General features: G+C 39.3%; 10 protein-coding genes and 1 long non-coding RNA gene across 21 annotated transcripts in view; 3 read left to right on the forward strand and 8 right to left on the reverse strand.

Moving 5' to 3' along the window:
• The window catches only part of ints6 (integrator complex subunit 6), a 17,193-nt gene extending 5,402 nt beyond the window's left edge, over positions 1-11,791 (forward strand). Inside the window, exons 4-18 of the mRNA XM_057853218.1 lie at positions 63-152; positions 237-420; positions 488-613; positions 2,088-2,233; positions 2,308-2,460; positions 2,669-2,801; positions 2,884-2,978; positions 3,057-3,167; positions 3,242-3,457; positions 3,551-3,677; positions 5,018-5,160; positions 5,238-5,421; positions 5,514-5,858; positions 5,931-6,024; positions 10,807-11,791. Coding sequence (XP_057709201.1) covers positions 63-152; positions 237-420; positions 488-613; positions 2,088-2,233; positions 2,308-2,460; positions 2,669-2,801; positions 2,884-2,978; positions 3,057-3,167; positions 3,242-3,457; positions 3,551-3,677; positions 5,018-5,160; positions 5,238-5,421; positions 5,514-5,858; positions 5,931-6,024; positions 10,807-10,900 — 2,241 coding nt within the window. The 3' untranslated portion in view covers positions 10,901-11,791. The remainder of the gene's footprint in view (positions 1-62; positions 153-236; positions 421-487; positions 614-2,087; positions 2,234-2,307; positions 2,461-2,668; positions 2,802-2,883; positions 2,979-3,056; positions 3,168-3,241; positions 3,458-3,550; positions 3,678-5,017; positions 5,161-5,237; positions 5,422-5,513; positions 5,859-5,930; positions 6,025-10,806) is intronic.
• A 3,736-nt stretch (positions 11,792-15,527) lies between these two features.
• On the reverse strand, positions 15,528-19,494 carry serpine3 (serpin peptidase inhibitor, clade E (nexin, plasminogen activator inhibitor type 1), member 3). Its single transcript, XM_057853139.1, has 8 exons — positions 19,230-19,494; positions 18,360-18,575; positions 17,993-18,253; positions 16,384-16,582; positions 16,207-16,307; positions 16,049-16,135; positions 15,897-15,980; positions 15,528-15,655 (listed from the first exon to the last, which is right to left on the reverse strand). Exons 1-8 carry the CDS (start codon positions 19,492-19,494, stop codon positions 15,603-15,605), a joined length of 1,266 nt encoding a protein of 421 aa, XP_057709122.1. The 3' UTR covers positions 15,528-15,602.
• A 12,073-nt stretch (positions 19,495-31,567) lies between these two features.
• LOC130927243 (protein FAM124A) lies at positions 31,568-52,821 on the reverse strand. 3 transcript variants are annotated; one of them, XM_057852930.1, is made up of 5 exons: positions 52,621-52,813; positions 52,484-52,512; positions 49,382-49,413; positions 34,408-35,150; positions 31,568-32,641 (listed from the first exon to the last, which is right to left on the reverse strand). In XM_057852930.1, exons 4-5 carry the CDS (start codon positions 35,137-35,139, stop codon positions 32,123-32,125), a joined length of 1,251 nt encoding a protein of 416 aa, XP_057708913.1. In that variant the 5' UTR covers positions 35,140-35,150; positions 49,382-49,413; positions 52,484-52,512; positions 52,621-52,813; the 3' UTR covers positions 31,568-32,122. The 3 variants fall into 3 exon arrangements, with proteins under 3 accessions (XP_057708913.1, XP_057708912.1, XP_057708914.1); XM_057852931.1 differs by lacking the exon at positions 52,484-52,512 and having other exon boundaries at positions 32,190-32,438; positions 32,533-32,641; positions 52,621-52,821; XM_057852929.1 differs by lacking the exon at positions 52,484-52,512 and having other exon boundaries at positions 52,621-52,820.
• A 1,222-nt stretch (positions 52,822-54,043) lies between these two features.
• Positions 54,044-55,575, forward strand: trappc2 (trafficking protein particle complex subunit 2). The gene is made up of 5 exons (XM_057852933.1): positions 54,044-54,086; positions 54,330-54,445; positions 54,535-54,677; positions 54,770-54,857; positions 55,332-55,575. The coding sequence occupies exons 2-5, from the start codon at positions 54,353-54,355 to the stop codon at positions 55,428-55,430; spliced, it is 423 nt and encodes a 140-aa protein (XP_057708916.1). The 5' UTR covers positions 54,044-54,086; positions 54,330-54,352; the 3' UTR covers positions 55,431-55,575.
• rab9a (RAB9A, member RAS oncogene family) lies at positions 55,565-60,949 on the reverse strand. Its single transcript, XM_057852932.1, has 2 exons — positions 60,826-60,949; positions 55,565-56,836 (listed from the first exon to the last, which is right to left on the reverse strand). The coding sequence occupies exon 2, from the start codon at positions 56,798-56,800 to the stop codon at positions 56,192-56,194; it is 609 nt and encodes a 202-aa protein (XP_057708915.1). The 5' UTR covers positions 56,801-56,836; positions 60,826-60,949; the 3' UTR covers positions 55,565-56,191.
• A 4,302-nt stretch (positions 60,950-65,251) lies between these two features.
• Positions 65,252-121,628, reverse strand: LOC130926705 (epidermal growth factor-like protein 6). Of its 3 annotated transcripts, none has more exons than XM_057851800.1 (13): positions 121,513-121,628; positions 113,043-116,092; positions 78,214-78,320; positions 77,838-77,930; positions 77,649-77,768; positions 77,445-77,564; positions 75,690-75,824; positions 75,485-75,607; positions 67,485-67,721; positions 66,293-66,367; positions 65,985-66,080; positions 65,657-65,919; positions 65,252-65,569 (listed from the first exon to the last, which is right to left on the reverse strand). In XM_057851800.1, exons 1-13 carry the CDS (start codon positions 121,600-121,602, stop codon positions 65,462-65,464), a joined length of 4,617 nt encoding a protein of 1,538 aa, XP_057707783.1. In that variant the 5' UTR covers positions 121,603-121,628; the 3' UTR covers positions 65,252-65,461. The 3 variants fall into 3 exon arrangements, with proteins under 3 accessions (XP_057707783.1, XP_057707781.1, XP_057707782.1); XM_057851798.1 differs by lacking the exons at positions 113,043-116,092; positions 121,513-121,628 and adding exons at positions 75,087-75,149; positions 79,604-79,836; XM_057851799.1 differs by lacking the exons at positions 113,043-116,092; positions 121,513-121,628 and adding an exon at positions 79,604-79,836.
• Positions 72,096-74,647, reverse strand: LOC130926707 (uncharacterized). Its single transcript, XR_009066270.1, has 3 exons — positions 74,364-74,647; positions 72,947-72,998; positions 72,096-72,631 (listed from the first exon to the last, which is right to left on the reverse strand). It is a non-coding gene; the product is annotated as an uncharacterized LOC130926707 (long non-coding RNA).
• Positions 101,941-103,044, reverse strand: tmsb4x (thymosin beta 4 X-linked). The gene is made up of 3 exons (XM_057851801.1): positions 102,885-103,044; positions 102,352-102,462; positions 101,941-102,276 (listed from the first exon to the last, which is right to left on the reverse strand). The coding sequence occupies exons 2-3, from the start codon at positions 102,449-102,451 to the stop codon at positions 102,251-102,253; spliced, it is 126 nt and encodes a 41-aa protein (XP_057707784.1). The 5' UTR covers positions 102,452-102,462; positions 102,885-103,044; the 3' UTR covers positions 101,941-102,250.
• A 383-nt stretch (positions 121,629-122,011) lies between the features above and the next one.
• tlr7 (toll-like receptor 7) lies at positions 122,012-131,369 on the reverse strand. The gene is made up of 2 exons (XM_057851797.1): positions 130,862-131,369; positions 122,012-125,163 (listed from the first exon to the last, which is right to left on the reverse strand). Exons 1-2 carry the CDS (start codon positions 130,874-130,876, stop codon positions 122,032-122,034), a joined length of 3,147 nt encoding a protein of 1,048 aa, XP_057707780.1. The 5' UTR covers positions 130,877-131,369; the 3' UTR covers positions 122,012-122,031.
• A 191-nt stretch (positions 131,370-131,560) lies between these two features.
• frmpd4 (FERM and PDZ domain containing 4) lies at positions 131,561-229,800 on the reverse strand. 5 transcript variants are annotated; one of them, XM_057851790.1, is made up of 17 exons: positions 229,558-229,800; positions 164,188-164,304; positions 154,352-154,512; positions 154,068-154,170; positions 152,899-152,944; positions 147,779-147,883; positions 145,063-145,170; positions 144,796-144,927; positions 144,312-144,431; positions 144,039-144,175; positions 143,708-143,834; positions 143,497-143,586; positions 143,210-143,392; positions 142,969-143,101; positions 141,941-142,894; positions 139,834-140,997; positions 131,561-133,122 (listed from the first exon to the last, which is right to left on the reverse strand). In XM_057851790.1, the coding sequence occupies exons 1-17, from the start codon at positions 229,620-229,622 to the stop codon at positions 131,957-131,959; spliced, it is 4,911 nt and encodes a 1,636-aa protein (XP_057707773.1). In that variant the 5' UTR covers positions 229,623-229,800; the 3' UTR covers positions 131,561-131,956. The 5 variants fall into 5 exon arrangements, with proteins under 5 accessions (XP_057707773.1, XP_057707774.1, XP_057707775.1 ...); XM_057851791.1 differs by lacking the exon at positions 229,558-229,800 and adding an exon at positions 219,151-219,598; XM_057851792.1 differs by lacking the exon at positions 229,558-229,800 and adding an exon at positions 196,826-197,435.
• An 8,400-nt stretch (positions 229,801-238,200) lies between these two features.
• Positions 238,201-273,385, forward strand: LOC130927304 (rho GTPase-activating protein 6-like). 3 transcript variants are annotated; one of them, XM_057853016.1, is made up of 13 exons: positions 238,201-238,468; positions 257,356-257,515; positions 257,624-257,695; positions 259,794-260,059; positions 260,276-260,474; positions 261,314-261,369; positions 263,702-263,852; positions 263,938-264,086; positions 264,162-264,341; positions 268,521-268,618; positions 268,689-268,879; positions 269,117-269,194; positions 272,233-273,385. In XM_057853016.1, exons 1-13 carry the CDS (start codon positions 238,328-238,330, stop codon positions 272,634-272,636), a joined length of 2,145 nt encoding a protein of 714 aa, XP_057708999.1. In that variant the 5' UTR covers positions 238,201-238,327; the 3' UTR covers positions 272,637-273,385. The 3 variants fall into 3 exon arrangements, with proteins under 3 accessions (XP_057708999.1, XP_057709000.1, XP_057709001.1); XM_057853017.1 differs by lacking the exon at positions 238,201-238,468 and adding an exon at positions 240,421-246,332 and having other exon boundaries at positions 272,233-273,384; XM_057853018.1 differs by lacking the exon at positions 238,201-238,468 and adding an exon at positions 245,428-246,442 and having other exon boundaries at positions 272,233-273,384.
• The last annotated feature ends 14,973 nt before the right edge of the window (positions 273,386-288,358 follow it).

The raw sequence follows: 288,358 nt of genomic DNA on the forward strand, positions 1-288,358 counted from the left end.
TATTTATCTATATCCTCCCAGTAAAATAATAGTCTGCGAAACATTCGACTCTTTCTCGGTAGGGAAGAAACCCATTTTTCCTGGAGCCCGCTATCATCATCGCAATCACTGATGGAAACAAGTTAACCACTAGTGGTGGCGTCCAAGATGAGGTGAGTGCTGCCATTCTCTGTGAAAAAAGGCAGATTTTTCGTACACTGTGTCTGAATTGACAATAAATGAATAATATGTTGTAGCTCCATCTCCCATTAACGACGCCCCTGCCAGGCAGCGAGCTAACCAAGGAGCCCTTCCGTTGGGATCAACGTCTTTTTGCGCTAGTGCTGCGCATACCTGGCCATGCGTCAGTGGAGCCTGAGCCAGTTGGTGGCGTCCCGTCGGATGATTCGCCCATCACGCCCATGTGTGAGGTTACTGGAGGTAGGTAAACCTCAGACCTGGGGCTGGATGTGTAAGTTCCCTCAATTGTCAATGATTATTTTTCCAGGGCGCTCATACAGCGTGTTCTCTCAGCGCATGCTGAATCAGTGTCTGGAGTCTCTGGTCCAGAAGATCCAGAGTGGCGTAGTCATCAACTTTGAGAAGACTGGGCCTGACCCTCCCCCGCTGGATGGTGAGTCCTCCTATTTAGCTTTCGCACTGTAAATTCTGCACAATAGAGCAAACCTGACTACACCACCCAGAGTTAATAAATTTTAAGAAAAATATACACACATAAGCCTCAGATGTTCACCGATGTTCATCTAATATTTACATGGAAATATGTTACAAAAAAATTTGATTGATGAAAAATCTGAACCAAATTGAGATCATCAACACATTGAATTGCATCCACTTTTATACGCTGTGACTTCATTAATACGTAGACGCATGCCTGGGCAGCCAAACAGTGTATCAAGTTCCACTGGTGTGTTCATAGCCGATCTGAAACCACGAAAGCACTTCATTTTAACTATTGCGTTGCTACATTTACAAAGAAGAAAAAACACTTCATCTTCTTAACTTATAGTGGGTGGAGTCCTTAAACCTCCATAGAGCTTAATGAACTGCGAGCTGTCAATGCTGGTCTTGGCGCAGCAGCTTGGTTGTAGCACTCTGTATATGTACGGTATTTTTAAATCGGTCAAAGCACTCATGGTTAGCTTTAATGTGTTTTCTAATCAGACGGATAATTATTTGGAAAAAATATTGTTAGAGTATAAACCTGCATCCAATGGGGCCCTTTATACAATAGTTTGCACACCCTCACCTCTTCTCTTGACAATAAGTCTGCATTAACCAGTAAGTAAATTGTCTTCTCACCAATGTGGAGTTGGGAATGTTATCAGAAGGAAACTAAGATAAGGGTATATCAGACAAGGAACTGTGTTGATAAATTCGGTGTTGATGTAAAATAGAACACTTGTGCTAGCAGGTAGGGACTGAACACTCACAAAGTGGCAACATCAGCGCTCTGGCAGCTAAGCAAAATGAATTAATGAAGCAAGGAAGCATAATGCGAGTTAACATGTAAAGATCCATAAGTAAGCTGCAAACTATGACAGGAGAGAAAAAACGTATTTTTTGGACTATAAGTCGCACCGGCCATAAAATGCCCAACAAAAACATATAAGTCGCACCGGAGTATAAGTCACATTTTTGGGGGAAATTTACTTGATAAAATCCAACACATGGAGCAGATGTGTCAACTTGAAATAAAATTTAAAATAAAAATACAAAAGAGAACAACATAAATAATAATAATGAAATTGTGTACAGTATGACAATGTTACATAATGCATGAACAACAAAATGCGAACGTGGCCGGTATGTTAGCGTAACATAGCTATTAAGAGTTATTCAGATAACTGTAGCATAAAGAACATGCTAGCAAGTTCACCAAACCATCATTGTCACTCTAAAACACCAAAATAACATGTGAAATGATATAACGTGTTAATAATTTCACACATAAGTCGCTCTTGAGTATGTCGCATTCCCAGCCAAACTATAAAAAAAAAAAACAACTGAGACCTATAGTCCAAAAAATACCGTAGTGGCCACAAAGCACGCTATCTTAAGAACGCACATTTGTATTTTTGGTTTAGATGCACCACCTGAGAAGCCAGGCCCACAGCCTTGGCATTGTTGCCACAAGCTCATCTATGTCCGGCCCAATCCTAAAACGGGTGTCCCTATCGGACACTGGCCTGTACCTGAGGCCTTCTGGCCAGACCAGAACTCCCCTACGCTGGTAAGAAACATACAAAAATAATTAAATTTTGAATTTGAATTTACATTTTTTTTTTTTTTTTAAATGTTAATCAGCCCCCTCGTTCAGCGCACCCTCACGTTCGCTTCTCCTGCCTGGACGCAGAGCCCATGGTGATTGACAAGGTTCCCTTTGACAAGTACGAGCTGGAGCCCTCGCCGCTCACGCAGTACATCCTGGAGAGGAAGTCTCCTCACACCTGCTGGCAGGTACATGTCCGACAAACCTTTCAAAGGGGTTCAGTGATAAATAAAATAACTCTAGTTCGATTACAAGAAAAATATTGAAGCAAAGAACAAAAGACAAAGGTGTGACGCGTACCATTATTTTAACCAGTCCCAATAGTTGTGATGAATTTTGTGTCTCAAAGTATTACTGTTTTTTAATGATTGTTTTTTTTTTTTTTTTGCACTTCAGGTGTTTGTATGCAACAGTGCCAAGTACAGTGACCTGGGCCAGCCCTTTGGCTACCTAAAGGCCAGCACGGCACTAAACTGCGTCAACCTGTTTGTCATGCCCTACAACTACCCTGTACTTCTACCGCTTCTGGGTGAGCCTTTTACTCACACGTCAACCACAAAATCGGCTTGCTTGTCGAACGGGATGATGTTAAATTGTGTTGTTTACCTCAGACGACCTCATCAAAGTGCACAAATTCAAGCCCACCCTCAAATGGCGGCAGTCCTTTGAGAACTACCTTAAGACCATGCCTCCATACTACATTGGGGTACTCCAAAAACAAATTCGTGCTATTTAAAAGTTGAGCTTTCTTTGTCACCTGCTTAACTTTTTCTTGATTTTGCAGTCCTTGAGAAAGGCACTAAGGATCATGGGAGCTCCCAACCTATTAGCGGACAACATGGAGTATGGCTTGAGCTACAGTGTTGTTTCCTACCTTAAAAAGCTCAGCCAGCAGGTTCGATGCGAACCAAGCACATTTCTGCAGTTTTTTTTTTTTCAAGCCAGTCACATGACACTGTTTACTTCCAGACCAAAATGGAGTACGATCGCCTGATCGCTTCCATTGGGAAGAAGGCACCGCCTGAGACGGGCATCAAGGTACGGTGGAGGGGCGGAGGGATCTCGCTGGCCCAGCGCAGAGATTTCATCCAACAGCTTTTGAGTATCTCGAGTGACGCCCCAGCACCGCTATTGGAACTCAACCCCAAAGAGTTCCAAGGATTCCACCTGGCGCTCCTCAACAAGGTTGGGTCTGGTTTTGCTCCTCAGACAAACAATCGGTAGTCAAATTAGAGAGGTTAGGAATTGAGCATGTTTTCACGTTAATATCGTCACCAGAGCCTGAAACCTCAGACCTTCCGGAACCCTTACGACATACCCCGCAGTCACCTACTGGACCAGCTCAGCCGTATGAGGAGAAACCTACTCAACACAACAGTCTGCACCCTGCGAGGGTATGACACAGGTATGACACTGTTACATACGACCAATTTAAAGTGTGTGGACATTAAATTTGAAGTCAATATCAGATTTCATGTCACTGCACATTTGCGAACTAAGAATATTAAAGGTCTGCAAACAGCTGTCACTGAGTGCTATAAAAGCCAAACCAAGTATTGCATTAATGTTCATGCATCCTTGTTGGGCTTTTGTTTTAGGAATTGGTCCTCGTTAGGCATGGGCGTAAGTTTCTCACAGTATGATAATCTTGAGCGAAAATCTTGCGGTATCAAAATTAAAGGTCTTATTGGGTTAAAATAAACTTTATTCCCATTAAAAAAATGATGTAAGGAATGCTTGGTACAGTAACAAAACATTTTCTATACCAAGTTCAAATTAATATTAATGTTATTAAATCACAATTTGGCATCACTTGTTAGCTGATTTTAGAATGGAGGTAAATTACCTTTGCACTTCTTGGTGGTTACCTGATTCGTCAGGTTAGTTATGTATCAGGTTAGTTATGTATCCCCTACAGGGAAGAAAAACGCTCAACTAGAGGAGCAATTTGAGAGCGCAGCTTTCCGCCTAACCAGCCAAATTCAAAGCATTGACATAATTTTACTTCATGCCGCCCAACTGCAGTGCATATATGACCTCTTTTTACCTTTGCCCTTATGCCCCAAAATGTCATCATGTCTCGTACCCTGCAAATTTGAGTCAAATAGGCATGTTATGACAAAATTTATTTTTTGACCTTATCAATCCAAAATGTAATCCTCTTCATTTCCATGTTACAAATGTCCTACAAGTTTGACAATAATCTCTGTATTGTGTGTATATATAGTATATGTAATGTATATTGTACTCGGAGTTATCCTGAACACAAACGAACATAGACGTGCAGAACCGAACACATTACCTCGACGTTCCGAAGGTTTCACCTACTGACAGAGGTAACAACTAACAAACTATGAACAATTTAACATTAAAACAGGGTGAACAATCCATTTTTCAAGCTTTATATTATTGGACCCCCCCATCTATCTGTGACTCTGCTCACTAACTTTACAGGCGCACCGCTTGTTGAGTCTTGCTTGCAAGTGACCAATTGCATTGCAGAGTGCAGAATGCCCCCCTAAAAATCATTATGTATGGCGGGTTTCTGCGGTATCTGATACCATTTGACTTTTTAAAACCTTTGTATATCTTTAAACCAGCCCATACTTCACAGCACTTTGGCAGTACGATTCTTTGATAGTTGTGGCGGCAGATTTAACTAGGCTACCCAGAATGTAAATATATGCTATCTAGTTGAGGTGTTTAAACATGACATATAATGTGGATATGTTACCTTGTGCTCAGATCAAATCCACAGCGTTCCCATCGCCCAAATGGGAAACTACCAAGATTTCCTGAAAGCCGCTCCCCAACCCCTCCGAGACGCCGACCCCGAGCAGCCGAAGCGCCTGCACACCTTCGGCAACCCTTTCAAACTGGATAAGAAGGTTCTCTAATCGACTGTACCCACAAAATCTCCACTTTTATGTTCTTTAATTTATCTTTCTCTCTCCTCCTCCTCTAGGGCATGATGATTGACGAGGCTGACGAATTTGTGACGAGCCCTCAGAACAAAGGGAAAAGACCTGCGGACAACAACATGATGGGTGGTGGACCAAAGAGGAGGCGCTGCATGTCGCCCCTTCTGCGCCTGGGACGGGCCTACACGCCCCCCATAACCCCACCTGCTAGTCCACGACCCACCTCGGGTGAGAACCTGACAGATCTTGAACACACCAAACATGCTTGAGTTGTACAATGGAACTCTACAATGTTTCCCTTCATTTTAAAATGATCCCAGACGTGGACGATCATGACAGCGAACCAGAATTGATCATCAACCACCTCAATCAGAACCACTGCAGCAGCCCGGACCCGACCTCTGACCCAGACAGTTCGGGTACCGTCGATCCTCAGGAGAACCACTCGGACCCGCAGCACGTCTCGCACAGGGACAGTGAGGAGGAGAACGGCGAGGACTGTGAGGAAAGGGAAGAGAGCAGCGCAAACGTGATACTGGTGGGGGAACACCTTCCTCGGTATCTGTCTCCCACCGCTCTGAAAAAGCACATCCAGAACGAGACCACGAAAGTCAACAACGAGCTGAAGAGGCTCATCACTAAGGAGATTAGGAAGCCCGGCAGACGTAGGCAACTAAAGGATTTTTTTGTTTGTTTGTTTGTGAATTTCCTAATGAAGACCGAATTGTTCTTTCCAGACTATGAGAAGATCTTCTACTTCCTGAAGCAAATCCAAGGCACGCTGGACACTCGGCTTATCTTCCTCCAAAACATCATTAAAGAGGCGGCCAGGTACCATAAAGTTTTTTTTACTTCTTACAATCCAATTCAACTGACAAAGCTGGCACTGAATGATCATGTTTTAGTGAATATTATTCTCCAAAGGTATGTTATTACAGATGACGTAGATTTTTCTTTCTTTTAAATCTTTCCTGTTCAGCTGCATGGAGAATGCAGATCAGAATGCTTTTAAAGCTGGAACAGTTTTAATGTGACATCGGGGAGTTTGAAATACTTCCTTTGTAGTTAATTGTATTGTGGTGTTTATTAGGCCTGTCGCGATGACAAATTTTAGTGTGCGATAATTTATCTCATAAATTCTTGCGATATGCGATATTCTTGCACCCCCCCCCAATTTTTTTTTTAAACTAATTTACAATAACACAGTGAGAATACAGTATATATTAATAGATCAATTACACCCATTTAAACGCGATAAATATTTACTCTTAAATTCAAAAATACTTTTTAAGAAATCACAACTAAAAACAATAGACCATGCCTCTTATGTAAAAGACAACAATATTAATACCGCACAGAAACACAGGATAAATAAAATGTGTTTTTCAAGAAATTACACTTAATAACTTAAGGATTTAGGGAAATGAAAACTTTTCCCCTCATAGCTTCTGCAATGGTGTTCCATAGGGATGCAACGACACAGTTAAGTCACGGTTCATTACGAGTTTCGAGACGGGGGACACGACTTTCGATCCGATTCAATACATTTAATGCTCTGAAAAAAAATAACAATTATATTTTTTGTTTCGTTTTTTTTTGTTTGTTTGTTTGTTTGTTTGTTTTTTTGCTAATGAGCAAAAATTAAATTGCCTTCATATAAACATGCATTTTAGTGCATAATATTTATGTGCTTACGTCTTACTAATCTGAAAAAATTTTGTATAAAAGTGCTGAGAACAATCTTTACTGTTTGTAAAGTGAGGCGGGGCACACTGTTGATTGCTACAGCTCTCTTAGCAGCTAGGTTTAGTACATGAGCAAGACATCCTATTTGTGATCCGAATCCATCTGTGTCACGTACTGAATTAACAATATTTGCAACATCATCTATAGTCACTGGTATGGATTGATTTGGCCTTCTTAACTTCCATTCAGTCATGACAGTTTAGAATTCATCGATGTAGTATATGGACTACGTGTCCCGTAATCACTCCGGGCTCACGTAGCCAATGGCATGGGACGTAGCACATCTAATTTGCTATTTCATGATATCTAGTGTGTGCGCGCATTAAAAAGTTAGCAAACACCGCTGAAGTCACGACTGCTCATTACTGCACAACACCAACATATGACAATCAACTTTCATAAACAGGACGAGTTTGAAGCACATTGCTCTTAATTTGCCACTCAATGTTCATCATTTCCATTCAGCTGTCAGTTGTCAAAGCGAGGTTGTTCGTAGCAGCCAAGTCAGTAACAATGTTTTGGCGGACTTCATTGTAAATATCTGGCGTTGTGCCGAAAAATAGCCGCCCCGCGTGAAATGTCACTCCTGACGGGAGCGCCCACATGTCAACAACACCGGCGCGCCGGAGATGGTCCGCAGTCAATCCGGAGCACTGACGCGGCCGGTAAACGTTGAACAATAGGATATAATGGGAACGATTGGCTCTGGCGCCATTTTTTTTGCCGGACTTGGAACGAAGATGCATTTTGCGCAGTCGGTAACAAGGGATCCGAACTTTTAACAGCACGTCTGCCGCACGCGCGCACGCACGTGCACGCGAGGCGATAAATCGCAGCGCAAAAATTACCGCCTTCATTTTTATTTATCGTGCGATAAATTGAACTATTGCATATTGCGACAGGCTTAGTGTTTATTAAAAAATGCAACTGGGTAGAAAAGTGTTTAAGTCGATGGTCTCCAAACCGATCCTCTAGGGCCGGCGTGGGTCCTGGTCGCACAGACAGTTAAACCAATGAGGTTTCTGCTGAAACAACGTCTGACTGCAATCAACTGATTCCACTTTTAAAACACCTGATTGGTGAAAAGATGTGCTCTTGTTCTGCTGCCCTTTATGGAATAATTGGGACACACCTGTTCTAAAGGTTAATGAATTGTTGCGAGGTTGGTCGTGAAATTTTCCCCATGTTTGGAAATAGTGATTTTAAATGGTCTTAAGGTCTTTAAAAGTCTTAAATTTAAATTATTGCGGGGTTGCCATTTATCATTCAAGTCAAAAGGAATTTAATTCAGTTTTTAAAAATACTTGCCTTTTAAAATGTGAACACTTAACTGTGTTTAACATTTATATCAAACAAATTTTATTTAGTTAAATATGATCACTTTTAAAACATTTGTTCATTCACCCGTCCCAGTCAAAATGGATTAAAATGGATTAAGGCTGATTTATGCTTCTGCGTTGCGGTGACGGCGTAGCAACGGTGTAGACCCTACGTTGTCAATGAGCATTCAAAGTTCTACGTTAAGGGAAAGCGTTGCCAAGCCACTAGAGAGGTCTGCCATTGTGGTCGTAAAGTTTTGGCGGACTCTTGTCAAATTCCTTTAGTTTTCTTCCGGTCATTGACAGCAATGGCAACGGAGTTGAGTGTATTTGCAGCTGCAGCTAGTCAGTATTGAACAAAAAATGTTAAAACAAATGTTGAAGCGTAGGTGACACAGAAGACGTTTGCGAATGTTTGAAAGGGCAGTGTTGTTGTGCTAAACTGGAAACATTCTGAGCGGACCAATCACAGTCCTTCGAAGATCACGGCACACGCGTTGACGTGACGCGTAGTCAGAATTTTTTGGAGGAGCACGTCGGGCTGCGGCGTACGGTCGTGAATCAGGTCTGCGTTAGCGGCGTAGGTCCGCCGTCACCGCTACGCCGAAGCATGAATCAGCCTTTAGACGTCTAGCGCTGTCTATGGTACTAAAAGATAAGCATTCACTGCCAGTTCTCCCAGTTTAAATGAAGTGGAAGTCTATCGCTGTCAATGGAAGGCAATGAGTGAATGAAACCTGTAGGAACCCTGAAGGAGGAGAACAGGAAAGACTAGTGTATGATAGATGAGTTCCAAAAAGACTATTATTACATGCATTGCGATTCGACACGTGATGATTCGATTAATAAATAAATGAAAAAGCAGCTTAAGGGCAGCTTTTTGTTGTATGGGCATGTTTCCATCGTTCCTGTTGAATCATTAGGATATTTTAAATAAATAATGGACATACATTTGTTTGGCTACTGTGTTAAGTAGCAATGTACGATTATCGATAACTGTGATAATCGTGATAAGAGCGATCATCGTTTAGTAATCGGCTCGTAGCACCCTGAATCGTAATCGAAACGTGGGGTGACTAAGATGGCACACCCCTAGTGTATGACAGGTCAATGCTACTGATGAATGAAACAATATTCTCTAATTTTCAAACAATAAGGCATTTCCACAGTCAAATTAATAATGTTTCAAGAATAAAGTGGTATTGTTTTTAAAATTCACTTGACTTGAACACTGCCTTTCCTCTCAGCCAAAATGAATTGGATGTCTCTTATTGTTTTGAAATTATTGAAATTGTTTTTAAGCACACAAAGTTGACATTTTGAACAGATTTGTGTCTGGACTTTATATCCATTACATACATTTTGTCATTTCAACTCATTGGCTGTCATTGACAGTGGGAGAGGAATGAGACTTGATGTAAAAATGAACTGTATTAACATTGACCACTTAATAACTTTGGCATATATAATTTAACACACTGAAAAAGGAAATATTAAGAACCTTTCTACTGTTGTAATGTCGTTAATACTTCACAAATGAACTCATTGGCTGCCATTGACGGCGATGGACGTCCAATTCATTTTGACTAGGAGGATTGGCAGCGATCATTCGTTCGCTACCAGCCCCTCCCGGTCAAAATGGATTAGACTTCCATCACTTGCCACGTTTACATGGAGCCAAATATTCCAATTACAATCGGTTTAGATGTTCAAACCGAATAAATGTGTTCCATATAAACACCTCATTCGGAATGAACAGGCCCAAACCGAATGGAATTTCATTCCGATTCACAGGGGTGGAATATTCCTTTTCCCAAACCGATTAGAAGTAAAATTATATCATGTAAACAGGGAAGCGGAATGGTGTCTGGTTGCGGTCTTTCTGCACATGCTCCGTACTGACGTGGTGACGTCACTTGGTGACATAAGTAACGTCACTTGCAACATGGCTTCCAAGCACAGCGCACCTAATTGGAGTCCGGCGGAAAGATTGTATTTAATTCAAACTTTAAAAGAATTGAATATAATTGCTCGCTTAGACGGGCGTAAAACGAGGAACAGTGAACTATTTAAAAAAGTTCACGAGAGGTTACACGAAGCCGGAATAGACCGGAGCGTTGACCAGATTAGAAATGGTGGAAAAAGCTGACAACCGGCTATTACAAGGCAAAAGAGCAAAACGGCAGAAGCGGATACGACCCCACAAACACAACAAGTGGGTTATAGTTAAAACAGCAGCACTCTGACTATCGATCTCCATGTTTTGCAACGTGACGCTTTGTTTTGATTAATCTGCGTATGTCAGACGGCAGTTGTCAAACGTCCTTTCGGAATAAAGGCAGACACATGTAAACGCTGGATCGGAATAGATGAAGTGACATGTAAACAGCTGATCTGAAATTTCCATTCGGAATGATTTGAATCGGTATGAATAAAAGTCAGCGTGTAAACGTGGCTATTGTCGATAGCTGTGAAACATGATCATTCGATGTCATCCATCCTAGTTCTAATGTCAGTGAATGAATTAATGTGATCTTCCTACGTGAAGGTTCAAGAAGCGTGTTCTGATCGAGCAACTGGAGAACTTCCTCGAGGAGATCCATAACAGGTCCAACAACATCAACCACGTGGACGCACTCTGACCGCCGCCTTAAACTGAACTTTTAACCAACTAACAAGGACGACTTATTTCTTTTTGGACTCCGCACACGACAGATGTGTCGGTTTTCGGCCCGGATGACCTGAATACTTTCATCGTTCTACGATGACGAATGTGGTAACGTTTTGGACCTTTTTGGGAAAAAATGGCTTGTGGTTTCTGTGAAACCAATACGGACGTCATCCCTCCCCCGCCAATCCAAAACCTTACGGAGCGCTCAATGTTGATTTTTTTTTTTTTTTTTTTTTTTTTTGTGGCACTTTTGGTGAGGGTTTTTCATCTATATATTCGATGCTCCGCAGAAACAAGCACTCCTCGTTAATGGTCCAAAAATGAGATTGACTGGATGTGTGGCAAACAGTGGATGGGTAGGTTGCCCACTGATTGTCAACAGATTGGTCACCTAAAGATAGACGGATGACCGGCGGGCAACCAAAGAGCAAATGAGTAAGTGGTGACTTGGGGCTGAAGAGTGACTCATGAATGCCTTGATGCCAATTTGTGAATCCTGCTTGTTCAGCGAAAGACAGGCGACCAATTCGTGACTGAGTGGTGACCAAAGGGCAACCGGAGAAAAAAAATGACAAATACTGTGCGTATGTGTGTTACTTGGTGAGCGGTAACAAATGAGTCTATGTGATTGGTTGGCGGCATTGACAGGGACAAAAAGCTCAGGAAGTGACATTTTAGTTTTGAACTCACGTGCACATGTGTAAAATTGCAGATTTATTTTGTGTCGTTAAGACACAGTTCCTGGCCGTACAGGTGATTTTAAGTTTATTTTTTTGATGGCTTCGGAATCTCCAAACTACTCAAACAGATAATTGCTTTGCGATTTCTTTGGGCAGGTTCTAAAATCTCCAAACCACGCCAACATGAGCTGCTTTGTGATTTTTTTGTGTGGGTTCTGTGATCTCTAAAACAATGTCAAAAAACATGAATTGCTTTCTGAGTGGGACCAAAATTTGCCATAGGTGTGTTTATTTGTTTGTGAGCAGGCTACCAAAAGAGTATTTTGAATACACTGTAAAGCTGTACATAACTCTAGAGTAATATTTAAAAGATGTTGTGGTGGACAAAATAATATTTGCCTTTTTGTAAGTATTTCCATGAATAAAAGTCTCTATTTTACACTGTGATCGGCCACCGTCTTAATAAAGTCTTGCTAAAAATGTTTGAGCATTGCCGCCTCTTTTTGTTGGACTGGGGAGGGGGGTGACATGAATGAATTTTTTTTTTTTTACCTGCGTTGACTAAAATCAAATGAAAGCTTTAATAAGACACTTCGAATTAAGTTTGATCATAATGTGACAAAAAATACAATTTAAAACTTTTTACTAAAAGTATTGGAGTTGTGTTTAACTTAAAAATTAAGACTATAATTCAAAAACAAAATAATGAGATGATTTTAACATGTATTTTTAGAATAAAACCATTCAAATTGCAGTACCAATTTGGAAATCGGTATTGCTCATATTGTCAATTTACACATACACTAACATGAAAGATACTTTTGTACAAATCACTTCGTTACAACATATCCATTAACATGTAGCAATTATTTAAAAAGAACATATTTTGAAATGCTGAACTGTCCAGTTGAAATGTCCAACATCATTGTGTGACCAAAAGACAGCAAAAGAATTTGAAATATTACCATTCAATGTTGATATTTAATTAAGCTCTGTATGCATTTTATCTCTACATTGTCCTTAATGCCTTCTGATCACAGTATAGCACTGACCATTTGCATTCATGGAACAATAATTACATGAAGAATAAATGATTAAGAAATAATGAATTATAAACTCATTACATATAACTAATGTGTTACCAGAAAGACTGTTACTAAGAAAACTAGAAAACTAATAAAATACAAAAATTTGTGCAAACGCCCAGGCATTGGCATGTCCTGTCATTGCCTGCCTGTATTTGTAATGCTTTGGTTGCCCCCTATTGGCTCTTTGGGGTAACTACTGTAAATGTGATTTAATTGTGAATTATTCCTTTTATTTAAGTATGGACATTTTGGCTCATTTTTATATTATTTATATGTGGCATCTTCTGGTACGGGCTGTTTGGTCCTTGTACGACCGGGGTCAGAGTTTGGTCCGCATTGCCGGCAGTAAGTCGAATTCGTTCCCAGTGAGGGTTGGACTCCGCCAAGGCTGCCCTTTGTCACCGATTCTGTTCATTACTTTAATGGACAGAATTTCTAGGCGCAGCCGAAGCGTTGAGGGGGTCTGGTTTGGTGACCTCAGCATTGAATCTGCTTTTTGCAGATGATGTGGTGCTGTTGGCTTCATCAGGCAACCTCCAACCTCCAACTCTCACTGGAACGGTTCGCGGCCGAGTGTGAAGCGGTTGGGATGAAGATCAGCACCTCCAAATCCGAGACCATGGTCCTCAGTCGGAAAAGGGTGGAGTGCCCTCTCCAGGTCTGGGATGAGATCCTGCCCCAAGTGGAGGAGTTCAAGTATCTTGGTGTCTTGTTCACGAGTGAGGGTAGGCGGGAGCAAGAGTTCGACAGGCGGATCGGTGCAGCGTCTGCAGTAATGCGGACCGGTCTGTAGTGGTGAAGAAGGAGCTGAGCCGAAAGGCAAAGCTCTCGATTTACCAGTCGATCTACGTTCCTACTCTCACCTATGGTCACGAGCTGTGGGTTGTGACCGAAAGAACAAGATCCCGGATACAAGCGGCCGAGATGAGTTTCCTTCGCAGTGTGTCCAGGCTCTCCCTTAGAGATAGGGTGAGAAGCTCGGTCATCCGGGAGGGACTCGGCGTTGAGCCGCTACTCCTCCACGTTGAGAGGAGCCAGCTGAGGTGGCTCGGGCATCTGGTTCGGATGCCTCCTGGACGCCTCTCCGGAGAGGTGTTCCGGGCATGTCCCACCGGCGGGAGGCCCCGGGGACGACCCAGGACACGCTGGAGAGACTATGTCTCTTGGCTGGCCTGGGAACGCCTTGGGATCCCGCCGGAGTAGCTGGTTGAAGTGTCTGGCGAGAGGGAAGTCTGGGCTTCCCTGTTAAAGCTGTTGCCCCTGCGACCCGACCCCGCAAGCGGAAGATAATGGATGGATGGATCTTCTATAACTTCAGTTGAAGTTTTTCTCTTTTACATAATGTTTATTTGGAAAACCTTGCAGTTGTTGCATTTATCATTATTAAAGCATCCAGTGGGGCATCGCAATACGATTAGTAAGAACACGTTAAGTACACAACCGCTTATATCATTATCGGTTTGATATTGGTATCGGATTTTTGGAGTAGGATAATCTTGGGATATCGGTTAAACAGTCATAATTGGACGACTCTATACTGAAACACATATTTTTGTATTTAATTATACAGATTTGATAGTATTCTGAGAAAAATACTACTGATGCACCGATACCAGTATCGGCATGGGTGGACGATCCGGCACGAAATGGTGGTATCGGCGAGTACCAACAAACAGGGCGCCGATACAATTTACCGTTCCAGTATTAAAGCACTTGACCGGACCCTTTTTACCTCCTGACGCTCACTACACTCTGTGTTGTGTGATGACTACTAATCACTTTGCATGCCAAGCAACTATCGCTATTGGCCTGCTCCAGACCAATGAGAGTGGGCCAATATCTGCTCTTAACCAATGCCGGGGCAGCTTTTTCATATGGAAGAAAAACAAACCAATAGAAATGGCGGCGGTCTGGAAATATAGCATAGAAATTCCGTCGATTATAATCAATGGCTGCATGCAAGATTTGCGGCCTGAAAGTTTCGGGAGGTGGAGTTAAATCGGCCAGTTTCAATACCTCGAACCTGATAAAACATTTGAAGACGAAACGTGAATGAACACAAAGAGTTTGAGGCTGCAATAGCAGGACTGCTGTCCAGAGGAAAGGGCTGGACCGGAGCAACAATCCCAGGTCAGTTCACAGTCTACTTTACTTTTACTGTCTTTTACTGAAAGAAATTTCGCAGTAATTTGAGACCTGTTTCCAAACTAAGTGATGTAGAAATAAGCTAAGCTAAGTGGCTAAGTGTGTGTTGCTGCTGGTGCACAGAGAGGGAGTCTAATGAAGAGACAGGATTCTGTGGTCAATTATTATTACTTATAATTTCACAAAAGTTGCACTGTTTGGCCTATGGGAGCCAAAACTCAGGGTTTAAAAAAGTTTATTCAGTTCATTCATTGTATTTTTACTTTCTTACTGTTGAGCTAGTAAAATACGTGTTTTAATTTCACAATATTAGCACTATTTTGGCCTTTGAGAGCCAAAGGTTTTTTAACTATTGCCACCCATACCAGGTATGCAATAAAAAGTTTTATTTCAAACGAAGTGGTATCATTATGGTATCGGCCGATACTGCACAGCCAGGTATCGGTATCGAAAAATGGTATCGGTGCAACACACAAAAAAAATACACACTACTACACTTACCACAATATTAAAAATAAAATTTTGGGGGAAGTATTTTGTTAAAAAACAATTTGGGAAAAATGTAATTCCCACATTTTATTTCCTGAAAATATCTTTGGGATGTAAAGGGTATGTATAAAGAAACAAAAGACATAGTAAGTGTAAAAAAAGTATTAAAATTTTATTTACAAATTTACAAAAAAATGGTCCCTCTTCCACAAATACCTGCAAATAAATACTGTGTGTTTGTTTGTGTGTGTAGTCACATTTCCTAATCATTTCAAAGTGATTGGTCGGTGGGATTCATCAGTCGGCCCATAAACAAAATGGAGCCTGTTGAGAAAAAATACAAATTTGGCATAATGACTTAAATACATGCAAATATTACCTTTAATGTGTTAAAAGCTGTTTTCGGGACTACTTGACCCACAATCCTCAGTGGCAAAGACAAACACAAAAGCTTTTCTTTTGTTTATCAAATGTTTATCGCAGAGTACTATGGTAAGCTAATGTGAAGTAACGTAAGGTCCGTCTAAATACTGATAACAAGCTAACCACTAATAAAGTCTGTTACCTGTTTTTACATGTCTCACCAGGAACAAGAAAGGTCGGTCTGCTTTGAAGACAGGAGAGCGGGAACGCTTCAGTAGCATCATTGCTAAAACACGACATTCAATATTCACATTTTACTTTATTAAAAAAAACGAAATATTGATCATTTCTTACTCGTGGCTGCGGCCGCCTTGGTTCCTTCCTCCGTGACTTCGATGGTGACATCGTGGAAGGCGTCAGACACGTAAAGTGAGTCCTCTGCTGCGTGCACAAAAGTTACCAGTTAGCATTTCGGAAGGGCTAAGTTGTTCACGTAACCTTGGCACACTGACCCGACATCCCCGAAAAGTCTGCATCTGTCGGGTTGAAAGCATCTCCAATTCCCATGGTGGGAAGCGTGGACCTTAAGTTCAACTTGTTGTGCAACTTGAACCTGAACACACACAAATTATGATATGCAGGAACATCGTTTGTCCTGACTCCTGATAACCCCGCTGACAATTGGTCACCTTGGCAGGAAGACGTCCATCTTGGTTCTGCGTAGGCCGACGTCCCAGGAAGCCACGTGGCGGTAGCTAAGCTGGGCTTCTAGCGAGGACAGAGGTGTCTTACGGTCCCAAGGGAGGACCACCTGGAGGCTCAGGGACTGACCAGAGTAGGGAAGATCCAGGACCGAGTACCTTTGGGAGGATGGCATCTGAAACTGACCTGAACAACAACATAAAAGTTTTTACCTTTGCAAAAATAGCATTACAGCAGTTAGCATCAAACAGCTAGCAAGTACAATTTGCTAGTTAGCTTAGGGTGTCCAAACATCCTCTTTTGCCCGGACATGTCCTCTTATTACGTGCTCTCCGGAGGGTCCGGCCGGGTTTTATAAATTCATGAAAATGTCCGGTTTTTATGATTTTTCACGGGACCAATTTGAAGAGAATCCCTCCGGCCGTTGGGAGGCAGCGCCTGCCTGGGATGACGTGGCTCCGACTAGTAGGAGCGGGAGAAGGAGTAGATCTTGTTTTTTGTTGGCAGTTTACCCTTTGTTTCATGGGGAAATACCACCATCTAACGACGGTTGACAGTTTGGCAAGAGATCAGACTACAGTAAGGAGTTTTAAGACGTGGCTCCATACACCTTTCCGTAGGTTTCTCTCGTGTTAATGTCGACCATGTGTTTTCTGTTGTATATTGGGTTATATGTGTACACAGAGATGCAGTATATTGTATTAGTCTTGTATTAATTGTTCTGCATTCGTGTATTTGGTTGAATGTTAGTATTATATTTTAAGTAGGAGCGCCTGCCCAATTAAGAGTTTTTTTTAAACGATAAATACGTATATAGTGGCAACTGTTGACTTCTGTCGGAGATTTGTACTGGCGTATTCTGTAAAATCCCGTTTGGTGCCGCATCATTGCGCGGCCGATGAAACTTTAAACTGTAAACTTTTATTAGCAAAGTTTGATTTTGCCTCGCCCGGTATTCGCTAACAGGGTAGCAATCAGTGCGCTCAGCTGCGCTAGGCATTATGGGCAATGTAGTTTTGAACTGCTGTATTTGGAAACATACTGGTTGACTAGCTTGTCAGTTTATTTCAGTTATTGTTTGTCAAAGACAATTGTCGTGATAGTAATTTATAAAAATGTTGAGTTGGAACATCGTCTATTGTGTGTGAGTAGTGACTGGACTACATTTCCATGGGTTTGCATCATATATATATATATATATGTATATATATATATATATATATATATATTTTTTTTTTAAATCATTATTCGTTTTTTTTTTAATTATTTTTTTAGGAAGAATAGAGCCTGTTGAATAACCAGTTGAGTAAAAAATATTTCCATATAGTGTATAATATACTATATGGCAATAGGCCTATGTTTTTTTGTTTGTTTGTTTTTTTTTTAAATAAAACTGAATTTTTCTATCCAGGCGGAGGAGGCACACTTTAAATATATTAAATTTTAAAATTATAGCCATCTTTGAGTGGACTTTGAGTAAAATTCAAGTATCTCGAGGCCAGGTCGAGTGTCCTCTTTTTTGGAAATCAAAATATGGTCACCCTAGGTTAGCTACTAGTTACTACAGGCTAAGTCTGTCTTGTGTGGGTTCCTTACCAAACCGCACCTCGGCAGCCTGATGCATCATGGGTACTTTGACGGTAGTGCCGTCCAGGAGCAGAAAGTGAAGGTTGTGTGTGTTTATGGCATGAAACTGCTTTTGCCACACGCCCCTGAATGCCACCGTGCTCAGCAGAGCCATCTGCTGGCCAGGTGACCACAATGCTAACGACGCCGAAGCCTCGGCCTGTTGAACTTCACCAGATCCTGACAAGTCCCCGCTGCTACTTCCTGCTTGGATGGGGAGCCACACCTCGTCTGGACATGCGGAACCATTGATCATGCTCAGTACAAAGCATGTTACGATGACAACCAAAGAATGCTAGTTAGTAGCATGAGGATGCTACGTAAATGTTAGCTTTACCTCTGCGTGTGTTGTTGCTCTGCTGCTGGTTATCTCTCATCACGCTGACATCAGCCCAAGCTTCCACATTCTGCCTGAATCCAGCTGCTAGCTTGATGCCGCTCTGCACCAATAGAACGCACGTGTGTTGTAGCCCCGCCTCTTTCGACGCTTTTGGACTGCTGCTATTGTTCATCTCAGCCTGCCACTGCAGCAATAGCTCGCGAACTTGAACATCTATAGATAAAGTGAGGAAAATTCAGCTCCCTAAGTTAGTTTCACTTGGCAGTATGAAATTTGCTAAACATACAGTATATCTTATGAGGAGACTAAAAAGTCTCAAATAGCCAGGCATGAAAAGATACATGAAATGGGGCATTGTGCCTTGAAAGCGCCCATTTTAAGGTAACCATGTTCAATGGTCTGGAAAATTTCGCTCTCCATGCAAATTTGAACGGGTAACAACATTGAAATTTGGTGGACTTGCCTAAAATTAGCAGACCCCCATGAACGCCTGACTTTTTAAAATGTTTTTATCGGGATTGACTTCGACCTTTGAAAATCCCATATTGCACGATCTCTAGTTATAATTGTCAGTTTCAGGTAAATTGAAGGGACTAGAAAAGAATGACATTTATGTGTGAAATATTTGCTTTTTAATCATTGTGTCTGGTCAGATCATCGCATTGGACTTGGTTGACTGGCAGCTCTCATCCTGTTTGTAATTAACTGCGGTGACCTCTTGACCTGGCGGCCTCCAAGCAGGCATGCGCGTAATGAGATTAGCAACGCGGTGCGTGGAGGCGGATATCACAGCTCCGCCCGGCGGGCGAGCAACCGCGCCGCTGCACGCCGCCTGGCACCAATGGTGTTGACCGGTCTGTACCTTACCGTTGACGTCGTAGCCCAGGCCGGCCACCAGTTGGGCCCTGGTGTCGCCCCGGGCGCCAAGCTGCAGCAGGCCCAGGGCTGTGGCCGTGCCCGATGGCGACACTACCAGGTTGGCATTAGCGCGGGATGCGGCAATGGCGCGGTACAAGGCCACCGCGAAGCTGCCCTGCCGATGCCTCAGGCCGGCCTGCGGGCTGCTCGTGCTGTGGATCGGTGACGCCAGGCAGAGGAGAGCCACGATGGCCGCCACGGGCAGGCAACACATCTCAATAATTGAAAGTTCTGGGAAAAGACAAACAATGTTTTTTTGCTTTGAGTGGAGTCTGCTTTTTAATTTCTGCATTCAAGTACTGATTTCTACTTTAACTTATTTACGATCACTGACGACGCCAGACATCCAATCCATTTTGACCCCCAGTCAAGATGGATTGGATGTCTAGCATTAGCTCGCTAGCATTACATTAGCATTCACAGACAATCTTCCTGATTTAAATGAATAGGACGTCTATCGTTGCCAGTGGCATGCAATGAGTTAATACTATGAAAACCCCCCAAAAAACTTTAGCATGTTACTTGTGACCGTAACCATTTGTTTTTATTAGTTTGATTTCGTTTTTATTCAAATTGTACTTACTTGCAATTTTATTTGCAAGAAATAATATGTAAATATAATAGGGCTGCTGCTATCGATTATTTTAGTAATCGATTAATCTAGCAACTAGTTAGTTCGAATAATCGAGTAATCGGATTAGGAACATTTAATACGTTGCAGAATAAGTTTTAGGAGATAAAACAAAGGCTAAGATTGCACTTTCAAAAGAGCATTAAATGCAAAGACAAAATTCAGGAATGTTTCTTCAAACTATGCAGAATTGCACATTCATTTAAAAGTTTCATCTCAAAATATTTTTAAATAAATAAATAAATAAAAGGATCTAAGTACAACAAAAGAACAATTGGCTAACTTGCATAACAAAACTCCACAAGCTTAAATGCTATAAAATGCTAACTTAACAAAAAATGCTCTTAACAAATGGTTCAACGGCTAACTATACTTAAAAACAAAATAACGAATACATAAACAAATATTTAAGCTCAAACAAAAACTTACTTTTGTTGGCCTTAACAGGGAGCAGCTGTATTCAGCCACGTTAGACGAGTTATGGCCTATTCACTGTTTCCACTGGAGAGCAGTATATCCACCCAAATCAATAAAGCTACATGCAAACACTTTCAAAACAAACCATTGCAACGCCACTCTAATTCAACGAATCCTCGAAACAGCAAAATTTGATTTTAAGCTTTTTTCTAATTGAATTACTCGAGTTAAACGATTAATCGTTGCGGCACAAAAATATAATAATGATTAATAATTTTAAATGATAGTCAGTGATAATACTGTACTTAAGTTTTTAAATGACCAAAAATAGTCCCTTGTCCTAAAAGTTTTAAAGGTCATAAGTGTCAAAAAAAAAAAAAAAAGAAATTTTATAAATTACAAAAAATAGTCACTTTCTCTGTAAAGGGTTAAATATCTTAAATGTCAGCTTTTGTATAGATGTCCACTGCACACCTGTGGTCATAAGTTTTGAGACTTTCACCATTCTGTTGAATGTGTAAGAGGCTTAAAACTTTGACCAAGGGTGTGGTGACCATTGTCCCTGAAAGGGTTCAACTGTGAGGTAGTGATTTACAATCAAGATTTTTAAAAAATCATTGTCAAAACCAATACAAATATGTACTGTCACTAACAACAACAATGTATTGAATAGTAAGGTTGTAGTTTAAAATTAGACTGTTTATATCAAATTTGTATAATGAAGGCATGTACGGTATTTACAATTCAAAATATTCATGAATAATCATAATAATAATTATTTTTATTTTTTTTATAGGAGTAAACACTGCCCCCTACAGAATATATATGAATCTGATGGTGTGCAGTGTCATCAATGTTTTCTGCATGCAATATAAAAGACGTAAGCAAGCTATGATGTAATGAATGAAGTAAGTAGGCTACAGTACCTGAAAGTGTTGTGTTGCTTCGCTCCGCTCTCGCAGTCGTCCACTCTTTCCCGTCCTGAGTCATGAGACCACTTTAAAAGGGGGACCCTCGGCTCCCTACCGCTGCTGCCGCTGCTGCCGCCGGCGGTGGCGGCCGACTCTGCATGGCGGCGACGTCCGTACCACCGACTTCAGGTACCAGCCCACCCGCTGGCCCGGCCGGTATCCGCGGCCGCATGGATTCGCCGGGTGGGAGGAGCCCGACAAGAACACCGCCCTCCTGGTTCTGCCCACACGTCATCGCATTTTAGAAATTGTGAACAAAACATTAATGTCAAATTGTCAGCCCTAAAGACATCAAAGACACTTGTTCTCAGCAGAACTGAGTGTTTTCATTATCCCTTTCAAGGACAATGGTCATGACGCCCATGGTCATAAACTAATTTAGAAACATTTCACCCTTCAGGTGAATGGAAAAGTGTCTCAAAACCCTTGACCAAGGCTGTACAATGGACAGCTATTCAAAAGTTGTCACTTGATCATTTTTTGTCTTTAAGAACCAATATTAGCAATTATTCTAATTATGAATCTTTGTTGTATTTTCAGTTTTTCTTTTTGTTACTTTTTTGGGGCATGTGATACCTTAGTGATAATTCCAAAATGTATGATTTCCAGTTTGGATTTCTTTCCACATTTGCTGCCATTGACGGTGATAGATGTCCAATCTGGTATGACTATAGGCAGGCTGACAGCATATAAATAGATTGGACGTCTATCGCCGTCACTGGCAGCCAATGAGTCAATGACTCCAACTGAAATGTTTCGAAAAAAAAAATCAAACATACACAGGTTTGCTTTTGGTCAGGTTCAAGTGGCAGATGCACAGCGGTGGCCGACATGTGGGCGGATTAGGGGTGCCCGCGGGCCGGTGCACCGTCGCGATGTGCCAGGTACGCCATAAGGATTAGACGCGGCGAAGCTGCCCCACGCCGAGATGCGAGTGGGAAAAGGAGCATGGGAACCAGCGCTGACAAATCCTGAAGCAGGCGGGATTTGTGGATGTGGATTTAAGACGCGGAGCAGCGTTACCTTCCAAAAATCCAAGCGTTGTTTTCAGAAAAAGTACTTGAAAACCTTCTATTTTTACATTATTTGGGCTGTATTTGTAGCATTTTTATAACTGCTCAGCAGCTATGTACAGTCAAGTCCAGTGATTGAGCTATATTATCTCATTAATTTTACGGTACGTAATTTGAAACTACAGCTGCCACGATGAATCGAGTACCCCAGGGGTCTCCAACCTATTCAACAAAGGCCCGCTGTGTCTGCAGAATTTAATTCTAACCAAACAAGATGACCCCTTTTCAGCAATCAGGTGTATTGCAAGGGCAATCAGTTGACTGCAATCAGAGGCGTAGCAAGGGGCCCCAGGCAACAAGCAACATGGGGCCTTTCGAGCGTGTGCAAGTAAGGGGGACAGTTGGACTTGGAGCAATAGCATATTTAATAAAAGTATAATAATGCCTTGGTCTCATAGAGCGCTTTTTAGGACACTCAAAGTGCCCGGCTTCTACTACATTAGGACATAAAACTACAGTAACATAGTACACTCATTGCTGTCTTGCTTCCTTTTCTCCTCTTCTGCTTTTTTTTCTTTCTTTTGTCACTTCTAGAAGGATAACTTATCTTCATTTTGGATATACGCCAATTAAAAAAAGCCAAATCGCCGCTCACTCTCACTCTGAGTGACGTGAGGGAGGGGTTAGGGGTGTAGAGCGAGTGAAGGGGCCCCATCAGGGAACTCAGACACAAGGCTTTCACTTTCAAAGCTGAGTTTGCTAAATCTGTTGGCCCTCTGGGGGCCCCTGCTGACTGGGGGCCCTAGGCAATTGCCTGGTTTGCCAATGGGACGCGACGCCTCTGACTGCAATTGTTCAACTGTCTATAGTGGATCAGTTGGAACAAAAAACAGGACCAACAGCAGGCCTTCAGGACCGGGTTGGAGACCTCTGTTGAGAACTAATGATCAAATTCACCGGCAACTCTTTTGATAGGTAATCATTTCGGGATATTGCTGACCTCTTTTTTGTGACTCTTACAGTTTTTTTCAGTCGCTTTGGTACATTTCTCAGATCATAATTGAAATTCTCAAAATCTTAATTACATTGTGTCACTTGTGCACATCAAAAAAAGCAGTTCCTGGTTTCTTTGAACAGGTTGCAAATGCATTGGTGCATCCATGCAAAGAGTGTATCTGTTGCTCATGTCACATCATGTATTATCTCTATTGAATAATCTCCGCCCCCCCCCTCCCCCCCCCAAAAAAAATTAGGCATCACTTCATTACATAAGTCTTTTTACGCACAATGGCTGAACATGTTGTCATAGTATGTCACGCATATTTCTTGACATTTTCATGACTATTTTCTCAATCCGTCTTCAAATGGTAAAATGCTCCCAGATGAATCTTGAGTTTTATTTACTGAAGAGAAGCATTAGATCAACCACTGTATATCCATCAATCAACCATCTGGAAAAGCATGAATGTAGCAGGAAAAACAACAACAACAACAACAAAATAATATATTACATACACAGTATACATTTTTATACAGTATTTAGGTATCAAAAAATGATACAAAGGTTTGTGATTCACCTTCTCATTCGTGCGTTTTCTTTATTTTAATTACTATTTACATTGTAAATTCTCACTGAAGGTAATAAAACTATGAATGAACACATGTGGAATTATGTAGGCTATTTAGCAAAAGAAGTTGAAATAACTAAAAATATGTTCAGTATAATATTCAAGTATCTTTAAAGTAGCCATCCTTTGCTCTGATTACTTTTTTTGCACACCTTGCCATTCTCTTGATGAGCTTGATGTATGTATGTATGTATGTATGTATGTATGTATGTATGTATCTATCTATCTATCTATCTATCTATCTATCTATCTATCTATCTATCTATCTATCTATCTATCTATCTATCTATCTATCTATCTATCTATCTATCTATCTATCTATCTATCTATCTATCTATCTATCTATCTATCTATCTATCTATCTATCATCATTATTCTGCTCTCACTTCTTGAACTGTGCAGACACACAGTCTGAGCTCCTGAAGGGCACGCTACTATCTTGACTGATAAGCGCTCAGGGTCGGGACCAGCCTGAAAAATACGTCCCAAGTATGGCTCGGAAAGCTCTGAAACCTGAGGATCTGGATGAAGTCAAATCCTCCATGCGTAAAATAGAGGCCTCTTTAGCCTCTCTGAACAACCTGGAGGCGTCTCTGACCAACGTGATTCAAAGCCAGAATCTGGAAGTCATGAAAGAATTACAGCTGATGCGCGCTGAAAACGAGAAGCTCAAACAAGTGATTGAGGAGAAGGAGGCACGCATCATAAGGTTGGAAATTCTGGCTGATGATCTTGACCAAGCAAGACGCGCAAATGATCTCATCATCTCTGGATTGCAACTGACGCCCAGATCATAGGCTGAGGCCGCTGGCCCATCTGTGGCTCAACAGACAATTGACAAGCTACAAGAATTTGGAATAAAAGTGGACCCGCAGGAAATCCGTCACTGCTTTCTGCTCCCAGCTGGGGGGAGAGGACCGGTGACGGTGGTCGTGAAGTTGGCGGACCACAAGAGCAAGGTTGTCCTGCTTGACCAGCGCCACCGCCTGAAAGGAACGAAGATTTTTCTGAATGACAACCTGACTCGCCGAAATGCTCAAATAGCGAAAAAAGCACGTCAGCTCAAAAAAGAGGGGAAAATTGCCAGCACCTGGGTCTCTGATTGCAAAATCCTTGTCAAGTCGCAAGACATGAAGATAAGAGTCGTGAGAAGCCTGGAAGAGCTGACCTCATTCGCAAATTAATGATGACACCTATCACCACCTTTCTGGATGACCAGATTGATGAGTACCATGATGACCATGATGACCCAATTGATAATCTTGATCCTGACCTCAACTTTTACAATAACATGTCGAACAACTGTAAGTACTACACAACTGAACAGTACAACAATTCTATGGATGCGGACGGTAAGCTTAAACTAATCCACTTCAACGCCAGGAGTCTATACAAAAATTTTGAAAACATTGACGAATATCTACAGAGCTTCAATAACAAGTTTGATGTTATTGCCGTCTCTGAAACCTGGCTCAACGTCAACAAAGGAACTGACTTTAAATTGCACGGATAAAGCATTGCCCAAATGAATCGGACATCTAAGGGAGGAGGGGGTGTTGCCATATTTGTAAAAAATGTGTTTAAGTTTGATATCCTACATGACATGTCAACTACGATTGAAGATCTGATGGAATGTATCACAATCGAGTTAAGTATCCCATACTGCAAAAGCATTATCATTTGCTGTGTCTATCGTGCACCTGACTCAAACGTCCAGCTTTTTACTCAGCATATGGAAAAGATACTGTTTAAAACGAATAACAAACATGTTTTTTGCTGTGGGGACACAAATCTAGATATCTTGAACCCTAAAAAAAATCCGCATATAGATGACTTTGTTGCCTCCATGTATTCTCAAGGCCTACGGCCTCTGATTACGCAACCAACACGAATAACGACACACAGTGCAACACTCATTGATAATATATTTACAAACATTCTAAATCAGACTCATAGTGGCTTGCTAATCTGTGATATCACTGACCATCTGCCTATTTTTACAAACTACACTCTACGCAACTACTGTGTAAACCCAACAAGGGCAGTGTACAAAAGAATAAGAACTGATCAAAACATTGAAAGCATGAAAAAAGAACTCTCAACTCAAGACTGGAATGATGTTTACAATGCAACTAATGTGAATGCTGCTTATGGGTGCTTTATGAATACAATTCAACACATCTACGATAAACACTGCCCAATAAAATTGATTCCCACAAGGCAAAGAATGCAAAACAAACCTTGGATGACCAAAACGCTTATCAAAGCTTGCAGAAAGAAAACAACTCTGTATAAGGAGTTCATTTCCAAAAGGACAGGCTCCACTGAGGACAAATTTAAGAAATATAGAAATAAACTAAACTCCATTCTGCGAGCTTGTAAAATACAATACTATTGCAAATTACTGGAAGACAACAAAACCTACACGTGTAGACTGTGGAAAATACTAAACGGGATGATAAAAAAAAAAAACAGGAAGTCAGGGAAATCTTACCCGGAATTCTGTTATGGAGATAACAGTGAGCTGAGGAACAAAGAAGAGAATGCAAATAAATTTAATGAATTCTTTGTGACGATTGGGCCTAAACTAGCTGGGAACATTCCCTCTATAACTACTCATATGCGCCCTGACCCCATACTAAAATCCATGTTTTTGGACCCAATTCAGGCCGCCGAGGTTAAGAGTCTAATTATGCAGTGCGCCAACAAAGATTCCACTGACCAACACGAAATTGACATGAAGCTCATTAAAAACATTCATAATGAAATACTACTCCCCATAACTCATATTTTCAATACATCTTTTGAGACAGGAATCTTCCCTGATGAAATGAAAATTGCTAAAGTTATCCCAATCTTCAAAGGTGGGAACCCACATGAGTTCAACAACTATAGTCCTATCTCTATCCTGCCTCAACTATCAAAAATTCTCGAAAAACTCTTCAACAGCAAACTGGACAAATACATAACAAAACATCATTTATTACATGATAGCCAATACGGGTTTAGAAAAAACCACTCCACTGCGCAGGCCCTAGCAAAGTCTGTAGAACAAATCACAGATGCTATTGACCAAAAAGAATACTCAGTGAGCATTTTCCTGGACCTAAAAAAAGCCTTTGATACTGTTAACCACAATATCCTACTGGACAAACTAGAGAGACTTAGAATACGAGGCATCGTTCTAAACTGGGTAATTAGCTACCTGGAAAATCGTTCGCAATATGTAACATATGATGGGTGCAGATCGACTACACGTCAAATTACATGCGGCGTGCCCCAAGGCTCTGTCCTGGGACCGAAACTATTCATCCTATACATAAATGACTTACATAAAGCATCTAAACTACTTAAAATGGTACTTTTTGCGGACGACACCAACATCTTTTGTTCTGGAAAGGACCTAAACAGTCTATTTATACAAATAAACGCAGAACTAGCAAAATTGCAAGAATAGTTCGATGCAAATAAGTTATCCCTAAATCTCGAAAAAATCAAATATATGCTATTTGGCAGAAAAGGACTGAACGAGAACCTAAACATACAAATAAACAATGTTGCGATACAAAGAGTACAAAAGCACAAAGTCTTAGGTATTGTTCTAGATCACCGTCTAACTTGGAAGCCTCATGTGGAGCAGTTGCGCAACAAGCTTGCTAGGAGCATCTCCATTCTCTTCAGAGCTCAAAATATGCTAGATACGAGGGCTCTCCAAACCCTTTACTGCGCGCTCGTTCTGCCGCACCTCAGCTACTGCTTGGAGATCTGGGGACACACATATGCAACACATCTTTGTCCACTCTTTATCCTTCAAAAAAAAAAGCCATTAGAATTATTCATAAAGCCCTGTTCAGAGCACACGCAAATGAACTTTTCATCAAGTCCAAGCTATTAAAATTTCATGACTTGGTTAACTTCAAAACTGCTCAAATGATGTACAAGGCTCACGCAAACAGTCTCCCGACTAACCTACAAGCATTGTTCCAACTAAGGGAATCCTCCTACGACCTGAGAGGAAACAGATTGTTTTCCTATCAGACTATTAGGACAACATTGAAATCGTTCTCGATTACGAACACTGGGGCTCGCCTATGGAATACATGTGATGCCAGCAATTGAAATCTGGGCCAATGTTTATTCTTGAGTGTCCTTTTATCCTGGTAGCCTCCCTTTTTCTTTTATTTTTGTCTCCTCGGACAAAACGTTTTGTCTCTTATTGCTCTGCCATCTTCGCAGAATTCGTGCGAAAGCGTTGACATTGACTTACGTATTTATAATGAATGGGGAAAGGGGGAGGTGACGTATACCATAAAGCAGTCAGCGCATTTGTAGTTTTTTTGTGTGGCAGGTTTACTGCCACCCTCCTCAAAGTTGATTAGTGCCAGTGAAAGCGATACAAACCCAGTCAAGGTATAAAAGAGGTGTCATTCAATTAGTTGTCAGTTGACATATCATCACAATTGTTATGAAAATATTTTAGAAAGGTTGAAAAGTCACCTAGTGTTGCTTTAAGAAAAACTAATGGTATCATATCATGCATTTTAACGTACTCATTGTACTTAGTAATTATGTACTGGTTCAAATAATAAAATATAACTGCCAATATGGTGTGGGTTACGGTTCAAAATTAGGTTTTCAAACTAGGGTTAGGGCTCAAACTCGGATTTGGTTCCAAATGAGACTTTTAAACTAGGATTTCAAACTAGAGTTAGGGGTCTAGTGTATGGTTTCGAACTAGCGTTAGGGTTTTTAATTACGGTTTTAAACTCAAATAAGGATGTCAAATTTAAGTTTTGTACTATGATTAGAGTCTCAATTTAGGGTATGAAACTACAGTTGCAAGCTCGGGTTAGGGTTTTAAATTAGGGTTTCAAACTCGGGTCAGGGTTTCAAATGAAGGTTCCTAACCAGGGTGTTAACAGTTCCAGTGTAGGCTTTCAAAGATTTCAAATTAAGGTTAAAAATAGGGACACTCAAGTTAGGTTTGCAGTGTAGAATTTCAAACTAAAGAAAAGGTTCCAAATTAAGGAATCAAATTAGGATATCAATTTGTTTGGGTTCTAAGGTGGAGTTTCAAATTGGGCTTTGAAATACAAAAAAAAAGTTCCTTTGACATAGATAAAATTTCATGGAACTTCTTGAGACAAAAAGATGTTTTTGCTTTTCAGTTTCCTATTAAATGCTGCTTTGATTGGCAGCTGCCAGTCATAATGTGCACTCCACTTTCAGGGTAGATATTGTAGTGCATGCAGTAAATCCCTACTGACTGATAGCGGTATTCGAAAGTGCAATTATCAAAACAAACACACGAGGGCAGTATTGAATTTCCACACAGTATGTGACGTCAAAACCCACACACTGTCACTGGCCACTTTATCCACTTCATCAAATACACTTGCAGAATGAGGGTTCCCACTTTTGACTCACACGTACCGACTGAATTGCTCACTGAGTGTGGTCTGAAAATATATTATCTATTTTCTTTGCCATTACAGTATGTCCAGCTAGGTAGGCACTAGGAGTGGGAACCCCTTGGTACTTCACGATACGATACGATTTGTGTTACAAAGCTCACGATAATGATGATCTGTCGATATGGCGATACAACGATTATCGATACATTGGTCGGAAAATAATTCTAGGATATTCTACAAACAACTAATAAACAGAAAAAAACAAGGTTCTGCTGTGAATTGGAATGAGTTTATCACTATTGGACGTCGAATCCGTTTGAAGTGGGAGGGATGGCAGCGAATGAACGAATGCACCCTCCCAGTTCAAATGGATTAAACGTCAATGGCTGGAAGTGGCAGCCAATGCCAGGTAATTGTTAGGGTTGCGTGAGCAAGAGGGGATCCCAGAGCAGACACACAGGGGTGAGATGAGTAATCTTTTATTGGTGATCACAAGAATGTGGCGAGGGCTGATGACTTGGCTCGGGGTAGTTGAGCTGGCGTGAGGCGAGGGAACTCGGAGGGAGGCAGGCGTGGAATCCGACAAGGGGCGCGCAGAGAACAGGTCCTGGGGCGAGAGAAAAAACAAGTCGTGAGCCGGTGATCAGGAGAACGTATCAAAGTAATGCGAGAAACAACTGACGGTGGAACCAGACGAGTTGGAGGCGTCCACTGGCTTTTATGGATGGTTGATTGGCATTGCCAGCACCTGTGGTCGCTCCACCCGTCGTCGTCCAACCTGCAATCAGTAAAAACATGCACACCTGCCGGAGGTGGCTTAGGTCTCAGGAGGAAGGGGCAGAGGCCCTAACAGTAATAAGGTAATTTTGGACCATTTAAGGTCATTTACCTGTTGATTTTCAGTTACTTCCTGTTGATTTTGGGGTAGTTTATGGGTCACTTCCTGTTTATTTTGAGTTACAGAACAGGAAGTATTCTGAGAATCACCCAAATGAATAGGCAGTGACTCAAACTCAACAGGAAATGACCTGCAAATGCCCTAAAATGAACAACAAGTGACCTGTAAATGCCCTGAAAATCGGACAGAATGACTGAATGCTCTGGTTTCGAAAGAACGAACGTTCCCAGTCTAAATGGTTTGGGCGTTGAGCACCGTCAATGCGGCCTTAGAGTTAACTGCGACACTATTATGGTAGAAGATTTTGGTAGCAACTTGTTGGTTAATTTTTATGTATTTTTTTAGACATTGACACCTTTTTAAAACGATATCTCAATTCTTGGCAGGAGCATATTTATAACCTTTTGGGCAAGGGCGGTTGCTTGGTCTCAACATTGGTAGGGATGCTATAACAGCATGATCTGCATGTACACTTTTTGCTGGGGACGGGACATTAAGAAGACCAAACAGGTTGGGTACATTTCTCAAAAATAGCTGGTTCCTACGTAAAAATGAAAAAGTTAAAATTATTTTTTACGGGTGAAAGTCATTTTTCAAAATGCTTGCTTCATATAAAGGAAATTTACAGTGGTCGTGTTATTGTTATTATTTTTTAAACAATAACAAAAATAAATAATATATAAATAAAAAATGCATAGGCTGCAAATAAAAATATATTTTTTAAATAATGTAGAAAATATGTACATTTTAGTTAAGGAATGAATGCACAAAATGAACAGTTGAATTAACATTAAGAGTAGAAAACATACAGGAAGACACCTCTATAAGCAGCTTTCTATTCGAGGTTTACAGGTTAGCAAGTTCAAACAGTTTAATGTTAACTCTGATATAGATCTGACTTTCCGTAGCAAAATTAGTGGTGTGTTCCCCACCTCCACAACATTGACGTCTTTTTTTACATTACTTACAGTGGCTGCTGCTGCTGGCCGAAAAAAAAAAATCCCTCCTCTTCAAAGGGGGCGGAGGAGGCGGCATGTCGACATTTCTGTCGGGATTGTGTGAATGTCGGGGTTCTAGTCATCAGCCAATCAAACGTGCATTTGAGGGGAAAAAATGGACCGGCACATTCAGCAAGTGAAAAAGGGTAAATGTCTGAACATAATGAAAGTAATTCACTAATAATAGTAGGGTCAATTCTATACTTACAAGATATGGGAAGACAATCTAAATTACCTATAAAACTGAACCCATTATATAATGTAAATAATGTTGCTTAAAAGTTGGTGGGAATAATTTGAGCATCCCTAAAAGTTGGTGGTGTTATGTCCCTACCATCCCTATGCAAACCTACACCCTTGCTTTTGGGATACGAAGTATCACGATATATTACCATTTCGATATTTTGTCACACCCCTAGTAGGCACAATAGCTGAGTACTAGCACATCCGCATCACAGTTCTGAGATGAAAGGTTTAATCTTCAGGTACTCTGATTTTGTCCCACATTCCCCAGAAATGATATTGTATGCTGATTGTGTCTGTAGTGCCCGCGTGAATGGTTGTTTGCCTATGTGTGCCCTTCGATTGGCTGGCAACCAGTTTAGGCTGAACCTCGCCTCCAGAGCTGGGATAGGCCCCAGCAACCCCGCAACGTTCGTGAGGATAAACGGCGCAGAAGATGAATGACTGAATATGTCTGACTGTGTTTTTCTCTATCAGACCAAAGTAACAAAATGGAAAAAAAGTTCTGCTTTATTTTTTACATTAGCTGTAAACATGAAGATAATTAAAAAACCATTTACACAATGTAGCAACAGTCATGTTTCCCAGAATAGGGAATTGCGCCCCAAAAAGCAGCATGGTGTGATACATCAAATGTAAAATTCCTCTACAATTTCCTCTTTGTGTCCTTTTTCACGCTTGCCCCCATTGAGGGATTCCAGAGAGTCGTTCCCCTCTTCTGGATTGCGCGACACTGGCGTGCCTGCTTTGGGAACGTACGCCGACACTACGCTAAGGTCCACGCCGCCCGTTTGGAATGTGGTTCCCGTGTCCACGTCTGTTTCCTCAGCGCCTAATAGAGCATCCACGTTGAGGCGGAAGGGAGGGACGAGTGTGGCGCTCCGCTGAAGGGAGCGGCTACGACGGTCCCCACGAGGCGGGGTGGCTGGAGGTCCTGGGGAGGAGCTGAGGTTGGGAAGGGAGAAGAGAGAGTCAGATCGTCCACCCGTTCCCTGGCCCTCTGAAGATAGACACCATTCGGGATAGAAGTCTTCCTCACTGCATAGCGGGAGCGAGCGCAGTGATGCCTGATGACGGGGCACCGTGTGGCGAGGGGGCGCCCGATTAGGATAGTGATGATGGCGACGGCTCCACTGAGCATCTTGTACCTGAAAAGAAACAAAAGTGGTCTCAGATTCTGTGTTAAAGCCAACCTAATTTGTACTGTTCGAACGCAAAGTTGTCCCAGTTCGTTGAAAACCTTTCACGCTATTTGTTGAAACTGGTTTTGTCACATTGCGCTGTTCCGTCTAAAAGTTACATTCCAGATTTTCCAATTCCAAAGGTAGTCATTGATCAACAGGCTATGGTCTGAATTGGCACCAAATTGATTTTTGCAGTGTCAATCTTCAGGGTAGTCTGTATGAAAGGGACTTTGTCTAGATCGGGACTGAATTGGAATGTTCAGTGTAAACAGAAAATGGACATCACAATTGACTTTTCCCAGTTTTTTTTGTTCTATCTGAATGGGATTTTGAAATGTACTGATGAGTTTTCAGTTTTCCAGAGTATTTGCGAGAAAGGGGTCTGACCACCCAAATAAGACTAAGTTTATTTATGATTTTTTTTTTTCATTGCCTGCCTTCGACAAGGATAGAGGTCCAATCAATTTAAACTGGGTGGACTGCCTGTGAATGCTTATCTTTCAGTGCCAGAGAGTGTGCTAGATGTCCAATTCATCTTTATTGGGAGGGGTGGCAACGATCATTTGCCGCCAACCTCTCCCAATCAATACGAATTGAACTTCTAACGAGCTAAATGGGTGACCTATAAAGGGTTAAGAGCATCTGTCACTTGAGTGTGGTCGTCAGCACACATTAGCACATTGTTAGTCTAATGGTCTGATGCTTAATCTTACTGTGATTGCACTTTCCAAATTAATCTCCAACCACCTGGACCCCCAAAGTCCCCCCACACATTGAAACTGATAGTGACAGTTAGATTGTATGTGTGTGTAAGTTTATGCTAAGGGAAAAAAAAATCCAGAAAAACACATCCAGAACTAGCAGCCAACGAAATGCAATACGAGAAAAGATTCATGAATCAGAAGATTTGAGAACAGAGAAAATAGCAGAAAATCAGATAAGAAATGCAAACAAGACTAGCGGAGCAAAAAGAAGGCAAGAGATGATAATTGAAGATAAGATGGAAAGAAAAGAAGACTCGAGGAAAGAAGAGACAAGAATATAAGAGAAGACAAAACGAAAACAATGGAGGATAGGAGACCGGAGCAAATAAGAAAGAGAAGTCAAGATCAGAGATTACAAGAAGATAAAATGAGAACAGAAGACCAAAATCCAAAAATGAAACTAAAAAGAAAACCAGTGGAAAAAAGTTCACAGAAGAAAAGACCAGAATAAAAAGAGATGAGACAAAAGACAAGAACACTAGAGAAAAAAGGTCAGACAAGAGTAGACTGAAGCAAGACAAGGCAGGAGAAGAGGAGACAAGAGACTCTCGAGCAGAAAAGTAGATGAGACAAGAAATGAGAAGATGAGACGTAAAGACGAGAGACAAGAAGACAAGACAAAAGGTGAGATGGTAAGACAGCACAAGAGACAAGAAAACAAGACAAGAAAAAAAGAAGATAAGACGAAAGACGACTCGAGACGAGAAGGGTAGTTAGGACAAGACACGAGACAAGACGACACTACAAGACAGGTGACAGGAACACAAGATGACACCGGATGTCCAGAACAATGGATGAAAGAACAGAGGATATAAAGTACGGCGAGAGAAAACGAGAATACACACACTAAGACTAGAGACAAAAAGATCAGAAAACAGAAACAATCCAAGAAGGCCAGAGAAGAGAAAATTAAAATATTTCTAGTGATGACCACAGTAGACAAAAACTGAAGACCAGTGTTCTTACCTGAAGCAGTATTTTATTTCCGTCGTAGTCTTGTGTCTGCCACCTTATATCACTAATGGGCCTGCATACGTTGGGTAGGAGTGGCACCAGGGCTCCCACGTCTCGTACCCGCACCTCTACCACAGCTGAGTCCAGTGGCGCCGGGCGCCTCCCCCTGGGCAACCTTCGAAAGGCCATCTGGACCTCCAGGCGGGGGTTGGAGTACACAACCAGGAAGCAGAAGTCGTGTTTTTTGTGGGCTAGGCGGCGTCCAAGAAGGAGCTTGTACAAGCGCACTGTGTGGGCGTAGTTGTCATGGCAGCAGTACACCGTCAACCGTAGCGTCCCTTTACCGTAGCGCACCCTTCTCACGGCCCACACCGGGGTTCCTGACCCCAGGGTGAAAAAATCCTGCGTGGACACCGTCGCCTCGGACCTTTGTGTTCCGCTCACCTCCTCGCTGTGATGGTAGCGCCAAGGTGGGCGCCCCAGCTCTTCGCTACCGCCGCCACCCTCCTGGAGGAATAAAATGACCGCCAATGCCGGTTGAGGGGCGGCCCCCTGGTGTCCGTGGTGACGTTTGGGTCGGGTGCACTCGGCGAATACGGCGCGTTCGGACACCCTGAAGAGCTGCAGCTCGGGGTGAAGCCATGCTAGCATGCTATCTGCTGCCCGTTGGAGGACGCCTCCCTCGCCTGGGTCCGCGATCAGGTGCACACTCACCAGGAAGGGATCCCGCTGAAGGTCACCCATCCACACGTCGCCTATTCGAATGAAAATAAAATTGAATTTCCACTTAAAGTTTCCAAAACCACCTTAAGTTTCCCAGTGGTGTGAAACTATCAATGTAGTAATGATTTTCTGTGCAGAGCCTTAATGTCTGCCAGCTTAGCTGCCGCGATTAATCGACTTATCAAAAACTATTTGATTTTCATATAAACTGACTACTATTTGGATAGTCGATGAATTTGTTTGAGACATTGTTAATCTAAAAATTGTCCTTTTCTCAAGCAATTAATGCACTTTTTTGAGCCTCTAACAGCAAATATTTTCTTGGATATTTTTCATTTTTATATTTATTTTAACATTTAAAAAATTGGGTAAAAACTTTTAAACTTAATAACTTTCTCTTTTTATTTGTAATAAAAAATATATACATATATATACATATATACAGTATATATATATATATATAGTATTTGTGCTGCAACGATTAATTGATTAACTCGAGTAATTCAATTGGAAAAACGTTTTCGAATCAAATTTTGCTGCTTCTAGTATTCGTTTAATTAGACTGGCATTGTAATGTTTTTTTTTAAAGTGTTTGCATTTAGTTTTATGATTTGGGTGGATACACTGCCCTCTAAATCTGGCAGTGAATATGACGTAAGTCATTTAAAATGGCTGTATCCAGCTGCTCCCTGTTAATGCCAACATACAGTAAGGTAATATGTTTTTTTTCTGTTTTTTTTTTAATGTATTCGTAATTAAGTTAATAAGTATATTTAGCCGTTTTTTTGTAGGAATATGTGAACGATTTGTTAAGAGCATTGTTAAAAAAAAAAGTTAGCATTTTATAGCATTTACGCTAGTGGCTGTTTGCGATACAAGTAGGCCAATTTTTCTTTTGTTGTACTTAGATCTTCATTTATTTATTTTTTTGATATTGTTTGAGGCTAAGCTCAAGTATTTAAATTTTTTTTTAAATGAACATATATTTCTTCAAAGTTTGAAGAAACACTCGGGGAATTTTATTTTGTATTCGCATTTAATGCCCTTTGAAATTGCAATCTTAGCAAGCCTTTGTTTTACATCTCCTAAAATTTATTCAGCAATGCAGTAAATGTTCCTAATCTGATTCCGTAGTCCTCAATCTTTGATAGTTGCATTAGAAAATAAACCACAGGGTACAAAGCAGGGGAAAAAGGTAGCGACCTATTGCCCAAAAATTACTGTACATTTGCAGGCGTCATAAAATTACATGATGTGACGTATCTGCCCCTTGGGCTTGTGCTGTCGCCCCACATTATTTAAACTTTAGCCCAAAGAAATCTCAAGTCAAACCTTTATGGACTTTAGTCCAATATCTTTTCAGCTTTTGCCTAAATGATTTTTCAAACTTTTTTGCCCAAAAAGTCTCCAGAACACTTGTGTCTAAATTTGACTCACTTTTGGTTTTGGATCAGTTATGTAGACTGCACCCAAATAGATGATGGACCTGTTAAAAGTATCCCTTTTTTTCCGCGACTAAGAGCTTCTTTTGCCCTTATGCTATGCTGCAACTAAATGCAGACACAGTCCGAAATCAAGTTCATAGTTACAGTTTAAATTTTCAGACTGCATTTGCAAGTAAAGTCCCACGTTGGTGGAGGTTGGGTCTGGTGGTATGGAGTTCTCCCATGAGGAATCTCATTAGAGCCATTAGGAGTTTGTTAGTGCAGGAATGCTGCCCGCCATTTGGCTTTTTGACTTTGCAACACTTTTTTTACTTTCTTCGTGCTCAATGTTGGCACATCTCGTGATGATGTCATAGAAAAGAGCAGATTAAACAGAAAGTAAGCCAAGAAGACCAATGACTGTGTGTGAGAATAAATTTATGTGACTAAATGTATGTGTTGGCTCAATGAGTGTGTATATCCTATTGTGCACATAAAATATCAGTCTGTTAAGTATTTACAAATGTGTCTTTGCCAGACCAATCAAAACCTTCTTCCAAACGTAACCTTTTTTCTAACTTTTGGTAGGGGTGTAACGGTACACAAAAATCTCGGTTCGGTACGTACCTCGGTTTTGAGGTCACGGTTCGGTTCATTTTCGGTACAGTAAGAAAACAAAATGCAAAATTTAAATGTGCTAGTTGTTTATTACACACGTGTGCTTTCAACAATAGGAACATTAGCCTATAAAAAGCTAGAATTCTGCTCAAAAAGTAGCGGGTATTTAAAGATAATAATCCAACAACAATTTGCCTTTCAGACCCCGCGTATTGGTCAGCTTTGTTTCTGAAAGAAAGAAGAAAAAAAAAGTCCTGTGCTAAAGAGAAAAGCAATCCCAATGACAAAGATTTTAACATGTATTTTACAAATGAAATGCCTCAATGAATCATTTTTTTTTCTTAGGAACGGTTTTCAAAAGCTTTATTGGTGGATTTTCTCAAAGTGCCACACAGAAATTAATAAATTTAATTGTGTAAGCAGGATCTTACTATTTAATTACAGGTGTTTTTGCTCATTTCAATTAATTCTATTTAAATGGGCTATTATTTATTTTATTATGTGTTTATATTTTACAAATGTGATGTAGTATTCATTGATACAGTGTTTCCCACCAATGAAAGAGACTGTGGCGGCCCGCCACAGTCTCGTTTGGGCCCGCCACAGTCTCGTTTGCGCTCCCCCCCCCCCCCCGCCGAAAAAAAATAAAAAAGATACTAATCAGATGCGTCAGTCAGCCGATTACACAGCTGTAGCCCACTCCACTCTACTACCCGCGCGAGTGAGAGCAGCATTTTAGAGTAGTATTTTATTTATTTATTTATTTATTCATTTAAGAGACGCAAGGGGAACGAGTAGGAAGAATGGGAGAACGAGCGAGATAGCGAGAGATAGCGGTCGCATGTCGTAGCAGCCCGCTGTTATTTTGTTATTGTTTTTCTTTATTATTGTTACCACAATCAAGTGGGTAAGCAAATACAGACTTCTCTCCTTCTTCCCCATATCCGGGGCATTACAATAGTTTGGATCGGACTTTTCGGCGAAAGTGAGCGGTGGACGGCCGTCTTGGACGGAAAGCAAACTTTGATTGAACTTGCGCAGAGAGGCGGGGCCCAAAATAAAGCCTTGCTCTATTTTCAGAGCGTTGGTGACAGTAAAGTATTTATTAGTTCAAGCAGAGTAAAATGATACATATTCACGGTACAAGAACGTCGTTTCCGTGTCCATCGATTGGTAAGAAAAGGCTGTTTGTACGAGTGACGTGTGGGCGCTCCCGTCAGGGGGGACATTTCGCGTGGAGTGGCTATTTTTCGGCACAACACCGACGCGCCAACTTCAGACAATTACGGCTGACGAAAGTTGGATAAATGCGCCCCTCGCCCCCCCAATTTCGCGAGCTCTGGGACACTCGAAAAATGACTCTCATACCTCTCCTTGCTAAGTTAATGGTACCTCGATGTGCGTTTTTGTGGAAATTTAGTTCACGAACAACGGGGAAAAAACTATTCACCTTCTCACCGAATCAAGAAAAACTTTACACGGCCATTAGAATTCCCCCAGTCCTGTAAATGAGTCAGTTGACAGAAGGACTGTTATTGTTGTGGTAATGTAGTACTTATGAGGGTCAAATAAAAAGGAAAAAGGAGGGCTACGACGGCGGTCTGAAACCCGCGGCTCTTGGGCCGCATGCGGCTCTTTAGTGCTGCTTCGGAGCTTTTTTTTTTTTTTTTTTTTTTTTAAATGGAAAAAGATGGGGGAGGGAAATATATTTTTTGTTTTAATAGGATTTCTAGGAGGACAAACATGATACAAACATTCTTTCAATTCATTAATATTGTAATGAAGTTAAACTTGTGGTGTCATCGTACAACAGAGTAGTCATGGTAAATGGTGTTATACTTATATAGCGCTTTTCCACCTTTCAAGGCGCTCAAAGCGCTTTACACTATATTGCCATCTACCTACTGGTGACGCAGCACCAGGAGCAATGTGGGGTTCAGTATCTTGCTCAAGGATACTTAGGCAAATTCATCAGGGCGGAGAATTGAACCCACAACCTCTGGGTTGGGGGACAACTACTCTACCACTGAGCCACGCCATCCCCACGTGGTGTGTCACGTGGTGCGCTATAGGATCCACTGCAGGGAAAATAAACATTTAATCATGAAGGCTAATTATGTATTTCAAGCCAACTTATTCATTTTTATAGTAGGCTAATATAGCTAGTATTGATAATTATAAGGCTTGTACAAGGCTTTTAATTTTTTGCTGCTCCAGACATACTGTATCAGTTTTTTTTGGGGGGGGGGGGGGGGGGGGTCAAATATGGCTCTTTCAACAGTTTGGGTTGCCAACCCTGAGTCACTACGAGATGTAAGTCGTACTATTGCTACGAGAAAAAAAGTCGCATTATTACATAGGGTAACGTAGCTGTAATCAGCAACGCATTTTACATACATGTACCGTAGCTGAGAGCTATAACATTAGCCTAGCTAATGAAATATTTCAAATATATCTTTGTTATGGTTCTTCTTGGGGGGAAAAAATAATGAAAAAAAAAAAAAATTCGCCGTGGCACGACATGGTGTGGCTGTCAGACTCCGATGCAGCCCACCACCACAGTTTCGAAAAATCCTATGGTCAGAGAGCCTCCCACCACAGTCTCCTAAAATCCTGTGGGAAACACTGATTGATATATTTCATTTTATGTTGTATAACTTTAGTTCCTATGTGAATATTAGTTCCTACTTGTTTTGTTGTGGTGGGAGGGTTTTGTATTGCCCACAGGGCCGTGTTGGTTATTATTATAGCAGAGAAGACAGCAGTAAATCAACAAAGACAAGTCAACTGTGCCCCCATCTACCACTCAAGAGATCTGATGGACTCAAAAAAGTGACTTACGATTGCATATTAGTTTGAAAATCGACCGGATCCACCGTGTTTTTACACGAGTGACTTCCGGTCTGCCCGATGCTGGCTATGTACTGACGCAGGAGGGCCGCGTCTCGCGTCAAATAATAAACTGCGGTTATTTTCTTGTGCGCTGCGTTGAGCCGCTTCTGACACGCGGCCGCACTGCGACTGGTGTGCATTGGCTGATTGACTTCAACGGCCGCGTTTCACTGCGTTCTCGCGGCGGCTACGTTGTCGCGCCGTTGACGTTTCTTATACTGTCCTACCGTGTTGGTCCTCATTATAGTAGAGAAGACGGAGTAAATATAATCTACACAAAGAAACTGTAACCTGATCTACTCACAGCCTCGAAAAGTAAGGCTTACATTACGTTAGGAACTCGTTCGGTACGCCTCTGTTCCGAACCGACGACCCCGAACCGAAACGGTTCAATACAAATACATGTACCGTTACACCCTTAACATTTGGTCAAACATATGTATGAAAACATCTGCTGAAACTAATCTAAACTTTTGCCCAAACTTATCTAAAATATGTTTGCCATCTTTACTATGTTTACTTGAGCACTTTTGCTGAAGAATTTTGGTTTAAACTATTTATACCTCTGTAGTAACTACAAAAATATGTAATCATATTAATATAAATTGTGGTTTCACAAGGAACAAAATTCACCCTTAGGTTCATTTTGTTATTAATTGTATAATTAAAAGGAAAAAGTAAGTGGAACTTTTGACACCGGAAATGCTGCCGTCTGGCCTCGTCTTAGATGTGGACTTCCGCCCATATTTCAGACTGAATTTGGACAGCACGTGAGCAACATCGTGTCCTCGTTCCTCATGCACTTTTGTCTGTTCCACAGACTATTGTATTTGTTGTCTGGTACCATTTTTGGGACCCGTAACAAATTCTGGGGGCTCGTCCGGGATCTCGCTCCATCCAACACCGAGACGAGTGAGGTCCAGTGATAAAAGAACCACGAGGCCAACGCGAGAAGACGTGACTGCAGCCGTGACGACAGTTGGTGGGTGTCCAGCCGTGGAGATCGAATCCAGGAAAGGGATTTCGTCCATCCAAGGGAACTGCACTGCTGTACTTCAGACCTGCACGTGCCATGTCTTCTGCACGAAAACGGCTCGTTTGGGCCATAAAGAAGAACTTGTTTAAGCTTTCAGCAACAGAACTGCACGAACTAGCCAAAGACATTGCAGGAGATGGACAAGAGTCAACTCATCTGGAGTCTGCTGATGAAGAAAGTTGTGTTGAGTACATCCTTGCCTACATGCAATCTGATACTTTAATTAAGTCTGAAGATGAGGGAGTAAGTCATTTACTTGTGTTAGATGAGCAAGTTTGTACAATGATTGAAAATCACGATACAGTTGGTAGCCCAGCTAGGGTTACACCACAGCAAAAGACACTTAGGAACATTCCAACAGAACTCACAACACCAGCATATGCTCACCAAAGCACCCCAGCAGCAAATATAGCACTTCCCATAGATGCCACTAGGGGCTATCCTACACCCATTGTTGACAACCAAGACACTAACACTCATAGTGTAGACCAACTGCAAGCTATGCATGATGAGTTGGGCAGAAAGTTACAATATTATCAGAACAGCATGAACACACCACATAACATACAAACACCTGGTCACACACACCTTATGAATGGCACACCAACTGTAATCTCTCCCAAAGATTTACCTTATCTCCAGCGTAGGGATTTTAAGGTGTATGGGGGGCAGATTGGGGATCAAAATTCAGAAATTACATATAACAATATTTGTAAGCAAATTGATGAGGGCGCCAAAGAGGGTTTCACTGAGGCAGAAGTTATCCGTGGCGTTTTAAAGATCATTAAGCCAGGGGCGTTCAAAGACATGCTTACCAACAAAGACGAAATAACTCTCTGTGAGCTGAAGGGCTTCCTCAGATCTCATCTAGGTGAAAAGGCAAGTACAGAACTGTTCCAGGAATTAATGTGTGCAAAACAGAATGAACACGAACCCACCCAGCAGTTTATATATCGAATGATCGGGCTAAAACAGCGAATCCTCTTCCAGTCAAAGCAGGCCAACACAGATATTCGCTATGACCCCAAGACCATCCAAGAAGTTTTCTTACATACCATCTACCAGGGTCTTAGCTCCAAATATTCAGACATCAGGCAACAATTAAGACCACTTCTCTCAAATCAGCAAATCACTGATGAGGACATTGTTGGATGGGTGACAAAAATAATTAGTGATGAAAATGAACATCAGCGACGGCTTGGGTTATTCTCCAAACCAAAAGCAATGCATGCACACAGTGTCCAGGTGAACAGCAGAGACCAACATGTGGACAGTAGAGAAGATGACAAGATTCAAAACCTCAGCGCTCAAGTGGAGAGTCTGACGAAAATGGTAGCCGCTTTGATGGACCAACAAACAGCAGGAGCAGCACAAACAGCTCACTTCAAGGCTCACACTACTAAGCCAGTTGAACTGCCACAGACCCAACTCCATCCCATGGCCGCTTCCAGCAATGCCGCACATCTCCCACCAGGTCTGTCTTCTAGTCTGAGAAAGAGTAAGGTGCCCATCTGTAATGACTGTTTGCGCCATGGTTTAGAGAGCTGTGATCATTGCTTTGTGTGTGGTGATTTAGGACACCGAGCTATTGGCTGTTCCAAAAGAGGAAGGCAACAGGGAAACGGGAGTCGGCCTTTGCTGAGGGACAACCAGAGGCCGATTCACAGCTCCAGTCCCACTCAGTAACCTACACACGACGCTCAAAACAATCAACACAACAGCAGAAAGTTAATGAACCCCGCTTTCAAGACACAAGACAAACCCACAAAGTCACCCATAAAGTACCCCTGATTGGAAAGAAAAATCTGCTCAAATGTTTCATAAATGGCTACACAGCAACAGTATTATTTGATACTGGCTCCCAAGTAAGCATTATTGACAGGCCATGGAGGGAAAGGTTTATTCCTAATCATCCAGTGCGTCCTTTGGATGACCTTCTTGATGCAGGGGAAAGCTTTCGCCTATATGCTGCAAATGGGCAGGAAATCCCGTATGATGGTTGGGTGGAGCTGATGGTCAATCTGCCGGGTAACGACAACCCAGCTCTCACAGTACAGGTTCCTTTCTTAGTGAGTCAGCTTCACCTTCCACAGCCCATTATTGGATCAAATGTTCTTGATGAAATGGTTAATGGACCACAGTCTTCGGTCGAAACACAGTCGATGGTGATCAGTCTTCTTCAAGAGGCCCTCGGAGTTGAGGAAGAACAAGCAATAGCCATGGTGAATTTTACTCAGATCCAGAAAACTCCAAATGACATCATTGCCACGATTAGAGTGGGTAAAGATGTAAGCATCCCAGCTGGGAAAACTGTCAATGTACGTTGTAGAGTCCCACCTACACTCGATACGTCAGACCCTGTCGTGCTTTATGAACCACCAGAAGAGCCCACATGCTTAGAACAACTAAGCATTGGGGAAGGTCTTTTAGATATCAGTCAGAGCAGGTGGCCTCAAATTCACGTACCCATCTCCAACCACACAAAACACGAAATCGTACTTCCGAAGAGAACCGTGTTAGGCTCTATCCAGCACATCACCAAAGTAATTGAACTGGGAAAGATCACGTCACAGTCAGATGAGATGATGCCTGTTCAGGTTGTTGAGGCAGAAGTAAACGTCACCACCACAGTGCCACCTGCAACTGGCCTCTGGCAACCACCTGTCAACTTAAGCCATCTTGAACCAGAGCAACAACAGCTGGTAGAGGAAATGCTTCATGAAGAGTCTCTCGCATTTGCCCGTGACAACAGTGACATTGGGTGCATCCCCTCTCTACAGATGTCAATAAAGCTTCAGGATGACATTCCTGTACAGAAGTCCTATGTCTCGATCCCCAAGCCACTGTACAAGGAGGTAAAAGAGCATGTCCAAGAGTTGTTAGTCAAGGGGTGGATTGTCAAATCCAAGTCTCCATATTCTGCACCGATTGTATGTGTCAGGAAAAAAGACGGGTCGCTGCGCCTCTGTATTGATTATCGGTTGCTCAACAAAAAGACTGTACCCGACAGACATCCCCTTCCTCGCATTCAAGATTTGATCGATTCACTTGGAGGTTATAGCTGGTTTTCCATCTTAGATCAGGGCAAAGCCTATCATCAGGGCTTCATTGCTGAGGGTTCAAGGCACCTTACTGCTTTTATCACACCTTGGGGTTTATATGAGTGGGTAAGAATGCCATTTGGATTGACAAACGCACCAGCAGCCTTCCAAAGAAGCATGGAAGAAATGCTCGACACACTAAGGGATGAGTGTTGCATTCCCTATCTGGACGATGTCCTCTGCTTCTCTCAGTCTTTCCAAGAACATGTCAAAGTGTTGCGTCGCATTCTTCAAGCACTACAGAGCCATGGTGTAAAATTGAGGCCAGAAAAGTGTGAGTTATTTAAAAAAGAGGTCAGGTATGTTGGACGGCTAGTATCTGAAAATGGTGTGAGAGTGGACCCGAAGGATGTCGAGGCAGTACAGACTCTGAAAGACAAAACTCCAGCCACAGTCGGAGATGTCAGACGACTCCTAGGTTTTCTGAGCTACTACAGAGCATTTGTCAAAGATTTTTCATGCATTGCAAGACCCCTGTATGAGCTCCTCCAGGTAAAGTCCAGTCCATCACCACCCAAGCCGGCCAAGGGAAAAACAAAAGGCCCGCAACTGCCTTCTCGCACCCCGGTAGAGTGGACTAATGAACATCAGCAGATCCTGGAAGAACTCATAAATGTTCTGACCAACCCCCCAGTGCTAGCATACCCAGACTTTGACCAGCCCTTTGTACTACACACTGATGCTTCCCAGCAAGGCCTTGGAGCAGTCCTGTACCAAAATCAGGGTGGGAAAATGAGAGTAGTCGGCTATGGGTCCCGTACACTCACTCCAGCAGAAAAAAGCTACCATCTCCACAGTGGTAAGCTTGAGTTCTTAGCCTTGAAATGGGCGGTATGCGACAAATTTAGGGACTATTTGTTTTATGCTCCTCGTTTTGTTGTTTATACCGATAACAACCCTCTCACTTACGTGATGAGTACAGCTAAGCTTAACGCTGTAGGTCATCGCTGGGTAGGACAACTTGCAGACTTTAACTTCGAGATAAGATACAAACCTGGCAGATTGAATGTTGATGCAGACACGCTCTCGCGATATCCCTTCGACATCAATGCATATATGGGTCAGTGTAGTGAGAACTTGTCAAAAGAGGCAGTATGTGCAGCCTGGGAAGGTAGTAGAATTGCGCAGCAAGGAGAAGTAGCATGGGTGGCAGCTCTAACCATGGCCTCTCACCCCCCAACGCTAACAGACCCCTTTCCAGTGATTGCACACAGCGACCTAGTCAGTGAACAACAGAAAGACCCAGCCATTGGGAAAATCTTAGAATTGAAGAAAAACGCTGCAGTAATAACTGAAAACCAACGCAGGTCATTGGACAAACCCACCAGAAAACTCTCTAGGGAGTGGAACCGACTAGCTGTAGAGAACGGTCTTTTGTATAGAAAAACGCTGGGTCGCAAGCAGTTAGTCTTACCAGCCACTTATAGGCAAACAGCCCTTACATACCTGCACAATAACATGGGACATGTGGGTGTGGAAAGAGTTTTGAGCCTGGCCAGAGAGCGCTTTTATTGGCCCTTTATGAAAAATGATATTGAGCAATACATCACAAGAAAGTGTCAGTGTATACAACAGAAAAAGCCAGCTATGCATGACCGAGCAGCCATGGGAAGCCTAACATCAAGCTCACCCCTTGAACTCGTTTGCATTGACTTCCTCCATTTGGAAACCAGTCGCGGTGGATATGAATATATCCTGGTCGTCATGGATCACTTCACCAGGTTTGCGCAGGCGTATCCCACCAGAAATAAAGCAGGCAAAACAGCTGCAGACAAGATTTTTAATGATTTCGTCCCACGGTTTGGATATCCAACAAAGCTTCACCACGACCAAGGCAGGGAGTTCGAAAACGAATTGTTCCGAACCCTCAGACAGTTCTCTGGTGTGCAGCACTCCAGAACTTCGCCTTACCACCCACAAGGCAATCCTGTGGAGAGGTTAAACCGAACACTGTTACAAATGCTCCGCACACTTGGAGAAAAAGAACGAGAGAACTGGAAGGACCACCTCGCACACGTCATTCACGCTTACAACTGTACTAAACACGAGTCGACGGGCTTTTCCCCATATTACTTGTTGTATGGTCATCATCCTCGCCTTCCGATTGACCTCCTTTTTGGACTGTTAAGAGAGGGAGAAGCAACCACTGCTAGAGGATATGCAGAAAAGTGGAGAGAAAGAATGACTGAAGCCTATAAAATAGCTAACACCAACAGTCAACAATCAAGTGCTAAAGGCAAATTTTACTATGACAAGAGAAACAGAGGTGTGACTCTACAGATAGGAGACAGGGTCTTGGTCCGTAATGTCGTTGAAAGAGGTGGCCCATGCAAATTGAAGCCATACTGGGAGAAGACGATCTACGTGGTGAGGGAACAGGTTGGTGATAATCCTGTGTATAAAGTCAGTCCTGAGACAGGGAGTCGTCCCACCCGAACTCTCCACCGAAACATGTTATTCCAAGTTAATGACTTACCTGTAGAGCTGCAAGCAGAAAATCCACCTGTTTGGAAAAGAAACAAACCATCCAAGAAAGCAGAAAGGTCAATTGAGCGGACACAGAATCATGACACGAGTGAATCAGATGAAGAGGATGATGGCCCAAGTTACTGGCTGCGCATGCCAAGAATACCGACAAAGACTGATAGCGCTATGCCTCGACCGAGTTGTGAGGTATCAGAACACCACGAGCTGGCAGAAACAAACCCAGATGGCACTGGTCCCGTCGAGCCTTCATCTGCAAGTAACAATGGCTATGAGGAAAGACAAGAGCAGGACGAAAATGAGCTTGGTACTGAAGAGGAGCTGACCCATGACGAAAGAGTGTTGCCTCAGATTGAAAATCTTGGTAGAGAGAGCCCAGAGATACAGGCAGACACTCAGCCAACACTAAGAAGATCCACCAGAGACAGGCGTCCTGGCCAAGTGTTCACATACAGATCCCTGGGGAATCCAACCTATGTACAACGCCCTGTAGTCAGTACAATAACAGCTCAACCCACAGTTTATGCTCACCACTATCCACAGCCTTTCTTTCCGTCATACCAATTGACACCTGTCATAACACCCATACACCTGACATTCCCATATCCTATTCACTCTTATTAACCATTTATACACACTGTACATTTCACACATAGATACCTTAGTCTTATATTTGAAGTTCAATGCACCGTGACAGGTATAGCAATAAGAAAAGAGTATTAAGTTAAGTTGTTTGTTGCAAGTGTCGGGAGCCACTTTTGTTGTGGGGGAGTGTGTAGTAACTACAAAAATATGTAATCATATTAATATAAATTGTGGTTTCACAAGGAACAAAATTCACCCTTAGGTTCATTTTGTTATTAATTGTATAATTAAAAGGAAAAAGTAAGTGGAACTTTTGACACCGGAAATGCTGCCGTCTGGCCTCGTCTTAGATGTGGACTTCCGCCCATATTTCAGACTGAATTTGGACAGCACGTGAGCAACATCGTGTCCTCGTTCCTCATGCACTTTTGTCTGTTCCACAGACTATTGTATTTGTTGTCTGGTACCATTTTTGGGACCCGTAACACCTCTTTCACAAAGCAGTCTACAACTGTGTAGAAAAGGAAGAAAAACCTTTCCTTGAACCAATAAAAACTTGAACGGAAGCTAAACCTGTGCCCACATCAATTCAGCGCTTGCATCAGACCGATTCAAACCTTTGCTCAAACACATTTACAACTTTGCTCTAAAAGTTTGGTCGAAAATACAAACCTCTCTGCTCAAAACCTTCCTCACCAATCTAAATTCGTACAAGATAGGGATGTCCCGATTTGATCACGTGATCAGAAATCGGGCCGATTGCGCCATTTTTCAGAGGATCGGAATTGGGTGAAAAAAATATTTGTTCTTCATGCTCGTATAGCCGCTCACTCTCCCTCCAGCTGCTTTTATTGGTCATCAGTGCCCTGGAGTTAGCCATTTAAAGTTAACGATGATTGACAGTAGCTTTGATCTTTCTAGAGAAGCTTGGTACAGCTACCATCAAAGGCCCAAATGTGTCAATCATCGTTTAGCTTGGTAAACACTAGCGGTAATGTGCTGTGGCAACTCCTTGTGCAGTGAGAGGCTGTTCTCAGCAGAGTGAGTGGATTTGAGGGGAATCCCGCGATGAAGCATTTAATATAGACAAGCATTTTTCTATGTTATTCTTGTTTGAAAATAATTTTAGTTATGAAGGGGGCACGGTGGGACAGTAACATGTTTAAAAAAAATTTTTAAACAACACTTTATTTCCCCCCTGTATCGGATCAGGGCTCGGTATTGGCAGATTCTCAAAACCAGGTGACTATGACTCGGGTGCGAAAATATGCGATCGGGACATCCTTAGTACAAGCTCATCCCAAATTGCTTGCCCAAAAATATTGACACTTTTGCCCATACATTTTAGTGAAACCTAAAATCAGTCTAAACCTTTCTAGAAAACCTTTGCCCAAACTACTGAAGAAAAACAAACTTTTACCCAAGCTTAGTTCAGCTATTTTTTGGGGTTTTTTAATGAGGAAAGCACAGAAGCCGCCAAGTCTGCTTCACAATGCACCTCCACATGTTTTAACAGCACGCACAGTCATAAGTCTATCAGCGCATGTGTCACCCTTTCGTGTCTTGTAGTTACAAAAGCACGACCTATGTGCATGTCTCTGTCTCATTTTGACAAGTCTAACCTTTCAATTTATACAATCTACACCTAGCTAAACTTTTGCTCGAACATAGCGTACCTAAATTCCAGGACACACTAGGATGCTCCTACAACCATGGCAACGGTGAACCAGCCACAATATTATAACAAGCTGCCGCTTTAGCTAAATTGGCGTTAAATAACAATATTTTGCTTATTGGTTGCAGAACCTTGTGACGTGCGGCTCAAACACACGTCATGCAGGATTTCCTGATTGGCAGATTAACAAACTATTGACTCTAATCCTCATCATGACCCACAAAAATGTTTAACTACTGGACCTGCTCATATACTGGAAGCGAATGACCATGTTTCAGTTCCACTGACGCCGATACACATTTCGTGTGAGATAAATATGAGATAAATGTGAGATATCTGTTGCCGTCTTTGGAAGTGAATAAGTTAAAGGTCCACAATTAGTATTATTAATATATTTAAAAAAAAATCAAACCAAAACTTTTTGATTGATATTGTGTGTTGTACTTACAGTTAGTCGATGGCAAGGGACTGTAATCAGACCTGCATTGGATGAAAAAAATAAGACAATTTTTAAAAACATGGTTGTCAAAACAAGGGCCAATAAAAAAGAAATTTGTGTAAATACTTGGTCAAACCAACCAACAGTAACTTTGTTTTCCTTAACTAAATTTAAACTTATATGCCTAAAAACTTAAATTATTGTCCAAAGTAGTGCTGCAACGGTTAATCGATTAACTCGAGTCTTCGATTAGAAAAAAAGATTCAAATAAAATTTTGCTGCTTCAAGTATTTGTTTAATTAAAGTAGCGTTGTAATGGTTTATTTTGAAAGTGTTTGCATTCAGTTTTATTCATTTGGGTGGATATAGTGCCCTCTAGTCTGCCTCATTTCACATGGCTGAATCTAACTGCTCCATGTTAAGACCAACATAAGCCAAGTTTTTGTTTGCGCTAATGTTTTTTTTCATGCATTCGTAATTTATTTATAGGAACAGGTATATTTAGCTTTTTTTTGTGGGAATATGTGTCTGAACCACTTGTTAAGAGCATTGAAAAAAAAAGTTAGTGTTGTATAGCATTTAAGCTAGCAGACTTTTGCTATGTAATTTTAGCTGATTGTTCTTTTGTTGTACATAGATCCTTATTTATTTATCTATTTATTTTTATATCGTTTGAGGCTCAGCTCAGGTATTTTAATTTTTCGTGTTCATCATCCGATTACTCGATTATTCGAACTAACTAGTTCATCGATTAATCAACTACTAAAATAATCGAGAGCTGCAGCCCTAGTCCAAAGCTATTAAAAGTTGGCCCAAATATACCTTTAGCCAAAATCTTCACCCAAGTATTCTTTTGCCCAGACCATTGTAAACTTTTAGCCAGAGTTATTACCAAAACTGTGTATGAAGGAATGAATGAATGCAACTTGGAGGAAAACCTTTGAATAAGAATGTATTCTTTTTTTTCCACACCAAAATTAACATAACGTTTTTTTCCAAACCAGCCCAAGCTAACATAAATTTTCCCCGATTTATCTTAACGTTTACCCACATCAACTGAAGTTTTTGCCTCAACTTTTGTTCACACTGGTTTCAACATATCCCACAAAACTTTGCCAAATGTAACATTTTGTCTAAACCTTTAATATTTATCGTTAGCCCAAACCAACCCCAACGCTTACACAGATCACTGAGATCAATGTTTTGCCAGAAGCTAATTAAAACGTTTGCCTCATTTAATCCAAACTTTTGTCCAAACCAATTTAGAGTTTTGCTCATTGCCCAAATCAATGTAAAATTGTGGCCCAATACTATCTACAGTAAATCCTTTCCCCAAACATTTCGTTGATAGTATAAAACAACCTTCGAAATTTGCTGGCAGTATCAGAAAATACCACAATGTTAAAGCCTATACATGACTGTCGCTATCTAATTATCGGAACATATGACCGACATTCTTGTAAATGCAGTATCCAATGAAAACGCAAGCAGCAGGTTACACACTGGAAAGGTCGCCAGTCAGTGTCAAGGCCTAGCGTGATGCCTTTTTGGAGGCCTTTTCAGTCTAAATGATTTATACGCTCCTGTATGTAGACGCTGCTAACCCTAAAATGAATCACAGGAAGGATGCAAAAAGGAAAAAAATACAATCAAAAGTGACAATTTGGAGCAGACAGGAGCAACTTTGTACCCCGGTGGCTATGTCCAAAGACAATAATGGCCACTAGCAGAAAAGAAAACAACAAGCCACTCGAGTGTTGACTTCAATTTGACCCGACAGCTCTGGACTGACACCAAACTCCTCCACTTTTTGGAAGACAAACTGATGAATGAAAGGCCTTTAAAATTCAAAATATTCATATCCTGTGTGGTCTGGTCCATGGAATATCCCCTTGCCTGTCATTAAACTTTCATGCCGCTTTGTCAAAAATGCAAATAAAAAGATCAGAAAGACAGCATTCATGGTTGATCCGATTCCCACTTTGCCACTTTGGCTCCAAATTCGGCTGCCGGGACGACAATCAAAGTATGGAATAGACGCCGTCACTCGGTCGGGGAATTCCAGCATCGACGCCGTACTCCCATTCTGTTTCTTTAATTGTACTATTTGCTGTTAGCTTTGGGTAGTGTCAATTTACACAGAATGGCAACAAAGGAAAAAGACCTCTAAAGGCAGGAAAATTGTGGGGTCTACTTTGTTCCCTCATTTTGTAGATGTAGAAAAAGAACAGTTTGATGCGATTTAATCCAGACAATCGCCCTTAATCCCATTTTAGGGGGATCCCTAATTGAGAAGGACACCTCGTGGGTCAAGATTAGGGACGTGGCTTACTCGACGACAAACGAACGGGGACAAGCACACAAGTGGCTAATAGAAAAGTGAACATGTTAATGCTCAACGTCATCCGGATTATCGACAGCTAGTCTAATCCATCACAATATTAGGGATGCTCTTGTTATCTGATTCGATCCAACACAGCACAGAGAAAACAGGTCTTAAATTTGGAGTTACTACACTCAAAGCTATAATATTTACAAACATGTTTTAAAATTGGAAAAAAAACTTCATCTAATTAATTTCTTATTCTTATTACATTAACATTGAAATGGCTAAAAATATGACACAGTCGTATTTAAAACCATGTTAAATCAATCCATTATATTTTGATTCAAATATTATTTAACCAGTGTATTCATATTTTCCAAATTTTAAAATAGTCATTTATATTTTGAGGGATGTTAGTACCAGCAATGCTGAAATATTTTTCATGAATTGTGCAAATATGAATATTTTTTTCCCCTTCACCTCAAAATATACTATAATGATTGGAATATAATATATGATAAATATTTTTGGTGGATTTAGAGTTCATTATATTTCTACTGAGAATAATAAATAAAGTACCCTCGTTATTGAATCCCCCAAATATTAACTCACTGGCGGCCATTGATGGTGAAAGACGTGCAGTCAATGAAAGAAAAAAAGTGATGACTAAAATAAAAATAAAAGCCAATTTTAAAAGCCAATTTCTTGTGTTGGATCTCATGAGATTATTCCTTCTAGCTTGTTTGGGTTACTACACGACAATAACAACAACAACAACAACATACCACTCGCGAGGTCCATGTATGACTAATGTCTGAAAAACATTGAAATCACAACTCACGTGACTTCCAACATATATGTTCCTCTTAATGTGTAGTGGAGCATCTGGTAGTGATTTCTTGCCCCGTTTTTTGCTACTCACCCCGCAGTTTCTGCTCCCGAATCCACGCAGTCATCTTCTACGGAGTTCTTTTCCATCTCAAGAAGGCTTTTAATGGGTATAAAAGGTAGGGTGGCGCATTGCTTATTTGTTAATCCCACAAAACACGCACTAAAACGGGAATGTTGTGCTGAGTTGACTGACTGACTGACTGAGTTTGCGGCAACGTCACATGCAGCAACAGGCGACAGGAGTTAGACGGTGATGCCTTCACAGCATCCTGGGAAATTCAGGTACTTGCACGACGAGAATCTTTTAGTAGGAAACACCATTTACGACCCTAGTTTATGCACATTGTTAAATTAGAGTCGTTTAAAAAAGAAGAAATATGTTGAAGAGCCTCAGTGGTAGAGTAGTTGTCCCCCAACCCAGAGGTTGTGGGTTCAATTCTCCGCCCTGATGAACTCGTCTAAGTGTCCTTGAGCAAGACACTGAACCCCACGTTGCTCCTGGTGCTGCGTCACCAGTAGGTGGATGGCGAGATAGTGTAAAGCGCTTTGAGCGCCTTGAAAAGTGGAAAAGCGCTATATAAGTATAACACCATTTACCATTTAAAGTTGAAGGCCATTTATTAATGAAATGTTACAAAACCTCATGACGTCCCGGTTGTAGGTTATTGAAATTAATTCCAGGTTCGTTTATCTTCTCTGAGCCAAAAATGCACGTGTTGGCGTTTAACAACGTAAAAACAACAAAAATAGCCCTGAGGCGGTATTTAAAATACTAAGAAAACAGATTAGCTTGCTGCATGTGGGTACAATTAGTGCAAAGTGTGTTATTATTTGGGCGTGCAAAAATAATAATAGATTGATAAATTATAATACACCAACTACATGAAATCCGCATTGAAGTGTCGCTACTGTATTATTTAAAATGTGTCAATAAAATCTTTTGTCATTTTAACGAGAAAAAGGCAGGTAATTATCTGCTCATTACATACATGATTATAGCATACTTGATTATACAGTACGTTTGTTTTATATCGAGTTCTACTTGCGTACAACACTTGTTTTTAATGCGCTCTTTTTTTTTTTTTTTTTTTTAAATTTAATTAAACATTTTTTTTATTAACAACAACAACAACACGACAGAATAAACAACAATACAAACACAAAATAGACAGAAAATAATAATGGAAAGCAAAAAACAAAAGAATACAAACACAAATATGGTTTTAATGTGCTCTCTAAATCATGCGTTTATTTTCTGTGGCGTCATCTCAACGCGCCTGCGTTGGACGAAGAATAAAAAGTGCTGTTGTAAGTAAAATACACGTAATAATGCATTCATGTACTAATGTATTAATCGGCATACGTATAATTATATAACACCGCAAAAAATAGGTAAAAAAAAAAAACAAAAACAAAAAACATGAAAATAAATTCCAATATTTTTGTCGTCACATCTTTGCGACAGCCGTTGCCGCCTACCGGAAGTAGCAACAGCAGGTAAACAAACTTCTCGTACATTTAATAATAGGCTAGTTAAAAAAAAATAAAATAATTTTAAAAAAATTTGTGACAATATCTATACATTCATTTACCGGCGAATTTGACATACGTATCTGTTTTAACCTGAAACGTGAAGCGTGTTCAGGAAGTTGTGTCTATCGTTTATGCGCTAGAAATTACGCTAATACTTTAGACTAACTGTCATTTAATTGGATTTTTTACTTTGTTATGCCACTACAGGGACAAACATAGTACAGTAAATCATGTCTGGCAGTTTTTACTTTGTCATGGTTGGTCATCATGACAATCCGGTATTTGAGATGGAGTTTTTACCATCGGGGAAGCCTGAATGCAAAGTAAGGAGTACCTAATAAATTGTTTAACTTTAAGTCAAGGTACATATTTGTAATTTCACAGGTTTGTGTTCTTGTCGTTTTGACCACAGGATGACCATCGTCACTTAAATCAGTTTATTGCTCACGCAGCCTTAGATTTGGTGGATGAAAACATGTGGCTGTCTAACAACATGTACCTAAAGACTGTGGACAAGTTCAACGAGTGGTTTGTTTCTGCTTTTGTCACTGCAGGACATATCCTTTTCAATGTTAATGGGTTTCAAACTACTACTGTACGCTGATTGTTCATCCATGATGTTCTTATTTTCTTTAATGTCTTTCTATACATATAAGATTCATCATGCTACATGACATACGGCAAGAAGATGGAATCAAGAACTTTTTTAATGATGTGTATGATTTATACATTAAGGTCAGTTACCTGCCATTAGGACTGTAAGTTTGACACAAATGACTATTTTGATGGTTGATTATATGATGGTTGATTAATGACCATTTTTGTCATGACTTAAACGATTTAGATGCTCTGGGCTTTATATTTGAGCTGCAAATGTGCTGTGGAGCCAAAAAATATGTGCTGATAAAAGTTAGACAACCAATATAATACTTTGTAAAGCAAATATAGATGTTTACAAATACTGGATCTAGTTTTAATTTATGACGGATAATCATCTGCTTTCATCGAGGGCCACAGAAAGAGAATATTTAAATATTTAAAAAATGAAATACTAAAATTAAGCTAAAAAAGTAGATGTGGACGATTTTAAGGTCAACAATGTTGCTAAATGCTAACTATCAAAATAGTTAATTTCATAGTTGATTAATCGTGGCAACCCTATCTTCCATAACTGCAACTGCTTGTATTTCATTTCCCCTTGTATTTCAGTTCGCAATGAATCCATTCTATGAGACCAACGCGCCAATCCGCTCCACAGCTTTTGAGAGGAAAGTCCAGTTTCTTGGGAAAAAACATCTCCTGAATTAATAAGATCATCAGCAGTGATTTCCTTGCATTCCTTGCAACATATTTATGAAGGCAATTTTGTTGTTCTGATTATTATTTTTTTGTCTGTGGATTCTATAACAATGCTTCGCTGTTTCACGGCAAATAAAGCCATGACAGATTCCCAGATGCTTTATTTTTTTGTTTGGCACATGTATAACAAACGCAAATGAGCATTTGATTTCACCTTGAAAAATACCTTCAACTGTAAAGTGTATCAAAAAAAAAAAAAAAAAAAAAAATCACGCTAAACATCTTAAACAATCTACCCAAAATTCTCTGAATTTCTGGTATTAGGGCTTAAATAAAATACAAGTTTCCAGTTTTAATGTTTATCTCAATTCCGGTGCATCTGTGCCGTTAGCATAGCAATAATTAATCTACAAGGCAAAAACATTTGCAAACTGTCAAAAATCAATGTTGTTAGTAACATCTGGCTAAACGATAGGAATGAATGCAAATTTAAATATTAACAATATCATCACATAATTGCACTCATCTACAGATTGGTATATTTTGGGTACCCAGACAAAGCTACAATGAAATGGCATCCATTCTTAAAATGCGAACTGAGTGAAGGATTCAGTGCTTTTCGTGTTTATTTGCAGTAAGACACACTTAGTGCTTCCCCTAATTAACTGACCCCATCTGTAAGCAAACCCATACAGAACAAATCAAATATGTTAGAAGTTTGAACACATTGTTAATACAGCCTCATCACTTGAACAGCAATATTTATTATATTAAGAGCAGCAGGTGGCAGCAGAGCGAGGCTTTCTGTGAAGCTTGACCGTGTCCGTAGGGATGAGGTGCTCTGCCCGCTCGTCCATTGCCAAAACCCGGCGAACCGCCTCCTCGAAGGCCACCGCCACGTTGGTGGCATCCTTGGCGCTGGTCTCATAATATGGATGGTCGCCGTTCTCCTGGCACCACAGCCGGGCCTCCTCTGTGGTCACCTGTCTCTCGCTCACATCCAGTTTGTTGCCCAGCACCACAAAAGGGAACTTCTCCGGCTCCTTGACGTCTGCGTAGTATATGAACTCCTTCTTCCAGTTGCCCAGATTGAGGAAGCTCTGGTTGTCGTCGACGCTGAATGTGAGCAAACAGCAGTCGGAGCCTCGGTAGAAAGGAGTCCTTAGGCTGCGAAAGCGCTCCTGGCCGGCGGTGTCCCAAATTTGTAAGGTGACTTGGTGGCCATCCACTTCTAGGTCCTTGTTGAGAAACTCCACGCCGATAGTGTGGAAGAGGTGCGCATCGAATTTGTTGGTGACGTAGCGATTCATGATGGAGCTCTTTCCCACGCCGCCGTCACCCAGGAGGATCACTTTCAGCAGGGACGTTTTGGTCGACATGGCTGCTTGAGCTTCTCAATGTGATGAAGGGATGACCTGTTGGAAAGGATGCAACATATGACTGCTTTCTTTAGCAAACAACATTGAAAATGGTTTATGCTATGCACTAAACCAGGAGCGTCAAATAACTGCGACGGGCCACTTCATAGAATTGGTTTATTATGTCTGCCAACTAGGCCAGCCACAACTAATCGACAATTGATTAATGATTAAACGAAAGTACAACTCTTTCGATTAGGGATGTCCCCGATCCGATCATGTGATTGGAAATTGGGCTGTTCGGGCCATCTTTCAGAGGATTGGAATCAGGTGACAAGGCTCGGCTTTTTTATTTTCAGGGCTAAAAAGTAACAAAATGCTCCAGAAATACAATGACATTGCCAAAAGAAACAAAAAGATATACGTCTTATACTCCGCAAGACTCCCGGAAAAAGGGGAAGAGGACGTACTGGAACATGTTTGAAACTTTGGTTCAAAAAAAAAAAAATAGTATCGGATGGGGATTCGATATCGTCAGATTCTCAAAATCAGGTGACTTGGACGCAAAATATGCGCTAGAGACATCTCTAATTTCGATAGTCAATTTTTTAGAGACGTCCTCAAAATATTTTGAATCCTCATGTCAACAAATTAAATTATATATATATATATATATATATATATATATATATATATATATATATATCAATATTATGTTGTTATTCATGAGTAATTAATATTAATAAAATAGGATAAAACTACATTTTTTTTCTTCCAATTTTATTTGTTTATTAAGTATTTAATGAACAAAAACAAAATGGGATAAAACAGTACATTTTTAATTTATTATTATTATTTTAAATACAAAAATGCAGTACTCAAGGGAAAGACATAATAGTTTTAAATTTAAAATAAAAAAAATTGAATTGTTTAAAATTTTCTTTAAAAAAAAAAAAAAAAAAAAGGGGGAAAACTGTAAATATTGTCTGATGTCTGTAGTCCTGAATCTTGGAGGACAACATTTTATTTAAATTTTCCTTCAAGCAAAAAAAGACACGAAGTCCATGCACTTGATTTACTTTCGTAGGGCACACAAAATTATGCGGCAAGCCGGATCTGACACCTGCGCCTAAACAGACTCAGCATCGAGTTTAAGATAAGTTTTGGGTGCAGTATTGACATTTTAGAAACGCCGCCATTTGACGAAAGTGTGAAGCTGGCGCAACAGGAACGGGTTACTTCCCCTCATACACAATTGATGGAACTGTGGCCCCTTTGTCTGCTGTTTCAACACATTATTGATCAATTTGAATACCTTGGAAACAAACCTCTAGAATAGATAGACCTTAAAGGGACAGACAACACCTTGTACAAACAACCATTTGAAATATGGTTCTTCCAAGTATTTATGCAACAAGTGCAGTCATTTTGTGATGTCACTTATACCAAAACACATACAGTACACACTGATAGAATTGAACACAAGTCAAGGGACGATGGGTATTACTGAGGAAGGGCAAGCAAACTGAGACTCACCTTTGATTGGCTAAAATGATAAAATGTCTGCCCGCACTAAGTTCGATTTTTTTTCTCCAGTATTGCAAATCAGAAAATTAAATTCTGTTTATTGAATTCACTAAACAAGAGTCTTTCCGCTGTTGTCCCTTTACTGCAAGCCCATGTACACTGCTTTCCAAAAGTATTGGCACTCCTGCAATTCGGTCAGATAATGCTCAATTTCTCCCAGAAAATGATTGCAATTACAAATGCGTTGGTAGAAATATCTTCATTTATTTTGTGTTTTTTTTTTTTATTGCAAACAAAAGAGAATTGAAATTGTTTTTTAAATCATTATCATTTTACACAAAACTACAAAAATGGTCCGTACAAAAGTACTGGCATCCGTTGAGAAATCATGTGATGCTTCTCTAATTTGTGTAAATAACAGCACCTGTTACTTACCTGTGGCACATAACAGGTGGTGACAATAACTAAATCAAACTTGCAGCCAGTTAAAATGGATTAAAGTTGACTCAACCTCTGTCCTGTGTCCTTGTGTGTACCACATTGAGCATGGAGAAAAGAAGGAAGACCGAAGAACTGCCGTAAGACTTGAGAAGCAAAATTGCGAGGAAGCATGGGAAATCTCAAGGCTACAAGTCTATCTCCAAAGACCTGAATGTTCCTGTGTCCACCGTGTGCAGTGTCATCAATAAGTGTAAAGCTCATGGCACTGTGGCTAACCTCCCTATATGTGGACGAAAAAGACAAAAATGACGAGAGATTTCAACAAAAGATTGTGTCGATGTTGGATAAAGAAACTCGGCTAACATCCAAACAAGTTCAAGCTGACCTGCAGTCTGAGGGTACAACTGTGTCAACCCCTACTATCCGTCAGTGTCTGAATGAAAAGGGACTCTATGGTAGGATACCCAGGAAGACCCCACTTCTGACCCAGAGACATAAAAAAGCCAGGCTGGAGTTTGCCAAAACTTGCCTGAGAAAGCCAAAAACGTTTTGGAAGAATGTTCTCTGGTCAGATGGGACAAAAGTAGAGCTTTTTGGGAAAAGGCATCACCATAGAGTTTACAGGAAAAAAACGAGGCATTCAAAGAAAACAACACAGTCTGCATAGGCAAACATAGTGGAGGTTCCCTGATGTTTTGGGGTTTCTTTGCTACCTCTGGCACTGGACTGCTTGACCGTGTGCATGGCATTACGAAGTCTGAAGACTACCAACAAATTTTGTAGCATAATTTAGGGCCCAGTGTGAGAAAGCTGGGTCTCCCTCAGAGGTCACCAATGAGTCCAGACCTGAATCCCATAGAACACCTGTAGAGAGATCTAAAATTGGCAGTTTGGATGAGGCACCCTTCAAATCTCAGAGACCTGGAGCAGTTAGCGAAAGAAGCGGTTGTTCGCAGTTATTTTGTCTAAATAACTCACCTCAGTACCAAGCTGTGGAATTCACTTCCACCCGACCTCAGGGACACAGATTCCCTCCCCCTTTTTTCAATCAAAACTCACCTGTTTAGACTAGCCTATCCAGAATAATCACTAAGTTCTGGTGTTTTTAACTGCCCTTATATCTCTTAGTATTTTAAATTTCCTTAAACGTTCTATGCTTTCATTTTCTTACTTTTAATATGTTTAAATGTTTTAAAAGATTGTACGGTGACCTTGAGTGCCAGAAAGGTGCATTCAAATAAAATGTATTACAGCATTATTACTATTATTTTTATAAAGGTTGTGCTACCAAGTATTAGGCTGAGAGTGCCAATACTTTTTTCCGGCCCATTTTTGGAGTTTTGTGTAAAATGATAATGATTCCCCCCCCATTCTCTTTTGTGGTTTTTCATTGCAAGCAAAATAAATGAAGATATTACTACAACAACATTTGTAATTGCAATCGTTTTCTGGCAGAATTGCAGTGTTGCCAATACCTTTGGCGTGCAGTATACTCGTAAAATATCCTTAGTATGTGTTGTGGTAGTTAGTAAAGGAAGAAAATTTATATTAAAACACACATTTAGGCAATAAATGTCAATTTTGGCATGAAATCACCCGGTCAAAATGGATGTCCATCGCCACCAATGGCAGCCGTGTATTATATACACATGGCTTTGAAAGGTTATATGTTTGCTGTTAGATTGTGGCCAACGGCTATTTAGACGTTGTGTCACTTGCTCGAGAAGCTTGTTTGTTCGAGGGCTTAATAGCTATCGGCAAGAATTCCTTTCAAACTTGTTTAATATTTGCAAATCCTCATATGTGTTGTCAGCAGTTGTCTTTGCTATTCTATGCAAATTAGTATAGAAGGCTGTCCATCCATTTTAATTTACATTATGAATCCACATAATTAATACAGAGAATGATATAAAAACAGATACTATTTTAGGACTTGAGCTGACATGGTGTTTAACGAACTACAGTGCTCTATAACAGACATTTATTGACACATGAATATTTGTTGTCAGAATATCAGAAGCAAATGAAATTCCTACCAAAACACAATCACGGGATGTGATGGCTGGTTGGAGACTCACCACTGATTGATTTAGGCTTCCTCCACTGGTCCAGATCATGTGGTGCAGACCCTTGCCTCTCAGTCACATGCTCGTTTGTTCAGTGTTTGTATGGACGGCCATGTAAGCTCCACTTGCAATGCCTGCAACACAGCGTTTTGCTTGTGAATGCTTGGCAAGAGACAGCTATTTCATCTGGGAAGCTCCCAATGGACGTGTAAAATGCTACCAATGTGTATTTGTAAAAATCCCCAACATAGCTTTGATGTGAAATGCATGAATCGTAATCCAGATGGCGATAACATACAACTATAGTGGATAATATTAAACTTGCTGGCTCGATATGGCAAATCATGAAAATAAAAATATATAAACAGCACAGCTGGAGGTAAAAAGCGCATCTTCATTAGCTGTGTGACGTTAGCAAAGTTGACTTCACAACGAGAAACGTTATATTGCACTTCGATCTATGAAGCGAGCTCGCCGGTTTTAACGCGAGAAGAATGACCGACGTGTTGTGAATGTGTTGGACATCTTGCCTTTTTACGTGGCCCGAGATGACCACTGCCAAGTCGTTTCCTGGAGACTTCGAAGGTTCGATGCTAGCGTGGCTAACCTGTATGGATGCTAACGGTAGTGGGCTTGGAAGCGACGGATAGCCATGGTCACATGACAAAAGTGGTCCAATCAGCGAGGCGAGTAGGATGACCGCCAGATGGCGACATTAACTACAACTAAACTGACTGATAGGCTTGTAACACTACCGGAATTTTGAACTTCAACGTCAGATATTGTCAAAAATGTCATTTCAACGGTACGTTCGGTAACAAGTTAAGAAACTAATTAGAATTTTGCGAGAAGTTGTAAGTCAAAACTAACAACTATCCTACCTATGCGTTCGTAATAAATCTTAATTAATTAAGCACATTAGCATTTACAACTTTTAGCCAAAATAACTGCGAACAACTGCTTCCGGAGTTAAAAAAAAAAAAAAAAATGTATATGTGTGTGTATATATATGTATATATATATATATGTGTGTGTATATATATGTATATATATATATATATATATATATATATATATATATATATATGAATCGTAATATATATATATATATATGTATATGTATATGTGTATATATATGTATATATGTATATATATGTATATATGTATATGTATATATATATATATATATATATATATATATATATATATATATATATGAATCGTAATATATATATATATATATGTATATGTATATATATATGTATATATGTATATATATGTATATATGTATATATATATATATATATATATACAGTGCCTTGCAAAAGTATTCGGCCCCCTTGAACCTTGCAACCTTTCGCCACATTTCAGGCTTCAAACATAAAGATATAAAATTTAATTTTTTTTGTCAAGAATCAACAACAAGTGGGACACAATCGTGAAGTGGAAGAAAATTTATTGGATAATTTAAACTTTTTTAACAAATAAAAAACTGAAAAGTGGGGCGTGCAATATTATTCGGCCCCCTTGCGTTAATACTTTGTAGCGCCACCTTTTGCTCCAATTACAGCTGCAAGTCGCTTGGGGTATGTTTCTATCAGTTTTGCACATCGAGAGACTGACATTCTTGCCCATTCTTCCTTGCAAAACAGCTCGAGCTCAGTGAGGTTGGATGGAGAGTGTTTGTGAACAGCAGTCTTCAGCTCTTTCCACAGATTCTCCATTGGATTCAGGTCTGGACTTTGACTTGGCCATTCTAACACCTGGATACTTTTATTTTTGAACCATTCCATTGTAGATTTGGCTTTATGTTTTGGATCATTGTCCTGTTGGAAGATAAATCTCCGTCCCAGTCTCAGGTCTTGTGCAGATACCAACAGGTTTTCTTCCAGAATGTTCCTGTATTTGGCTGCATCCATCTTCCCGTCAATTTTAACAATCTTCCCTGTCCCTGCTGAAGAAAAGCAGGCCCAAACCATGATGCTGCCACCACCATATTTGACAGTGGGGATGGTGTGTTCAGGGTGATGAGCTGTGTTGCTTTTACGCCAAACATATCGTTTTGCATTGTGGCCAAAAAGTTCCATTTCGGTTTCATCTGGCCAGAGCACCATCTTCCACATGTTTGGTGTGTCTCCCAGGTGGCTTGTAGCAAACTTTAAACGAGACTTTTTATGGATATCTTTGAGAAATGGCTTTCTTCTTGCCACTCTTCCATAAAGGCCAGATTTGTGCAGTGTACGACTGATTGTTGTCCTATGGACAGACTCTCCCACCTCAGCTGTAGATCTCTGCAGTTCATCCAGAGTGATCATGGGCCTCTTGGCTGCATCTCTGATCAGTTTTCTTCTTGTTTGAGAAGAAAGTTTGGAAGGACGGCCGGGTCTCGGTAGATTTGCAGTGGTCTGATGCTCCTTCCATTTCAATATGATGGCTTGCACAGTGCTCCTTGCGATGTTTAAAGCTTGGGAAATGTTTTTGTATCCAAATCCGGCTTTAAACTTCTCCACAACAGTATCTCGGACCTGCCTGGTGTGTTCCTTGGTTTTCATAATGCTCTCTGCACTTTAAACAGAACCCTGAGACTATCACAGAGCAGGTACATTTATACGGAGACTTGATTACACACATTTGGATTCTATTTATCATCATCAGTCATTTAGGACAACACTGGCTCATTCAGAGATCCTCACTGAACTTCTGGAGTGAGTTTGCTGCACTGAAAGTAAAGGGGCCGAATAATATTGCACGCCCCACTTTTCAGTTTTTTATTTGTTAAAAAGTTTAAATCATCCAATAAATGTTGTTCCACTTCACGATTGTGTCCCACTTGTTGTTGATTCTTGACAAAAAAATTCAATTTCATATCTTTATGTTTGAAGCCTGAAATGTGGCGAAAGGTTGCAAGATTCAAGGGGGCCGAATACTTTTGCAAGGCACTGTATATATATACAATGCTCTGCTGGACTTTTAGACCATTCTTCTTTGGCCAACTGCTCCAGGTCTGTGAGATTTGAAGGGTGCCTTCTCCAAACTGCCATTTTCACATCTCTCCACAGGTGTTCTATAGGATTCAGGTCTGGACTCACTGCTGGCCACTTTAGAAGTCTACAGTGCTTTCTCTCAAACCATTTTCTTGTGCTTTTTGAAGTGAGTTTTGGGTCATTGTCCTGCTGGAAGACCCATGACCTCTGAGGGAGACCCAGCTTTCCCACACCAGGCCCTACATTATGCTGCAAAATTTGTTGGTAGTCTTTAGACTTTATAATGCCATGCACACGGTCAAGCAGTCCAGTGCCAGAGGTAGCAAAGCAACCCCAAAACATCAGGGAACCTCCGCCATGTTTGACTGTGGGGACCGTGTTCTTTTCTTTGAAGGCCTCGTAAACTCTATGTTGATGCATTTTCCCATAAAGCTCGACTTTTGTCTCATCTGACCAGAGAACATTCTTCCAAAACATTTTTGGCTTTCTCAGGTAAGTTTTGGCAAACTCAAGCCTGGCTTTTTTATGACTCTGGGTTAGAAGTGGGGTCTTCCTGGTTTTCCTACCATAGAGTCCCTTTTAATTCAGACGCGGATGGATAGTACGGGTTGACACTGTTGTACCCTAAGACTGCAGGACAGCTTGAACTTCTTTGGATGTTAGTCGAGGTTTTTTGTCCACCATCCGCATAATCTTTCGCTGAAATCTCGTGTCGATTTTTCTTTTCCGTCCACATCTAGGGAGGTTAGCCATAGTGCCATGGGCTTTACACTTATTGATGACACTGCGCATGGTAGACACAGGAACATTCAGGTCCTTGGAGATAGACTTGTAGACTTGAAATTGCCCATGCTTCCTCACAATTTTGCTTCTCAAGTCCTCAGACAGTTTTCTGGTCTTCTGTCTTTTCTCCATACTCAATATGGTACACACAAGAACACAGGACAGAGGTTGAGTCAACATTAATCCATTACACCTGGCTGTAGGTGTGATTTAGTTATTGCCACCGCCTGTTATGTGCCACAGGTAAGTAACAGGTGCTGTTAATTACACAAATTAGAGAAGCATCACATGATTTTCCAAAGGGTGCCAATACTTTTGTCCGGCCCATTTTGTGTAAAATGATAATGATTTATTTTTTTTCCCATTCTCTTTTGTGTTTTTTCATTGCAAGCAAAGTAAATGACCATTATCTGTCAGAATTGCAGGGGTGCCAATAATTTTGGCCAGCAGTGTCGTATTATATGTACCTTTTGCCTACTGGAATATTTATTTGGTACAACCACATTTGTTCAGGTGCTCCAGTCTCCATCTGTGGAAACACGAATAAAATGTACAGGAGGCCGTGATAGAAAATAAGAGATTTAATGTTAGTTTTGAGCAATGTAAAGCAAAAATATACAGCAGAAACAATGCACAGAAAGTTGTGTTAAATTCATTCAAACTAGCCTGTCTTAAAAACAAATTTGATATCACACCGAGTTTCAAATTACACAACAACAGTCTTCATTCCAATCAAACTTTTATACATAATGAGAGAGCTGTTGGCCTTTCAGTATTCAAGAAATATTCAAGTTTTATATGAATCAGGCAGGAACATTTTAGATAAAAATGTGATCACTGACTTTGAAAAGGTTTTGATATTTCTTTCAAACAATTGATTTTTAAAAGATCGGTGAGTCATCTTCTTGACAAGGTCCTGAGGTCAGCACAACGTTGTCCAACCCGATCTCCCCTCCAAGGCCTCTACCGCGTTGAGCTTCAAAGATGATCTGTAAAACATTCAAATGCATCATTGGTATGATTAGTGTATGGATTTGAGTACTTAAAATCATTTGAAACATCACCAAATAACTCACTGATTGTGGTGCTTCCTCTTTCCAGGCCACAGTGAGGAGCTCCGTCTGCCATTCCTGATTACTGCTGTGGCTCTGCTCCCAAACAGGGTAAGAGTTGTTATCCAGCAGCACCCTCAGTGCGCCCACATTATGGCCAAGCACACGGTAGTTAAATGTCAGGCAGAAGCTGCCCTGTTGGGTTCGGTCACTGAGCAGCAACTTGAGTTTGGCCACATCTTCTGGCTCCCCAATCAGGCCACTCATGGACATATAGTATTCACCACCTGAATACAGACCAAAGGATTTTTATTTCCCATTTACAAAAATATGGTATTCGCCATGTTGTTACCTCTGCCATGGTAAGATACACTCCAGTCCATATCATCAGCCTTGTCTTGGACCCACTCACATGCACCCTGATCAAAGTTGCAATCCATGATAAACTCTTCGGTAAAGAAAAAAAAGTTGCATTATACGATTTGTTGAATAAAAATTCATTGCAGTGATTTCAATCAGCAGAATCTCTAAGGTTGGTTTGTCAAAAAAATGCAGATTTGGACCTACATTTGATATTTCCTCATGGAAAATGCCATTCCTAATCAAAACCACACAATAATATTAAACTAACAGTGATGCAGAAAAGTAAACTTTTCATACCTTCCTGAAGTGTTGCAGTTTCAAACTGTTTGACTTCTCTTACCGGACCAAAAACAGATTCAAAGTCCTCTGATACTACATTGAGAGAGAAGCAAGAAATATTAGTGTACTTAAATTTTGGTCCCATTGTTGAATTGTACATGTAATGTAAAGTCATGCAAAGGCTCTCAACCAGCAGGTTTTGACCTGCCCCTTTGTCACGCATGTCTTGGATCGGGAGAAACTACGACTCTAGGATCCTACCCCCAAGCGTTTAAAGGCTCTTGTAGTAGCAAACTACCCCTGAGGAAGACGGCTTTCGACTTTTAGACAAGTGACAGCTGGACCTATTGAACCTGAACACCTTAAGTGGTCTAGTGCAGTGAAAGATCTCCAGGGCTGATGACAGACCTTCCTTGGAGTCAGTCTGTTTGCACAACATCTGTTTTGGGGAAAGCGTAATAAAAGACCTTCTCCCAGGGTATGGGAAGCTTATCCAGGATGAGCTGTATCCCTTAGCTCACACATGTCAAAAGTTAGAATTCCTCTCTCGTAGGTGATGGATGTCTCAAGGCAAACGTCTTTCACAGACGTTGGTGTTTCCCTAAAGATTAGGAGTGAAATGTGACCTCAAGTAAGATACTTATCACTTGTGGACCACACTGTCCTGCATTTTCTTAGTGGCATTCCCAATTTCTTGACAACTTGTAATCGTAACACGAGAATTAAAGGAAAACAAAAAACAATCTGGTTGCCGTTGATTCAATGCCCAGAGAAAAAAGTGACCTGGATCAAAGGCACTATTCACAGGCAATAATTAAGGTGGTACTGAAAGAACAAGTTTGTTTCGTTTAGTCAAAGATCAAGGAGACTTGGGCCTCGGTATCAGTAAAATGGATGTACATACAGTATATGACAACCAAAATCTGGAAATGTACTCAGTTTTCTTGTGGAGATGGCTAAAACACTTCAGTTATCTTGGCTCTGGTTGTATGGTGGTCCTTTCTCAACCTAAAAGGTTGGGGGTTGAAACCTGAAGCTGTATGACCATTTCAAAATTTCCTTGAGCAATATTCTGAACCACCAATGACTTCTGATGTTGTGTCAAATTTGTTGAATGAAGAGACAGTGTTGAAGTGCTTGGAGTACCATAAAGATAGCACACTAGAAGTGAAAGTCCATTTCCCATTTGCTCTAAACATAAAACACTTACTGAAAACATCTCCTCTTGGATTGAGCTGGTTGTCTTCCTCTTCTTCCTCCTCTGGAAGCTCGTCTACTGGGGTCACCATAGTTGGCTGGCCAATGTAGACCTTTCTGTTGTAGTCAAAAGGCTGCTGGTGGATCCTTGGAGATGGGGTCTCAACTGGCTCTGGGATAATATTTTTGACGTCCTCAATTTCAAATTTACCACCCAGAATTTTGGGCCTTACTTGGGAGTCTGGGATGGCTACGGGCAGGAAGAGGAAACACATTAGACTCTATTCAGAGCCAAAAACACAAGACTGCATAGATTATCAAACTTTAACATGCTGTTAAAATATGGCAATGTTTATTTGATTTAGGTTTGTTGATAGAACCGGAATGTAAAAGCATTAATTCACACAAAATATGTACAGTATACTGTTGGTATATCGAGTGTGGCAAATAAGTATTTAGTCAACCACCAATTGTGCAAGTTCTCCTACTTGAAAAGATTTGAGAGGTTGTAATTGTCAACACGGGTAAACCTCAACCATGAGAGACAGAAAGTGGAAAAAAAACAGAAAATCACTTTGTTTGATTTAAAAAAAAATATTTTCAAATTAGAGTAGAAAATAAGTATTTGATCACCTACAAACAAGCAAGATTTCTGGCTGTGAAAGAGCTCTAACTTCTTCTAATGAGGTCTAACGAGGTCTAATGAGGCTCCACTTGTTACCTGTATTAATGGCAGCTGTTTTAACTCATTATCGGTATAAAACACACCTGTCCACAACTTCAGTCAGTCACACTCCAAACTCCACTATGGCCAAGACCAAAGCGCTGTCGAAGGACACCAGAGACAAAATTGTAGACCTGCACCAGGCTGGGAAGACTGAATCTACAACAGGTAAAACACTTGGTGTAAAGAAATCAACTGTGGGAGCAATTATTAGTAAATGGAAAACATCCAAGACCACTGATAATCTCCCTCGATCTGGGGCTCCATGCAAGATCTCACACAAAAAATGATAACAAGAATGGTGAGCAAAAATCCCAGAACCACATGGGGGACCTAGTGAATGACCTACAGAGAGCTGGGACCACAGTAACAAAGGCTACTATCAGTAACACAATACGCCACCAGGGACTCAAACCCTGCACTGCCAGACGTGTCCCCCTGCTGAAAAAAGTACACGTCCAGGCCCGTCTGCGGTTCTCTAGAGAGCATTTGGATGATCCAGAAGAGGACTGGGAGAATGTGTTATCGTCAGATTAAACCAAAATAGAACTTTTTGGTAGAAACACAGGTTCTCGTGTTTGGAGGAGAAAGAACACTGAATTGCAGCCGAAGAACACCATACCCACTGTGAAGCATGGGGGTGGAAACATCATGCTTTGGGGCTGTTTTTCTGCAAAGGGACCAGGACGACTGATCTGTGTAAAGGAAAGAATGAATGGGGCCATGTATCGAGAGATTTTGAGTGAAAATCTCCTTCCATCAGCAAGGGCATTGAAGATGAGACGTGGCTGGGTCTTTCAGCATTACACACAGCCAGGGCAACAAAGGAGTGGCTTCGTAAGAAGCATTTCAAGGTCCTGGAGTGGCCTAGCCAGTCTCCAGATTTCAACCCCATAGAAAATCTTTGGAAGGAGTTGAAAGTCCGTCTTGCCCAATGACAGCCCCAAAACATCACTGCTCTAGAGGAGATCTGCATGGAGGAATGGGCCAAAATACCAGCAACAGTTTGTGATAAGCTTGTGAAGAGTTACAGAAAACGTTTGGCGTCCGTTATTGCCAACAAAGGGTACACTGTAAAATATTATAAGTTGACTTTACTAAAAAAAAATATGCAAACTTGCTGCCTTAAAAAATTTAATTTATGTTGACTTAGATGAATTAGATTTGATTAAGTTAATTATTTTGAGTTGGCAGTACTCAAATTAACTTAAAAATTTTGGATTATAGTCACTTGTTTATTGTGAGTTGGCAGTACTCAAATTAACTTAAAAAAATTGGATTATAGTCACTTGTTTATTTTGAGTTGGCAGTACTCAAACTAACTTAAATAACTGGATTACAGTAACTTGCTTATTTTGAGTGTACAATACTCAAATTAACTCAAATAATTGGTTTGTAGTAACTTTTTTTTTTTTGAGTGCAGTATTCAAGTGATAATTGTGTATTAATTATCTTTAGTTTTCCATTTCATCCATCATATTCAGGTCAACTTAATTTTCTTGACCTAAAAGAATTCCACAATAGAAATTACAACTGCACATACTAATTTTATTAAAAACACATTATCTAATAGTAATGACCCCCAAAACACAATAAATGGAGAACACTCATTGGATTAACTCAGTGGAATTAAAGTTTACTTTAAAATGCTCAAAAGTGCATTTAATGGGAGACACTGGCTCCTGGCAGGCTGAACAGTGTTTGGTTAATTCTCAGTATCAATGAACAATCAGTGGATTAATTATAAACCCACTTTTGCCAACATTTTGCACTTCATACAAAGTACAGTATAAGTACCTAAGATAACCTTTTGCGACAGAAATTACTGAATAATACCTGAACTGCATCAATGTTCACTCCTATCCTGTGATTTCCAAAGACTAACAGGAGAGATCCTATTTTCATAATTTCAGGACATTATCTTAGCATTGAAGACATGGCAACAAACTAGTTGCCCATTATTTTTATTTATTTATTTAATAGGGACAGTGCACATTGATGAACATCTAAAAAGATGTAAATATGCCAGATTGTAGCAAGTATATGCTAATTTACATCTGTAGTCCCTAAACAGGTGACACAAAGATACAAAAAGGAAAGAAATAACAAAAGATTACAATAAAACAACAATACAATACGTTACTAAGAACTTAAAAGTCAGTGATTGCAAGACTGATTTGCTTTCAACCACTGCTTGAGCTGAGTTTGAAAGTTCGTATTGTGGGACATTGCCTGATGGCCCATTACAACATGAGCTTGAGCTCTGGTAAAGCTAACAGTTCTGATTTCTTCAACAATATTAGTGATCACAACGAACTACAATCAACATTGCCCCATGGTTTAAACTGTGCAGCAGTGATAAAATAAATATAAAAATACAGAACTCTTTTTAAAACACACAACTCAGTTCAAATTCAAATTTCACTTTAACACCTGAAACAGTGAACAAGATACCTTGTTTTTTTCACATCACCAGAAGAGTACATGCAAAACGTGTACTGGAGTTATACACCTCAGAAACCTAAAATCTTACCAAGAATATGTGTCTTATTTTTATTCAAATTCTAATTTCATATTAAGCTCTATCGTCTAAAAAAAAAGTCTAATTTCTAGTCAAAAGTATGTCATTAGTAGATATATATTTTTTTTCAATCGAAGAAAAAGTAACTTTAAAAAAATCAATTGTAGAAAAAAAGGTTTGAATGTGAAAAAATATTTGAGACTCAGAAATTCACATTTCAACACTTTATTTTTCATTGAAACTGTTTTCTTTGATCGAAGCAATCCTTTTTGTGTTTGAGCCATATTATGGGTAGAGGACATTTGTGTCCAAATCATTCAATCCCAATAAAAGTTGCTTCAATCAAAAAAACTATTTTTAATCAAAGAGAAAAAAATCTTTTGCAAAAATTTTTTTAATTTAAATATATATTTTTTTATTGACGTGTCACTTTTTTTGAAAAGCAAAACGTTTTAAACGCCTTTTTTTTTTTTTTTTTCTGAAGTGGAAAAAGTTTTGAAGGCACTTTTTTTCGGTTGAATCATTTTGACACGAAGATACAACTTCAACGCTACTTCCGACATGTTTGAGTGGCAGGTGATTACGCCAATGGCATAAAAGCAGGCAGCAAGAATAATGGCCACCAGGGCTCCATCCAGCCATCGGACTCTGCTCGAGTCCAAGCCAAAAATAGGGCACCGGTAGGGGGGTGTGACATCGGCATCTCACCGGAGTGTCCGCGATGGTACGGTGCCCTGTCTCGGCACACTGGCGGACCCCGATATCACCCCCCCTCCCCGGCGCGGAGGCCGGCTGTTGAGTGGACGGCCCACGAGTGACACAACACTCATTCAAAGCTGAAGCGACGGGGCTCCCGAAGGGGGCTCCCGGCGCGGATGCCGGCGACTCGCCGGTAGTCCACTCGCTTACTGGGCAGGCTAGTGTCGGGCCACTCGTCAGCCACTCACGTACCGGCGCGTCGCGACACTGCGGTAGGACCACGATTGCCAACTATCACGTCAGGGCAGCGGGTGAAGTTCCCTTTGTTGAATGACATTAAGCAGCAGCGCACCATACCATCGCAGGCACTCCGGTGAGATGCTGATTTCTCACCCACGTACCGGTGCCCTATTTTCGGCTTGGACTCAAGCAGAGTCCGATGGCTCGATGGAGCTCTGGTGGCCATTATTCTTGCTGCATGCTTTTATGCCATTGGCGTAGTCACCTGCCACTCAAACATGTCGGAAGTAGCGTTGAAATCGTATCTTTGTGTCAAAATGATTCAATCGAAAAAAAGTGCCTTCAAAAACTTTTTCCACTTTAAAAAAAAAAAAGTTTAAAACTTCATGCTTTGCAAAAAAAGTGACACGTCAATAAAAAAATATATATATTTCAAAAAAGATATATTTTCAAAAAAACATTTTAGCAAGAGGTTCTTTTTCTTTCATTAAAAATATTTTTTTTGATTGAAGCAACTTTTATTGGGATTGAATGATTTAGACACAAATGTCCTACCCATACTATGGTTCAAACTCATTTCACATTTCTGCTTTTGTGTGCAGTGAAGGTAGAATAAACAGTGCTCTGAAAGTTACAGTCTTGATATATGCAAGTAACCATTTGCCTCAGCTTAAGATGTCTTCGCAAATGGGTAAAGAAGTCTGCTTCTTAACAAGGCTCCACAAAGTTGCACAACTGACAGTCAAATGCAGTTTCTCCACTTTTGTCTGCATCTTTTTGAGAGTGGGTGTACTTTGAGTGCATTAAAAGATTTAAATGTGCAGAGGCAGTCCTTATGAAGACATGGGGAGTAGGGATGTCCGAGTGTGGTATCCATGTTTTAAGCGGTAATGCTTAAGCAAGTAGCCTCTCTTTCCAGCAGAAAATGTGCAGTACTTACAAGTCCACTGCATTAGAGAATACTGCTCTGGTTGACCTGAAAAGACATAATAATTTCAGCATTGAGAACTTGTTAGAAAAAAAAGTTACATTTTTTCTTAACAGTTACAAATTAAAATGTCCAATTATTTTTAATCACAAATTAAAATCTGCAATGAATTAGTTTAATATTCACAAACTGTGTAATAATGAGTTATTTTTAAATTAATGTAATTGATTATTTTTTTAACATTCAAATTGAGATGTACAATTAATTTCTTAATCCATCTGTAAAAACATTAATGCATGTTTGTTATCCCAACCCAACAAATACAAATATTAAATAATTCATTGATCAGTGTATGAGACATACCTGTAATTGCAGAGACTGAGGTATGTGTGGACTTCTGACCATTTGCTTCAGCCTGATTGGGGGACGGTGAAAAAGAAAACAAAATTAAGGCAACAATTTCAAAATATAGGCACATAAATGACCAACCTTCAACACACCAGGTTGTTATAGCATCGACTGTGATCTCTGCACTCTGAAATGTGATCTAGTCCTCCGTTTTTGCGATTAATGCATTTTAAAACAATTTCAAATTATCAGTGCAGTTTGATCAAACATGGAGGGGGAGCACTGCACATGAAGAAAAGCAAATGGAAGTGCAGATGACAAACACTCTAAAGCAGGGGTCCCCAAACTTTTTCCTGTGAGGGCCACATGACTTTCCCTTCTCTGATGAGGGGCCGGGTCAGTTTGTAACAGAAACAGTGTGACGATTGCAGCAGTGCCTAAATGTAAAAATGTATTGTTTTTCAGAAAGCCACAATTAAATGACCCTTTCTGGATTCTTCACGCAAAAAAATAAAATAAAAATAATAACATAATATAATATGATATAATATCATATAATAATGAATAATAATAACACTATTAATTAAAGAGATAATAACCAAATAACCCTGTTTGGGTTCTTCACAGAAAAAAAGCCAGGAAATAGATAACACTATTTGGGGGGGGGGGGGGGGGGGGGGGGGGGGTTCAGGAGGCCGGACCAAATGTGGAGGCGGGCCGGAAACGGCCCGCGGGCCGTAGTTTGGGGACCACTGCTCTAACGCAAGAACCGATTACGTTGGCGTACATAAAGTCTGAGTGTGCATTTAGCTCTTACCTGAGCCGAAATAGACAGGCTGAAGCTGACTTAATTCTAGCACTAACTCTGTAAATAAATCACTTTATCGACATTTCTAACATTTTTACGTGAGAAAGTAGCCGTTTAGATCCACAACGTGGAAATTCGGCGCTACTCAAGCTGGCCGTAGTGACTAAGGCACTTCCTGTTATTTTCACAAAATAAAACACCCACTAACGATAGAATTACTGTTTTTATTTTGAAAACAGGAAGCGAACCTCCTCTCGGTCTAGCTAACTTAACTGCTCGGTAACACAGGAAGCGAACCTCCCCTCGGTCCAGCTAACTTAAAACCGCTCGGTAACTGTTTTAAATCGGTTTTAAAAACCTCTCCCATCGCCTAAAAAACGTTACGAGCCCCGTCTGTCAACTTAATCACCAAGAATTCAAAACGCCGGCATAAATGGTAGTCTACCATAAACTGTAGTCTACATTTGTTTCTGAAAATTATGAGGTTACTGTCACGGTCATATAGCATGCTTGCTAGCGGTGATATTTGATGTAATTGACACTTTTCCTCCCTGGCAGCACACAGGCTACTACACTACAACAAGACAAATAGACGGTTTACAAAAGAGTAAAATATTTACTTACCAAATCAGTGTGCTGAGGACAAATGAACCCACAATGGCGAAAATAAATGAGAAAGGTGTTGGAAAGAGCGCGAAAGTAGGCAGGGCAGATCTGCGCATGTCTGATAGAACGCGCAAAGGACACTGGGTACAATAAATTATTTTTTCTAATTTGACTTAACTGGGATATATCAAGTTAAGCAAGTTCTCCAACCCCAAATTACTACTTACTTATTTAAAAGTAGTGTTCACAACAGGTTGATGAAAACTGAGTTTAGTTCACTTATCAAATTTAATTAATTTGAATGTTAGCATTTACAGTGTACATAACAAAGTATTGAGATGAACTTTTGGTATTGACCAAATACTTATTTTCCACCATGATATGCAAATAAATTCTTTAAAAATCAAAAATGTGATTTTCTGTTTTTTTTTTTTTTTGTCCCACATTCTGTCTGTCATGGTTGAGGTTTACCCATGTTGACAATTACAGGCCTCTCTAATATTTTTAAGTGGGGGAACTTGCACAATTAGTGGTTGACTAAATACTTATTTGCCCCACTGTAAACGTCATGCAGTCATTTCCAGGCCTGTTATCGAAGTAGATATTCTGTGAGACAACATAACTGGCCATGAGCAAAGTTAAGAAGATGACTTCTGGGAAGGAGCTGAGAAAGCAAGCGATTAATGGATTTGCTCGGCAGGGAGTTAGGGAAACAGCGTCTTGGATTTCACACAGTCTCACCATTGAAGACGTGATCAGGACTGCCTTTGTTTCCATTCCAGGACCTCTGATAAAACAGCTTAACTATAAAAAAAAAGGCACTTTCATTCGCACCACGATCCTCTGCCTGAAATCGCACATAGATAAAATGTCGCCTGGACAAAGTCTAACGAGTCTTCCAATTTGTCTTCAGATGCCAAACTTTAACATATTTACTTAAGTGTGATGACAACCTCTGGCTTTCTCCGACTCACATCTGCAAAATTGTACTGGCTCTGGGTGCAGGAAATCAGTCTGGTGATGTATTAATACTCAAACTGGAGAATGCAGCTCTAAAATGTCTGAAGATTCAGGACATATCAAATGGAACCCCGGAGACTAGTAGGTCTGTAATTGTGAATGCAAGTCTAGGATCTCACCGGAGCATTCAAAGCCATTGCCTCGGAAGCCTGACTTGCACTTGCACTTGTATGATCCTTGAGTGTTCAGACAGACAGCTTGAGCGCTGCACTTGTCAGTACTGGATGCACACTCATCTAGGTCTGGAGAAAAAGGCTTTTTATACTTTTACGACTATACGTGACCTCAGAGAAAGTTTAAACAGAGTAGTTCGGGATACCTTACCAACACAGTCATATTTGCCATCAACATATTTCAGATCGTATCCTTTCTGGCACTTGCAGAAGTAGCTGCCGAATGTGTTTACGCATTGCCTGTTATATGGACAAAGGTTGCTCCCAGTTGCGCATTCATCAATATCTGAAGGCAAATCAAACATAAAATGACAGATTTATTGAAGCATATTCCAAGTATGATATTTTAGAAAATATGCAGTTTTAGCTTGCACATGTTGTCATGAACAACGCCAGGTTTACTCAGGACAGTGCATTTTTGACTTCAGGTGAGGCTTAATTAGTCCATATGTCTACCATCATCAGTGCATGGTTAATGCCTTGTATACACTCGGAATGGAAATTTGAGTGAAATGAACATGTACAACATTTTTGTTAACGTTTGGTCTGGAGAGGGTTCTGAAACGAATCCGAATTCTTTTATGTTGGCCCCCTTGTTTTATAAGTACCTACAATTGTATGAAAAATATCTAAACATTTTGGAATTTCTCACATTTCTCACATTTCTGCATAAAATTGCCATCAAATATGATCTGATCTTTGTCAAAATCACACAGATGTAAAAAAAAAAAAGTGTCTGCTTTAACTGAAAACACACAGACGTTTATAGATTTTCATATTTTAATGAAGATAGCATGCAAACAATGACAGGAGATGGGGGGGGGGGTGGTTAAGTGAACCCTCTGCCTAAGGAGACTTAAAGAGCAATTGAAATTTGGATTTGAATTTGGGAGTAACATACAACGTCATCTGTGGAGGAAAAATGGAACAGCTCACCAACGTCAACACCCCATCCTCACCGTGAAGCATGGTGGATGGAGCATTATGATTTGGGACTGTTTTGCTGCCTCAGGGCCTGGACAACTTGCAATCATTAATGGAAGAATGAATTCAAAGTTTATCAGGATGTTTTGCAGGAAAACCCAAGGCCGTCTGTCAGACAGTTGAAACTTAAAAGAAGATGGATGCTGCAACAAGACAATGATCCAAAACACAGAAGTAAATCAACTTCAGAATTGTTTCAGAAGAACAAAATACACGTTCTGGAGTGGTCAAGTCAAAGTCCAGACTTGAACCCCATTAAGATGCTGTGGCATGACCTAAAGACAGCGATTCATGCCAGACATCCCAGGAATCTGACTGAACTGCAGCAGTTTTGTAGAGAAGAATGGTCCAAGATTAGTCCTGATCGATGTGCCAGACTGATTTGCTACTACAGAGGCTCTTGGTTGAAGTTATTGCTTCCAAAGGGGGTGCACAAAATGTTAAATGTGATGGTCCACTTACTTAATTTTACCCCTTCTGTCATTGTTTGCATACTATCCTCATTAAAATATGAAAACCTATAATTGTTTGGGTGGTTTTAGTTAAAGCAGACACAGTTTTTTCATCTGTGTGATTTTGACAAAGATCAGATCACATTTGATGGTGACATTATGCAGAAATGTGAGAAATTGAAAAGGTTCAGATACTTTTTCATAAAATGACTAAATGCCAAAATGACTTTGTACTGCTCAGGAAGGATTGAGGAACTAACATAATTGCCTTTCTATGATTTACTAGCCATGTGTACAAAGCAACCAAGTATAACCTTTTTAGTGCTTTTCCTTATGCATAAACCGCCAATGAAATGGAAGCAAGCCCAAGTCAACCCCCCATTTTATGTCATAGGTTTCCTCTACTTTTGCACCGTGTGTTAAACAAAGGTTTTTGTACAGCTGTTTCTTTGAAAGTGTCTTTTTCTCACCTACGCAAGTCCTCTCATCTGGTGCGAGCTGCAGCCCCCCTGAGGGGCAGAGACAACGAATCTCACCCTGAACTTCCTCACAGCCGTACTGACAATGAGCAAGCGAGCAGGTCCTGGAATCTAAAATGCATGTTTAACAACACAGACAAAAAAAACATGAAAATCTTCATTTTTGACTGCAAAAAATGGTTCTGTGGAACTCACTGGCGCAAGATCCATCAGGCATCAAAGTGTATCCATTGAGGCAATAACACTTGTAACTGCCATGGGTGTTCATGCAGCGATGTTCACACGGACGAGGGATCAAACCGCATTCGTTCAAGTCTGGAAATGAGGAAGTATTTATCCAATCCAACTGTAAGCACGATTTTTCCACCGAGTGCTCATATTTACCCTGATTGCAGGTTTTTCCAGTGTACCCCAGGAAACACTTGCATTTGTTGGGGCCAACGCATTCGCCATGTTTGCAACCTGGCTCGCACTGAGCTGGTAAATCATTTAGTATGAAAAAGCAGATGCATATTAGAGGTTGGAAGAATTATATTCAAACCAAATACAGTTTTTCCATTGTTTCAGGCAAGGCTTCACAATCTCGACTTCGTATTTTGTGTCACTGGACAAAAGTCAAAGGTCTTTCTGAGACTGTTTAACCAAAGTTGAAATCTGTAAGATTAGAAAATCAGTCTTCATAAATGAATCAAATTATTTTAAATGAATTTATTATGAAGGTTGGTTACTATATGGCTCAATCAGCCTTGACCTTTCTTACCCTCACACTGGCCTCTTCGATTTCTCTTCCAGCCATAGCAACAATCCAGCTTCCTGCCATAGCGACACACACCGGATTGGCTTCCAGCAGAAACTTGCCTGAGCTGCCTTTGTAGAGGAGCAGAGCGGTTCAAGGTAAGATGCTGGCCGTAATTTTATTCTCAGAACAATATTTATAGCCCTCATGGGGAGTTGAAAGTATTTTATGATTGAAGCAAAATGTTATCTTGACATTGAACAAGTGTCAAAGGTTGGCCCAGTTTCAAGGCCCCCGTTAGTGGTAAAAGTAGGATTCTCCATGGACCAACGATGCGTTGACAGGATGTTTGTTATAGAGGGTGAAAAGACCATAATCACACTCTTCCTGCTTCCTGTACCTTAACACCTCATGCACCATCTCATTACATGTGCCTAACACTAAAAACATGGTTGCAGTTGTTTGTATTTTATGAGCAAAATTACATGAAGTTCTGAAAACTATGCATTTCATGTAAATACATGTTTATACGGGACATCTTTTTCACTTCTAGCAATTTTGAGACATATTTGACCTTTTAAATAACGTATTTGCCAACAAAGTGGTCCTAGGCCCAGTTAAGCATTCTTCCACATTTTACAAAAGCTTCACATAAGGCCAAGGCAAGTTATCAATGGAATCATCCACGATTCCTGAATCCGAAGTGTTTGTAATACCTTACGTCATCCACTATCAACCAAAATTTTGTCTGCTAACTGAAAAACAGATGGACAAACAAACCTGAGTAATGCGCTTCCGGATTTTATAGCTTTGGCGGAGATCTGCTTTCCACTGAGTGATATTTTAGACTGCTCTGTTTTTGTCAGCTAGCATCTTCCTCCATTTCTATTTGCTGTCATCAGCACGTCAGGCATCACATTTAGAATAATGTTCACACTTCACAGGGATTAAATTACACATGCATATTATGAACCTGTAAATAAAGTGTTTTTACGAATGGAGTATCTTGGGAATGTATAGTAGGATGAGCCACTGTAATAATTTGACACCCATTAGGCTCTGTGCAAAACATTTAACGCTAAAGTTTTGAGGTGTCATGCAGCAACCCCCTAAAAGCGGTCTGGGCTCCAGCGGCACTTGAGGAATCCGAGACTGGAGTAAAATTACCAAAATAGACCACTGGAGACTGACAGGTGCTTTTCAGTTATTAACCTCTTGCTGCATTTGGCTGACACAGTGCAAACATGTCATTATAATGGTGAAAAATGTAAAAACTGTAGACATAGATTAAAAGCATGGGTTAGGAACTTACAGCACATGGGCTTTATATGGATTTGTCCCTGCTCTGGTTCACCATGATGCTATAAAAGCAGATACTTAAACAACAAATGCTCATAACGCTTAATCGACTCACCTATGCGCTTCTGAACCTTGAGTGGAAATGTGGAGTGCGAGAAATAGAGCATTGATGGCAGTGATTGGCTTCATCGCTTGGACGTCTTCTCGGCCAAACTGACTTTAGGTTGCTGTTAAGAGTCCTCCTTATTGCTGCTGTGCAAGAGCGGGTCTCACGCTTTGTCTTTTTGTACAATGTAAGGTGGGTTGCATTTACTTCCACAACAAAGGCTCATTCAGGGAAGAAAAAAAGTCTTCTTTAAAGCTGCAGCGCTACGCAGGGGCCCATTATTTGAGCTTTCCTCTCTGGAAATCTTAAAAGTGAGGTGGACTAGGTTGGTTGTAAGTAGGGGTGGGTTTGGAAGCGGGGTGGGGATTAAGTCTCCTCACTGAAACCCAATACATAGACCACATGGAATTCCTACTGCAAGTCTGGAAACAGGATGAAAACACTCAAACTGAGCCAGTTTTTAGTGTTACCTGGGAAAGTATTTTGATGAATTGTTTGATCTTGGTTTGCTACATTGTTTAATTATAGGTGTCGCACAACAGGCTTCTTACATGTTCAGTTCCTAAACATGTTTAATTGGCTCTTACACAACATCTGGTCCTCTTTAACCTCCAAGATGGATGGCTTTATGTTTTTATGGTAAGCAGCCTCAGTGATCATAGTTGTAAACCACATGATCATTTGAAGTAGAGTATTGTATTGAATGTATTGTATTATAGCCATCACCATATGTTTAAATTATATAGGTCTCCCAGTGACAGGGCAACATTACAACATTTTTAATATGTACCGTAATTTTCGGACTGTAAATCGCTACATTTTCCTCCCCGGGTTGAACCCTTGGGCTTATCGTCCAGTGTGGTTTATTTATGAACAAACACAGTTTTGTTTTGAAATTTGGCAGGCGAGGCTTATAGTGAGATCAAAGTAGTACGGTAGTTTTTAAAAACTATCCTATGTAGGGCACAGCCAATGGATAAGACGTCTAGCGCTGTCCATGGCAGCCAATGACTTTAAATGATCTGTATGACCTGGGAGTCGATTATTTTTAAGATGATTTTTTGCTTCATTTTTTTGCTTCTAATTTTATTTTGAATTGGAGTTTTATAAATGAATCAGTGCAAGAATAACTAGCTCAACAGTCGTCTGTAGTGTCATCTTAGAGAGAAAATTAATCAAAATCATATTAAATAGGCATGTTCTGATTACCGGTTTCAAGCTATTCCGTGGTATGAAAACGTCAAGGTTTCAAAACCGAAAAAAGATTCCGTCATACCATCCCTAAGGTATTAGCTATTTTTTATGTCCCGAAAATGCATGGAGAAATCTCTTGCAGGCAGCTGTAAGGCTCAACCCTCACCTACCGGTTGTTGCCTAGTGTCAGTAAGTCAGCTGTAGTACACGATGGCTGGTGGAAGTGAAACTCCTGAACTTTTTCCCCCATCCAAGAAAACGAAATCACTGTTATGGGAATACTTCGGCTACAGAACAACTACAGAAGGCCGTTGCTTAGAGGAGGAGGGCCAACTGACATGTTTGTGGAGGGTGGCTGCCGAGGAGGCAGTACCTCCAATATGATTTCGCATTATTATACAATTAAAGGTTAGTAAATACTGTCATGAACGTTTCCCACCAGCTAAGAGAGTTAACTCCAGTATGTTTAGTGTGTCTAGCGGTGGTAAAACGTGTGTTTTTTTCTCTCTGGCAACTGTCTGTGTTGAGAAAGGGAGTGTGTGTATAATGTAAACATGATCGAGTCATACACACATGCTTTTTATGGAAAATAATTCAATAAATTTTGTATTTATGGCAATAATGTTAAGCTGTGAATGTGGGTTTAGGCTCACCTAAAGGACTGCATTTATTTAGATTTTATTTAGAAAATTTTATTTGATATATTTAAAAAAAATTATTTTAACTTAACAATATACTTAGGTTCCAATTTGCTCATATGTTTTGAAAAATAAAAATCCTGTTCAATGGAAAAAAGTTTTTATTTTTTAAATTTTTTTTATATAAATCCAGATATCTCAAAGCAACACATTTTAGAGCGGTTATTGCAATACTGTGATACCGTGAAACTGTGATATTTTGGCTTAAGGTTATCATACCGTCAGAATATCATACCGGCACATGCCTAATATTAAATATAACATTCTGTAGCGTGTGCAATAGAAAAATAGTTATGCTAATAGTTTTATGGGTATTTATTCTCATATATTAATACTCTATTTTGATTCTTTGTCCTTTACATTACATACAGATAGTATTGCAATCCTTACATTTATTTGAATGTACATGTTACAAGACCAATTATACTGCTTGACTGTAAAGACATTAAACCAAATTATTGCATTAAAAAATCAAAATTAATATTTAAAATAATATTTTACTTTTAAGTGGAGTAACGGACATTTAAAAAAATAATCAATTAGTCCCTATTGTAATTGATTTTATTGAACGATCTATTGATCTAACTACAGTATTTATTGTATTTTTTTCCTTAACAATAAATGCCACAGCATATCACTAAATGAATTATAGTAACGCTTCCCCCCTCCCCCCCAAACATAATTTAAAAAATCCGTGTATGGTCAGAGTCTTTCCGTTACACACAAACCAAAAAACCTAGGCAGATGAAAATGTGATTCGTAGCTTAGTTATTATCATTATTATTATTATTATTATTATTATTTTTTTTTTAACAAATGAGAATAGTATGATGTATTACTGTGAATATAAACTGTGCAGACAGTGGTGAATATTTGGTTGCAAGAAAGTAGGTTGGGGTTATTAAAGAAGGAAAACTCTCCTGTGTTGTTTAAACTGCCATGTGGGTTTTTGTGGCTTGGCCTACAATACCTCAAGAGCGGCTTGAGTATAATTTAAAGGCCGCTAAAAGACATCTGGACACCTAATTTCATGTAGCTGAAGTTCACTTCAAGCACAGTGGTAAAGCTGTCAAAACCATCAAAAACCTTTGCATCAGTGAAGGATGTTATTTCACTTAGTTTTAATGGGAAACATAAAAAGGAGTCTGGCATTTTGACAATGTACACCATAAAATGTATTTATTTGTAATTTAAGCATAGTATAGGCTTTTTGGTTTCTTTTGGTTCGTTTGGTTTGGGTTGGCCAGTATTGTAAATGGAACCATTATGACATTTGTCAAAGCAAAGGAGTTCCTGTTTGTGAGATTGGAAGTTGTTTGCTTATTGTTGTACTTCTGCATTTGGTAAATTTATTGCACTCCTAACTGTTAACCAGTAGAGGGAGACCTCTACCAACATGCAATACATACACAAGTCATTGGCTACAAATAGACTGCAGTGGGTAGGTAGTGAGTGACATTGGTGGCAAATGATAATAAATTATGTTTTAACTGTTCTGTTCTAGCTTTTGTATAGCTTTTAGCTCACCTTCTTTTTCTACTTTGCTGTTCTTCATCTTACTAAATATACTTCATTGTAATACAATACCATACTTTACATTGATCGGCATCAATTTAGTTCTGTTAATTTGCTTTATTGCAAAGACAGTCCATTGTTGGATCCTGTATAATGTTAAAAAATGTTCGATACAAAGACCTCTAATGGATCTGCTAACTACCTAGCGTCATACTTATCTGTCTTTGAAAATTAACGTTGTAGGCATTGCCAAGCAAAGTATTGCATCTTGGACAGCCCCATCCCTCTACTAGAACTCATTCTGACCATCACAGTGACTTTAATAGGCTTCCAAACAATAAGTTCCATTTTGATAACACAGTGAACGGCATTATCGGACTACCCGCCCCACCAGTCAGCTCAGAGACAGACTGTCATCCACTCACAGTGATCACGAGCAAGGCTTTTACTATAAAAGGAGACGGGGTGACAGTTGATGGGTGATTTTGTAATGCGCGTTCGCTACCACATCCTGCCCTCAGCAGGAGTTGACACGCACAGTTTGCAAGACAGACTGAAATAAGTGTGCCAATAAGATGTAGACATCCAGTCCATTTGAATTAGGAGATCTGACAGTAATAGATCATGTCTTAGTGCCATTGACGGTGATGGACGCCCAATCTATTTGAACTGGGAGGGATGGCACCAATCATTCTCAGTTTAAATGGGTTGAACGTCCATCGCTGTCTGTGGCAGCAAATGAGTTAACTTTTCCAGTCGGAAACTTGATACTGCCTTATTAATTCTGTCTCAGACATTGCCAAGCGGTAACATGACTTCACCTTTTCCCCCCTCGGTTGGTAGTGTCAAGTCAAGTGTAATGCTGACCTTTACCGTCTCTTGACAAAACAACACCTCGTGTTTTTTGGAGAACTGACTTTCACTTCCATCTTTGTTCCGTACAGGACAAAGCATGACACAATGAAACCTCAAAATCTACATGCCCAAACTGGTGTATATTATGGAAAACAACCAAAATATCGATAAAAAGTCCCTATTTAATATTATTTTTAACTCGATGTAAATCACGAAAAGTGACAATAGAATTTGCCTAACTGCATTTTGACAAGCCACAAAGTTAATGAGAGAATGTTGTATGTAGTTTGTCAAAAGTGTTAGTACCTCTCTGTTAAATGCACAGTAGTCTATTAAATGTACACCATTCCTACTGTGAACACGAAGGAGGCTTTTATATTCTTGGGCTACTTAGCTTGAATCTGTGCTGAATACAATGAATTTATAAGACTATCAAGGTATTCTAGAGAGAAATGTGCTGCCCGGTGTAAGAAGATTGATCTTAGTAGATGAGTTTGTTATTTAGAAATAATTATTTTGAATTGAAATTCTAAATTAAAGTCTGATTTTATTGTTTTTATTTGTCCTAATCAATTTTCTGTAAGGCAGGAAGTATTTTTTCACGGGCCACATCACAGTTATCTTTTCCTTCGAAGGGTCATTATGTCTGCCCATTACGGGTGTCACAATTATTTGGATAATTGTCAACTAATACACGACATTATCAAGTCAATGGACAACCTTTTGAAAGTCTATTTGTGGTTTAGAGACATTGTTGACATAAAAAATGTCAAAATACTCCTTTTTAGAGCCTCTCAATAGCAAATATTTTAAATATCTAAAATATCAAACATTTGTTTTATTTAAATAAAAAAAGATTAACATTTAAAGTTTTAAAAAGGGTAGAAACAAAATTTCAGTATAAAAACCTATTTGTGTTTAAAGAAAATGATTTAAATGTTTTGACTAATATTAAAAAAGGGTAATAACTGTGGATATTATTGTTGGTAGACCTATAAATTGTCAAAATACTCCTTTTTAAAGCCTCTCAAAAGCAAATATTTTAAATATCTGAAATATCAAACATTTGTTTATTAAAAAAAAAGATTAAAATTTCAAGTTTAAAAAAGGGTAGAAACAAAATTTCAGTAAAAAAACTATTTGTGTTTAAAGAAAATGATTTACATGTTTGAATAATATTAAAAAATGGTAATAACTGTGGATTTTATTGTTGGTAATTATTTTTTGTTTTTTAACTTTTAAAAAATCAAAAAAGAATAGTGTAAATGTATATGGCGGAAAAAACTCAAGTGACTTGAAGTTCCGCTCTTAGACCCCCAATTTTGCCAAATTTCAAAATTGTCCTATATGCATGTGCGATACATCATTGGAAAGCTTAAAATCTCAGTTTTCTGGAGGAAGAAAAAATTTGAACAGGAGGGCATTAAAAAAACAAAACAAACCTAAACCCTAACTGGAGGTGAGAGCATGAGAGAGCATAATTAAAGACACCATGGTTTTAACGAGATATTATCACGTACTTACCTTGTTACAATCCAAAAACTTCGTGTAGCTTGTATCACCGAGTGTCAAGACACAGCTGTAAATGGCCACAGCCGGACTTTTTGGGGATTTTATGGGTGAAACATGGCAATATAACAAGGGTCGCGATGCAGAAACCGCAGACATCAATGAGTGGTCGAGATTTTCTTTTTCATATATTTACGCTTTAACCTTTTTTTCCCCAATTTTTCTTTGTTTGGATTGAATATTTATCATTTAAATTATCGGGGAAAATGCAACAGTAACAAAAAAAATACAGTTAAGTGATAGTTACAGTATGTAGTTAGATATCTGTGGCCTATTTACAGACACTATTTTTTTCATTGAGATGTAATTTGTTTAAAAGTTTAAAATATGCGAGTGAATAATTTTTTTAAATGTTTTTTTTTTTTTTTTAACTAAATATTAGACACCAATTAATGATTCTAGCTAAAAATGACAGACATTTCGAATAATGAATATTATTACCTTCTTTTTATGGCTGGGTTGAAACAAAAGCGGTTGCACGGTGTCTGTAAACGGGGGTCTACAGGGTAAAATGGACAAATTAGAAATAGTTCAGGGACTTGATGAGCCATGAAACTGCTATGGCAACATATAGACATAATGTTCTATCAAACACAACCGTTTCTTTGGCTTAAAATACAGCTGTTTGTTTTAAAGAGGGGTGCAAGGGCAGAAACTGCTTTTTCAGCCTTGTCTGTGTTTTCCGCCATATGTATTTTTAATATTTTTTGGTTCCTTAAGAAGACATTTATTTTTTTAAAAAACATTGTCTAAAATGGAAGAAAAATACAAAATATTGTCTGAATTCTGTAAGCTAGAAAGATGAAGTCCATGCACATCTTTTACTGTCGTGGGCCACCTAAAATGGGGTGGAGAACCAGATCTGGCCCCAGGCCTTGAGTTTGACACCTATATTTTCTCTTTTATTGAAAGAGTGTGTCTTCAACCTAGAGCCTGCTTTGTTTTCAGACTTATTGGCTCCCTAGCATGGCTGCATTGTTTGGATTTAAGCTTGTGTTCATCTTGAAAGCCTCATAAAAATGAAAATAAATTTCATTTCCTGTGTTTTACTAGGGCTGACGTTGTTGATATTGCTAAACTGAGGAGTATTATCTCTGTAAGTCTGCATTTTTGATAGAGCTCTTTCATTGGCCCTTCATTTCATTCATTTGTGCAACTAATATTATAGTCTGTATATTGTTGCTACATTTATTACATGTATGAAAGGAAAACATTGCATATATCATTCATTTTGTTACTTGAACTCAATAGGTGGATGAGCTGTAAATTTTGAAATACCCCAACATAAACACACTGCTTAAAATAAATAGCAATTAAAATCCAACTCAAAATAGGAGGTACAACCACAAACACGGAAGTTACAGATGAGAAACTTTGAACCCAACTATATCTTGAGGCCTTACTCCACCAACATCTGCGCACACACACAAATAAAGGAAACATTTCTTCAAGTTTTTCAAAGCATCGTAAAACACTGTCAACACATGCCTGTGCTTATTACATGAACGTTTAGTTCAGGCATGTTAAATGCAGACGAGCACATTCTTTAAATGTTCAACATGCTCACACAGAAAAAGTTGCCTTCACTGAGATAGCTAGAAGATAAAGTGTACATTTGGACATAATTTACTAAATAAGCTACAGAAAGGCAGGTTAGACATTAATGTGTATTTTGCACAATTGCCACTACTATCAGTTCCCCAGCTGTGCTTTACACTTCATGTACAGCTTTAAAACCCACTTCCTGTTACGCAACATGGCTGTGTGCAACAGACTGAGTTGTGTCTTTCTTAAAACAAGCTTGCTTCATGACAGGGCTGCATCTACACTATCAAATTTAAGAGACGTAAACTAAACATGACCCCCCCCCCTCCCCCAAATGGGTCACTTGCAGTTAAATGTGGTGTGTTACTACACTATATAACGTTACTTTGTTCATTCTGTTGGTGAAAAAGTAAATCAGCCTCTTTATATGTCCTAACAAAAAAAAATAAACGCCTTAAGTCACTGGCTGCCATTAGTGATGAAGAGGATCAGTGTTGGGAATAACGCCATTATAAATAACATAATAAAGAATAATTTTTTTCAGTAACGGGGTAATCTAATTATTTTTTCCGCCGTTGCAACGCCGTTACCGTTACTGACGGTCAAAAGCGGTGCATTACTTACTCTTAATAAATTGAAGAAACTACCAGCCGTAGCGAGTCCACTCTGCTCTGTTTATTTGTCATCCAAGATTTGGGGTGCGTTCAGGTTCGAGAATAGCGCACGTGTTTTGTTTTGTGCTTTTTGTTAGCAAAGATGTACCACACAGGACATGCTGGCACTCTCTAATTAATAGCACATATGTTAACTAGGGCTGTCAAACAATTAAAATTTTTAATCGAGTTAATTACAGCTTAAAAATTAATTAATCGTAATTAATCGCAATTAATCGCAATTCAAACCATCTATAAAATATGCCATATTTTTCTGTAAATTATTGTTGGAATGGAAAGATAAGACAAGATGGATATATATATATTCAACATGCGGTACATAAGGACTGTATTTGTTTATCATAACAATAAATCAACAAGACGGCATTAACATTATTAATATTCTGTTAAAGCGATCCATGGATAGAAAGACTTGTAGTTCTTAAAAGATAAATGTTAGCAGAAGTTATAGAAATTTTATATTAAAACCCCTCTGAATGTTTTCGTTTTAATAAAATTTGTAAAATTTTCAATCAAAAAATAAACTAGTAGCCCGCCATTGTTGATGTCAATAATTACTTACACAATGCTCATGGGTGCTGAAGCCTATAAAATCAGTCGCACCCAAGCGCCAGCAGAGGGCAGCAAAACTCCACAAAACACAATTAACAAGTGGGCATTTGACTGTACTGTCATTTAAATCTGTCTGAGCGGGGCATGTGCGTTAATTGCGTCAAATATTTTAACGTGACTAACCCTAACACAAAAAAAATTAATTACCGCCCGTTAACGCGATAATTTTGACAGCCCTAATGTTAACATATAACACATTAACACAAACGTACGGCTCTTGGCAGGCCGTGTCTCTAACTCACTCCCGCATCATGTGAGCAAAACAATATTGGCGCCGTGTGCACATTAGGGTGCCTCAGATAATTCTGTATCAGAATATTACAGCACCTACTTCTTATGACTCCAGGCTGTCTGTCCCTGCTCATTCAATTAGGCAATGCTTTCCAAAGCTTGCTAACATTTCTGTTTTTGCTACACCTGAATGCTAGCCTCGTTCCCATCCCCCACTGTCAGCCAGCAAGAATGCTGCTTCCATCTTGAGGACGGCAGACGCTTTGAGGGTGACGGGAGGAGTAGGGGGACGAGGCTACCAGAATGCACCACCTGGATAGATGCGATGGAAGTGATTGTGATTGGCTGAGGGTTAGAGTCATGTGTCATGGTAAGCCAATCAGAACCGGTGTTTTCACACACAAGCCGGAACAGCGCATGCGGCAAACACACACACACAAAACAGATGCAGAGGGATATGATGGCAGAGCATTCAGAGGAAAATTTGTCCTTCACGAATTGGAGATATAAACACTATTTCAAGTCAAAATACTTGAAATACAGTAGGCTATGTCTACTTGACCAGTTGTCTCAGGTTGTGAGAGTTAGATTTAATTGATTAAACTCACTTTATATTGTTTACTGCTGATTGTTATTTTACTATATTGCTTACTGTTTATTTTTGTTGAACTTCAAGTGTAGGATAAATCTGTTGCTGGTGAGGTGCAATAAATATGACAAGGTTCTACAACACAACTACCTGTATGTTCTTCTCTATTCAACTGACTCGAATACTGCTCAGAAAATTTCAAATTCTTTGACATACAACAACTTCTTTTTAAAGTAACGGAAATGATTACATTCCCTGGTAACTAGTTACTTTTACTATAGAGTAATTCAGTTACTAACTCAGTTACTTTTTGGAAGAAGTAGTGAGTAACTATAACTAATTACTTTTTTAAAGTAACGTGCCTAACACTGAAGAGGACACCTTAAGTGTCACAGAATCATTTTTGGATTATTAAAATTGGATTGCCTTTATTTTCATTATATGTCCTGTTTTCTCATGTTCCATGTTTCTGTTTACTCGTTTGTATGTTTCTTAAAATCTCCTTTTCTCGTCTGCACTCCTCTTGCCCCATTTGTCTTGCCCAGGTGAACCAATTTGATTAGGGCTGCAACTAACGATTATTTTCATATACATTAATCGGACGAGTAATCAAACGATTACTCGATTAATCGGATAGATGTCACTTTTTTAAATTACCCTCACAATTTACCGTTAAGTTGTTTTAGCCATGTTGGAGGTAACAATGAAGACAAAATGGATGACTATTTTATTCAAAAATAATATTTTATTACAGCTTCAACAACAACTATATCAATTATTAAATTAGTTGGCAACTAATTTATTAATCGATTTTGTCGATTAGTTGTTGCAGCCATATTAAGACGTTAGTTTAGAAAGTAAGATGTCTGAAAATTGGCAAAATGTGAATTTTTGCTTTCCAAAGTAAAAGCACATTTTTGGTTATGTCCTACTTTGACTTAACAAAAATATAGTGAAGAAATCAGATAAGATTTACAATTGATTGAGAAGTTATATGTATGTTATAATTTCAAGAGTTTAAGATGAAGAAGGTTGTAAAGGATTAATTGGTGAGCAAAATAGTTGTCGATTAATTTGCTAATCGATTAGTTGTCGATTAAATGTTGCACCTCTAAATTTGACCAGAGTTTTTGTGCATTGAGCTCAATGCATTTGACTCCATACAACTTTAAAGGGTCAGACAACAGCTTTATCATGTCCATCCCAGCAGAAAAAAAGTTTAATAAATTAAAGAAACAATTTTTTCCCCTGATGTGTTATAATGGATAAAAACATAAGTAAAATATGTTATTTCCACTAAGTGGCCGTCCGACACAGGAAGAGATATTTTTTTTAATACTGGAGCAGTACTACAGTGGTATGAAAAAGTATTTGAACCTTTTGGAACTTCTCATATTTCTGCATTAAATCACCATCAAATGTGATCTGATCTTTGTAAAAATGACACAGATGTAAAAACTGTGTCTGCTTTAACTAAAAACACCCAAACATTTATAGGTTTTCATATTTTAATGAGGATAGCATGCAAACAATGGCAGAAGGGGGGAAAAGTAAGTGAACCCTCTGTCTAAGGAGACTTAAAGAGCACTTGAAACCATTTTTTACCAAACAATTTAAGTCAGGCGTATGCCCAATCACTGATGATTGGTTTAAATCTGCCCTGCCCTTTGAACATGGTCTATAATGCCATGCCAGCGTTATTTTCTTTATTATCAAAGGTCCAAGAAATTTGAAAGCTTGAATACTTTGAGCATCTGTCTTTCACTTGAAGGTCATTATTACAAGGTGTTGCCTGACCCTGTAAATCTTTTAGATTTTTGGGGACTGGTGCAGTGTTGATTATAGAGTTTTGTGTTTTTTCCCATATGCCTTATATACTCAAATCAGTGGCTGCCATTGAATGAGATAGACATCCAATCTATTTGAACTGAGAGGGCTGGCAGCGAGTGATTGCTGCCATCTCTCCCAGTACAAATGGATTGGACGTCTATCTCCTTCAATAGAGGTAGTTGCTTTAATGCAATGATAAATTACATGTTCACTCTCGCCTTCAGAGTTCATATTTACATCGAGCAGCCTTTTCAAGCACATCATTTTCTTCCCCAAGGAGGAATCACATGATCAAAACTGTCACGCAATCTCTGTGTTCCCCCTTTTGCACATTGGGGCGTGATCGTTCATTTACTTCCTTCTGTCTTCCTGTCAGAATTCTATTATTTCTTGCACAAGCTTGAAACATTTGCTCTAGTCCTAACATGCATTGTATATACTGAATGTACATAGAGACATTGGGGAGGGTTTGAGTTGCCACATTCACAGCTAGAGATACTACTCCGCTCTCTCTTTCGCTCTCGCTTTCTGCTGAGAGCTTGCATGAACATGTCACTTTGCATTACACTACACTGCATTGCCGCCAGGACACATCTGTCTAATTTATACTTGGATTGCAAAAAAAAAAAAAAAAAAAAAAAAAAAAAAAAAAAAACTTCGAGACTTCGAGAGGTTCAAAGAAGCTGACATTCTTAGTCTCTTACTAACTCTCAGCTATGTGTTTTGAAATGTTGTGAAATACAATATGTTGTGATATTTGGATTTTGACATTATGCTTTTGAGCTGGAGTTGTTGGGGTTTGAATCTCAGCTATCTTTCCATTGGTACAGAAATATAATCTTTCACTGATCATTGATTGTTTTCAATGCAAGAAACGGTTGATTTTACTTTGTTCCTCATATATTGTGCTCTGTCTTTGCTACTTTCATTGAGCTTCCTTTATTATAACGACACGCTTCACTTAATTCATTCACTGCCATTGACAGCAATAGACATAAAATCAATTTTAACGCTGTCAATAGCAGCCAATGAGTTATTTGTATATTTATTTTTAGATAAAGCTGTTACAACAGTCAAAAGGTTGGGGAGTTGTTCCCTGAGTTTCAGCATTGTAAAGTCATGTGAAAAAATTAGGACACCCCATGAAATATTCAGTTCTTTATTAAGAAATGTTTACATACAGTATGTCTGATCTTGTTTTTCTCAATCTCTGGAAAAGAAAGAAGTGACTTAATTGCAGGTAAACAAACAAATAAAAAAACATTGTTGTACTCATTAAGCCAAATATATCAACAAAATGCATATTCTAACTGAAGAAAAAGTTAGAAGACCCTACCACCTCATAGCTAGTATTCCACCCTTTGGCTGAATTAACTTCAGTGAGATGCTTTTTTTTAGCGACCTGCCAGTCTTTCACATCGGTATGAAGAAAGTTTGCCCCACTCCTTAATGTCGAATACTTTCAGATGTGAGATGTTTGAGGGGTTTCTTGCATGTACAGCCCGTTTCAAGCCCCCCCACACCATCTGAATGGGATTAAGATCTGGGCTTTGACTTGGCCATTCCAGGACCTTTTCAGCTAGTCCTTGGTGGATTTACTGGTATGTTTTGGGTCATTGTCATGTTGCAGGGTCCAGTTTTGCTTCTCTTCACAGATTATCTCATATGTTCCTCAAGCACCCTCAGATATATGATAGAATTTATGGTGGATTCTATGATGGTGAGCTGGCCAGGTCCTGCTGTAGCAAAGCATCCCCAAACCAACACTCCCATCTCCATGCTTCACAGTGGGCATGAGTTTTTTTTTTTTTTTTTTTTCCTGGAATGCTGTATTGGATTTACGCCAAACATGTCTTCTGTTCTGGTATCCAAATAATTCAATTTTAGATTCATCTGTCCAAAGAACATTATTCCAGAAGTACTGGTCTTTGTCTACATTCATATTTTCAGCCTCTGACAAACTTCAGTCTGGCCTTCATGTTCTGTTTGGAGAACAAAGGTTTCCTCCTTGCACTTTGATCTCACCATGGTGTTTTCTTTCACTTCAACAGTCAGAGGCACACCAAACTAAATGTGAGGTATAAATAAGGCAAGCCTTCTTCAAAACACTGGGTAATGATGTTCAAATCATGTGTACCTGATGTGATACCCCTGTGTGTGAGATTTTTTTTCAAATTTATTTCTTAACAGAAATTGCATTTATTTAGAATTACATTTGCATTTAACTACAGAGAGTTATAAAAATATATATTTTTTCCATTCTAATTGTTTAGTTCTATTACTTGAATCTCTCAAGATTGTTAAAATTGATATTAAATATCCATATGACCAAATATGTTAGAAAACACACAGGCTTCCATAGGATGTCCTATTTTTTCAGAGGACTGAAAATGGTTATATGAAAAAGTTACTCAATGATTAATGTAAAAACTAATGCTGTCAAAATTATCACGTTACAGGGCGGTAATTAATATTTTAAATAATCACGTTACAATATTAGACGCAATTAACACACATGCCCCGCTCAAACAGATTAAAATGACAGCACATTGTCATGTCCACTTGTTACTTGTGTTTTTTGGTGTTTTGTCGCCCTCTGCTGGGATTTTAATATAAAAATTCTATAACTTGTACTAACATTTATCTTTTAAGAACTAGTCAAGAACTAGTCAACTAGTCAACTAGAACAAGTCTTTCTATCCATGGATCGCTTTAACAGAATGTTAATGTTAATGCCATCTTGTTGATTTATTGTTATAATAAACAAATACAGTACTTATGTACAGTATGTTAAATGTATATATCCGTCTTGTGTCTTATCTTTCCATTGCAACAATAATTTACAGAAAAATATGGCATATTTTATAGATGGTTTGAATTGCGATTAATTACGATTAATTAATTTTGAAGCTGTGATTAACTCGATTAAAAATTTTAATCGTTTGACAGCCCTAGTAAAAAATAGTTCATTTTTAGAGCACCTCTAGTTTGTCTAGCACAGTCAATAGCAGCTAATGAGTTAATACTTAATAGCGTGTCAAAAATGTTACTTTGAGCTTTTCACACAAAAAACATTGACTTTATAGTTGAAATATATGCATTTAAGGGCCGGAAAATATGGATGCCGACAGAATCGACTGTTGTGATTGAAGTCTGGTGAAAGAAAAGTGAGCATATCACTTAACTAATCTATAGGTGACAAAAAGAATTTAAGCCTGCTTGTTTGAAGGGGACAAAAACAATTTTCACATTGTTGTCATCTGTTCAGACCTGTTTTGCTCATTGCCGTTTAGTATACAAATTACATACTCTAAGGGAAATGATTCCCAGCCCAAGTGCTGTGGTGCACTAGTGTGCCGAGAAAGGTAATAAGGGTTACGGGAAATTATTAAATATTGCTTAATTTGTTTGAAAACTATTATTAGAAATATATCTTTGTTCATCTTGCCTTTCTTTGCATTGCATGGTAAAATAAAACAATTTAGGTTGTATGTTTGTTGCAAGTATTATAATATGGGCAGGCATAATACATAATTATAGACATGTCAAATAGTTATTGTGCTATAATTCATGCAATGGTTCCTCTTTGTGGGCATGCTTACATGTTTTATGAAATTGTAATTACTCACCAAAGATAATAATCCACAAGTCAGGACAATTATGGGAAGGCAGCAATTAAATGCTATCATTTAAATTGACATGTCAAGTGGAGAGAGGCCTTTTCATTTGTACTGTATACAAAGCCAACTGTTTGCTGGGCGCACTCAGAGTCTAGTAGGACCCCATTTACTTTAAGGACAAGCACTTCCAAGTTGTTTAGAGACATTTTTTCACAAGTTCATATGATTCAAGGTTTTGGAATGTCCCGTCTCTCCACAGCTCTTCCTCCCTTACTTAGTGAGTTCTAATGTTTCACATAACAAGCCAGAATGCTCCTTGGCTGACTTCCTTGCTATGCACTTTTCAACTACAAAAGGCACCAAACAAAAAGAATTTACCGTAATTGCCCATTATATTATAAAGAGCCCTTAGACAGGAATGAACTGGTTGTACAACTTCACTTGTTTTGGCTTGAAGGCCACACATTTACAAAGTAGCCTGTTCTTCTCAAGTTCAATATCGAAGTAATTTCTTTCTAGCTATATCTTTAAACAAATCTTAAATTTGAAATAAAGTACAAAGAATGTTTCGGTCACAAAAAGCCATTGTAGCTACAGGAGTACGACTGGAGTAGGGAGCTCACGCCCTCAACTTTTGTGTCCAACTATCCGATAATAGCGGCACAGAATCTTCCCACCACGAGTAAGATAAAGAAGACAAAAGGGAGGTGTTCTTCTCCTAGTGGACTGTTAAAGACTAACCAAATTGCCTCAGGTTTAGGTTTTAATCATATATTTGCAAGGCGCAAATTCAGTTAATTTGTCATGTATATTGTAAATTAATTGTGTTGCTGCAAATGACTTTGTCCTGAATTTCAGTCCTAAATGATTTGTCTGGATGTGTCTATTTGCAAAGAATTGAAAGGTTTTGTTTCTCTCCAATATATGCTCTAATACAGGATACAGACCCTCATGTGAAATTACTCCGTATGAACATGCTTGTCTTGTATTCATTATTGTGCTGTTTTTCTGAGTCATTTCCTTCATGTGTGTTTGTGTGACTTCCTGTTCTGGCTATCAGCCTCTTCTAGAGAGAGAGTACTGTAGCCTCAGTAACTTTTGCGCCATTTTTTGAAACATTTTTTGGTAAATTAGTTGACTCATTGTCTGCCATTGACAGCAACTGACGTCCAATCCATTTGGTTGGCAGCAATCATTTATTTCTAAGCCTTCTATTTCAAATAATTTGGGATGTCTATTGCTGTCAATGGTAGGGAACGAGTTAATACTATAACTATTTTAGTATAAAACCGCTATTGTATTTGCGATTTCAAATTACCGCACTATTTTGATTTCAAATTACCACACTATTTATCAACGTCGGTTCTAAAAATGTCCCACTGTTGTGAGGCCCATCCCCAAAACATGCCTTAACTCGAAGCAACATTCTTTCACTGCACTAGTCCCTTCCCCCAAACTTTCCAAACCCTGAGGGGAATGTTTCTTGCAATCAGCTGACCTGCAAACCACAAAACCACATTGACTTGTTGGGTGTTCTCAGAACTTTTATCGCTATCTGCTAGCATTGCAATTTTGATGATTAGCTCACTGGATTGTGTTAAAAAAAAAAAAAAACTGCAGAAAGGGCAGTCAAAGCGACTCTAGGAAAACAATAATTTTCATGAGATAGCTTCAGGATATTTATGCTCTCATAGGACTGCTCAAAACAATACTATGTCATGTGTCATAGTGATATTTCCCAGTGTGCGTCATTAGAGATCAATACTGTTTTGTATCAACTCAGCAAAAGAAATCAGTGAACATAGATGTCATTTCAATTGAGTTTTTTTTTTTTTATAATAATAACTGCATCAGAAGTGTTTTTCTTCTTGCAATATATCGATTATCGTGCGATTACTTTTTCATGATTTGATAATTTGGTCAATTTTCCAAATATAAAGACTATTCTATTTTATTAGTATCAATGGCAAAAAGTGAAAATATTCCATGGAGGGATCTTTATGGTAGGGCAGGACAATTATATGATCGTGATAGTTTATTGCGATAAATGTGAGGATAAGTTCGGTGAGCGTGTTTTCTAAATCAAACGTGTCGGAACTGTGTATGACAACTGGGCACAGCCAATTAGGCTAGATTCATACCGCAGGTCCTAATGCACAAATCCGATTTTTTGTCATATCTGTCATGCCCGGTCAGATTGCCTTTGTCCAGTGAGCCTGTTCAAGTATCACGCATGCGCACTAATGGCGTACCGCAAGCAACACGTCACTTCCGCTCGTTAATATTCATGACATTAGCTACTGTTGCTAAGTAAGGACAAGCCACCGTTTGTCCCTAATAGGAAATGAATGGAAATCGTGTACGAAGGAGATGCTTACAGAGTTAATCCTACCAATTCTCTACGAAAATGATGTGCCTGGTGCCAAATTCACTGGCAAAGATGTGGAAGAACATAAAAATGTTCAGTTAAAAAAATGGCTTTAGTGTCGAAGGCTGAAAAAGACAAAAAAAACGAGCCGACCTAAGCATAGCTTTAACTTTTTTATCGACGCGACTGACAATGACATTCTCCTGTTTCAACAAGCTAGCCTTTACCATCAGCCCTGTCTTTCTTATATATCCTCTGGTTGTCCTACGTCTCTTACCGTTCTTGGGGGTGATTTAGTTAGCTTTGTGTAGTGATCGCAAATGCTACTCAGTTACAGCCAACGAACACTTTTAATTTTTTCATTGATAACACATCTTAATCCTATAATTTATTTACACTTCCCCCTTACTAATAAGAAACGGATACCATTGTAATTCTTTTCAGGTCATTTATTGCCAGACAGAAGCAGTACGGCACAACGTTACGCTAAAAACAGTAAGTTAAAAATATAAAAATGGCTTACCTCTTTGTCCTCTGAAAGACCGTGCCAACCCAACATAATGTTTACTGCATATGAAATGCGAATGGATTCACCGAGCTGGTGTTAAAGTCCGCGCAAGTTGATTCGGTCTTCACATTTTTCCCTTTCGAGTTTTTGGTTTCCGGAAACGTATGAAGAAAACATCCTTCATGTGTCGTAATGTCTAGAGTCGTTTCTACAAGTTCCAAAAAAGCAATGCGTGATCGGCATGTTCGTTTTTGAAAGATTACCGGAGAAAAGTAGCACTTTTTACGTTGGGTCTATGCGAGGGTGGGTCTATAATGTCCCACTTCGGCTTTACTTCCGCTTTGCGATGCGACGTCACGGTCTAAAAATAGCCTGCGTGTGGTACGCCATTAGCAGTCCGAAATGCGCTGAGGAAATCGACCCGCATGCGCAGGAGCATCAAAACAAATGACCACACATGCTGGCTCAACATCATTCAAAGGTGATCATATTTTGATTTCCAAAAACAGGACACACATAACAGACATAAATAATCCCCGTTTAGTCTTATATTCAAAGTTTATATGGATCGATAGCATGCACGCACTGTCCGTACCTGACACACACACATACAGACAGTTTGCCCCGACTCTCGGCCGTGTAAGCAATCTTGAAATATTGCTCAAGCTAGGCGATAACGCACAGCTGCACCGTGACTGTAGTGCCCTGTCTCTTTCGCTCTTTGATGACGTATTTGCTGCATGAATTCCGATTTGGGAGACTTGAAAGTTCAGACTGCCGTGACATTCTGAAAAAATGTGGCCCAGATCGGATTCCAACCACATAAGAAAGTGACCCAGATCGGATTTGAAATGGTCCACTTCTATATGAGTTGTCCCGTTCAGACCGCAAAGTTGATGCCTCACTCGAGTTGGAAAAACACGAAAAAATCGGATTTGTGCTTTAAGACCTGCAGTATGGACCTAGCCTTAAGCCTTAGTAATGCTCCCGGGTTGCGGTGACGGCGCAGCGACTACGGCGTCATTTGACATTTGATAGTTCTGCGGTGAGGGAACGCGTTGCTCTGTAATTAACCGCCAAGCCACTAGAGGGGTTTGGCGTTGTTTGTACGGTTTTGGGGCATGCTTGTTGACTTCCTCTTGTGTAGTTTAACGGAGAAAAAATAAACAATGCAAGATGGAACGCTTGAATGTGGATCTTCAGCTCATCACCACTGAATAAATGTTGATCATACAAATGTTGAGGCGCAGGCGACGCAGAAGACGGTTTCGAGGTGATCTGTCCAAATTTTGATGCCGCATAGAATTCTAGCCTCGGGTGGAGACCAGCTAGCTGTAGCGGCTAGCTTCAAACTGGCGTGGAGCACTGCGTCCAGCGTTTTGTCCGAGGTCTGCAAAGCCCTCCAGCCTTATTTGTTTGCCGTGTCCTACAACCAGCCAGTGGGAAGCCATAGCAGATTTCTGGCGTCTATGGAACTTCCCAAACTGCGTTGGAAGCCTTGATGTTAACGTTATCATAAAAGCACGGAGGCACTCTCAATCAGTGATGATGTATTGTGTGTGAACTGTCTGTTGTTGAAAATTAAACATCAAAACAACTCTTTTGACATCAAACATGTGCTTTATTCTTCATATACTTGAAGTGTGATGCGTAAATAAGTAACAGACTCACAACAAACATATGTACACAATAAATGATGAAGTGCACCAAACAAAAATACAACATAAAATGATAAAACGATGGTATTTTTGGGCCGACTGGGTCATCACTTCGTGTGGCCATTCGATTCCGAACACACACATACTGTACTTGTCTCGGTGGTTCTTCCATTTTTTAAATTTAATCCCTAGCTGACCTCCAGCCCCGTATTTTTAGCAATCTCCTCCCACAAATTGCTTGCCGTTTGGCAATCTTCATAATGTCTTGACGAGACATTGTAGAACTTGTCGTCCTTGCTCTCCGTTGATACTCTCGTCAGCTTGGTCCATTTTTGCGTGCAGAAAAATAATGTTTGACAATAGCGGTGATTTCGCGCTGAACCGGAAATAACAGTTTGAGCGGACCAATCATAGTCCTTTTCTACCACGTCACTCACGTTGATGCGACGCGAAGTCAGGAAAAAAAAAAAAAGGAGCCAGAGAGGCTACGGCGCAGGGTCGTAAATCGGGTCTTCCTTGACGGCGCATGTCTGACGTGGAAGCATAACTTGGCCTTTAGAGTAGACGTTTTCCCTGCTCAACTTAATGCTTGAAGAAGAAATAGAAAATTTTAAAAAATGGCTGAACGTGAAGTCGTAACTTAGAATTACCCTCTGAAAATGACCCTATCAAATAAAGGACGTGCATGACAAAAGCTAATTGGAGTCCACCTTCTATGTTGTTAAAAACTTAAGATTTCAAACTTGAACTACACTTGTTTTTTTTCAAACGGAAAGACAACACCTTTATCATTTCCATTCCAGCGGTAAGAATCTTGTGTAAGAAGTTTAAAAAAAAATTATAATAAAGCACAGAATTTCATTTTCCTGATCTGTAATATTGAAGAAAAATGTAAATAAATGCCAGGATTTCCAGGAAGCGGTCGCCCGAGCAAACATGTTTACCATGCCGGTGTTCTACCAAAATGTCCTACATCGGTGACACCCAAAGTACTTCCATGCGCTTTCAATTTGTTTTGTTTAGATGCATAAAGGCAGAACGTACTAAAAATGCCTTAAGAAAATACTGAAATGTAGTTATATCAAATAAGGATGTTTTAAATACGCTATGTGACTAACGTGGTCAACAGATCAACACTGCTTTAAAGCTACCACAAGAAAACACAATGGTTAAAAGTATGAGAGGGAAATACATGCAAAGGTATTTTTGAGGCAATGAAAGGTAATTTAAAAAAATCAATAAAAACAAATATAGTGAGTAGGCTACTCGCCGCTTTTAACAATGTGCGCATGCGTGCGGTTGCTTGCGCAAGCACATTGAGCATTATGTAGCACGTCTCGCCGCGTAGAAGGAATTGCAGAACACTGATAGTATTTTAGCTAATCAAATGTGAGTATCACAAATTGGCCACCCTTCCTTGTTATGTCATTAACACCCATTATCGCATGCACCTTATCAATGTGTATGTGCGTGAGTATAACTGACGTCACAAAATGGCTGTGCCCATAAACTGTCATTTATTTGAGTTTCCATATGATTTTCTCCATTATCAGATATCTCAAGAAATTTGCATACATAAATACTTTGATTGTTTTTTATTCATACATTCATCTTCCATGCTACAATTTCATTGTACAACTGTATAATGACAATAAAGGGCTATTCTATTCTATTATTCTACAAGGGTTGCGGGGGTGCTGTAGCCTATCCCAGTTAACTATGGGCCGTAGGCAGAGTCCACCCTGAATTGGTTGCCGGCCAATTGCAGGGCACACTGAGACAATCATGCACGCAAACACTCAAAACTACAGACAATTAAGAGTGTTCAGCCTACCATTCATACTTTTGGGATAAAGGAGCAAAACAGAGTACCTGGAGATAAGCTCGCCACCTTTCAGAAATAGAAATAAGTGACACCCCCTTGCGCCCAAAGCCGTACAGATTAAACAATAATAAAAAAAGGACAGCCCCCAAACTCCTAAAATGCATAGAAATGTATATATATTCCGTACTGGTTCAATACGGAATGCGGATTTTAATTCCCAATTCGGAATGATTCCTTATTTCAAGGGACGGGTGGAAAGCCTACCAGGAGAAAAGTCACACAGGCACGGGGAGAAAATGCAAGTACCACACAGAAAGGTCAGAGCCTGGGATTGAACAGCTGATCTCATAACTGTGAGGTGGAGGTGTTAACCACTCATCCATCTAATGAATGCCATGTATACTACTTGTCTTGCACGTTAAAATTTCAGTAGATATTCAAAGCCCATCCTAAACAGTATAAAGTTTAAAGAAATATCAGAATATACTGTATTGAGTCAGCCCTAGTTAAGTGAAATCTTTCTCATATAGAGTCCATATAGATGACCACTTGTATCCCTGTGGCCAGGTTTGCGATTGTTTTTCCATTTACTTTGAGTGCATGTCAGCACGCTTTATTAGATAACGTGAATTAAATTTGAACAGGTTGTAAATTGCAGTAAACTCTGCAAATCTGAAACAAGTTGTACAGCACTGGAAACCAGCCAAAAGGGTAAGTATGGATCCAACAGAAAATGTTGCTATTAACAAGAGACATCCAATCCATTTTAACTGGGAAGGCTTGCTGCCAGCCTCTATTGTTCAAAAGAGATTGACGTCCATCATCGTCAATGGCAGCTATGATATTTACCTTCAGCGCAGCTATGTGTACGTGGTAAGAATAGTGTTGCCTATCATGCAATTTCTAGACTTCATATCCAATAGAATCGGGGGAGCCACGTACAGGCCAAAGCAGAACTTTTCGCTGGAATGGCACAGCTGTTAAGTTTGTCATTCTATTCAGATGCGCTTCCAACAGTAATCACTTAACCTTTCATCCAATAAAATCCACACAACTGACCCTTTATACATTTTTATTTTGCATATTAAACGTGTATTCCAGATTTACAAAAAAGAAAAAAAAAATTTCTGTGGAAGCATTTCCAGGCATTGCCGAGTGAATTCGCACATCACAAGGTGTGGTTCCACTCATCCTCCCCTGAAGATGCCACCACAAAAACATATCAGGACCGTGGACCCGTGTAAACAAGCCATTCTCAGCTGTGCCAAAAGATGTTTGCAGCCAAGTGATGTGGCGTTTGGCCAGCCATTGCAGGTGAAGTTCACTTGAAGGGCTTGTGGAATGTACATAACTTTGGGTTGGTCATTATGCAGACTTCTCCTGCTCAATGGCTGAAAAACAAAACAAAAAAATGCTCAAAAAATTGCTGCAAAACAAATGTGTGGCGAGAATAACGGTGCACTTACTTTCTTTGGTTGGCAGTGTATTCTTCTCATGCGTCTCGGTCTTCTTCAGTTTGGATTTGTCAAAGGTTGTGACTTCATCGACACTGGGTTTGTCAGACATGTTGGCGTAGACTAAGAAAAAAAAAAAAAAGGCAGTTTGTTTGATTACTGAACAAGCATAGCAGGCAATAGGCAAAAAAGTGGAGCCCAGAGAAACAAAGAAAACGCAGCATGTGACTGAAGACGCTGAAACGTGCAGATGAGGAACCAACGCCCTTTTAGCAAGCTAGATAACACTCGAGCTCGAAGCCCACCAACGACACGCTCACATCAACAAATATTGTATTTACAACCCGACAGTACATTTGGATCCTCATCTGCATTAACAATGACTTTGCCACTTTACTGTTAGCTGTTCATTTAATCGAAGTAGCCTTTTCCTTGGCTCCTGGCAAGCACGTATGTCGGAATAACATTCAAAATCGGAGCGAAAGAGATTAAATACGTATTTTTCTAAAGTGGACCTGTTGACGAAAAATAACACGTTAACTCACCAGCTGCTGGCGATGCACCAAGAAGCACGTCGATTCGTAGTAGGAGAAGTGGCGTCGACTTCCGTGAGTACCGTTTAAGTATGATGCAGTATGCAAATGAGATATGACGTCATGATACGGCTCGCATTTTGTTGTTTACATTTTTTAATCGTAGATTTTTTATTTATGGATTCAACACATTCTTCAAACAAAATGCAGTGTGTGTAGCGATTTCTATTACAGCAGTCTTTAATAATAAAACAACAATCACTAGCTCTCATCTTTGATCGTGGATATTTCCATCTTGCTCTCAACTGATTTAACTGCGTTCGCTCCCGTTGCAGAAAAGGAAATGTTTCACATCCAACTATTCTTAGGGGAACGGCGTTTTAGGTCCCCACTCTCACAATGGAAAACGTAACAGCAGTGACGCTATGTGGACACACCAAGTAACGGTCGCGTTGCAACTTTAGTCTGCCTGTGTGTTTCAGAGCTGTCAACAGACTTAATACAGTGGCCCGGGGACAAGAGACCATTAAAGCCCCCCTTGTAACGCTTTGCAAGCGATGACAGTGTAAAATTTCAAATTATTTCATTTGAGATGGACAGCAGTGGCGCCTCCAGAAATTTTTCATATGGGTGGCCAGATGGGGCCACTTAAAATCTTGGGGTGGCACACCAAAACTAAAAGCCATCATTTCAGGTTTTCATTATATTATTGCAGTAAAAAGGTCAGGGGAAAACTATCAGAAAGACTTAAGGACACGGCTACTGATATACTTTGGTGTATTGTGTAATATTTGATGTTACTAATGATTTAATGTGCATAGTCCATAACTGTCCAGTCAACAACTTTGACTTCCACAACAATTCTGTTTAATTGTGTTATGTATATATTAGGCATAAGGTCTACATTTAACAAAACAAAATGATTATTAGGGAAAAGCAGGTGCTGGCAGATTTGCATTTGGGATGAAATTTCATAACTGATGCTACAACAATCTAATGATATACTGGCAAGCGGGGCGGCCAGTGGGGTGGCCAACAAATTTATAGGGGTGGCCGTGGCCACCCCTGGCCACCCCCTGGGGGTGCCACTGATGGACAGTTAAATTTAACAGAACACAATGTGTTGTGACACAATATAAACAAACAATTTCCATCTATTGTCCCATGTAGCAAGGGCGCAGGTTTGCATAGGGTTGGTTGGGACAAAACACTACCAACTTTTCAGGATGCTCATATTGTCCCCACCAACTTTTAAGCAACCTTATTTGCGTTATGTATTGACTTCAGTTATATAGGTAATTTATATTGTCTTCCCATATGTTTTAATTGTTGTAATTGACCCCACCCTTATTAAGTGAATTATCTCATTATGTTTAGATTTACATGTAAATCTTTTTGCTTGCTGAATGTGCCGGTCCATTTTTTCCTCCTAAACGCACATTTGATTGGCTGATGACTTGACCCTCACACACACGTACATTAGATATTAGAGATCTGAGAAGTTTTTTTTTTTCTTTTCAGCCAGCAGCACATAACGCAGCTCAATAGGCTATAAGCGGCCGGTGACAGATTTGAATCGGGCTTTGGTCACGGTGATCGCGAATGTACAGTTGTGGTCAAAAGTTTACATACACTTGTGAAGAACATAATGTCATGGCTCTCTTGAGTTTCCAGTTATTTCTACAACTCTGATTTTTCTCTGATGGAGTGATTGGAACAAATACTTCTTTGTCACAAAAAACATTCATGAAGTTTGATTCTTTTATGACTTTATTATGGGTGAACAGAAAAAGTGATCAAATCTGCGGGGTCAAAAATATACATACAGCAGCGCTAATATTTGGTAACATGTCCCTTGGCCATTTTCACTTCAATTAGGCGCTTTTGGTAGCCATCCACAAGCTTCTGGCAAGCTTCTGGTTGAATCTTTGACCACTCCTCTTATATGTTCCAATCCACGGTAAAATCAGTTTTAAATGACCAAAAACACATTGACACGAGTCATTGACAACAGTCTGTTTCGCGCTAGCCATGTTGAATAAACTCCGCTCTCCTCGTATGTTTACTTTCGCACGCAAGTCCCTCATCCTGCCCTCGTCGTTTTACTAACGTCACGTCTGCCCGTCGCTGATTGGTCCACTCCGCTGTCTGTTTGCTATGGCATGCTCCGCCCTGGAAATTGTATCCGCTGAATGGTGGCCAGACTCAATAGCTGGAACAGCGGTGAGTCTGGTGTACCAGGCAACCCAAGACCCAATCTTCGGGCTGATGACGTTAGGTTATCTTGAAGAATTTGAATGTAATCCTCCTTCTTCATTATCCCATTTACTCTCTGTAAAGCACCAGTTCCATTGGCAGGAAAACAAGCCCACAGCATAATACTACCACCACCGTGCTTGACGGTAGGCATGGTGTACTTGGGGTTAAAGGTCTCACCTTTTCTCCTCCAAACATATTGCAGGGCATTGTGGCCAAACAGCTCGATTTTTGTTTCGTCTAACCACAGAACTTTCCTCCAGAAGGTCTTATCTTTGTCCATGTGATCAGCAGCAAACTTCAGTCGAGCCTTAAGGTGCCGCTTTTGGAGCAAGGGCTTCCTTCTTGCACGGCAGCCTCTCAGTCCATGGAGATGCAAAACACGCTTGACTGTGGACACTGACACCTGTGTTCCAGCAGCTTCTAATTCTTGGCAGATCTGCTTTTTGGTGATTCTCGGTTGAATCTTCACCCTCCTGACCAATTTTCTCTCAGCAGCAGGTGATAGCTTGCGTTTTCTTCCTGATCGTGGCAGTGACAAAACAGTGCCATGCACTTTATACTTACAAACAATTGTTTGCACTATTGCTCTTGGGACCTGCAGCTGCTTTGAAATGGCTCCAAGTGACTTTCCTGACTTGTTCAAGTCAATGATTCGCTTTTTCAGATCCATGTATGCATATTTTTGACACAGCAGATTTGATCACTTTTTCTGTTAACCCATAATAAAGTCATAAAAAAACCAAACTTTATGAATGTTTTTTGTGACAAAGAGGTATCTGTTCCAATCACTCTATCGGAGAAAAATCAGAGTTGTAGAAATAACTGGAAATTCAAGAGAGCCATGACATTATGTTCTTCACAAGTGTATGTAAACTTTTGACCGCATCTGTAAACGTTGTGTTAGCGGCTGTTGTTCACTTACCGACATCACCGTCCACAACCAACTCTCGCCCTAATTCTCTGACTTCTTGTCCCCTTTTAAAAAACATTATTTTTTCTCGTTCACCTTTATGATCTTCATCTTTTTTTCTTTTTATTTCTTTTCTTTTCCGTGCACGCGATTTATGACGACTCGCCATGTTTAGAGTTTATAACGATGACAGATTTTAATTTCCTGCTTCAGGGCACGCACGTAGTACAGCCTTGAGTGCGCCACAGCGGGATCACACCATTCCCTGCTAAGATGGGGTGGTGATGCGGGGGCGTTGTGCAAAAAAAGGATAAAATATACTATATTTGAAATATTTAATATGTTAAAGTTTTTAAGTATATATTGAGCAAAACATAATATTTAATTAGACAATGATTTAAATAAAAAAATAAATATGTGAATGCTCCCCCTGTTGACGGGCTTGGTCTGTTTGTCTGCCTGTCAGTTACAAATGGATTGGGTGCAGAGGTGGGTAGAGTAGCCAAAAAATTTACTCAAGTAAGAGTAGCGTAGATAATATTACTTAAGTAAAAGTAGTCATCTAAAAATTTACTCAAGTACAAGTAAAAAAGTTTGTTGAAAAGAATACTCAAGTAATAAGTAACATTGTGAGTGACTGCTTACAATGTTTAATTTAAAAAAAAATCATGATATATTTTTTTTCTCAGCACAACTTCATCTATATGAACTGTTATTATTAGACTGTATTATAACCTAATACTAGTATTGCACTGATACCATTTTTTGGCCCCAATACCGATACCTGGCTGTGCCGTATCAGCCGATACCATAGCGATACCATTCCGTTTATATATATCTATATATACAGTATGTATTTTTTTTTAAAAGAGCTACATACTTGGATGTGAAATCATTGCTATCATGGCTTTGTCAGGTTGCTGCTTAACTTTGCAGAACAAGAAAAAAGACTAATATAAAGTGGATCCAGTAGAGCTTTTCATTGGATACCTGGTTCTGGTGACAATATTTGAATAAACCTTTGACTCTCAAAGGCCAAAATAGTGCTAAATTTGTGAAATTAAAACATTAATACTAGCCCAACAGTAAGAAAAGGAAAAATACAGTCATTATAATAAACTCTGAATGAACTGAACTTTTTTAAACCTCTCAAAGGCCAAACAGTGAAATTTCCATGAATTTATAAGTAATAATAATAACAATTGACCAAAGCATCCTGTCCCTCTATTAGCCTCCCTGTTTATGCACCAGCAGTGCCGGGTCGGGCCCCAAATGTCAATTATTTACGTTCAGGTCAGGTCGGGCCCTGCTGCTTTGCTACTGTGCAGACGTCTCTCTGCTTTGCTCCTGCTTCTCAAGCTTCAATCATCTTTTTAATCATTTTTAATCACCTCTAAATTACTCAGTAAGTCTTGGAATTTTCTTTTAATCTTGTTTATATTCAAACAAATGCTTTTTGAGCATTTTTGAGCCTTTTAAAGTGCTTTTTGTCGTTACTGGAACACAAGTCTGCCTTATCGGAGCTGAGGAATTCGGCTAACGAAAGCTAAGTAGCAGCAACATGCCTCCCCTGTCAATGGATGATTACCACAAACTGCTCCAGAAGATAGCAGTACTGGAAACAAAAATCTACCGGCTTGAAGTGAATATGGAGGTAAATGGACAGCCCGGGAATGAAACCACCCTGCCGATCTCCCAAAACAACGAGTGGGAGCGGACCCACAGAATGCAAACAAACACCATCGAGACTCAACGGGACCCTGGCAGAACCCAGCACTGGCAGATTTACGATGAAAAGGAATGGCCACCTCTGCAGAAGACAGCGTCATCTACTCCGGCACCAGAAAGAAAATTATCACAGATCAAGGCAACAACAAAGGCTCAAAGCAAAGTGCCTCAAGCTGCTGGAATTCTACTGGAAAATAGATTTACGCCACTCTCCGAGACTCCTGACCCAGGGAAAGTTGGAACACCCAGCTCGAAAGAGAGGTACGATGCTAATGCATGTGCTAGCAGGCTACAGAGAAAGCGACCCAATGGGCCCCGCACTCTGATAGTGGGCGACTTTGCTGTGAATGGGATGAAACACTTTTGTAGCAACAATACCAGAGTATGTTGTTTTAACAAAGCTACGGTGTCTGTTATCTCAGAGAATATCCTGAGCATTGCTGCTCAGCATCCAGCAGCCACTACTCTGATAATACACACAGGAGCCCTCGATATTGCGAAGCAAAAATCAGAGCTTTTAAAGCAAGACTTCACTGAACTAATAAACATAGTCGGAACTTTAAATACTGAGGTGTTTTTCAGTGGACCCATACCCGCGCCCAGACTGGGGGATGAAAGTTTCAGCAGAGTGATGATGCTCAACAAATGGCTCAAAGCAATATGCGCTGGACAAACGATGTACTTCATTGACAATTTCAACATATTTTCAGGGCGCAGGCATCTCTTTAAGAACGATGGCCTTCACCTAAATAAGTCAGGAGTGCGGTTACTAAGCAGCAGCATGTTTTATCTCTTGAGGCACAGACAGTCTGCTTATCTCGAGGAAAGGAGGCAAGCTGTCCCAAAACATCGGATAAACATGGTGGCTGGGATGAGTGCTGAATCAGACAGTGTGCATGCAGGATCAACGTCTCCTCCAAAAATGGAGCCGATAGTCGCTGAAGGGGAAGTGACTAAGCCAGCCCTGCCAGGCTGTGACCAACCCTCCTCTGCTGAGGCTCCACTGCCTCAACGGGAGGAGACCCTGGTAGCAGGTGATCGACCCCCTTCAGATGAGACTCAAGAAGTGGCTCCATCAGCTCAACAGGAGGAGAACGACCCGACCGTGCAATCCTCTGCTGTCGAGGCCCCATCCAGCCCCAAATCCTCGCACTCCAAGACGCCACCACGCCGCCGACTCCAGGCTAAGGCCCCATCCAGCCCCAAATCCTCGCACTCCAAGACGCCACCACGCCGCCGACTCCAGGATAAGGCCCCATCCACCACCAAATCCTCACACTCCAAGACGCCACCACTCCGCCGACTCAGTCAGGCTAAGGCCTCATCAAGGCCTAAATCCCCACAGTCCCGGAAGCCACCCCGCCGACGACTTAGTTTGGATGGAATAATGAGTCAACCTGATCGGGACTCCATGGATCTAGATAGCAAGGTTAACCAGTCTCTTGATCTCCTCAAGTTCATGTCTTCGCTTCCACCCTGTACCTGTCACACCCAACAGGTGCCAGGGGAAGATGGCAACAAACCAACTAGCCTCCCCTGGAATTCTCTCGGGGCAAAGCCAAAGCACTACAACTCTGGAACTACACGGTATTATCCTTCTATGGAGGAAGCTATGTTTGCGACACCAATATGATGTGCACCGGGTCCAGGCTGTGACAACATTACAAAGACTGTTCTGTCCCAGCAAAAGCCGGGGCCTTATGGAGTACAGTATGTATGCTCAACAATCCCAATGGTGATAAACAACAAAAAAAAGGCTAGACTGGTGAGAAATAAAAAACGTTCAATCAACTCTGCCAACCTGTTAAGCATAGTATGTCATTCCCAAAACTCACCAGTGAATCCAGTCTGGCATCTCCAATTGGCTCTGCTAAATATTAGATCTTTAGCTGGCAAATCTTTCTTAATTAATGATTTTATCAGCAAACATAACCTTGACATGTTGTTCCTAACAGAAACTTGGTTAGATCAAGATAAGAGTTCGACAGTTCTGATTGAGGCAACCCCCACAAACTTCAATTTCTTTAGTGCGCCAAGAACCCATAAGAAAGGAGGTGGGGTTGCCAGTCTGATCAGGGACAGTTTTCAATGCACGAATATTTCATGTGGTCAGTTTGATTCCTTTGAGTATATTGTCATTCAGCTAAAAAGCCCTTGCAGAGCTGCCTTGGTAACAATTTACAGACCACCGAAGTATAACACAATGTTTTTTGATGAGCTTACCAAAATACTGTCTTCCGTCTGCATGGACTTTGATTGTGTTGTTTTAGTGGGTGACTTTAACATTCATGTTGATAATCCTGAAGAAGGATGTGCTAGAGAGGTTTTAAATATTTTGGATACATTTGGTTTATCTCAGCATGTCACAGTTCCAACACATAACAGGGGCACATACTGGACTTAATAATATCCAAAGGTCTTAACATCTCTGAGGTCACAGTGAATGATGTTGCTCTGTCTGATCACTACTGCATTATGTTTAAAATGACCACCCCTGTCCATCCTCTGAAAAGGGAAACAGAGGTGATTAGGAAGCGTTACATAAGTGGTAACACATGTGCGTTATTCACACAGGCCTATGCCTCATCAAAAAAGGAAAAGGTCAAAGATAAGCAGCCAACTTAGCACAATGTCACTTACAGCTACAAATCAAGTCAGAAACCCTGGCGTAATTATTGACTCAGACCTAAAATTTGATAGCCATCTAAAGTCCGTCACTAAATCCGCTTATTACCACCTAAAAAATATAACCAGAATTAAGGGGCTTCTGACTCAACAAGACATGGAAAAACTTATGCATGCATTCATTTTCAGCAGATTGGACTACTGCAACGGTATATTTACAGGTCTTGATAAAAAATCAGTCAGGAAGCTGCAGCTAGTACAGAATGCTGTAGCCAGAGTCCTCACAAATACAAGGAAGCTGGACCACAATACACCGGTTTTGAAATCGCTACACTGGCTTCCAGTGAGTCAAAGGATAGACTATAAAATACTACTGCTCGTCTACAAAACACTTAATGACCTTGGACCAAAATACATGCTTGACTTGTTAGATTCCTATGAGACATCTAGACCCCTAAGGTCGTCTGGAACGGGTCTTCTGCATGTTCCAAGAACAAGAACCAACCAGGGTGAGGCAGCATTTAGTTATTATGCTCCTCACCTCTGGAACAAGTTACCCGAACGTCTGAAGTATGCTCAAACTGTTAGCTCCTTTAAATCAGGGCTAAAAACGCTTTTGTTTAGCACTGCATATCCATAACTGTCTATATATTTCAATCTACCTGCCTTCTATTCCTCTTGTGCTTATCTCCATTGCTGATTTCAATGATTATTATTAGTAGTAGTTTTTGCTTTATTTTTATTTTTGTTTTATTTTTATTAATTTATTTTTATTCTGTGATTAAATGCGATCTTTTGTCTTGGTTTTTACGTTGTGTTGATTAAAAAGTGATTTTCATGGTCTTCATGTGATGTAAAGCACTTTGAATTGCCTTGTGTTGAATTGTGCTATATAAATAAATTTGCCTTGCCTTGCCTTCTCTATCGCTAACTTTTTTTAAACAAATATATATTTATATACGTATACTAAAACGATCTATGGATGTTAAACTAAGGAATACTTGTTTAAAATAAATAATTTGGCATGCCTGCACACGTTGTTATCATTATGCATAGGCATCGTCATAAATGTGATCATGCAAAACGCAACCTTTTTCCAAGCAGTGCTCTGTCCAGGTCTGACTGACGCATCGCATCCCCGCATTTCCTCCTTTTCCTGAGTCCTCACAAATAAAACATACAATTTCGGGGGGTTTTCGGGCTAGAGCCTAAAAATAAAACATAAAATTATGGGTTTTTTTCTCGCGGGCCGGGTCGTGTCGGGCTGGTTTTTTAGGCATGATCTTACCTCTACACACAACACAGAGTGTAGTGAGGGTCAGGAGAAAAAAGGCTGTGTTCAGTGTTACCAGACTGGTGAATGGTATCGGCGCCCTGCTTGTTGGTACTGACCGATACAACAATTTTGGGCCGGATCGGCCCCCCCTGCCCATACTGGTATCGGTATCGCTGCCATCAGTACCTGATACATAACCATATTAGACCAAAATGATGACTCAAAAATCGAATTCAGACCAGAACAACAAAATGAAACATCACCCGTCCAAAGAGCATGAGTACCCTCTAGGGGAGAAAAACATTGTTAACTTTGATTGGTAATGGAGTTATGTGGTTATTGTTTCCACGTCTCATTGATGAATCTGGGAAGGGGTCTGTCGGCATCTCTGGCAACAATAAAGTCAATATGTGAATAAAGACGAAAAATGTAACAACTGTCGTGTAGCCCAAATTAGTGGAGTAAAAGTAGTGTTTCTTTGCAAATCTATGCAAGTAAAAGTATTGCATGGTAAAACCACTCCAAAGAGTACATTTTTCGCAAAAAGTTACTTAAGTAAATGTAACTGAGTAAATGTAATGCATTACCACCCACCTCTGATTGGATGTCGATCAATGGCAGCAAATGAATTAAATATCTGGGAAAGAAAAAACCCCATCAAACATAAAATTCAAGGTTTTAAATATGGGTTTTATTCACAATGGAGAAAAATATTCAAAGTTACATGCCACTTTGTGAAAAAATGTAATGGGACCCACACCTTCCAAAAAGTTCAATTTTCATCTCAGTAGTACTGTACATAGGATAAACAACAATCTTAGGAATCTTTCCATTTTTTTGGTTCTAAAATTAAGACAGACCTTGATCAACTTCTAACACACCAGAATCAAATGATTATGTCATCAGCAACCTCTCCAGAAGCCTGATAATGATCCTGATTATTTGGTTCAGGTGTGTTGGAGGAGGGAGACATGGAAAACACGAAGGAAAAGTGGCTCCGAGGTCCGGATTTAGTGAACCCTGATCTAGATCTTTGACCTTAACTAAGGCAGAGAGGTGTTTCAGCATAATGACTGCCACTGTGGTTCACTGCAGTCCTAAAGCGTTAAAAAAAGAGTCCTTTCTAGACTAATAGGTGTCAAATATTTTGCCGCCAGTTTTTCCTTTTTTTTGGGATCACAACGCAACATCATATCATCAATATAATTCATGTATTTAAAACAGTAATTTTGGTCTTAACGTGAAAGGATAAGGAACAGCAGAGCATTAGGAAGCTATGAAGGTAGTTTTTTTTTTCACAAAGATAACCACAAGTTCAAGACAATGTCCTCGCTGTTGTAAACAAAACAGTGCCTCTGATGGACTTCATCACTTATGAGTAAAGTACCTGATATAGGTTTTGTTGTACATGACCTGATTGTCCACTCGAATGACATTCCTGAGGTTTTGCCAAAACCAAGGCTCGGCGGCCGCCGTTTTGGGCCACTCCATTACAGTGCGCCCGCACAATCTCCGACGAAGCCGCAGGAAGTAGGAGTACTGCATCACGGGCTCCAGTATCAGTAGCACGATCACGTCCACGTTCTCGTCCAACAGCCGTTGATGGGCCAGGTACATGGCCATCCGGAAGATGCCGGTCTTGATGTAGCCCTCCGTTAATACAAACATGGTCTTTCGGCTCCGTTGGATGCTGTGAAGAAGATTGTCCACCAAGGGCACGCCAGGAAGCCAGTCTCTGTCTTGCAGACATAGAGGAAGATGCTTTTCACCCTCCTCTTCCAGCTTCACCCTAAGGTTCCTCATCACCCACTCCGAAACGAGTGGGTCTTTGGTATCGTAGGTCACAAAGACATCATAAAAGCTGTGGTCCGATTTCAGGGAGTGGTAGCCCTTCAATTTGGCCTTCACATAAAGTATGATATAGGAAGCATCCCAGTAAAATAAATGAGCACTTATTGTGGTCAACATGAAAATACAAATAAATGAACCTGTTACTAAGAAGAGCCAGAAGGCATGATTTCCATTCACACACTGGTTGATATCAAAGTAAATTAGTATGTGATTTTTCTGATTTTCTGGTGCATCACATGTCACATCAGTGGTCAATCGGGGGATGTGTATACCACTGGTTTCAATCCATACAATAAAGTCTAACATGTCACAGGTACACTGAAATGGGTTATGCCCCAGGAGCAACTTTTTTATTGGAGTGTCAGGACTTGTTTGGAAAGTTGATTGATTAATGTTGGTCAGTTTGTTGTAGCTTAGGGAAAGCATCATGAGGCTTTTGGCTCCTTCCAAAAAGCCATTGTCCAATTGGCTGATGTGATTGTGACTCAGGTCCAGGTCAAGCAACGTGTTGGTAGCATTGAAGTTCATCCCTGTTACATCAGATATTTCATTGTAGCTAAGGTCCAGAAATTTAAGTTGAAGGAAATGGTTAAGCTTATCCCATCTGAAATCTTTGAGTATATTGTGACTTATCCGTAATGTCGTCAGGTTTTGTGGCAAAAACTCATAAACATTGTCAGGAAGTTTGGTGATAAGATTATCAGATATATCTAATATGGTCAAATTTGTTAGATCACTGAAAAGTTTAATGTATGAGGGATCCTTTACATTCCATATATTCCCTAGAACATTGCCTCGAAATTGTAGTTCTGACAGGGATTTGCTGTGCATGTGTTTTGTCGTCAATGTTGAAATAGAGTTATGACTCATATTTAGTACTCTCAGGACAGGCAGATTTCGAAGAAAGTGTAGATTGTGTGATACGCCGTAGGACCGAAAATAGTGCGAGTTGTAGCTGATGTCTAGTACTTGCAAGTCTTGTAGCTCGCTGAAGGCATTGTCGTAGGCCAGATCGATCTTGTTATAGGACAAGTCCAGATATGTGAGTGTCGGGATCGAGGAGAACTCTGTGCCATTGAGTGCTTGTGAGAATCCATTCCCTGAGAGGTTGAGACACGTGATGTTGATGTAGCCTTCAAACTGCTCTGGGGAGATGAAGAACAGATTGTTTGAGCTGAGGCTCAGCACACGGCCAGAATCATAGCACTCTTGTTTGACAAAGCTGTGTGTTATCTCAAAGTACTGAGGATGGTGGTTTTTGAAAGTTGAAACAGATTCGTATCCCTCATTGGAATGTGGCAAATGCCTCACATTAGTTGGAAAGAGACGATTTTCTGCAAGGTATATCATCTTCAGGTGTTGGAAATTGCTAAATATTTTGGAATCTAAGTAAATGATGAAATTAGTCCCCAAGTTCAGTGCAGAAAGGTTTTTCAGTTCATACAGAGGTTCAAGCGAGTGGTTACCAATTTCCTGGAAGACTAAACCCTCCAAATGTAAAGTTCGGAGTGACTGTAGAAGGGAAAAACTCTGGGAGAGTTTTAATGTTCGGGGATAGGTCCTCATTAAAAAGTTGAAGGACAGATCAATTTTTTCAAGCTGGGGAAGGAACGCAAGAAATTTAGCCTCCCCGGTGATTTCTGGCTGTAATAAGTTAAATGAGATATACAATTCTTTAAGTTGTGATAAGGTCCTAAACCAGGATGGGTTAATGTTGGTTAGTGAGTTTCCTCCCATACTGAGAGATTGCAGCTGTGTGAGACTTTCAAAGGCGTTGGGATGAATGGCAAGAGACGTATTTTTACAAGGAACACAGGGATAGGGAGCGTTACTACACCTTGGACAGTTCCCTTGAAAATGGAGGACTTTTATTTGATGCATGCCACGAAAATCCTTTTCAGATATGTACTGGATATGATTGTCTTCTAGTTTTAGCACGTGCAGCGATAAAGGCAGGTCTTTGGGAACCTCGGTTAGGTTGTTGAAGGACAAGTCCAATTTCTGCAGTTTGGTCATTGCCGCAAAACTGCCTTTTGCAATCTTCATGTTTTCCCCACAGGGGTTCCAGTAGTAGCAGTTTTTGGACAGCAATAGTATTTTCACATTTTGCAGTGTGGTTAGGCTGTTTTTATTCAATGACACAATCTTGTTTTCAGTGAACTCTATGATGTCCAAACTAAGTGGTAATGGGACAGGCAGTGCGGTCAGGTGGTTGCCGCTTAGCTTCAGCTCACGTAGGTTGGTCAAATTTTTGAACGTATTCTCATCAATCTTGACAGGTTTATGCTTGTTTGCCCAGCTCAAGTTGATTTCAGTGAGATTCATGAGGCCAGAAAAGGAATTAGATTTAATATGCTTGATATGGTTTTCTGACAATATCAGCACTGTTGCATTACTGGTTATACCATGTGGTACCTTTTCCAATCTTCGCCCCATGCAGTCAAATACGACATTTGTATCATTGTGGACTATAACGTCACAAGGGAACTGGGGTAACATCCACTCAGGTTTGCTCGCAGCAGGCCAAAAACAACCGCACAGCAGCAGCAAGTGCATCCAATGCGTGGCAGGCTGTAGACAAACAACAAGATGAAGTCAATAAAATCATTTTACTCTTGCCAGAATTAGGTTTTACTAACCGCTCGGTCAAAAGGTTTGAGACTCTTTCTCATTCAACTGAATGGTGAAAAGTCTCAATACTTATGACTGGGGGTGTAGGTAATGAGTAACTGTTTATGTAGTACCAATTAAGCCCAGGAGGTAGCAGTAGTGTTTGCCTTTTTGTATGGTCTTGTTTTTCCACATCTCTGTGACAATTATGAACTCATCCCATGCTGTAATTAAATATGAGAAAATAAAAGAATGTCCACATTAAATGTATATATATCACAAAAGTGAGTACACCCCTCGCATTTCTGCAGATATTTAAGTATATCTTTTCATGGGACAACACTGACAAAATGAAACTTTGACACAATGAAAAGTAGTCTGTGTGCAGCTTATATAATAGAGTTCATTTATTTTCCCCTCAAAATATAGCCATTAATATCTAAACCCTTGGCAACAAAAGTGAGTACACCCCTTAGTAAATAAGTGCTTCCATAAATGTCCAAATTGAGTAGTTGTTGTCATTTTCCCTCCAAAATGTCATGTGACTCGTTACAGGCGTGCTGTCAGCATTGCTGCAGAGATTAAAGAGGTGGGGGGTCAGCCTGTTAGTGCTCAGACCATACGGCGCACTCTACATCAAATTGGTGTGCATGGCTGTCACCCCAGGAGGAAGCCTCTTCTGAAGACCGTACACAAGAAAGCCCGTCCCGTCTCATCAGACCATAGGACATGGTTCCAGTAATCCATGCGCTTTGTTGACATGTCTTCAGCAAACTGTTTGCATGCTTTCTAACTAAAACTAAAAAAGCAGAAACTGATTTTTCAGTCATGTCTGTGTTTTCCGCGGAAAACAGAAAATCACATTGTTTGAGTTTTAAAGAATTTACTTCCAAATTAGCGTGGAAAACAAATATTTGGTCACCTACAAACAAGCAAGATTTCTGGCTGTCAAAGAGATCTAACTTCTTCTAACGAGGCTCCACTCGTTTCCTGTATTAATGACACCTGTTTTAACTCATTATCGGTATAAAAGACACCTGTCCACAACCTCAGTCAGTCACACTCCAAACTCCACTATGGCCAAGACCAAAGAGCTGTCGAAGGACACCAGAGACAAAATTGTAGACCTGCACCAGGCTGGGAAGACTGAATCTGCAATAGGTAAAACGCTTGGTGTAAAGAAATCAACTGTGGGAGCAATTATTAGAAAATGGAAGACATACAAGACCACTGATAATCTCCTTCGATCTGGGGCTCCATGCAAGATCTCACCCCGTGGTGTCAAAATGATAACAAGGTGAGAAAAAATCCCAGAACCACATGGGGGGACCTAGTGAATGACCTACAGAGAGCTGGGACCACAGTAACAAAGGCTACTATTAGTAACACAATGCGCCGCCAGGGACTAAAATCCTGCACTGCCAGACGTGACCCCCTGCTGAAGCCGGAACGCGTCCAGGCCTGTCTGCGGTTCGCTAGAGAGCATTTGGATGATCCAGAAGAGGACTGGGAGAATGTGTTATGGTCAGATGAAACCAAAATAAAACTTTTTGTTAGAAACACAGGTTCTTGTGTTTGGAGGAAAAAGAATACTGAATTGCATCCGAAGAACACCATACCCACTGTGAAGCATGGGGGTGGAAACATCATGCTTTGGGGCTGTTTTTCTGCAAATGGACCAGGATGACTGATCTGTGTAAAGGAAAGGATGAATGGGGCCATGTATCGAGAGATTTTGAGTGAAAATCTCCTTCCATCAGCAAGGGCATTGAAGATGAGACGTGGCTGGGTCTTTCAGCATGACAATGATCCCAAACACACAGCCAGGGCAAAAAAGGAGTGGCTTCATAAGAAGCATTTCAAGGTCCTGGAGTAGCATTGTCTCCAGATCTCAACCCCATAGAAAATCTGTGGAGGGAGTTGAAAGTCCGTGTTGCCCAACGACAGCCCCAAAACATCACTGCTCTCGAGGAGCTCTGCATGGAGGAATGGGCCAAAATACCAGCAACAGTGTGTGAAAAGCTTGTGAAGAGTTACGTTTGGCCTCTGTTATTACCAACAAAGGTTACATAACAAAGTATTGAGATGAACTTTTGGTATTGACCAAATACTTATTTTCCACCATGATTTGCAAATAAATTCTTTAAAAATCAAAAAATGTGATTTTCTGTTTTTTTTTTCCACATTCTGTCTCTCATGGTTGAGGTTTACCCATGTTGACAATTAGAGGCCTCTCTAATATTTCAAGTGGGAGAACTTGCACAATTAGTGGTTGACTAAATACTTATGTGCCCCACTGTATCTGGGTCAGGCTAATTTGTGTGTGCGTGCGTATGCCATATATAATCATCTTCTTGGCTGTCTACTCTGTCTAATAATTTCTCTCTTACTCACCTTTACAATTGAGGTCTCTCCCCTCTCACCCTCTTTGCTCCTCTGCACTGTCTCCCACAGGTCAATAAAGGTGGTGATTATTATTAGTGTATTATTATGACCATTTACTAATGATAATCATACTGTACAGGCCAAATGTTTGGACACACGTTTTCATGCATGCGTTTCCTTTATTTTCATGACTATTTATATTGTGAATTCTCACTGAAGGTAATATAACTATGAATGAGCATGTGTGGAATAATGTACTTAGCAAACCTTTTTTACACACTCTCGCCTTTGGGATTGGGACCTTCATTTGTGTTCCATTGAATGAGGTGTGTCCAAACTTTTAGTCTGTACTGTACGTGAATGAGCTCAGCTCCTGTACTCATCCATGCGTAAAGTGAGAAACAGCCAATGCTCCAGATTCGAAGGAAGTCACCCCAAAGATAGTTGTAAAAGAGACTTAACTCTATAGACAACCTGGACCTTCACAATGCATTTCAGACTAACAAGCTAGCAGTAGCTAAGTAGCAACGTTATTTTAGCGCTGAGACGTAACCTTTGACCGCAAAACAAAGAAGATAAGACGTGCGCAGAGATTGTCTGTAGTGTGGAAGCCAGGTTTTTATATGTCAAACACAGATCATTTACTTTATTAATTACATGGGTCTTTCTGCTGTTAGCTGGAGCTAACTAACTTTTACTCCCAGGAGTGATAAATACTCACGTTCTTGAAATCCATCTCATGTCCATCCTTCATCCATCTGTCTAGTTCACGCTCTACTCGAGACTGTGGGCCTCAGAGGTAAACAAGCACACAGTGCCGGTACGAGCAAGTCACAGGGAAAACGCGGATTGGAGTTTTAGCGATGTGGGCGTTCTCTACATGAACAAGTGGAATTGATTGGATAAGTACGCACTAATGGAGCTCTCTGACAGTGTGGAGAAACTGGCAGATTTATGATCATATTTAAATTAATAATGACAGGTTACATTATTATTGATTTAAACTAGGGCTGTCAAAATTATCGCGTTAACGGGCGTTAATTAATTTTCTAAATTAATCACGTTAAAATATTTGACGCAATTAACGCATGCACTGAATGAGCCGCTCTCGCATTGCCTCAAACAGATTTCAATGAGGCCGTTTATGGACATTAAGAGTGAACAGAATGCCACCGGCCGCTTGGGGGCAGCGCAGCGCCGTTCCATACTAATGTTATTCCTTCTAATAGTGGGAGAATTGGTAGTTGTGAGACGTTTATGCTGTTGCTTTGTGCTCCACACATATTTCGGTAAGTTTGCTTTCTTTTAGTGGCAATTATGTGTCTCTTGTTGTATTTTGGGTAAGATATGCTCAGAGATATATCTGTTATAAAGGCGAGTGGACACAGGAGTTCTTTGGGCTGCGCCGTTTATTGGCATACGCTTCTGCAACTCCTTCACAACAAACAGAAGTATCATTTAGTGAAAGCACAACAAAAATAATATTGCTATCTCTCAAAAAAAAAAATAAAAAAAAATGTTCACAAAAAGAAAAGCACTTCAGTCTGTAGAAATGAGGCCCTATTCTCACACAGCTAAACAACAATGCAAAATGAACTGGCATTACTCAGAGTTTGGTCACTCAATTCTTATTATTGTTATTTTTATTCTTCTTATTATTATATTAACTCTACTTTTGATTGAAAATTGTACAAATTTTATTAAAACGAAAATATGAAGAGGGGTTTTAATATAAAATTACTATAACTTGTAACTATAACATTTATCTTTTATGAACTACAAGTCTTACTATCCATGGATCACTTAAACAGAAAGAATGTTAATAATGCCATTTGTGGATTTATTGTTATAATAAACAAATACAGCACTTATGTACAGTATGTTGTATGTATATATCCGTCTTGTGTCTTATCTTTCCATTCCAACAATAATTTACAGAAAAATATGGCATACCTTAGAGATGGTTTGAATTGCGATTAATTACGATTAATTAATTTTTAAGCTGTAATTAACTCGATTAAAAATTTTAATCGTTTGACACCCCTAATTTAAACTAATATTCTGGCAACTTCATAGTGAATATGCCACTTTTTTTTTTTTTTTTTTTTTTTAAATAAAACCACCAATATTTTTAGCGGGTCTGAAGATTATTTTAGGGGGCCTACCTAACGACGCCAGTGACATAACCCCCCCCCCCCCCCCCCCCCCCCCCCCCCACACACAAAAAATTACATTCCATTGATTGTGCATTAAGTGAAAACTACAGCACTTCCTTTTTATTGTAACTGAACTGGAAGCACCAGTTCACATATGGCAAGTGTGGCATAACTAGAGGTTACTGTTGACAGGCATACTATAGATCTGTTAAATATATCCATTGATTAAATGTTCTCATTTCATTATATATTAAAAAAAACAAAACACTGAAATAGTAGATATTTCCAGTATTTCCCTTGCCATTCTCACCTCTCTAATTTGTATATGACACTTATTTCGAGTTTGTGTTAAATTTACTCATGCCTTTGGCCACATTGTTGTTGAGATTTCTTTAAGAGAGCTAATCTAACTCTAAAAATCTCATGTATTTATAATATAATACATATGTTTTCCTAGATAAGTAAACAAGAGTTGTAGATGAATTTAAAAAACAAATTTAGGCTCAAAACTCTGTAAGCCAGAAAAAAAACTTGAGTTTTGTTGTTAATGTTGTTGTGTGAGTGACATAAAAAGACATGGTGGGTTGGATCTGGCCCCCGGTTCTTGAGTTTCATAACTTCATCCTATGCAGTCTCATGGCACAGAATGAATAAATAATTACTGCAGCAGACTCGTTTTAGCTGGAGCACCTAAATTCTTAAGCCAACATTTCTTACACAAATGTCTAAAATTGTTCATATTAAAAAGTTTTTCACAAATGTTTCTTCCTGGTTTTTGTTTTGCGATGATTGTCAAAGCTGGTTTTCTATAGAATATAAGTTTGGATCTGTGACACTCACCATTGTGGAAGCTGCACTGATTCCTTTGAATTCACAAATGCTTAGTTGTCTATAAAGTCTTGATTCATAAGTTAAAAAAATGCTTTGCATTTACTGTATTCTGCCTATAAACCCACTCATAATACAGCTGCAAAGCTCCAAGAGGCTCGAAGAACGAGGTCTCAGACAGAAATAGAAAAGAATTGCAGAAGTATATTAGGGCCTCACTTCCCTGTTTTATAAAATGTTGAACAAGTGTATAATGCCTGCTTTTCAGGTAGACAAAGAGGCATTCATACAACAAGAATGTTTTTATATTTAATTTTTAATGGTAATACTTTCACACCGTGCACTAGAAATTTACTGGTCTATTTTACAACATCCCTTTGTATTGCTAGCAACTTTCAATGTCTATAAGACTGAAATTCCAAACTGCAGTAATAAGATAAGTCATAAAATATATAAAATAAAACAACAAACACATAATTGAGAGGTAGCCCGAAGGCATTTACAGAGGGATACTGGTCATACCGATCTTATTTACAGCGTCTCTTTAAAGAGGTTATTATATTGCTTGTGGCTTTCAGTGGCTAAAACGCTTCTCACGCTAAACCAGAAGTACGGCTGAGCCCGAGGGTTTGTTGGCCACTCGAGGACTGAGCGTTTGTACAGCCTCTTCCGCAGTCTGAGGTACTTAGAATTACAAGGCACGTCCTCCAAGAGGATCAGTACGATAACGTCATTTTTTTCATCCATTAATCTCTGATGAGCCATGTAAAAAGCAGTCTTAAAGTTTCCACTTTTGATATATTTGTTGGTGAGGATGAACACGGTTCTCTTGCTCTTGTGGATGCTTTGCGAGAGGTTGTCAATCAGTGGGTAGCCGGGAATCCAGTCTCGCTCCTCCAGACACAAAGCCAGTCGGCGATCTCCTCGTTTCTCCAGATGGACGCACATTTCCTTTGTAACCCACTCCGACACAGCGGAATCGTCTTTGTCGTACAACACAAAGGCATCGTAGATAGAATTCTGGCAGTGTAAGCGATGGTAGCCCTTGAGCTTTGCCTGGCAGAAGTGGTAGATATACCAGATGTCCCACAGGAAATAATGACTGGAAATGGACAGGATGAGGAAGCTCAGGACCAGGGAAGAGTTGAGCATGTAGAGAATGATTGACAAGTCATTGTGTTGGCAGGCCAACAGGTCGACAGAGATCACGGCTTGACCTCGTTGTGTCTCCGGGGCGGCGCAGGTCACATCTGTAGCCAGTTTGGGGATGAGCACCTTGGTGCTGTTGAGCCACCTGACAAAATGAGTGACGTTGCACGAACACACAAACTCATTGTTGTTCAAAAGTAGCATTTCCATCTGATTGACAACATAATCTGGAAAGCTAGACTCCTCAATGTGTCGGATATGATTAAAGCTAATGTCCAAATATGTGAAGTTGTATGCTTCCTTGAGAAAAGTTGGGGTGATGGTCAGGATTTTGTTGTCATGCAATATGAGCTTCTTGAGAGTTTTGGTACTGTTCGAGAGCATACTCGGAACAGTCGATAAACTGTTGCTGCTGAGATCCAAGACTTGCAGCGATTGGATAAGTTTAAGTTTTGCCCACGGAAACGATTTCAGTATGTTTTTTTTTAAGTAGAGTTCCGACAACTTCTCTGGTAAATTGCTGAACACTTGGTAAGGGATGAAATTAAGATTGTTCTGGGAGATGTCGAGTACTTTCAAATTGACCAGTTTCTTGAAATAGTTGACATATCTGGTGTCCCCGTCTCGCCACAGCATATCCAATCGGTTACCTCTGAACTCAAGTCTCTCCAAAGAGGTGCTCTCCATCTCAGTATTTGTCGATGTAGAAATCTTGTTGTGGTTCATGCGCAAAATCTTGAGTTTTTTTAGGTTCTTTGTAAAGTTCAGCATGTGAGTCACGCCTTCCGATTCAAAATAATGGCTGTTGTAGCTAATATCGAGGATGACCAGATTTTTGAGTTCTTGAAAGGCAGTTGCGTAGTGCAAGTCCAAACGATTAAAGGTGAAGTCTAAATATTGGAGATGACTCAAGTAGGTAAATTCTGAACCATTCAGACTTTGGCTCATTGCATTTCCCGATAGATTAAGGCAACGTAGTTTGGGGAGATTTAAAAACCCATCATGCAAAAAGAAAATGTTATTCCTGCTTAAATCTAGGGTTTTTCCAAACTTAGTGCATTCCGTTTTGGCAAACGACTTAGGGGGTCCAAATTCTTTATCTTTATATCTGCAACTGCGTGCGTCTTCATCATATCGGAAGTACTCCATTCCTTGTACTTGCTTATATTGGTAGTCAGCCTGTATATGAGACCAGAACAATGACCTCCCCTGTACTCCAATACCATTTTGCCCTTCAGCTGATATTTTGTTGTTAGCGAGGCTGACTATTTTATAATTTGGCAAACCCATTAGAATGCTGAAGTTTGTGGTTTTAATAAAATTTGTACCCAAGTCTATGACTTCTAAGTTTGGCAGATGCTTCAATGGAGCAATGTTCTCAGGTTGCAACGTCTGAAACACAATGCCTTCTATGCGTAGGGTTTTAAGGGACTTGAGTTTGGAAAAGTGTTTGCTCAAAGTTAGAGTTTGGGGATATTGCTGTAATTCATAGTTAAATGAAAGGTCCAATTCTTCCAGTTTGCTCAGATACTGTGTGAATTTTGTAATGCCTATATCGCCTGCTAAAAAGTTTGCTGATAGATCGAGGACTCTTAGATCTGTTGTACCGTTGAACCATTCGGGCAGCACGCGTCTTAAAGAGTTACTGTGCAAACGCAGAGCCTTCAGTTTTGTCAACTCTCTAAAAGCCGACACGCTTATCAGAAGCGGGGAATTATTCGGGCAGGGGGTGCATGGGAAAGGAACATTGTAACATCGTGGACAGTTTCCGCTTAAGTCAAGAATCTCCAAGTTAGTTAAATTTTTAAAATCAATTTCTGTGACCTCCTCAATATTATTGTTATGTAGATACAATGCCTTCAGACTTGAAGGCAGTTGATGTGGAATGAAAGATAAGTTGTTTGACTTTAGAGACAACAGTGTTAGATTGCGAAGCTGTAAAAAAGTTCCTTCTTCAATTTGATAAGAAACATTGCACGGATTTCGATAGTAGCAGTTTTGACCGAGATAGAGCGTCTCAACGCTTTGAATGGTGGAGAAATTAGTGTGAGAAATTTGAGAGATGTGATTGACTTCTAAACTCAACAGGATAAGATCAGACGGCAGTCCATTTGGTATACTACTGAGTTGATTTCCATCCAAATAGAGTGCGCGAAGCTTCTTCAAGCCGCTGAATGTATTTTCCTCTACGACCAAACTTTGTGTGCAGATGTGGTCTTTGGCTCCAATTTTAATGGGCACACAGTTGCATCTCATGTCGAGCTCAGTCAGGTTCTCCAAGTTTTCAAAGGAGCTAGAATTCAACTTGGGAATGTGGTTGATGGTGAGCGTCAGATTGGTGGTGTCTCTCGGAATGCCTTGTGGGATGATTTCGAGGTGTCTTGCGCCGCAGTCCACTGCGACCACGGTTCCGTTGTCAAACTCACTTACATCGCATGGCAGAGTTTTGGGATATGGACTGATCGCTGCCAGTTTGGACGGACACCAGAAAAATCCTATCAGAGCTGCACACATCTGTATGTGGAAATGGAAAAAAGTACCCATTATAATTAAAGGTAAACATTTCACTACATTTTTAATGTTTTATCATAACTAATAATAATTTACCTTTACTTTTTGGATGGTGACCTAGGGCTCAACGATTTTAGGAAAAATGTCGTTGTGATTTTTCTGGCTGTTACTGCGACTTCGAGTCATGTAACTATTTTCTTCAATTAAACTTCAGTGCAAAATTTACAGACAAACATGACATGAAACTACATCATATGATCAAAACATAAGTTACGACCACTGTCGACTTCTGCGACTTAACTTCTATTCACACATATTCTATGCGCAATACTTATTTATGTGCAATATTATGTGCAATATTCAATGCCTTCACTGTCAACTGCTGCTACTTCACTTCAATTGTTTGCACTGCCCGAACATACTTTGGGGCAAATAAGTACTAAGGCTACGTTCATACTACAGGTCTTAATGCACGAATCCTCGAGTGAGGCATTGACTTGACGGTCTGAACATGACAAGTCGCATAGAACTGGACCATTTCAAATCCGATCTGGGTCACTTTTGTATGTGGTTCAAATCCGATCTGGGCCACATTTTTCCAGACTGTCGCGGTGGTCTGTACTGTCCGGTCTCTCAAATCGGAATTCATGCAGCAATTATGTCATCAAAAAGCGAGAGAGACGCCTCGGTAGCGGTGCAGCTGTGCGTTATTAGCGCCTAGCTTGCCTTGAACACGGCTTTTTAGGAAGAGTTGGACTTGACAACAGTCATAAAAAAAATAAAAATGGGTTGAAGATAACCCTGAGAATTATCGGTTTTCTGTCTGCTCCATATAAGCAATATTTCAACATTGCTTACACGGCCGAGAGTCGGGGCAAACAGCGCGTATGTGTGTGTGACATGCACGGACAGTGATTGCATGCTACTGATCCTTATACTTTGAATATAAACCTAAACTGGGATTATTTACTGTATGTCTGTTATTTGTGTCCTTTTTTTAAAAAACAAAATATGATATCCCTGGAATGACGGATGACAGCCAGCATGTGTGGTCATTTGTTTTGATGCTTCTGCGCATGCGGGTCGTCTTGCTCAGCGCTTGTCGGACTGCGAATTAGTGCGCATGCGTAATACTTGAATGGTCTCAATGGACAAAGGCAGTCTGAACGGGCACGCCCAAAAACCAGATATGACAAAAAATCGGATTCGTGCATTAAGACCTGTAGTATGAACGTAGTCTTAGTCAACCATTAATTGTGCAAGTTCTCCCACTTGAAAATATTAGAGAGGCCTGTAATTGTCAACATGGGTAAACCTCAAACATGAGAGACAGAATGTGGGAAAAAAAAATGAAAATCACATTGTTTGATTTTTAAAGAATTTATTTGCAAATCATGGTGGAAAAAAAGTATTTGGTCAATACCAAAAGTTCATCTCAATACTTTGTTATGTACCCTTTGTTGGCAATAACGGAGGCTGAACGTTTTCTGTAACTCTTCACAAGCTTTTCAATGCCCTTGCTGATGGAAGGAGATTTTTACTCAAAATCTCTCGATACATGGCCCCATTCATTCTTTCCTTTCCACAGATCAGTCGTCCTGGTCCTTTGCAGAAAAGGAGCTCCAAAGCATGATGTTTCCACCCCCATGCTTCACAGTGGGTATGGTGTTCTTCGGATGCAATTCAGTATTCTTTTTCCTCCAAACACGAGAACCTGTGTTTCTACCAAAAAGTTCTATTTTGGCTTCATCTGACCATAACACATTCTCCCAGTCCTCTTCTGGATCATCCAAATGCTCTATAGCGGACCGCAGACGGGCCTGGACGTGTACTTTCTTCAGCAGGGGGACACGTCTGGCAGTGCAGGATTTGAGTCCCTGGAGGCGCATTGTGTTACTGATAGTAGCCTTTGTTAGTGTGGTCCCAGCTCTCTGTAGGTCATTCACTAGGTCCCCCCGTGTGGTTCTAGGATTTTTGCTCACCGTTCTTGTTATCATTTTGACGCCACAGGGTGAGATCTTGCACGGATCCCCAGATCGTGGGAGATTATCAGTGGTCTTGTATGTCTTCCATTTTCTAATAATTGCTCCCACAGTTGATTTCTGTACACCAAGCGGATTCAGTCTTCCCAGCCTGGTGCAGGTCTACAATTTTGTCTCTGGTGTCCTTCGACAGCTCTTTGGTTTTGGCCATAGTGGAGTTTGGAGTGTGACTGACTGGGGTTGTGGACAGGTGTCTTTTATACCGATAATGAGTTAAAACAGGTGCCATTAATACAGTTAATGAGTGGAGCCTCGCTAGACTTCGTTAGAAGAAGTTAGACTTCTTTGACAGCCAGAAATCTTGCTTGTTTGTAGGTGACCAAATACTTATTTTCCACTCTAATTTGGAAATAAATTCCTTAAAAATGTTCTTTAAAAAAAACAATGTGATTTTCTGTTTTTTTTTTTTTTTTTTTCCTTTTTCCACATTCTGTATCTCATGGTTGAGGTTTACCCATGTTGACAATTACAGGCCTCTCTAATCTTTATAAGTAGAACTTGCACAATTGGTGGTTGATTAAATACTTATTTGCCCCACTGTCGGACTACCTCATACATATTGTATATTTATTTAGATTTTATACTTTTATTCAAGCCACTTTCGAGTTTTTTACTTGTCCTGCACTGTAAAGGGAGATGCTCCTTGTACAACTGTACAATGACAATAAAGGGCTATTCTATTCTATTCTATTCTATTCTATTCTATTCTATTCTATTCTATTCTATTCTATTCTATTCTATTCTATTCTATTCTATAAGGCAAGGACACACAGGTATTATTATAGTCTTTTTACAGTGGGGCAAATAAGTATTTAGTCAACCACCAATTGTGCAAGTTCTCCTACTTGAAAAGATTAGAGTGGCCTGTAATTGTCAACACGGGTAAACCTCAACCATGAGAGACAGAATGTGGAAAAAAAAACAGAAAATCACATTGTTTGATTTTTAAAGAATTTATTTGCAAATCAAGGTGGAAAATAAGTATTTGGTCACCTACAAAAAGCAATATTTCTGGCTGTCAAAGAGGTCCAACTTCTCCTGGGACCACAGTAACAAAGGCTACTATCAGTACACAATGCGCCACCAGGGACTCAAGTCCTGCATTGCCAGACATGTCCCCCTGCTGAAGAAAGTACACGTCCAGGCCCATCTGCGGTTCGCTCGAGAGCATTTGGATGATCCAGAAGAAGACTGGGAGAATGTGTTATGGTCAGATGAAACCAAAATAGAACTTTTTGCTAGAAACACAGGTTCTCGTGTTTGGAGGAAATAGAATACGGAATTGCATCAGAAGAACACTATCCCCACGCCGAAGCATGGGGGTGGAAACATCATGCTTTGGGGCTGTTTTTCTGCAAAGGGACCAGGGCGACTGATCTGTGTAAAGGAAAGAATGAATGGGGCCATGTATCGAGAGATTTTGAGTGAAAACTATTTCCATCAGCAAGGGCATTGAAGATAAGACGTGGCTGGGTCTTTCAGCATGACAATGATCCCAAACACACAGCCAGGGCAACAATGGAGTGGCTTTGTAAGAAGCATTTCAAGGTCCTGGAGTGGCCTAGCCAGTCTTCAGATCTCAACCCCATAGAAAATCTGTGGAGGGCGTTGAAAGTCCGTGTTGCCCAACGACAGTCCCAAAACATCACTGCTCTAGAGGAGATCTGCATGGAGGATTGGGCCAAAATGCCAGCAACACTGTGTGAAAAGCTTGTGAAGAGTTACAGAAAACGTTTGGCCTCCATTATTGCCAACAAAGGGTACATAACAAAGTATTGAGATGAACTTTTGGTATTGACCAAATACTTATTTTCCACCATGATTTGCAAATAAATTCTTTAAAAATCAAACAATGCGATTTTCTTGTTTTTTTTTTTTTTCACATTCTGTCTCTCATGGTTGAGGTTTACCCATGTTGACAATTACAGGCCTCTCTAATATTTTCAAGTGGGAGAACTTGCACAATTAGTGGTTGACTAAATACTTATTTGCCCCACTATATGTTTCAAAAACATGTTATATAGTTTTGAGTCATAAACTAACTGTGCCAAAAAGAAAGCGAGGGCTGAGCAATATGGCATACAGTTTTAAATTAAGTGTTTTTCTGATTGTGTAAAATGTGAAATGTAAAGATTTCCTCACAAATAGGGGCAGAAATGAGCAGAGATATTAGTTAGCACCACATATCCTGGGTCAGTCAAGTGCATATGAAAAAAATTGCAATGTCTAAACCAGTGCTTCTCAATTATTTGCCGTTACGCGCCCGGGAAGACGTAAATGTTTCGCGCCCCTCACCCAACTCTCTGCCACTACCGTAAATAGTATCATTTGTCCATAAAATTATTATAACAACACCTCTGCATAATATTGTGCCATTTTTAATATTAAAGAAAAAAGTAATATGTTTTAACTTACAATAAAGTATAACTGTATCAACATCGTTTTGTTTGTAACAGAAAAGACTTAAAGCGCATCAACTTGCCTGAATTTAAAAAAAAAAAAAAAGTCACATCCAAACTGTAAACATACATTTAAGGTATATTTGTTGACTATTTGTTGCTGGAAAATAAAATTGAATAAAATTAATAACTAATAATACATTCAAATTGATTAGCAACATTAACTTAGATTACAATATGCCAAACAAGTTGACCGAAAAAACAAAAATTAATAGAACAAAAACGACAGTGTAATTGGACAGAAGACATTTTTTAATTTTTTGCTGCAGGCAGTATTAGCTCCTTTGCTATGGTGTGGGGTTATTTTGCACTGAGCAATTTGGTATGCCACCTTATATGAAGCTAACAGTGCTTGCTGGTTTACTGATGTAACACTGGTAAACATGGACGATTGGTGGCAATATTCGGCACGTTTTCGCAGAAAAAAAAAAATCCAAGCGGCATAACAATGTGATTGGGCTCTAATGTCTTTAACTGCCCTTTTCATTGATTTGGCTTCCGGTTGTCCGCTGCAAACATTTTAGACACAGTAAACAGACTGGTCTTTTGTCATCTACCATCCTATTTAAAGTCAAAGCCAAAAGCCAAACGCTACATACACTTCGTCATATTTCCTCGTTTTAGCTTTTCATATCTCCAGTGCTCTTTGCTGTGCACTCTTGATTGGTTCAAAAATACAGTGCACACACTGAAAATGAAAGCGCCACTGCCACCCACTGAGTGGATGTGCAATTACACTTTATTCTATTACGGCAAAAGTATGTTCCCTGAGGTCACATGTGCAACCCCCGGCATCGCTCTGAGCCCCCCATGGGTGCGCGCCCCACTACTTGAGAAATAACGGTCCAAACTCATGATTTCGATGTAAAATCAACTATTCTTTCAGTCGTAGTGGTGGTATTTTGTCAGTCGTCACTCACATTTAACTAAATAGCTAAACAAAATACACCAATAGAAAGAGCTTTTTTTTCATAATAGAGTCCATTTCTACCCTTAATTGAACTAAAATCACAAGAATTATTGTTAAATGACTATCTGACAGTGTCTATCAAAACGGGATATTACTTAAAAAAAAAAAAAAAAAAAAAATTTTAAAGAATGGGAGAACCCATCAGTCCTTGCAACTGATCCTGCAAACTTGTCAGTACTTATAAATCCAAACATTTTGTAGGAAAAAAATAAAAACGAAATCATACTCACCAGATAGAAGTACATGATGCACAGAAGCGCTTATTTTCAGTTGCAATACATCAGTTAATGTGAGATGAAAGCACCAGGTGCTGGAATTTAGACTTTTCCCCCCAGTATCACTTCCCCATGAGCACATGACCTTGCATATTTTTCCTTTTCATATTAAATGGTTTGTTTCTAACCCTTCAATTACTAATACAATTCACATTAAGTGATTATTTTGATATGAGTTCATGTTTATCTTGGAGCAGACGATGACACACTACCACAAAGGTCTTTTTTTTTTTCTGACTGCACAAAAGTGAAATATTAAAAATATTCCCTTTTACTCCCCTCCGCCCAGACACATTAAAATTATGCAATGTGCTAGTCTGCTCTGACACTTAACTGCACACTCATGCTGAAGTAGCCCATCATCATCACTAATTCAAAAGGCATCACCAGCACTCAAGCCCGAGTAAATGGTTACAGCATGAATTATTTTACATAGTTATGAAATTACACATGCAACTTGGTGTGTGAGTAATGCAAATTGATCCACGATCTCATCATTCTCTCAGCTTGTGTTATTTTGATGTGAAGCCTCAAAAATAACAACACAATAGAAACGTGTTTGTTCCAATGCAATATTAAATGGGAAAATGTGATTAGCATATACACAAAAGCAAACATTTTAGACTTGATTGAGGTATTTTAAAGTTTTAATCATGTCGACCCAAAAAATGACAGGGAAGTGTACACAGTGTCCATGTAATCACCCGGCAAATGATTAAAAGTGCATTATTTGAATTGAATCTTGTCCTGTGCAATGATTTGTCTGCAACTGTACATAATATTCATCCAATATATCAGTATTTTAGCATTTTACAAAACAATACTCTATGAGTCTTAAATACAACCAATATATAAATGAAATATTTCTTATATACTATTAAATACTTCGGTGGAGGTCCATATGCTTCATCTAAGAATATTTTTAAAATTCTGTGATTCAAATATGTCTACATTGTGTAATAAAATATAGTGTACACAAGGCATTTTTGTCTTAGCAGTTCACGTTGGTAACACCCATGTTATGGCTTTAAAATCAATAATCGGGAAAGGTTATTCGTAGCACAGTGTTGTCATTAAGTGGATTAGTTTGTCTATGATGGCAGACACGTTGGCCGAGTGCTGCATCAGTGCCTTCACACTGGGGTCTTCGGGGGAGCTGACCAAAGATGCCTCGGCAGATTTTAACAGACACACATAGTTGATGACCACCTCATCCACCTTGGCTACTACTTTGTGTCGCTCCGTGTCGCTGCGCAGGCCTTCCGCGAGGGACATGCAGGCCTGTGTGAGGCAGCAGAGTGTGTGGAAACTGTGGGTCAGTGTGAGCAGCAACTCCTCCGGGCTTCCATATTCTGCGGCCATTTGAGTGCAGGCGCCGCTTAGTGCTTTAGCCTGCGTGATGAGCAGCTGAGAGTTTTCCGTGTTGGTGTCGCAGGCCTCAGTGTTTTTACCTCGAGATGTGTACCCTGACCGCAGCAAGCTCACCATCTCTAAGGCGTCTGTCCGTGCGAGCGCAAACCCTGTGCGAAGGCTGTAGGTTTTGCCCTTCATTGAATTTACATGTGCTAACCTTTCCTCCAGGCTCATTTTGGCCATGTTGCTCTGCTCAGCTCTATTGCACCCTTGCTTATCACCGCTCGAGCTGACAAAGGACACTGTTTTGGATGGTTTTCGGTCGTCGTGCTCTGTTGTTTTCTGTCGCCAAATGAAGCAGCAATTGACCGGCCTACGCCATCTCCATGCACCTGCATCCAGCTGTGCTGTTGCTGACTGTGGCAGCCACCCACACGTTGAGTTTAAGGTGACCGAACCGTGTGACAAACTTTTGGTGACAGTTTTGGCATAAAGTATGCGCTGAGCTTTTGAGCGATGTTGTGACTCAAATTTCTGACCTGCGCTCTTGCCTGTGAACGTGGCTTTGGTCTTTTCTAACAATGCCTCAAAACTCCTGGAGCTTGGCACTATTGTACTCCAGCTTCTCCTGTGCATTGGAACCCTCCGTGGCTTCCTGAGGCTGCCTTTGACAATGTCACGTGAGAATTCGCTGGATGGGGAAGGCAGGGCATGTGGGTTGGACTCAGGACCGGCCCATTTTAGCCCACTGGGCTCTGTGCAGCTTGCTAATAACAATGGTGACATTACTGTGGTGGTGTTACTGGTCTCATGACAGAGCGGTAAAGATGTATCTTCTTCAAGCATCCGCTGTTGTGCGCAGGCTACACTAGGGGAGGAGGAAAACAGAGAACCGTTAAGCATCCACTTGACACCGTTTGACAGTTTTCTATATTCTCTTCAGATGCACAACAGTGTTTGCATCACCAGTAGCACGTAGTCGTCCTAGCACTGGACAGCGTTATTTTACAACAGTGGAAACGTTGCTGCTAATACACAGTCTGATAGTGCAGTCAATTGTTTTGAGGAGGAAGTAACAGTAGTAGGAGAAAACTATTAGTACATGGAACTTAAAATGGATTTCAACTTTAAAGGATAAATGTTAAAATAACTTTCCATATACGTAGCTACTCGTGTTGTAACTCTCAAGACAGGTCTCGAGACCACAATTTGAAGACTTGACCTTGCCTTGGTCTCAACTCCCAAATGTTTTGCTCTTGTCTTATTAGGTCTCCTGGGGAAAAGCTGCTGAGTAAAAGCTAACAGTTATGCTGGGTTTTTATGCAGTGAGCTTGAAATGTTCAATAAGAGCCAAAAATCCTGAGTATCAGTTTTTGCTTTTTCTCTAAAAGATTAACAAACGTACACAAATGAAAAATACAGATGGGAATTGTAATTCAGTGCTAGACCCTCATTTCTTTGTGATGAGTCCATTCCCGGTGTTGGACACGTTACTTTAAAAAAGTAATTAGTTATGGTTACTCACTACTTCTTCCAAAAAGTAACTGAGTTAGTAACTGAATTACTCTATAGTAAAAGTAACTAGTTACCAGGGAAAATAACTATTTCCGTTACTTTAAAAAGAAGTTGTTATATGTCAAAGAATTTGAAATTTTCTGAGCAGTATTCAAGTCAGTTGAATAGAGAAGAACAGACAGGTAGTTGTGTTATAGAACCTTGTAATATTGCACCTCACCAGCAACAGATTTATCCTACACTTGAAGTGCAACAACAATAAACAGATTTGAATTGCTTACCACAGATGTCGACAAAAGCTTTACCCCGGGACATAAATTACACTTTACATGCACGTTCTGTCCTTTTATTTCGACCAACTTGAAATAGTGTTTGTATCTCCACCTCGTAAGGACAAATTTTCCTCTGAATGCTCTGTCATCATATCCCTCTGCATCCGTTTTGCATGTGTGTGTTTGCCGCACGCGCTGTTCCGGTTTGTGTGTGAAAACTCTGAAGTTGTTGTTGTTTTTTTTTTTCAAACTAACTTTATTAACAACAAATACACATATACAAACACAGGGCAAGACAATTCACATATAAACAACCGGCTCTGAAGTACGTGCGCTATTAGGCTCGAGCGTTAACGTCACAGAATGGGGGATCACGTGAGATTTGACAACAATGCAGCCATAATGGAAGCAGGTCCTGCTCGCGGGACATTAAGCTTTAACTTGCCAGTTCGATAAAGAGACAAACTCGTTACTAAGGCGAAGTACAGATATGTGATCAAACTTAAGGATGTGAACAATGTTGACCCTTATGAGCAAGCTGAAGACAAATGGAGTAAAGATGTCAACGGGCTTCCACAATTACGCGAAATGGACATTCTGCTGTATTTATTGTTTGGTGTATGTTATTAAATTCATCAGCGATTCCGAAATTACAAATTGCTACAAAGCTACGAACAGTTTTGCTGCGGATGGGTGGAGCACCTGCACATTATGACCGTATCAAACGGTAACTCCATCGTTCTTGCAAAGGTAGGCTATGTGTGTTTACTATTTTCATTGCCATGAACCTGAACGCACCCCAAGTCTTGGATGACAAATAAACAGAGCAGAGTAGACTCGCTACGGCTGGTAGTTTCTTCAATTTATTCAAAGTAAGTAATGCACCGCTTTTGACCGTCACTAACGGTAACGGCGTTGTAACGGCGGAAAAATAATTAGTTAGATTACCCCGTTACTGAAAAAATAACCCCAATATTCCCAACACTGTCCATTCCAGAGGAGAGCCTCGCACTTCTAACTACAGGGGAGTAATTATTTTTAGGACTCCGCCTACTGGGTACCTGTGATCTAACGTGGATCCATGTGATATGTGTGTGCGCTCAAGTGTGGATGTGGACATGGTGGTTCATGCATAGTGCGAACTTAATATAGCATAGTGTTTTAGGCATTTGTTCATTTAAGGTGTGAATAATTATCTTCAGTGTCGGTCAGCTCTGGTCTTGGGCAAGTCTTGGTTTTGATCACAGACATGTTAATTATTGTTAAATACAATATTTGTGAATGTTTTCAGTCTAACTAAGCTTCTCATTTAATATATGGCGGAAAACACTCAGGCGACTTGAAGTTCCGCTCTGAGACCCCCAATTTGGCCAAATTTCAAAATTGTCCTATTTGCATGTGTGATGCATCATTGGAAAGCTTAAAATCTCAATTTTCTGGGGGAAATATAAATTTGGAACAGGCGGGCATTTTGAAAAAAAAATGTTTTTGTTTAACCCTTTAAGGTCTGGGCCTATTTTGTCTGATTTTGCATGCCTTTGAAGTTGCCTTTATATTTCAAAGAAAGAATTGTTTACGATGGCCTGGTTTGGTCCCTTTTTTTGTGACACCTTGAACTTCATGTCCAAATTGTTGTTTCCTTCACTGATCAATTATAAATCATCATTTTGGGCCCAAAAAGACCAAAAATTCCAAAATCGTTTTGTCAAAATTTTTAATATTGATGTCCAATTGACAACCAAACATGCGTAACGAACCGTTTTGAAACTTTGTAATATTTATTCAACATGTTAGGATGAACATTCAACCAAAAAAATTTAGAATAAATAGTCTTATATTTGACAATTCAACATAAACAACAGGTATAGCCATAGGCGTTTTTTGCCTTTATACATGCTCCAGTCAAAACAGGTTATATACAGCAGACCTAACAGTGAAGAACAGTGAAAAAATATATACCATCTAACACAAAAAGTGTTGAGGCCATCTCTTTATGAGTTTAGGTATTGCGGCCAATCGCCTGATGAAAACTATGTACACACAATCAAGCTTCTTGAACACACATTTATATACACAAATTGAGAAGATTGATGTGGGAAAAAAATATATATATAACATTGGGGGGAAAAAAGCATTTAAGTTAAATTTTTTTCAGTCATGCCACTCCGAAAAGCAGTTTCGTCCTGGAATTAGACACGGCTACATCACACAGCTCACACTTCCATGGGGTGTCGGTCCTCTTTCCACCCTTCCATTTTCATTTCACTTTGCTTTCATTGTCACTATAAATGTACATGAAAATAAGTCAGTATTTATGAAAATAATAAAGTATAAAATAAAAATATATACAGCAATAAATAATAATGGAAATCTATATGTATGACAATAGAAAGAATACCATAGCTGAATATGTGCTACATCCCTAATCTTCATATAGAAAGAAGAACACCACAAATTATAAATTCCTGCCTGGGATACCCACAGTGCACGTACGACTTTGATCTGATATGCACATTTTATTATTATATACACAAACACACTTATATTGCATCAAAATTAACTTTGTCTTGCAATATCAAAAGAAACTTTCAAAAGAAACGTTTTCAGCATGAGAAAAAAGAGTGAGTTGGTTTACCTCTGCTCGTCGATGGCGTCACCCACGTGTTCAAATCTGTCACTATCTTCACTCGAGGACTCTTCCGAAGAAGACGATGATGACGAATTTGGACCATCCTCTTCCTCAAGTTGATCAGAAGCACAATTGCTTGCGCTAAATTTAGTTTTCCGTTCATTGTCAAAGTCACACAAAGTCGCTGCTCGATCCAGCAGTATCCAACTGGCCGTCGCTCGCCACCTCGCTGCTTCAGAACACTCCTCCTCCCTCTCGTTCGGTTGAACCTCGCACCGCAGTTATATTTATAAAAAAACAAAAAAAAATGCATTTTGTGCTTCCACTGTGACTTCGAAAGGGTTCGTTTGATTTGTGTTTTTTTCATGGAGCTTCCGTTTTGAAAAAGGACTAGAAATGATGGAAATATAGACATAAACAAATGATCCATGCAGCGTTTTAATGTTTTTTTGAGAGGACAATAAAACTATAAAACTTAAATGACAATATCTCACGTTCTAGTTGGTCGATTGACTTCAAATAATAACGAGAGTAAACCGCAACTTCCGCACTTTAAAACGAGACCAACCAACGGCATGTGGGTGACGTAATTAAAACGTGAGGGCGCTTCAAAGACGACGTGCGCTGAGGACGCGCCGGCGCGTCCTTCGACTCTCAAGGGTTAAACAGCAAAACCCTAACTGGAGGTGAGAGCACGCAAGAGCAGAATTAAAGACGCCACTATTTTAACTAGATATTATCGCGTACTTATCTTGTTTCGATCCCAAAACTCCATGTAGCATGTATCACCCAGTGTCAAGACACAGCTGTGAATGGCCACAGCCAGATTTTTTTTTAGATTTTATGGTTGAAACATGGTGATATAACAAGGGTCGCGATGCAGAAATCGCAGACAACAAAGAATGGTTGAGATTTTCTTTTTCATATAGTTACCCTTTTAAACATTATTTTTATTTATTTTTTTTGTTTGGATTGATTATTTATCATCTAACATATCGGGGAAAATGCGACAGTCACAAAAAAATACAATTAAGCGATAGTTATGAGATACAGTGCCTTGCAAAAGTATTCGGCCCCCTTGAATCTTGCAACCTTTCGCCACATTTCAGGCTTCAAACATAAAGATATGAAATTTAATTTTTTTGTCAAGAATCAACAACAAGTGGGACACAATCGTGAAGTGGAACAACATTTATTGGATAATTTAAACTTTTTTAACAAATAAAAAACTGAAAAGTGGGGCGTGCAATATTATTCGGCCCCTTTACTTTCAGTGCAGCAAACTCACTCCAGAAGTTCAGTGAGGATCTCTGAATGATCCAATGTTGTCCTAAATGACCGATGATGATAAATAGAATCCACCTGTGTGTAATCAAGTCTCCGTATAAATGCACCTGCTCTGTGATAGTCTCAGGGTTCTGTTTAAAGTGCAGAGAGCATTATGAAAACCAAGGAACACACCAGGCAGGTCCGAGATACTGTTGTGGAGAAGTTTAAAGCCGGATTTGGATACAAAAAGATTTCCCAAGCTTTAAACATCTCAAGGAGCACTGTGCAAGCCATCATATTGAAATGGAAGGAGCATCAGACCACGGCAAATCTACCAAGACCCGGCCGTCCTTCCAAACTTTCTTCTCAAACAAGGAGAAAACTGATCAGAGATGCAGCCAAGAGGCCCATGATCACTCTGGATGACCTGCAGAGATCTACAGCTGAGGTGGGAGAGTCTGTCCATAGGACAACAATCAGTCGTACACTACACAAATCTGGCCTTTATGGAAGAGTGGCAAGAAGAAAGCCATTTCTCAAAGATATCCATAAAAAGTCTCGTTTAAAGTTTGCCACAACCCACCTGGGAGACACACCAAACATGTAGAAGAAGGTGCTCTGGTCAGATGAAACCAAAATTGAACTTTTTGGCCACAATGCAAAACGATATGTTTGGCGTAAAAGCAACACACTCATCACCCTGAACACACCATCCCCACTGTCAAACATGGTGGTGGCAGCATCATGGTTTGGGCCTACTTTTCTTCAACAGGGACAGGGAAGATGGTTAAAATTGACGGGAAGATGGATGCAGCCAAATACAGGAACATTCTGGAAGAAAACCTGTTGGTATCTGCACAAGACCTGAGACTGGGACGGAGATTTATCTTCCAACAGGACAATGATCCAAAACATAAAGCCAAATCTACAATGGAATGGTTAAAAAATAAACGTATCCAGGTGTTAGAATGGCCAAGTCAAAGTCCAGACCTGAATCCAATGGAGAATCTGTGGAAAGAGCTGAAGACTGCTGTTCACAAACACTCTCCATCCAACCTCACTGAGCTCGAGCTGTTTTGCAAGGAAGAATGGGCAAGAATGTCAGTCTCTCGATGTGCAAAACTGATAGAAACATACCCCAAGCGACTTGCAGCTGTAATTGGAGCAAAAGGTGGCGCTACAAAGTATTAACGCAAGGGGGCCGAATAATATTGCACGCCCCACTTTTCAGTTTTTGATTTGTTAAAAAAGTTTAAATTATCCAATAAATTTTGTTCCACTTCACGATTGTGTCCCACTTGTTGTTGATTCTTGACAAAAAATTAAAATTTTATATATTTATGTTTGAAGCCTGAAATGTGGCGAAAGGTTGCAAGGTTCAAGGGGGCCGAATACTTTTGCAAGGCACTGTAGATAGCCGTGACTTTTTTTACAGACGCCAAATTTTTCATTGTGTCGTAATTTGTTTAAAAGTTTAAAATATGGGAGTGAATAATTTTTTAAAGTCGTTTTTTTTTTCAACCTAAATATTAGACATCAATGAATGATTCTAAACTAAAAATGAAAGACATTTTGAATGGTAAATATAATTACTTAGCGTCTTTTTATGGCTAGGCTCAAGCAAAAGCGGTTGCGCGACGTCTGTAAACGGGGGTTTTCAAGGTAAAACGGACAAATTAAAAATAGTTCGGGGGCTTATTGAGCCATGAATCTGCTATGGCAGCATAAAGACATATTGTTCTTTCAAACACAACAGCTGTTTTGGCTTAAAATACTGCAGTTTCTTTTAAAGAGGAGTGCAAGAGCAGAAACTGCTTTATCAGTCTTGTTTTCCGCCATATACTTTTATTAATTGATGCAAGTGAGTGATTGGTAGGACATAGTTTTACCTGTGGTTTCTTTTATCTTTGATAATCTGTGACCACTGTCCCGGCTACTTCCAAACCCAGAGTCAGAACTGGTCGTTGCCTGGGTCTTTCGTAGTTGCGTCCCTTCTTTATTTTGGCCTGAAGGAACATAGACCTTATCCTCAGCACATGTTACATAACTCAGCCCCTTCAGGGAAGACTCGGACAGAACATGTGTGTTGTCCGTGACACAAAGAGGAGAATCCATTGGAGTGACACAGCTGCTGCTACCTGTGCTACATCCGGCATCTATAGAGGAACACTGTGAACTTTGGAGAGAATGAGCCCCCTCACTTTGCAAGGATGACATGCGCTTGCTCAAGTGGTATTCGTATAGCCTTGTGACATCTTGCTCTGATGACGTCGCCTTAATTTGCTGCTCACCATCCCGTGAAGTATCATTGCCCTCCGGTCCTTTGGAAGGAGAGCGGAGTTGGGCATTTAACGGTTGGCTTCTTTCATCAGAGTCCTGTTTTCCTCCTTTCACTGTCAACCTGTCTGTGTGGGAGGCCTGTGACTCATTCACATATTCGGGGGAGAGAGCCTCGTCCATTTTGTTTGCTGGCGCTCTGTGCAGCCATTTTTGATGTCGGTCTTTGAGGGGCGTTCGTCCTAGATCCAGCTGATTGACATAATAGGAATCTCTCACCGTGAAGGTATTATACCTCCCAACAAGATGCGGAGGCTCTTCTTTGGCTTGGTCTTGGGAAGTCACGTGGGATCTTTCTGACGAATCACATGTGTCTCCTTGAATTTGGTTCTCTAACTCGCCCTGTTTTCCTTTGTGTTTGCTCATAACTGAGCCAATGTGTAACTTTGTAAAGTATTCGCTGACTGATTTGATTTCCATTGTCTCTGGCTCCATCTCGCCACCGTCAGAGTGAAAAAGCTGTGAAGAGGCAGTGGCCGTGGATTTTAGCTCCTCGATTTGCTCCTGCGTATTTCCGGCTCCACCATCACCAAGACCTTCTGTCTTTTCGTCATTTGTGGCATGGTAACCTTCTGCCACAGCTAAATGCATCCTCAAGTGGTGGTCTGAGTGTCTCTGGGTGGAGGCCAGTTCAGAACTTTCAGTCATCTCGGATGAGTTTGTCTCATTGCCGGAGTCGGACGACTCGGGACTGAATGCTCGTGATATTTCGACACCTGTGTGCCACAGAAAGACATAAACCTCATCAGCTCATTCATCGTGGGCCTCAAGAAAACAATCAGAACATGAAATCATGAACATGGAATTTTTGGGAGCATTCTTAACTTACCTATTTTACTGAATACAAAAAACAGCTATCTTCACATACATTCTTTTTCTTTTGTAAATGAATTACAGACATCTAAAATCACCATAAAAATGAAAATAGTTAATAGCATTAAGCCGAAAAGGCTTCTTGAAATGCTTTTTTTGTGTGTTTGTTTCATAACGCTGACAATTTGCAGTACATTTAATAATGGTAAAATGTGAAAGACTTAATTCCACTGGTTAAATGAAATGGCTTATGTCTATTCACAAGTATTTTTGGTACCTTGGTAAAAACCTGGGCTCTCTATTCAGGTGTTGGTGGGTTTGGTGGTAAAATTCAGCACATACAGATTTTTGTGTCAGTGCTAACCTTGGACTATTGATGGATTGGTAGTAACAGAACAAGGGTGTGATTTTCAAGCTTTATATAGCTATATTTCTAAAAATATGCGAGTGCGATCTTGGGGGAGGGGGATTAGACATGGACTCAGTTGGGCTCAATGGCAGTACAGTACAGTAGCTCTTTGTAAACTGCATATGTACACTTGGAAAAAAAAAAAAAAACCTGCTTGCGTACTTGGCATGTTCAACAACACGCAAGTCTCGACCAGCATTGGACACGAAAATAGAACCCCTAAACAACAAAAAAGCCACAACATAACAAAATGAACAAATAAACGGTATGGTAATGAATGTGAATGTTTATGCACAAATGAATGAAGAAACTAAGACGAATGGAAATATAAAACAAAGTGGGTTTTATTGGAAAAAATGAACAACATGACATGAAAAGTTAGTGAATTGAATATTTGTGATGTTAATGAATGAATGTTACAATAGTAAATGGGGAACCTGTGCTGTTCTCAGGTTGCGCGGGTTCTTCAGATGCAGCGAGGGCCTCGAGCGCCTGCAAAGTTGACACAACAGCCTCGTCCAGGGGTTCCCCCTGATTTTGAGCTCTGTGGGCCGGTACTGAATCAATGAGGGACACGGGGATGTCATTGCAGCCCCCCTGGGCTTGACTCCCAGTCTCCTGCTGCTCCTCCTCATCTGAGCTGTCCCTGAAGCCAGGAGGAGGAGCGGCAATTGCAAGGTTAAGAGAGTGCAGCAGTACGTCACTATCCTCCTCGTCGTTACACTCCGGCGGGGGAGGGAGAGAGGTCAAATCAATGATGTCATCGCTGGACCCTGAGAGGGAGAACAATGTAGGCTTGTCAATGTCACTCATCACCATGTCCTCTTCGCAGCTAATGTCATCTTCATCCTCTGCGTCATCAGTTGTCTCTGCGTAACAGATATCATGCAGAAGCGGCTCCTCAAACATTTTGGTGGAATACTGGTACACATCACCGTCTTCTAGGGCATCCATCATCTTGTAGTCCTCCTCAAGACGCCTGTACATTGGGCTGTGATTGTCTATAATCTCGGAACTGTCATCCATTAGTCTCTGGTAACCCAGATTTTGAGGGTTTACAGTGTCCAAGGGAGGATCTCCAAATATGAAAGACACCTTTGCATTCCTACATGGTTCTTGGCCTTTGGCTCGTGGGACATTAAGGTATGTTTGGGTGGGTGGTATCCTGCAGAACTCTGCTCTTTCAACCAGACGTATCGCATGCTGAGCCTGGTGAATCTCAGCCATGTAGGATGGTTGGCCTTCACATCTGCTGTGGTCAAGGTATTCACACTCCCGGTCTGAAAAATCCTGGCTGCACCTCTGGTTGTTTTTGTCTTCATATCCCTTCTGGGGTGTGCTATATGTACACTCGATTGCCTGGTAATTCTGCTTGATCCTTGCTGCATGGCCTGTAAAGATAAGAACAAATAGAAAAAAAATCTATGGACTGGACCAAGACATCTTCTTGCCGTTGTAGACATACTTATGTCAGAACCGTCTGTCTTCTTGGCCACACTGAAGATAGAGCGCCGAGAGTCCACCAGTAATCTGTAGTACCCAGCGGTCAGACAGGCCAGATTCATTGCATCAACAGACTCCATTAAGAGAGTGATGGGCTGTAAACAAGGGAAACTAGTAAACTTACTAAATAGCTAATTCACAATGATTTATTGGTACATTTAAATTGACTTGTGTTTGGTAAAACATATAGCAAAAATTCCAACCTTAACATCAAGAACATGGAGCTCCACTCTCACTTTGTTTTCTTCTTCTGCATACATCTCAATACGATTGACATGGCTGAAATCAGCCAGCAGTGCCACCAAGTTTGTTTTGGTGTTAATCACATGGCTGATGCCATATTTGGGCCCAACCAACAAGGTCACTTCAGTGTGTTTCTCGCCTTGCTGTAAAAAGAACCAAGACTGCTATCAGTTCTTCATGCATACTTATCAGAAGGGTTAATGCTTTCATTCCTCTTGCCAAAATTATAAGGAATTGTTTCACTTACAATAAGTGTAGACTTAAACACCCGACCACCATAGAGCCTCAAGTCACTGAGATACTTTAGATAATGGACCTTAGCTTGCAAGGCGGTCAGCTGCAATGCGCAACATTAGATACAGTCAAATATAATTCATATTCAGATGATTTCTTAGACATTCTTTGTGTATCATAGCAAGATTAGTAAAACGTTTTGTTCCATGGTCATATCCCGTTACCTTTTTACCAGGTGGAACCAAATTCTGGTTGGTTTTGAGGATGTGAGTGAGGGCTTTTTTGATGTTTTTCTCTTTCATGCTGGACAACACTGCAGGAGGCAGGAACAAGGCCAGCCCCCATTCCTTCCTGCGGATACACAATTCATAGACATTACAGAAGGTCAATCAATTGTGGGGAAAGAGCATCGCGTGACATGTAATGTCACTATCTGGGCTATTAACTCATCAGTAGCTCATACTGGTACGGGTGGTACTACATCAAATAGTACTGCATAAGATGGAATGAAACTATCAGCCACAAGTCAAGCTTTATAAAATATTTTTTACTTACTCAATATATTTGAGGGACACTTTCTGGGACTGTTTGGTATTGAGGGTTAGTATATACATTTGCAGGGCGGCCAGACGGAGGGCAGTGTCATATTTCAGCTCTGACCCAAATCGTTCCAGTACCACATCATTACAGCTCTTTGGATGTAGCAAAAAAAGAGGACAACAGATTATGTTACTGATTCAGGACACAATTCCACAGTAACATGCATTTACATGACCTGGAAGGGCATATTGCCGTAGGCATTATATTGATCGACATATTGTTACTCACCTGGACATAGAGATACTCAAATGCTGTTGCGTCTCTCCTAAGCAGCTCTAATGGGTCCTTTGGGACGAAAGTGATGCGAAAAAAACATTTCATTTTATGTGACCCCGGCCTCTTTGTCACCTACAAGAAGAGTCAGAGATAAACAGTAACAAATTAAGTCAAACATTACTTGCGCATCCTCTTATTACTCATTGGCTGCCATTGACGGCGATGGACAAAACCGAGTTGCTCTAAAAATGAAATTTTTTTTTACATTGACCACACAGTAACTTTAGCATATTACGATTTTCAACATCCACACTACCTCATAGGTTTCAATAAACAGCTGATCCTTTGTTTAAGCATTAAATCAAACTGGGATTTTTAAAAGTAAAATACAATCTATTCTCTGGAACAGCTACTTTTCGTTGTGGTGTCACTGTTCATAGGCACCCCCTTTAAGGACAGTTGTTGAACTTTTAAATGTATTATACGACTGTCTTACCTGAGTTAGCATCTCTTGCTCATGGAGCAGCATGAGCTTGCTGGCTGATCCTTCAGCTCTATGCTCCAAAATCAGAGAGAAGTGTTCAATGCTCTTAATGGATAGCTTCTCTTGCAGTGTTAAGATGACATCCTTTTAAAATAAAAATGGCAAGATCATTACAACTTCTAAGTAATGCAGGGAACTGTGTTCAGAGGGCCGCATCAAAGTTTGTCGCATTTTTTAATCCGTTCAGACACAACCAGATTTGATACAGATGCCACCTACCTTAATAGATGTGTTGCTGTCAAATTTAAATGATTTAGTCTGACCATTCTCCAGGTAGACCTTGAGAACATTTGGCATAAAAAGAAGCGAGTTGTCCTTCACAGTTTCCTGGGAGAGGAATGAAAACAAGAGAGTCATCAGAGGAGAACAGAAGAACAGACTGTTTAAAATGATCGTCTGCTTTTTTACTGTGCTGTGGGTACGTGGGTCACAAGATGGTTACTTTAAAGTTAAGGATAAAAGCCTGGAAATAAACAGCCTGGCTGTTTATCATTTTGAACCTACAGCCAAAGGATAATGAGGTAGCTTTGTACAAACTTAACATTAGCCATTCAAACACTTAGGCAGGCAATCAGGAGATGTGCTTCTTCTATTTGTGTTTTTATCGCCAATTTGATTCCACAAAGTTCCCAATTTTATCATTAAATTTCCATGCATTTATCATTTGTATTTATTCATCATACATTTCAATATTGGGGCTTATGTACGCATTCCAATTTGGCAAAACGTTACATCAGTGCACCACTACTTGTACAGAAATACAGTAAATGACTCCATTCTTGACAGTCTTGCGACTTTCCTTATCAATGTAGAGCTAAAAGATAAAAAACTAAAGGTACCCAACTGCTAGTGTATGGATGAGCGCTAATATGATATACAGTGATCCCTTGTTTTTTTGCGGTTAAAGGGAACCAGAACCAACGCCCCCATTTTTTTGTGTGTGTGTTCGATGTATTTATTCAGATTTAGCATTGGAAAGAGATACATATAGGACATATTTTTTCACTTTTCCCCAAAGTATAATTAAAAAAAACAACTCAGGCATGTATATATATTTTAATAAATGTTTTTTAAGCACTTCAAATGTAATACTTATGATAAGTTTTGAACATGTTACTGTCCCACTGAATTATTTTTTCCCACAAGAATAAAGTAGAAAAATGCTTGGCTTTATTAAATGCTTCATTGAGTGAGTTTACTCAAATCCGCTCAAACCGCTCACTTACACAAAATCAGCAACTGTTTTACAAGTTAAACGATGATTGACACATGCGGCGCTTTGAAGTTCGCGTCTCTGGCAAAATCCAACCCAAAAGGTCTGTCAATCATCGTTAACTTTAATAAGCAACGCCAGTGCATTGCCTGACCAACAAAGAGCAGGGAGAGGGGGGGAGGGAGAGTGAGACTACATGATCGGCTCGGGACAGCTCATCTGTATTTATTTACCGTAATTTCCCGAATATAACGCACAGTTTTTTTCCCCAAAATCAACTTGTAAAATCATGGTGCGCATTATAAACTATATATATATATATATATATATATATATATATATATATATATATATATATATACACACTGTATATATATATATATACACACTGTATATAAACCGATTTTTTAAAATTGACACGGCCACGTTGTGTTGAAGAAACGTATGCAGCAATCCGTTGCCGACCATTACGGTACGTGACATCACCATTTTGTTTCGGTAATACTTCACTCTGATCGGCCGAATGATTTTGTCTGTGTTAAATTCTGCTTTTTTTCACTCTTCATAAAGCACAGAATTTATTTTCTTGAACTCATTTGAGTCAACATTTATTGCAGATCCGCAACTCGGACCATAACAAACGTAACAACACAGACTTCCTGTGTGTGTCTGTCAACTATATCTGTCCCTCGGGAAATTCAAACCCAAATAACAATAGTTCCTATTGTTACTGTCGTGTCGACAGCGATGAGCTCTCTCGGAATTCCGACTTACGTTCTCACTTTTATTTTACCGTATCAATCCATGGAAGAAACATTTATTCATCATGATGAAACGAGCAAGTTATACAGCAGCCTTTAAAATAAAAGTCACATCTGTTTTGTTTTCTCCTAGATTCTGGTTAGTTGGAGAAGTTGTCAAATCATATTATTACCGTAAATATTGTCAGTTTATGGTAATGTTTTGAACTACCAATATACTATGCTTGTGCTGTGTTTCACCATTCAGTAAAATGACATTTCTGTATCTGTACACGAGCTCTGTTTTCTTGTATTCTTCTATTTATTGGTGCTAAAATTAGGGTGTGCGTTATAAATGGGTACAATAATTTCCCCTAGATTTTACAAGTAAATTTGGGGTGTGCATTATACACGGGTGCGCCTTATATCCGGGAACTTACGGTATTTATTTTTTAATTGAAAAAAAAAAAAAATCTGTGATGGACTGTGGCCGCGAAGTTTGAAGCGCGAAGTAGCGAGGGATCACTGTAGTGCAATGTAGATAGTTAATTGTACATTCAGCAGAATGATTTATGTTCTCTTTAATGTATTGTAGAGTCATCACTTGACCCAACTAGTCAATTATTCAGTGTTATTGGTTAAAGTAGGCCAACCTTTTGTTATTTGCAGGTTCTTAGTTAAGTGCTTCCTGACGCAGCACTATAGAATTACCATTCTTTTAAGATGACTGAGCCCCACAGGTTAATGCAATGTGGAGCGATGTATCAGCTTTTCCCAAATCAGTTCTCACAGTAAACACACTTCGTAGTTGCTCTTTCTTTGTGACACATTTTACAAACCCGTCAAGTGTTTTGTGGGAGCATGTGCCTCCATCTGTCACTCACGCCTACACATTTTCTATTCCGGCGTGATGAAAAGAAATATTGGCTTATCTGCTCTGTGTCAGCTTCGAGAACACAAAAACATTTCGTGAGCGACTTACAGGAACCTGGCCGTTGATGATGACTTCTTCGGCAAAGCGGACTTTCACAGGATTTGTCTTTAACTTGGCCTTTTTGGCTGCGCTGATGAATGCCGACTTGGGCGACTTTGGGAAAAACGGAAGAAAACAGAAGTTTTTGTAGGGCATTCAGGTCTTTGGAAAATGAGCTAAATACATTTTTCCAATCTTTTCCCCCATTGAAAATGTATACTTCTTTGAAACCTAATAACCCTGCTCACCATCAAGTGTGTCATTGACGCTGCAAAGAAACGTCTGGTAAATGGAAGTAATTACAGACTGGAATAGAAGAGCTGTTTGGTCCTCTTGAGTATTATGAAACACTGCACAAATCTTTTCCTTCTGCTATTCAAATCCTTCTACAAATCCAATGGCTCACTGAAGCCAGGACATTGTTTCATCATTTAAAACGATTATTATGAATGGCTGATAATTGTAGAGTATTAGAATGTTCGAGTCTTTTAAAACCATTGATTTGATTTGATTTTAATGGAAAGTGAGCTACAATACAACTGGCTGACATTCGGCTCAATTCTGAGGTAGGAAGTGCTGACTTGTAAGCGGTGTTGTCAGTAACGCGTTACTGCAATCGGATGACTTTCTTTTAGTAACGAGCAATCTAACGCATTCATATTTCCAAACCATTAATCTGATTAAAGTTAGTTTCCTTCGTGCCTGTGCGTTACTATTTTGTGATTGCCTCATAATGTATGTAGAATGAAGAATACTGTAGGGTAAAGGTGTGCCAAAAATTCAATTATTAGATGCATGGCGATTCGACACGTGACGATTCGATTATGATTCATAAATGTTTAGAAACGATGATTTTTCCCAAATAACTTTATGACAGCCACTAGTAGCGGAACGAAATTCAAGACATGCCTGCCGCCCGGACACCTTTACGGGACGCACACACGCACAACGTTATGATAGATGCAGCAGGTTACTGAGCGACAGATTTACTCCTTTTCAAAAGACTTGATAATAAATTTGTGTATGAGACAGGCAGGAAACCGGTGGTCGCGCTTCTGTGCGGAAGTTAGGTTTTAGAGCGAGAGGGGAAGAGAGATAGTTCGTTGCTCCTTGCCTTTCAGTTGTCCAGCAGTAGGTTCAAGTCGTGTTAATTGGAAAATGTTCCGAGTGTGTTGCTAAGTCCCGTGTGCGTCTATAAGAGGTGAGTACACGAACCCTCTTGTACTGTTTAGCCTTTATTGTTGTTGTTTTTAAGATGTTACTAGTTAGCACCGAGTGCTATGCTAATTAGCGACTTTGCTAACGTGTGTTTCCACATCAAGTTGTGCGTCGTTTGGTGGTGTACAAAAGTTATTCCAGATGCGGAACGTTTAAAACCAGGATTAAGTAAATGGTAAATGGTGTTATACTTATATAGCGCTTTTCCACCTTTCAACAGCGGTAACACTACAAACGTGCGAAATAGTACAGAAATATGTGAAAACAAAGTATATTGGTTATGTCTTATCTCTAAATCCAGAAAATGTGGAACTCACTCCACCAGTGTAAATTTTTTATTGCATTGTTGAGAGAAATATGAACTGCCTTCGAACAGCTAATGTTTTTGCACCTACTTGTGAAAAAGAGCATTTCAAGGTCAGCTGTGTGTTGTACAGGCATGTTGAGAAATAAGTACTGCCTTTAAAATGGTAATGTTTTTGCACTTTCTTGTTTACCCTTTAACACCGAACGTGTCGGCAGCGACGCGTTTACGCATATCGTCTTTGAAGCTTCGTCACACTGTAATTACGTCACCCACGTGCCGCTGGTTGGTCTCATTTGAAAGTGCGGAAGTTGATGTCCACACCAGTTTTTATTTGAAGTCAATCGACCAAGAAAAACGGGAGATAATATCATTTGAATTTTATATTTTTATCGAACTCATAAATATGCATGAAAACGCTGCATGGACCATGTATCTATCTCCATATTTCCATCATTTCTTGTCCTTTTTCAAAACCGAATGCAGCACAAAAGACTACATATCCCAAGAGGCGTTGTGATGTCAAGAAGGACGAACCGAATGTGATCATTTTTAATAAATTTCCGTGCGAGGCGCCAACTAATGAAAGGAAGGCATGCCAAGCAAGCAATGGCCGGTTGGTTTGAGCGAGCGACTTTGAAACGTGCAGAATGAATCTAAAACTACCATTTAGTGCAAGCTAATGCATTATGTCATTAAGTCAAGGAAGAAGATGAGCCGTATTTGTCGTTGTTTTCTCTGGATGAGTCGCCGTCTCGGCAAATAGAAGTGACAGCAGCGCGCAAACGGCGAAAGAGTAGGCTGTGAGACGTGTGTGACGCAGTTCCGTGACCTGTTCAAGAAGAGGCTTTATTGAGTGCGCAAAAAAAAAATAATTATTGGGTCACATCCCTGAAAAATTTGAATTGAACTGAACTACTTGTCAATATTTTTAAAAATACTTTTTACAATGTTATATATATTTTTTCTTCACTATAATCTTTTCAATTTTATGTAGATGTGTGTTCGAGAAGCTTGATCGCATAAACGTATATACTTTTGATAAGGTGATGTGTACAACACCTAACTTCACAAAGAGATATCCTCCAAACCCTTTTTGTGTTAGATGATGTATATAATCTTTTTTCTCACTATTTTGCACTGTACATAACCTGTTTTGACCATAGTATGTGTAAAGGCCAAAAACGCCTATGACCATACCTGCTGTTTGTGTTGAATTGTCAAACATAAAACTATTCAATCTTATTTTTTTTCTATTGAATGTTTATCCTAACAAGTTGAATAAATATTATCAAGCTTCAAAACGGTTGGTCGAGCATGTTTGGTTGTCAATGGGACATCAACATTACAAATTTTGAAAAAAGATTTTGGGATTTTTTTGTCTTTTTGGGTCCAAAATGTGGATTATAATTGGTCAGTGAAGAAAACAACAGTTTGGACATGAAGTTCAAGGTGAAAAAGGGACCCAACTTGGCCATTGTAAACATTTTTTTCTTTGAAATATAAAGGCAACATCAAATGCATGCAAATTCGGCCAAAATAGGCTTAGGTGTTAAAGGGTTAAAAAAAAAAAAAAAAAGCAGCTTAAGGCCAGCTTTTTGTTGTATGGACATGCTTCCATTGTTCCTGTTGAATCATTAGGATATTTTAAATAAATAATGGACATAAATTTGTTTGGCTACTTTATTAATTAGTAATGTACGATGAATCGATAATCGTGATAATTGTGATCATCGTCAATACTGCGATCATCATTCAATAATCGAAACGTAACGTCCTAAATCGTAATTCAATCGAATCGTGGGGTGCCCAAGATAGCACACCCCTATTAGTCATATACAAAGAGCATTTAGAATAGAAATGTTGCTCTTGAGTTTGGGAATGACATTACATGTCATGTTTTCTAATCAGAGGAAAAAAAAACGGGTAACGCGTATTTCCATGCTGTGTGAGCGCTGTCTGCGGCGGCCAATACAACATAGCCTATCTACAATCGTCAGGACGCAATGGAAGAGGCAGAAGAAATAATACAAATGGCTGCATTTGCTCTCTGGAAATACAGCCATCACTTCACATTTTTGTCCAGCAGACAAAAATATTTCGGTAAGTTGCAAACTTTGCGCTTGCTCAAAAGACTGTCGACCGCTAAAAGCTCCACATCCAATTCAAGGAACCACTTGGAATTACAGCACAGCGCTATACAACTCGAAGCACAGCCTACAGGTATAGAGAGCACTTCTACAGTTTGTAACCAGCCTTTACGTACATTTTATAGTTACAGTTTGTAACCATAGGCGGAGTTTGACTTTTGTGGGAGGGGAAGCAAAACATGTTGATGGACACCCCTCATAATTTGTGCGTTTTCTCTACTATTTACATTGTAAATTCTCACTGAAGATCTCAACACTATGAATGAATTGTGTACTTGGCAAAAGAAAAAGTTAAATACCTGAAAACAGGTTCTATATTACTATTCTATATTCTGTATCTTACTACTTTCTTCAAACTATCCACTCATTGCTCGTAGTACTTTTTTTTTTGCACACTTTTGTCAGTCTCTCAATGAGCTTCAAAATACAGACACCTGAAAAGGTTTTCACTTCACAAGTATGCCTTATCAGGGTTAATAAATAGAAATAGTTTCCTTTTCAATGGGGTTGGGACCATCATTTGTATTGCATTGAATGAGGTGTGTCCAAACTTTTGGCCTGTACTGTATATACAGTATATCCATCTTTACACTGTTCATGTTTAATCCTCGGTTCAAGCTTACGGTAGTTGTTGAAACTTTTGAAAGCTTAGGTTTAAAGAAATTCTAAACATCCATCTTGCATCCTCAGCTGTAGTTTTAGCTAAGCAAAGCAAAAGACTGTCTTTCAGATACTAGTCACATGATCTGTTCGAAAAATAATTTGGACCCATTATGAAATACTTTGAAAGATTCTTGTTCATTTCGTTCATTTTTGTTGTTTGTTTTATTGCTTTACAACTTTTATAGACAAAATTTTAATGGCTAGGTATTTATTTTAAATGGGTTCAGAATTATTGACATTAGGCTTAATCTTTGAGTTAGCGGGGGTTTGATTAGTCGTTAGAGTTGATTTGAACAAATTGCGTGCAGTTTGTGAGTTATTTATTAGTTTCAGGGATCTGGCATGGCTAAGCTAGCGCGAGTCAATGGTGGTTGAAATCAACTCCATCGACTAATTAAACCCCACCTTACTCGAAGACTAAGCCTTATGTGAAAAATTCAATTACATGCAATGACATTTTCCTCTTGTCATATTTATGTTTAGTCAGCAAAGGGAGAAAAAATGGTAAAAAGTAATTACTTGTAAAGTAACTTAGTTACCTTGATAATAAAGTAATGAGTAAAGTAACTACATTACTTTTTTGAGGCGTAATCAGTAATTAAATTTAAGTTTTTAAGTAATCTGTGACAACACACCTTGTCAGTGAGTTGATCCGAGTTTTTCAAAGGGTATGACGTGACAACATGGAAAGACACAATAACCTTTGCAGTGAAAGTACATTTGGCTAATGATTATGGATGACATGTTTTCATATCAGTTCTCACGAAATAAGCATCTAACTGGAAGACACTTACGGGGTAGGGCTGAACAACTGTCAACAATATGGACTCCTTGCAGCTCCTGTAAAATATAGCATTGATAGATTACATCCTTATCCTTTGATTTGAAAGCATATTAGGTCATTTGAAGACTCCAATGTGTCAAACTCAAGGCCCGTGGGCAAGATCTGCCTCAGCACATCGTTTTGCGTGCCCCGTGAAACTAACTCATGTGCATCAACTTCATGGTTCTTGCTAAACTAAAATTTAGATAAAATTGGTGTGGTCCTCTTTGAAAGATTGAGGACGAGATAAATCAGATAATTACAGTTTTCCCCTTATTTAAAAAAAAAAAAAATAATAATAATATTTTTTCTAATTTAATAATTAAAAAAGAGAATATAAACAGTTATTTTTCCATTTTTTTCCCATTTTTTTAATCACTGAAAAAAAACCCCCATTAAAAATACATTTAAAACTGAGAATATTTATTGTTTTTTCCCTCCATTTTTTTGTTTTCATATTTAAAAATGCAAATAAATGATCAGTAAATGAAAACTTGAAAATGATAAATGAAAAAGATTATTTACTGTTTTTCCCCTCATAATTCTTTGGAAACAAAAAAATTGCAACAAAAAATAAAGAATATTTCAAATCAAGAAAAATAGATTTGGAGAAAGGTCAACAAAACCTCTCAGAGGTTAATCGTCTATCAAAATTGTCCTCTGAAGTAAATGAAAATTACGATGTGGCCTTTGTCAAACATGAATCTGACATCGCTGTTGTAAATTGTCTGGAGTTGTGAACGTGAGTAGAAATGGTGACTATGTGCCCTGCGTCTGTCTGGCAACCAGTTCAGGCTGTACCCTGCTTCCCACCTAAACCAGCTGGTATAGGCTCCAACACACGCATGACTCTAGTGTGAATAACTGGTTCAGAGAATGGATGGATGGACTGATATTTTAAACCTTGCAAACTTTAATGAAATCTGTCAAATTTTCTGGATTTGCAAAAAAAATGCAGAACTCCAGGCTTTGTGCAGCTTTAGAGACAACTTTGGCGTTCAAATTTCAACGTGTATGACGTGAGAGGTTCCACTGTTTATTTTGGCTGATTTGAAGGTTTTCTACTTTGCGCGAAAATGCAAGAAAGCTGCCTAACAGTGTTAAGGGGAAGATTAAAAATGTCTTTATGTGTTGTCCTACCTGACAAGGTCAATAACCCTCTCCCTGGGTGCGGAACTGACTGGTTCATCATTGATCATGATGATCTCGTCTCCTGGGATCAGCTTGCCTTCTGATGGACCCCCTGTTCAGATTACAAATCACAACCTGTCTTGTTAAAAATGATGAATCGTTGAAGTAAGTTAAACCTGCAATGAATTTTGCCTGTCTGCTTTTTGGGAGTATTTTCCCTCCTCCAGGATAAAGTGTTGATTAGTTGTTGAATCGGATGAGTCACTGATAGAGTAAAAGCTGAGTCACTTTACCTGGTGTGACTGAGCGAACCACTACTGGTTTTTCACTGCCTGCCACGAAGCCAAAACCGAGAACCGGATCTCGTCTCATCTCCACCTTTCGGGGTGCTGGTGGGACAAACTTGTCTCCATCTAGGCGAACCTCTTCCAGGGAGCTGCTTTGGCTGAATTGGCTGTTAAATTGAGATAAGAAGAACATTCATAACTGAATGGAAATAATTTTTTTGTAGCTTCATCTTTGAACATTTTACAGCACAAAATCACAAGCACAATCTGTACGGTGCCAGCAATGTTGATAATTAAAGCTTTGGGCCTCGGCAGCAGTGTGTAATTCACATTTATTCTTGACACATGTGCTATTCTGCAGTAATTACTAACAATTAACCAGTCATGACACAAAGGCACAGCAAAATCAAGAAAAGGGGAGAAGGTGCAGCACAACACCGAATAGCTTAGTGACTGTTGATTTCTGAGTGAGGACGGAGAATACTCACAGAATACTCACATATGCCATTAAAAACAAAATTTGAAGAAAAATAGGAAGGCTTTTTAAAGGGATCCACGGATGGAAAGACTTAAAAGATAAACGTTATTATAAGTTAAAATACCGTATTTTTCGGACTATAAGTCACAGTTTTTTTCATAGTTTGGCAGTCCGAAGCGACTTATGTGTGATTATTTACGGTCGGGTCGGGCCGAATTCTCTCGCTAACTTTTTTAATATAAATATACTAGGGCTGTCAAAATTATCGCGTTAACGGGCGTTAATTAATTTTTTAAATTAATCACGTTAAAATATTTGACGCAATTAACGCATGCAATGAATGACCCGCTCGCATATTGCCTCAAACAGATTACAATGAGGCCGTTTATGGACATTAAGAGTGAAGAGAATGCCACCGGCTGCTTAGGGGCAGCGCCGTTCCATACTCATGTTATTTCTTCTAAACGTGGGAGAATTAGTAATTGTGAGACATTTATGCTGTATTCACAATGCAATGCAAATTGCTATTTGTGCTCCACACATATTTCGGTAAGTTTTCTTTCTTTTAGTGGCAATTATGTGTCTCTTGTTGTATTTTGGGTGAGATATGTACAGATAGTATATGTTATACAGTAAAGGCGAGTAGACACAGGCGTTCTTTGGACTGCGCAGTTTATTGGCTTCGGCAACTCCTTCACAACAAACATAAGTATCGTTTAGTGAAAGCACAACAAAAATAATATTCCTATCTCTCAAAAAAAAAAAAAAAGTTCACAAAAAGCACTCCAATCTATAGTAATGAGGCCCTATTCTGACACACAGTTAAACAACAATGCAAAATTAACTGGCATTCCATATCAAAATAGCTATGCAAAATACACGTAAAACTTTTCACTCAATTTTTATTATTGTTATATTTATTCTTCTTATTATTATTATATTAACTCTACTTTTGATTGAAAATTTTACAAATTTTATTAAAACGAAAACATAAAGAGGGGTTTTAATATAAAATTACTATAACTTCTAACTATAACATTTATTGTTTAAGAACTACAAGTCTTTCTATTCGTGGATCACTTTAACAGAAAGAATGTTAATAATGCCATTTGTGGATTTATTGTTACAATAAACAAATACAGTACTGATGTACAGTATGTTGTATGTATATATCCGTCGTGTGTCTTATCTTTCCATTCCAAAAATAATTTAACATAAAAATATAGCATATTTTAGAGATGGTTTGAATTGCGATTAATTGCAATTAATTACGATTAATTAATTTTTAAGCTGTAATTAACTCGATTAAAATTTTTAATCGTTTGACAGCCCTAAAATATACGTATATTCTTATATTTATACTAAAACGATGTATGATGTCAAATAAAATAAATAATTTGGATAAAACAGAGAAGGCGCTGTGTGTGCACGTGAACGCAGTGGCTCTCTTTTCAATCTTCCCCTCCCGCGCCTTGGCGCCCTCCGCGCGCATCCTGGTATTTCCTTTTCGATATGGAGCAGCTATAGGAGAGAAAGACAAACTAAAGAAAGGGGAATTGGAAAGCAAACAACTGCAGTAGGAGTGGGATATGGAAAGGATTCAAATTGATTGTTGAAGATGCTTTAGGAAACCTGTGTCAGCTTCGCTGAATGTATGCGAATGTGGCGCTTTGGTCTCATACGAGAAATATATTTAACAAACTTTTCCAGCGTTATTTCGTTGTGTAAATGCATTTATAATGATCATGAAAATATGTAGACTATTTAAACATTGAGAAAATGTGCGTTTTTTTTTCTGGCTACTCAAGGAGATTAAAATAAATGTCAAATCCACTATCCGCCTGTTAGAACAGACACGCAAATAGAAAAATATAAATGTTCATTGAATATCTTCCAGTCTTGTTTAACTGGGAGAATTCGTTACAAAAGACAGGCTTTAATATGTTATCATTATGCATATATGCAACGGCATCATCATAAACGTGATCACACAAAACGCAACCATGCATCGCATCCCCGCATTTCCTCCTTCTCCTGAGTCCTCACAAATAAAACATAAAATTTCATTTTTTTTTGGGCTCGTGCCTACAAATAAAACGTAAAATTTCAGTTTTTTTCGGGCTCGGGCAAGCAAATCAAGTTAATTGATTGGGCTCGTGCCGCGTCAGGCTTTAATACCCGCGGGCCGGTCGGGTCGGGCTGGATTTTTTAGGCCCGATCTAACTTTTAGCGTCACGTAAAGTTAGCATACCGTACACCTATTCAGCCTGTTGTTCTCTATTGTATTTTAAATTGCCTTTCAAGATGACATGTCTGTTCTTGGTGCTGGTCCAAAAAAATAAATTTCCCCCCAAAAATGCGACTTATACTCCGGTGCGACGTATAGTCCAAAAAATACGGTAATTTGATATTGAAACCCTTCTTCATGTTTTCGCTTTTATACAATTTGTAAAATTAGTTTAACTAGTAGGTCGCAATAGCGTACCACGCGAATGCTATTTTTAGACCGTGACGTCGCATCGTAAAGCGGAAGTAAAGCGGAAGTGGGACGTTATAGACCCGCCCTCTCATAGAAGTAACATTATTTCTGTTACTTTTCTCGGGTAATCGAACATGCCGATCACACAAGACTTTTTTGGAACTTGTAGAAACGACTCTAGACATTACGACATATGAAGGATATTTTCTTCATACGTTTCTCGAAACCAAAAACTGGGAGGAAAAAATGTGAAGAATTAATCAACTTGCAAGGACGTTTAACTACAGCTAGGTGAAGCCAAGGTGAAGCCATTCACATTTCATATGCAGTAAACATTTTGTTGGGTTGGCATGCTCCTTCAGAGGACAAAGAGGTAAGCGATTTTAATATTTTAAACTTATTTTTTAGCGTGGCGTTGTGCCGTGCTGCTTCTGTCTGACAATGAATGCCTTGAAAAGGATTAAAATGGATCTGACTGCCACTGTTACCTTTTCTGTTGTGTAAAAAAAAAAAAAAAAAAAAACTTTTGTCAGGGGGAAGTGTAAATAAACTGTAGAATTAAGATTTGTTATTCATGAAAAAATTAAGTGTTCGTTGGCTCTCAACGAATAGCATTTGCGATCGCTACACAAAAATAGCAATGTAAATTGCCCAAAAGAACGGTCAGAGACATAAGACAACCAGACGATATAATATACAGTATAAGATAGACAGGGCATGTGGTGGTAAAGGGAGGTTGTAAAGGTTGTTGAAACAGGAGAATGTCATTGTCATTCGCATTAGAAAAATGTGTCGATAAAAAAACGAAGGCTATGCTTAGGTCGGCTTGTTTTTTTCGTCTTTTTTGACATGTAGCGTGCGTTATGCCATTGTTGTTGACGTTGCAGGGTGGTGACGTCACATGGTTACGCTGCCGCAATTCCACAGTATGACTAGCGACATAAACATGTCATCTGTTTATTCCTTTCAATTTGAAACTGAGAGGAACATTAATGAGCATGACAGCACTGTCGGTATTTCACAAAACGAGCAGCAAAATCAAAATAAACAGGAAAGACGGGATGAGACGAGATGAGAGTAAGAAAAAAAATGTTCTGCTAAAATGTGCTACACCAGCGAAACGTCTTACAAGAGGCGAATTTGACACCCAAAGTACTACCGTGCGCTTTTAGCTTGTTTTGTTTAGATGCATACAGACAGAACATAATAAAGATGTCTTAAGAAAATACTTGAACATAGTAATATCAAATAAGGGTGGTTTATTTATGCTACGTGACTAATGTGGTCAATAGATCAACAATCTGCTTTAAAGCTACCACAGGAAATCCCAATGCTTAAAAGTATGAGAGGGAAACACAAAAAGTATTTTGAGGCAATGAAAATGTAATAAAAGACTCATTAAAAACACAAATAGTAAGTACTCGCCGCCTTTAACCAATGACCGTGTAGAAGGAATTGCAGTAAACCGGTAGTATTCGTCATGTGACAGTGACAATCTATGTCATCACCCCAAGCGTCCTTAAAACAAGGCGCCCTCCGTAGGTCAAAACATGTACTAAATACTATAGATCAGGGGTCCCTAAACTACGGCCCGCGGGCCAGATATGGCCCGCCTCCACATTTGGTCCGGCCCCCTGAAAAAAAAACCTGAAAAAAAAAAAAAAATTGGAAAAAATTGGGGGGAAAAAAATTATTATTATTTTTTTTCAATAGTGTTATTTATTTCCTGGCTTTTTTCTGTGACGAACCCAGAGAGGGTTATTTGGTTATTACCTGTTTTATTAATAATGTTATTATTATTTATTATTATATTATATTATATTATTATTTTATTTACTTTTGTTCCATGAAGAATCCAGAAAGGGTTATTTGATTGGGTCTTTCTGAAAAACAATAAATCTTTACATTTTGTCACTCCTGTAATTGTCACACCTTTTCTGTTACAAACTGACCCCGGCCCCTCATCAGAGAAGGGAAAAGTTATGTGGCCCTCACAGGAAAAAGTTTGGGGACCCCTGCTATAGATTATTAAATAAATGGCAATATTTTAAGTGTTTCTAATAACATATTTTAGTAAAAGAGACCAATTGTGGCTTAGTAGAGCCTACAAGTCTTTAAGTCCGAGGTTTCCTTTAAGTGTGGTCCGTCTTGGACTGTATTTGTAACTGATTTTGTTGTTTTTAATTGAAAGCCTAAAAGATTTTGCACAGTTTACAATGAAATCTCCTTACAAGCCTTTACTTTTATGATTCTTGGAAATGTTTACCATAAATTTAAGTATGTACACTCTGGCTGTTTCTTCACATTTTTTATACAAAGACCATTACAACCTCCATATTATTTTTAAAGCATTTAAGTAATTTTTTTTTTTTTTTTTTTTGTAGTTTTTATTTTGCAAACACGGAAATCTGGGAACTAGTTATTCAATAGATGATTCCATGAAAAATGGTTTCTTTTATTTATTATTTTATTTATTTATTATTTACTTGTATTTAGGGGCTGACAGCACAAATGGGGAGGTAAAGATTATATTCAAGACATAGGTTTTGCACTGTATTTACACTAGTTTTGTTCAACATTTAACATTTTAAAAACTTGTCTTTAAGCTTACTCCGTCCTTTGTTCGTATCATCTCATTAAAAAACATAAAGGAGTGGGTGGTGTTGGAGGAAGAGGTGAAAAAAGCTGAGAATTTATTTTTAGGTCACGTTATATACACTTAACATTTACATTTTTTCACCTCTCCAATTGAGGAAGTCAACAGATTGTCAACCATATGGACCTGTACTGTCTCCAGCCACCTGCTAAACATGGCTTCTTTCCCGTTGTGCAAACAGCCATGTATGTGATGACCCCTAATTATACCCATTAACAGCAAGCATAGCTCTGTGATGATTTTTAGCAGGATATCTCGAGAAAGATGTGCAGACAACTTTTGCGCCTTGTGCGCATTTGCATTTGATTTTGTTTAATGGACTACCGCCCCAAAGCAGACAACCACGGCACACGCCGACAACATTTGCTCCACAAAATCAATTTACATTTCAGAAAGGACAGCGCCTTGTTTATCCCTCTTCTCTGCTTATAACTGCTTATTTTTTTTCACCGTGTTCACAAATAATGACTCATGGTCCTTTGATTTTTGTTTCAAGTATTATAATCCATTTCCCCACATTTAAGAACAAAATGCTTCAGCCAGAGCGTGTACCAAAAGTGAGTGGTTTTGCACATTTCTCTATCCATTTACACACTTAATGCAAACACGGCTAACCTGTAAATACATACATGTTTGGACAGAAATGGAAACACCTTAAAAAATCAACAAAAACTAATTTAATATGGTGTACGTCTGCCTTTTGCGGCAATTACAGCCTCAATTCTCCGATGTAGTGATTCATGCAATTTGTGAATTGTTTCTAAAGAATTTTTAAGCCATTCTTCAGTTAGAATACCCTCTTAATCTTTTAGAGATAATGGTGGTGGAAATCGACTTCTTAATTGAATCTCTAAATTTGACCATATGTTAAATGCTCAATAATGTTGCGGTTTGGGGATTGTGCGGGCCATCCGAGATGCTCAACTTCATTAGAATGTTCCTCATGCCATTCTTTAACAATTATGTTCAATGATTATGATACCAAATTGTTAGGAGTTCCCATTATTTTGTCCAACAACTGTTTTTGTCTTCTTTCATCTCATTTGTCTGAAAAATTTAAACTTATTTTTTTTTCTAAAATATGACAATGTGGCTTATAATCAGGTACACCTTAGAATTCTGTTTGTGCTTAATGGCATTGAACCTACAAGTCATGTGCTAATTACCGGTTTCAAGGTATACCGTGGTATTAAAACGTCAAGGTTTTAAAACCGCAAAAATTTTCTGTCATACCGTCCCTTACGTATTAGCTATTTTTTTATGTCCCACAAATGCAGGGAGAAATCCCTCGCTTGCAGTTGCAAGGCTCAACCCTCCCACACCAGTTGTTGCTCAGTGTTAGTGTGTCAGCTATGCTACACGATGGCTGGGGAAGGTGAAACTCCTGAACTTTTTTTTCTCATCGAAGATAATGAAATCGCTGGTCTGGGAATAATTCGGCTACAAAAAAGTTATAAATGGCCGCGGCTTAGAGGAGGAGGTCCAACCGACATGTAAAACATGTTTACGGAGGGTGGCTGCTGAGAAGGCAATACCTCCAGTATGATTTCACATTTATAGAAAATTAAAGATTAGTCATCACTGTCATGAACGTTTCCCAACAGCTATGAGAGTTAACTCCAGCGTGTTTAGTGTGTCTAGCAGTGGTAAAACCTATGTTTTTTTCCTCTCTGACTGTGTTAAGAAAGAGATAAACATGATACGAGTCATACACACATGCTTTTAATGGAAAATAATTCAATTATTTTTGTTCTGATGGCAATAATGTAACACATTTTAGAGCTGTAATTGCAATATAGTGATACCGTGAAACCGTGATATTTTGGCTTAAGGTTATAAGGTTATCATACTGTCAGAATCTCATACTGGCACATGCCTAGAACCTACAAAGTATTTTGCTGGAGCCTCCCTCTTTTATACTGCTCCATTAAAGTGCTCGACACATACATTTATCAATTATCAAACCTATAAATAAATAAATAAATAAATAAAAAATAAATCAATGTCTAAAACTTTAGTCAAATATTTTCTTTTATCCCAGACAATAGTAGGTCGCTTAATTACCTGACATGTTTCGGCGAACACTTCCGCCTTCGTCAGAGGATCACTGGTGTTTGGTGTGACATGTCTTTAACAACTGATGGATGAAGGTGTGACTGGTCCAGGTCGTAGAGCGCATGTACGCCCCTTCGTCCCTCTTGATGGTCCTCGGGCCCCGCTTTCAGATCTCAGTGGCCTCCCTGATCCACCGTTGATGTTTGTTTTCTTCGGTGCAGATGACTGGCCTTTTCCCACTCCATGATGTGGTTTTCCCTTTTGCAGTGATCGTGATGGCTGATTTGTGATGTTCTTGTTGTGCTTGTTCTTTTATTGCCCTTGTTTTGTCTCATTGTTGTCTCCTTTTCACATCATGGGAGAGTGAATGGTCAGAAGAGGGCGTGACTCGCCTGTCAATCTGACAGGTGAGTCACGCCTTCATCCATCAGCTGATAGAGAAGCGTCACACCAAACACCAGTGACCGTCTGACGAAGGAGGAAGTGTTCGCCGAAACATGTCAGGTAATTAAATCACCAACTATTGTCTGGGATAAAAGAAAAAATTCGACTAATCTATAAGCGTAGGCGAAATGAAGTCAATACAAATATCTAAAACAATAATTAAAATGTTGAAAGATAAAGAACAAATGATAAATGCAGTACAATGATGCGTTAAAGTGCCTCATAATCAGGTGCGCCTTATGTATAAAAATAAACCCGTTCAGTTATGCGCTAATGCACCTTATAATCCAGCTGAATCTGAAAGGACTAGTACATTTTTTTTCGTCTTGGGAGCCCCCTCCCAAATACCTGCTCCATCCTGACACTCTTAAACAGTTTGGGGTAAAGAGGTGGTACTGGTAACGCATCGGTGCGCTACTGAGCAGTGCATCTCTGAACCGAAACTTGACTATTGTTGTAATTTTTTTTTTCAATCTTCCTCAACATGTTGTATCTCCCTTCCACATTGCATTCAACAGAGAACGGAAAACTACTGTAGTGTATTGTGTTTGCAACTGTGCTATTTTGTGTAAATCACACACTTCTTACAATACCCTTATACGGATCAACCCAGCGTACTGGACATTTCAAGCATATTTTGGAGAATGCGGATTTGGTTTCTTCTACAAACCTCACATTGTCAATGAACTAATTTTGCTGCCAATCAAAGCACTCTACAATTTATTCAATAGCTTATTGGAACGTGACATCCTTACATTCCTTTCATTAAGCAGTATTTCATCAAGGCCACTGACAAGAAGTCTTAGTTGAACCGTTTTGCTGACATTGTTTAACATTCTTTCAGAATCACTCCCTAGACTGCATCTCATCCTTTTAATCATGTGTGACATACCGTTAATATTAAATGGCCTCTGCTTTATTTATGTGACGTTCTCACGCGGCCGTGTTCCTTTAAGGAATGTTACCGACTTGCATTGTGCCCGGCGGTCTGGACACGCTCAGATGGCCAGTGACAGACATACAAGTGGACATTTGATTATTCATGAGTCTCCCACAAATTTTGACGAGCGCGGTCTGACGCCAGAACAGTGAATCTGCCTCATGCAGATGCACTCTGTGACTGCGTCCAGCACTTTCACGTCTTATATAACACCTCACCACGTCACGCACGCCGGGCTACAACCCATGGGTGACTAGGCTTCACCTCCTCTTTGGTGCATCACGATTATACACGAGACCGTGAGGGAAATTGAAGATAAATACACATAGTATAGTATGAGTCGCTCTGTTAAGAAAACCTCAAGAAAATGCAGTGCAGTCAAAAGAATACTTTCACATTATTAGAGGACATGCGTAACAGAAGCTTAACATCTTTTTACCTTTACCTGACAGTCAATTAAGATGGAATCCTCTGATGAAGGAGCCAAATTGCAACGCAACAGCAAATTCCCACTCAGGTGAATTTGGTAAAACATAAAAAAGTCCTCTTCTGCATTCCTAAGACTGCATGCAGACTGTAAGTGGGTGAGCAAGAGGGAGATTGTGGTGTGCAGGGTATAGAGAAAGAGAAAGAAAGAGAGAGAGTGCACAGCAGGGTAGAGAAAGGCGAATCAGTATTCCGAATGCACAGATGGAGACACCGTGGAGGCAGTGACGCTGCTGGAATAATCATAGCTTTGCCAAGTGGTCTGAAACATCTGAGGGTTAGAGGAGCTTCTTTAAACACTCACTTGATGTAGAAGTCACGCCCCTCTCTATTGGTGCCCATGTCCCATCCATTGGGGGGTCCCTGCGAGGTACTCCACGTCCCTGAAGGGGGCGGCCAGCCTGCTGACTTGGTCCTGTGGCTGCAGAAGGTAGAAGGGGACAGATAACACCTTTACCCTGTGCATCCCAGAGGAAAAAATCTTGTTCAATAAATTGAAAAAATACAGAATTTCCTTTTCGTAATGTGTAATAGTGGAGAAAAGTGTGCTGTATTTTTCAGAGAATAAGTAGCATCTGCGTATAAGTCACACCAGCTGAAAAAATGAAAAGGAAGAAAACATAAAAATTGAACTGAAGCTTAAGTCACATTTTGGATATAATTACACAATAATTATTCATCCGATAATTATCGGTCCGATAATAGGAATTATGATGTCATCCCAATCAATACAATAACATTATTAATAGGCCCGATAATATACAGTATAATAATTTTAGCACGATGTCTTTGGATTGGAATGTGTGCGTTTGTTTCCACTCCTGTTTTGCCAGTCCAATGTATCAGTGACTGTGTGTGGGAGAAGAAGAGGGAGTGCCACAAATCAAGCGCTTCCTTTTGTGACGTAACGCTCAAATGACGGCAGTGTGCTAAAAAAAAAAAAAGCATGGCGTCGGTAGTGTGGGATTTTTTAAAGTTCTCAGTGGAAAACGCTTCACTCGCAATTTTAACAAGTGCAAAACCGAAGTTCCACAAGGAGGGGAAAAAGTGTTGAGCTACAACACATCTTAATAAGCCACTTAAAAGATCACAATCGCTTTGATGGTGTTTTAAAAGAGTACGAGGATGCGCGAGCTGCGAATATATGTGCCCATACAATTCCAAAGTCAGCTAAGAAAGCCGAGGTTGTACCATTTAATGAGGCCTTTGAAAAGTTTCACAAAGATGACCGAGGGCTATAGCGATCACATACAAGATCACAGAAATTATGGCGCTACTCAAAATATAGCCATTAATATCTAAACCCTTGGCAACAAAAGTGAGTACAGCCCATAGAAACTACGTACATCCCTAAATGTCCAAATTGAGTACTGCTTGTCATTTTCCCTCCAAAATGTCATGTGACTCGTTACAGGAGTGCTGTCAGATTGAAGAGGTGGGGGGGTCAGCCTGTTAGTGCTCAGACCACTATACATCAAATTGGTGTGCATGGTTTTCACCCCAGGAGGAAGCCTCTTCTGAAGACAGTACACAAGAAAGCCCGCAAACAGTTTGCTGAAGACATGTCAACAATGCACGTGGATTACTGGAACCATGTCCTATGGTCTGATGAGACTGGCGGGCTTTCTTGTGTACCGTCTTCAGAAGAGGCTTCCTCCTGGGGTGACAGCCATGCACACCAATTTGATGTAGAGTGCGGCGTATGGTCTGAGCACTAACAGACTGACCCCCACCTCTTCAATCTCTGCAGCAATGCTGACAGCACTCCTGTAACGAGTCAGATGACATTTTGGAGGGAAAATGACAAGCAGTACTCAATTTGGACATTTACGGATGTACGTAGTTTCTAAGGGGTGTACTCACTTTTGTTGCCAGGGGTTTAGATAGTTACATCGATAGTTATTTTGAGGGGAAAATAAATTAATTCTCTTATATAAGTTGCACACAGACTACTTTTCATTGTGTCAAAGTGTCATTTTTTTTGTCAGTGTTGTCCCATGAAAAGATATACTTAAATATCTTCAGAAATGCGAGGGGTGCACTCACTTTTGTGATACACTGTATTGAGAGGCCTTTTGGTTATTGATAGACTTGCTGTCCTACAATTGCCAGGTTAAGAAAGTTGTTTCATGGACCACGACCACAACAGTGTCCTCTCCTGTAGCACCAAATGTTTTTATCTGATGACCAGGCACAATACCTGTTGGGTTTATGTTTTAGTTCAGTGCTCATCGTTCAAGGAACACATCTTCAATGACATTGACTAATTGATTGTGATTTACTCAAATTATATTTAAAAAAGAATAAATATTTGAAGTCAAGACTGTTCTTGTCTTTGTTTTGTTCATTATAATAATGTTCATGTCATCATAAAAAAATGATTAGGTCAAAGGCAAATCTATGTTGAGTCCGCCATTATTTTTTTAACCTCCAGGTGTTCAAAAATTCAGGTGAATATAAATTTTAAAATTATATATTTATTATTGGTAATCGATATCAGTATCGGCTTTGAGGAGCAGGAAGTTATCGGTATCGGTTTCAAAAAATACTAGGGCTGTCAAACGATTAAAAATTTTAATCGAGTTAATCACAGCTTAAAAATTAATTAATCGTAATTAATCGCAATTCAAACCATCTATGAAATATGCCATATTTTTCTGTAAATTATTGTTGTAATGGAAAGACACAAGACGGATATATAGATTCAACATACTGTACAAAAGTACTGGATTTGTTTATTATAACAATAAATCAACAAGATGGCATTAACATTAACATTCTGTTAATGCGATCCATGGATAGAAAGACTATTAGTTCTTAAAAGATAAATGTTAGTAAAAGTTATAGAAATTTTATATTAAAGCCCCTCTGAATGTTTTCGTTTTAATAAAATTTGTAAAATTTTCTATCAAAAGATAAATTAGTAGCTCGCCATTATGCCAGCAGAGGGCAACAAAACACAAAAAAACACACGTAACAAGTGTACATGTCACTGTGCTGTCATTTTAATCTGTTTGAGCGGGGCATGTGCGTTAATTGCGTCAAATATTTTAACGTGATTAATTAAAAAAATTAATTACCGCCCGTTAACGCGATAATTTTGACAGCCCTAAAAATACATATCGTGCACCCCTAATTTTGGAGGCAATTTATTTCATCAAAGACTAAGACCAAACATTACACATTATGGAATTACAACAAAATGGAGGTTAACAGGCTAAATAGGTGTTTGTTAACGTAGCTCTAACAGTTATTCAAAGAACTAAAGCCTAAACGAAACAACAAAAAAAGTTGTATACCACACCATAACTACCATATCCATTAGTCTTCATTTTCACCATCACTTCTGAACAAACCTGCCAACAGGTTCAGTCAAAACTATGAAAATAGGTGTGACTTTTAGTCCTAAAGAATTGGTCAATAAAAGTATTTTCAGGAAGTTGCCCAATATAGTGCAAACATGTTATTAATGCGGTACTGTTTTTAGCCAATCAAATGCGAGTATCCCAGATTGCCTGCCTTTCCTCATGACAATATTAATACCCATTATTACAAGCACCTGTGCTCGAGTTTATCAGTATGTACAGTATGTACTTAGGTCAATGTACGTAGGCATACCTAAACAGTGTTTTAACGATGTTTCCAATTGCTTTATTCTTTTCAGTAGTGAGTAATCTAATTAATTATTTTCCCATCTTTGCAACGCTGTTACCTTTACTCAGGATGTGAAGGGGACAATTTGGTTGAATGAAACGCGAGTTGTCTGATTTTGTCACAGCATCCTGGTAGAGAGCAGACCTGGTGTGGGGAGGAGGAAAGTTTGTGGTGACACTGTTGCGAACACGATGATGATTGGCTGGGCGGCTTGGAGCGTTAGCATAGCATTCGCGTTCTCGTTAGCATTAGTATTTAGTGTTGCGAGCGTCATCTCAAACTCTCGGGCAGCTTTTTTTTTTAAATACAGTTCTTGGCATCCAAGTGGCTACAATGAATTAAAAATAATGTACTATTTTCCTGCTGAGTGTGCATTATCTTCACCAAGTTGGCATAGTCCTTGGATATGCTACAATTTTATAATTTTTTTATTGGGTTCCCAAAAATTGTCACTCGCCCTAAAGTTTTCTTGAATGACGTATTCTTGTGTGTTTTTTTAATCAAAACAACTATAGCAAAGGTAGGACAGACAGGAGATTCAGAGCCTCACCTGGATATTGAAAAATATATTTATATATATATATTAGGGGTGCGACGATACACACAAGTCACGGTTCAGTATGTACCTCTTTACGGGGGTCACGGTTCAGTGCGGGTTCAGTACAAAAGGAAAAACAAAAAGGGTTTTTTTCTCACTGAATTTGAAAGTTAAAGTTTGTATATCATTACACTCATATTGGTGAAATTAAAAAAAAATGTAAAAAGTTACCTACATTTTTTTTTTAAATGAAAAAAATCAATTCAATTCAATCAGTTAATATAAACATCTTTGATGTGAAAGATGTGTAATGTAATAACGTGTAGAACATGAAAAGTAAAGTCGACCAGTTACTTTGCTGGGTACCTACCTTATTTTCTGCACTATATGGTGCATCGGAGTATAAGGCGCACCTTCAATGAATGGCCTATTTTAAAACTGTTTTGATATAAAGGGCACACCGCACTATAAGGCGTAGTAGTAGTAGTGGTTGGGGTTGCGTTATACATCCAGTAGATGGTGCTGCGCTGAAGGAAATGTCATGGCATGAGTAGCTAATATTGATGTATAAGGCACATCGGATTATAAGGCACACCATCTGCTTCTGAGAAAATCGAAAGCTTTTAGGTGTGCCTTACAGTGAGGAAAATACGGTAATTACGCTTACAATGACTTACAATTACTGAGTTACTAATTCAGTTACTTATTGGGAGATGTAATTTGTAACTAATTCCTTTTTTTTTTTTTTTTTTTTTTTTTAAAGTTAACATTAACAACATTAATAACACTGTTCTTAAATAACACTGGCCTACAAGCAAAATGCTTGTTGGATAAAAGTAGTGAGACTTTGCTATATTTTGTTCACTAAAAAAGAAAAATGAAGTCAAGTGTGTCAATTGGATATATAGTAGTTTTTGAGATAATAGGCAGTTTTCAATTTACTGCATGAATTGTGGTGTTTTGGAAGTGTACAAAATGCATTAATGTAAACACATTTTGTCCGTGGTGACATACACTTACCGTCCTTTAGCCAACCAGCACTAAAATATTTTATTTTCCAACCCATGTCAACACAACACAAGTACGATTTAGGCATTTTTATCTTTGAAGCAGATATTTTCCAAAATTTTGTAAACCAGTGTAATTTGAGCAACAATCTTTTACATTAAGAACACTAATATAAGTGTTGTCTGTCCCCTTAAGAAACGATCTTGAAAAAAATTGAGCCAAGGTGGTGTATTAACTTATTTGTTTCCATCATAATTAACTTAGATGCCCTATCCATTTGGACTGGGGGGTGGGTGGCAGCGATCATTCACAGCCATCCGCTTCCAGTTGAAATAGATTGGACGTCTATCTGAATTATAGTGGAAAGAAATGATTAATGGACGTTAATGTGCGATAAGAGGCTGGAGATTCCAGCTTGATCAACTCTTGAGTACAAAAATACAAATCAAATTAATTATGTAAGCATGCCTCACGACTTGTGACAGGCATGAAATTGGCTTTTATTTTGTAAAAGTCAGCACATTCCGACTAAAAGAACTCCAGATAATGTATCCGCTAAAAACTTTTAATGCGCTCAAACTCAAAGGGATTGAGTGACATTCCAGAATCAATCAGAATTCAAAAGTAGTTATTGTTCACATTAAGTGGAAGAACAGTAGAGTTCTGAATCGTCTTGTCACTTTGTACCACCTGAGCAAGAACTGTCCTTGTTGACTCTTCTCTGATGAAAAAGGAAGCACTTAAAGGAATAATTTTAGTGTGTCTTAATTGAACGAAATACTCAAGGCCTTTAAGGAATAAATGTTCTGTGAACTCAAGTATGTTGAAGTGCACAGTGACGTTGCCAGCGCATTCAATGGCTAGCAAAAGTGGGAAGCATTTGTTTAGTTTGTTACTTTGTTTGACTTGTGTGCATATTTTTGAGAGCTCTTTGATGGTGTTAGTGAGGGATTGAAGTGATGGGAGAAGAGTGAGTATACAGTGTATCACTAAAGTGAGTACACCCCTCGCATTTCTGCAGATATTTAAGTATATCCTTCATTGGGACAACACTAACAAAAGGACACTTTGACACAATGACAAGTAGTCTGTGTACAGCTTATATAATAGAGTTAATTTATTTTCCTCTCAAAATAACTCAAAATATAGCCATTAATATCTAAACCCCTGGCAACAAAAGTGAGTACACCCCTTAGAAACTACGTACATCCCTAAATGTCCAAATTGAGTACTGCTTGTCATTTTCCCTCCAAAATGTCATCTGACTCGTTACAGGAGTGCTGTCAGCATTGCTGCAGCGATTGAAGAGGTGGGGGCAGCCTGTTAATGCTGAGACCACACACTGCACTCTACATCAAATTGGTGTGCATGGCTGTCACCCCAGGAGGAAGCCTCTTCTGAAGACGGTACACAAGGAAGCCCGCCCGTCTCATCAGACCATAGGACATGGTTCGAGTAATCCATGTTCTTTGGTGACATGTTTTCAGCAAACTGTTTGCGGGCTTAAATATCTGCAGAAATGCGAGGGGTGTACTCACTTTTGTGATACTCTGTGTGGGTTAAAGAGTCAGGGAAAACAGCATTTTTGATAGTGTTCCCTGAAAAATATTTAAAAGTTTTTCTAAAATTGTATAATTCTTGACTGTTTGATTGGCTAGAGCCATGATTTTGAATTGTTTTCATCTCGTTAGAGTTTTGTTCGTTCAAATTTCTCAGTTTTGGTCTTGAATTTGTATCATTTCTTAAATGTTCTAGTCTTGACTTTGTCTCATCTGCTCTAGAAGAGGGTCTCACGTGACCTCAGCTTTGGAAATGAGGAACTCTATCATCTCCTTCAAGTCTTTTTCCTGATTGGACTTGGTCATCTTACATCTGTGTAATGCCCTCACATTGTCTTGTCCTTGGTACAATCTCATCTCATCGAACCCTTGGTCTTGATTTCTGTCCCTACTCTTGACTTTCCTTTACCCATGGTCTATTCTAAGACATGAGCTGTTTGTCAATATGCGTTCTTTTCTTTTTCTGTTCTTGGGGACTTGAAAAACAACATCCATGTCAGGACAGGTACTGTTCAAATTCCAAAGTTCATATTTGGTCATCTCTGGTCGAATAACCCGGATGTACAGATTTATCTCCCTGTCCATCTCATCAAAGATGCATGAGTGGAGACTTGTGTGGTTCGTATTCCAGGATGCATTTCCAAGTGGAGTTCACAAGTTAGAACTTGCAATACTTGATATTGAGAAATGGCCACCATCTTCCCATTTTCGGGAACTTTCCAAGTCTAGACTCATAGTGTTCACAAGTTCAATCTTGTTGAGCTTGGTATTGATAAACTGCTGTAGTCTTGGCTTTGATCATGACTTGACAGGACCTATTTAATTTCTTGGTTTTACTTTGACCGATCGCCTCCATGCTTGGTTTTGACTCAATCTCTTGTCCTTGAACATCTTAGACTTTACTTGTTCTTTATTCCTCAGTCATGACGGCCTTTGCTTGACGGTTTACAAATGTGGTCTTTGCATTTTTGACTATTACAGCTCCTACATCCCTCCCGAAATTTACCAACCGGTGTGACCGCTTCCTGCCCTTCGGCACAAGTTGTCAAAAGAATTTCTACCTGTAATTGAATCAAAACAAATTTCTCTACCTTTATGTTTTTGTCTGCACACTGGATTTGCTATAAAAGCAGTGGCAGTAAGTTATGTCACTTCAATGGCTTGTCTTCCGTGTAACAGTGCTCTTTGCATCCATTATTCATAGCCTCCATGTCTCACCCTCTAAATGCTTCCCTAGTTATTGTAGCGGCCATAATAAGTTGTGTGCAGCGCCATCGTGTTCGCATGAGTGCGTATGTTAATGTGGCCCGTGTCTGCTAGCACGCCCCGCTCGCATGTGCACACGTGCCCGTGACATAAGATGTGAACGCCATCTCATCAGCACCACTGCAGCGTTTTGCCCCAAAACACACGGAGGTGACGAGGTATCGGAAATAGCGTTTGCGCCTCGGCACACACGATTCTACTAGTTCATGTGAGGCAATGTCTTTCCTTTCCCAAAGCAACAGTGCGCTTGCGGTGTATGTGTGTTTCCAGATGCATGGATTTATTTGACACACAGCACATTTGCTGGGAGAAGGCCTCGGTGGTATATATTTAGAACATTTCCTGCAGCCCAAATGATGTGTGCGAACACGGGAGCAAGCTGTCGGAGCACCAAAAACGAGGTGTTTTTTTAGCATTCATCTTTGCACATTTTGGTGATAGGACAAATACGTGAAATCTTTCAAATACTTGCCGGTGCACATAGTTAAAAGGAAAGACAACACCTTTATCATGTGAATCTCAGTGAAAAGAGCTTTCTTTAACCCTTTCATGCACAAATGGTATAAATATGTATACATACGCGTATATACAGTGGGGCAAATAAGTATTTAGTCAACCACCAGTTGTGCAAGTTCTCCTACTTGAAAAGATTAGAGAGGCCTGTAATTGTCAACATGGGTAAACCTCAAACATGAGAGACAGAATGTGAAAATACCCCCCCAAGAAAATCACATTGTTTGATTTTTAAAGAATTTATTTCTAAATAAGAGAGGAAAATAAGTATTTGATCACCTACAAACAAGTAAGATTTCTGGCTGTCAAAGAGGTCTAACTTCTTCTAACGAGGTCTAACGAAGTCTAATGAGGCTCCACTCGTTACCTGTATTAATGGCATCTGTTTTAACTCATTATCGGTATAAAAGCCACCTGTCCACAAGCTCAGTCAGTCACATTCCAAACTCCACTATGGCCAAGACCAAAGAGCTGTCGAAGGACACCAGAGACAAAATTGTAGACCTGCACCAGGCTGGGAAGACTGAATCTGCAATAGGTAAAACGCTTGGTGTAAAGAAATCAACTGTGGGCGCAATTATTAGAAAATGGAAGACATACAAGACCACTGATAAGCTCCCTCGATCTGTGGCTCCATGCAAGATCTCACCCCGTGGCGTCAAAATGATAACAAAGACAGGTGAGCAAAAATCCCAGAACCACATGGGGGGACCTAGTGAATGACCTACAGAGAGCTGGGACCACAGTAACAAAGGCTACTATCAGTAACACAATGCGCCGCCAGGGACTGAAATACTGCACTGCCAGACGTTTCCCCCTGCTGAAGAAAGTACATGTCCAGGCTCATCTGCGGTTCGCTAGAGAGCATTTGGATGATCCAGAAGAGGACTGGGAGAATGTGTTATGGTCAGATGAAACCAAAATAGAACTTTTAGGTAGAAATACAGGTTCTCGTGTTTGGAGGCGAAAGAATACTGAATTGCATCCGAAGAACACCATACCTACTGTGAACCATCGGGGTGGACACATCATGCTTTGGGGCTGTTTGTCTGCAAAGGGACCAGGACGATTGATCTGTGTAAAGGAAAGAATGAATAGGGGCATGTATCGAGAGATTTTGAGTGAAAATCTCCTTCCATCAGCAAGGGCATTGAAGATGAGACGTGGCTGGGTCTTTCAGCATGACAATGATCACAAACACACAGCCAGGGCAACAAAGGAGTGGCTCCGTAAGAAGCATTTCAAGGTCCTGGAGTGGCCTAGCCAGTCTCCAGATCTCAACCCCATAGAAAATCTGTCGAGGGAGTTGAAAGTCTGTGTTGCCCAACGACAGCCCCAAAACATCACTGTTCTAGAGGAGATCTGCATGGAGGAACGGGCCAAAATGCCAGCAACAGTGTGTGAAAAGCTTGTGAACAGTTACAGAAAACGTTTGGCCTCTGTTATTGCCAACAAAGGGTACATAACAAAGTAATGAAATGAACTTTTGGTATTGACCAATACTTATTTTCCACCATGATTTGCAAATAAATTCTTTAAAAAACAAACAATGTGATTTTCTGTCCCCCCCCCCACATTCTGTCTCTCATGGTTGAGGTTTACCCATGTTGACAATTATTTTCAAGTGGGAGAACTTGCACAATTAGTGGTTGGCTAAATACTTATTTGCCCCACTGTAAATATACATATTTCTTAAAAACCCTTCCTGGATGCTCATTCAACTCATTGGCTGTCATTGACAATGCTAGACGTCGAGTGCGCGGTGTCATTTTTTTGTATTTTAATAATACTTTCTACATTTTAAGTGCTCTAAGAAAATATGACATTTTCATACTGTACTGAAATATTTAGTGCAACCGTCACTGATACGAGGTGTTGTCTCTCACTTTAAGGAAAATTTTGGGAAAGAATTTGAAAGCACAGTGAAGATCCAGAAAGTTTTAAATGGTTTTTGTGTTTTATTTTGTTTAAAGCAACACATGGTAACTTTTCAGTTTTGTTTAACCTTAGCGACGCCGGTGGACAAAAGCGGTAGTGTTTTGCCCTAAGGAAGACGTTTCCTATGAGGACCAGCGCATACCTGTACAGTGTCGATAAATCATCAATCAATCAAAACTCAATCTCCCCGTCGCCTGCAGATGGATTAAACAACATTTCTCATTCCAGCGGCTGTGTGAAAGATAAATAGTAATATGGTAGTGAATCCAGTTGTGGCTAAACAATAGCATATGACAATTAGCGACCGTGTAGCTAACCACTGCACCCCACCCAAACTCGTCAGTGCTGCTTGGGGGAAGAGGATGTCACGGCAGCGAGCGAAACCCGGGCCAATGTTTATACTGTATATCTTGGTAGCCTGCCATTTTTTTCCACGCCAGACAGACTTTTTGTCTCTTTTTTTGCTCTGCCATCTTTGCAGAATTCGTGCGAAAGCATTCGCATCGACTTCTGTCTTTATAATCAATGGGGAAAAGGGGAAGTGACATATGCCGTATAGCAGTCAGCACATTTGTAGTTTTTTTTTTGTGTGTGTGGCAGGTTTCCTACCACCCTCATCAAAGTTAGTTAGTGCAGGTGAAAGCGATACAGACGCCCTCAAGATATAAAAGAGATGTCATTCAACTAATTGTCAGTCGACATATTAAAAAAAATGCTATGAAAATATTTTATAAATGTTGAAAGTTACTTAGTGTTGCTTTAAAATAAATCTTATTAGGATAGACACCACCTTTATTATGTCTGTCTCAGCGCAAGTAATGTTTTTTTAATAACTTCAAAATTAAAGAATTTATTTTTCTGATGCTTAATATCCAATTAATTGTTAGTAATCCGAATTACCGACCCTTCATTGTGAAATAGTTTATCAGTGTGTATGTGCAAGGGTTTAACTGACATAAAAAAATGGCCTGTCAGCAGTTTTATTTTTTGTGTTTGAACATTATTTTCTCCATTATCAGATATCTAAAAAATTAGTAATTTGCATACTTCATTACTTGAAGGAACCATACTTCACATGGATGTCATGTCCACCTGGTGTTGTCCTTCCCTTAAAAAAGTATTAGCTTTTTAATTTCACGTAAACAATATGATTATAGAAAGAAATATCTTTGTTCCTTATGTGAAAAGTACGAACTTGAAATGGAAAGATTTCTGAAGTTCCAGGGATGTTTAAAAAGTCAAATATCCATGGTACACTTTGTATATGGCTGTCTGTTTCACTTAAATCCAGGTTCTAGTTGGTAGTCAATAATTTCATGTGTGAATAATGAACATGAGTGATGAAATGTGCTCGCCATCCATTCAATAGATTCATTCATTCATCTTCTTTGTTATAATTCATCTTGCTTATCTTCATGAGGGCTGTGGAGGGGCTGGATCCTATCCCAGCTAACAATGGGCATGAGTACACCCTGAATTGGTTGCCAGCCAATCACAGGGAACAACTAGATCAACAACCATTCATGCACACACTATTACCTATGGACAATTTGGAGTGTTCAATCAGCTTAGCACGCATGTTCTTGGGAAGTGGGAGGAAACCGGAGGAAAGGGTGGAACATTCAAACCCTTGATCTCAGAACTGACAGGCGGACATGCTAACCACTCAGGCACCCAGCCATTTCAGTAGATTAATTCACGTTGAAATAACACCATCCGATCGTTTCTGCATGCCACCATGACTGCCACTGATGTTGATAGACGTCCAGTGAATTTGGTCTGTGAGGTCGGAGCCTCTCCCAGTTCTAATTTAATACGTCTATCGCAATCAGTTGCACTGAAACCTGATCAGTCATTGTCACACCTTCCAATTCAAATGAATTATATGACATGCTTCTGGATAAATATTAATTATATCACACAACCAATTATTCAATCAAATACTTACAGCTTCAGTTGACATGGCCACAATTTTTTTCTCCTTATCGCCAAACTGTCCCTTTAAATCCATTTTCTATTCGCATTTACTGAAGCGTCGTAGATCCCATGATCTTTGATTTTTTTGGTGTCTTTTCCTGAGCACTATTCCGTTGAGTTGCAGGACTCTAAATAGGGTTCACCCTCCGGTGGACGGTGAAAATGATCCCCCCCTTGCATGAATAAATGATGAAGGCACAGTCGCATCGGACTAAGTAGTCAAAAGCCCAGTGAATAAACTATGCTGCACAATTCATAAATTCAAAATACCCAAGACTCACAGTATGGACAATTAACTTAAGTAGCTGCCATAGACTGCGACGGACGTCCAATTAATTTGAACTGGGAGCGGCTGGCAGAGTTCGACAGGTATCGCCGTCAATGAAACATGAATAACTTTTAAGTTCTGCTTTGCGGGAGATGGGAACGGATCACTTTTCAGGCCCTCATAAAATGTGCATGACCAACGTGATCCTTGCTTTATCACTGTAGTTCACTTTCGCTTTCATCTCTTTTGAATAGTATGAAGGCTTGGAGCGTGTTATGAAACGCTGTAATCCTGTTCAGGCGCATGGTGACGATGCATTATGGAAAAGCCCCATGACAAAGAAGCACATTCCAACACACACTTCAACTTCTTTGAATAATTAACATTGATGAGGCTTATTAGTTGTAGCTATAGGCAATCAAACTGCAACACCTGGGAGCATTTTTTTGTCAAATCTCTTTCCTAATATTTATGTGCTGTGTCAGACGGCTCAACTCTTTTCCTTTGGCTTTCCCAGCATGCATCACGTCAAGTTAGAGACATATAAATCACTCTGGTCTTTGTTTTGGAGGCACCTCCGTCAATCACAGACCACAGCTCTTTTGGCAGTTTTATCGCAGGTTTGGTGAGGTGCATTTTGATATTAAGAGATATGGTAGTATATGAGTCAAAGGGCCCGAAATTTGGGATATAATTTTTTAGCCTAAGTTGCAAGCTATTATCTGTCAGTAAAAAGAAACTTTAGAATAAATACAGTCATGGATGAAATTATTCGATGGAATTTTTCCAGAAAATACACAATTTCTCCAAGAAATTAACACAATTATAAATGTTTTCAGTATGAATGTGTTTATTTTTTGGATTTGCATTGGAAAAACACAAAAAAAGCTGAAGAGAAAAGCCAAAATGTACACAATTTTACACAGAATGCAAAAAATGGGCTGGACAAAATTGTTGGCACCCTCAACTCAATATTTGGTTGTGCATCCTTTAAAAGAAATAACAGAAAGCAATCGCTTCCGGAGTTTGACTTTTCGGGCACGGAGGGGTACAACATGTTGACGACCCCGGAATGCAGTGTCAGAAATAAAATAAACTTTCAAGAATATTTATAATAATAAGTTTACAATGAGCGTTTTTTGTTTCCCATCATTCTTGAGTGGAATTCCAAATCAGGCTGCTTAGGCAGTACTTTTCGCCATGATCGTCATCCGTTGAATATGGTACGCCCGCCGGTGTCGTGCCAATGTAGTTACCCCAGTCAAAAATTGTATCCCCTGGGCGGAGCCATATGGAGGTAGATTTGTGTCTTTATTATTCAATCAAAAAAAAGTTCCTTCAATTTAAAAAAAAAAAAAGTTGCTTCAATCAAAAAATATATTTTCAACCAAAAAAAATCGCTTCAATAAAAAAAAAAGTGTTTCAAAGCAAAAATAAATTTGAAACTCCAAAAAATGCATGCAAAAGCTATTTTTCTTTCTTTGATTTCAATGATGGTAAAAGTTTTTGAATGCGAAAAAATATTTGAGATTGAAAAATTTGCATTTGAACACTTAACATTTAAGTTTTCTTCGATTGAAGCAATCCTTTTTGTGTTTGGGCCGTATTATGGGTAGGAAATTTGTGTCTAAATCATTTAATCCCCCCAAAAAGTTGCTTCAATCAAAAAAAAAAAAAAATTTTTTCAATCAAAGAAAAAAAAAAAATTGGATTTTTTATATATTTTTTATTTATATGCAAAGCAAATGACAGTCTAAGTTGCTAGTCACATGATCTGTTCGAAAAATAATTTTAACACATTATAATTTTTTTTTTTTTTTGGTTCATTTGATTCATTTTTGTTGCAGTTTTATTGCTTTACAACTTATATATATATATACTGGACTGTCTCAGAAAATTAGAATACACAATATTCTAATTTTCTGAGACAGTCCTGTATATTGTTCTATGTAAAGGACGTCAGCCAAGGTCGGCCCCCCCACATTTTTACCACGCCAAATCTGGTCCCCTTTGCAAAAAGTTTGGACACCCCTGCTTTAAATGGTGGATTAATGTACAGGACTGTCTCAGAAAATTAGAATATTGTGTATTCTAATTTTCTGAGACAGTCCAGTATATAGGCTAGTCAATTACATGCAATGACACTTTTCGGCCACCGGGGGGGGGGCTGTCCCCCTTAAAATCCGCTTATGATCACTTCCTATAACCATCAACAAGTTTCGTGCACCTCTTTGATGGAATTTTGGACCACTCTTCTTTTGCGAACAGTTTCAGGTCTCTCAGGTTTGAAGGGTGCCTTCTTGCAACAGCAAATTTGAGATCTCTCCATAGGTGTTCAATATAATTTAGATCCGGACTCATCGATGGCCACCTCAGAATTCTCCAGCACTTTTTCTCCAACCATAACTTGGTGCTATTTGAGGTATGTTTTGGGTCATTATCCTGTTTGATCACCCATGACCTTTGACGCAGACCCAGTTTTCTGACACTACACCCTATATTCCGACCCAAAACATTTTGATAGTCTCCAGATTTCATGACTCCTTGCACACTGTCAAGGTACCCAGTGCCAGAGGTAGCAAAACCCCAAAACATCATTGGACCTCCACCATGTTTGACTATAGGCACGATGTTCTTTTGTTTGTAGTCCTCATTCTTTTTTTCCTGGCACTGGGTGCCTTGACTGTGTGCAAGGAGTCATGAAATATGGAGACTATCAAAATGTTTTGGGTTAGAATGTAGGGTGTAGTGTCAGAAAACTGGGTCTGCGTCAGAGGTCATGGGTGTTCCCGAAAGGACATTGACCCAAACCATACATCAAATAACACCAAGAAATGGTTGGAGCAAAGTTCTGGAGGATTCCAAGGTAGCCATCGATGAGTCCGGATCTAAATTATATTGAACACTATGGAGAGATCTCAAAATTGTCCTTGCAAGAAGGCACCCTTCAAATCTGAGAGACCTGGAACAGTTCGCAATAGAAGAGTGGTCCAAAATTCCATCTGAGTGGTGCACGAACCTTGTTGATGGTTGTAAGAAGCGATGGTTTTCTGTTATTTCTTCCATATGATGCACAACCAAATATTGAGGTGTGGGTGCCAACAATTTTGTCCAATCTATTTTTTAAGTTATGTCTAAAATTGTGTCAATTTTGACTTTTTGCGTTTTTCCAATGCACATCCAAGAAATAAACACATGCATACTGAAATCATTTGTAATTACATTAATTTCTGTGAGAAATGCTGTATTTTCTGGAAAAATTCCAGAGGTGCCAATAATTTCGTCCATGACTGGACATATGCATGTAGTGTCATCTATAAAGTTTTATATACCAACACAAGAAAACTGAGGACTAAGTTGCACAAAAATTAAAGCGGCAGTAGCATTAACTGTAATATATTGATATACAGTATAGATTTCTATGAATTAATATAGGGTATAAAATCTCAATAAAAATGTATATATTTCATAAAGCGGCCACATTCTCAAAGAGATAGCTGCATTTAGTAAGAGAAATGTTCCGATAGGAAAATGCTTTATCCTGGATTTTTTAGGCTGACAATTTTCACAAGGCTCTAGCAGCAGTCTTGCATATTATCACACAAACTAAACAGCACAAAAATGCTGATTCATCTACTGAAGCGCATATACACATAGGCGGAGTTTGACTTTTGGGGCAGGCGGGGCACAACATGTTGATGACCCCGAAATGCAGTGTCAGCAATAAAATTAATTTACAAGAATATTTATAATAAGTTGACAATGAGTGTTTTTTGTTTCCCATCATTCTTGAGGGGAATTCTAAATCAGGCTGCTTAGGCAATACTTTTCGCCAAGATCGTCACCCATTGAATATGGTACGCCCGCCGGTGTTGTGCCGATGTAGTTACCGCAGTCAAAAATTGTATCCCCTGGGCGGAGCCATGTGGTGGTAGATTTGTGTCTTTATTATTCGATCAAAAAAAAAGTTGCTTAAATAAAAATATATATTTTCAACCAAAAAAAGGTCGCTTCAATCAAAAATAAAAAGTGCTTGAATGCAAAAATAAATTTGAAACAAAAAAAAAATGCATGTGAAAGCAATTTTTTTTTTTCTTTGATTGTAGTCAATGTTTTTTTTTTTTTTTTTTTTTTGATTGAAGTAACTTTTTTGATTGAAGGGATGTTGATTTGTGTTTGGGCCACATTTTGGCTAGGACATTTTTGTCAGTAGTCAATCAAAATAAAATGCATTTTTTGATTGAAGCAATCCTTTTTGTGTTGGGTTATGGGTAGGACATTTGTGTCTAAATCATTTAATCCCAAAAAAAGTTGCTTCAATCCCCCCCCCCAAAATTTCAAGCAAAGAAAAAAAATCATTTGAAAATTAAAGAAATATATAAATTTTTTAATTTATATGCAAAGCAAATGACCATCTAAGTTGCTAGTCATATGATCAGTTCGAAAAATAAATTTGACCCATTACAAAAATATATTTTTTGTTCATTTCATTCATTTTTGTTGCAGTTTTATTGCTTTACAACTTTTATATATATATAGGAAAGTCAATTACATGCAGTGACACTTTTCGGCCACAAGAGGGGGGGCTGCCCCCCCTTAAAATCCGCTTAGGCGTATACAAGTAAGCACCCTAACACATAGTTTTTATTAGGTGGGGGCAAGGATTTCAGGGTGTAACCCCTATACCCCCTTTCCAAAATCATGACAGATTACCACCCGTAATAAGCAATTAAAAAAATAATCAATGCGTGATTCCCCCAAGCCTCTCCAACACGTTCTCGTCACGCAGCTCTTATCACTGTTCATACGTTATAAGCGACATGAGTAGATGCCGAACTAGCCCTCTAATGCGATTCTGTTTGGTTGTGAAAGCTGTGCAAAGACGGCAGATGAGAGGAGCGCCTCCCGCAAAGAGGCGCGTGGAGAAGTGACTCAGACAGAGAGGAACCTCGCAGATTAAAGGCTTTATTCCTCGAAGAGTAAAGACATTCTTTTTTTCTGTCTCAAAATGGTTTGCTGTTCCTCCCGCTACCTTGTAGTTTATCAGCGTTCTTTAGGTCAAAAGTCATTGTGCTTTGAGAAGGGAGGCCATAAGATGCATTCTTTGCGATTTCCAGCAGGGGTCTCTCGACACACTTTGCACCTGAAGGCCTGTCAAATCAGTGATCATCTCCTTCCCCACCCACAACTACTATGATCGTTGCATCTGATTAAAAAGAATTGAGGAGTCATAATACGGCTTGATTGGATAGTTGTTGAATCACTGATTATTTTTGTGATTAGTCGAATAATTGGTTAATGTATAAATCATGTTATTTACTGTTATATTTTTATTACCCTGGGCTCTACATTCTAGTTGTAAATGTGCATTACAACCAAAAAACTATGCGCTGAGAAAAGTTTGACTGTGAATATTTTGCAACTATGTAACTACATCATTGTTTTAAAAGGTTTGAAAATGTGTCATTTTTGTTAATTACACATAAAATAATACATTTTCTTTGAGGACTTCAGAAATCAGAACATGTTTATATCTGTTTTCATGAAAGAAAAAACAAAAATAGTTATCAATAAAGTATTTGCAGATTATGTGTTTTTTTTTTTCTCCCCAATTTAAAGTGCGTCTCCAGTGAATCGTGCATGAAATAATAAAGAATAATGGCCTGGCAACATGTCATTTTATACTCTAATCCAGAAGTGTCTTGTAGCTCAGCGAGACAGCTGCAGTTTAGATGTCAAATTGTGTGAAAAATACTTGACAGATTGGGACTAATAGTTTTCTTTACTTTTTTTCAATAAATGAAAGTAAATATGCACCATGTTTTTAGGTTAACACATAGACTCCACCATCAGTTAACAAGACAGCTCTCACGGCCATTGCGCCACCCCTCCCCGTAGAGGGCTGACCCAGGCAGAACGTTGAGTTGGCTTTCACTGTGATAAACTCAAACAAACGCTGCGTTCTAACGCCGGATTTAGGTGGAAACGGGATGAAGGTTTTACCGCATACAAGCAGGCAGGAGTGTCTCAAGAATGATTTGGTCGAGGATTCAAGGTAATTACTATATTTTTTGCACCATGCATGCACTTTGGAACATTGTGAAAAAAATCAATGGATAAAATTAGTGTAAATTTGGCTCGAAATATTTGAGTAAAATGAATGATAACTGCCCGTTTTTTGCTTTTAAACAAGAATCAAGACTGTTTTATGTTCATATCTACAGAAATTCAGAGATTTAAGCATTTAATTACAAAAAATTTTCAGCTTAAAAAAACTCTGTTTCATTACGGCCGCCATGTTGGATTACACAATACCGTAACTTTTGCTTAAAATATTTACGTAAAATGAATGATAACTGCCCGTTTTTTGCTTTTAACCAAGAATTTAGACTGTTTTACATTGATATTCATAGAAATTCTGCAATTTAAGCATTTATTTACAATAATTTTCAACTTAAAAGCTCTTTGTTTTGTGACGGCCGCCATGTTGGATTTTGTAACTCTACACATGACAGTTGCTATTTCTGGCAAAACCCTATATGATATGTTAAATATTGCTATTGATCTTGAAAATATAGGTGATTATCTTTGCATTCGGGGATTTTTGTGCATCTAGCGTAAAATCTGAGAATTTCATAGCCATTTTAATATTTGTTATATTGTACTTATATAAAAAATAATTTATCAGGATTTTCAATGAAACAACTTTAAATTTTTTTGATGGAGCGGCTCATGGAGACTCATGTATGCCTAAGGGAGGTGCCTGTTTTGGTTTTAAGTCACTGGTGGCTTTGGTTTTGAAAATATTTGAATTTTAAATCTTTTAAAACAGGCCCCCTTCGGATCGGCCCCGAGCCCCGTGGTCCTTGACTGATAGTGAAGTCTATGCAATACTTTGACCGTTAAATCAAATGTCCAAAACACAATTTACTGGTGGACTGTTGGTAATAGAGCCTGGATTCGTTTGGGTTGCATCAAGGTTTCCCAAAAGGACTAATGATGTTAATTAAATTTGGCATACTTGTTTGGAAAAACATCACCATAAGTTATCATTATCTGTGGCTATGTTTGTCTCTGATAGATTTGAAGGCAAGGCAAGGCAAGGCAAATTTATTTATATAGCACAATTCAACACAAGGCAATTCAAAGTGCTTTACATCACATGAAGACCATAAAAATCACATTTAAATCAACACAACGTAAAAACCAAGACAAATGATCGCATTTAATCACAGAATAAAAATAAATAAATAAAAATAAAACAAAAATAAAAATAAAGCAAAAACTACTACTAATAATAATCATTGAAATCAGCAATGGAGATAAGCACAAGAGGAATAGAAGGCAGGTAGGTTGAAATATATAGACAGTTATGGATATGCAGTGCCAAACAAAAGTGTTTTTAGCCCTGATTTAAAGGAGCTAACAGTTTGAGCATACTTCAGACGTTCGGGTAACTTGTTCCAGAGGTGAGGAGCATAATAACTAAATGCTGCCTCACCCTGCTTGGTTCTTGTTCTTGGAACATGCAGAAGACCCGTTCCAGACGACCTTAGGGGTCTAGATGTCTCATAGGAATCTAACAAGTCAAGCATGTATTTGTATTCCAAGGCCATTAAGTGTTTTGTAGACGAGCAGTAGTATTTTATAGTCTATCCTTTGACTCACTGGAAGCCAGTGTAGCGATTTCAAAACCGGTGTAATGTGGTCCAGCTTCCTTGTATTTGTGAGGACTCTGGCTGCAGCATTCTGTACTAGCTGCAGCTTCCTGACTGATTTTTTATCAAGACCTGTAAATATACCGTTGCAGTAGTCCAATCTGCTGAAAATGAATGCATGCATAAGTTTTTCCATGTCTTGTTGAGTCAGAAACTGAAAACAACTATTAAATTTACACACTTTATTTTTTCGACATGCACCTTATATTATTCATTTTTATAACAAAATAGAATTTGTTTTATCTTGTATTTTTTGTTATGTTTTCATTTATAATTATTTTATTATGCATGTCAAAAAACGTGCGGACCACATATATTTTATCTTGAATTAAATTTTTTTTATTGCTTGTAGGTCACACTAGTGCTACACTTTGATGTCAGTTAGTGGCATGCAAAATCATATTCCACGTGCCTCAATTGGACCGTGGGATAAGATTTTGAGACCCCTGGCTATAATAGTTGTCAATTAATTTGATACTCAATTAGTCTTTGATTTGTCGATTAATCATGCAAACTCTACTTCACAACATGCCCACAAACGACCACACACTAGATGACACACAAATGACAGTGTTTCTGCTGAATAATGTTGAGTTCATGAGAGTGCTGCCGGTGTTTCGATACTTTACCAGATGAATGCTGTCTTTTATTAGCGCTGCTATTGTTGCCACGGGCAACCAGGGCATCCTCAGTAGCTCTCTGTATGGAAAGAGGTTGTGTGTGTGTGTTTTCTGCCAGCTAATCTCCTCTGGGTACGAATAAAACTGCATCTGGGAAGCATCCCACCCACGATGAGCCCCGGATATTTAACTGTGAGTAAGCGAACCTCCCGAGAAGTCAGCGTGCAGAAGAAATGAAAATCAGGGGCGAATTAATAAATTACAGCATGTCAAAGTGATTAATAATAGACTGAACGTTAGGCTTGCAAATGGTTTGATATTTTAGCACTGTTATAGTCATATATTAGTATATTATAGGTTATTTTAACTCCTTTGCTGCCACTGGTGCCATTAGCTGTCCAATCCATTTGAACTGATGGACATTGTGGTGGTCATTCAACAGTGCTGGACGACACGATGACATACAGTAACTACAAAACGATAGTAAATTATGTACTGTTTTGATAAAAAGTTACAAAAGTTATTAAAAAATATACTGTATTCAACTACACAGTGCTATTTCTTAAAACTATGATGTAAAATGGCCACTAGATGTCCCTACACCAGCAAAGTTAGGGGTGTGATAAATCGCTACACAGCACAGACATACGGTAAAATTATGAGGTGGTGAACACAGTCTCTAACAAAGATGAAAGGAAAAAAAACACAATAATTAAAAACTTTCTTTTTAAACTTTTATTCATCAAATCAAAATATATACTAAATTGTGGCATATTGTTACTGTTATATCAAATGGCGAGAGTTTTTCCCCATATTACCCAGCACTCGTACCACATAGGAGTATTGTTTATTGAGAAAAAAAACAAAAGAAATAAATATGATTCATACATTTCCTTGCTACCTTATCGGATCTGACTTGTTATTGGCAGATATCCGAACTGAAGTGATTTGGAATCAAGTGCAAAAAAAGACATTTGTGTTTCCCTAGTTTTTATGATAGTTCATAGACTTCACCATCAGTTGACAAGACAGCTCCCACAAACATTGCGCCACGCCTTCCTGTTGGGGGCAGACCCAGGCAGAGCATTTGGCTTTCACTGTGATAAACTCAAGCACACGCTGTGTTCTAACGCCGGATTTAGGTGGAAACAGGACGAAGGTTTTACTGCATACAAGCAGGCAGGAGTGTCTCAAGAGTGATTTGGTCGAGGATTCAAGGTAATTATGATATAAAATAGCCCATGCATGCACTTTGAAACATTTTGAAAAAAATTGTCGTAACTTAATCTCAAAATATTTATGTAAAACGAATGATAACTACCCGTTTTTTTTTGTTGTTGCTTTCAACCAAGAATCTAGACTGTTCTATTTTCATATCTACAGAAATTCAGGGATTTACGCATTTATATACAAGAATTTTCAACTTAAAAAGCTCTTTGTTTAGTGATGGACCCATGTTGGATTTACACAATAGCATAATATTAGCTCGAAATATTGACGTAAAATGAATGATAACTACCTGTTTTTTTTTTTTCTCTTAACCAAGAATCTAGAATGTTCTATGTGCATATTTAAAGAAATTGCGGGATATAGGCATTTATTTTCAAGGATTTTCAACTTAAAAAGCTCTTTGTTTCGTGATGGCCGCCATGTTGTATCCATACACAGTAGCGTAAGTTTACATTCAAATTATCAGGTAATTTTCGTCCAACTGCCCGCTTTTTGGCAAAAAGTAGTAATTTAGACATTTCTGTGTCCATACAAAAGAAAATTCGCTTTTTGCGTGTTCTATTTTATGTCACATTTCAATCTATAAATGACGAGGGCCAGACGAAGGCTCCTGTCACGTTCTGCTCCTGGTCAGATTTTGTGTTGTTACAGAGCCGGCTGTGGGGGCATTCCCGACGTCGCACCTGCAGCTAATTCCTGCTCATCAACGATATTATAAAGACACAGGCAATCCACTGGAAGGACGCTGAGATATTTTCTTGCTGGTTGCCATTCGACATTCTTGTCATTTGAGTAGCTTGCTATTTTGGTAATTTTGCCCCTCCAGTGGGTTTTGGTCGCCTGTCGCTTTAGTTTTGTATGCCTCTACCTTGTGTAGGTACGTGAGTGTATTTTAGTTGTTTTATTGGCTCTCTACCTACCACCTTGGTTTACCCTCACGTTTGCGTATTGATCCCCGTCGACCTCCTGTCACTGACCCGTTTTGTTGTTTTCCCCTTTTTACCGCGATCGCGTGGGTTTTTGTTTTGTATTTAATAAACCCTTATACGCTTCCCTCAGTCGTTTGTTGTCTGTTGTGAGGCCCAACCTTGTTTCTGCATTCGCGGACCCTGACACCTCCGTGCTGAGGCATTAGTAACATTGGAATTCAACCTAAATAAGTTGTGATTGTATATAGAAAAATGCCAATTTTGCTTTTGTTGAGTAAAATTTAGATTCGGCATGCTTTCCTCAACTATTACGTTTCTGATGTGAAAATTGAGTGATTTATTAGCTCTTGAAAACTTGCGCTAAATAAAGAAAATTTAAGGTGCTATTTTGGGCAAGAACTTATATGATATTGTAAATATTGCTATTGATCCTGAAGAAAATAGATGATTATCTCTGCATTTGGTGATTTTTGTGCGTCTAGCGTAAAATTTGAGAAATTTATAGCCATTTTAAGTAGAGATGTTCGATCGGGATGCCGATCGATTGGGTCCGATTACGTCATTTTCAAAGTATCGGAATCGGCAAAAAAATATCGGACATGGCTTTTTTTAAAAATTAAATCGTTTTCTAATTGTATTTAACATTACAGACATAATATGTTACACTCATCCAGAGTCTTTAGTTTGGCTTCAGGTAGGGTTATCAAATTTATCCCGTTAACAGCGGTAATTAATTTAAAAAAAAAAATTATCACATTAAAATATTTAACGCAATTAACGCATGCGCTGCACGACCCACTCACGCATTGTCGCGTTCAATCTGTAATGGCGCCGTTATACCTATATATAGAGCTAAAAGGCAGCGTAAAATGAGTAGTAACTTTTGGCAGCCTTTGGAGCCTTTTTTTAATTGGCTAAAGCCTTACAATCCCTCTCCCTACGGTTAGAAATATCGTGGGAAGCAATGTGGGGAAGAAAGGTAATAATTGATCTTTTTCTTAACACCCTATGATATTTCCCAACGCAGAGAAGATATATCAATTGGTACCACTACGCACAGTCATGGTTGCACTTCCCATCATGCATTTGGGCAGAACAGTTAAATGGCTACAGTATCATTTACTGAAAGCTCAACAAATACACTAGATGGCAATATTTAGTCACAATATACAAAGTCACATTTATCCTTTAAGAATTACAAGTCTTTCTATCTGTGGAGCCCTCTCACAAAAAGAATGTTAATAATGTAAATGCCATCTTGAGGATTTATTGTCATAATAAACAAATACAGTACTTATGTACTGTATGTTGAATGTAGTATATATTCGTCCGAGTTTTTTATTCATTTCTTTCTTAATGCATTGCCAAAATGTATATGATCGGGAAAAATTATCGGGAATGATTGGAATTGAATCGGGAGCAAAAAAAAAAAGCCATCGGATCAGGAAATATCGGGATCGGCAGATACTCAAACTAAAACGATCGGGATCGGACCGAGAGCAAAAAAACATGATCGGAAAAACCCTAATTTGAAGTTTTGTTATACTTGTATTTGTATAAAAAAAAAAAAAATCTGGATTTTATTAGGGAACGACTTTGAATTTTTCTGTTTTGCTGCTCCTGGAAATTCATATATGCCTAAGGGAGGTGCCCGTTTTGGTTTTAGGTCGCTAGCGGCTTTGGTTTTGAAAATTTGAATTTTAAGTTTTGAAAATAGGCCTCCTACGGATTGGTCCCGAGCCCCGTGTCCCGCCAACTGATAGTGAAGTCTATGGATAGTTAGCTCCCCCAGGAATCAGTGATGGCAGAATTTTGTTGAAATTTCTGTTAAAATCAAAACTGTCCATGGAATACGGGGCGGGGTGCAGAATTTCGCATTTTATCTGTAGTTTTTATCCCAGCCGCTATATGGCGTGGTATAATCGCACCTGCCTGCATGTTAAGGAAACAGAAATGGGATTGTTTTTACAGGCGGACATCTGCAGGACTATGTGTTTGCAGGTCAAGTGGTTAGCTTGTACTTGATTTAAAATTTTCCTTCAATATCACTTCTGATTCAAACCCATTGTATGATGAAATATTTTGCACTATATAAATAATGAAAATAAATCTGACCAAGAGTCACAAAGACAGTATTGATGGTTTTCCATTTATAACAACAACGGTTATTTTAGGTTATTATTATTTTTTTTTTTTAACGCCTGTGGAAAAACAGTTTTCAAGTTTTGGAATCACGAGTTGCTCTAGCCTCATTATCATTAGTATTGTTCTTGATTACTGTGAGAACACATAGAAATATTGCTTATTGAGAATAAAACATGCATGATATTTTCGGTAATACGATTGAAACAGTTCTTTGTCACTTCATCTGATATGACTCATTACTGGCAGATACCTGAAATTGACTCAGAATCAAGTGCAAAATATGGGATCAGGGACATTTCTGCTTCTTTTTATTGAAAATATGTTTTGAAATTTCAACAACCTGAATTATTTTCTTTTAATGATATTTGAAACTTTTCTCGTTTATAAGGTTACATCTTCAAGCTTGCACTCTTTATAAAATGTATGAGTCTATAACAAGGTAAAACAGTTTCTGGACTTCGGCAGTTATGACAGACAGAGCCTCTTAACTCATTGTCTCTCATCGACGGCAATAGAAGTCCAATCCATTCGGAATGATTGCTGTCAGCCTGTCCCAGTTCAAATGGATTGGAAGTCTATCGGCGTCAATATGTTAAATCATATTTTTTGTCAGCCCCAAGCTTGTCTACTGCATTTATCAATCATTCCTCCCCGTGACGTCACAGCGCAGTGCCCCTCACTGTGCTCTTCACTGGCTTTGACGCTGAGCTCTAAAGTACAGAGCAAACTAAACGGTTGCCTAAGACCTCATCCATCAGCCAGCTGGCTCCCATGTCTCAGCTCCTCCTCCTCCTCCTCTGAGATTCTGCTTTCAACGTCATAGCATTTAGCCCTCATGTACTCTGATGAACATTTACGCAAATCAATGCGTTTCCAAACCGGCGATTTACAAGACAAGCACATATGTTGAAGAAAATGGACGCTTGAGCATGTTTTAATGATGTGGCAACATAGAGGTGATTTATATCAGGTGATGTACACTGTGAACCTCAAGCGTGAGGCACGTATTTCCAATGATTTATTAGCGTGTGACGCAACAGAAATAAATTGCTGCTGCTGCTGATTTCTTTTGTTCTAAGAGCAAACAAAAAAAAAATGAAACCATTCAACAGGAAGACCAAACTGCTCTAAATGTAGATGTCTGGAATAAATGCGGACATGTCCTATTAAATGCTCCATCAACCTGAGCTAAACAGCTTTTCTGCTGACTTAAATTCTAGTTGGCAGCTCGAGAGGGGTTGTGGAGAGGAAAAACAAAACCCTAAAAATGGTGGTGTGGCTTTTATTAAGCCTGCAGTGACGGCGGGCTCCACCGCGAGCAGCCTTGTCATGCAGGAGTATCACACACAAAACACTAAAAAGTGTGGACATAACTGTCTGGCAAAGATGCCTGTCACTTCGGGCTGTTACAATTAATTGTCCAGGCCTCACATACGTAGGGTAGATCTGTATGCCTTTCAATGCTGGGACAGTTTTAATGTGCCACAAGGGAGTTAGGTCTACTCCCTTTTTGGTTGTTCATTGTGTTTTATATTAAGAAAATGTTGAAGGACAGATGCGTGCTTAAGGGGACGGGCAGAAGGAACATTGCCAACCCCTCCAATTTATTTATTTATTTTTTTAAGTCTGTGTTGATAGTAAATTTTCAATTTTATTTTATATTAGTATTCTTTTTTATTAATTTTTTGAGTTATATTTAATGTATTTTTAAAGCGAAAATAGGGAAAAACAATATTTTTCAAGAAAAAAAAATTAAATTAAAAATAAATCTTTTAAAATATTTTTTTAAAAAGTGCAAAAACAGTAAATATTTTTTAATATTTGTTATCTTGAGTGAAAGCAGACTGATCATAATGATCAATAATTTAAAAATGAATCAAAGCATAGACTTCATAATATATTGACGGGACATGGGGCGATTAGCCGGATGACCGAGTGGAAGCTTCTTGTGAATAAATGCCTAAAATCCTGAATTCTTTATAGATATGGACGTACAGTGGGGAGAACAAGTATTTGATACACTGCCGATTTTGCTGGTTTTCCCACTTGCCAAGCATGTAGAGGTCTGTAATTTGTATCATAAGTTCTCTTCAACTGTGAGGGACGGAATCTAATACAAAAAAACAGAAAATCACGTTGTATGATTTTTAAATAATAAATTTGCATTTGATTGCATGAAATAAGTATTTGATACATCACAAAAATCGAACTTCATATTTGGTACAGAAACCTTTGCTTGCTATTACAGATACCAAACATTTCCTGTAGTCCTTGACAAGGTTTGCACACACTTCAGCAGGGATTTTGGCCCACTCCTCCATGCAGATCTTCAGGTTTCGGGGCTGCTGCCGGGCAACACGGACTTTCAGCTCCTTCCATAGATTTTCTATCGGGTTCAGATCTGTTGACTGGCTAGGCCATTCCAGGACCTTAAGATGCTTCTTACGGAGCCACTCTTTAGTTGCCTTGGCTGTGTGCTTTGGGTCATTGTCATGCTGGAAGACCCAGCCACGACCCATCTTCAGGGCTCTCACTGAAGGAAGGAGGTTGTCAGCCAAGATCTGGCGATACATAGCCCCATCAATCCTCCCCTCACTACGGTGCAGTCGTCCTGTACCGTTGGCAGAGAAGCAGCCCCAAAAAATGATGTTTCCTCCTCCATGTTTCACTGGTGGGATAGTGTTCTTGGGGTTGCACTCATCCTTCTTTTTCCTCCAAACACGACGAGCCGAGTTTAGACCAAAAAGTTCAATTTTGGTCTCATCCGACCACATGACCTTCTCCCATTGCTCCTCTGGATCATCCAGATGGTCGGTGGCAAACTTTAGACGTGTCTGGACATGCACTGGCTTCAGCAGCGGGACCTTGCGTGCACTGTAGGATTTTAATCCATGACGGCATAATGTGTTTCCGATGGTTTTCTTCGAGACTGTGGTTCCAGCTCTCTTCAGGTCATCGACCAGGTCCTGCCGTGCTGATCCCTCACCTTCCTCATGATCAGTGATACCCCACAAGGCGAGATCTTGCATGGAGCCCCAGAACAAGGCAGCTTGACCGTCAACTTGAACTTCTTCCATTTTCTAATAATCGCTCAAACAGTTGTTACCTTCTCACCAAGCTGCTTGCTTATTTTCCTGTAGCCCATCCCAGCCTTGTGCAGGTCTATTATTTTATCCCTGATGTCCTTACACAGCTCTTTGGTCTTGGCCATTGTGGAGAGGTTGGAGTTTGTTTGTTTGAGCATGTGAACAGGTGTCTTTTATACAGGTAACAAGTTCAAACAGGTGCAGTTACTTCCGGTAATGAGTGGAGAACATGAGGGGTTCTTAAAAAAGAACTAAGAGCCGAAATATTTACTAGTTGGTAATGTATCAAATACTTATTTCATGCAGTTAAATACAAATTTATTATTCAAAAATTATACAATGTGATTTTCTGGATTTTTGTATTAGATTCCGTCCCTCACAGTTGAAGAGAACTTATGATACAAATTACAGAGCTATACATGGCTTGCAAGTGGGAAAACCAGCAAAATCGGCAGTGTATCAAATACTTGTTCTCCCCACTGTAAAACAGTCTCGTTCTTGGTTAAAAGCAAAAAAAAAAAAAAAAAAAAGAAAAAAACAGGCAGTTAGCATTTATTTTACGTAAAAATGTCGAATGTGCTGCTGCTCTTTAAGCCACTGTAGCGCCGCCTTATTCCCACAAAGAGCTTTTTACGTTGAAAATTCTTGTTAATAAATGCGTAAATCCCTGAATTCTTTACAGATATGGATGTAACACAATCTCGATTCTTGGTTAAAAGAGCATAGAACTAGGCAGTTAGCATTTATTTTCCGTAAATATGTCGAATGTGCTGCTAGCCTTTAAGCCACTGTAGTGCCGCCTTATCACCACAACGAGCTTTTTACATTGAAAATTTTTGTGAATATATGTTTAAATCCCTGAATTCTTTATAGATATGAACGTAAAACAGTCTCAATTCTTGGTAAAAAGTAAAAAACCAGGCAGTTAGCATTTATTTGACGTAAATATTGCGAATTATGACGCCAGTGCCTGTAGCGGTAAATTTCTCCCATTGATTTTTTTCACAACGTTTCAAAATGCATGCATGGTACGAAAACATAATAATTAGCTTAAATCCTCGAACAAATCATTCCTGAGACAGTCCTTCCTATTTGTATGCGGTACAGCTTTCGTACTTTTTCAACCTAAATCTGGTGTAGGATCGCTGCATGTGTGCGAGAATAACTGCGACTGACTTCGACCGACTGAAGCGGAATGTGGGACAACGGCCCCCTACTTGAAGGCGTGGTGCAGTGTCTGGGGATTGTGTCCCGTCCATATTATGAAGTCTATGATGAAGGTTAAATATTTTCAAAAATCTGCTTTTGCTTTTGAAAACAATGATGCAGTTGAAAATATTGACAGTTCACCTTCTCTCAGTGTATAATTTTTGGTTCCAATGCAATTTTAAAGCTAAAATGATAAGTCCAAAGTATGTAATATTACAGTAAATAGCATGATTTATATATCAACTGATTAGTTGACTAATTTATAATATAATCGGTTATTTATCAACTATCAAAATAATCATTTGTGGCAAAAAATCATGTGTGACTATGAGAAGCTGCCATTCTAAAGCTCACCTGTAATGCATGCAGGGCTATGGGGCCTTCCTCAAATTGTTCCCACTTAGTTGGAAGTGAGCAAAAGTCCATTAGGGGGGAGTCCTACACTGCTGGTCAAAAGTATTGGCACCGCTGCAATTCTGTCAGATAATGCTCAATTTCTCCCAGATAATGATTGCAATTACAAATGCTTTTGTATTAATATCTTCATTTATTTTGCTTGCAATGAAAAAACACAAAAGAGAATGGGAAAAAAAATCATTATCATTTTACCCAAAACTCAAAAAATGGGCCAGACAAAAGTATTGGCACCCTCAGCCTAATACTTGGTAGCACAACCTTTAGACAAAATAACTGCGAACAACCGCTTCAGGTATCCATCAATGAGTTTCTTACAATGCTCTGCTAGAATTTTAGTCCATTCTTCTTTGGCCAACTGCTAGAGGTCTCTGAGATTTGAAGGGTGCCTTCTGCAAACTGCCATTTTCAGATCTCTCCACAGGTGTTCTATGGGATTCAGGTCTGGACTCATTGCTGGCCACCTTAGAAGTCTCTAGTGCTTTCTCTTAAACCATTTTCTAGTGCTTTTTGAAGTATGTTTTGGGTCATTGTCCTGCTGGAAGACCCATGACCTCTGAGGGAGACCCAGCCTTCTCACACTGAGCCCTACATTACACTGCAAAATTTGTTGGTAGTCTTCAGACTTCATAATGCCATGCAGACGGTCAAGCAGTCCAGTGCCAGAGCCAGCAAAGCAACCCCAAAACAGCAGGGAACCTCAGCCATGTTTAACTGTGGCCACAGTGTTCTTTTCTTAAAGGCCTCGTTTTTTTCCCTGTAAACTCTATGTTGATGTTTTTTTTCCTTGTAAACTCTATTTTGATGCCTTTTCCCAAAAAGCTCTACTTTTGTCTTATCTGACCTGAGAACATTCTTCCAAAACGTTTTTGGCTTTCTCAGGTAAGTTTTGGCAAACTCCAGCCTGGCTTTTTTATGTCTCTGGGTCAGAAGTGGGGTCTTCCTGGGTATCCTACAATAGAGTCCCTTTTCATTCAGACGCCGACAGATAGTATGGGTCGACACTGTTGTATCCTCAGACTTCAGGACAGCTTGAACTTCTTTGGATGTTAGTCGAGGTTCTTTATCCACCATCCGCACAATATGTCGTTGAAATCTCAACTTGTCAATTTTTCTTTTCCGTCCACATCTAGGGAGGTTAGCCACAGTGCCTTGGGCTTTACACTTATTGATGACACCGCGCACGTCAGACACAGGAACATTCAGGTCTTTGGAGATGGACATGTATCCTCGAGATTGCCCATGCTTTCTCACAATTTTGCTTCTCATGTCCTCAGACAATTCTTTGGTCGCACAAGTACACAGGACAGAGGTTGAGTCAACTTTAATCCATTTTAACTGGCTGCAAGTGTGATTTAATTATTGCCACCACCTTTTGTGTGCCACAGGTAAGTAATAGGTGCTGTTAATTACACAAATTAGAAAAGCATCACATGATTTTGCAAAGGGTGCCAATACGTTTGTCCGGATCATTTTTGGAGTTTTGTGTAAAATGAAAATGATTTAATTTTTTTTCTCCATTCTCTTTTGTGTTTTTTCATTGCAAGCACAATAAATAAAGCTATTACTACCAAAGCATTTGTAATTGCAATCATTTTCTTTGAGAAATTGAGCATTATCTGACAGAATTGCAGGGGTGCCAATACTTTTGGCCAGCACTGTATGATTCTTTAGAAAGCTGTGGCCGTTTGGATCAAAGTTCACAATTTGAATTTCAAATTGCATGATAAACTAAAATAAGCGCCGACCACGCACTACGGTGGGAAATGAACTCTCTCACAATTCATCATGTCTCATCTGTTTAGTATGCCTGATTATTAGGCCTCACTGGCTGGCTCGTTTATTTTATAGCCTTAACCAGGTAAGGCAGGTGAGAACAGATTCTCAGTGAGAAGAGTCTGAAAAGGTACAGCCCCATTGAATTGGCCAACAAGCTCTGCTTTTGACCACAACATTTCTATTCATTTTTGTCCATGTGTCCTTCATGAAAATGTTAGTGTGGCTCAAAAGTGTTTTATTTTTTTGCCTGAATAGATCCTATTGCAATAAGGTAAACTTCCAGTTTCAACTCAAAATCATGTGCATTGACTTCATTTTTCTCACCCAAATAAAATGTAAATACTTATTTAATACTTATATTTATGCAGTACTCAAATGTACTCAATGAAAAAAAATATCAAAAGATTCATTTCTGGCCCTCTGTTTTTTAATTAAAATGATTTATATGCCTTTAAAAATATAGGAATATAAAAAAATGAAGAAAATATTGACTATTAAGGGCTCACAAGGCTCACGAATAAAGATTTGTTCACTTTTTAGATAAACGATGTCTCTAAATGATTAATTGACTATCAAAATAGTTGTCGATAAATTTGATAATCGATTACTCGACTGATTGTGGCTGCCCTACTAGGTGGACATATTGGCCATCCAAATGAAACCAAAACTATGATATGAGCCATGACAAAGATACATTTGCAGCAAACTAATGCTCATTTTAACTCATTCGCTACCATTGACGGCGAAAAACATCCAAACCATTTGAACTGGGAGAGGGACATGTATCGTCCTCAATGGCTACCAGTGAGTTAAATACAGTAGGAATTCCTAATTAAAAGCATAAAAATGCACTTAACTCATTATAACTGCAAACCACATGTATTAACTTACGTAAATGTTACCTGAACTGCACCAGCTTCTGCATCCGCCCCCACTCTTATCTAGTACTTCACCACATTATTTCCGCATTACTCTCCTCAATGAGCAACCATAGCACCTCATAAATATTTTTTTACTAATTGTTATTTCTGTATAAAATGAGGCCGGCATTCAGGCATTATCAGCATCAGCATCAGCAGCGTCAGACTCACCCTGACAGCTTTGGCATCTTCACAAAGCTGAACACATCCATGTGTGCCGCAGGTCTCCGTCAAGGCAACAAATGTGCCAAACGCTTCACTCGTGCTCCATCGTCCTTACACCGTCTTTGACAGCGGAGGAATAAATAATTGAGGACCACACGCCAAAAAAAGTGGAGCTTCCACAAGTCAGGTGGAGAGATTATTCCTGTTGTCTGGGCTTCTGCATGGCTGAGTGATTGCTGTATCCTCGCCTCGCAAATCCACTACAGCGCATGGAAAAGGCTCTGGCAGTGTGTGTGGAGCTTCCCCCCGCTGTTTGCATCCTTCAAAGCATGCCTGCGTTAAGCCACCTTCATTTAATTTCCATCGCGGTGGAATTATGTGCGGGAGCCACGCAGAAACAACAGCTTTGGAGAGAAGCAGAGAGAGAAAGAACGAGAGAGAGGATGGAAGGGAGGGAGGGAGAGAACGAGGGAGGTACAGGGATGTGTGAATGTGAAAGGGTGTGCATAGGAGTCACAAGAATTCCATCTAAAAGACGCAGTAGAAGTCCCTAAAGGCTGGTGTCATCAATCAGTTGTGCAGCCACGAATGAGGGACGCAATATATTGTTGTTGGAAAAAGCAACAGCTGGAGCGCGAGCATGGACCTAATAGAGCCCCCCGACTCACAGAACAAACCACCCCCTACTTCTCCAACTGAGCTCACAGCTGCACATGATAACTAGAGTTTGCATTTATGAGTTTGACCTTTCAAAACTGTTAAAGGGATAGGCCATCTTTATCATGTGCATCTCAGCAGACATAATCCTGTTTAATGAATTGAAAAAACTCAAAAGAATGTCTAATAGTGAAAAAAATAACTTAAATAAAAGCCAGTATTTCCAGGAAGTAGCCGCCCAAAACGTAGGCAGGCCTTTTATCAATACTGGTACTAGAGCAGGGCGGTTTACCGAAAATTTACCGTTCCGGAGATGGTTCTCAATGACCGACGTAATTTTCACCATGTCGGTAAATTCGTTTTTTTAAAAAATTAAACAATAAAGTCTTTTCAGCATGCTTTAACTAAGCCTGTCGCAATATGCAATAATTCCATTTATCGCATGGTAAATGAAAATGAAGGCGGTAACTTTTTGGCTGCGATTTATCGCCTCATGTGTGTGCGCGCAGCAGATGTGCGGCGGATGTGCTGTTAAAAGTTCGGCTTCCTTGTTACCAACAGCGCAATATGCTGTGATGAGGATTTACTCTGTTTTATTGACTTCTGGGTTCGTTTTACACATTTAAAATTATCCTAAGGCTGCGTTCGTATTACAGGTCTTAATGCATGAATCCGATTTTTTAGTGTTTTTTCAACTCGAGTGAGGCACTAACTTGACGGTCTGAATGTGACAAGTCGCATAGAACTGGACCTTATCAAATCCGATCTGGGTCACTTTCGTATGTGGTCTAAATCCGATCTGGGCCACATTTTTCCAGAATGTGGCTGGCGGTCTGAACTTTCAAGTCTCCCGAATCCGAATTCATGTAGCAATGACATCAGCAAAGCGAAAGCGCAGGCAGGACGGGAGCATTGTAGCTGTGCATTAGCTTCTAGCTTGAGCTCTGCTTTTATGCACGAAGCGGGCTTGCAGACGGTCATGAAAAAAATAAATGAAGAAAAGGATAAGCCTGACAATTTTCGATTTTAATTCTATGCGCCGAATGAGCAATATTTCAGTATTGCTTACATGGCCGAGACAGGGCAAATTGACACACCCACGTCATGTCACGCACACAAGTCAAGGCTTATGTGCGTGCGTGTATGCGTTCAATCAGTCCATATAAACTTTGAGTAAAGGACAAAACGGGGATTATTATGATATTAATGTCTGTTATTGGTGTCATCTTTTTGGAAATCAAAATATGATCACCCTGGAATGACATACAGCTAGCATGTGTAATTTGTTTTGATGCTTCTGCGCATGCGGTCACTTTGCTGAGCGCATCTCGGACTGCGAATTAGTGCGTATGCATGATATTTGAATGGGCTCCATGGACAAAGGCAGTCTGAACGGGCATGCCAAAAAAACAGACATGACAAAAAAATATAGATTTGTGCATTAAGACCTGCAGTATGAACCTAACCTAAGTGAAGCCAAATTTTTGTTACTGCTATGGTAAATGGGGTTATACTTATATAGCGCTTTTCCACCTTTCAAGGCGCTCAAAGCGCTTTACACTATCTCGCCATCTACCTACTGGTGACGCAGCACTAGGGGCAACGTGGGGTTCAGTATCTTGCTCAAGGACACTTAGACGAGTTCATCAGGGCAGAGAATTGAACCCACAACCTCTGGTTTGGGGGACAACTACTCTACCACTGAGCCACGCCACCCCGACTACTACTTAATTAATCTATTTTTCTTATTGTTTTTAGTTGGGATTTCTTAAAAAGTATTTTTGAATTTAAGAGTAAACGTTAATTGCGTTTAAATGGGTGTACTTAGTATTATTACGGTAATATATACTGTATTCTTACTGTGTCATTGTAAATTGGTTTTAAAAAATTGGGGGGGGGGGGGGGGGGCGCGCAATAATATCGCATATCGCAATAATTTATGAGAGAATTTATCGCCCACTAAAAATTTGTTATCGCGACAGGCCTAGCTTTAACTATGTGTTGTTCGGCTATGCTCATTCCCCTTTAAGAAGGTTCAGCCCATGCGCTTTCGGGTGAAGTCACGTGGCTATCAGGAAAGACAAACTGAAGCATGTTGCTATCAACCGGTGTGCTAACGCTACAACGTGATGGAATTGGATAATAGTGAAACGGTTACCGGTAGCTAGGCCACAGGCATTTCGAGTATAGCATTAGTCGACGCTCATAGTCTGGTGTTGGGGCCAAGAAAGAACTCAACATTGGTTGTATTTTGGATTCGAAAAGGACGACGAACCACGGAGCACTAAATCAGTTTCACGGTCCATTTCAAAGACAGCAAGTGGGAGATGCGCACCCCGGCTGCTGGATACATCCTATTTCTTGGACGACCACACGATTGAAATGATTGCTCAGGCCCGGAAACAAATGCTCTCTGCGTAGGACGTGAGCCATGAACACCGACAGCAGCTCTAACGTTGTCGAAGCGGCTGAACTCAATGAGTTGATGGGGGAGCGGTGCTTTTTGCATGGACTGCACTTAGCAATATGTATGTCGCGTTATTTTGTATCTACAGTGGTATGGAAAAGTATCTGAACCTTTTGGAACTTCTCACATTTCTGCATAAAATCACCATCAAATGTAATCTGATCTTTGTCAAAATCACACAGATGTAGAAACAGTGTCTGCTTTAACTAAAACCACCCAAACATTTATAGTTTTCGTTTTTTAATCTGGATAGCATGTAAACAATGACAGAAGGGGGGAAATAAGTAACTAAACCCTCCATCTCTAAAAGTCTGGATGTTAATCAATCGACAGTTAGAGAAGTTGTCTACAAACGGAGAGAGTTTGGCACTGTTGCTTCTGTCCCAAGGAGTGGCCGTCCACCAAAGATGATGCCAAGAGTTCAGCGCAGAATACTCAGAGAGGTAAAAAAAAAAAGTACCCTGTAGTGTCTGCTAAAGACTTACAGAAATCATTGGCACAGTCCAATAGACCTCTGTGGACACATCAACTATATGTAAAACTATGGCCAAGAATGGGGTCCATGGGAGGACTCCATGGATGAAGCCACTGCTGTCTCAAAAAAAAAGTTGCTCGTTTAATGTTCGCTAAAAGGCACTTGGACACTCCACAGAAATTTTGGCAAAATTTTTTGTGGACTGATGAAACCAAAGTTGAATTGTTTGGGAGTAACACTTAATGTCATGTGTGAAGGAAAAATGGAACAGCTCACCAACATCAACACCTCATCCCCACCATGAAGCATAGTGGAGGGAGAATCATGATTTGGGGCTGTTTCTCTGTCTCAGAGCCTGGACAACTTGCAATCATTAATAGAAGAATGAATTCAAAAGTTTATCAGGATGTTTTGCAGGAAAAGCTGAGGCTGTCTGTCAGACAGCTGAAGCTAAAAAGAGGATGGATGCTGCAACAAGACAATGATCCAACACACAGAAGTAAATCAACTTCAGAAAGAACAAAATACACGTTCTGGAGTGGCCAAGTCCAGACTTGAACCCCATTGAAATGCTGTGGCATGACCTACAGACAGCGATTCATGCCAGACATCCCAGGAATCTGACTGAACTACAGCAGTTTTGTAGAGAAGAACGGGCCAAGATTAGTTCTGATCGATGTGCCAGACTGATCTGCAGCTACAGGAAGCGTTTTGTTGAAGTTTGTGCTGCCAAAGGGGGTGCCACAAAACATTAAATGTGATGGTTCACTTACTCATTTTCCCCCTTTGGTCATTGTTTGCATATTATCCTCAATAAAATATGAAAATATATAAACGTTTGGGTGGTTTTAGTTAAAGTTAAAGAAGACACTGTTTTTTCATCGGTGTGATTTTGACAAAGATCAGATCACATTTGATGGTGATTTTATGCAGAAATGTGAGAAATTCCGAAAGGTTCAGATACTTTTTCATACCACTGTATTATGTATTTTCATGCAAAATATGTGTAATAATAACACTAAACTGTTTTGATGGATTGTTAAAAATCTGCCAAGGTAGTTTGTTTGGATCTGCATTTACATATAGCCGATCAGACGGGACACGGCTGATCACCAAGATTGATCTGGATTTTTTTTTTTTTTTTTTTCGATCTTAAAATCGCCTATGCCTATCCATTATTACATGCACCTGTGCTCGAGTCTATCAGTGTGTTTATGTGCGTGGGTATAGCTGACATCAAAAAAGGGGCTGGACTCATTTTTGTGTTTTTGCCTTATTTTCTCTTTTTTAGAGGTCTAGGAAATTTGGCATTTGCATACTTCACTATTTTTGGTAACCATCTTTCACATAAAGGTCATCTATACTAGGTGTAATATATGTAAATGTCAACTACGGGTGCACACACGGCTGGACTCAAATGCACGAGATGCGAGAGATTGGCAATGTCCTATAAATGTTTTATTCCAAAAACAAATCCCAAGAGTAATATTTCAGGAGTAGGGCTAATAGCAAAGAGTTGTAGCTGACTAAATGAACACAAAGTAACAGAGGAACCCACCAAAATAAAACAGGATAGGAAAGAACTAAATCAAAGCCGCTGACGGCGGCTTGAAACGGTAAAAACACGCATTGACGTCTATCACTGACACTTGCAGCCAGTAAGTTTAGTATCACTGTACAGGTAGTCCCCGGGTGACGACGTACTCGACTGACGCAATTTCGACTTTACGACGCTGGAGTCTCATCCGCCATTTTGTCTCCTGTCATGTTTTTCAGGGAGGTTGCATAAACAGTACTTTATTGTACCTCACCGTATATTTTTTTTACTTTATTACTACTTTATACTACTTTATTTGTTTACTCACTAAATGTGAAGTTATTCAGCTTTACAGACAGCAAACAAGGCATTTGTGCTTTTGGAAGCTTTTTACTTCCTTCACTTTTGACAATTTATAAAGCTGTAACACACATAGGTACACTTATGTTCAAAGGGGCATGCATTTCAACAATAAAATACTTGACACAAAACAATTGGTGATCAAACGTCCATCTAGTCTGATCAATATGTAAATTTAGTAGATTAAATTGGCCTAATTTGCCAAACAAACGTCTGCTAGCTTAAATGCTATGAATGCTAACGTATTTACAAATCTCATAGCAAATCGCTCAAAAATAACTCCACAAACTGTAGCTCTAAACTTAATTACAAATGCATACACAAACATATATTAGCTGAAACACCTCAGTCTGATGTGGGCCAAACCAGTGCACTCCTATCCTTTATCCATGTCAGACGTCTGAGTCGGCTCTCAGTTATATGAGGTGAGAGTCCAGCCAGACCCAACACTGCTACCACAGAGCCCTGTATCCTTTATCATTAAACAAAATAGAACATTTTGGAATTTTTTGGATCGTTATTTTGAGATTTAGGGGTATTAAAGGGTTTATTCTGACTCTGTTATTATTCTCAGTTATATGAGGCGAGAGTCCAGCCAGACCCAACACTGCTACCAGAGAGCCCTGTATCCTTTATCATTAAACAAAATACAACATTTAGGATTTTTTTGATAGTTATTTTGAGATTTAGGGGTATTAAAGGGTTTATTCCGACTTGCGCGGAAATTTGGGTTACTTCGCCAGCGTAGGAACGGACTTGTTCGTAACCTGGGACTAAAGGCAAAGGCACATTTTTTTATATGGCACAATTCACAAGGCAACTCAAGATGCTTTATATCACATTAAAGATCATAAAAATAACATTAAATCAATAGAGCGTAAAAACAAATACAATCGAAACAGGAAATGAAATTATACAATCGAAACAGGAAATAAAATTATTCGTAAAAATCGCATTTAATCACGAATAGAATAAACAAACAAAAAAATAATGATACTACTACTACTGATAATAATTGAAATCAGCAATGGAGATAAAGCACAAGAGGAATCGAAAGCAAATAGATTGAAATATATAAACAGTTATGGATATGCAGTGCTATACAGTTACTAACAGTTTGAGCATACTTCAGACCTTCAGGTAACTTGTTCCAGAGGTGAGGAGCATAATAACTAAATGCTGCCTCACCCTGCTTGGTTCTGGTTCTTGGAACATACAGGAAACCAGTTCCAGATTCAATTCAATTCAATTTAATTTTATTTGTATAGCCCTGGATCACAACAAGGTTGTCTCAAAGGGCTTTGATGACCTAAGGGGTCCAGATGTTTCATAGGAATCTAACAAATCAAGCATGTATTTTGGTCCAAGGCCGTTAAGTGTTTTGTAGACGAGCAGTAGTATTTTATAGTCTATCCTTTGACTCACTGGAAGCCAGTGTAACGATTTCAAAACTGGTGTAATGTGGTCCAGTTTCCTTGTATTTGTGAGGACTCTGGCTGCAGCATTCTGTACTAATTGGAGCTTCCAGACTGATTTTTATCAAGACCTGTAAATATACCGTTCCAATAGTCCAATCTGCTGAAAATGAATGCATGCATAAGTTTTTCCTGTACATGTATTTTAAAATGCGATATGCATTTACTGTTAACTTGCATTCTTAAAAACTAGTTGGTGACACTTGTCCACACAAGCAAACTCCAAAATGGAAAATGCTGAGCTCAGAACCCTGAATCTCAGATGTGCTATTAGTCCACCATACTACAATTATGTATAACAAATTTAGTCCTTTCAAAATAGCAATACCCACTGAGATCAACCCAGAGCTAAAATTGTCAACATCATAAAACCTTTAACATTCCAAACCATCGTGTAAGTATAAATTCCATTTTAAAAAAGCAACTCATAACATAGAGAAAAGTCTCTTAATCATTCATTACCAGCTCTTCGTTATAATTTCTGCCACGACTAATTTACTCCGTTTTAAACTGCCAGTTTTGAAGCTGCAGTCTACTGTACGTATGCTCAGCTTTAGGAATTTGTGAGTTGATGCTGGACTGCACTTTGATTTAACAGTTCTTAACAGTTCTCTGTGATCTCCATAATTTGGTTGACACTTGACTTTCTTATTTGCTTTGTCTTCAGGGGCTAAAGCCTGGCATGCACATTCTATATATTTTGCTGCAGAAGAACAAATGCTAATGCTAAAAACAACGTCCAACCTAGTATCCAAAGAGCACTCATTAAATCTTGACGCCACATGATGAATCGTTGCATGTCTGTTATTTCAAAGAGAAAAATGAACCCTTACAAATCAAACCCAACGAATGGACACCTCTCTCAAAGCCCATCAAGAGCCAATTAGCCTCATCTGTGATCTTAGTCAGTCCGATATTTCTTCATGTGCTTCTGACATTTTTCGGGGAGGATGAAAGCAGCATCGCTGCTAAAAAAGCACACACTCTGCCAGTGAGCGCTAACATCTACTGAGAACATCTGCCCCGCTGTGTCCAGCTAATTAATTTGGGCAAATACATTTACTTATGATTAAAAGAAGTTTCCTACGGTGTACGGGTACGACATAACACGAAAAAAAACACTAGAAACATTGAAATACACTATAAACTCACCATAAAATCTATTAACTCTTTTTGTTTTCTTTTCTTTTTCCAGCGTTGACGGTGATTGATGAAGCAGGGTTGCTTTAAAAATGAACTGTTTTTCATTGACCACACAGTTACTTTGGGATGTTACTACTTACAACGCAAAACTAAGGAAACAGATTAACAACCTTCCTACTGTTCCAACGGCTTTAATGTTGTTTCACAAATTGCCATAATGGGTGCCAATGACAGCAATAGACGCCCATTCCATTTTGGCAGGGAGTTCAAATGGATTTGACATTTATCACTGTCAGTGGCAGTGAATGTGTTATAAAAATGTTCAAGGTAGGCATGTGCAATTTATTGTTTGAACATCGCTGTCACAATGTGCGCATGCGCAATAGTCTCATCGCACGACGTGCGATTGTTTTTTTAAGTTTTAAATTTTAGCTTTGGTTAAACAGTATTATATGAATCCGAGAAATGTCCCGATCAAATGTTTTCGCACCTGAGTCCGAGTCACCTGAATCTGCCGATGCAGTCTCGATCCGAAATTTTTTTTGTTTTTTTTTTGCTTTGATGTTCACGCTGCCGAGAACATTCTCTCACTTCCACAACGAATATTGCCACAGCACACGTCAGACTGTGCACCAAGCTTAACGATGATTAACACATTTGTGCCTTTGATCGTAGAGCCAGATCAAAGATACAAACCTGTCAATCATTGTTAACTTAAGTACCAAACGCCAGCTGCACTGGTGACTGGTGAAGAAAAACAGTTTGGCCGCACTGCTTAGCAGGAGGGAGGGTGAGAGGCTGTACGAAGTATGTATGAAGCAGAAAAACAATTTCTTTAAATTAAAAACCCGATCCTTTTCACCTGATTCTGATCCTCTAAAAAAATGGCGTCATCGGCCCGATTTCCGATCATGTGATCGAATCGGGACATTTCTAATGAATGCGATGTGGTCATTAAGATCCACCGTAGTCTCCCCAAACAGAGCTATTCAAGTCATCTGATGAAAATTCTTCTAGTTTTAATATCGAAATATACATCACAATATATCACAAACCACCAAAAAGTCGCAATGTCTGTTTTTTCCAATTTTCCCCGTTCAGCCCTAGTTCAAGGTAGAAAACTTACCGATAAACGCAACATTTGTCCAAGATATCTTGATGAGATTTGCTTTAACATGGCAAGATGCACCGCAAATTTTTTTGTACTGAAATGATCTCACAAGCTAATCAAGCTTAACAAGCTTTACGTTTTGCATAAAAGAAAACAAAAAAAAAGAAAACGATTGTTGAATTGGTACCATATTCGAACAGTAGAATAAGACTGAATATAATAGAAATATAAATGAAAATATAAATATAAATAGTATGTATGTGTATGGATGGCGTATGTATTTGTATGGATGTGTGTATGTGTGTGCTGTTTTCCTGGGCCCCTACTAAAAGCTTTAAATAGCTTATTCAGAATGAAACTGAAACTAAATATATTATACTATACACTATAGACTATATACTTATAGTCCAATATATATATATATATATATATATATATATATATATATATATATATATATATATATAATAGTTTGGCAGAGGGTGCATCTTAAACTCTAGAGTGACTTATTTGTGATTATTTACGGTCGGATCGGGCCGACTTCTCTGTCTTCTCTTCTCTCTCTTCTCTCTATATTTATTTTTTAAAAATAAATATATATTCATATGTTTATACTAAAACGATGTATGGATGTTAAATAAAAAAAAAAAATTTGGATAAAACAAAGAAGGTGCTGTGCATGCCTGCACACGTGAATGCAGTGGCCTCGGTCTCAAACTAAAAACAAAGTAAAGACAGGGCAATTGAAAAATTGAAAAGCAAACAACTGTGGTAAGAGTGGGATATGGAAAGGATTCAAATTGATTGTTGAAGGTGCTATACGGAAAACTGTGTCGGCTTCGCTGAATGTAAACGAATGTGGCGCTTTGGTCTCATACGAGAAATATATTTAACCAAATTTTTCACCGTTATTTCGTCGTGTAAATGAATTTATAATGATCAACAAAATATGTAGACTATTTAAACATTGAGAAAACTTTTTTTCTGCCAAATCACTATCCGCCTGTTAGAACAGACACGCAAATAGAAAGTATATACCAACATTTTTATTGAATATCCATCTTACAGTGTTGTTTAACTGGAAGAATTCGTTAAAAAAGACAGGCTTTAATTTGTTATCATTATGCTTATATGCACCGGCATCATCACGAACATGATCACACAAAACACAACCACGCATTGCATCCCCGCATTTCCTCTTTCTCCTGAGTCCTCACAAATAAGTGATTTAAAATTTCGTTTTTTTTTTCGGGCTCGTGCCTACAAATAAAACATAAATCGGGCTCGGGCCGCATCGGGCTTTAACTCAATTGCTCCCAAAAACGTATAAATAACTTCTACTTTTAATTGTTTCAGTGTCCCAAAGACGTTTTTTTTTTTCAAAGAGACATCTCTGGGTTCTGATTCAATTTAGCTCCAAAGCCGAAAATCCATTTTAAAGCAATAAAACTGGCCACTGGAGGGCAGTAGTGCATTTGGTAAGACCCGCAACCTGATTCAACGGAACGAAGGCCGGGCCAGGGCGCCGGCGGAAGACGACCGAATGGATGGTCAGGATGCCAGGCGGCGGACGACCGAGCAGAACAACCGGGAGGACGCCCTGGATGCCAGGACTGGACGACCGAGCAGAACGACCGGGACCACCAGTGCAGCGGACGATGCCGTTCGGTCCGTGCTGCTCGCCGAGCAGAGCCCGCGCCACCGTGCTCGGCCGGTCGCGTCCCCCGCATCCTCCAGTGTCCCGCATGGAAACACGCACGGCCAAACCAGTTCCCCCCCAAGAACACAAGTTCCCCAGGGGAACTCTACTAATGCCTTTAATAGTTTTCACCTACTGGCAGGTGTAACAAACACATACATAGGCAGAACGAACAAGACGCCTGCCAGATCGCCATGTGTCAGATCTAAACTCCCCCACAAATTTCTTAAAATATATGGTCAGCTCAATCATATAGACACCCGATATAACCAACCGAAGACAGAACACAAATTGATAAATTTAGTAAACTTTTAGTTACATAAATTCATGTTGATAGACAGTAGCTTTTGCGTTCAAGAACCTCAGGTCTCCCCCAAATGTTCCTGGCTCACATCGACGAAACATTCACAATCATTTTACTGGTACTGCAGCACAGTAATAACAATCCTCCCACCTGTATAATTACAGGGCACTGGGCAGAATAATAATCATGAAACAATAAATATGTCAGAAAGTAATGGATGGCTAAACACAAATAAGTCCAAAACATTCTTGCGGACAATTTTCAAGCCTCAGTTGGTCGCTGCCTTCCTCAAGTCAAGAGGCAACCGTCCCCTATTAAAATGCCACAACTTGTAAGCTCCTTGTGGCTGACTCGATGTGCCGTTGCTGAGACTGATGCGGCCAATAAAGAATGTTGTCTCTCTGAGTCAGGGTCAGTCTCACATTTTGTTTTTATTCAGGCCAGCATCACAAAAGCAAGGTTAATGAAAAAGACGAAGCACACTTGTTTTTTTCTTTTATCCGACGGTCCAAATTGTTCTGGGACAAAAAAGCAATAGCTCCAATAGTGCAAAGGGAATACAGAATGAACCCAGTGAATGAAGTGATGAGGTCTGATTTGCTTTAAATATAGCAACAGTGTCCTTCGGCGCTAGCTTTTGAGAGACTCAGCGTATTCTGGACAGTTGTGTTTGTCCATTCGGGCTTGCCGGCCCGAAGCCAACGTGAGTGGCAGTGGATATTAAGGTCAGACGGCAGCGTGATCTAAGGAGAATATGGCCGAAGCTTTATGCATCCAATCCCGCTACAACTCTGATCCCATGCTCTACTCTCGGAGTCACTTTGAAATAAGCTGAATTTGGTTGTTTGGGAATACTTGGCCACTTAAAAACTCAACAGAGCTTCAATTTTGCAAGAACCAACCTAGCTGAAAATACGCAGTGTAGCCGTTCTACATGAATTGCTAAACAACAAGGGTATGAATGTTTACTTAGAAGCACCAGAATCATTTGGGAATCAACACAGCCTCATACTGGGATTTTTTTGGGAAGGGGGGGGGGGTTAACTCACTGCAATATTTCAACTTTCTTATCTGAATTTGAAATGTTTGTCTTCAAAAAAATTAAGATAATGGCTACTTTATTCTTGTAAAATGATGACTTAATTTCTGTTCCTACTAATATACAGTGGGGCAACTAAGTGTTTAGTCAATCACCAATTGTGCAAGTTCTCCTACTTGAAAAGATTAGAGAGGCCTGTAATTGTCAACATGGGTAAACCTCAACCATTGGGGCAGTACTTCTCAAATAGTGGGGCGCGCCCCCCTGTGGGGGCGCAGAGCGATGCCGGGGGGGCGCATGTGACGTCGGGGAACATGCTTTTATTTTGTTTTTTTGCCGTACTAGAATAAAGTGTACTTGCACATCCACTCAGTAGGTGGCAGTGGCGCTCTCATTTTCAGAGTGCGCGCAGTATTTTTGAACTAAGGAAGAGCACTCAGCACACACAGAAAACAGATATGAAGAGCAGTGTGCCACCGCCGACTCACTCACGCAGCGACCCACTGTCTTGTCCGGTTCTCACGTCGCCGCCCGAGAAGTGCCATTTTCGGCTTGGGATCGTCACGACGACCGCCCTCACCTACGGTTCTACCTCGGCCGCCGAGAATGCGCTTTTTTCGTGCCGTTTGCCTTTTAGCTTTGACTTTTAATACAGTGGGTGATGAGGTAAGACCACTGTTTACTGTGTCTAAAAATAATTATAGCGGACAGCCAGAAGCCAAATCAATTAAGACGCCACTTAGAGACATTAGACACCAATCTCATTGATAAGCCGCTTGATTGTTTTTCAGTGAAAACGTGCCGAATATTGCCAACAATAGTCCTGCTTGGTCAGTGTTATATCAGTAAACCAGTGAGCATTGTTAGCATGCTCATTGCAAAATAACTCCACACCATTGCAAAGGAGGTAAATACTGTGAGCAGCAAAAATAAAAACTGTCCTGTCCAAGGACACTCTTTTCTTTTATTAAGTTTTGTTTTTTCGGTCAATTTTTTTGGCATATTGTCCTCATGGGTGAATGTTTCTAATCAATTTTAATTTGTTATTATTTACTGATTTTATTACATTTAATTTTTCTGTATCAAATGGTCAAAAATGTACCTTGAGAGTATTTTTTAACAATGTTAATAAAGTTATACTTTATTAAAGGTCGATCTATGTTACTTTTTTTCTTTATTAGAAAAAAAAGGACACAATGTTAGGCAGATGCGTATTTATAATAGTAATTTTATAGACAAATGATACTATTCACAGCGGCGGCAGAGAGTTTGGGGGGGCGCGAAACATTTACGTCTTCCTTGGGGGGGCGTGACAGAAAAATAATTGAGAAGCACTGCATTAGGGACAGAATGTGGAGAAAAAAAAACAGAAAAATCACACTGTTTGATTTTTAAAGAATTTATTTCCAAATTAGAGTGGAAAATAAGTATTTGGTCACCTACAAACAAGCAAGATTTCTGGCTGTCAAAGAGGTCTAACTTCTTCTAACGAGGTCTAATGAGGCTCCACTCGTTACCTGTATTAATGGCACCTGTTTTAACTCATTATCGGTTTAAAAGACACCTGTGCACAACCTCAGTCAGTCACACTGAGGAGCTGGGACCACAGTGACAAAAGCTACTATCAGTAACACATTGCGCCGCCAGGGACTCAAATCCTGCACCGCCAGACGTGTCCCCATGCTGAAGCCAGTACACGTCCAGGCCAGTCTGCGGTTCGCTAGAGAGCATTTGGATGATCCAGAAGAGGACTGGGAGAATGTGTTATGGTCAGATGAAACCAAAATAGAACTTTTTGGTAGAAACACAGGTTCTCGTGTTTTGAGGAGAAAGAATACTGATTTGCATCCGAAGAACACTATACCCACTGTGAAGCATGGGGGTGGAAACATCATGCTTTGGGGCTGTTTTTCTGCAAAGGGACCAGGACGACTGATCTGTGTAAAGGAAATAATGAATTGGGCCATGTATCGAGAGATTTTGAGTGAAAATCTCCTTCCATCAGCAAGGGCATTGAAGATGAGACGTGGCTGGGTCTTTCAGCATGACAATGATCCCAAACACACAGCCAGGGCAACAAAGGAGTGGCTTTGTAAGAAGCATTTCAAAGTCCTGGAGTGTCCTAGCCAGTCTACAGATCTCAACCCCATAGAAAATCTGTGGAGGGAGTTGAAAGTCCGTGTTGACCAAAGACAGCCCCAAAACATCACTGCTCTAGAGGAGATCTGCATGGAGGAATGGGCCAAAATACCAGCACCAGTGTATGAAAAGCTTGTGAAGAGTTACAGGAAACGTTTGGCCTCCGTTATTGCCAACAAAGGGTACATAACAAAGCATTGAGATTAACTTTTGGTATTGACCAAATACTTATTTTCCACCATGATTTGCAAATAAATTCTTTAAAAATCAAACAATTTGATTTTCTGTTTTTTTTTTCCACATTCTGTCTCTCACGGTTGAGGTTTACCCATGTTGACAATTACAGACATTCATTCATTCATTTTCCATGCCGCTTATTCCTCACGAGGGTCGCGGAGGTGCTGGAGCCTATCCCAGCTAACTTCGGGCAGTAGGCAGGGGACACCCTGAATTGGTTGCCAGCCAATCGCAGGGCACAAGGAGACACACAACCATTCACGCACACACTCACACCTATGGACAATTTAGAGTGTTCAATCAGCCTACCATGCATGTTTTTGGGATGTGGGAGGAAACCGGAGTTCCCGGAGGAAACCCACGCAGGCACGGGGAGAACGTGCAAACTCCACACAGGAAGGCCGAAGCCCGGGATTGAACCCTTGATCTCAGAACTGTGAGGCAGACGTGCTAACCACTCAGCCACCGTGCCGCCAAACAATTACAGACATCTCTAATATTTTCAAGTGGGAGAACTTGCACAATTAGTGGTTGACTAAATACTTATTTGCCCCACTGTAGCATTTGTAAACTCATCTAATTATATTGCAGTATTCTTGTACTACTTTTATTATTATTTATATCTTGTAAAATTGAGACTTGTGTGACATACAAAAATATTAATTTTTTCTAAAACTACAACACTATTCTCTTAAAATGTATACTACTCTAGAACTCAATAAATACACTCTTTCATCTTAAACCAGGGTTCCCCCCTACATTAACAAGATTGTGGCGCATCGCTACACCAAAATAAAAGACGCCACGCATTGCAAATGAGATATATATTTTTTAAGGCTGTTTCAAACTAGCCGCAGCCTGGTGTGAAGGGTTCAGCGGCAACCTATTCATTGTGTATTGTAATGTCTATAACTATAATGCCCCCTTAAAAGATGATCCGAGCAGCAGCCCGCTTTTATTGTTATATTTTTTTTCTTTATTTTTGTTGCCACAATAAAGTGGGTAAGCCAATAGCGACTTCTCTCCTTCTTCCCCGCTTTCGGGACCTTAGAGTATTTTGGATCAGACTTTTCGGCGAAAGTGAGCAGTGGACAGCCGTCTTGGACGGAACGGCAAGTTTGAATGAATTTGTGCTGAGAGGCAGGGCCTTGCTCTATTTTCAGAGTGCCGTGCTAAAGTCAACAACGCATCCAATAGCAGAGGAGTAGGCTTACTTACATCTGTGCAATCAGGCTGTTTTGGTGGATGGGTACACGCAATTACGGCTGATGAAACCTTGATAAATGCCCTTTATTTCCAAGTTTTGCAAGCTCTGGCACACTCAAAAAATGACTCATACCTCTCCTTGATAAGCCAAATGATACCTCGATGTGCGGTTGTGTGGAAATGTAGTTCACGAACAACAACAAAAACTATTCACCTTCTCACTGAAACTAGTAAAACTCTTTACATGGCTATTAGAATTTCCCCTAGTCCTTGAAATGGGTCCGTTAACAGAAGGACTATTATTGTTGAGGTATTGTTGTACGTATTAGGGCCAAATAAAAGGAAAAAGAAGGACTACAAGATGTAAGTCGTACTATTGCTATGAGAAAAAAAGTTCTATTTTTACGTAGGGTAATGTAGCTGTAGTCAGCTACGCATTTTACGTACATGTACCGTAGCTGAGAGCTACGACATTAGCCTGTCTAATGAAATATTTTAAATAGATCTTTTTTATGGTTTTTCATGGGGAAAAAAAAAAAAAGTCATGATATGACGCAATTTTGGTGAGGCTGTCCAACTCTGATGCAACCCAGCACCACAGCTTAAAAAAATCCTTGGGGAAACCCTGTATAGGTTTCTTATTTAATACAATATATATTAAAAACATTAAATAAGATAAAAAAATCTAGAGTGTCATTTTGGGGCCATACCAGAGTGTATTTCCATTTTTATTCATTTTCTTAACTTCGTTTTTTATAGACATGTTATCGATATAAATGTATTTACAGACATATGAAGATAATATAGATCATAAAAAAATAATGACAATACATTAAAAATGATAATAATAATTGATAATTTATGTTTTAAATCGTACCAAAAATAGTCACTTGTCCTATAATTTTGAGTACCGTAATTTCCCAAATATAACGCGCCCCCCCCCCCCCCCCCCAAAATCAAACTTGTAAAATCATGGTGCGCATTATACACGGGTGCATGGATGGAGACAGAAATATATATATTATACATATATAAAGACCGATTTAAAAAAAAAATTGACACGGCCACGTTGTGTTGAAGAAACGTATGCGGCGATCCATTGCCGACCATTACGGTACGTGACATCACCATTTTGTTTCGGTAATACTTCACTCTGATCGACCGAATGATTTCGTCTGTGTTAAATTCTGCTTTTTTCACTCTTCATAAAGCACAGAATTTAGTTTCTTGAACTCATTTGAGTCAATGTTTGTTGCAGCTCCGCAACTCGGACCATAACTAACGTAACAAGACAGATTTCCTCTGTGTGTCCGTCAACTATATCTGTCCCTCGGGAAACTTAAACCCAAATAACAATAGTTCCTATTGTTACTGTCGTGTCGACAGCCATGAGCTCTCTCGGATTTCCGATTTACGTTCTCCCTTTCATTTTACCGTATCAATCCATGGAAGAAACATTTATTCATCATGATGAAACGAGCAAGTTATACAGCAGCCTTTAAAAGAAAAGTCACATCTGTTTTGTTTTCTCCTAGATTCTGGTAAGTTCCCGAAGTTATCAGATCATATTAATGCCGTACATATTGTCAGTTTAAGGTAATGCTTTGAACTACCAATTTGCTATGCTTGTGCTGTGTTTCACCAGTCAGTAAAATGACATTTCTATATCTGTACACGAGCTTTGTTTTCTTATATTCTTCTATTTATTGGTGCTAAAATTAGGGTGCGTGTTATACAGGGGTACAATAATTTCCCCTAGATTTTACAAGTAAATTTGGGGTGCGCGTTATACACGGGTGCGGCTTATATTCGGGAAATTACGGTATGACTTTTTCCTTCTAACCAATTCAACTCATTGACTGTAACTGACGGTGACAGACATCCAATCAATTTTTCTTAATTTTACAGGAAGCGATCATTCCCTGCCAGCCTCTCCCAGTCAAAATGGATTGGACCATAGACTTCATTATGATTGACGTGTCAGAATCGACCTTCATCCCGCAACGCCTTTAAGGAGGGGGCCGCCCTGAAGTCCGCTTCAGTTATTCCCAGTCGGTCGCCGAGTAAAAACATGCAGGATTTTAACACGCCGGATTTAAAACGTACGAAAGCTGTACCGCATTCAAACAGGAAGGATTGTCTCAGGAGTGATTTGTTCGAGGATTCAAGGTAATTATTATATTTTTCATAACATGCATGCATTTTGAAATGTTGTGAAAAAAATCAATGGGAGAATGGGAACCGCTACGGCATTGGCGTCATTCTGTACGTAAAATAGATGCGTAACTGCCCGATTTTTTGTTCTTTTAAAAAAAGAATCGAGACAGTTTTACGTTCATATCTGTAACGGATTCGGGGATTTATGCATTTATTCACAAGAATTTTCAACGTAATAAGCTCTGTTTATAAATGGCGGCCGCCGCATTGACGAACAGACGACCGTAGCCTCGTACTTCGACATATTTGCGTAAAATAAATGCGTAACTGCCTGTTTTTGTGCTCTTTTAACAAAGAATCGAGACTGTTTCACGTTCATATCTATAAAGAATTTGGGGATTTGAGCATTTATTCACAAGAATATTTATCGGAGAGCTCTGTTTACAAATGGCGGCCTCCACATTGACTAACAGACTAGCATCATACTTCAACACATTTACATAAAATATATGATAACTACCTGTTTTTTTGCTTTTTTTAACAAAGAATCAAGACTGTTTTACATTCATATCTATAAAGAATTTGGGTTTTTAAGCATTTATTCACAAGAATTTTCAATGGAAAAAGCTCTTTGTGATTCCACTTGATCAGCTTTGACAGCCACGTCAACGATGCAGGCCCCCTATTAATTGGCCCCGCGCCTTGTCAATAGTAGTGAAGTCTATTTTGATTGGACGTTTATCACTGTCAATGGCACTGAAACATCTTTTTTTACAGCACCAAAAGTATTCCACATTATTCATGTGTTCATAGTTTTAGCTGATATGTGCAGCGAATTAAATGGCTTTTAGGAGTGACATTAAAAATGGCCGTGATGAAATGTTATCTGGCTGAGTAGTCGTAATTTTTTCTGCACCTGCTGTTAAATCTATTGTAATACTATTTAGAACGTTGGACCAATGTCAGGTAGTGGGGTCCTTTTTATATAATGATTCCAAGCAACACTTCCCTAACTAGCGTGAATTGAAGTGTTTTAATCCAAACAATACAGTTCAATGCACTCACTACAGTACGCATTTGATAACTTTGTATTCGAGGCACGGACTTGGTAGCCTCGGGCTACAAGCAGTGACTTGACTAAAGAAGTCTGTGTCTCCTCTTTATCTCCACAGCCCTAAATTTGAACTCTCTACTGCCTCGATTGTCACTGATCTGGAGCCAAACGGGCGCCATACGCCATACTAATCACAGAGTGATGATGATGAGAACGATATCACAATGCAGTGATTATGCCATTAACCATGCTTTGGGGGGAAGCCATCCACAATCAAATCTACTGTATTAGACTGAAGAAGCGGAAAATGCTAGAAACAGCTTCCCTGCACTTTAAGCAATATATCAAAATTATATATAACAGAAATTAGTGAATACAATCTCGTTCTTGAAAATAATAAAGATTACAAATACAGTGGGGCAAATAAGTATTTAGTCAACCACTAATTGTGCAAGTTCTCCCACTTAAAAATATTAGAGGCCTGTAATTGTCAACATGGGTAAACCTCAACCATGAGAGACAGAATGTGGAAAAAAAACAGAAAATCACATTGTTTGATTTTTAAAGAATTTATTTGCAAATCATGGTGGAAAATAAGTATTTGGTCAATACCAAAAGTTCATCTCAATACTTTGTTATGTACCCTTTGTTGGCAATAAACCTGCCAAACATTTTCTGTAACTCTTCACAAGCTTTTCACACACTATTGCTGGTATTTTGGCCCATTCCTCCATGCAGATCTCCTCTAGAGCAGTGATGTTTTGGGGCTGTCGTTGGGAGACACGGACTTTCAACTGCCTCCTCACCCCGTGGCGTCAAAATGATAACAAGAACGGTGAGCAAAAATCCCAGAACCACACGGGGGCACCTAGTGAATGACCTACAGAGAGCTGGGACCACCGTAACAAAGGCTACTATCAGTAAAACAATGCGCCGCCAGGGACGCAAGTCCTGCACTGCCAGACGTGTCCCCCTGCTGAAGAAAGTACACGTCCAGGCCCATCTGCGGTTCGCTAGAGGGCATTTGGATGATCCAGAAGAGGACTGGGAGAATGTGTTGTGGTCAGATGAAACAAAAAAAAAAACCTTTTTGGTAGAAACACAGGTTCTCGTGTTTGGAGGAAAAAGAATACTGAATTGCACCATACCCACTGTGAAGCATGGGGGTGGAACCATCATGCTTTGGGGCTGTTTTTCTACATAGGGACCAGGATGACTGATCTGTGTAAAGGAAAGAATGAATGGGGCCATGTATCGAGAGATTTTGAGTGAAAATCTCCTTCCATCAGCAAGGGCATTGAAGATGAGACATGGCTGGGTCTTTCAGCATGACAGTGATTCCAAACACACAGCCAGGGCAACAAAGGAGTGGTTTCATAAGAAGCATTTCAAGGTCCTGGAGGGGCCTAGCAAGTCTCCAGAACTCAGCCCCATAGAAAATCTGTGGAGGGAGTTGAAAGTCCGTGTTGCCCAACGACAGCCCCAAAACATCACTGCTCTAGAGGAGATCTGCATGGAGGAATGGGCCGAAATACCAGCAGCAGTGTGTGAAAAGCTTGTGAAGAGTTACAGAAAATGTTTGGCCTCCGTTATTGCCAACAAAGGGTACATAACAAAGTATTGAGATAAACTTTTGGTATTGACCAAATACTTATTTTCCACCATGATTTGCAAATAAATTCTTTAAAAATCAAACAATGTGATTGTCTGTTTTTTTCTCTCCACATTCTGTCTCTCATGGTTGAGATTTACCCATGTTGACAATTACAGGCCTCTTTAATATTTTCAAGTGGGAGAACTTGCACAATTAGTGGTTGACTAAATACTTATTTGCACCACTGTATCTTTACAATGCTTAATCTGAATAAATACATTGAACACACCCAAAAAATAATTAAATGTAAATAAACTTTGCAGATTTCAATTCAATCATCGCAGGGGTTGCAGTCCCTCGCGGGTGGCGGAACCCATTGAAAGCAAAAAACGAGGTATCACTGAAATGCCATTTTTTCTTTTAATTAGGTAATTATGGTTTAAATCTGAAATCCAGTGTCCAAATAAATCAATCAAAAAGTTCAATATTAGAACTCAATGTGTCCAAACCTAATTAGCAAATAAATAAAAACATATGTAAAGGTTCCCTGAGCCTTCAAAACTGTCTCCGTCTGAGCCTGTCAGGCTACACAATCATGCAGAAGACTGTTGAATTGGCAGATGTCCAGAGGACAGTCATCGACACCCTTCACCAGGAGGGTAAGCTTTGCTTAAGCAAATTGACAGAATGAGCAAAAGGTAGAGTGGTAGGTAAAAGTGTGGTACGAAAAGGTGCAACAGCAACAAGGATTAACTGCAGTATTAAGAAGAATGTCACACTTCACAATGAGTGGACTGAGGCTAGAATTTGTACATGTAGAGCCTCTGCGAATACTATACTTTTGCTAAAATGTCGCATTCCTTATGTCAAGCCACTCCTGACTGATGCTCAACGGTCCAAGGTCCTTTGTTCAAATTAAAGTATTTAAAAAAAATGTTCATATCAAAAATAATGGCCCCATACTCTGGATAATGGCACAAATCCACATGGCTTGAAATCCAGCGTAAAGTTTCCATGGTCAGTGGCGATTCGAAGTGATGTCATCTTCTGGCGTTGATCCACTATGCCTTCTGAGGTCTGCATTCGATATAACAATCTAAGAAATTATCGAGCACTTCATGCTTCCTTCTGCTAACAAATTGCATGATGATGCAGGTTTTATTTTTTACCACGACTTGACACCTGTCCACTCCTCGAAAAGTAGCAAAAGCTGGTTTAAAGATCATGATATTACTTTGCTTTTTGATTATTTTTTGATTGGTGTTTTGTGACCTTATTCGACGTATTTATACTGAATTTGGTGGTTTCATCATCTGTAAGACAGAATCTTAAACAAAAAATGTTTGAAATCAACAAATGTTTGAAAAAATGTCACTCTAAAATGTCTGACAAAAGATTTTGCACCTTTTCACGATATACGTGGCATATGACATGCACTCGCTCAACGTGGGCAGAAAACGGATAACAGAAACTTCTGCTTGCCTGAAGAATATGCAACAAAGTTCTACAATGATCACTTTTACACAATTCTCTTGCATATTTTACAAGAACTGAAAATATAACACCCACGGTCGAATTTGCAGCGATATCGTGCAATAGCAGGCATCAAGTGCGAGCGATGAGCTCTGACTGAGTTATATCACCAGACAACACAAGAGCCACCGGGGGACTACTCACTGAATGACAGTGAAGATGCCGAGTTCGTTGTCGTCCGGGTTCATCATTGCTGACAGGTTCTCGGTGCGGGCGCTCCTTCCCAGCGTTTCCCGTCAAGGCGTCCCTCGTACTCAAATGCTCCGGGCCGCGCTCCCCAGACTTGGCAAAGTTGGCCACCCTCTTGTTTTTATTTGGACTTTTCTTTCTCGTCTGACAGAGCGTCTGATGGCGTACAGCGGCCCTGTCCGAGTGACTCGCCCGTGCCCCCGGGGAGGACAGCGAGCTTGTCGCTTCTGCCTCGGTAATGAAATAACATCACATTCCGGGCCAGTGCATCAGAAAACAGAGGGATCAATGGCTAACAGCTGGACTCTGATAGGGCGCCGCGCCTGCCCGGACTGCCTCGATGAGCACAATGCTCTGGCAAAATTCGCCTCCGCTCCACTAGGCCGCCGACGGGGACTGACGCAGTTTTGTAGAGGAATAACGCAGAAGGTGTTATTTACATGATTTCTGCACACCAATTTGCAGTAGCCGACATGAAAATCTGAACCGTGCGCAGGGCTTTTAAAGATGGCATGTTTTACAGGCAGGAGAGCTTAAAATTAAGCTGAAAACATAATCCAACTCTATCATTATCTGCCTGCCAACTGTCAACCTTAAACGAGCCAAACCTAAATCCTATATAAACCAACAAACTGGATCTTAACCTAAATGTGGCAGCATTATTTGATCATTATAATTCCCCATTTTCCTCATGGACATCATGAGTGTTCACACTGTATTATTGCATGCAGTCAGCCATGCATGAATGGTGTACACAGTCTTCCATTAGTTATGAGCTAAGGCACGTGTCTTGGCCTCTGCAAGCCAATGGACGCGCTTGCATAACACATGCGGGTATGCGCGGAAGGAAGCTGAAACTTTAGCGCGCAGCTTGGATAAGTGTGTCATTGTGTGAGAATATTTGATTCACTCTGAGGAGAAATTGGGAATTGACTTGGTAACTTCATGTGCCAGCCCTCCCACCAAGATAAATTGAATGTCTATCGCAGTCGATTGCAGCCTTTGAGTTAAATTGACGAAGGGGGAAAAAGTCGTACTACAAAATCAAGCTAGTTGGAAAGCTATTTCTTTTGAAAGTTTTGATGTAAAACACAATAACACGTTAGGAATACTTTTACAGTGCCTGTGACATCATTAAAAAAAAATCTTAAATAGCATTAGTATGTGAATTAGAATCATATCTTGAGATGATTCGACTATATACAACAATTTGGCAAAGCGCAGATGACGAAAAATTAAGTTTTTAATCTGCCGTTTGGCCCTGCCAGTCATAATTGCGCTGTAGCGTCCCCAGCTGGAGGATGACCTCAGCAGGGTCACGGTTTCATCTGATTTAGAATTCAGCCCACTGAGGAGGAATTATTCAGAACGAGGATAATGCGACGAAAAGCGCAGCAGAATGTCATCGTTTCAATCTCTCTCCTCCAATATTTTTACAGAATATTCTTTTTATCTAAGTAGGTTTCCCCAATTGCTGAATAAATGGTATGGTCATGACAAATAACAGTCTTGTCCTAAATGGAATATGAAATATTCAAAATGAATTTATTCAGTACGACATGGCAAATTTACTCCATAATGGTCAAAACTATCAACTCCTTCCACCTCCTGAACGATATTTTATGCCACTGGAGTTAGTCCGGGTTTTTTCATTTCCCTGCCCCGGCTTTGGAGAGCGTAAACAAACCAGGAGGCATGACAGCTAGCCGACATGCTAACCCGAACCGAGCCACGTTTCAAAGTCTTATTCTCCCCTTTCAAAGCGAAAAATCACACAAAACTACCCTGGATCATGTCACACAGTGGCGGAGTTGTTGATAGTCTTCACTGATCGACAACTCCCTTGGCGGCGAGCGAGTTACAGCTCGTCGTTCCCCTTCTGCGGGCAGGAGAGCTCGTTTGCCAGGGAAGCAGCTGGAGAATGACGGCCGGACGAACCAGTTGACGTCGGAGGAACGTGTAGCTGCCCGAGCCCAACCTGAGGATAGTGGTCCATTGCTGGGCACACAAAGAGGGCAGAGGGGGCTTGAAGTCTGGACGATATGGAGAAACGCACGAGCATAAGCCGAGTATAGCGCTCTCCTGGTGGGCACGCGAAGAGGACCGAGTGGGGTGTGCGACAAGCTGCCGGTTTTAGGCCGAGTGGCATTCTCTGTGGAGCATTGTCAGCCATAAAATGTAAGCCACCTCCGTATTAAAACGTGTGCCATGATCCCAGTATTTGACATAATACAAAACACAATGTTTACTCACGTCCTTGTGAGTCCAATGGTCCCACAGTTGTCATCTTGTTTTGGCCAATCTCGGGGTAGGGTTTTTTGAAACCCAAAAAGGCTCACACGCCTCTCCCTGGTGCAACAATAATTTTCTGCAGCACATTTGGCTGGCATGATGTGAAAAATAAACGAATTAATCCGCAAAATCAGCAGTCCATCTGCATTCTATAAAGCAATTCTGTATTGTGAGATGCTTACCCGGGTGACATCACATTCACATTCCTCCTCAAAACAGAAAGTTATTCATTTTCATGGTGCGGGAATAAAAAAAAAAAAAAAGAACAAATAAAACGATCGTTTCCACACACATCCAAGTGGTCCATTTCATTCAGGAGCATAAAATACCGTGTGAAATATGAAATAAACATGCTTTTTGCTGTCATAAGCACTTTAAAGCAACACTAGTTAAATTTTCAACCTTTATAAAATATTTTCAAAACATTTGTGATGATATGTCGCCTGACAATAGTTGAATGACACCTCTTTTATATCTTGAGGGGGTCTGTATCGCTTTCACCAGCACTAATTAACTTTGAGGAGGGTGGCAGCAACCTTGCCACAAAAAACAATTACAAATGTGCTGACTACTTCACGGTGTAAGTCACTTCCCTCTTTCCCCATTCATTATAAAGACGAAATCGATGCGAACGCTTTCGCGCGAGTTCTGCAAAGATGGCAGACCAACAAAAGAGACAAAAAGTTTTGCCCGAGGAGGAAAAAAAAGGGAGGGTACCAGGATATTCAAGAATAAACATTGGCCGCGCTTTCACTCGCTGGCGTGCTGCCCCCCTCGCACCCTCAACCAAACCTGTCAACACTGACGACTTCGGGTGTGGTGTGGGGGTTAGTCATACTAAGCTACACAGTTGCTATCCATCGTATGTTATTGTTTAGTCACAACTGGATTCATTACATTATTACTACTCATCCTTCACAACGCCACTGGAAACAGAAATGTTGTTTAATCCATCTGCAGGCAACAGGGAGATCATGATTTCACGACATTCTGCGGGTGTGCGCTGGTCCTCATGGGAAACGCAGTCTTTCTTAAGGCAAAACACGACCGCTTTTGTCCCCTTGCGTCGCTAAAATCGATCAAAACTGAAAAGTAATCTACTGTTGCTTTAAGGAAACTGAAAAATTTGAGTAACTACTTAAAATCTTGATTAAAACAGTTTTATTTATTCATTTGCTTTTTTTTTTTTTTTTTTTTTTTTTTACGGTGCAGTAATAGTTTTGTAATTTTTTGGCAAAGTCTGAATATTACGAGGTAAGTAAGAGTACAAAAATATTGTAATTTGTGGTAATGTTAGGAAAAAAAAAAATTCATGATTCTAAATTTGCCATTTTTTAGTCATAGTCTAAATTTTATTGGGACAAGCATTTTAGTTTTACACTATAAAACGGATGATATAATAATAATTAAGTGGTCATACTGTAACTATGAGAATTATCCAACTATTTTCTGAGAATAGTTATTACATTACCAAAGTGTATCTGGGATATTTGAATAAAATTGTGATTTAAGTTAGCTGAAACTATCTTATAGTTAAAGTCCTAATTTTTTTATTGCTTCTGGGATATTATTTGAATAAAATTGTGATTTAGGTTAGTTGAAGCTATCTTATACTTAAAATCCTATTTTTGTATTGCTTTGGGTGTTCAATGTATTTATTTAGCAGAGCATTGTAAAGAGATACATACATATAAGACACGCCCCCCCGCCCCCCATAGTATAACAACAAAAAAATATGTATACACATCTATTTTAATAAATGGTTTTTAAGCACTTGAAATGTCAAGTTTTAAACATGTTACTGTCCAACCGAATTATTTTTAAACAAGAATAAAGTAGTAGAAAAATGCTTGGCTTTATTAAATGCTTCACTAAGTGAGTCCACGCAAAAACGCTCAAGCTGCTCACTTACACACAATCAGTTGCCACAGCAACTGTTTAACAAGTTAAACAATGACTGACGCATGCGGCGCTTTTGAAGTTCGTGTCTCTGGCTAGATCCAACACAACATCCGTCAATCATCGTTAACTTTAACAAGCAACTCCAGTGCACGCCTGATGAACAAAGAGGAGGGAGAGGGAGGGAGAGGAAAGGAGGGATGAGGGGGGGCTGGAGTGAGACTACACGATCGGCTCGGGACAGCTCTTCTGAATATATATATATTTTCAAATTGAAAAAAAAAAAAATCAGCGATGGACTGAGGGTGCGAAATTTGAGGTGAGGGATCACTGTAAGAAAAACAGTACTATAGAAACTATTAATATTAAAGCTTAATAATTTGGTAGAATTAAGTCAAAACATTGAAATTGTAATATATATATATATATATATATAATATATTATAATATATGAATAAATGTATTTAATATTATATATTATTATATTATATAAAGTTATTTTGCCACAATAATATTGTCATTTCGTCATTCCGTAATTGCAGTAGTTAAGAAAATAGTTGACACAAAATGTTAACAATTTACAAACTAAAGGAGCACTCTGAGGAAGCAAATATCCACCTAAGCAGTGACCTTTTCTCTTCTTACCAACTAACTAACCCTGCAAATTTACTAATAATCCCTTTATTCGTTCTTGAGTTATCGTGAAATTCCGATTCCGAAATCCGTGACCAGTGACCTCATGACCCAATTCACAATTTTCTGAGTACCATATATTATTACAGTTCCGCAGTTTTCAAAGTTCACATGCTATTCACACAGCCATTCAAACAGCATATGGTCAAAGTGTAAAGCAGACAAAAGCAGACCTTTTTCTGGGAGCAAAATCCAGCACATGAATCCACCCAATCACAGTGCCTGCTCCTTGCCCCGAGGCCACAACACACTGCATCAGTGGCCTGCTTTTCTATGACACACAGGTCACAGCATTTGAAGTAAGAACAGAGGCTGCTCACTAACCCTTCTGCCAATACTACATGACTAAGAAGCACATTTATAGCATGTTGTCTTGGAGTCAGAATGGTGGCGATGAGGATAATAAGACTGGAGGGTGTTATGAGACCTGTCTGCTTTAACCTTTTATATGGCAGTCATTTAATTAATAGGCAGAGGTGGGTAGTAACGTGTTATATGTACTCCATTACATTTAATTGAGTAACTTTTGAGAAAAATGTACTTGCGCAGATTTTAACCTCTCTCTTCTTTAATTGGCACTGACTGATCACAGAAAACAGTAGATATGATCCTTTAAATTTCATGATACTAACTAAAGAAACGATTCACTTTTCAAACTAGGAACTATTTTCTCCACTTGAAGGCACCCATGCTCTTTGGACGAATAATGTTTCATTTCTGTCACTTTTTTCTCCCGCCGGAATTAAATGATTATTTTTGTTGTTGTATTTCTTTGGCTTAATGTGGCTATTTAATGAGTTATTGTACAGTATCATTGTAACAACAGTTCATATAGATAACTTTGTGCTGAGAAAAAACAAAATCCAACAAATTTGTAAGCAGTTAATCACAATGTTACACATTACTTGAGTATTATTTTCACCAAATACTTTTTTACTTGTACTTGAGTACGTTTTTTGGAAGACTACTTTTACTTTTACTTGAGTAATATTATTTTGAAGTAACGCTAGTCTTACTTGAGTATAATTTTCGCTACTCTACCCACCTCTGCTCATAGGCTGCCATTGAGAGCGCTAGACGTACAATCCACTTCGACTTTGAACGGCGAATGAACATTCACTGAAATCTGAACGTTCACTGCCAGTCATCCCAGTTTAAATTAATCTAACATCCATTGTTGTTAATGGCAGGCAATGGGTTAAATCAGGAGTGGGAAAAAGGGTCCTCGAGGGCCGCAGTAGGTCCTGGTCTTTGTTCCAACCAAGCGAGCGCAGACAGTTTAACCAATGTGGTTTCTGTGGAAACAAAAAGCACCTGACAGTGTTATTACTAACGGTGTTAGAGTATAACGGCTTTTCAAACAGCGTTATTTTCTTCAGTAGTGGGTAATCTAATTAATTACTATTCCCATCTTTGCAACGCCGGTACCGTTACTGAATATGAGAAATGGCGTGTTACTACATTTGGTTGAATGTACCGCGAGTTGTCTGATTTTGTCTCAGCTACCTGTGAGAGAGCAGAGCGGGAGGGGGGAGGAGGGAAAGGGTGAGGTCGTTGCAAAAGCAATGATGATCGGCTAGGTGGCTTGGAGTGTCAGCATAGCATTAGTGTTCTTGTTAGCATTAGCATTTAGCTAATCTTAAACTCTTGGGCAACTTTTTTTTTTTACATTCAGTTTGTGGCGTCCGCATGGATACCATTAATTGAAAATAATGTACTGTTTTCCTGCTGAGTGTGCATTATCATCACCAAGTTGGCGCTGTACTTGTAGACGCTACAATATAATAATTTGTTTTTGTTTTTTATTACCAAAAATAGTCACTTGCCCTAAACTTTTCTTGAATAACGTTTCCATTACCCTTGTGTGATGTCTTTTAATTAAAAAAAAAAAAAAAAAAAAAAAAAAAACTAGAGTAAAGATGGAAGAAGCAGGGTTTCAGAGCCTCTCCTCCATATTGAAAAATATATCTATATATATTCGGGGTGTGACGATACACACAAGTCACGATTCTGTCCATACCTTGGTACGGGGGTCATGGCTTGGTGCGGGTTAAGTACAACATGAAAAACAAAAAGGCACTTTTTCTCACAGCATTTGAAAGTCAAAGTTTGTATACCATTACATCGTTATATAGGTCAAATAAAAAAACAAAACAAAAAAAACAAACACACACACACACACACACACACAAAAAACAAATGTATAAAGTGAATGAAAAGGTTAATTCAATTCAATCACTTAATATAAACATCTTTGATGTGAAAGGTGTTATAAATGTATAATGTACGGGTAATAACGTATAAAACATCAAACGTAACGTATGTTACTTTGCTGAGTAACTAATTACTTTTACACTGAGATAGTGGAGTTACTAACTCAATTACTTTTGGGAGAAGTAATGTGTAACTGAAACTAGTTACTTTTTAAAAGTAAGATTAACAACACTGCTTGCAAGACACCAGATTGGTGAAAAAGTCTCCTCTTGATGGGCATGAACAAAACCCCGCACTGTACTGCAGCCTTTTGTGGAATAGTTTGCCCACCTATGAGTTAAATACTATCAAATAATAATAATTTTAAAAATTGTACTTTAGAATGTTATTGGAGGCCTTAACCAGACTGTATTTCTGCTTTTAATTCATTTTATTTTGTTCTTAATAAATATTGTACTCAGCTGTAAATGCATTCATTAAAACAATAAATAAACTATATCAAAATTAAAATTGATAAACCACAATGATTAATAATAATAATGAAAAAACATATCATTCTAGTTGGAAACTGGCATCCACATGTGGATATCCCTTTTTGGATTACATAGGCCACACTTATTTACTAAATGTTAATATTGTGGCCTACATGACCCAAAATGTAATGTCCACATACATGGATGCAGTGGTTAAGTTAATTTATCAAAATAAATAGTAACTTGCCTTAAGGTTTAAAACATTTCTAAAGCGCTTTCTAAAAGTGTGTTTCAACTTATTTTTTACTTTTTATTTTTTTTAATACGACCACAAAAAGTTTTAGTTGCTTTAAATATTTAGATTAAGGTTATAAATAAAAATAATATTTTATGATTTTTGTAGTTCTCGATCTTTCATCGAGGACTACAGAAACTTCATTTCAATTACAGTATACTGTAGAAAACCTAAAGTCAATCCACATGATTTACTATCGTGGGCCACACAAAATTCTGTGGTGGGCCCAGTTTGGCTCCATGGCCGCGAGTTTGACAATTGAGAGGTATAGTTTCAACAAACAGGAAAGTCGTAGACAAGGTTACATGTGCTAACCACTTGGCTAACATGCTTGTCTTGTTTTCTTGTACAGTACTGTCGTTGAAATGTTGCTTAAGCATTTCATGTGAAGTTGATTGTTTTTTGTTTCATTACGAAAATGTTGACAAATTGCATGTTTACCAGAATCCTGCGATTTCGAACATTCTTCTGTTTAAGCCATGGAAAGAGACTAGAACTATAAAGTAATTTCAAAAAGCATCACGACTAACACAAACAAAAGGTGCAATTGATTCCAATTGTGTGTTGTCGGGGGGTGAAGTGCCTCACAACTTTTTTTTTTTTAAACAGCGAAAAGACTTTTTTCCACTCACATTTCATGGTGCACAGCAAGCAGCAGATGTGCTCATTTGCATTAAATGATGAGAGCGGCTCTATGCTTATAGAAAGAAATACTTATCTTAATGGTGTTTCTGTTTGTAAAAGGAAACGCTTGGATGTGATTAGAATTTTCTTTTGCAAACAAAGAATGCTAAATAGGTCATTTATCATCCCTAATTAGTCAATAATCAATTAACTAATTTCGGAAGGCAGTTTTACCAATGCATCCATCATGATGATTTTTTGTAAGCAGAGCATCAGAATGAAACAGATTCGCAAAAAAGAAAAAAAATGCTCCATCCGTTGACAGGAAGTGCAAAGCAGTCGGTCAATTTCGGTCAATGAGATCACAGGATATCACATTCCTCAAATCAGTGTCAACATGGCTGCACAAGCCCCTCCCCTCTCTGCTGCCCCCTGGGAAGATAGGATTCACAGCATCCAGCCATTAGCTGTAATGTCGGAGAAAAAAAAAAAAAAATCAATGTGCCCGTGTAAAGCCTGCGAAGGTCATCACGTCGACCATCCAATTCAGACGCCGCGTAGCGCTTCAGGCTTGATGGTCAAGCTTCATTTGGAATGTCAATGATTCGTCATTCATTATTAGCTTGACCATATGGAGGATAACTGGATTTACTTGGGCAAAGGGAAAATTGGCATAAAATTATTGATTGATAAATACCAAACGAAATGAAGCCTGTCCCCCCCCCCCCCTTTTTTTTAAATGTGTCTTTCACACATTATCGGAACATTCTTTTGCCTTTTCAAAGAGCTTTTTTTTTTTTCTTTTTACTGTGACAACACTCAGGGTTTATATTTTATAAAACAATGTGCTGAAAAAAGTAGGACTGAGAAAATTTGGGGAGTATTGTAACTCTGTAAACTGTAAAATTATTATTATTATTATTTTAAAAAGTAGATGTTTACAATGATTTTATTTAATTAATTGCAAAGATAATCATCTGCTTTCATCGGAGACGAAATCACAGTTTCTCCCCTTTCGTTTTATTTAATTAAAAATGAATTAATTCGAAAATATTTAGTTTTTTTTTTAGTTTAAAATATATTTGTTAAATAAGCAGAATATTTTCACTGTTCATTATTATTATCATTATTGATCAAATTTTTAAAAAATGGATGAGAAAAATATGAGAGAATGTTTTTTGTTTTTCACCTTTTTAATTCAAAACATATTGTTAATTCTATAGAATAAATTTTTTAAATTTAAAAATTACATTAAAAAAGAATACTAACTTTTTTTTCTAAATTTTTTAATTAAAAAAAAAACTGAAAATTTACTATTGAGAGGCTCAAAAAAGGGCATTTGGACAATATTTAAGTTAACAATGTCTGAAAACAATTGGACAATCAAAGTAGTTATCGATTAATTTGATAATTCATTAGTTGTCGATTAGTTGAGGCAGCCCAAAAAGAACTTTCACTCTGCAACACTGTATTCTTGGATCAAATAAGTGGGAAATTTGATTTTCCCCACTCAGATGGGACTAGTGGCAACCTTAAAGCATTTCAAGTGAATGTAAACAACAACGTTATCTAATTTTTGTTTTCACCTTAGGCAAACCAGAATTGTGGCAAATAAAGGAATAGTTTACCTTATAGTTAATGTTCCTCAAGTGATAGTTTAACTTAACCCCACAAAGACCTGATGCTCAAGACCACACTATTCCAGATCATAACAAGCCACTGGCAGCCATTTTGTCGGCAATAGCCGTCCGATCCATTTTGACTTGCAGGGGGTGACGAATAATCGCTGCCAGCCCTACCAGTCAAAATGGACGTCTATCAACATCAATGGCAGTGAAACGCAATCATTCCCCATCCACTCATCCGACATACCTCAGCATCTCCGTGTTGTTTTCCAATATGTCACTTTTGCCCTTTGTGTCGCCATAATCATCCATGTCTTGCTCATGCAGATACGAACAACTGCAGCAACCGCACAAGAAGGTAACCGCTCTTGATGCAAAGGGAGGGGTAGAGGCCTCCTTGAAACATTGATAGCCTAAAGTAAATTCTATCAAGAGCAAGGGGATATGTTGAAAAAAAAAAATTGAAATCAATACTTTGTGGCCGAGTTGAGTGGAAATGCAAGATGGTATGGCGCTATGCTGATGCGAAAGTGGTTTAATCAAGTATTTGTTTGGCTACTAGATTGCTTTTCCTCCCTCCATTATTCAGGCTTTTACTGGACACATTATGTGATAAGAAATATGAACGATAACAAGAAAGAAATGATATGAAATAGCTGCAGTCAACTGAATATGACAACGCATTTGTGTTGTTCAAGGACACCTTGCTTCCTTTTGAATCCCAAACACTACCATCTGCTGGAAATGTGATGTCAATGTCAGCGATGACTCATTGAGTTGTGCAGATATTCTTTAAAAGGTCAAATATACATTGCCAAAGATGCATTCAATCAGTCATTTGCTTCCATTCTCGCTCTGTTTGTGAGGAGGTTTTGCATCTGTTATGATTGTTAGTGATGGTTCACCGCACTGTGATGCATGGTTGGCTGTTGGCAGCAAGTCAGTGCTCAGTTTAGCTCCTGAGCACACACAAGTGGTCTATACATAATATTGCACGAGAGCTGTAACAAAATTCTGGACTGTGAAAATGTCAAAACCCGAGTGAAATTTGCCAGTAACGTCATTTTAGAAATTGCTTCCTTTTACAGTTTTTGTTGACATAGCGGAAATATTCTTCAGTAGTTTATGCAGATGTGACCTCATAATATATTTTAGTGATAGACGGGTTCTTGGCAGGGCAGATTCTCGGCACTGATATTTAGAAATTTGATTTACAGTGGTATGAAAAATTACGTGAACCTTTTGGATTTTTCCCACATTTCTGCATAAAATCACTATCAAATGTGATCTGATCTCTGTCAAAATCACACAGATGAAAAAAACTGTCTGCTTCAACTAAAACCACCCATTTATAGGTTTTCATAGTTTAGTGAGGATGGTATGCAAACAATGACAGAAGGGGAAAAAGAAGTAAGTGAACCATAACATTTAATATTTTGTGGCCCCCTTTTGGCAGCAGTAACTTCAACCAGACGCTTCCTGTAGCTGCAGATCAGTCTTGCACATTGATCAGGACTAAACTTTGCCCATTCAAACTGCTGTAGTTCAGTTAGATTCCCGGGATGTCTGGCATGAATCACTGTCTTTAGGTCATGCCACAGCATATCAATAGGGTTCAAGTCTGGACTTTGACATGGCCACTCCAGAATGTGTATTTTGTTCTTCTGAAACCATTCTAAAGTTCATTTACTTCCATTTTTCCTCCACACATGACGTTGTGTGTTACTCCCAAACAATTCAACTTTGGTTTCATCAGTCCACAAAATATTTTGCCAAAACCTCTGTGGACTCTCCAAGTGCCTTTTTGCGAACAATAAGCAACAATGTTTTTTTTTTTTTTTTTTTTTTTTAGAGAACAGTGCCTTCCTCCGTGGAGTCCTCCAATGAACACCATTCTTGGCCATAGTTTTACCAATAGTTAATGTGTGTACGGAGATGTTGGACTGTGCCTGTGATTTCTGTAAGTCTTTAGCAGACACTCTAGGGTTCTTTTTTTACCTCTCTGAGTATTCTGCACGGAACTCTTGCGTCATCGTTGGTGGACTGTCACTCCTTGGGAGAGAAACAACAGTGCCAAACTCTCTCCATTTGTAGACAACTTCTCTGACTGTCGACTGATGAACATCCAGACTTTTAGAGATGGTTTTGCATCCTTTCCCAGCTTTATACAAGTAAACAATCCTTGATTGCTGGTCTTCAGACAGCTCTTTTGGCCGAGCCATGATTCACATCAGACAATGCTTCTCATCAAGACAATTCTTACCAGGTGTGTGTTTTAGAGTGGGTAGGGCAGCTTTAAACCACTCATCAGTGATTGCGCACACACCTGACTTAAATTGTTAGGTAAAAATTGGTTTCAATTGCTCTTTAAGTCTCCTTAGGCAGAAGGTTCAGTTACTTATTTTTCCCCCCTCTGTCATTGTTTGCATGCTATCCTCATTAAAATATGAAAACCTATAAATATTTGCGTGGTTTTAGTTCAAGCAGACACTGTTGTTACATCTATGTGATTTTGACAAAGATCAGATCACAATTGATGGTGATTTTATGCAGAAATGTGAGAAGTTCCAAAAGGTTCCGATACTTTTTCATATCAGTGTATATCCGTATGGCCCTTTTTTCAATGCAACTGGCCGTTATGAAAAACAAAACAATACTCGGTAACTCGGTTATTTTGGCTCGGATGCAGCCGCGCCTCTCTCTCCTGCCTGCCGCTTACTGCACTAGTATTCACCCCGTCCTCTGGTTTGTTAAATGGTAATGGTAATTGGACTTATACTTGTATTTCGTCCTTCCACCTTTTTAAGGCCCTCAAAGCGTTTCACATTATATCCTCGTCTACATACTGGTTACGCAGAACCAGGAGCAATGTGGGGATTAGGATATTGCTCAAGCATACTTAGCAAGATCATGAGGGCGGAGAATCGAACCCACAACAACTGATTGATTTGACACATTTCTGTGCAAATTTTATTTAACTTTGTATACTACCTGTATTTCTTTCTAAAATCTTTGGAAGCAAGAACTCCTGTACTTTTTGTTTTTGTTTGAAGTGAAAACAAAGTCAAATTATTTAAGTTACAGTATATTGAAATTTTATTTGAGCCTGTGTTTTCTAACATATTTGGCCATATGGATATTTAATATCAATTTTAACAATCCTGAGACATTCAAGTAATATAACTAAACAATTGAAACTCAAAAGAAGATATTTTATAACTTCTGTGAAATGTAATTTTAAATATATGCTATTTCTGTTGAGGAATAAATTATGACACCTTCACATTCAGTCCCACTTAAAATGGCTAAAGTCACACACAGGTGTATCACATCAGGTGCACATGAATAGAACATCATTACCCAGTTTTTTGAAGGTGGCTTGCCTTATTTAAACCTCACATTTAGTTTGGTGTGCCCCTGACTGTTGAAGTGAGAGAAAACACCATGGTGAGATCAAAGGATCTGTCTGAGGCCTTCAGAAAGAAGATTGTAGATCCTTATGAGTCTAGTAAGGGATTTCAAAAGAATATCAAATCCGCCATTCCACTGTCCGGAAAATAGTCTACAAGTGGAGGACATTCAAAACAACTGTCAACATGCTCAGGTCTGGCCCTCCAAGCAAGTTCACCCCGAGAGCAGACCGCAAGATGCTAAAAGAATACTCCAAAAACCCTAAAATGTTGTCACGGGACCTAAAGCTCTTGCTCTTGCTACTGCTGATGTAAAAGTGCATATACCTCTACAATCAGAAAGAGACTTCATAAGTTGAACCGTCATTGGAGGTGTACAAGGAGGAAACATTTGCTCTCCAAGAAGAACATTAAGGCCAGACTGGAGTTTGCCAGAGAGAATGTAGACAAAGACCAGGACTTCTGGATTATTGTTCGTTGGACAGATGAATCTAAAATTGAATTAGCTTAGAGGTGGAAGTGTCATGGTTTGGGGATGCTTTGCTGCAGCAGCACCTGGCCAGCCCACAATCATAGAATCCACCATGAATTATATTGTGAATCAGAAGGTGCTTGAGGAACATGTGAGATCATCTGTAAAAAAAAAAAAATCAAACCTGAAGCAAAACTGGACCCTGCAACATGACAATGACCCAAAACATACCAGTAAATCCACCAAGGACTGGCTGGAAATGAATAAATGGAGAGTCCTGGAATGGCCGTGTCAAAGCCCAGATCTTAATCCCATTGAGATGCTGTGGGACTGTGTGTGACTTGAAACGGGTTGTACATTAAAAAAAAAAAAACCCCTCAAACATCTCACTGTAAGTATTCTGCATTGAGGAGTGGGGAAAACTTTCTCCAGATCGATATCAAAGACTGGTATGGCTACAAAAAGTTTCTCACTGAAGTTATTTCAGCCAAAGGGGCTCACGCTTGCTATTAGGTGGTAAGGGAGTCCTAACTTTTTCCTCGGTTGCAATATGCATTTTTGTTGATATATTTGGTTTAATGAGTAAATCAATGTTATTTTTTGTTATTTACCTGCAATTAAATCAGTTTCTTTTCCAGAGATAAAGAAAACAAGATCAGACATTGATGTGTGACAATTTTCTAATAAAGAACTGAATTTTTAGTGGGGTGTCCTAATTTTTTCACATGATTGTATTTAGGAGCACCCAAGAATTTGGTTTTCTTTTGAAATATTTAGTTAGCATGACTGAGAGGAAAGTCTTTTTTTAACAGTATATTTTTATAGCCCTGAGATGACTTTTTGTAAGATGAAACGGTGCTTGCTTGGGAAAAAGGTTTGGAATTTGGTCAAATGCTTGATATTGTAAAAACTGTATAAACTGTTTTGACAATGTTGGAAGTAACATTTTACCATTCTAAAAATAAAAATGATTGATTTCAAGGTTCCTATTGCAGCGACCTGTGATTTGGGAAAATTCCAAATGGATTGTTTTCAAATGCATTGATGTTTAAAGGTTCCGTAATTATTTGGTGGTCCTTTAGGACTTTACATGATCTCTGCTCCACATATTACATACTGCAAAGAGTGGAAAATTGTCACTCGTCATCAACATTTGACAAAATTGTGATACCAGTCGTAGGCATTTTCATATGCATGCATTTGTATCCCAACCTCCTCACCCCCACTCAGTACTCAATTTACTGTATGTACTGTACTGAAAAAGTTTCGCTATAGTATATTACTACCATCTAGTGGTCTTACTCGTTAAAACATTTTAAAAACATGCTGTATGATGACTCATATAAAAAGAACAAAAAGTCAACAGCATGTCACAATCAGCCAGCCAAAACAACCTTAATATGGCCAGCTATAAAAACATAGTCAGTTTGTTTTCATTTTACTTCCAATGAATAATCTTTGGCATTTTTGCTGCCAAGGACAAAAAATGAAATGTGACCTCCTCCATATATAAATAATCCACATGTAACAATCCAAAGCAGGCTGCCAAAAACGCTTCATAATCCCTTTTAATTCTGCAGTCAAATTGTTATTTAAAAGCGGAAAATCTTGTTATTCAATTGTGTCTATTCAATGGAATTTTATTCTTAAAAGAATAGATTTTCTGTAATCTAAGAGCATCAGTCAAAGCTCCACTTATCCCACTTGACAGTGACACAGTGGGAAGTGCGGCGAGTCCTCAACATGGCCACCGCCAAATAAGTGGATCAAACACAAAGCCGACCTCTTATCACCACTTCCCCTGTCTGTTTGGCGGACCCTCCTATCTGATGGACCCTTATCGAGGCCGTCCAGCGCCAGTTCACATGTCACGTTATCTCACGGGTCCTTTCCCCGGGGCTCCCACAGGAAGGCCGCGCTCCCTGGGCACCGCATGCCAGCGATCTGGAGCGCCCTTCCAACCAAAGGGAGTGAAAAAAAAGGAGGAGTGGGAATGTATACCACTTGAACATTCCTGTCATGGTGAGTGGCTAATAACACTCAAGGCAAGTCGAGGCCTAATTAGGAGAAAGTCAGACTCACAAATCCACATACTGACGATGAAGTACTACACTTGCATTACCACGTTTATTTAACGAATTGCCTGCAATTGACGGTGTTAGATGAACCAAATCTTCTCTAAAAATGAACTGTTCTACATTGACTACACAGTAACTTTGGCATATTAGCACTTAAAACACTGAAACAAAAGGAACACATCAAAAATCTTTCAGTTGTTCTAAATAGCTTGTTATTTCATAAATGAACTCAATGGCTGCAACGGACAGGGTTAGACATTCAATCCTTTTCTAATGGGAGAGGCGAGCAGCGAGCTGGGAAAACTAATTTTCGTCTTAGTCTTATGGACGAGAATACTTAGTCGTCTTAGTCATATTCTAGTCATTTCAAAATATGTTTGTCGTCGTCTACTTTTTGTTGACGAAAACTCAGACTAATTTCGTCTCCGTTTAGTCGATGTTTACTCAATATTTTCATCTGTAAAATTTGATAGTTTCATTCCAAAAATAAAGAAATGAAAAGGTTTCCAAGTTTCAACTATTTCGAATGAACATTGACAGACAAGCACAAATAGCATCTACAAATCTATCATGTGATAATACACACTGAGCAGGAAAAGAGTAAATTTTCAATTAATTATAACTGGATTCTACGATTTGTATGTAAAAAAAAAAAAAAGTTGTCCGAGAGTTTTAGAGGATGCTTGCCGTTAGCAATAGCCTAATGCTAACGTAAATGTGAATGCTATACTAACGCTACGAGTTACATTTAAGCCCCTTTCACACACATACAGTGTGGCAAATAAGTATTTAGTCAACCACTAATTGTGCAAGTTCTCCTACTTGAAAATATTAGAGAGGCCTGTAATTGTCAACATGGTTAAACCTCAACCATGAGAGACAGAATGTGGAAAAAAAAAAACCAGAAAGTCACATTGTTTGATTTTTAAATAATTTATTTGCAAATCATGGTGGAAAATAAGTATTTGGTCAATACCAAAAGTTCTTCTCAATGCTTTGTTATGTACACTTTGATGGCATTAACGGAGGCCAAACGTTTTCTGTAACTCTTCACAAGCTTTTCACACACTGTTGCTGGTATTTTGGCCCATTCCTCCATGCAGATCTCCTCTAGAGCAGTGATGTTTGGGGCTGTCGTTGGGCAACACGGACTTTCAACTCCCTCCACAGATTTTCTATGGAGTTTTGTAGACTGGCTAGGCTACTCCAGGACCTTGAAATGCTTCTTACGAAGCCACTCCTTTGTTGCCCTGGCTTTGTGTTTGGGATCATTGTCATGCTGAAAGACCCAGCCACGTTTCATCTTCAATGCCCTTGCTGATGGAAGGAGATTTCCACTCGAAATCTCTCGATACATAGCCCAATTCATGATTTCCTTTACACAGATCAGTCATCCTGGTCCCTTTGCAGAAAAACAGCCCCAAAGCATGATGTTTCCACCCCCATGCTTCACAGTGGGTATGGTGTTTTTCGGATGCAATTCAGTATTCTTTCTCCTCCAAACACGAGAACCTGTGTTTCTACCAAAAAGTTCTATTTTGGTTTCATCTGACCATAACACATTCTTCCAGTCCTCTTCTGGATCATCCAAATGCTCTCTCGCGAACTGCAGACGGGCCTGGACGTGTACTTTCTTCAGCAGGGGGACACGTCTGGCAGTGCAGGATTTGAGTCCCTGGTGGCGCATTGTGTTACTGATAGTACCCTAATAGTACTGTGGTCTCAGCTCTCTGTAGGTCATTCACCCGGTCCCCCCCGTGTGGTTCTGGGATTTTTGCTCACCGTTCTTGTTATTACGGGGTGAGATCTTGCATGGGGACATGTCTGGCAGTGCAGGACTTGAGTCCCTGGCGGCGCAGTGTTTTACTGATGGTAGCCTTTGTTGCTGTGGTCCCAGCTCTCTGTAGGTCATTCACTAGGTCCCCCCGTGTGGTTCTGGTATTTTTGCCAACCGTTCTTGTTATCATTTTGACGCCACGGGGTGAGATCTTGCGTGGAGCCCCAGATCGAGGGAGATTATCAGTGGTCTTGTATGTCTTCAATTTTCTAATAATTGCTCCCACGGTTGATTTCTTTACACCAAGCGTTTTACCTATTGCAGATTCAGTCTTCCCAGCCTGGTGAAGGTCTACAAGTTTGTCTCTGGTGTCCTTCGACAGCTCTTTGGTCTTGGCCATAGTGGAGTTTGGAGTCTGACTGACTGAGGTTGTGCACAGGTGTCTTTTATACCGATAATGAGTTAAAACAGGTGCCATTAATACAGGTAACGAGTGGAGCCTCGTTAGACCTCGTTAGAAGAAGTTAGACTTTCTTTGACAACCAGAAATCTTGCTTGTTTGTAGGTGACCAAATTCTTATTTTCCACTCTAATTTGGAAATAAATTTTTAAAGAAAAATCAAACAATGTAATTTTCTGTTTATTTTTCCACATTCTGTCTCCCATGGTTGAAGTTTACCCATGTTGACAATTACAGGCCTCTCTTATCTTTTCAAGTAGGAAAACTTGCACAATTGGTGGTTGGCTAAATACTTATTTACCCCACTGTATATAATGTTGCTGTGGATTTGGTTTTCTTGATAACCTCTGTCTCATTGTGATGAAAAGGCTTACTATGTTTTTGTATTAATATTAGTCATGATCATGGTATTTGTAAAGGAAAGTATATTTCGAAATGTGTTTTTAAAACTTAAAGGACGACAGCACTACTGTTTGTGGATAACTAGTTAATGCATGTACAAGAAGGAAACTGGAAATATTCGTCTTGTTGCTGGTGCTAGTTTTTGCAATTTGTCATTGCTTTTTGTCAGGGGAAATAACTAGGATGAAATGATGGATGAGCTCTGTTTATCAGCAGATCTTTAAGGGGGGAAAGTTCCGCCTCAGGTCCTGAGTCAGACTCAGGGTGTGTGTGTGCGTGAGTGTGTAGCGAGGGGGGACTTTTTCATAATCCCACGCGGGGTGATGAGTTGTAGATCGTCTCTGTACGCTCTGTTTGGACTCGTGTTTGCGAGATGAAGCCCTCGTCTTGTGCTGCTTGTTGATTGTTTAAGAGCAACATGTCCGCTCAGGGACTCCTGAGCAGCGTCTTCTCCTGCTCCCTCAGCCCCAGGACCATCTCCAAACGTGGACTGAGGCAGACCAGGAGCTTGGACTCGGCACTGATGAGGCACTATGGAGCGGAGAGTACGTCCTACCAGGTCAGACACCTCATTCACACTTGAATTTACGGTATTTGTTATGCTGATGGCTCAGCGTTTCTGTTTTTAATTCAGGAAAAACAGTGTCTGATTGAAATTCCAAAAGTAAGGGAAAGTCTAGTTGGCATTCCTGTCATCTTTTGCGATAACATCACGTGCTTAAACTGTAATTCATAAATAAATGGATAATATTTATGCATATATGTATATACAAAATCTTATACAATAAATGTAATAAGTATGAAATAAATGTAAAAAGAAAAAAAAAAGATAACTGCAGCAAAGTATACTCAACTTGAAATCATCACTGCACATACATAGTTCATAAACAAAGGTGAATATTTACAGTTGCATTGTAAGTGATAGAATGTTTAGCAATTAGATCAACACTAATAAACACAGCCAAGAAGTGCAAAATGTACATCATTAGATGGTATTCCACTGAACATGCAGAAGTTAATGTAAACAACAACAACATTGGTCATCATGACGTTTAACTCATTGCCCTCCATTGACGGTGTTAGATGTCCAATCTATTTTGCTATCTGCGACGGCCCCTTGCAGTCAAAATGGATATGACATCTATCACCATCAATGGCAGAGAATGAGTTAAAATATGGAATATTTCCCAGTGAAGTCATTGCAACATCGCTACATTTTCACAATAAAGCAGAGTGAGTTCACAGATTCAAACCATGTGTGTGTTTGTCAAAAAGGGGTGTGACAGGTTGGAAACACACTGACACATTTTGCAAATATTTCACTGGATGCAACTCAAAAGGGTCACTTCATGCCACAATAATGTCAGACAAAAAAATATTAACCCTTTGATTGCTTTTTTTGTTTATTTACTCACACATGCAATAAAGGGAAGGAAGTGTTTAATTGGCAGTTGCTTAAACAGCTGGAAAGGCCCATTATCATGTTTTATCAGAACTACATTAATTTCTCTTTACTGTGTAATTTTTTTAGCCGCACCAAAAATGAAGAAAAAGCATGCTTTGATTTATGATCCAGCGCAAAGGCCACAAGCGCCTCATTTCATTAGAGTTAAATCTACTGTGGCTGTAACGCGCGCATAATTTAAGACTGTTTGTTCTGCACAGCCAGTGCTCATGGTAACACTGTTTATTTTGTGCAATGGAACCTTGACATTATAAATAGGCTTGTAATGAAAACCAGATATCTGGACCGTCTTATAATCGTCAGCAAGAGAGACAGTCGGGCCACTTATGTAATTGTAATGAAATGAATTAATGCTGGAGAAAACATGTTATTGATGTCCTCCATGACTGCTTGCTGTTGATCAGTTTCAATGTATTTTATGCTGGTGAACTCATTTGCTGCCATTGACAGTGTTCCTGAAGCCCAAATATGGGTTATTTGGGCGGTACTCGAGAAATTCGAACTCTCGCTGTTTTTAGGTCTATGACTGGTGTAGGAATCAAGAAACTGCCGACCAATGCAAATGTCACTCACTGTATTTTTTGAGCAGTCATATTAATATTAATATATAATAAAAAGTATACCACATGTCTTTAAAACTTTGAACTCACTCATCTCTGAAGGTGTGAATGCATGTTACATGCCAAAATCTATTAATTGTATGCACACAAGGATAGCATTTTGGGTTGTATTTCATCTGAATGCCAATGACAATATCAACAGACTGTAATAATCATGACCTGACACCTGTCATGAATATTAATATTACGTGATTATTTGAATGTAAAGTTACGCTATTGTGTATGGATACAAAAATCTAGCACGGCCACAACAAAACAAAGAGCTTTTTAAGTTGAAAATTCTTGTAAATAAATGCGTAAATCCCGGAATTTCTATAGATATGAATGTAAAACAGTCTAGATTCTTGGTTAAAAGCAAAAAAAAAAAAAAAAAAAAAAAAAAAAAAAAAAAAAAGTGAAGTTGTCATTCATTTTACGTAAATATTTCAAGCTAAAGTTAGGCTAATTTTTTCCATTCATTTTTTTTTTTCACAAAATTTAAAAGTGCATGCATAGTGTTATTTTCTATAATAATTACATTGAATCTTTGACCAAATCACCCTTGAGACACTCCTGCCTGCTTTTATGCATTAAAACTTTCGTCCTGTTTCCACCTAAATCCGGCCTTAGAATGCAGCGTGTGTTTTGAGTTTATTGCAGTGAAAGCTGCCACGACGCAGTGCCTGGTGCGGCCTCTTACGGGAAGTCGTGGCGCAACGTCTGTAGGAGCTGTCTCGTCAACTGATAGTGAAGTTTATGTGACATTGTCAGAAGAAGAATTCAAATAAAGTGTTACCACATTTTGCAATCCAAGATAACACAACCAGCATGATTTAGGGGCCGTTTACATGGTGATTTCCGAGAATACGACAAATGTTTGCATTTACATGGTTCCTTCGAATGATGTTTCAATGGCGTACCGCAAGCAACACGTCACTTCCGCTCATTAATATTCATGAAATTAGCTACTGTTGCTAAGTAGGGACAAGCCACCGTTTGTCCCTAATAGGAAATGAATGGAAATCGTGGACGATGGAGATGTTTACAGAGCTAAATCTACCAATTCTCTCCGAAAATGATGTGCCTGGTGCCAAATTGACTGGCAAAGATGTGGAAGAACATAAAAGTGTTCAGTTAAAGAGATGGCTTTAGTGTCAAAGGCTGAAAAAGACGAAAAAAACGAGTCGACCTAAGCATAGCGTTAGCTTTTTTATCGACGCGACTGACAATGACGTTCCTGTTACAACAAGCTATCTTTTACCATCAGCCCTGTCTTTCTTATATATCCTCTGGTTGTCCTACGTCTTTTACCGTTCTTGGGGGTAATTTAGTTAGCTTTGTGTAGCGATCGCAAATGCTACTCAGTGACAGCCAACGAACACTTTTAATTTTTTCATTGATAACACATCTTAATTCTATAATTTATTTACACTCCCCCTTTACTAAAGTTGTTTTTTTATATATATATAACAGAAACTGTAACAGTGGCAGTCAGATACCATTGTAATTCTTTTCAGGTCATTCATTGTCAGACAGAAGCAGTACGGCACAACGTTACGCTAAAAAAATAAGTTAAAAATATAAAAATGGCTTACCTCTTTGTCCTAAGAAAGACCATGCCAACGCAACATAGTATTTACTGCATATGAAATGTGAATGGATTCACCGAGCTGGTGTTAAAATCCGTGCAAGTTGATTCGGTCTTCACATTTTTTCCTCCCGAGTTTTTGGTTTCCGGAAACATATGAAGAAAACATCCTTCATGTGTCATAATGTCTAGAGTCGTTTCTACAAGTTCCAAAAAAGCAATGCGTGATCGGGATGTTCGTTTTTGAAAGATTACCGGAGAAAAGTAGCACAAATTACGTTGGGTCTATGCGAGGGCGGGTCTATAATGTCCCACTTCGGCTTTACTTCCACTTTACGATGCGACATCACGGTCTAAAAATAGCCATTCCGCGTGAAAACGATGTTGTAATCATGCCAGGCCCTAGGGGGCAGTGCGGTTATATAAGGCAACAACCAATGATAAACTTCCTTGACAACAACCACCTCAGTACGGAAGACAACATACCTGCCCACTCGAAGCAATGGCGTCCCTGCGTTTTTTTCTTTTGCTTTTAAAGGCACAAAAATGCGAACATTAAATATATTTAAATTAAAAATATTATAAAAAACAGTAAATTAAAGCCGACGTTCTGCCATGTTTGCTGTTTTGAATGTTTAGTAGCAGTGACTGCGCATGTCCAAAGTGACGTGTGCGAGTGCTGATGTCATCGGAGCAACTGTGTTCGATTTATATGGTTGCGGAGCAAGCCCCCAATCAAATCGTTCCGCTTCGGAGGCCGTGGTCAAAAGTTAGCCTCTTTGCCTTCCGTTTTCGCCAACATCATGTAAAAGTGAGGCCATTCTGCAACACAATCGTTGCGTCTTGGTGTCGCAGTTTCACCATGTAAAGTGAAGCTCATTGATGGCATTTACCAATACATAAATTGGACAAAAAAAACACTTGCTTATCAGAATAAAGAAATTCAAGACACCAAGTAGTTGGCCTACAGTCTACCAAACAGTAAGCCATATTTGCATAGTGGAAAGAAAACATTTATTAAGGTTTTTTAAACCCTAGGATTGGCTGGTGGCCAGTCAAGGGTGCACCCAACCTTTCCCTAAGTCATTTGTGACACTATTGATGAGAGCTAAAGAAAATAGATGGAAAATTAAGTTATGTTACTTAAAAGAGGGCCAGTGATGTTCCTACAGATTACGACTGTGATAACTGACCTGGAACAGATATGGAAAAATCGTTTAAACAATTAGGACCTCTTGAACTGTATGATATCTCACGGGTGAGTGTAGGCCATGCCGCGTGATGTGTCATGCCGCTGTCATGTTACTGTAGGACTAAAAAGAGGATTTCATAATAGAAGGAGTGTCAGCGACACGCATGTAATTGGTGGTCTTATGTTCACTTGCTGGGGGGTTCAGTAGCCTGAGCTGACGTTAGAACAAAGAGGAGTCATCTGGTTTGCATGAGCACCGCCGAGGCTTCCCATAGCGGGCCAGCACCACTTGATCCGTGGTTTCGCTCTCCTGCAAGCCCATATTTCTTCCCACAGGAGATTGCCCTTTTTGTGCACGGCGTGGAATTAAGCCCGCTGACTTACCGACACATTGCTATGGCAACTACTCCTGAGACCCAGAAGCCGCCGGGCGGACGGATGCACGTTAGCGCAGAGGTCACCATCAGTTCATTCAAATCTCATGTTTGTTCCCAAGAGTTTATTATCTGCGGTGTGTCAAGTCACAGGCCGTTAAAGTGACAGTGGGGAACCGCATCCAGATCGCGCTGTTTGCTTTGAGGGCGTAACAGGGTTAACCTGACAGTGGGGTCATCTATTACTGGTGCTGGATTTTGTGTATATAGGGTAACCGTATTTTGATTTTTTAAAAAAGAGGACACTCGGCCCAGCCTCGAGATACTTAAATTTTACTCGAAGTTCACTCAAAGATGCCTTATCACTTTAATATATTTAAAGTGTGCCTCCTCCATCTGGATAGAAAAATTCAGTTTTATATTTAAAAAAAAAAAAAAGAATAATAGCTATATAACTAAAGACACAAATTCAAATTCTCAGAGGTTACTCAGCAGGCTTCCTAAAACGGGTCGGCAACCCAAAATGTTGAAAGAGCCTTATTGGAACAAAAAAGACAAATATGTCTGGAGCTGCAAAAAAATGGAAACTCTTATATAAGCCTTATAATGAAGACAACACTTGCTATATGATTCTATATTAGCTCTATTAGCCTAATATCAAAATGACCAAGTTGGCTACATATGTAACGATTAATCAACTGACTTGAGTAATTTGATTAGAAAAAAAGCTTCAAATCAAGTTTTAATGCTTCGAGGATTCGTTTAATGGGAGTGGCGTTGTAAAGGTTTGTTTTGAAAGTGTTTGCATTTAGTTTTATTGATTTGGGTGGATACACTGCCCTCTAGTGGCAACATTTAATCTGACAAAACTCATCTAACATGGCTGAATCCAGCTGCTCCCTGTTAAGACCGACCTAAGGTTGTAAATTTTGCTTGAGCAAATCTGATTGTTGATGCATTCGTAATTTAGTTCAGAAGTATATTTAGCAGTTTTCATGGAAATATGTGTTTGAACTAGGGGTGTCAAACGATTAAAATTTTTAATCGAGTTAATTACAGCTTAAAAATTAATTGATCGTAATTAATCGCACTTAATCGCAATTCAAACCATCTATAAAATATGCCATATTTTTCTGTAAATTATTGTTGGAATGGAAAGATAAGATACAAGATGGATATATCCATTCAACATACAGTACGGTACATAAGTACTGTATTTCTTTGTTATAACAATAAATCAACAAGATGGCATTACCATTATTAACATTCTGTTAAAGCGATCCGTGGATAAAAAGACTTGTAGTTCTTAAAAGATGAATGTTAGTACAAGTTATAGAAATTTTATATCAAAATCCCTCTTCATGTTTTCGTTTTAATATTTGTAAACTTTTCAATAAAAAAATAAACTAGTAGCCCGCCATTGTTGATGTCAATAATTACTTACACAATGCTCATGGGTGCTGAAGCCTATAAAATCAGTCGCACCCAAGCGCCAGCAGAGGGCGCCAAAACTCTGAAAAACACAAGTACACATTTCACTGTGCTGTCATTTTAATCTGTTTGGCGGGGCATTTGTGCGTTAATTGCGTCAAATATTTTAACGTGATTAATTTAAAAAACTAATTACCGCCCGTTAACGCGATAATTTTGACAGCAATAGTTTGAACGATTTGTTAAGAGCATTGTTTTTAAAAAAAGCATTTTATAGCATTTAGGATAGCAGACTTTTGCTAGCAAGCCAATTGTTCTTTTGTTGTTCGATCATTATTTAATTTTTTTTTAGACTGTTTGCAGCTAAGGAACTGTAAGGTACTTTTTTTTTTTAATGCGTTTATTGCTCTTGTGAAATGAAACTGCAATTCTGCATAGTTTGAAAAAAAAACACCTTGGAATTTTATTTTGTATTCGCATTTAATGCTCTTTTGAAAGAGCAAATTTGAGCCAGCCTTTGTTTTACATTTCCTAAAATTGATTCTGTAAGGCATTAAAGGTTCCCAAGCCGATTACTCGACCTAACTGATAGACGAATCAGTTACTTAAAGAATCGATAGCTGCAGCCCTATGCAAATACATAATAAGCTCCATTATTAAATGTTTATTTTCCCTGCAGTGCATCCTATAGAGAATAATGCACTACGTGACTACTCTGCTGTGCGATGCCGCCTCAAACTTAACTTTATTACAATATTAATTAATCAGAAGAATATTAGTGTCATGTTTGTCTTTCAACGAAAACCATTTTAAAACAAAAAATATATTTCCTCCTTCATATTTTTCATTTTCAAATTTAAAAAAAAAAAAAAAAAAAAAAAACTCCGGGGAGCCACTTGGGCAGTACTAAAGAGCCGCATCCGGCTCCAGAGCCACGGGTTGCTGACCACGTCCTAAAATAATAGAACAATAATAGCGGGGACGGAGGAACTGGAAGTAAACAATGATTTTTAAAAATGCCTCGTCTGTATTGGCGAATCAACCTTGAACACAATAATAGCCGTCTTTTCAATTTTTACTGTACAAATAAAAATTCTGAAATACATTGTATTAGGCCCGTACAGCGTACTACGGGGGACACTGTACACCCCCCACCCCCACCCCCCAAAAAACCAACATATACACATACAAATCAGTATTTTGATTCATCTTACCATAAAGTTTCTCTACTAGCTAGTGCTAATGGTGCCTTCAACCACAACAAAAAAAATATTTTCAAGATTGTTTTTTTTTTTAATACAATGTTTTATTTCATGTCATGTGTTTATATTTATTTATTTAATGATATTCGAAAGTTATTTACTGAATGAAATGCAAAACCCTTGAGAATGGACGAGCTAATTTGTGTCTAAAATTGCATCCGGGCATTTCCGCCTCGCGCTAGCTCCATAGCAACAGCAGTGGAGGCTCGTGGGAATTGATGTGTTTGCGGTCCTGAAAGATGCAGCGTTCTGTTAAAAGTAAACGGTGAAATCTTCACCCGAACGCGTCACTGCCAGCTCTAAGCAAATAAATGTAAAAGTTAATACTAATAATAGCTTGACCTTTATTATAGTTTCTAAGCATTGTTTCAGTCTGAGTCCTATTTAAAACTTTTATGGATGACGTTACCCGCGATGGAGCCTATAAATCAGTCCGTGAACGCACCGCACTTTGCCTGCTGTCAAGAGTTTGGACCGCGGCTGAGAACATGTCGACTCCGCTACTTATAGAGGTTTGCAATCCAAACAAATCTTTAATAGCTTCGTGATGTTACGTGAATAGTTTAAAGTTTGAGCTCTTGAAATGGCTGAGTCTGGATTGAAGCGAAGCGTCACATTTCACGTAAGTTACGACTTTTGTTTGTCTGAGGAAGGGGGTGTTTGTGCAGTGCATTATGTGATGTAGAGGGAATTCTATTCTCCCAACGTAAACAGGCCCACGTTAAAGTTACATACAAAGTTAATGGGATTCATTAATTAGTTTTTTTTCCCCTCAGTAAAAACGGTTGAGATTATGAGTATCATTCATCTTGTTTTGCCTCCTGACATCTGAGTGAGATAAATTAAAATAAATGTGTTATTGTAGCAAATGGGTGCCATTCAGATGTTTAACCTAAAACTTTTTTTTTTTTGATGAAAGAGTCCAAACTTTAGTAATAAAAACAGGGAAAAGGACATCAAGGAACTCAAAGTCAAGCTCCATTGAACGGCATCCTGAATACTGTTAACTACTCACCATCACTTTGCATGCACTTCAACTTCAAGTGTGTTTCTTCAGTATTATCGCATGTTTCAATCTGCCTATATTGTATGAACTGCCTCCAAGCTTTCCTGCCTTTGTGTTTCTTGGGAGGGATAACGTAAGCTTTCCATCCCAACAAAGCCTTTTAATTGGGGTTAAGTGCATTCTTCAAACCAAGAAAAGGTGCAGCAGCACAACAGCAGCAGATAGTGTTCCTGGACTGCAAATACCAATATGCTGCTGTGAAACTATCTCAGTAAATTTCACAAATAAGTGTTTGGACTAATTATAGACTCATTGGTTGAAATAGATGGCAGGGTTTCCCCTAGGATTTTTTGAAGCTGTGGTGGTGGTAGTCTGCGTCGGAGTCGGACAACCCCATCATGTTGTGCCGCGGCGAATTTGTTTCAAATCATGACAAATAAGATTTGTTTTAAAAAATATATTTTATTTCCAAAAACCATAACTAAGATCTATTTATCTATCTATAAGTTTGCATATAAATAAAGGGGGGAATCAGCAATAGTCAATGTGAGGTATGCTGTGAAGGTATGAATATATAAGTTTTACCTTATCGCTGAAAGAAGGTCCCCCTGTTCCTCAAGTCTGTCTTCACCTACACAGGAATAAGAAAAAATGACATCTAGGAAATGACACTCAAGCATCTCAACTTACATTGTACAGTTCTGTACAATGTACAGTTGACCAAATGTCTTACTCTGTGTATTGAAAAGAAATCTCACAATTCACTGTTGAGATGGGCACTGTCAACGCAATGGCCGACAGTTGGCTCAAGCAAGGGTACAGCCCTCCTCATCCATCAGTCTGTGATGCCATCTTTTGACATCATGCAGACCTGTTCCATACTCTGAAACACATTCAATGGATTAGCAATTTGGATTTATATCAAAAAAGTTAAATTTACATTAGTCAATACAACTTCAGTTTAAACTGAAGTGTCTTGACTCTTTGTGGGAGTTACTTTTCTGATTGTTAGTACAAATTCATATAAAGATTTGTTTAAATGAGATGAAAAATGCTTCTTTAAGCGCAAATACGCCATCTGTTTTGTAATTTTTTTGGATAAGGAATATGCCAGGTTATAGACAATGAACCTTTTTCAACATCACAATTTAAGGTAAAATAATACAATTATAATTATTAAAAATACTAGGTGCACGTTTTTAAACACTCACCTTTGTTTTTGTCGTATAGCCACGGCTTGAACTTGCCATTTTTGTCCATGTTGGGTCCCAGCTAGATTTCCTGTGTGCTTTTTTTGGCTTACTTCTCTTACCCTGGACTGTGCGCCTTCCTGATCTGCATCTTCATGTGCGATCTCGTCTCAATCAGTTTTTGAAAACATTATCTCAACATTAAAATAGAACGCTTGCCATGCCCATTTGGTTATTTCTACTCCTCCGAATGTGACAGCTGATACCTTTGCAATTGAAGGGCACCTGGGAGCATGAGCCCTACGTTCAGGAATATTTAATTATCCTCAGACGCGAATTAAATATTTTGGAACGTGACGGTCTAGATCATCATAACAATAATGGTCATTTTGTTCGCGGACCCTCGTCCTCAGGAACTTTTCTCTTTCCAAAATACTGTACTTTAAAATACTCTTCTGAAATAACGAGTGATGTCAGTGCCGAACAAATGCTATATGCTAGGAGTAGGACGTGATGATTCAAAACAAAAACACCCCTAAAACAACTTAAACGTTACGTCAATGTCAGTACTAGAGATGTGATGCCGATCGATCGGATCCGATCACGTCATTTTCAAAGTATCGGAATCGGCAAAAAAATATCGACCATGCCTTTTTTAAATATCTATATATAGATATATATTTTAATTAAATCGTTTTCTAATTGTATTTAACGTCACAGACATAATATGTTACACTCATCCAGAGTCTTTAGTTTAGGCTTAAGGTAGGGTTATCAAATTTATCCCGATAACGGCGGCAATTAATTTTTTAAAAAATGTGTCACGTTAAAATATTTAACGCAATTAATGCATGCGCTGCATGACCCTCTCACTCATTGTCGCGCTCAATCTGTAATGACGCTGTTTTACCTATGTAGAGAGATAAAAGGCAGCGCAAAATGAGTAGAGTGAACTTTGGCAGCCTTTCGAGCCCTTTATTAATTCCCTATGATTAGAAATACCATGGGAAGCAATGTGGGGAAGTAAGGTGGCAATTGATCATTGTCTTAACACCTAAAGTTATTTCCCAATGAAGAGAAGATATAGCAATTGGTAGCACGTTGCACAGTCATGGTTCCACTTCCCATCATGCATTTGGGATGGCCACAGTATCATTTACTGAAAGTTCAACAAATACACTAGATGGTAATATTTAGTCACAATATACAAAGTCACAAGTCTTTCTATCCTTGGATCCCTCTCACAGAAAGAATGTTAATAATGTAAATGCCATCTTGAGGATTTATTGTCATAATAACCAAATACAGTACTTATGTACTGTATGTTGAATGTATATATTCGTCCGAGTTTTATTCATTTTTTCTTAATGCATTGCCAAAATGTCTATGATTGGGAAAAATTATCGGGAATGATTGGAATTGAATCGGGAGCAAAAAAAAAGCAATCAGATCGGGAAATATCGGGATCGGCAGATACTCAAACTAAAACGATCGGGATCAGATCAGGAGCAAAAAAACATGATCAGAACAACGCTAGTCAGTACATTAGGGTCGTTTTCACAGTCTTAAACCAGAAATACATTCATTAACTTCAAATGCCTTTCTGTGGATTTTTCTCCCGATTTTCATCTTTGCGCCGAACCGATGTAGCCTAGAACTCCCGACACACCGCTGTTCCAGCTATAGAGTCTGGGACCCAGCTTATTATTGGCCTCTCGCGCCCAAACAAAGTCGTCCGTGCAATCAGATTCGTTTATTTGCGTGACATGTTCCTAACAAGCAACGTCACTCTTGCTCGTCGGAAGTCGTCTACGCAACAACACAGATGGCGAACGGGGGAGCCGATATTATGTTTCTATCGGCGGTAAATTCCGTTTTAAATTACCCAAAAACCCATTGAGTCGCTAAAACCAACAGTCTGTCTCGCGTTAGCCTTGTTGAATAACCTTCTCCGCTCTCCTCGTGTGTTTACATCCTCGCGCAAGAGTTTCTTGTTGCTTTACCAACGTCATGTCCGTTCGTCGCTGATTGGTCCATTCCGCTGTCTGTTTGCTGTGGCTTGCTTTGCCCTGGGAATTTGATCCACGGGAGGGTCGCCAGACTCAACAGCTGGAACATCGGTGAGTCTGGAGTTCAAGGCTAGAACTGACGTACCAGCCCCAAGCTCTTAATAGAACTGATGCGCTTTTCAAAATAAAGTGTGTAAAAGAACAGTTTGTATTTGAGGTGCCATTTCAGACGACTTAAGGCAAATAGTGCATACAAATGAGCTTCATACAGTGCCTTGCAAAAGTATTCGGCCCCCTTGAACCTTGCAACCTTTCGCCACATTTCAGGCTTCAAACATAAAGATATCAAATTTGAATTTTTTGTCAAGAATCAACAACAAGTGGGACACAATCGTGAAGTGGAACAAAATTTATTGGATAATTTAAAATTTTTTAACAAATAAAAAACTGAAAATGGGGCGTGCAATATTATTCGGCCCCCTTGCGTTAATACTTTGTAGCGCCACCTTTTGCTTCAATTACAGCTGCAAGTCGCTTGGGGTATGTTTCTATCAGTTTTGCACATCGAGAGACTGACATTCTTGCCCATTCTTCCTTGCAAAACAGCTCGAGTTCAGTGAGGTTGGATGGAGAGTGTTTGTGAACAGCAGTCTTCAGCTTTTTCCACAGATTCTCGATTGGATTCAGGTCTGGACTTTGACTTGCCCATTCTAACACCTGGATACGTTTATTTTTGAACCATTCCATTGTAGATTTGGCTTTATGTTTTGGATCATTGTCCTGTTGGAAGATAAATCTCCGTGCCAGTCTCAGGTCTTGTGCAGATACCAACAGGTTTTCTTCCAGAATGTTCCTGTATTTGGCTGCATCCATCTTCCCGTCAATTTTAACCATCTTCTCCGTCCCTGCTGAAAAAAAGCAGGCCCAAACCATGATGCTGCCACCACCATGTTTGACAATGGGGATGGTGTGTTCAGGGTGATGAGCTGTGTTGCTTTTACGCCAAACATATCGTTTTGCATTGTGGCCAAAAAGTTCAATTTTGGTTTCATCTGACCAGAGCACCTTCTTCCACATGTTTGGTGTGTCTCCCAGGTGGCTTGTGGCAAACTTTAAACGAGACTTTTTATGGATATCTTTGAGAAATGGCTTTCTTCTTGCCACTCTTCCATAAAGGCCAGATTTGTGCAGTGTACGACTGATTGTTGTCCTATGGACAGACTCTCCCACCTCAGCTGTAGATCTCTGCAGTTCATCCAGAGTGATCATGGGCCTCTTGGCTGCATCTCTGATCAGTTTTCTCCTTGTTTGAGAAGAAAGTTTGGAAGGACGGCCGGGTCTTGGTAGATTTGCAGTGGTCTGATGCTCCTTCCATTTCAATATGATGGCTTGCACAGTGCTCCTTGAGATGTTTAAAGCTTGGGAAATCTTTTTGTATCCAAATCCGGCTTTAAACTTCTCCACAACAGTATCTCGGACCTGGCTGGTGTGTTCCTTGGTTTTCATAATGCTCTCTGCACTTTAAACAGAACCCTGAGACTATCACAGAGCAGGTGCATTTATACGGAGACTTGATTACACACATTTGGATTCTATTTATCATCATCGGTCATTTAGGACAACATTGGATCATTCAGAGATCCTCACTGAACTTCTGGAGTGAGTTTGCTGCACTGAAAGTAAAGGGGCCGAATAATATTGCACGCCCCACTTTTCAGTTTTTTATTTGTTCAAAAAGTTTAAATTATCCAATAAATGTTGTTCCACTTCACGATTGTGTCCCACTTGTTGTTGATTCTTGACAAAAAAATTAAATTTGATATCTTTATGTTTGAAGCCTGAAATGTGGCGAAAGGTTGCAAGATTCAAGGGGGCCGAATACTTTTGCAAGGCACTGTATATTCATTTAGACGTCATGTTAAGTTATACAAATTATACATTAGAATGGATCGTTAAATCTTAAAAAAAATCTCATTTTGTCGGGGAAACGCTGGATGGTGATAGACATCCAATCCATTTGGTCTTGGGTGGTTGGCAGCGATCGTTCACGTTTAGCCTCTCCCAGCTCAAATGGATTGGGCGCTTGTCACTGTCAATAGCAACCACTGAGATACCGGTAAAACTGAGTGTGAATTTTCAAAAAAATGGAAAAAAAAAAAAACGTATTGGCCCGAATATAAGACGGCCCCCTCTTTTTAAAGACTCAACTTTAAAAAAAGACTTTTTGAACAACAAATTAATTTTTATACAGAAAATGATTACAGTACATCTGAAAGAAATGATTATAACAATATATTTGAGAGAAAAGGCATGTTATTTCGCCTCATTCAAGTCTTAATATCCGAACATTTAAATATGTAAACTAAAGTGCAATCGTACTCATTCGTAAATGAATGGCTTCTGGTTTTTGAAATGTAAATAAACCAATCTATTGTGATAAAACAACAAAATTGCAATAACTGCATTAACCATCAAAGTGAAGTCTAACTGTAGTCTTGAAACAAATCTGAATTAGGAAAAACATTACAATAAAATAATGCAAACTGGTTAAACTTAAGAGTAGCTGAGATCTGTCATGAAAGAACATCGCTTCAATGATATCTGGCGCCATCTAGCGTCGTGAATGGGTATAACGTCTAGACAGCGAATAGAAGACAACCCCCACTTTTTCAGTCTTATTTCAATGCAAAAAAACACAGTCTTATATTCTCGCCAATACGGTACCTTGTTGGGATTACGGCTATAAATTACTCACCGAGTAAATTCCAGTCACTGGGTTTGCAATGGCTTCCATGGATTAGATACATGATTAAGATCTATGCTTTATTCACATTGCAGTTGTGTTTTTATGAAAGTGACCTAATCCAAATTTGTCAGCATGTGTCATAGTTACTATAAAACCTAGGACAAAAAAAACCCAATTCCAGTATTTATGAGGAACATTTGAGGGCAATAGAATAACCAAAACAGTAAGCATTGTGTGTTCTTTTTGTTTATATCCCTAAAACGGAGACGATAATGTTCATTAAATGGCAGGAAAAGATCAAGTTGCTTGAATCTCCAGCGCTGGTCTTGTGCCCTTCGCTGAATATTTGTGTTGGATTAGTGGCTTAATTACACTTCACTCATCTGCTCCTAAACATACTACTGCTCATTAAATGATTCCATGCGAGTTAAGTAAAAGATTAATTGTACTTAAACAATAAAGGTAGGAATGCTGATGACGACACTTGTGGGAAACTTGCTTGCATCACATGGGCTACCATGCGGGAATATGTCAAATTGAGTCGCAAAAAGGACTTGTGCAATGTTTCCTTATCATAACATTAGACATTCTTGCACAATGCAATGAGATTTAATACTGTACATAATTGGATTATTAAGGAAGATATCTTTGAATCCACTCTAATGCATATTTATTTTAAGTGAATGTATATATTTATATTTTTTTATAGTGGATTTTATCAATTCACTTACTGTAATCCTGCCATATGTAGGTAATGAGAACACTATTTTGTATACATTCTATGCCTTCAAAAAGGGCTGTAAATAATTTTTATTTTAGTGATCGATTAATTGGTTGGTTATTTTATTTTATTTTTTTCAATTAAAAAAAAAAATCCTTTATTGAAAAGCAGTCCGGAAAATGCAGATACATAATTTGTTTTCGATCTATCTTTCAGTAACATTTCAGAAAATTAGTGGAAATGTAATGATTGATTGTTTTCCACAGTGAAAAAAATATTGATTTCACAAAAGATAATGTGAATATTTGTTGAAATTTTGGACAGAATTAAGTTTGGCGAAGTCACGTAACGAATGGATTATCAAAATAATTATTGATTAGGTTATTCATTGTTGCACTTTAACTTGCAAATAATGACCTTGTTTAAATATTATCACAATGTGTTTAAAAACCGTGCGTGAGGCAGGTTAAAACTACTTTTGCTGGTTGTTTCTCTATTGTAGATTTTTTCGCATTGAGAGTTGTTCTGCGTGGTTGTCATAGAACATTTGGCAAGCGTCTTCTAATGATATAACCAGCAGGTTGTGTTCTAGATCCCTGCTACTGTAGCATGAACCTAATTCTGATTTAATGGAAGTGAGCCACTTTAATGTAAGCCTTATCCTGATAATGAGCAACTAAGCCTCTTTGGAACATGGCTCATATGATTATCTTGACTCGCGGTGGATGGATCAAGGCGGCCCATAATCTGCAGCACAGTGACACTCGACAAATTTGAGGATTGCATATCAGGTTATTAGAGTCATTGTATCAAAACTCCGGATCGCCGCGTGCGCTTTTTAACGTCTTGGCGTTTTGCCCTTAAACGCTGAGACTCACAACTTTGAAGGAGTGTTTTTCATTGTATGCTTCCGTGAACACACCTAGGTTTGAGTAAGTCAGCCCTCATCTGGTGTGATGCAGGAAAATGATTAATGCTGTCGACATGTTCATGAACAGTCACATCCTTTTCAAGATCTTTGAAGCAAGTGAGATGTAATTGTGAATTAGAGGGGAAGGGATTGTTGGAGGTGAGGCAACTCTGTTGTAGAGGTGAGCAAGTGTCTTACAGAAATAAAAATAACTATTTGTAATTCTCACACCACATGTAAAAGAAGGAGCAGCAAGGACATGTCTGTATGATACAGCTGCATTTTCCTACATTGGTTAAACACAGAAGCTAGCGATGGTGTGTTGTACGACGTCAGTTCCTTTTTGAAAAACGCTTGGAATGTGGTGAAGGTGTCAATACAAGGATCCAAAATGTCTAAAATTACACTGCTTACCACGGGTAAAAAAAATCTTAAACCAGTGGTTCTCAAAGTGTGGAATGAGCACCACCAGTGGTACGAAAAATATTGACTGCCTTTAATGTTCAAACAACCTTGTTTAATACGCTGCAGGCCATTAAGTACAGTACAAAATGTAATGTTCAAAAGCTGTTTTCAAATATTCAGGAACAACTTCTATGGTTGATAGCATTTGACTCAATCCTTAAAGGGGAAGTTCAGAATTTTTGTCATTAGGCTTAATCTTCAAGTTAGTGAGGGTTTAATTAGTTGGTGGAGTTGATTTAAACAAAATCTTGCTGTTTGTTAGTTATTTGTTACCTTCAGGTCTCTGGAGTGGCTAAGCTAGTGCTAGTTAATTGTCCCGTCTTGGCATGCCAATAGAAAACAACATAAGCACGCATGAAAATCCCCGATGACCCATGAAATCAGTAGTTTTAGTTATTAAAATTTACAATTGCATGTCAATAACTGTAGTATGAAAAGCAACATTTTTAATCCAGTAGCTCTGCAGGGAACAAACTGCAGATTGGAATGATATTTTTTCCACCGGTGTGTTTGTCGTAGCTAGCAGCAAGCAGTTTCTCGTTCTTCATAGGGAATTTGTGGAAACTTTCATTTACCCATTTCTTCTGTCTGTTTCCACAGCCTTTAAATGCGCATTTTACCATGTTGTCATTTTTCAGTCAAGACTCAGTAGACTGATCCTGCATTCCAGGAAGGTGGGAAGTCGGCGTTTCCAACCTCTGACCTGGAAATATATCATTGGAACGCCACCCGAACTGGTCTTAATCGCAAGTCGAAAAAATCAAGTGCCCAGACATCATGAGCTGCTTCAATCTGACGTCAATCGATAAAATGGCGCTGCCTGTCGAAAAGCAGACCTTCAATAGTAAAACTAAAGAAGGCAGTTTACAGTGAGTGCTATTTACTTTAGCCGTTGTTTTTCCTCCACTATTTGATCGCTTATGAGAAGGCAGGTTTGCAGGACGTCAAAATGTCTTTAGATGGCCAAAATAAAAACAACTTGTCGCGATCAGCCATCTTGCTGTTTGCATTCGCTTGGAACGCTTTGAGGTCACAACTGGGACCATCCGAGTGGGATAAGTCCGACTTCCCACTTTCCTTGAATGTAGCATGAGCACGAGTGGTCCGAGGCACTCCATTGTATTGTGGTCTAATTACGCATCTAAAAAAATAGTCTCGCAGAATGAAATGAATTACGGCAGTTTGGTGTGACATTGTTTTGGCCGCATGTCTATTTTGAACTATGATCTGCATTTTGAATTTATTTGAGTATAATAGATCTGTTTTATATCATTTTCCATTTTGGCATGATAAGAAAGGGCCATTGATTCGTGCTAGCTTAGCCACTCCAGAGCCCTGAAACTAATAAATAACTAACAAACTGCACGGAATTTGTTGAAATCAACTCCACCCACTAATTAAACCCTCACTAACCCAAAGATGAAGCCTGACGTAAAAAAAATCCTGAACTTCCGCTGTAAGTACAATACCATTCATTTCCTAAAATACCGTATTGGCCTGAATAGAAGACTGCCTTGATTTTAAGACAATCCCCTATTTTTCAAGACTCAAGTTTGAAAAAAACTTTTTGAACACCAAATTAAATTTTTATACAGGAAATAATTACAGTACACCCGAAACAAATGATTATAACAATATGTTTGAGAGAACAAGCACGTTATTTTGCCTCATTCAAATCTTAATATCTGAACATTTAAATATGTAAACTAAAGTGCAATCACATTTGTAAATGAATGGCTTCTGTTTTTTGAAATGTAAATAAACCAATCTTATGTGATAAAACTACAAAATTGCAATAACTGCATTAACCATCGAAGTGAAGTCTGACTGTAACTGTAGTCTTGAAACAAATCGGAATAAGGAAAAACATTGCAATAAAATAATGCAAACTGGTTAAACTTAGAGTAGCTTAGATCAGTCATGACAGAACATCGCTTCAATGATATCTGGCGCCGTCTAGCGTCGTGAATGGGCAGAGTAGCTGATATCTGTCATGACGGAACATTGTTCCAATGATATCTGGCGCCATCTAGTGTCTTGAATGGGTATAATGTCTAGACCGCAAATATGAGACGACCCCCTCTTTTTCAGTTTTATTTCAATGCAAAAAACACCGTCTTATATTCGGGCCAATAAGGTAAATGGCATTGACTGCGATAGACCTACAGTTAATCTGAACTGGGAGGACTGGCAGTATATGCTCATGTTTTAGTGCCATTGATGGTGCCTGACGTCCAATCTAATCATTCGCTATCAACCTCTCCCGGTCCAAATGAATCAGATGCCTAATGCCATCAATGAGTTAGTTAACACAATTAGTAAAGGCGCGGCCCCCTACCACACATGGCCAAGTGCTGTCACGCCAATGAACTGCGCCTCTATCCTATTAAGCTAAAATGATCCCCGTACAAATTGTATAATTGAGTCTTTGGGATATTATTTTCCGTTCCATTAATGTCCTCTCATTTCTCTTTGTGGGTGTCCTCAGGGAGGCTTCACATGGAATAGTGTGTCGGGACGCTCCGTTGGTCTGAAGCCCATCCCGCTCCAAAGCCTCTCTGAACTGGAGCGAGTTCGTCTACAGGACGTTGCCTTCAGGCAACTCCTCCGGGATCGCGACTTGGGCTGCCACGTCACCATTCCCAAATGTACACACGCACACGCACACACACACACACACGCTGATAGAATGTGCTTGTTAGTTTTTTTGTTCTTACAGCAATAAAAGTGTGTTTTGTAATGCATCTCCTTTATAGATGGTTACAAATACAAGAAGTCGCTCAGATGTAAGCTGGATTCACTTTCTAAGGAGAAGAGTAAAGACAAAGGTAATTGATCTTCAAAATGGTTTGGATGTCTTTTGCCGTCAATGGAAGCCAATGAGTTAATTGCATTTTAATGTGCTGAATCACGTTTGCTCCACCCGCCACTTAAGAGCCCACCCGGATCTTTGAAACTATAAATGTACTCAAGTTGATAAAAGATAAACAAAAATAGTCTCAAATGGCGCCTGATTGGTTGCAGCACATCCTCAGGATAAGCCACACCCCTCCATTCTTTTTTTCACTTGTTCTGTTTACTAAAGCGCTAAGTGCTCTCAAACTCGGAATTGCGAGTGTGAGCCGACCTCAGTCAACGATTTTTAATTCATTTTGTGTAATATAAAAAACTCTAAAGGATAACCACTCATTTGAAAATGTTGTATTGGACACCATTTAAAAACATTTTTTACTTTCCTGAATTTAGGAAATTGTTACACTAAAGAATGTGTTTTCACGTGTCCAAAAATGCACAACTGAATTTAAAACTTTTTGCTTAATTGCAAATTGTGATTGCATCCTAGGAAAAATCTGCTTTATTTGAAAATGTTTGATTTATTAATAATATTTTATAATAGAATAATGCCATTAAAATTTCAGTAAATTATGTACGTTTTTATTTATTTTTTATCTTAAGGAAATAATTGTAAACCACTGGTGAAGGAGACATAAACTATATTTTTGTAAGTTTATTAAAAAGTAAATATTAAAATTTTACAAAAAATAAATTTAACTATTATTAGTGTATATTGTTAATAACATTTAAATGATCACCACATTAAAAAAAATTGTTTACAGTTATCCCTCGATTTTCGTGATTAATGTATTCAATGTATTTATTCAGATTTAACAGCATTGGAAAGAGACATGTTTTTTTCCAAAGTATAATTAAAAACAAACAAACAAAGGAAAACCCTATCTGCTGTATATTGTGTTATAATTGCGTGTGTGGCGGCCTAGCAGTTTTTTTAACATAGGGTTCCAACAGTTGCCGTCATATTTTCAGGATAAAAGCACCGTTCTGCCCCGTTCCGGCTCTGAATCTGGCGTTCCGCTAACGTTCCGGCCCACTTTCACCCCTGTATGTATGTACAGCGGTACCTCGACATACGATCGCTTCGACACACGATCTTTTCGACACCCATCGTAAAATTTGACTCTCCATTTGTTTCTACATCCGACAACATGCTCGAAATACGGCGATTTGTGACAGCCCCGCAGATTGGTTTTTTTTTTTTTTTGCTGGAAGACGGACGCATGGCGGATTTTCTTGTGAGCGAAAACACTGGTTCCAAGGTTAGTGCAAGTAGTGAAAAAGGAAAAAGGTGACACTTGCCATTGAAATGAAGATTGAAATGATAGAAAAATATGAGCGTGGCATGCGCATCCGTGAACTGACTTGACAAAACGGTCGTAGAATGTCTAGAATCTCGACGGTCCTCCTCTGACCTCCGTTCGCCAGTCTTTATAAGTTAAGGTGACGATTATTATTGTGGTAACATCGCCAGAGAAATCGCCAGCTTCGTCAGGTTTCTAATCATTTATTCCATTAACTTGTGCAACACAACACGCCTACTGTCTGTCGCAGTTGACGCCAGCAACAAAACATTAAAAGAGAAAGTAAAATCTCTACCGCACAATGTTAGTGTCACATCAGCCACACGTATTGCTACGTGTAATTGTCATTTGTAGTAGTACCAGCAGTATTTATTAAGGATTTGGTGTAGATTTTTGGGCTGTGGAACGAATTAATGGAATTATAATGTATTCTACTGGGAAAATCCTGACCGACATACGACCATTTTGACTTACAAACAAGGTCCTGGAACGAATTAACTTCGTATGTAGAGGATATATATACTGTATATTATAATATATAAATATGTATATTATAACATAAGTTTCAAGCGTCTGGACTGAAAACATAAGATACTAGAAGGTCAACTTTTGTTTGACATACAGTAGGAATTAAGTACGAAACAAATTAAAGGACTGTTGGCACGCACATTTGCAACATGTTTAATCGAAAATATACGCAAAAAGGCTGATTACCAAAATAGACGTTGATAACATCAACTAACTTTTTAATATGTCTGTCTTCCTTCAGAGGCGATGACGCCCCAAGCCTTTAGCATCCCGCTGGAGCAGGTCATCTGCAACGACCGCAAGCACAAGCGGCGCCACGACGCGCCGCTGGAGCAGCACTGCGACCCCACTGAGCTGGTGCTGTCCTTCCTCCACTTTACTTCAACCTTCAAGAAGACCAACAAGGAGTTTTCAAGCAGCAACTCGTCCCTCAGCTCCAATTCAGAGAGTCCCAATAAATCGCCATTTGCTCCGGCGCCTGATGCGGCCCCACGGACTCGCAGGAGGGTACGATTGACCAATATCATAGTGTATCCACTTAAATATGCCAGAAATTGCTGTCATTAATTTAGGTTGTTTCATTCTTAGGGCATTGAATTGATCACAATTTGACTTTTTAGAAGTAACGATTGAAAAAATAGGCGGCACTGATGTATTAAAAGAATTATATCTGTATTTCAGTGATAGCTAAAAATTGTTATTGTCCCCCATCCCCTGTTAAAGGGCGGCGTGTCGGTGGACTGCATCACCGACCTGGATGATAACCAGTCGCAGCTCTTGGAGGCCCTCCAGCTGTCCCTGCCAGTGGAAGCGACGGGCAAAAACAGGAAAAAGAGGCATGACAAAAAGCTTAGCCTCAACCCTATGTACCCTCAAGTCCCCAGGGTGGTTGAACTCTGCTGTCAGCACCTGGAAAACCACGGTGGGAAGGATGCACATAGTTCACCTTTTAGTTTTTTGGACCCCCCCCCTTTTTTTTTGTTTTTTTTTTTTGTTTTTTTTAAAACAGATTCACTGCCATTAAAAGCGATAAACATCAAATCCATTTTAACTGGGATTGCTTGTATTGAATGATCATTGGCATTGGTTCTGCCTTCTAAAGTGACACTGCTATTTTTGGGCGACATCTCCCCTATCAATGGCAACCAATGATTGAATTTATTAAATAATATTAAAGCCTTTTAAAAAAACTAAGAAGGTTGTTTTCTACTTAGTTTAAGTGTTGTTATCTGTAATATGCCGAAGTTACTGTGTGGTCAATGTAAAAACAATTCATTTTTAGAGCAACTGTGATTCGCCTACCACCATCAATGGCAGTCAGTGAGTTCATTTCTTTTAAAATTGTTTATAACATTTTATATCTCCAGATTCTTTTAACCCCTTTCAAAAATATTTTATTGCTCATTATAATATTCTATTACATCATCAGTGTTCTTTGCTGCCATTTTTAATTCGATTTAATTAAATTATTTAAATTTTAATTGTTAATTTTGTAGTCTTTGTCATTTTATTTAATTGTATTTTTTTTCAAATTGTCATCCCACATTTCACCATTGAATTTAAATGTTTTTTTTTTAAAGTCCTTTTTGTTTTTAATTGTATTTCCTTTCATTTATTTTAAATTGTCCATTTTCTTTTTTCTTTAATTTTGTACTTTTTTTTTTTTTTTGTCTATTTTTTTTGCGTCTACATTCATTTTCTGTCCACATTGAACCCTTGCTCACTTTGAGCCTCACTAAGATTGCTATCATTTCTTTCCAGGTTTACAGACAGTGGGAATTTTCCGTGTGGGGAGTTCCAAGAAGAGAGTGAGGCAGGTAAGAAGTCAATCTTCTGGGCTGCAACTATTATTTATATAACTGATAAATTTGGCTTATTAATTGGGCTCGCGTGCGACTGGATGTGATAGGGAAAAGAAAACAAACAAACAAAAAAAAAAGGGTTGGATTGGAAAAATTGGATTACTTAAACGATTCATCGATTAATCGGATAAATGTCACTTTTTTTTCAATTACCATCACAATTTAACTTGAAGTTGTTTTAGGCATGTTGTAAGTAACAAGGAAGACAAATGGATGACTATTTTCTACAAAAAATTTTTATTACAGCTTCCTGACTTAACTGTCACTGTCTACAACTGTACTGTTGTAAGTGCAAAAAATCTGTTGTTAATAAGGGTTCGGAGTATAAAACAAAGAATTTCCCAGTACACAAATCAGACAAAAGTCCTGTCCATTCAAAAAAAAAAAAAAGAATGCTGCTGATTTTCATTTTTTCTCTTGTGGGCAAAGCACCAAAATAAATTGTCAATGACTCATTTATTTTCTTTAAACAAACTAAACGATATGGAGTAAGATGGATGCAGGCTAATAAATCAGTTCTCCATACCAAACACTTCTTCATAAATATAATCCAAATCCAATTTCAAAGCACAGTCTGTTGAATGACAATTTTCTGTTTGAATGGGAGTTTGTGTTGAAAGGAGACTCTAAGCCAAGGGTCTGCAAATTCGTTCCTCGAGAGCCGCCATACAGCTTGTTTTCCATGTCTCCCTCCTTTACCACACTTGAATCAAATAATCAGGATCGTTTTCAGGCTCCTGCAGAGCTTGCTGATGAGCTGCTGGCGTGTTAAAGGAGGGTGACATGGAAAACAAGCTGGATAGCAGCTCTCGTGGACCGGACTTGCAGACCTCTGCTCTAAGCTGTTATATGAATGGGTTTATATGCAGGGGTGCACATATTTTTTTTGTCCAGGTTCTCAGAGGAGGACCTGGAGATGTGACTTGGTCCTCATTGAGCTTGAGAGCCTGATGCGATAAAATTATGACAAGCTTTACTTATAGCCAATTAACTTTAATTAATTATATTAACAATTAATGTTTGATTAACATTGACTGGCACAACAAAATTGCCATTACTTTGAAGTGAAATGTAAAGAAATAAACATAAAAGCACCAATTCAAAATAATGTGGGAGCCACAAAATGCCCTTTAACTCCAAGCCTTTGTAAAAGTGGGATGTCCTCCTCATAAGACCTCATTGAACGTGCATGTTTAGCTTTGTAAAATGCGAGCAAAAACACGTTTGTCAGTGCATGGCGCTGTTCTTCATTACCTTTATTCCGCCACTTGTCCATAGGGCGAGTGGGGTCCTGCCTGACATCGATAGTTAGCTTAATTGCCACATGCTCAGTTTTTTTTTCGTGCTTTTCAAAGTTTGGATGGCTGAAATTCTTTGACCCTACATAAAATGCGCTGCTCTTATCAGCGACATTGGGATTCTCATGGCACATTTTGTACCGCATTTCCGTGCGAGCATCATTTACTTCTACCCATGGTACCTCCTGCAGCCACTTTTCAGCAAAAGTCCTTTTTTTTCGGTATCTCCGGTGACGTCTCTGTCGTCTGTCTGTCTTTTGACAGGGGTGGGGGAACACGGAAATAATTATTCAGTGGGGCCTGCCTCTTCGACATTATGAAAAGTTATTTTCTCGTGTCCGCCGCAAATACTGTGGTCAGCCATCGGTATGCAAAAGCGTATGGAAGCCGTTGAGGGCCAGCGCGTTTGTCTACGTCCAGTACGCATGCGGACCACTTATGCACACCCCTGTTTATATGTCTGGTTCCTTAATAAAAAGAAATGAGACAACTTGACTACCTAGAAATAAGTCAATGCTAATATGCTCCTCCAAAACACAATGCAAACGGACACTTAAGACGCTGATTAGCATAATTGCTAACTAGAGTAGTGCTCCGTGCTAAGTAGTAAGGTCTCATCAACAAAGAATACAAACAATACAACTGGCTTCATTTATTCACCTCTGACTGAGGCACCCTGGATCTAACAACACACAAGACAATCTAACTCTCGACACTTCATAATACTGTATTATTGATTCATCAACCCAACCTGAAAATAGCAGTGAACTCTTTCTCTTTTGCTCTAATGACTGGCGCACGCAGCCTAACTTAACTCACAAACAAGGACCCAAATGTGACTGATCAAAGCTCCCAGCAAAACATGGATAATCAATTGTTGGCAACAAATTTATTCATCGATTTTCATTGATTTAATATATAATTTGTTGCAGCCTGATTTAACGAGCAACAGCAAAAATGCATGAATTGCTTATTTTCCCTTCATCCAGATGCGTGAAGAGCTGGATCAGGGATGGGACCTCCATTTAGACGAACAGCACAGCGTTCACGACGTGGCAGCGTTGTTGAAAGAATTTTTCCGCGACATGCCTGACCCTCTGTTGACGAGAGAGCTTTACACGGCGTTTATCAACTCGACAGGTGAGACGCCCACACCAGCATGAGCAAATAGGTTGATAAAACAGGCGTGACGGAAGTGTAATTTAATCCTGTGATGGTAACGCAGTGTTGGAGCGAGCTGAGCAACAGAAGGCCATCCAGCTGTTGATGTTCTTGCTTCCTCCCTGCAACTGTGACACGCTACATCGCCTTCTCTGCTTGCTCTCTGCTGTTGCTGCCCATGCTGAAGATATGCTAGATGAGGAGGGACGCAAGGTAAAGAGTTATTCCGTTATCTGTTAAACTCCCATATAAAATGTTAGACATTAGATGTCTCTTGTTCATGTTCAGAAACCAGGAAACAAGATGACATCCTTAAATTTAGCCACAATCCTTGGCCCCAACCTCTTGCACAAGCAAAAAAACCCCGATAAGGAGTTTGCGGTCCAGAGTTTAGCCCGCGCCGAGGAGAGCAGCGCCATCATCAGGGTGCTCCAAACCATGATCAATGCGTGTGACTCGCTCTTTCTGGTAAGTCGCGCTCACTGTAAACTGTTTACTAGCCAGCCAATGGAATTCTTTTAATGGACCTGAAATGCGTAATGAAATGTAAACATGAACTTAATAAGTTTTCACAAGTACACTTTTGTAGGCACTGATAAACAAAGTAGAACTGAGATGAAGACGAAGAAGAAGTTGTGGTGCAAATGAGAAAGCTTTACGGTTAGACAGTTGTTATGTATCATAATGTTTAGTCACAGTATAAATCAAATCAAATGATTGCAAAACCTGTTGAACTTATGATTGGAAGCTGGTTGTACATGTTTTGAGATGCAGATCTTTTAAAGGTGCACAGTGTAGGATCAGTGGCCAAAAATGGTATTGCATCTAGACCAAAATACTGTATTATGCGACCCATTAGAGAACCTGCAGGAAAAGAACTTTTAGTGGCAAGCGATGAGTCCTCTGCAGATGGTGTATCTTACTTTTCATTTTCATGCAAGATGTTTTCAATGTAATATTGCCAACATTTACTCATGTTGATTAAGCAAATATCAATGAAGTGAGGAAAGACTACTTTTCTCAATGTACTGTATAAGCACACTGGCAAAGAAATTTTTTAAAAATTGGTAATGCTTTGACAGCATCGACAAAGAATTTTATTGCCCCATCTACGTATAAAGACTTTATCTTTGCCCCAGTCAATGGAGCCACATGCTAAATAACGTAGCACCGATCAGTGGATCCTCATGCTAATTGACGTAGCACAACCATGTCAAATGTTTTCATAGACCAAATAACATTTTTAGCTTGCGTGGTAGACATAATTCACAATGTCTGTTGAAATTGGCGCAGCCTTAGTTTACAGAGATTTGGCAACCCGGACGAAGACTGGAAACTGTTATCGTGATTGGCTGATGATGAACACAGAATCAAAACAAAAAACAATTTGCAACGTGCAAATCATCTGGTAAAATGGGAAAACCTCGCTGAACCATTGAGAACTGTTTTAGAAGTACAGTGGTACCTCGACATATGGTCGCTTTGACACACGATCTTTTCGACATCCGACATAAAATTTGACTCCCCATTTGTTTCTACATCTGACGACATGCTCTAAATATGACGATATATGACAGCGCCGCAGTTTTCCCGCAAGATGGACGCACGGCAGATTTTCATGTGACGGAAATCAACATTGGTTCCAACAATGTTAGTGCAGGTGGTTAAAAAAAGGAAAAAGGTGAGTCTTACCATTGAAATGAAGATGGAAATAATGGAAAAATAGGAGCATGGTGTGCGCGTACATGAACTGCTGTCCTCCTCCATTCACCAGTCTCTATAAGTTAAGGTGACAATTATTATTATTGTAACACCGCCAAAGAAATCATCAGCTTCGTCAGGTTTTTAATCATTTATTTCTGAACTTGTGCAACACAACATGCCTACTGTCCGCCGCAGCTGACGCCTTCAACAAAACATGAAAAGTGAAAGTAAAAAGTCCTCTCTCACTCTGGCAGGTCAGACATGCGGTGCGTTCAGGTACAACACGCAAAATACATCCGCCACATTAGAACCCGATTCGTTACATAACTACAGGTATTATTATTATTACGGTACTATTATTATATTATTATTCTGATCTTCATCCATATTTTATTTGTTTTGCTCTGTGTAATTGCTATTTGCAAAAGTACCAGCAGTATTTATTAAGAATTTAGTGTAGGTTTTTGGGCTGTGGAACAAATTAATGGAATTATAATGTATTCTTATTGGAAAATCCTGTTCAACATACAACCATTTCGACTCAAAAATAAGGTCCTGGAACGAATTAACTTCATATGTAGAGGTACCATTGTTTTTAAAAAAAAAAACATGTTTCTTTAATGTTTATTGAAACATTATTGCCATTTCATGACTAATTGAGGTGCAAATTCTACATTGTGCACCTCATAAACATTTCAAGCTATTCAGGTCATGTTGAAGGAATTTAGGTCAAATTTTAAAAAATATAGATTAATTATTATTTGTTATATTATCACATTTCCGGAATTTGTATCAGTCTTTTCTGGTTACAAAAAAAAAAAAAAAAAAAGACCCTAAAAAGCGAAACTCTATATACCAGTTTATCTTTGTGCCTACCCTTACCTATGGTCACAAGGTTTAGGTTGTAACCGAAAGAACAAGATCCCAGATTCAAGCTGCTGAAATGAATTTCCTCCATAGGGTGTCTGGGTTTCCCTTAGAGATAGGGTCAGAAGATCGGTCATCCAGGAGGAGTCTTGAGTAGAGCCTTTGTTCTTCCACATTGATAGGAGCTAGATGAATTTTCTTGGGGCATCTGATTAGGATGCCTTCCGGGCGCCTCACTGGCACGACCCACTGGGAGGTGCCCGTGGGGTCTGCCCAGGACGTGCTGGGGAGACTGGGAATGCCTCTGCATCTCCCCATAAGAGCATGGATGAAGTGGCTGGGGAGAGGGATATCTGGGTTTCCCTGCTGAAGCTGCTGCCCCCGTAATCCATCTTCAGAGAAGCAGGAGAAAATGGATGGATGGATTATCACATTTTTAATGTTTAAATTTTCTTTTCTCTTTCGTTTTTTTTCCTTTTTTTTCTTCTTTTTTTTTTTTTGGATCATTGTTTTCTTTGGGAATTAATCTACCTACTAGATAGTGATACTGACATTTCCCCCGGCCAAATTGGCGATTAGGTGATATTTTCTAACATTACATTGTTTCATGATTTTTCTTCAATACGAAAAATATGATTAACATTTGATATTTATACTTAGGGCTTAAGAAATTTAAAGTGTAAAAAATAGAGTGGTACCTCGACATACGATCGCTTCGACACACGTTCTTTTTGACATCCGACATAAAATTTGACTTGCCATTTGTTTCTACATCCGACGACATGCTCGAAATACGACGATTTATGACAGCGCCGCAGTTTGTTTTTCTGGAAGACAGACACACGGCGGATTTTCTGGTGAGAGAAATCAACATGGGTTGCAAGAATATGTGCAAATGGTGAAAAAAGGAAAAAGGTGACACTTACCATTGAAATGAACATGGAAATGATGAACATGGAAATGATAGAAAAATATGAGCGTGTTGTGCGCGTCCGTGAACTAGCTCGACAATCCAGCTATAGAACGTCTACGATCTCGACGGTCCTCCTCCAACCTCCGTTTGCCTCCGTCTTTTTAAGTTAAGGTGACATTTATTATTATTGTAACATCGCCAAAGAAATCGTCAGTGCCGTCAGGTTTTTAATCATTTATTTCAGAACTTGTGCAGCACAACACGCCTACTGTCCACCGCAGCTGATGCCAACAACAGAACATGAAAAGTGAAAGTAAAAACTCTAATGCACCTCTCTGTCACTTCAGCCACGCAGTGCGTTCCGGTACATCACGTAAAACGCATCTGCCACATTAGAACCAGATTTGTTACATTATTACAGGCGTTATAATAATAATTATTAGTATTATTATATTATTGTTCCGATTTGTTTAATAATTTAATTGTTTTCTATGTGTAATTGCTATTTGCAATAGTACCAGTAGTATTTATTAAGGATTTAGTGTCTGTTTTCGGGCTGTGGAACGAATTAATGGAATTATAATGTATTCTTATGGGAAAATCCTGCTCGACATATGACCATTTCGACTTACAAACAACGTCCTGGAATGAATTAACTTCATATGTAGAGGCCCCATTGTATAATGTTAAATATTTTGTAGTACATTTAGGCAGCCATTTCTCTTTAGTTACATAATGTCCAATTAAAAAAAAAAAAATCAAATGGAAAATTTATGGTTTTGATGGTCAAACTAACCCTTTGCGAGGAATGTTTATCAATGGAGAAATCTGTTTTATATTTTTCAGTAATGTGTGGTTTTATTTAAGATTTGAAAGAAATATTTCACATTTGATATGATGAATACTGGTTGATATTTCAGTCGTAAAAAGTCTTCATTAATATGGATAAACAGATGTTCAGTGGCTTTTGGGAACAAAGAATTTAAAATATAAAACATTTGACTTTATTCGTATTTGCCTGCCATTGATACAGAATTAATTTAAACTGGTACGACTGGTTATGATTGCTCACGTTTCAGTCCCTTTGACGGCGTTAAGATCTCCAATCCATTTTGACTGAGACATAACTTAATAAACAATAACATTAACATCATGACCTTCAGGTTCCTGCTGAGCTCCAGAACGAGGTGTTGCTCAGTCTGCTAGAAACCGATCCTGATGTTGTTGACTACTTACTGCGGCGGAAAGATACACATTACTCGTGAGTTTCAACCTGGCTTGACTTGCATGTCACATAGAACTGATCAATGACATTTGGGCCTCTATTTTAGCAATTCTGACCTGGTTGGACCACTCAAGTCGTCCCTGATGGAAAGGTGCTCCTCCAATGAGTCCATGTCCAGTGGTGAGGCTTCCCCCTATGACAACAGCTCTCCCGTTCTATCAGAGAGGCTCCTTCAGCCGGAAGACGATGAGGCAATCTTGGAAAGTGACGCAAGAACCTCGCCTACTATTACGACAGGTAGAGATGAATATTTTGAGCTGTGAATGAAAGTTATTTTAACACGTTTGTGAAAATAGCTCCCATTAGACTCTTTTATAACTGAGATAAATAGTATTGTGTTAGTGATTTCATGCTTCATCTGCAATAACGCCGCTCCCAGCATGCTGTGGCGTAAACTATAATTATACCTTTGTGTAGCATAGTTAGAACTATTTATTTTTGACTTAAGTCATTAGTCTCTTTTTTTGTGCGTAGAAGAGGCCTTGGAGGATCACTTCTGGGACTCCTGGCATCCACTTTTCAGCAACAACGTTATTGACCTTAACATCAATGGTAAAACAGTCATGGCTTACTTATTTCTGTTGGATCAATTGAGCAAGTACAGTGGAACCTCTAAATGTGCCATTGAATGCAAAACTCTTTCACTAGCTGATACTCAATGCCATTAATGATGATAGATGTCTAATCAACTTGAACTGGGAACTAGAACCAAATGGATTGGGTGCCACAGTCACTGCGTGCTTGGTACAACTGCTTTCAGGTCACAGTGGTATAGTTAAAATGAAGGAAATGGCGAGAAGTTATTTTTGGTAGCCAGGATTACGACCCCTATCAAAAAGTATGGAATCACCAGTCTCGGACGAGCACTCACTCAGACATTTTATCATGTGGTAGAAACTCAGATCAAAAGCTTGAAAGAATAATGAATTAGTTCAAAAGTGCCACTCTTTAGCATTCAGAAACACTAAAACAAATGAATAAAAAAAACTTTGTGGTGGTCAGTAAATGTTACTTATATAGAGCAAGTGCAGGGAAGTATATATGGAATCACTCCATTCTGAGGAAAAAAAAGATGGAATCATGAGAAACAAAGAAATAACAATCAAAACTCTCTAGTATTTAGTAGCACCACTTCTGGCTTGCAGTGTCTGAGGCATGGACTTGATGAGTATTCTTCATCAATTTGGTGCCAACTCTCTTTGATTGCAGTTGCCAGATCATCCTTGCCGTGGACCATTTTTTTCAATTTCCACCACAAGCTTTAAATAGGGTTGAGAGCTGGGCTATTTGCAGGTAATGACATTGACTGGATGAGTTTTTCTCCAAGGAATGCTTTAACAGTTTTAGCTCTGTGGCATGATGCATTGTCATCTTGGAAAATGGCAAACAATATTTTCAATTGAAGGGATAAGAAAGCTGTCTAAAATTTCAATGTAAACTTGTGCATTTATTGAAGATTAAACCACAGCCATCTCCCCAGTGCCTTTGCCTGACATGTAGCCCCATATAATCAAGGACTGAGGGAATTTTGATGTTTTCTTCAGGCAGTCATCTTTGTAAATCTCACTGGAACAGCACCAAACAAACGTTCCAACATCATCACCTTGTTCAATGCAGATTCCAGACCCCTGACATTCATTATTTTTTCAAGCTTTTTATCTGAGTTTGTTTTACATGATAAAATGTCGGAGTGAGTATACTTTTTGCTAGGGGTTGTAGAAGAGACGGGGAAAAAAATTGGTCATCTTGCCAGAAGATTCGCAATAATCCACCTGCAACTCCACTTCATCCTTGGGATTTTCCTCCGGACCCTTGGGACCGCATTCATATTGACTTTGTGGGCACTTTCGAAAATCAAATGTTGCTGGTTGCTATCTTTGCCCATAGTAAGTGGCCAGAGGTAGCTATCATGAAATCACCGACATCGGAAAAGACCATTGAGAAGTTAGGAGAGACGTTTAGCCGTTTCGCAGCCGTTTCGAAGCCCCTGCGCTGCTCGTGTCAGAGACCCCCATTTGTGTCAAAAGAAGTGGTTGAATTCCTGCAAGCCAATGGGGTACAACACATGAAGTCGGCTCCCTATCACCCGGCAACCAACGGCTTGGCAGAGAGGTTTGTGCAGACCTTCAAACATGCTCTCAAAGCATCACAAGGGCAAAGTATGCTGCAAATCTGTTAAGGCACTCCTGGCTAGCCTTATCTCTTTCAGTGCCAGTGAATATGATAGACGTCTAATCATGTGGTTCTTTTCATCCCTCTGCTGTGAATTTAAATTAGTATGTCATTTGTAGTCTAGACTAGTAATCATTCCTTCATCCGTCCAAACATTTGCACCTGTATATTCGCGGCCACCCTCCCAGTTAAAATGGATTGGACATCTATTGCCGTCAGTGGCGGCCTATGAGTTAACTTATATCCTCATAGCGCTTGATTAGTTCAACTAGCAGTTTTGATACCATAGCAACTTCATCACAATAAACTGTGGATATCACTTTTTTGTACTCCACTACTTCAGACTAAATAGTTGTTACATTAAAACAATTTTTTTTAAAATTTTTGCCAGAGACGCCAACAGTGGCGCTAACAGTTTCACCAATGAGACGTCACAATAATAATCACATGGGTCCACTATATCAATCAGACTCAAGCTTGCCGTTCTATGATCACGCCCGCCTGTTCAATCACGTGGCGTATTTAAAGTACTGTAAAAAATGAAGTACTTGACATAGAGCATTGCTGCCAATATGTCTCTCTCTCTCTCTCTCTCTCTCTCTCGCTCTCGCCTCCTTTGGCATACTGTGGTTATGTAATATGTTATAGTACAGTATAATAGTTCATATATATAACTTTGTGCTGACAAAAAACATTGTTTAGAAAAACAAAAACATCTTAAGCAGTTCTTCACAATTTTACTCATTACTTGAGTATTCTTTACACCAATTTTTTTTTTAATTTGAGTTTCTTGGATGACTATTTGAGTAACATTCTTTTGAAGTAATGCTACCCTTATTTGAGTACAATTTTTGGCTACTCTACCCACCTCTGACCATGACTAGAAAATGGACTTAAGGGCGTGTTGGACAATGCCTCTATTCATAACAATCCAAAGGATGCTACAAATCCACCCTACTTTTCAGCCATTTTGAACCAATTCGAACAATACACCGCTAGTATGCTTCACCCGCTGCTATATCCTAGGATGCTTTGCATGCTGCCCAGCCACTGTAAGGTATCTTAAATGGTTCATCAAATGACGACAACTCGTACTGTATGTGTAAGTATTCGCCATTTGAACATTCAATGCCATAAGAATGATGCCAGTTAACTTGTAAAAATCCCCATATTACTTGCTTCATTTTTAAAGCTGTAGGGTACGAGAAAAATACGATCATTTGTCATAACGAGAATTGTCATTTTTTTTCACTTGAATTACACATAAGAATGAAAACCAAATAGGGCTCCATAAAACAATGTTAAGTCTTTTGATATGTTTCTGTTATCTTCAACTTGAAAATGAGGTTCCACTGTTCATCAAAGTACAAAGATGGTGCAGCCTTCAAATGTCCAATACAGTATCTGTTTTGTCTCAGGCTCCCTGGGAGACATTTCTGAATGGAAGTCATTTGGCTCATCAGAGGAGCTGAGCGGTCACCAAGGAAACAACAAGCTGCCCGTCAGCCCTACGCAAACCTCATTGGATGCTTCAGAACGTAGGCCACACCTCACTGTGGCTAGCAGCAACCTATCCGGAGCTATCTGCTCCGACGACCTGGCTGACGGGACGGGACAGCCTGTCAATGCTATCCTTACAGAAAGAGAAGATTGCTTGTTTCGACCTCTCGGTGAGATGCGCGTTTTCTGTTCCGGGCCTTCCATCAGTCAGAGTGTGACCAACAGAACTGCTCCAGAACGGGCCTCGGGTAAAGCAAATGGTCATATATGGCAGATCCTCTCCCCAAACAATGGCGATCCATTGCCAGAAACTCTGGTGTGACAAACTCATGAACATTTGTTGGTCCAACTTTGGTGACTGTTTAATGTGGATCCCTTTTTGTACATATGTATATTCTTTGTATATAAATAATGCCAATTTGAATGATAACTATTCTATGCTCATGCATTGATCTAACCTGTTTGCTCCCTAAGTTTTAATAATAAAATACATTTCAGGCTTGTTTTGATTAGTGCATTTTATATTTAAAAGACTGACCTTTTTATGTTAATAAATTCTCTACAATTTTTTTTTGTAACTCACGCATTGAATATACAGGTAGCACCCGGTTTACGAATGACTTCCGTTCCTGCGCTGGCGATGTAAGTGTAAGTCAGAATTAACCCTTTAAATACTTCAAAACAGTCTCTAAATGAAAAAAAAAAACTATACAAAAACATGTTTTATACACCATTGTGCTGTCCTTGCCAAAACGTTGGAGCTAAGTCCTAGCTAGATAGTGAGCTAATCTCTGAAATGACTATGTCAGACGTCTGTGTGGTTTGCTAACTTTATTCAGCTGCTCACGACGTCAACACTTGCAGAATGAAACTAAAAATGAAATTAAACCAGTCTCATCTTCAATAGCAGCAATTCAAATTTGAGTACTGTTTAAAAGTAGCTGCTGATACAGCAATAACAAACGATTAGCATGTATCAGCGTCCGCACATCATCAGAAATGCACATAAGCCCGAGGTATTCGACCACAATTGAAAACGCACAATAACAGTACAATAGGGGTTATATACAGTCGCCTGTTCTGGATGCTTCACAAGCAACAAATGTGCGCGCAGGCGGTCTCCTCTGTGTGGGGTGGGCGGGCGCGTCTGTACATGCACTCACTTCCTGTTCTACACTTCTTGCGCCACAATAAAAGCATGCAACACAAAAAATATTCAAAAGAAAAAAAAAAAAACAAGACGCAGACGTGGTGAAATCAAAATTGCGTAAGTCTGGTCCATCGTAACCTGGGGACTACCTGTTTATGCGCTAAAATAACCATACTAAAAATCTTTTTTTTTTTTTTTTTTTTTTTTTTTTTTAAATCAATCCGTTTTCAATTATTGTTTTGCATTAAATACCCCTTCCTAAATACACAATACTAGTATATCACCAGTGTGCATTTACTGCCTTTGTTTTCAATGGCAATGACAATAAGACATGCAAACCATCAAAATGGATCCTCCCACTCAAAATGGACACCTGTCCATGTCAGTGGCAGCCAATGTGTTGTTTAATTTTGTTGACCTAAACTATTAAAAGATTCCCAAAAAGTTTCAGAAACTGCAGTTGACTAAAAACTAAAAATGAAATACAGTGGTACCTCAACATGCTGTACGAACACATCGATTTTTTTCAACATACAACTTAAAACATTACTCGTCATCTGTCTCGACATATGACAAAATGGTCGAGATACGTTGATTTACGAGTGTCGAAATTTCATTGTTTTCCTGCAAGACTGCAGCATGTCAGGTTTTTTTGTGAGAGAAATCATCCTGGGTCCCAAGATGGTTAGTGCAGATTGTAGTACTGGTTTTAAAAAGGAAGAGGGAGACATTTACCATTGAAATGAAGAAAAATATGAGCGTGTGAGTGAACTGGCTTGACAATATCCTCAACTGGTGCCTCTTCTGACCTCGATTCGCCAGACTCTTTGAGTTAAGGTGACAATGATAATATCCTATTTATGCTATGTGTAATTTCTATTTGTAATTCTACCTGCAGTATTTATTAAGAATCTATCGTAGGTTTTTGGGCTGTGGAGTGAATTGGTCCAATAGCGTACCGCAGGAATATTATTTTTCGACTGTGACTTCGCCATCTTAACGCAGAAGTGGGACATTATAGACACGCCCTTGCATACGATCCATGTTATTTTTGCTTTTCTCCAGTAATCTTTCAAAAAAGAACATGCCATCAAACACTGCCGCTATGGAACTAGTAGAAACGATTCTAGACATTACGACATATGAAGGATGTTTTCTTCATACATTTCCTGAAACCAAAAACAAAGGAAAAAAATGAAGAATGGATCAACTTGCACGGACGTCCAAAAGACCAGTTAAACGCCAGCAAGGTGAAGCCATTCACATTTCATATGCAATAAACATTTTGATGGTGGGCCATGGTCCTACAGACGACGAAGAGGTAAGCCATTTTGATATTTTTACTTATTTTTTAGCGTGGCGTTTTGCTGTGCTGATTCTGTCTGACAATGAATGATCTGAAAAAAATTACAATGGTATCTGACTGCCACTGTTACCTTTTCTGTTGTAAAAAAAAAACAACAACCACTGTAATTAAAAATAAACAAGGACTTAAGTCGGCGACTGCCAGACATTATAGAGCATTTTCTCCCAATATCCTGTGTTGACTCGCAATGAAGGAAGAGACTCTACAGTTTGCTTCGATCCCTAACCTCCAGCCAACTTTTACATTTTTAAAGTCCTCAGTAGGACACAGCTTGCTTTTATCAAGTGCACTCAAAATGTACTTAATGATTCATGTATTACAGATACAACTTAAAAACTTTGTAGGCAAATGTTTGAAACAACCATCCATCCAGCTTCTGAACCGCGCATTCTCATGAGGAGCGTGTTGGTGCTGTAGCGTATCCCAGCCAACAACGGACTGGAGGCAGGGTACACCCTAAACTGGTTGGTTCGAAACAACCATTTCTAAATAATTAAATTCAAAGGGTACAAAAAGAACTGAAAATGTTCAAGCCACTCTAGGCCCAGAAATTGGCTCATTGAAATTAACGTAGATTGCTAATGAGAGGCAGAAACCACCATCATTCTGATCATCTTTTATTAAAGGCCAGCTCATACGTGCAACATCAGTACACAACACGGCAGCTCTGCCTAGTGATTACAATCAGTAATACAAGTATTGCTGTTGAAAGTTATACGTCACAAATAGCGCTGGTAATATCAATATATCAAGGGCGTAGGCTTGCATAGGGACAGTAAAGACATAACACAACTTTTCAGGTTGCTCATATTGTCCCCACCAACTTTTAAGCAACCTTATTTGTATATAATAATGAGTCCAGTTACAGTACATACAGTAGGTATTTTGTGTAATTTCCCCAAATGCTCTAAGGATAGAATTGACCCTACCATTATTAAGTGAATTATTTTAATTAAGACTAAAGTCTGAGTTATGTTTCTGCGTTGCACTGACGGCGTAGCGACTACGGCGTCAATGAGCATGTGATAGTTCTGCAGAAAGGGAACGGATTGCTCTGTAATTCACTGCCAAGCCACTAGAGGGGTGTGGTGCTGTGTTTGTATGGTTTTGGGGGACTCTTGTCGACTTCCCCTAGTTTTCTTCCGGTTACACAACAATGCCAACAGAGATGGAACGCATCAATGTGGATCTTCAGCTCACCAACATTGTGCAACAAATATTTATCACACAAATGTTGAAGCGCAGGCGACGCAAAAGACTGTTGCGGAGGTTGTCTGTCCGACTGTTGATGCCACACAGAGACTGGTAGTCACATTCCGAATTCTAACATCGGGGGGTAGAAGCCAACAGGCTGCATTGTCCAGCGTTTTGTCCGATTTCTTTGCCGTGTTCTACAACCAGCCAGTGAGAAGCCATAGCAGATTTCTAGCGGCTTCCAAACTTCCCAAACTGTTGGAAGACTTGATGGTAAACATGTTATTATGAAAGCACCGAGCACCGTCAGTGATGATGTACTGTATGTTTAGTGTGTGAACTGTCTGTTGTTGAAAATTAAACATCAAAACAACTCTTTTGGCACCAAACCTGTGCTTTAATCTTCATATACTTGAAGTGTAAAATGTAAATAAGTCACAGACTCACAGCAAACATATGTACACAGTAAATGATATAGTGCACAAATTGGGTCTGCCTTGACGGCGTAGGTTTGCCGCAGAAGCATAACTCAGCCTTTACATTTACCTCTTTTCACTTGCTGAATATGCCTGTGCATTTTTCCCCTGAAATGCACGTTTGATTCGCTGATGACATGCATTTATTTTAGGGCTGTCAAACGATTAAAATTTTTAATCGAGTTAATTACAGCTTAAAAATTAATTAATCGTAATTAATCGCAATTAATCGCAATTCAAACCATCTATAAAATATGCCATATTTTTCTGTAAATTATTGTTGGAATGGAAAGATAAGACAAGGTGGATATATACATTCAACATACGGTACATAAGGACTGTATTTGTTTATTATAGCAATAAATCAACAAGATGGCATTAACATTATTAACATTTTGTTAAAGCGATCCATGGATAGAAAGACTTGTAGTTCTTAAAAGATGAATATTAGTCCAAGTTATAGAAATGTTATATTAAAACGCCTCTTAATGTTTTCGTTTTAATAAAATTTGTAAAATTTTCAATCAAAAAATAAACTAGTAGCCCTATTCTGTCCTCAATGTGTGTGAGTACACAAATTGACAGATAGCGAACAAAAGTTCCAAAAAGAAATCAGATGGTGTGGCAAAGTTGCATGGGCTTTACTGAAGTCATCTCTTTTTGACAGGAGCACGTTTCTTGTATTTTTTTTTTTAACTGAAAATAACAAGGCAATGTGTCAATAACTTGCATAAATCACAAAATAACATAAAATGTACACACACGTGTCCATTTGAGCAGTAGCACTAGCCAATTAGCTCACAAGCATCTAACAATGTAACTGCATTTCACCATATATGTGAACAAATTCAAATACACATCATCAATAACTATCTCATGCTCATGAATATAAACAAAGGAGGAATATAACTCACAAGCGATGCATGTATTAGACACAAACAGTGTGATGGGGCTATGAGAACTGCCACTGAATACTGGATGCGGACGTTAGCTGGTCTGAATAGCACTGTCTATTAGTGTGAGTTCGCGTCGACATATAATTACTTCAGAAAAGCGCGCCGAAACCCAAATAATCAGCTGCACTGAATCGCCAGCAGAGGGCGACATTACGCCAAATAACATATGCAAGTCACACTCAAGCGCCAGCAGAGGGCGGAAAAACTCCATAAAACACAATTAACAAGCTGGCCTTTCACTGTACTGACATTTAAATCTGTCTGAGCGGGCCTAGTGCGTTAATTGCGTCAAATATTTTAACGTGATTAATTAAAAAAATTAATTAACGCCCGTTAACGCGATAATTTTGACAGCCCTAATTTATTTAAAATGTATTTATTTTCTACATTATTTAAAATAGTTTTATTTGCAGCCTATGCAGACATTTTAATCATAATCATACATTAATCATAGTTGAGGTAAAAAGTATGTACTGTATTTAGGTAAATATAATTTATGTTCAAATATTGCAATTTAAAATGACCAATAAAATCCAGACATTTATTCTGGAGGTTTTCAAAATGTTTCTTTAGTAGTTTTTGAAAACAAAGGTTTGAATCAAACTGTGTATCACCTGACCAATACACATATAAGTTGGTATACAGTAAGTACTGTATTTGTTTATTATAACAATAAATCCACAAGATGGCATTAACATTATTAACATTCTTTCTGTGAAAGGGATCCACGGAAAGAAAGACTTTTAATTCTTAAAGGATAAATGTGAGTTTGTATAATGTGACTAAATATTGCCATCTAGTGTATTTGTTGAGCTTTCAGTAAATGATACTGTAGCGACTTAATTGTTCTGCCCAAATGCTTGATGGGAAGTGGTGCAACCATGACTGTGTGGTGGCTGCAAATGCTACATCTTCTCTGCGTTGGGTAAACTACTGGTTGTTAAGAAAAAGATCAACTCCTGTCATTCTTCCCCACGTCGCTTCCCACAATATTTATAGTTGCTGTGGGAGAGTTGACAAAGCTTTCGGCAATTAAAAGTGCGGTCTCAATGAATGCTTGTATCTACTCCACTCACTTGACACTAGAGGTGGGAATCTTTGGGCACCTAACGATTCGATTACGATTACGATTCAGAGGCTACGATTCGATTATAAATTGATTATTGATGACACCCCCCGCCCCATTAGCTGCTTTTAATGTTTTGTACATTAGTTACAAAAACTGTAAAATCAAACAAACAAAAAAAAGATTCAAGTCAATATTTTACCAATTTAGGAGTATTTTAGATAAAAAGTTAATTAGGTTCGCTTGGAAGGTTCGCTACAACAGCCTTGCAGGGAAGTGTACTGCTTTAAGATGGCGGCCGGTTACTAACGCCCGCATCTAGCTTTCTGTAGATGTGCTGCTAATGCCCCCGAGTCTATATTGCATTTAGTCCTATGTGATATCTACCGTAACATTATGTGGATGTACTTTGTAGCAGCTCTCGGCAGCAGTCAGGTATGTTGTTGTTTTTTTATCTCGCGGCATGAGTTGAGCTAGAGCTGTGAGTTGAGCATTGGCATTACCCGAGGGGCCGGGTAATGACAAGCATAATGTTTAGCTACTCTCGCTCCGTTCCTTATTGCGTCCCGAAGACCGCGCGGCGCGCTGAGTGTGTTTTACTTCCGCTTTACTTGACTTATTTCAATAATCGGAATTTGGATGTTTGTGAATCGTTCTCGAATCTTCCATGGCCCAATCGCGAATAGTCTAAGAATCGGAAATTTCGCACACCTCTACTTGACACTGCCTCTTATCTCTGTATATAAGTAAAACGGCGCTATTGTAGGCTGTTTGCGGCAATGCGTGAGTCATACCACGAATGCGTTAATTGCGATAAAATTTTTCACATGATTAATTTTAAAAAATTAATTACTGCCGGTTAACGCGATAAATTTGACAGCCCTACATTAAACAAAACAAAATAAATGCATTCATTTGGGATGAAGTGCATAACTGATGCTACAACAATCTATCGATATACTTGCAAGCGGGGTGGCCAGTGGTGTGGCCGACCAATTTATAGGGGTGGCCGTGGCCACCCCTGACCACCCCTTGGTGGCGCCACTGCTGAAATGGTAACATTAAATCAGTGTTTTTCAACCTTTTCTGACTCACGGCACATTTTTACATAGGAAAAAATGTCGCGGCACACCACAAACCAAAAATGTTTCAAAATTACTTCCTGTACAGTATGTTTAATTATCCAATAATTTCTCAATATTTATTCTAACTCGATGTGACTTGAGCTTGTTTAGATGAACACAAAGCGGATATCCTGGCTGGAATTGAAGAACGACGCACCCGAAGCTCTTCTTCAACAGCTCTTTGTGTCTGTTTTTATTTATTTTTAATCGCAGTTAGGCTTGAAAAGCTCAGACTTATCAGACCGGGGGACGTTAGCAATGTCTTTAACCGCATCAGGGCCGAGCATCTCACTGACAATTACTTTGTAGGCATGTAGTATTAATTTCTCTGCCACAGTGTGGGACCTTTTGAATTTAGCAACAAGTTCAGCAAAAAGGTACCGTCGTTTACCTTTTCTCAAAAAAGTTGCCTGTTTCTCCGTGTTTTCTTAAAGGCGAACAAAATAGTCCACCGACTTGTTTTGAAGGATGGGTGTTTCGTCTGGAAATGACGTTTAGGCCTTTTTGGCACCATGGTGCTGTTTGAAAGCTGCTCGTGTCGCATTTAAGAACTGCTCTGATTTCTAGCCATAGGCCACCTTGCTGTCCTCGACAATGTGTTGGAATACAACACAGGGGGAGGATTGAGGGTCGTCACATATGGATAAAATAGAAAGATATATAGCGTATATCGACACTTGACGAGTCTAATCCAATGACGTACACTAGACGTGCTGGGGTCCACATCGTCGCGGACAGCAAGGTGGCTAGAAATCCGAGCAGTTCTTGAACGTGTCACGAGCAATACCTCCCACACAACCGAAACCTTTTACCTAGTCCTTCCTTCATTTTGCAACTCAGCTCGCCGACGTAAAAAAAAAAAAAAAAAAAAACGATATTGGATAATTTCTCGTGGCACACTGCATTAAATAACATTTATTTATTTATTTTAGGGCTGTTAAATGATTAAAAATTTTAATTGAGTTAATAACAGCTTAAAAATGAATTAATCGTAATTAATCGCAATTCAAATCATCTATAAAATATGCCGTATTTTTCTGTAAATTATTGTTGGAATGGAAAGATAAGACACAAGACTGATGTATACATTCAACATACGGTACTGTATTCGTTTATTATAACAATAAATCAACAAGATGGCATTAACATTATTAACATTCTGTTTAAGCAATCCATGGATAGAAAGACTTGTAGTTCTTAAAAGATAAATGTTAGTACAAGTTATAGAAATTTTATATTAAAACCCCTCTTAATGTTTTCGTTTTAATAAAATTTGTAAAAATTTTCAATCAAAAAATAAACTAGTAGCTCACCATTGTTGATGGCAATAATTACACAATGCTCATGTGGTGCTGAAACCCATAAAATCAGTCGCACCCAAGCGTCAGCAGAGGGTGACAAAACACCTAAATACACAAGTAACAAGTGGACATGACACTGTGCTGTCATTTTAATCTGTTCGAGTGGGGCACGTGCGTTAAATGCGTCAAATATTTTAACGTGATTAATTTTAAAAAAATAATTACCGCCCGTTAACGCAACGCTTTGTTCTCAATATTTTCCTTGTAATTTTACACTCTTACAATCAGGAATTTCAAATTTGTTGACATTATTTATGCATATTTACCCCCCCAAACAAATATGCAACAAAAAAATGGGAGCAAAATTGTTAGACAGTGTAAACAAATAGTTCATCAATATGTGTGTATGAATACTGGCATATGAGAGATAGTAAAAGGAGGTTGAATTTTAACAAATACTGTCATGTGTTTGTTGCATCAACACACTCCCATTGACGCAGCTAGAAGTCCAATCCATTTAGACTGGGAGATGCTGGCTTCGAATCATCGCTGCCATCCCTCTGAGTAAAAAAGGATTGGACGTCTAGCGCCGTTAATGGCAGCCAATGAGTTAAAAAGCTAGCATGAATGGAAATTATGCAATCAATTACTAGTACTGTATATTCACAGCTACATTATACAAAGCGGGTGAGAAAGTTCTTTTCTCATATAAACCACATGGGGGCAGCCTAAGACCAGCGTTAAAAACACATTCAATTGTTGCTTGAAGTTCAAAGCACATCAAGTGTAGTATTCACTGTTATTGCTGAAGGCTAAAAAATATTTTTGCAGCCTGGTAGTGTTTGACATTAAAAAAAAAAACTGAGTGAAAAGGTGACACACTTAAATAGAATGTTGTGGGGAAAAAAAGTCATGTGAGCGTTTTATTGATCTATATTTTCTCTTATGGAAGGATGTTTGTTTGGGTTTTCCACCGTGTCTCAAGGCTCTTTCCTCACTCCTCCAGCTTGCTTTGATGCTGTTCACTGATCTGATAGACCGAGGTGCCTCTGTCATCCTAATGTGAACGACCTCCTTCCAAGACGATGTTTCATTTCTAAAAATCTTATCTCATCGCAGAGCTTTTTTGGACATCAAGAAAAAAAAGAGCCTGTTGGCCTGAGAGCTGCCACTGTTCCCAGCGGGCGTGCCATCCATCCACTGGCTGGCTGGCATCAGGAGCATCTGGATGTGAAGAGAAGACCAAGGTCACCCCCCCCCCCCCCCCCCCAAATAAAAGAATGGAGGCGGGTGGCGAGTGTCCAATTAGGAAGTGAGTCACCCTGCCATGTTGTCTCAAGGTCAAGCGTGACAGAAATAGCTTAACAGAGCTCCAATTCAGCCGTGCTATGTATGCTAAGAAATTGTTGAAGCTTTCTTTGTTTATCTAATCATTTTAAGTGCAAATTCATACTCGCTTTGATTTCATTGTGAGATCAATTCATCCAGGAGCGGCGCGGTGGGCTTTCATGATAATAAAATGATGATATAATGTGCATATTTTCTAAGGTGGGAGCTTTGATGTTTACTTAAGTCATTCGTACTGAAACAAGATTATCTATCACCCCTACTGCTCTTATGCTCCAGTAATGCAGCATCACTGGAGACAATTCTTACACTGGAGTCAAGTCATAACTTCCGTAGGTTAAAATGACCGAAAACTGTGATCAATTGTCTCCAAAATTTATGACGCTATACCACTGGTGGCAAACCCATGGCCCGGTCAGAGCCGGCCCACCACATCATTTTGTGTGGCCTTCTGAAGGTTGATCATTGACTTTTTTTTCAAAATGTATTTTTTTACAACTTTTCTGTTGTCCTCAATAAATTAATGAACTTTTTTTTTTAAACTTAATAAAAATATTTCCTGTTTCATTTTTTTATGTTAATTAAAAAAAATAAAAGGAATTTTTACTGATTTTTCTCCCCTTAAAAAAAAACTATGAAAATAGAGGCTCTTACCGTTGATTAACTTTTATATTTTTATGGGAAAAATGCAAATACAAAATAAAAATGAAAAATAGGCAGTATTTATATCAATTAGGGCTGCAGCTGTTAATTATTCTAGTAGTTGATTAATCGATGAACTAGTTAGTTCAACTAATCGAGTAATCTGATAAGGAACAAAGAATTAAAATACCTAAGCTAAGCCTCAAATGGTATAAAAAAATAAATAAATGATTTAAGCACAAAAAAAGAATAGGTTGGCTAACTTACATAGCAAAAGTCCGCTAGCTTGAATGCTATAAATTGCTAACATTTGTTTTTTTTTTTTTTTTTTACAATGCTCTTAACAAATGGTTCAAACACATATTCCCCCCCAAAACGGCTAAATATATCTATAAACTAAATTGAGAAGGCATTAAAAAAAAAAGATCAAACAAAAACTTAGCTTATGTTGGTCTTAACAGGGAGCAGCTTGATTCAGCCATGTGAAATAAGTTATATCATATTTACTTCCATTAGAGGGCAGTGTATCCACCCAAATCAACAAAACTAAATACAAACACTTTCAAAATCATTACAGCACCACTTTAATTAAACGAATAATCGATGCAGGCAAAAATTTAATTTGAATCTTTTTATCTAATCAAATCACTCGAGCTATTCGGTTAACTTATTCACTTCCAGCCATTTTCACCGGTGCAACCCCCTTCGCTCCTGGCCATTTTACTGGATTTTGACAGATTTTGCAAGGCCCACAGAAAATTCTGTTCTATTGCTATGTAAACATGGAACCCACCAAAAGAAAGATAGACTCTCTTCTTCAGCAGGAAAAAAGTCAGTTCATATCTTTTTCCATTCTTTAGAAATCAGCATTAGAAAATAGCTTAGTTTGAGCAATTTTCCAATTTCTGATGAAAAAAAAAACAGAAATTGAGCTTTTTGTAAAAGTACACATTTCAAACATAACTTTGACTTTAATACAGCTATTTTTTGCTTTTGTGATATTCCAATTATCTGAATAATGTTTTCCTTCTATAAAATAGCATAAACAACAAGACAAGTAGAGCTTTTAATTGCAAAGTAACAATTTATTTACATATAACTAAACTATTGAACTGAGAGATGACGATGTTGTAGCAGCGACAGCCGGGGTAAACTTTTCCCTCATCGCCGCCTGTCTTATCAAGATGGATGTTTTTGAGTCTTTCTTTTGTGGTGACCACTGCCTCGTGGCGGAGTTCGCCTGGGGAACTTGTGTAGGGCATGTTGTGTTCCTGGGGGGGTACTGGTTTGGCCGTGCGTGTTTCCAGCTAAGTCGCGGAAAACTGGAGGGTCGCGGGGGACGCAAGTGGGCGAGCACGGCGGCGCGGGCTCTGCTCGGCGAGCAGCACGGACTCAACAGCATCGTCTGCTGCACTGGCGGTCCCGGTCGTTCTGCTCGATCATCCAGCGCCTGGCATCCCGGGCGTCCTCCTGGTCATCGCACTTGGTCGTCTTCCGCTGGCGCCCCGGCCGAGCTGCCCGGCCATTCGTTCCGTTGAATTGGGTTACGGGTCTTACCAAGTGCACTACTGCCCTTCAGTGGCCAGATTTATTGATTTAAAATAGATTTTCAGCATTGCGCTTTGGAGCAAAGTTGCATCAGAACCTAGAGATGTCTCTTGTGAAAAAAAAACAAAACGTAAAAGACGTACAAATACGTTTTTTGGGACACTGAAACAATTAAAAATAGAATGTATACGTTTTTGGGAGCAAATGAGTTAATCGTTGCAGCAATATATCAATAGTCGGTTTATCGTGGCAACACTAGTTGGCAGACAATTGCTCTCTGAAGAACACCATAACCATGATGCGGGCCGCGACAAATATGAGTTTGAAACGCCTGATCCATTCTTATTCACACCTTAACCTCAGAAAATATGTCGACATAAGCCTCTCCATCCATTCATCAGAAGAGTCAATAGAATCAATAAATGAGGAAATGGGCAGCAACTGCTGCTGTGTGAGCTCTATAGAATGCAGTGACGTGCGGTGAGGTTCATGGTTGGTGAGGCACTGACTCCTTTAGTGTCAGATTTCCAAATATATAAACCAAAAAGGGTAGCTTATTCAATTGGCTACTGGTTATTTCATATCTCATCAGCATTCTTCACAAAACACGCACACACGGTACATATTATCGATACGTGAAAGTAAGAAAATAACATCCATTTGCGATAATTCATGCAACATAAATGAGAGTAAAGAGTGGTGTACAAAACCACAGAATTCTGACCTTTAGTGAAATATTCAGTTTTTAAAACTTGTAATTCTGATACTTTAATCAATTTATTACAGATTGCTAAACAAAAAGTGTGAAAAGAAAAACAAAGAATATTTTATTTAAGGCCAAAATTTAGTTTTTAAATATTCTATTGTATTTTTCTTAGTCTAAGCTCTTTTTTATTAAAAAAAAATTTTTTTATAAGATTGAAATGAAAACTGTTTGTGGTCTTGCGCCTGTCCTTCACCACAAAAACCGCCGTTACTTTGGAAGAGCATAGGTTTGGTCTCAACATTCGTAGGGACGATATAACAGCATAACCTGCATGTAGGTACACTTTTTGCTGGGGACGGGACATTAATAAGACCAAAAAGATTGGATGAAGGGGGCAAAGGGCCACATTTCTCATGTATATGAACCTAGTTAATTAATAGGCAAAATGATCAATGCAAAATAAATCCTTATCTACTGATAATAACTTTTATGTGCATTGGTTCAGATGATACACTGTTCGATTCAAACCTTTGTTTTCAAAAAATACTAAAGAAACATTTTGAAAACTTCCTGAATAAATGTCTGTTTTTTATTAGCATAAACATAATGAAAATAATTCACTTAATAATGGTAGGGTCAATTCTATCCTTACAACATATGGAACTATTGAAAGATCTAAATTCTCTATATCAGGGGTTCCCAACCTATTCCACTAAGGCACACTGTGGGTGCAGGATTTCATTCTTACCAAACAAGATGACAACACTTTTTCCCCAATCTGGTGTTTTACAAGTGCAATCAGTTGATTGCAGTCAGGTGTGGCTTGTTTTAGCAGAAGCCTCATTGGTTCAACTGTCTCTGCTGGATCGGCTGGAACAAAAACCAGGACCCACAGTGTGCCTTGAGGACTGGGTTGAAAACCCCTGCTCTATATAACTGAACATTATATGATGCAAAAAAGGTAAGGTTGCTTAAACGTTGGTGGGGACAATTTTAGCATCCTGAAAAGTTGGTAGTGTTAAGTCCTTACCGTCCCTATGCAAACCTACGCCCTTTTTGTAAAAGTCCTCCTTATTTTCCTTTACTTTAAAAAAATCTCTCCGCCTCAATGGAGAGGCTTGCTTCAATTAGATCGCTGTGTTCTATTTGACAAGCCAGAACACATAGTGGATGTGTCCAAATGTCTAGCTAACCTTTCATCTTTCTCAGCAAAACCATGTAATCGTTCTACATATATGCCACGTTTAGAAGAGTTTACGCGCTCATCGTTACCACGAAATGTTAACTCCTGTTAAGCTAGGATGCAGGTTGCATTAATGAGGTATTTCAAACTTTTTACCTTAGCGTTCTGGATGCTACCGTTGAGCTTCCGCTGTTCGTCAAAGCCAAATCGATCCTTTAGCTTCCAAAAGTTTTTAAAGCAATCAGGCTTTGAATGTGAGTGGTCGAGCTCTCGTGTTTGCTGAGGCTTCGTGGTAGTTTTTTAATGTCACAATATCTCGTGTTAGTCCAGACATTGGCACAAGTTGAGAAAAAAAGGCAGGGAAAGCAGCAAAGCTGATTTTTTCGAAGGACAGCCACATAGCCAGTCTTTTCGGGTGTACCAGTCCGTTTGAAAAGCGCGAGTTATCTTCTGTCCCATAGTTTGAAACAAACCTTTTAGCTCCGGTGTTGTTAATCGCGTCCACTTTTGACGGAAAGTCCAGTTTCACGTACGCCCCCTTTCAGTGCGGCAGAGTACTATCTGCCGCAGCCTGTGCCTTTTCACTGTGGTTTTATTTCCCATCAGCAAAACTAAATATGTCGCTAACAAACATTAAACTTTAAGGGTTAAAGACATTAGCCAGACTGTGGAAAATCAGGTCAAATAAACGTATCTGGAAACATTATAATGGCGGCATGCAGATGTACGGCAACCAGCACGCTCCAATTCCATGTATCAACCCAGTTTGTTATGGATTGCGCAATCAGAGGCGAGGCTTTACTCGTTGCTGCCGCACCTCTCGTTTCATTTCGTTATTTGAACAGGATATGGGCAAATTCAGCGATTTTGACAATAAAAAATGTGTGAAATGAGTCATACATAAAGAGCAATGGACAAATATTAATATAAATTTGATGCTATAATTATTTTTTTGTCATGATGACAGGTGAGGCTCTGCCTCACCTGCCTCCCCTGACCGCACGTCACTGATAGAATGTCAGTGGATAATACACTTTTACCAGAGGTAGGGAGTGTAGCCACTGTATGTGTGAAATTATTAACACATTTTAATGTAATTTCACATGTTATTTTGGTGTTTTGGAGTGACACTGATGGTTTGGCAAACTTGTTAGCATGTTCTTTATGCTATAGTTATCTGAATAACTCTTAATAGCTATGTTACATAACATACTGGCCACGTTCACATTTTGTTGTTCATGCATCATGTAACATTATCATACTGTACAGTTATTCATTATGTTGTTTTCTATTGTATTTTCATTTAAAATTGTGTCTTTCAAGATGACATATCTGTTCTATGTGTTGGATTTTATCAAGTAAATTTCCCCCAAAATGCGACTTATACTCCGGTGCGACGTATATATATATATATATTTTTTTTCCTCTTCATTGTGCATTTTTAGGCTGGTGCGACTTATACTCAGGTGTGACATATAGTCCGACAAATACGGTACAAGTAATGAGTAACATTGTGAGTAACTGTTTACAATGTCAGATTTTTAAAAAGGTTCTTTAAATAATGGTTTATTTATATACTAACAATATTTTATTAGTATACTGTACTATAAACTAGTGTTGCACCGATACCATTTTTTGGCCCCGATACGATATCTGGCTGTGCAGTATCGGCCGATACCGATACCATACGATACCACCCCGTTTATATATATATATATATATATATATATATATATATGTTTTTTTTTTTTTTTTTTTCCCCCCCAAAGAGCTACATAATTGGATGTGAAATCATTGCTATCAAGGCTTTGTCAGGCTGTTGCTTACCTTTGCAAAATAGGAAAAAGACAAGTAAAAGTATAATACTAGCCCAACAGTAAGAAAGTAAAAATAAGTTCATAATAATAAACTCTGAATGAACTGAGTAAACTTTTTTTAAACCTCTCAAAGGCCAAACAGTGCAACTTTCATGAAATTATTGTCAC

Source organism: Corythoichthys intestinalis, chromosome 12, assembly GCF_030265065.1.
Source record: "Corythoichthys intestinalis isolate RoL2023-P3 chromosome 12, ASM3026506v1, whole genome shotgun sequence".
Classification (NCBI taxonomy): Eukaryota; Metazoa; Chordata; class Actinopteri; order Syngnathiformes; family Syngnathidae; genus Corythoichthys; species Corythoichthys intestinalis.

Excerpts from the sequence above, each read along its gene's own strand:
- tmsb4x (XM_057851801.1), bottom strand. The coding sequence starts at position 102,451 with ATGTCTGACAAACCCAGTGTCGATGAAGTCACAACCTTTGACAAATCC. Across the intron at positions 102,277-102,351 it reads TACACTGCCAACCAAAGAAA|CCATTGAGCAGGAGAAGTCT; the intron begins GTAAGTGCACCG and ends TTTGTTTTTCAG.
- trappc2 (XM_057852933.1), top strand. The coding sequence starts at position 54,353 with ATGTCTGGCAGTTTTTACTTTGTCATGGTTGGTCATCATGACAATCCG. Across the intron at positions 54,446-54,534 it reads CGGGGAAGCCTGAATGCAAA|GATGACCATCGTCACTTAAA; the intron begins GTAAGGAGTACC and ends TTTTGACCACAG. Across the intron at positions 54,858-55,331 it reads TGTATGATTTATACATTAAG|TTCGCAATGAATCCATTCTA; the intron begins GTCAGTTACCTG and ends CTTGTATTTCAG.
- serpine3 (XM_057853139.1), bottom strand. The coding sequence starts at position 19,494 with ATGTGTTGCCTGCCCGTGGCGGCCATCGTGGCTCTCCTCTGCCTGGCG. Across the intron at positions 16,583-17,992 it reads GGCTGCCGAGGTGCGGTTTG|GTCAGTTTCAGATGCCATCC; the intron begins GTAAGGAACCCA and ends GTTGTTGTTCAG. Across the intron at positions 16,308-16,383 it reads ATGGACGTCTTCCTGCCAAG|GTTCAAGTTGCACAACAAGT; the intron begins GTGACCAATTGT and ends GTGTGTGTTCAG.
- LOC130926705 (XM_057851800.1), bottom strand. The coding sequence starts at position 121,602 with ATGCAAAGCATTTTTTTAACTTATGAATCAAGACTTTATAGACAACTA. Across the intron at positions 75,825-77,444 it reads AGATGAGAGGACTTGCGTAG|ATATTGATGAATGCGCAACT; the intron begins GTGAGAAAAAGA and ends ATTTGCCTTCAG. Across the intron at positions 65,920-65,984 it reads TGTATCTTACCATGGCAGAG|GTGGTGAATACTATATGTCC; the intron begins GTAACAACATGG and ends GTCTGTATTCAG.
- LOC130927304 (XM_057853016.1), top strand. The coding sequence starts at position 238,328 with ATGTCCGCTCAGGGACTCCTGAGCAGCGTCTTCTCCTGCTCCCTCAGC. Across the intron at positions 268,880-269,116 it reads CTCGCCTACTATTACGACAG|AAGAGGCCTTGGAGGATCAC; the intron begins GTAGAGATGAAT and ends TTTTGTGCGTAG. Across the intron at positions 269,195-272,232 it reads TATTGACCTTAACATCAATG|GCTCCCTGGGAGACATTTCT; the intron begins GTAAAACAGTCA and ends GTTTTGTCTCAG.
- rab9a (XM_057852932.1), bottom strand. The coding sequence starts at position 56,800 with ATGTCGACCAAAACGTCCCTGCTGAAAGTGATCCTCCTGGGTGACGGC.
- LOC130927243 (XM_057852929.1), bottom strand. The coding sequence starts at position 52,676 with ATGGAAAAGAACTCCGTAGAAGATGACTGCGTGGATTCGGGAGCAGAA. Across the intron at positions 49,414-52,620 it reads TCGGGAGCAGAAACTGCGGG|GTCTGATTACAGTCCCTTGC; the intron begins GTGAGTAGCAAA and ends CATCCAATGCAG. Across the intron at positions 32,642-34,407 it reads GAAATAAAATACTGCTTCAG|GTACAAGATGCTCAGTGGAG; the intron begins GTAAGAACACTG and ends GTTTCTTTTCAG.
- frmpd4 (XM_057851790.1), bottom strand. The coding sequence starts at position 229,622 with ATGGATGATTATGGCGACACAAAGGGCAAAAGTGACATATTGGAAAAC. Across the intron at positions 152,945-154,067 it reads AGGGTTATTGACCTTGTCAG|GAGCTGCAAGGAGTCCATAT; the intron begins GTAGGACAACAC and ends TATATTTTACAG. Across the intron at positions 144,928-145,062 it reads ACAGCAACACATCTATTAAG|GATGTCATCTTAACACTGCA; the intron begins GTAGGTGGCATC and ends TTATTTTAAAAG.